Genomic DNA, 208,487 nt, shown 5'->3' on the forward strand with positions numbered 1-208,487 from the left:
CAAGATGTGTTCCGCTACCTTCGACCTGAAATCAGTCATTCTCTTTTTTCCTGCTTACTCTGCCGCTCTGCCGTTCTCCGAAGCGTGTTTTTACATCCTTTGTTTCCCCGATGTGTTTTTTATTGCAGGAGATTTTGTATATCCCAGATTTGGCCACTTGGTCACTTCGATCCTTTGCCTTCTGAAATTGATGTCCAAACCACGTTTCCCCAGTTTTCGTTTTAACGAAAGGGAGATTTGATTAAATTTCAAAGTTGTTCTCCTTTTGGGCTGTCGATCCGTAGTCAGCTTGGTGAGCGCTGGCCATCAAAGAGACCTTTTATGTTAACTGATTAAATTTCTGATGGTTGGGTCAAATTGTCCGTTCAGTCTGGCGAGTTAAAAAATTTACTTGATCTCTTTAACCACGCCTTCCGAAGATATAGGAAGAGTGACAATCGGGGAGATCCAGACAATTTGTGTTGTTGAGCGTAGTCTAAACTGCTATTGTGGAAATGTAGCGTATTTTCGAACTCACCTTTTCTGAGGGGAGAGATGTCATCCACATATCTTTTCTAAAGCTTAGCTTAACTTTGCTTTGAGGATCTTGCCGGCGAATGGGAAGAGTCAGTTCCCAATCGAGAATCTTTTAGCTGTTTATAATACTTGTCCCTAAAAGTGAACTTTTCCGCCATACAGTTTCTTCTTTTTTTCTTTTTCTTCGGCCTTTGTACTGCTCACAAGCTGGGTCGGCTCGTTGTGATCAGCTTCACCATTTGGCTCTATCAGTTGCCTAATCTGTATGCAATTTCGAGACTGATCAAGTCCAAAAAACAAGAGGTACAATTTGAATAACAATAATCATTCTCAGCAGGTTCACCCTTCCGTTTCTAAACTGTCATCTCCTGCTGCTGAACATGTTCGAGTTCTATATTAAAATGGTCTACGGTGGAGGTGAAACTCAATATTCTGCAGAATTTTCCTAATAATATGAATCCATGCAAGTTATTCCAACAGTCATGAAAGTGATTTATAAGTGAAATTCGATATTTCAGACGGAATTATTTCAATTTAAACCGTCAGATTGTTTGTTGAAAAAGTCATTTTTTTTCTTTCTGGTCCTGCCCCCCATCTGATCTTGATTTCCTTCTTGTTCCATTTTCCTTTTAATCTAGGACAAGTTGATCATATTTTCCAATGATACTCATTTTCCGACTTGCTCGGAATAATTCTTCAAAAGAAAACTTTTCCAGAAACTTGAGAAAACTTCACACGAAAAAGTTTCGTCTGCACGTTGTTTCGGAGCCGCACAATAGATTTTCAATAAAGCATTCCAAGCGTCCTTACTTAGGATATATACGTACGTAAGGAAATATCTACACATCTGAAATTAGTTCAGTTAATTTCAAATGAAGAGACTAATACGCAGAAGATTACCTACACACATCCCACAACCCTGCGCAGGGCAACGTTCCGACTAAGCTACGTAGCAAATTTCTAGTGTTCCCTGGTGAACTGATTATAGTATTCCTTGGCAAGGACCTCTGTCTAGATTCAACTTTATTCCAGTAATGCCGAAAAGAACAACTTTGCCGAAAGTGTTTATTCGTGTAGGGGGATACAAGACGAGCATAATGCGTTTCTCTATACCCACTTTCGATCCGTACGCACCCGAGTCCTTGAAGATTGTAGGCTGAATGGCAAATTAGAAAGGCACGGATATCCGTTAAAAAGTGAGTTTCTTGTTGGCTGTTTTCTTTTTTCTCCGGCCCTTTTGTTTCTTCGATTTTCTTGATGTCGTTCATAGAGGCGAAATGAACGACCGAAATGTTTTATGAAACGAGTAGCGAAGGAAATTAAAAGCGATAGGCTAATCCACACAATCCCCGTAATCTGGATCCAATTTTGACTTTAAAGAATCAAGAATTTGATCAAAGCGCTTAGGGACAAATAATCGATGCTGGCCTAAAAGCGGGTAATCTCGTAAAGTTGTCATTTAAATGCCCGTTACGCTGAGACCGGATTGGGGTGATACGTATAAGCTTCGATGGATTTGAAGTGATTTTCTTCATTAGAAATAATGTTTTCAAACAAAATTTCTCTTCTGCTGTCTTGTTGAAGTTTAACGAAATTGTATTCGTCTTAACGCTAAAATATCTTTTATACGCTTCAAAAATTTTCCACAAATGAAATCCAGATGAGTGAAAATCAAAAGTAAGATGATAGCAAGCGAAGGGAAATTCGCATCCTTTTACTACATATTTTCATTGTAAGGGATAATATTGTAGATAAATATATCAATGTATATCCAAAACGAGGACTTCATCAACAATATCTGTAGGCATTACTCGCTAGTCCTCCTTTCCTGCCTGTACTGGCTTTAACTAAAATTAAAATTGGAATATGAAAGGATTGTTTTCATTTATTCAGGAAGACCCTATCACGACTGTGAAACAAATATTGGTATTTACAATGCGTTGTAATTGACCCATTGTTAACCAGTTGAAACGCATTTCGAGAATTGCTGGCGTTACTAAATTAAGGCTTCGGTTAAAATGTGAATATATAATCAAGCCACAAACAGTGATATATACACCGGTATTGAAGATTTTGATTAGTAAATATCAAATTAGTTCACGTGACCGGGAAAGTACCTTTAAGTAGCAGCATGTGTAGTGACCGTAGATGTAGAGGAATGGTCAAAATGACCCTCCGGATTGGCAACAGCCAACCACATAGGCAAAAATATCCCAAAAACTGACAAGTGTAGAAAGTTGACCGCGCAGATACTCCAACACTGCTGTCTGCTGTCTCACTGAAGTATCCCGGCAACGTACACCTTCATATCTCTTCGCTAGCAAGGCTCGAGAAAGGGTCCTTTTTAGAATTCCCAGTTATTTTGGATGGCTTTGCCTTTGGGACTGATGCTATTTAATTCAGATGGCCATTAAAGCCAAACCATGCTTCCGTATTTCAAAACATCAGATATCTTCAATGTAGTCGAGGTTGTTTGAGGAAAGATGACATCTTTCGTTGAACCTTTCCATATCGTTCACTCAGACGGTATAAAGGTGATCACGACAACGAAAAGATGTTTTCCTGCTTGACTATTCTTCTGAGATTCAACTTCGATGCGAAAGCTGACATTTTGCGCAGTGTGTCACATCATCCTACTTTGAAGAGGCTGGTGGGTACGTATACAATGTAAACCAGTCTGTCCTCCGTCGATCAAACTTTCGAGATAGTTTCATGACTATTTTAGCTACCATTATTGTGGTAGCAGAAGGCCCTGTAGATTAGGGCTTAAGAATACACTCAAAGTCTTTCCAGGTTGTCGTAAGAGGCGACTAAAAGGGATAGAAATTTGTAGATTTTCACCTCTGCTTCTTTAGCTATCATAAACTGACTATGTAGGATAACCAAAATTGTTCCTTTTACGTCGGTGAACCATTTATTGTTCCAAATGTACATTTCGGTAGCAACTTCATCAGTGGGTTACTGAACTTAAAGGAACAATTTTGGTTTTTCTATAAAACAGTTAGTGTAAATAAGCCACCTCCATTTAACTGTGATTTGTTTCTAGAATATGCCGACGCGCCTCGACAACGATATCGAGGTTCCTCGAAATACTCGTTTTCTCCAACTCGAGTGAGAATTCGATATAAGCTGGACATTCAGCGCCTAAACGAAGCAAGATGGTGAGACTCTGGAGAATGCTTGTGGCAATGTGCTTTTGTACTCTCGAAAGCTAAGTGGTAGCAGACGCGAATCCAATCTCGAGTTGTTTCTGATGGCTATCGCAGGGAACGCTGTCTTGACAGACTTCTAACTTCAAGATTCCGATCCAGGTTAAGGAGCATCGCAATTGTACAATGCTACGCACCAACGCAGACTTCCGATATAGTGGAGAAAGGGTGTTTTCCGCGACTAATTACACGCTGTTCATGGGATGCTTTCTTAAGGTGACATTGTGATCGTGATGGGTGATCTGAATGCCAAGATTGGGCTCTCACAGCACTTTGTTCGGACATGTCTTGGCGACCGTAATGATCCTGTTGAGCAGTTTGTATATTCCTGCAACTACTACCACCTCGTCATTGTTGGCACGTTATTCGAGCACAAACCCCGTCATAAGGTTGGGTTTCAACTGGAAAGCTATCTTGCTGATTGGACGACAGATAAACTAAGTAACCCACCTGAGCATATTGATGAGCTTGTGCTGCCATCAAAAATGCTCTTTCAAAAGATCCGCCTGACTGCGGAATCGTAGAAATGAATCGACAATCCAAAGGGGTTGATGGCTCTATTGACCGCTACGAGTTGTGACGCGTAGTGTACGCCGTGACGAAAGAAAACTTACTATTGCGCTAGTCAGGGAATTGGATGATGTCACAGATTCGATTATTTCAAAAGTATGTACTACGTCACGCAGCTGCATGTTGTTGCAAATCGTTCGATGGTTCTGCGAAGGACATTCTCGGACGATTCCTCATCTACGACGACAAGCAACTGAAGAAGTGTAAAGAACACTTCAACTCGGTTCTTGACGGTATCATATCATCACCGTAACATGCGGATATGGGGTGTTCTTCCAAGCAGAAGAGAAATTTTTTCGGCCATCGTTTGTCGGTCCTTCCCGCAAAATTGTTTATCACTGCACCTGCGATTACTGCAAATCCGCTACTTCAATTGGTTCGGAAATCTAGGAATGCGAAAACTTTTCCAGAGAGTGGAAGATGATGATGAATTGCTAAGACTCAAAAGAAGAGGACCCGTTTCAAGTGTGACAAAATAAACCTAGAACGCATCGAAAACTTCTCAAAAGCTTGATCAACAGAGAGCAGGCTGCCTGCATTGACCACATCGACACCCTACGGATCATTTTGGAACAGTGCGTGGAGTTTAGATCTTCGCTTCATCTGCGCTTCATCGATTTTGAGAAAGCTTTTGATAATGTGAACAGGGAGTGTATATGGCGTGCTTTACAAAGGAAAGGCATTCTGAGAAACGAATAGCTATTATCAGAGCGACATATGATAGTGCAAAATGTCACGTGCTTCTCAGAGGAATTGTAGGTCGAAAACGGAGTTCACCAGGGTTGCATCTTGTCACTAATATTATTTCTTCTTGTTATTGGTGACTTTCTTCATGCTGTCTTGTCCGGAGGGCGTGAAATTCAATGGACGATTACATCTATCCTCAAACGCCTCTACTACGCTCATAACATCTGTTTTCTCTCTTACCGGGTCATAGACCTTGGCTAAATGTTCGTAGTCGGATGAGTTATCGAACTCTTCCCATCTGCATTAAGAAGCATAGCATCGAAAATCTGGATCAATTTGTATATCTAGAAAAGGTGGTTTTCGCTAACGGTGGCACCGAGCTGGATGTTCCCAAGCGCATTGGGTAAGTAATACATTAAAATGGGGCGACAATTGCAATGTTGGCTACGCCGTGCAATGGAATCTCCCAAGATGACTGACAAAGAACACTTGGCGGTGAAAAGTTGAAGGGGAGTGCGGACGTCCCAGTAAGTCGCAGAGGGAACTGAAGAGCATTTCAGGTAACAGCGAGCAATGACGCGTGGGTGTAGTTAACGCCCTGCACCGTCCAAAGGGGGCCATATAGGAAACACACAAATACATCTTGTACCTTTGCGATCACTGAAAAGATCTCCGATTGCTGTTTAGAAAATTCCCACATTTAGACTGTCAAGCGCAGCGGCTTTTCTAGGCTTGAACGCGTTGATAGCAACTGTTTTTTTCGACTTTTGTTTGAAGCAGCTTTTCGTATCCGCCCATCCATATCATCTAAAAGATTTAAAACTTCGCCGGATGATATACGATTCAGAATTGTAGTAAATGCTTCTTCCAACTTTCCAATGAAAAACCCACCTTAAGGGTAGGTCTACCACTCTAGCTCTCCACCTTGAAACCCTACCTTAACTGTAGGTCCTTCTCAGAACATCGAAAAGCTGACGGCCGCGTGGCGGTATATGTTGATAAAATTATTACGACAGTTTCTCCTTCCCTGGATTAACTTGTGTACGTCGTTTCTGATAACATTTTTCTAAAGGGATAGAATCCCTTTTAATCGCCTCTTACGATAACCAGGAAATACTTTTAGTGTATTCTTAAATAACAGCACACAGGCTGAACAAGATACTTTCGCGAAAATCCCCCAAAGGGCGTGCCCGCGGCTCTTGTTCAAAATAATTAACTTTTTTGGCCAACGATTCTACAGGATTGATCATGAGAAGAAGTCACCAGTTGCGGATAACATCGATACGGTATTGAAAAAGTGGGCCGCCAAGATCAGGTCAAAGCGGTTAGTGAGCAACGTTGAATCGTGCTTGGAAGGAAGAATGTTTCCACACGCTATCGAAAAGGCAAAAATTGGTGTTTCTACCGAAACCCCTAAAAGAATCTGGAGGGAAAGGATGTTGGCAAAGATGATATGCAACAGGTTTTTTCCGTTTATCGAGCTAGCGGGTGGTCTATCGGAGAGGCAGTTGGGTTTCGTCGCGCCCAATTTACAATCGACGCGATGGCAATGGTCTTGCATTTCATTCGGAAGACGTTAACTGTTGATAAGTTCTGTGTAATGGATGGTACTCAGCAAAGGGGGTTAAGCTAGGGAAACCTTGGCTAAACTGTGTGTTTCTGAATACCTAACTTGGTGAATCGATAGTTATCTCTCAAAGAGGCTTTTCTGGTACGGGAGAGGCGACGGCCCGAAAGAATACATTCTGATACCAAATGTTCCCCAAGTTTCCGGACTACTTTGGAAGTAAAACCATTTATGCCATCAAATCATGATTATAAATGGTTGAACTGGACCTGGCGAATAAAGGGGCAGAAGCGGTCCTCATTACCAACCATAGGAAAAACAATATTGTCGAAATTTGAGTTGGTAATTATGAGGTCGTTTCAGAATCAATTATTAGAGATCTGGGGATAACAATCGATACTAAGTTGAGCTTCACACTTGGATAATGCAGCCGAGTAGGCAGTAAAGGCTCTAGCAAAAATGATGGTTAACATCTAAGGGGCAAAAAAAAAATCCAAACTACCATATGAAGCTCCTGCCTGGGCGGTAGCATTGGAAGTCAATATGAACTGAAAAATGGTTAGTTTGGCGTACGGTTCCTCACTGAGGATGTACAGTGTCCATAGGTCAATATCAGGGGAAACGAAGTGTATCATCGCGGGGATCTTCTAGCGAAGCAGCCGGGGTGTCCCTAACAAAAGGGAAGGCGGAATCCGTATCAGGTGTTTGCGGACCTCAGTAGAGTCACTACGAAGGAGGAAAATTAAACTGACACCTGATGCAATTCTTTGCAGGATACAGTAGTTACAGGAGGTATTTGCATCACTTCGGATTAGACGAGTTCAACGACTGCCCGCTATACATGTTGTGTTCGGATGTACTAGATTTGTTGATGAAAGGACCTCATAATCTTCCGAAGGATTTTGCTGAGAATGATAGAAAATTGGTGTGCAGCAAAGTAATAACAGTCACAATACAGAACAATTTCCAGGAAGTGAAACAAGTGCGGAGAACATAACGAATGGGCGATTTAACTGTACCGACGCCAAGGCTTTCAAGAGCGTCCTGTCTAATGAGGACCTGCGAGCATGTTTCGGGGTCCCTGGGAATGTTGACCTCCGGCGTCATATGTCAGGAAGGTGGAGTCGGCCGCGGTTTCGAAACCTCATCCCTGAACAGACGCAGCATGCTGGAGTCGCTTAACCCTGCTCTGATATCCAGCACGGGGTCGGCTGGGAGCCGCAGCCCACCTTCGGGGGGAATGGTCGTGAATTCCTGTCAGTGGGCTGTGCGAAGACCGACGAATAAGAAAACGAGGACTGCGACCGCCATAAAGGCGGCCTTCGGCGTCCGGCGCCAACGTTCCTGCAACCTATGGGACTGCGAGCGGTATGCAGTGATCTTGTGGAGTTTAAAACCCAGGATCCATTCTTGACAGACGGCTTCGGCAGCCCCAGGGACCTTGAGATACGCTCGCGGCTCCTCATTAGGGTGGACGGTTCTCGGGAGCCGCAGCCCCGCACATAACCATCCAAGTATAAATCAAGGCCGTCCCGGTAAAGAAGTAGTGAGGGTGATCCCGAATGAATATGAGGAACAAAGTGAGCGTGGTTTTAATGGGCAACAATTCTTTACACTGTTGCAGTAGATAAATAGCTGAACTGTATATTTGGAAATTCAAGTGGGTGCTAGTTATCAGTTGATTGAGTGTCCTCATTGTGCCTCAAAACTTTTGATATCGAGGAAAAACCCAGTATAGCAGTTTTTGCCCTCCAGCGCATATTCTCAATATTTTACTAATTTATGAATTTTCTCAATGAGGCAAAACTTGTGTCTGAAGTGGCGGCCTAGGGTAATATTTCGCGTAGGGAGGATCTTGTCTAATAATAGTCTTTCGAATAACTTTGGGAGTGTAGAGACTCTTGGACTTATCCTCATCCGCCTTTAAAGAGTAACTGATGAGGAAAAATAATATGTTGATGATATGGACAATTGCAATTTGGTCTCATGGGAGACTCTTTAATCAGCTTTCCGGTAACCTGGACGTGTCCTCGAGCTTTGCTAACGTTAACGTCTCCTAACTTTTATACGGGAGCTTGGTTGGTTTATGTAAGTACCAGTTTCTTTTTTATTTCAAAACAGGAAGAAAGATATGTATTAAAGAACCCACGAACAAGTCTAAAATTAATTGGTATTTCCTATCCAAACAATTATCACGCTCAGTAAATTCACTTAAAATTTAACGCTTATCCCCTGCCCAAAAATATCCAGACATACTCATAAAAGGAGGACCTAAGAGGTAACCAGCCTCCATAACCTCCCGCATTTAAATCATCCCTATCTCATTATAGCAATCCCCATCACACCATTTAAGTCTGAGGACCTGGCCTAGTGCCGAGCGAGCAGGCATATTATATAGCTTTCACATAGCTCTTGAGACGATGTAATCTATCTTTAAAACAGATTTGAAATTCAAATATCAATTTGAATCTCATCCTCGAAGACCTCGCTCCCATTTCACCGTCACTATTTGCCATCACTATCTTTTATAACGTCAGCTCGTATCCGTGCCCAAATAATATATTCATATTATCAGAGTTATCAAGCCCCCATTTATGTGTATGCAATATCATTCGTATCCATCTGAAAATGTTCGTCCTCTTGACCGAAAATAGTCTCATATATCAAGAACAGACGTATCTAAACTGAAACATCGCAAAGTACCGCAGAAGGGTTTGTCAGTAGACCCAATGATATAATCATGAGGCTCTAAGGAATCTATTCAATCGATGACTTACAATAAAATCACAGCAAATGGCGATATTGACCGTTTTTGATATCCTTGTTGTTGCTTTCCATCAGGCAGGAGGGAATGGCATGGGAAGGATGAATAGTGTGGAAATCGTTTGAGAATGGCAGGATAGTGGATATCTGTGGGGCTCGGTGCAAATCGTTCGCATATGAGACAGATTTTTGACCCGAAAAGGAGTAATCAATTTCTTGCTGAATTCTCTTTGTCATTTTATTTTTGTTGACATGGCAAATGGGGGATGGTCGATGGCCATTAAGTTCGACCCGATGTTAGTGCCATTCAAACTAAATTATTTCCTATGTTTTTATTCACTCCAGGGGATGACCTGTTGCCTTCAATTTGCGCCCCTGCCCCACAGGTAAAAGCAACTTAGCGTCGTGCATGAATGTAATGAAACAACTTTTCCAATGCATTCATAATAATCTTGGAGTTTATCCGAAGAGCAGCGCTTCCGCGAAACTCTCACAGTTCAGTTTAGTTCCACCCCAACCCCCTTACCCTCAATTTATTGCCATTATTTTTCAGAAAATGATTCCGCAGTCCAATTGAAATTAATAACGGCCGTTAAAGTTACTACCACTTATTGAATACTTAAGCTAATATTTTATGGGACAGCCCAGCGGTATTATCCTTCAGCTTGAGGACAAGGCACTGTGGACCAAATCGGTCATTCGTTAACAGCATAATATGCAAATGAGATACGCTATAAAATTATTATCGGCCTTTAAGCGACGGAAGCATGAAAGTCGTAATTCAACAGCAAGAAATTTGATGGGACCGCGATGAGTCTGTCTGATCTCGTGCTTCCTCCTTTTTGGTTTGCCCATAAAAAATCGCTAAAGTGAAATTACTAGCAAACAAGAACAATAACTTTTCTGCCTTATCTCCCTGAGTACCTCTTAAGTATGGTGTACCGTGGCTACAGTTGGGGTTCGCTTTCCAACAGCCTTTATCTCTCGTGGCGGAAGCTTCCCAAGAAGCCGGAAGATGTAAGGTAAAAGTTAAGTATATTTCTCGCCTTTAGGAAATGTGCTGGAATTGAAGTTGGTTGGGCAAGGAGCGAGGAACATTTCAGATCTTTTCCGATAGGAACAGTTGGATTGAGTCAAGGGTGAAAATTTGCAAATCGAAGGAAAAACGAAATCGCACTCGGGCTCATGAGACCAATTTATTGATAAAACCAATTCGTGTTGGTTCCTTTCAACCATTTGTCTTAAGGGTTGCCAAATCGGAAGTCCATTTAGCTTAGTGGTAGTCTGAGTATCAACGATTGAAAGTGTTTTAAGAGAAATAATTCGTTGTAGAGAAATTTTTGCTTGAAAATTGAACATTTTCTCCAAGCAACGTCTGAAGTTTCTCGTCATTTCCGCTTTATTGAAATCTGAACGATTCAAAGATTCTTTCCCTCATTTCACTTTAGATATTTAAATTGAATTACAAACATAATCTTCCATACGTACGAGAAGTTCAATGTTATCCTCTTGAACGTATACAAACTAGAATCAATCTCCCACCCCAAGTACTAAGTGTTGTCTTTTGGTAACTCTTAATCTTCTCACCCCCGGCATATACGCACTCGGCTCGCTATCACACATGTGCCTCTTAGCGTTAAATTAGATTTTGAAGGGCAAGTGAATTAGATATCATCTTAGTTCGATTTTCTCTCATAAAGAGGCTTTTGTAAGTAAGCTGACATATTCCATTGGAAAAATTGTGTTTCGGCATAAGTAAAAGGCCCGGAAAACTGTATGTCGATACGCTTATAGGAACGGTATAATACAGGAAAATCATTAGCACTGATATCTGATATGTGATAGGTTAAGGTGAGACGGTGCCACTTCTGCCATTCACTTGCGCCGATAAAATTAGCTCCTACTTTTCAAAGTTCCCGGCGTACACAGGACACAGATGTACAGAGACGTCGTTATGGTGGCACACATATGAGCCAGGAGAAGTACTCTAGAAACTTGAGGGTGACAAGAGTGGCTTATGTGTGGTACCTTCTAGCTTACAAACCATTTACCTTTACATTGTCGTCTTGTGGGAGTACTTTGGTGTACTTCAGTGGCATTATTCTGATCGTTTCCTCCTTCTAATTTCCGACAAAGTAAGTTTCAGTACAGTGCCACGTCGACTAATCTCATAACGGCGGAATAAGGTAGTCTGTTGCTGTTGTTAAGAAGCATATTAAATTTTCCAGAGTTTAGGTTTAAAGGGATTATGCAATATACTAGGGAGGAAACGGAGGATATGATTGAATATAGACTACGAAAATTGTTTTTAAATTGCAATAAACACAAGGACTTCGAGTTTTTGGAATATTATCTTCTATGAAAAGAAGATGAAAATAGGTAGGTATGGGAACTTTTGCTTCCATAACTTTTTTCGAGCGGTGAAATAATAGGTGTATTATGATAATATTTTCTTTTGCTGATAAGCCCCCCGATATAGGTAGCTTTGAAATGATTTTTTTAAGCAGCTTATAATTCAATAAATATTATTTATCTTTATTTTGCTCCTGCCTTTTTAAAAGTTCCAACTTTTTATTTTCATCACGAACATTATCATCTGGAGATCAGATATGTGAGTTTCCCAGAAAAATACTGAAAAATTCAATGCATGTGTCTTCTATATTCAACTTATTGTACCTCGCGCATAAAATGGAGATGTTTAGAAAGTCCTTATTAAGGCAGGCATAGCGCGAGCATCACCTGCTACCCCGCTGATGATGACAATCAAAACATAAGGTTCCTGTGTTTTTTCTTCCTCCAAATTCTACCCTCCATTTATTTGGAAGTGAATTGAAAAGTAGTAACCGATGCACACTGATTTGTTTCCATTGGCCCTCTACGGACACCGCCTTAACAGGAGGAATCTCACCTGTGTTTGAATTAACTTAGGCCTAACCCGGCCTCAAGGAGACGTTGAAAAATGCACTTGAGATGGGCTAAGTACTCAGACTCTGAGGAAGAAGCGACGAAAACATCATCCAAATATACGAAACAGAAGTCGAGGTTTCGCAGGACCGAGTGGATGAACTTTTGAAAGGTTTGCGCCCCATTGCACAATCCGAAAGTCATTCGGGTGAACTCGAAGAGTCCAAAAGGTGTGCATATTGTCGTCTTTGGAATGTCTTCTGGAGCTACAAGCTACAGGCTACCAAGGCTTATTATCAAATTAAGCCTTGGTTAAGTCCAAGGTCGAAAAGATACGGCAATTCGCGAGACGATGCATAAAGTCGTGGATGAGTGGAACTGGATATCGGTCAGGAACAGTCTGTACATTTAGCCTTCTGTAATCCCCACATGGCCATTCGCTGTTTGGCTTAAGGACCATATGCAGTGGGAAAGACCAACAGTTGTTTGAGGGCCTGCAGATACCCTGATTTCCGCGCAATAGCCAGTTTCTGGGATGGTACAGGACGCACCTTCGAGAAGATCGGGGAACCAGTAGTGTTAATGTGGTGCTGCACATTGTGCTTCACTGGTTTGGAGAGACTACACTCGGTAGTAATCTGGCTGAACTTTTGGAGAAGTGCGCAAACACGAGAGTCGGTAATGTCTTCTAAAAGAACGGAAAGATTATTGCCTGGGTGAGATACCATTTGTCCCGACGAATTAAGGTTAGTCGTGGAATCTATAAGAGACTTGTTTTGCAAGTCTACCTAGTGTGGGGAATCTGACATCCGCCAGGATGAAACGCCACGAAAATGTCCTACGCAAGCCAAGACCCACGTCCGCTTGCCTATACCCGTAGGTGTTGATACGGGAGGAATTTGCCGCTCCTAGTTTCAGGGATTGTGGAAATAGTCTATGGTGTTGGGATACGGGAAGAACCGAAACTTCCGCACCAGTATCCACGAGGTAGTTCCGCCTGCTGAGAGGGTCGTAAATTGTTAGGCGACGTGACGCTGCGTTCTGGGTGGCTGTCGCCAGGACCCCCCGCGGACCTAGTTTTTTGGGGCAGGCGTCAATTTACAAGGGATTGTACATTTAGTATCTTTATCGCCGAATTTGGAGTGGTACCAGCAAATCCCTCGATCCGTGGACTGTCCTGACGAACTGCTACCTGATCGCTCTTTTCGAGTGGCAGACCGCGAGTGAGCACGTGATCTGGCGCCCGAACGCTGAGCGTCCAGCGTCGCCCACATCTCGGCCACACTGGCTGTTAAGGCGGCTATTTCGCGCCTTAGGACGCCCATCTCGTGCGAAGGCTGTTGAACGGCCACTATGGTTGGGCGTACGTGCACCTCGTGCACTCTGCCAGCCGCAGCTTCCAGTGCCTCAAAGGAACCTGAGGCGCACGCGAGGACCATGGATGCCTTCCGGGAACCGACGCAGCCAAAGGGACTTCATCAATTCGTTCTTAATCTTACTCCCACCCAATTGCTTCATTTCATGCAGCAATTGGCTGGGAGTTCGATCTCCCAACGTTAGGCCTGCCAGCAAGTGATCCGGTTTTGCCGAGTCACTTACTGACATGCGCCTGATCAATTCGGTCTTGAGCAGTGAGTACGAAGCCGATTTCAGTACGTCGGACACCAGCACGATGGACTCCTCGTCCAAGCCGACCGCCGAATGATTAAAACGGGTCGCGCCCGCTGTGATCCCGGACATCTGAAACTGTGCTTCCAAATGCACGAACCACAATTCCGGGTTCCGCCGCCAAAACGGAGGGACGCGCACGGCGAGGGCGGTCACTTGCGGGTCCGATGGACCTGATGCGTCTTTGCCGTCAACCGACATTCCAAAAGGCTAATAACTGACGCGAATTTGTGGGAAGGAAACTGCAGTAATACCGACTTCAGCGAAATCCCTGAACGACACGGTAGGCAGCACCTTCAAATGACCGCACGAGCGAAAACGAAACACCGACGACGTACTCCAAAGTGAAAAGCTCGCTAAAAGAGCGGAGAGCAAGCGAAAAGAGATCCACCTATACAAACACCTCGACGCCGTCTCTTGCGGCGATTTACTGACCTAAAGTAAAATTTTTAAATAAAACAAATGGCGGCGTCTGCTGAGGAGGCGGCTGATGGCGGAGTATCCTGCTCCTGCGGCGATAGCGGTAGTGTTGGCGGCTGCTGTGGCGGCTGCGGTTGTTCGTGCTGCTCTTGGCTGCGTTGTCAAATATTGTTGTTATGTTATAATTGCCTGCCGATCTTGTTGATGTTGATTAGTTTTCCTGGGACGACTCTCCGAGTGCGTTTGGATAAGTGGTAATTGACTTGTTCGCTGCCGCGAGTAACAATTGCAACAATGGTGGCGGAGTCTTTTGACAGTGCGAGTAGCCAACACTTACAATTTTCGCGCTCGCCAACCTGTTGAGTGCCTCGGTTACTGCAAACGAACTGCCCTCAGTCACACAAGTAATGGGATCTTAGAATTTTGTTTTCCTTCATGGAGAAAATCTTGCACAGGAAGTAACGTGGAATTTTTGGATCAATCCAGAGGATGTGAACACAATCCAACCAGCAGTCACAAATTTTTCGAACCGTTTCTCAAACTTATCACGTCGGGGTCACCAATTTGAGGGCTTAGTTACTCTTTATCAATTACATCTGCTCTTTATTTATAGGTTTCACTTAAGAAAGAACACACCATCAAAATCTCCCCCTGATAAAACAAGAGATGATAAAATTCCGATAAAAATCATTATAATGTATAATAATAATAATAATCGTTGGCGCAACAATCCATGTTGGATCAGGGCCTTGAAGTGTGTTAGAGCACTTCATTCAAGACCGTAACGGTACACCACAGTAGACTGTAGGAGGCAATGTGGTCAGCATTGCGCTCGCCCGAGATTATTACCCTGATTTGACTCAGGTACTCATTCACAGCTGAGTCGACTGGTATCCGACGTCAAATCACGATACAAATTCCACTGCCACCAGTGAGATTTGAACCGCGACCTTCCGTACGACAGCCTTGCGCTCTAACCACTCAGCTAGTCGGACATTATTGACTAGAATGTCAGATCAATGAATTTAATTCAATATAGTTAGTTTGTTATACACTTTAAGTAATCGATTACAACTAGGAGTCGCAGTCGTAAAACAGAAGTTTTCATAATTATTCTCTTTTTTTTAATAATGACATTTGCCGTCCCTTCATGGCACTCTGCTCTTCACTCCTGTGGTGAGGTCTAAACTGAGTCGAGAGCGCCGGTGACGTCATCTGTCCGCTGGTATTCGCAACATTCGAAATAAATTTCGAATGCCCTGAAACCTGCCGCGCCACTGGACAACTAATGGTTTCGTCAAGGTCAGAGACTTCTTGTGAGCCGCTGCCTTACCTGTACCCTAAGAACAGCGTGACTGAAAGTGGCTACAAGTGGTGCCAATCGCTCCTTCATATATAATTGCAAACGCGATATGAGTGCGAATTATATGCAACTGAAAACAGCTGCTCCCAGAGCATGGGTAAAATAGCGTCTGATGAGTTACTTCTGCCCTGGACAAAACCGTCAGCTATCCATTCTAAAAATTAAGGCATATAACTCCAGAAAGAGATCCGTGGAACACAAAAGGAGAAGAAAGTTTCTTCTTAACTGATCCGATTCCCCAGCAATTAGAGGAGGTGTAGTGTCTGCAGGTTCGCAACATTCGCTTTATCCTGTGACGAGCTAATGAGAGATTCATTTCCTTGTATGCAGCATAGTTGCTTCTTGTCCTACTTAACTTTCCGCAGCACCTCCATTGCCCTCTTTTTAATTCTTTATTTCCTATCCTAACATCTCAAAAATGATCAATAACTTTGTTTTGTTGTTGTTTTCATTAAACCTGGTCCCGCTACTTATTATTAAATGCATTTCTAACATTTGTTTCTGGCTAAGGCGAAACGCTGTGCGAACGCGAATGCTAAAATATTGCGGGTAGATGTCGGCTCAATGAGGGCTGCCATCTGAGCCAGTGTTTGGGAGTTGAGTTTGAAGTGGCGGTATACAAAGATGGTTAATATGCAAAATTTTCTTGGCGTTGTCAGTGGCGAATATTTCCTCAAATTTGCCAAGAGAAAGTGTGACTCATAAAGCAAAGTGCTGGGTTCGTCCTAGTTCATTCTGGGAGTGAAATTTTCAAGGATTTAGTTCGAGGTTGGTTGGCCAAAGAAAAGATCGAAGTGCTTCAGATTTTCACTTTGCGTAGGCAATTTGATATTCTCCAAGCTTTGAAAAAAAAGGAGGTGGGTATACGATTTTTAAGAGCTACGTACTGATCTGACCGAGATTTTACTTTTAGGAGTTTGCTCGGAATTGCGGTTGAAGAGGCATCGTTGTTCTATAAGCTGAAAATTAGAAGGGATGGGAAAAACGATAGCAGTTAACGTGGAAAATATTCATTTCATGTTAATTCGAGATTTTCTTCTTGAAATTGTTGGTTGATATCGGCCGGATTTTCACTAGAATTCAACAAGGATCGGAAGCAGTTGAACGAGATATTGAGACCTCCCAGATGGTGTGAACAATGGCAAGAAAAAATTGGCGGTTTTTAAGGTTTTGTGTGAAACAAAACCTTATTAGAATCGAGACGGTGTCTGTCTGTCCGTCTGTCCGTCTGTCTGTCTGTCTGTCTGTCTGTCTGTCTGTCTGTCACACCCGATTTATTCGGAAACGGCTGGACCGATTGTCACGAAAATTGGTGAGAGTATGTAATCTGGTGATCCCTTTACATGCAATAAGTGGCGCCATCTTGTGTTAAGCTTAAGAGGGGGCTCCCCATACATGTGAATGGAGGGTGTAAATTTTTTTTTCACAGAATGTAGCCATGTGGCACATCAAATGAAAGGTCTCAATTAGTACCTTTTGAAACTGGTGCAATATTTGATATTGGGTGAAACATGGAGGAGTGAGCGCTCAAAATATGACCCCCAAAAAGTGTAACAGGTCTCGTTCTCAGAACCTATCCAACCGAAAAATCTGAAAAAAATCACAATGGTGCATCTCTACGAAATCTAGGCCTCAAAATATATCCGATTCCAATATCTACACAAATAAAGTTAATAGTAGTATATTTCCACATTTTAGAAATTTACCCGGCACCCCCCTTATGTTCATCCCAGAAGTACAAAATTTGGCATGCGTATAATAAGGAACATAATGCACAACTTGGTTAAGTTTGAAGAAAATTAAACTATTATTAACAAAGTTATAGGGGGTAAAACTTTTCAATTTTTTGGGAATTTCGTGCACTCTACAACCTGCATGACGTCATCATCACATATCAATTCGTCAATACCACAAGGAAATAAGTTCTTGTGAATTGGGTCGCAGAGAATTATTTTGTTTTAGTTTTTTTAGTTATTTGCCAGCCAGACATGTGTGCATGTAGGTATATAATATATGCGTAAAAGTAAATCGGAAATATGGGTACGATCAGTTTATATACGTGCATATATGTGTACAGTATTCGGAAATAGGCAGTTTGTTTGTTTAGGGTGAGCGTAATATCTATGGCTGTAATATGTACGAGTTACTTGTAGTTTGGAAAAATATGAAGGATTATGTTGAATTTGTAGCTAAATACGGACAGAAAAATATGCGTTGAAATTTCTTACATAAGATGAACACAAAACCTTTATATCCGAAGCGCGAGCTTCCGGTATTCCGACTTGTTTGTGTTCTAGAAACAATCTGATAGATATGGGGATTTCGACGTTGCCAAACCGCCAGATGGAGGACCGCGCAGATGGATAGTGATAGTAAAACAGCTATATGGATGAAATGCGAAGTAGTTGAATTCCATATTAAAGTCAGATTTTCGCTGTGATTATGCTCATACTATATCGAATGCTAAATAAACCAATTTTGAATTTAATGTGTCCTGAATATTTGTTTTAAAAATTTCTATCGAGGTTTCAGGAAACCTTCCATGTTCTAAAGTCGCTAAGTGCAACTACACCATAGATATGGCACTATCGAAAATTAAATGAATACAGGCTGCTACAAATTTCCCACTTCGAAGGTGAAATAATCGGATAGTTTACTATCTCTCATAGAAATAACAAAATAACAAACGATCTATTATTAAGTAATCCTCGCAACCAACTATTAAGAGTTCTAAAGGGAGGAGGTCTTTATTTCGTACTTGCAATTATTTTTGTTGCCCATTTTTATTTATTTTTACGATATTCGTTCCAGTTTATTTTACTGCTTCTTATATTTTTTATTTCTATCAAGATTAATTCTCTTATCAACTTTTCTTTAAATTGATAATCAATGTTGTGTTTTGTCGTTGTTGCTTGGGTTTTCAATTATAGCCGCATGCAAACGAATTAAGTTTTCCCATTTGGGGACGCTCTTTCCCCTTCGCTTACCTCTTCCTCGATAACTCCCGAAACTCCCGTTAACATAGGGGTGTCCTTTAATATTATGTCCTGATGATGTTAAGGCTAGGTGAGAACCTCAAAAACTGCATCTCAAGAAGAGTTGAGGAAGGAGAGGCGTTGATTGAGGATATGATCTGTCGCGGATCTTCCTTTTCGAACGCGGCACTCAGTACAAAGTGTTAGCGCGCCACACATGCCGTCGAGACGTTAATTTTTTATCTGTTTTATCCCCAACTTTAGCTCCTGTGACAACTTTTCATCGCGTAATCTATCATTAATAGACAAAAGGTAGCTCCCTCCAAACTACAATTTTTAGTTTTAAATGACAAAAGCAGCTTCCTCCAACCTACAATTTCTAGTTTTCAAGGTAAATATAATGTAATAATATAATATATATTTACATTTGTAGTTTGGAGGAAGCTACCCCTTCTCTATCAATTTTAAGCTAGACTACGAGTAGCAGACAAAAATCTAATCTCTTAGAATCTGCCATTTTTTTTTGGTTTTCAGGTCAGCTCTAGGCACACATCGACACGTAAATCTGATGACGTGAACTGACACGTGAGGAACTGAAGTATTCAAATGAGCCCCTACTTTCCTGATCATAGCAAGGTAAGCAATCGCGTGTCGACGGAACACTTCAGTGAAGCTTCAGTATTTGCGAGTGGACCTTCATGGACAGTTTTACTAAATTTTTGATTTTTTTTGGGTAGCATGCCCCTCTAGGTCAACTAAGGCCAGCTACAATGGACCATCATAAACGCAACTACAGTGGGTTTAAAACGAACACTATCCTCAAACAGAAAACCTATGTTCAGCGCCGGCAACCAGAAAAAAGAATACTTTAAAAAGAGAAACTAGAAAGAACAGAAGAAAAAGGCACGACAGAAGGAAATTGCAGCAAAAATTAGGTGTGACTGGCATAATCCTGCCTGTCAGAACCGATTACAAACCTATTATAAAATGATTACAAGTGGATAATGAGCGTAAACCAGCCTATTCTCTGTCGATCACGCTTTTGAGATGTTCTTCGATACATTCCAGGATTATTTTAGCCATTAGATACGACGGCAGGGAGCACGCATATACCCCCTCCCTCCTTCCAATTATCGCACTCAAAACAAGAGCCTTTTTTTGAAATGTTAACAAGCATCCCTTTCTACTGCTTTCTGAGAAAAGTCTCGGATCCCTAAGATTCCCGTACGAGCGGAAGTAGCGGATCTTCAGTAACTCCAAGTCCAGAACTAAACAATTTTGCTCGAACAATGTGCCACCAATGATGGTGGTGGAAACTGTAGAAATCAACAAACTTCTCACCATTATTGTTACAGTCGACAAGACCGTGTTTCCCTACCACATGCCCCAGCAGAGTATTGTAAGAGCCCACTTCGACATTGAGATTACCCACCACGATCACAATGTCACCTTAAGGAAGCCTCCTCTGAAGTGCGGGTAATTGCTCGAAGAAAGCATCCTTCTCCACTATATCGGAAGTATCCATTGATGCAAAGCATTGTTCAAATTCCTTAACCTGGAGCAGAATGTTACAGTCATAAGTCTGTCAGAAACCGACTCTCAGGTCAAAACAGCGCGCCTTGCGGTAGCCGTCGGAAACAACCCGATACCGAACTCACGCTTGCTACCACTCGGCTGTCTGGGATGCACAAGCACGTTGCCGCAAAGGGAAAGGAAGCACTTTCCAAAATGAGACCGCATTACTTCGCTTAGGGCCAAAACGAGCATTCTGAGGATACTCGCCACCATTGCCGATGAGTGTGCAAACATCCCAAAAATCAATCCGGCGTGAGGTCAATCCCTATCCAAAGAGTTGTTGACTTTCCAGTAATAGTAAAGTTTCGAAATTTTCAGATTGCTAGCATGCAAACCTCTATTCGCTGGAATTCCCGTTGCCGGAGGTCTCTAGCCATTAAGTTATCTAGATAGTCGAAATCAAAATATGAGGTAAAATGTAAAGCTGAATATAGTGAAAGCAGGAGACAGAATAAAGGACCCGCAAAACTTTAACACTGAGAAAGTTAAAGTCGGGAAGCTGGACGCTTCAGGTATGAAAATTTTTGTGTATTTCTCTTAGAAAAACATTTCGATGGACATTTGTTCCATTAGAAGCTAGTACATAATATATGCACATTATATGTGAGAATATCCACTTTCGCGTGACATTCAAAATCTTAAACTTACACAAAAGCACAACTTTTCCCTATAATAACTTTGTTAATAATTTCCTCCTCCTTCTTGATCCTGGGATGAACTTATGGGGAATTTTCCAGTCAATTACTAAAAATAATAGTAATACACTATTATTAACTTTATTTGAACAGATATCAGTATGGAGGGTGTTTTGGACCCTAGGCACCATATAGTGACAGCCTCTTGATTTTTTCCAGATTTGTCGGTTGGGTAGCTTTTGAGAATGGGTCCTTCAAGAAATTATCACTTTCGACCCCCCGCACTCCCCACCTTTTCAATAAATGTCAAAACTAAGACCGGCTTCGGAAAGTACTAACCGAGACCTTTCATTTGATACCCCACATGAATACATTTGGTGAAAAACAATTTACACCCCATTTTGCACATATGACAACCTCTCTCAAATTCGTTCACAGTTCCCACTTTTTCACCAAATTTGGTGTCAATAGCTATAACCGTTTCCGAGATAAGTATGTAGTACACGTAAGGCTAGCAATATATGCTTCAATTGCGAGAAAAATGTTTACAAATACAAATAACTCCCTTTATGGCCTGAAACAAGAACCGAGAGCTTGACAGAAAATTCTAGAACTAGACAGACAGACCAGATGTGAACACTGCAGACAGCTTTGACAGATATATATAGTATTTATTTATAGCTTACGACCGATACCAGCGCGGTTTGGTTGTGGAAAAAATCCGATACAATGGACTGCGGCAGATCTAACCCAGAAACAGGTGAAACAATTAATAAACGCAAGCAGCACTGGGCCATTGATTTATTACGTTGGTGCAAACTTTGCCAGCTAGCCAGATGGAAAATGGCCTTCAGACTTTCTTGTTATTTGGAGTTGGAGTTGCTCCACTATGCTAAATCTAAAACTTCTCTATTTTGATAGCCCACACGCTCAAATCAGTGTTAGAACTGCACATTTCAGAGGGTTTCCGTGAAGCCATTGAAGAAGTCGAACGATCTGATGACTGACCGACAAAGCTCACCCTTATAGCAGCTGATTGCACTATTCACTTCTTCATCGGAAACGCACCGCAGACAAACCGACATGATGCAGAGAGTGGTGCCTTCTGGCAATTTCTCGATGCAAAAACCTGTAACGTGTCTGCTTGTGACTATATCATCATCGCAGACGACTTTAATGGTCATGTGGGGGAAAAGCCAGATGGTAACAAATTCCATGGCGAAAAGGGGTTTGAAGCGGACAATGAGGATCGGAACCGTATAGTCGATTTTACGGGCGCCGGTAACCTCATACATCTGAATACATGGTTCATCAAACGACGGTCTCATCTTTCCATATTTTATAGTAAAATGAAAATCGAAAATATTCTCATAAGACGCCGACATTTTACTACTGTCACTGATTGCAAAGCCGTTCCCTATGAGCCCATCTTACCTCAACATCGACGATTGACTACCGTCTTGCAAATCAAACCGCCGATAAAACAACGTGAAGAACGCACTGGACCGCGGCGCATTATATTGTGGCGATTCCGTGAGGAGAAAGAAGAAATTATCTCACTTACGCGATTACCAACCATTGCGAATATGGAAAAATCGTGGAAACAAATTACAGTCACGATCCACAAAGCGGCCCCTGCAACCCTCGGGGTCATCAAGCCCGGTAAGCGGTTCATCAATTTCATACCAGACTTTGAAATGACGATGATGCTGAAATGAAGGTCCGCGGAAAGAAACGCTTCTACCACAAGTTTCTCAATGGTAAAACGCCAGCCAATTGGCAAATTAACAAGAATACAAGAATACACACAGAATATTCCAAACCTCTTCTGCGTTAATGACAAGAACGGTGCTTTGCTTACCGACCGTCGCCGCGATGGATAGATGACCAGAATATTTCGAGCAAATTCAGCCGAAGAACTTGTTCACCCTCCACTTCCACAAGCATTGCCGACATTTGGAGCAATTCCACCTGTCAGCGCAACTGAAGATGAGAGAGCAATAAAACGAATGAAATCGGGGAAATCCACAGGACCAGAATCTAAACTCAGGACAGTAAAGAGCTGGGACCCAACACCAACTGACTGGCAAGAAATTACCACAGTTCCAATATGGAAAAGAAAGGTAGTCCAGCAGAATGCTCAAATTACCGCCCGATCCATTTATTTTGCGATGCGATCAAGATTTTTGAACGCATTCTTCAAAACCGTATTCGCGAAATTGTTGAAATAATCATTCCGGATTTGTCAAGAACTACGGAACTACTGACGCAATACAAGCTGCGTGATTACTCATGGTGAATCACCGTGAGAAACGTCGCCCTCTTCACATTGCATCTCTGGATGTGGAGTGTATAACAGTCTGCCACATCAACTCGTCTGGTATGCTCAACGATAACACCTAGTACAAGAGGAACTCGTTCACTGGATTCAATTGCTCTACCGCGATCCGAAAAGTAAAGTTCGAAGAGTGGCGGGTGTATCAAAACCACTTCGTGTCACTATCGGTATTCATCAAGAAACTGTTCTTGCTATGGACACCGACACACGAGACATCCAACGTTCTGCACCCTATTCACAACTTTATACAGATGATGTTTTCCTAGCGTCTAATAGTAAAAATGATTTGAGGCAAATTGTCCAAAAATGGAATGATCGCCTCATTCAACACGGTTTCAGATTGAATCTGTATAAAATTGAATTTTTGACGACCGGTCCCCATGAAATAGGTACTATCACTGGTAATGCCAGTGACCTACCCAGAACTGAGCGATCAATGCTATCAGCCAATGAAGAACTGCGTTATGAAATTGTTTCACGTATTAGGGCAACCTGGATGAATTGGCGCTCCACAATTGGTGTTCTTTCTGATAGACGTATCAACGAACGTCTCAAATCTAAAATTTTCCGCAACGTCGTCCGTCCTTTTGACCTCTACGGTTCTGAGTGTTGGCTGACTGTAAAAGACTATGAACGGCGTCTTGCGGTAATAGAGACGAAGATGTTGTGTTGGACTCGTCGCGTGACACGTTTTGATCACATCTGAAATGAGGATATCCGCGATCGATATGAAGTCGTGGGAAAATTGAGAGAGAGACGTCGTTGATGGTATGGTCACGTAATTCACTCACCAAGATTTGTCTGAACAATGACGTCGATGGTAAGCGACCAAAAGGTCGACCGAGACAGCAGTAGCTTGATAGGCTGAATGAGAATTTGAAAGCCTGGCGATTGCATCCAAATCAGGCTTTTGATAGAACAAATTGGCAAATCCGATCACAACGATCCGATCCCGCTTGTGAACGAGACAAAGGCTAAAGGAGAAGAAGATTTTCTATCGAATATCATATTTTTGGTGTCGATGTGCTCAAGGTGCAATAGGTAACATCACATCCACTAATGGAAATGCTGGAAACGAATCAGCGATATACCGTTATATGGGGGAATCGACTACAATGGACCACTAGGATTTGAGTGCTCAGAGGCTTTGCCTCTCCCGAACCTCATACACACATATGCGTTAGATTTCAGCCTAACGCGAAGAAGAGTACTTAATAGTTCACAATTCATATTAATGAGATATGGTACCAACATATATTCTAAACCCTTTGACGAAGGGGAGTACAGAAATCATGCCTACGGGTTATTATACGTACCGTATACGAAAGATCACCAGAACTTTCCGAGTAGTCCACATTCCATTGCAACTTCATCGCGCAATGTATCTATTTTTTCCCGAGCGATACGTTAACCATTTCAGAAAAGTTCCCTTTAACCCCATAGAGCATCCAGCAACAACATCACTCGTGGAATTCCGATAAACATGTACCATCATCATTAAATCCCTTAAAAAAATGTTCAACTTTTTCACCAATTAGGAACTCCAATATATCATAGTTTCCAGTTTTATTTACATATGGGGCAGGAAAACCTTCAAATTGGATCCAGGAAAATTCCAAACAAAATCCGCCAAAATTTAATTTAAAGCTTAATGAGGGACTAAAATTAGAGAACTTTAAAAAAAATTACAAACACTCTATACCAGCAAAGTTGCCTATAAAATTCATTTCAAGCAGAGTTGGAGTTTCCAAATTTCAGATTTCGTCCGTTTTATTTTCGGCTCTTATTCAATGTTAGCTGGCTTTATGTGTAACGTTAATTGAAGTGGGGCAAATGAAATGTACAGGAAACCATATTTCAACAACTTTTCTTTCCTATTCAATCAGAGTTTTCTAGTAAAATGTTTCGGTTATCGGCAAAGAGCAATAAACTGTGTATTTATAAAGTTCGTGATATATCAAATATTTTATGGTAATAGACTAAATAGCAGACATATCCTTGATGCTATTTCCGCCTAAGCAAAGTTCTCATAAAAAAAGTCATTGTCGGTTCCATATCCAGTTTTCGAATTCGTTCGAGAGCGCTCTTAAAGAGCAAAGTCAGTTCCTGGTACATAAGCCCCAAAAGAAATAGCCTCTTTAATAATTCATCAATTCTACTCAAGACCTTCAATATAGTAGGAAACGCAATAGTAATTCTGAAACCTTCTTAGTACTCCACTCAATCCATTTCCCGCATCTTTTAGACATTCCGTCTTCAACGTAGTAGTTACCATGATCGTTCAATATCATTTGCAGAATGTTTCAGACAATGGAAGCCTTTTCCACCAGCTCTTAGTACTGATTACGGTAAATAGGCCTCAAGATGCTGGAAAACGAGTATATTTTACACTTCCCATTTAGGTATCTTACCTGTAACCTACTACACTTTCTAGCCCTTAAGTTTCACGTAGGCTCTTCGCCAGCGATTACCTACATACCCACTTGACTTACGGTTCAGATAGAGGCACCATGAGAAGTTGCAAGAACAATTCGTTTCATATCGGGGAAAGTGCTCCTTTCAAAAAGGTTTTCACTTTATTAGAAACTGTTTGATAAATTGGATGAAAAAATAAAAGAGGTTTAAAGTGAATTTGAAGAGTAATCAAATCAGAGATTTATAGAAAGGGTAGAACCCTGGGCCTGGAAAGAAGTTTTCACAGAAAATGGTGTAAATACAGTTTTGAATTTCCGATTAAGGGTGAAATTCATAAGGGGCTCTAAAATAAATTGAGTGAAGATGAGAGTAGGTTGGTAAAAGATTCTACGGAAATAATACTAGCTACAAAGCTTACCTTATATCAGAATTACTGTTCACTAAGCCATTCATCAACATTCGAAAGACGTTCATTAAAAAGCATTATCACATCATACAGAAGGTTTACCGGCAATTTCAAAAGACATCACCCAACAATATATGTAAATCTATATTTACCAGCACCCACCATATAAACAAAAATCCACTTAACAAATTTGGTTTCAACAATTACGCGAATCAGTTACGAAGTACATTCCGTTCTAAGCTCACATTGTTTACATTTCAATCACTTTCACACCTTTTCTTATGCTTCGAATCACACCGTCTTGAATTATACTGGTATTTTCAAAGTAAAGACACAACTGCCACAAGGATTCGCTGACGACTACTCTTCCCTAGACAGACATCGACCAGAACGTTTTGAATTCCGGAAAAACACTGAAAGTAAAACACACTTCTCGCAGAGGTTTAACGTGCAAACAGAAATTTCTTTGGATGGGCTTGCACCGGAGGAAGCAACCAGAGAAGCCAGCAAGCGTTCCAGCAAAAGTACAAGTCCATGGGCTTCCCCTGAATGTCACGCATGCGGCCTTTGAATTTCCATCAGTAACAGTTGAAGCTGCGAAGTCCTTAGAATTAATTTTGTAGTTTCATTCATTCCACTGCTAGCCAAGGGCATATTAATAATGTTATCATGCAACGTTAATGGTACAATGCGTCCTAGTGAACGCATTTCGACGAGGACACGTTCGGATCCTTCATTTAGAGTTCATTCCTAACCACCGGCGTTTTGAAATATGACAACTTTCACCCTTGAATCATCAAGTAAGGATTAGCTCAGCAGAAAAGAAACTGAAAGCAAAACAAAAAAACCAAAAAAATAAATAACTGGCAGCATTTTAACTTTGAACAAGGATTCCATCAAATAAGAGTGAACATACTAACCTCAGCATTCCCAGGATGTCGAATAAAACGATGACTGTCGGCTATTATGGTGCCACCTGTTGAATTCGATTTTCTGTTTTGTTTCCATTCAATTAGAGCCAGGTACTGCTAGATATTATATTATTCACATGTTGAAAACGGGTCTACTAAATATCTACGTTTAAAAGGTTCAAATTCGTAGAACATCTAGAAATATGTCTTTTGGAATTTTTAGTGTCACAGAAAAGGAAGCTGTTTAGTTTAAATTAAGCCATTGTTAATCTAACATTTCAGCCCCCATACCTTGTTCCTCGTAGATAAAACAATAAGAAAGACAGCGTATTCAAAAATGTCTAGTTCTTGCCCGTTCCAACAGGGTTGAAAACACTGTCCAGTAACACTACTCTCCTACATGTAGTAGCATCACATTGCGGTGTTCGAGTGAACCTATGAAAATTCCCTGTTCCCGTGGACGACCTAACTGACACGAGCGATGACATGCCCCTTCTAACGCAATTAAGTCGACGTAGATAACAAGTGCCTGGTTGCACTTAAAGCTCTTGGCACAGAGCATCCTAACTACAGCAAAAATTCATTCAGTTTCCACCATCAAGACCTTCTTCAGCAATGACATTTGACATTTGAGAAGCACGAAGGTATTTTCGATCTCAATATTAACTCCGTTCAAATAGCGAGACTATCGGTAAAACACACCGCAAGGCCTTCAGTCTTCGAGCGCCCGCGAAGACTGTCCGGCGGCAAGCCAAGAAGGGTATTGACCGGCATTTTTCCACACAATGGGGAAACCAGCTCTACATAGTGCACAATAAGGATAGCTTCCGACGCATAATGGGATCTACGACAGATTTAATCTAGGACCAAATCAGATTGCCGTGCATTTCCTCGCAACCTCCTTCTCGATGGTAGACCTTTGCAAAGCCTTTTATCAAGTTCTAATTATCGAGCAGAACTACAAAGAAACAACTATAACGAAGTATTTCAGGCTTTCTTCTTCAAAGGCTTTTTCGATGATGCAGGCCATCAATTACTAACGAAAACCAACATGAAGTGGACCCTCGAAAAAGAAAAGTCCCTCACCTATCCATTAACTATGACTAAGGCAGCCTGACATACTCTTTTCCATTCTTGAGTGCAGTTGACTCTAACGGCCATTGGAGCCCCACTAGAGCAGTTACTTCCGTGCAAGGTTCAGCGTCTCTTGAATTTTTTCCTTCCAAAAGCTGCACACCGGCACCCAGAAATGCTATTGAAAGTTCAATAGGCGGCGGTTAGCAATTTATGCAGTTATGGAACATTTTAAGACAACCCACGAAAAATGCCGTTTCACAACCTTTACAAGCCACAAACCATTAAGCTTTGCACCAAACCAGCGAGGACTAAGTATCGACGCGTCAAATATATACATAGATGAACATACGACTTTCCGGGACGCTCGCACTCCTTGCCTACTGCTCGGCGCCAAGGGCCCATGACGCGGCCCGCTCTCTCAGCCGTCTTGAGATACTGGATTCCGCTGCCTGCTGTAGCCCGCAATTCAATTGTCACCGCTCCTCGCTTATCCATCGTCACTTCCGTTTGCTGATCACAGTGCGTACGAGTGCCAGGCCTCTGTGCCGACCAAGCTCTTCGTTTGAGATAGTGTCAGGCCAGCGCACTCCGATGACACGACGCAGACAAATATAGACGAAGGCTTGGAGTTTTTAGGTAACAGTGGAGTTCACTTTCTATGTACTGTTCCCATATATCCCCCCCCCCCCCCAAACAGAGGGAACACTATCGCCGAACAATCTCAATTTGATTTTGATGTTGAGATAACTGCATTTCCAGATATTAGACAGGCAGCGAAAGTAGATCTAGCGTTGTTAACGCATCTTCCTAGGTATACAAATTGATCAACAATTTCGATACTCGACCGATCAATAAAGATAAGATCTTCAGTCCAACTCTACTTGCCCCTCTTTCCAATTCCAGAGTCATATGGCCAAGGTCCATGACCCGCCGAGAAAATAAGGAGATGTCATCAGCGTAGTCGTGGTATTTAAGGAAAGAAAGATGTTATCATCCATCAAATTCCTCCACGTCCACCGGACAAGGCAGCATGAAGAACGTCACCAATAACAAGAAGAAATAATAGCGGTGACAGAATGAATCCTGGAGGACTCCGCTTTGGACATCAAAATCCTCCGAGATTCTACCTCGGTACAGCACGTAACATTTTGCGCCAACATATGTCGTTCTGATGATAGCTATTAATTATTTCGGAATGCTCCTCCGGTGTAAAGCACTTCGGATACACTTCTTGTTCACGCTATCGAAAGCTTCCTCAAAATTAATGAAAAACAGGTGAAGCGAACATCTGAACTCCGCTTGTTAATGTGATAAATGTAGGAGGACCCCGAGAAAAAACCAGCCTGCTCTCTATCGATCAAGCTTTCAAGATGTGTTTTGATACATTCCTGAATTATTTTAACTACCGTCTTTTCAATAGCAGAAAACATTCCGACACCCGTCTAATTGTTACTTTCAAAAAGGATCCCTTTCTTTACGATCTTGACGATCATCCCCTTTTTCCATTCTCTGGGAAAGGTCTCAGATTCCCAAAATTTCTGTATGAGTGGAAGCAGCAAATCTGCAGTACCTGCAGGTGCAGCGATGAATAACTCTGCGAGGGACCATCAAACCCAACGACTTTACTCCCAGACTTTACGTTTAAGTGGCCGAAGTGATTTCTCTTTCAAGGCACCCGACCTACGTATCACAACCTTTCATATATTTATAGCATTCTTAGAACCTTGGTATTTCAGACGTGCTACATGCAATGTACCAGCTAGCTGCGAAAGTTCATACTCCAGGGTTATTTTACCTTGTTATCTTCGCAACAGCAGGATGCCTACAAATACCTTTCCTTTTTTCAGTATCTTTACCATCGATCATCCACTCTTTGCACCCACTGGGAGAGATCCAAGATTCCCAGCATTGAAGAATGAGTGGAAGTGCCAACTTTGCATTATCTGCAGTAACTGCCTGGAAAAGATACGCACAGAGTCCGTGAAGGCTAGCAGCTTTACTCTGTTTAAACGCATTAAGCGGAGGAGTATTCCTTGTAAGTACAATACGGTGGCTTGCCATATCATCCGCCCTGTTGGCCCTGAATTAATATTTTTGGACGTGCTTAACCCTGGTAAGCCCGCTTCAATCAGCTAATATTCCCTCATCAGTGCTCTATAAACATAAGTTATCCAGCTGCTAGCCACATTCTTTGGCTAGGATCCGCTTTAACTTCGGTCCCCTCGAATGATCATTCCATATTTTAATTCCTGCGGATGAATCTGACTTAAAAGCTGTGTTCATGTGTGCCTTTGTCATTTTCCCCTCTTTTAGTGTTTTCTGTCCTTCTCGTTGCTAGAGTATAGGGCATTCACACAGTCTTTGTTCATAGCTTTTGGCACCAGACCATCGAGTTTCTTGCAGAGCGCAGATGTCAATGCGCCTTTTCCGAAGGGCTCTTGCGGGTTTCTCGGCCTTTCCAGTTAGGGTACCGACATTTACCGTGCAGACACGTATTTGTTTTGTTCGTTTTGTTCGGACTAACTTGCTTTGACGTCGTCCGTGCGTCAAGATTCCTTGCCCATTTCTCGACAAGACCGGGGCCCGTCCTGCCCCGTCGACTGAGGTGGACGCCCTAGCATTTCTCCGAGCCTTGTGACTCAATCCGATCATCATGTTTGTAACGACATTGTATGCATTTTCTTGATCGGCGTGTCGTGGGACCTGTCACCAAGAGAGATCAGGTAGGATTTAGCATAGTGAGATAACTATTTATCTCTTTCCCTGATCTCAGCATTTTATTTTTGTTTTACTGAGGATAGTACAAAGTACGTTGCCTCAAACCCTCCTCCTTTACCTGTTCCCGAAGAAGATAATTTTCGGACCAGTATAAAATTAACCAAACCTTGAACAATGTCCCTTGAGCATACTTTTTTGTATTATTGTCAAAATCAACGGACAAAAAGTCGCCCCGTTTCGAATAGCTTCACACTTTCACAGCAACCATTCATCTCTTTCTACTAAAAAAGTTTATAGCTCTAGTTCACGAAGTAATATTGATCCTAGAAGTTAAACTTGCACGAATCATTTGCAATTCACTAATGCAAAATGAATAAATTAGAAGTCGACCAAAAATGCCTAAGTGGCATTTTATCACAACGTTCATTCCGGCCGGTCTCCTTTGTTGCCGTAACATTTCTTCAACGATGTCCTTCTCTCCGGTATTATTGCAAGCACTTCCGTACTCCTTATTATTTCCAATCACGTTTTAAGCGAATATTCAGGATCAACTTTTCATGAATGTCGGCCAAAGAACTATACCGACTTGGTATTACAGCACATTGATTTGCAACTGTATTGGAGGAAGTCGAGCAGTCTAAAAGCTTACGAAGATATCAGCATTGGAAGGCATAAAGTGCTATTTAGGGGAGGTGCAGCTAATTCGGGAGTAAATGATGCTCGTGTAGGGCAATTTTAATGACTGATTATGCTTGACAGATTCAGGATGATGTGACATGGACTATCTCTTACCTCCTACAAACTCCTCCTGAACAAAACAATCCGACTGCAATCAAAATTATTCTCCAGCACTCATCGTCATTAGTCATCTCATAATGGAAAATAGCTCAGGAGCTTTCTACCAAACATTTTACTTCTCATTCCTCAAAACAAATCCAGCAAACTCGGGCAGAAGAAGTAAATCCCATTCACAAAAATTTCCACGAAAAAATGAATCGTCAGCATTTGGCCTCTTTCCTCTAGCAATATCTTCAAAAGGAGCGGGTAAGTAGCACACAGTAATTATGATAAGATCGGTCAAACGGCTTTAAGAAAGGATGACAATGTCCTGATGGCATTGCCTCTGGCAATCACCCTAAATGGCAAAGGAACGACTTTAGTTTTTCTTTGTGCAGCAATTTATTCCTCTTTCCTCAAAATCACGTGAACTGAAGAGCTCTCTGCCAGTGTATGGACGCAGCATAGAAGAGTTCTCTTCAAGTTGACCGATTTTAAAAGATTTCAATTTCAGATAGGGCTCATCAGTAGCTCCGAGGTGCGAACGAATATTAACATTGTAAACTGAGCTGCAAGTCCATTGAAAAGGCTCCTGATTTATGATTATTGGAGTGGTATGAGCTTTACGACCGCGTACTTAGCACTCAATTTCAGTGGCCAGTCTTGCTTTGAGTTTGGGTGATGCTGCAACTACGTGCTCGCGAAAAGTGCACTTGCCGAAATTTCGCAGCCTGTCGCCTCCCAGTGCGCTCTTCCCCGAGCGACCTGCATGTCCTGCAGTGGGGTTTAACACGTAACGCCAATAATCTGCTGAATCTGAATGGGTATCCGAGAGACTATCAACACTATGCTCCTTTGCCTCCGCAAAAATTTCGAATCAAATTTACTGTGCTAAATCCAGTGTGGAAATCTCATTTGGAACTTACCCTTCTGGCTGCCACGGCAGTCCACAGCAGAATGGCTTTGCCATTGTAATTTTGCCATCCGAACCCGAGTCATAAAACCTAACAAAGTTACAGATTACCAAAATAGAGTTGTGAAATAACTTTAATGGAAGGACAAGATTGAGCTAAAAATGACTATTCCACATAGCATAAAAGGGTTCTCAGGATGGCCGGGGCAGACGTACGAACCAAGCACCAAATGATGTTTGAAAAGTAGCCTATTTGGCATGGCCTGGTCAGGGAACCTCGTACGTATGTAATGTATGTTCCGGGTAGAGCAGATTTCTCAATAACCCAATGAACCCAGGTCCTGAGGCTGACTCTGATTATTGTGCCATTAGCATAACAATCAACGAATAAATGGGACTTATCGAGATTTGAACTTTACGATATGGATCGAAATGAACTCAAATGTATCCATACATATGAAATTTGAAGAAATTTATCGTTATCCGTAATGGAAGCAATTACAAGCGGAAGATCAGAATAAATGTTGTCTATTAGGTTTCATGTGGAATTGATAATAAAGTGGAAATTTGGATAAGGAAAACTCATATTGGCGCTTTTGTTGTACAGAATCTTTTGCTATTTAAACAACTTTTCCCTAAGAAAAGAATAAAAATATTTTACGGTATTTTATTGAAAAAAATGGCCATCCCTTACTACGTTAATAGCAGGCACGAGAGTAGTATTAGTTACCAAGGATCAGAAAAATGTTAACTTCCTGTGTTGTTCCTTAAAATATCGCTTACGAAACGGGGTGGAGCCCTGGGGTATCCGAGCAAGTAAATGTGACAGATTTCCGGGAGTTCCGGGGTTAAGGGCTTTTTCTCGAATAAGCAACAGTTACTCTCTCCTCTTCTCTATTGCGACCCGCTCCCCTGCACTCATCGCGCTAATGCAAATTCAATCTAGAACAAACAAGTCAGGATACCGGAAGCTGGCGCTTCGGGCATAAAGGTTTTTTTGTTCCGAAACTCTCTATGCACGAGTTTCTATTCGTACATATGTATGTAGCTAAAAGTAGGAAATATTACGTCACAATATTTTGCCATGTACATACATGTCAACGACGTAAATATTGTGTTCACAGTAAATAAACAAACATTGGATATTATCACATGACGATGCATACATATATATGTGCGCATCTAAATTGATCTACATATCAGTCTCAGAAAATACTAATCGAACCCTTTCATTTGATACCCTACATGATCATATTCTCTGAAAAATAAAACGATACCCCTCCTTTCGCATGTATGGGAAGCCCCCTTTAAACTGAGCACGAAATAGCGCCACTTTCTGCATGTAAAGGAATACACAGACTACATATTCTCACCATTTCGTGACAATCGGTTCAGCCGTTTCCGAGTAAATCGGGTGTGACAGATAGACGGACAGACGAAGAAGAAAGGAACCCATTCAAAAAAAGCTCGTCAACTATGAAATCTCCAGCAATATCAAAGACAGTAAAGGATAAGGTACAGGCAAGGTCAATAAACGCCAAAAGTGAAGCAGCGTATAAAAGGAGTAACCCTGTCGGAGCTCATAGAGAGCAAAGTCCCGACCCGGAGAAATTCCCCTTCACTCAGCTTGGAACGAAAATAGTTTAGCTATCCGAGTTTATCAAGGACACGTACAATAGATCGCAGATGGAGGGAAAGAATACTAAGAATCCTCAAAATAATCAGCAGGCGCCTAAGAGAAAAAGGCGGACAGGCAATTCTGAAAACCAACACCAATAATTCAGAAGAGGAAAGCATGGAGCGAATAGAAATGTCGCCAGCGTTGCGAAGCCCAAAACGAACGAAAACAATGGATGGAACAAGGCTACCAGCAAAAAAGTGAAAGGGAAAGCAAAAGGGCGAAGTCACACAGATGCGATTGTTATCTCCAGTAAGAGCAATCTGTCCTACGCGGAGATACTCAGAAAGGTTAAAGCTGATCCCAACCTAAAAGATCTGAGTGGAAATGTGAACAGAATCCGAAGAACCCAGAAAGGGATCTCTTGATTGAGCTGAAAAGAACCAGCATAAGCAAAACTGATAACGCACTCAAATCAAAAACTCACTTGGGGAGAATGCCGCGGTGCGTGCCCAAAAATATGAAATCTACATTCAATGTAAGGATCTCGATGAAGTGACATCGAAAGGAAAAATTTATACTGCTCTGATGAGACAATTGAAGTTGGAGGAACTTATCGAGGAGTCTATTGTGTGTTTACGAAGAGCCTATGGCGGTCCTCAAACGAGTACCAGTGAAAGCAGCCCAGATGTTTTTGGCGGCCGGAAAAGATCGGGTTGAATGGGTTGTCTGCCATTTAAGAGAACAAACTTCACTAAAGAGGTACTTCTAATGCCTTATGTTTGGGCACTTCCCGAAGATATGCACCAGTGGCAGTGATCGGTCCAATCGATGTAGAAGGTGTGGGGAGAAAGGCCATATTGCCAGGAGGGCAATAGGGGCCGAATGCCTATTGTGGGAAGTGAAAGAGGGACAGGATAACCGACATATCGCCGGAAGTGGTAAATATCCGGAATCTAGGAAGGCGCTCACTGCAATGAGAAAATGAGGTTTATTTAAATAAACCTTAATTATTGCAGGATTTACTTGGGCAGACCACATTCGAATCTGAGATGGAAATCGCCAACATAAGTGAACCGTATAGAAACTGTCGCGGCGGCATATGGGTCACAGATTCGACTGGTGGAGCGGCGATATGGGCTTGTGGTTGACATGCCATACAATGTATTGCAAGTCAGGCAACCAGTGGCATTGTGTGAGCGAAGATTAGTGGTGTATATGTATACAGCTGCTACACCCCACCAAGTTTGATACTGAATTCGAAGAAATGCGCAAGGGAATGAAGTCTAACGGTGATTGCTGGTGATTTCACCGCTTGGGCCCTAGAGTGGGATAGCAGAGAATCAAATGCAAGGGAGTTTATTAGAAGCTTCTGCACAGATGAACATAATTTTGGCTAACGAAGGTGCTGTTAACACTTTATTGCATTGCGCTGGCGCGTGGTATGTCCTCGTGCGTCAGCAAACGCTACACCCACAGCGATCACCAGGCAATCTTTTTTGAGACATGTGTCCACCCACAGGACAAAGACTCATCATGCCCGAAACCGAGAAAGATTTCAGACTGGTCTGCAAAAGCTTTGGATAACCAGACCTTCATAGATGTGTGGTTAGATCAAAGTGATAAAGCAGGCGCTTCTACGCAAAGAGCGTCCATGTAGCCGAATGCATCGCCAAAGCATGTGAGGTGTTGCTTATTCCCCAGTAGAAGACCAAACTACTGGTGGAATGGTGAACTGGCTAGCCTTCGATCAGCCTGCCACCGAGCCACAAGAGCGGCTCAGATGGCGGTAGGTAGAGTCTATCAGGGCAAAAAGAGTGCACCTATAAGGTAGCCCGCAAAACCCTCAAGCTCGCCATCCAACGAAGCAAGAGAAAATGCTTTCAGGAGCTCTGCTCAGAAACGGACATAAACCTACGGGGGAATGCTTATAGAATCGTAATGGGATGATTCAGAGGCCGATCATCTCCGTAAATCAGTTGTCCTACCCTCTTGCTCATCCAAGGTTTATTGCCCCAGCAAGAGGAGAGCAGCGACATATTCCAGACACCTCTGAATATGATGGTAATTCCGCCAGTCACCAGAGACGAGCTGTTGGAGATCTGTGTTAGAATTGGAGACAATAAAGCGCCGGGCCTGGATGGAGTACCCAAAAACCTTAAGCTTGCCGTGAAATCCAAACCAGGCATGTTCGCTGAGTTGTTCGAAACGTGCATGTCCGAATTGGTTGGTACTTTTGCCTAAGCCTGATAAACCTCTAGGTGAACCAACCTCATACGGACACATATGTCTTTTGGAGACTGTAGGGAAAATGTTAGATCGGGTAATCTATAATAGATTACTGCCGGTTGTTGAGACCCAAGGCGGCCTTTCAGATCGGCAGTATGGGTTCCATAAAGCCAGATCAACTATTGGTGCCATCAAATTGGTTACTGGCTTGGCCGAAGATACAATTCACGGAAAGGTAGTACCAGCAAATATTGCGTGGTAGTAATCCTGAACGTGAAAAGTATATTCAATTTGGCTAATTGAAATCTAATACGTAAATCCCTAGCAAAGGTTGACATTCTCGCTTATCTCGCTACTATCGTTGATAATTATTTAGCTGAAAGGAGGCTCTGGTATGACACCGATGACGGACTCCAGGAGTACGTTGTTTCCGCGGTTGTCCCACTACTATGGAACATCATGTACAACGATGTACTTAATCTTTCTTTTCTGGGGGCAGCCAAGGTGGTGGGTTACGCTGACGACATAGCGCTGGTTATTGTCACAAAGCATCTCGAAGACGCTGAGTTATACCCAAGTGAGGCAATCAGTGCTGTTAAAAGTTGGCTAGACAGTTCTGGTCTGATACTTCCAGAGGAAAAATCGGAAGCGATCAACATCACATGTTCTTTCAAGCAGAAGAGAAATTATTTCGGCTATCAGTAAACTCAAACGAGTAAAGCCGTTGGACTTGACGATCTCCTCGCAGAGTTATTTATCGCTGCACCTGTAGTTACTGCAGATCTGCTGCTTGCACTCGTACGGAAGTCTTGGGAATTCGAGACCTTTTCCAGAGAGTGCAAGAGGGGGATGATAGTGACAATTGGAGGATGCGTGCTCCCTGTCGTTACAAAGGTAATGGCCAAAATAATTCTCAATTCTCCTGCTTTGACCACATGAACACACTACGGATCATTTTGGAACAGTAAGGAGAGATTAGATCTTCGCTGTACCTGCGTCTCGAGAAGTCGTGGGGGTACTGAAGCACATTTCAGGTAACCAAGTAGGTGTGGTTGACGCGCTATAACCCACCAAGGGGGAAATGGTGAACATATATATATATATAAACATGTACGATTCAGAGTTTCTGATTGAATTTCAGTCGGCAAAGAAGTTTTTAGTCGCCTAGGGATCTGCACTTCATTGCTCTGTCTAGTGTGGCTCTCACCGGGGTTACTACCTTGTTCCTATATATCACCGGAAGTTCCGTTTCCTCGCCTCCGATTTCTCTGGATAAAACCCCTCTTGGCGATGAAGTAACGCCCATGTACTCATTCGGGAAAAATTTTGCTTTCTGTAGGTGTACCTTCCGTTGTCGTCAGCCCGGGCCTTCCTAGGTCCACGGTGTCAACGCTCCAGGAATCCGTTTTCTTATACGGGTATCAGACTAGTTGCGTTCACATTACGAATCTTCCCTTCTCTCCGGTTTTCTTGGTAGAGATACAAGGGATGATTTTAAGAGCCAATATTTAGAGTGCAGTCTCCTCTTTTTTGTAATTGAAGGTTCCTATTGCCATGCCTTCCACCTGCATGTTATGGATGATTTAGATAACAATTGAACAATTTCCAAATTCAAACGCTCTTATTATGGCAGCTGATGTATTCTTCTTTCCGGTTGACTACGCCATACACTCCGTCGAGGGTTCCCAGTATCTTCACGCAGCTTTTAACACCTTTTTATCCTTTGAAAGAAGTTTCTCCCCCCCAACTACTCTGTGTCTAGAACTGCTTAAGATTTTGAAATCACAAAATTGTGAAATCGCTATCACATACCTGCCTTTTTTCCATGGAGATGGGCCATGGCTCTTGTGATACCTTATTTCTTCAGTAAAAGGTCAAATTGGCACTTAAACCATTATCTTCGCTGTGAGCACAAGGTCACTTGCAAAAACTTAATACAGTTCACGCTGCGGACCCCGTTATGTAGAAATGAAAGACATATCATAGCAGTTATTTGATCAAAGGGAGGTTGGGCTACTATGACTGAGGCTTTTGAATATCTTGAAGTTCATTACGGAAAAGTAGGCTGAACCTGATATTAGCCTGTTCTTTAGCGGTTTCTTGAAGTGAAGAACGCCAAATCGAATTGATACAATCACTTTTCAATAGGATTTGCACCAAACTTTACTGTTTGCTTTTGTTAGCTTTACGGTCGGAAATATAAGTTCTTAAACTTTTTTTAGGAGCATAGGGCAAATAATACTTGAACATTTTGCAATCTGCTTATTCATTTGCAATCTGTCTATTCCGTACATCTCACTCAGACAAAAAGAAATTTACTTGATCCTTCTTCCGATGCACCTATTTCGCAGAGATTGATCTAAAAGGAGTTATTAGATTTCAGTTTTCGCACTTTTTCGTTCTAATCCATCACGCGATTCCATAGTTCTCCTGACTCCTAAAATCTTTTTCGTTCCCTATATGGAATTGTTCCCTATTACTTTGCAGGCATTGGAGCAAATGTTATGAGGCGATGGGTGAGTCCTCGTTATATATTCTTGTAATTGTTAGTCATAATTTCGGATATGTATCCGAGCTTCGGAGGAACGTTATCATTGATGCGGCCACAAACATACTTGGCCCCAGCCGCAAAAGGAGTCGGAAGGGCTGGTTTGACGATGAATGTAAGCTAGCAATGGAACGGAAGAATGCCGCATACCGAGTAATGTTGCGTTCTCAAAGAACGCGGGCACGCCCAGAGACTTATCACGAACTACATCGAGCGGAGAAGCGACTTCACAGACGGAAAAAGGAAGCCTGGGAGAACCAACAAGTCTGTGAACTAGAAAAGTACAGGGAGCAACCGCACCAGGCGCGGAAATTTTACCAACAAGTCAGCAGGATGAAGCCTTATACACCTCGATGCTCATCCTGCCGAGACAAAGAGGGAAATCTGATTTCCGATGGAATGGGCATATTGGAGCTATGGGTTGAGTCTTTGATGAGCTACTGAACAACCAGAACATCGGCGAGTTGAAGGTCCCGCCAACTGAAGACGACGGACAAATACTGCCACCACCAAGTTTAGGAGAAACAGTCCGTGCAATTGATCGGCTAAGAAATCATAAGTCGCAAGGAGCCGATGGAATTACAGCCGAATTGGCTAAATATGGAGGCAACAACAGATCAGATTTTCTCTCTGCGGTAAGCAATGGAAAAACTGTTGGAATAAGGACACCAGTTTCACCATCTATTCATCGACCTTAAAGCCGCCTATGATAGCGTAGCCAGGGTAAAACTGTACAAGGCCATGAGAGAATTCGGTATCCCGACGAAATTAATAAGACTGACTAGGCTGACCCTGACCAATGTGCGAGGCCAGATAAAAGCAGCAGGATCACACAACAACGGTCTACGACAAGGGGATGGCCTATCATGCGTCCTCTTTAACCTGGCCCTCGAGAAAGTGATTCATGATGCTGAGGTAAATGCAAGAGGTACGATCCTCTTTAAGTCCACCCAACTACTGGCCTATGCTGACGATATCGACATCATGGGGACAACCACCCGAGACGCACAAACTGCCTTCATCCAGATCGAGCAGGCGGCGCGAGATCTTGGGCTGCACATCAATGAAGGTAAGACAAAATATATGGTGGCAACGTCAACGCCGAAAACGAACCAGCCAACGACATCAAACCGCACTGATCAAACAGGAAGAACAAGTATAGGAGAATACAACTTTGAGACCGTTGACAATTTTTCCTATTTAGGGTCGAAAATCACAACCTATAACAGCTACGATGATGAAATCCTCGCACGGTTGTTGTCAGCCAACAGAGCCTATTTCAGGTTACAAAAACTCTTCTGCTCGAAACGTCTCACCATAGGGTCAAAGCTCTTACTGTACAAGTCCTCATGCATTCCTCGGAAACTTGGGTTCTTAGCAAGAAAAATTGCGAACTCTTGGCCGCGTTCGAGAGAAGAATCCTCCGAAGAATTTTTGGCCCCCTACATGAGGATGGACGATTCCGTAGCCTACACAATGACGAAATCTATGAGCGATACCATGACCGTCCGGTTGTGGATAAAATCCGGCTCAATAGGTTACGGTGGGCGGGTTACTTAATCCGTATGGATGAGGACGATCCAGTCCGGAAAATCTATAAGGGCAATATCTATAGTAGAAAAAGAAAACGAGGCAGACCCTTCCTGAAATGGAGCAATGGCTCAGGTCAGGACACCAGACAGCTTTTAGGGATATCGAATTAGTGAACGTCGGCGCAAAACCGGGATGTCTGGAGTTCTTTATTAAGGCAGCCCTAAACCGGATACCAGTTGTTGCGCCGTTGATGATGATGATGATTCGAGCTTCTGCCAACCTTTGGAGGATTACGTCCCGCAGTTTATTAGAAAGTGAGTGATGTAAAGTTTAGTGAGATGAGATATATAAGTTCCATAATACTTTGTTGTTGGTAATCATCAGATAGTGGAACCGTAGAAACTGAGAATACTTATTGCATCCCAATCTCAAATATTTAAATTTAAAAGTGCACAAAGTATAACGCTATAATTACGCTTATATAATCTAATTCAATTGAAACTAATTCTAACAATTCAATTCTAATTTACTTACATCAATAAACTCAAAAACCATTTTATTTCTTTTTTAGATAATCGAAATTACTGTTCGTGCGTTACCAGAGCTTATTAACTACTTAACAAGCCACTAATGCACCAAATTAGCAATTGGTCTCTATTTGTTGCCCCAAATTGAATACTTCCGAATAGCCACATTGCAACTCTCCTCCTGGCTCCACAGAAAATTTAAAATTACAAATTCAATCGAAATCGACAATAAAATGAGCATTTATAATAATTTGATTCATATTCAATCACTGTAAAATTATTGCCAAATTAGCAAGTTTTTATGGGATAATTCCAAAATGCTGGGTTGCACATATCCCCTCCACAAGTATGGCTCCATTGCGGGCCATTCGAATCCATATTTCTATTCATGCTTTTCCCAAGTGAATAATGAATTCGCCGATGCCACGCTTAAGGGCTCATTGGAACGAGCAAAAAGCAGGAACATTGTGTTAACCAAGCAACAGCGTACCAACGCAGATGTTATCACCATTGTCCGGATATTGTTGTTCCTGCTAATTGCTCAAACGAACCTGCACCGTAGAGGTGGAATATGGCTATGGTGTAATGATAACTGCAGATAGCGTAATTAATTGCCGTGTCCAACAGAAATAATTGAATTTCATAAAAATAGATGAATGCATGAACATCCAATCATAACTCTGTGAGCTTGATATCCTGAATAATGATTGTGTTACCAACTGAATGAGGTAAGTAACGAGGTCGAGTGAAATATTGTATATTTGTGTGTTGATTATGTTCGCTTATGAAAGAGACACGAGCTGACTGATATCTAAAGAAAAGATGAAGATAATCAGAGGATGTCTCGTCATGTTTAGTAATTATGAAACAAACCAAATGAAAGGATGAAAGTCGATTTCGTTAAATAACTTTTTATGGAAAAAATGCGTTATAAATCGTAGTCGCACATCTCGAACCCTTACCGCCATAAACCGCATGGACAGTGCTCATTCTCCCCACACTACTCCCGTTTCTGGCATAGTGTCTTGGGGTTAACTAGTTTGAAGCTGCTTATTCTCTTACTTCTTTTTCAGGACATCATCCGAGAGACCTTGTCATCTAATAAGAATTTAGTAGGCACAATTTTCTTTGTAATAATGTGGTGGTTCCAAGTAGATTTATCAACTGGCATATCAAGTTGAACTGCTGTGTCTACCGCATATAACTTAACCTTTCAACTATGCCAAACACCACCTTAAGGTTTCTTCCTACTTTTCAAAATTGACGGTTACGTTTACCAGAGGAACAATTAATGATTTAGTAATAAAATCAGAAAAGATATTTCCTGTAACGAACATATTCTTCGAAGAACTCTTCTAAATCGTCAGCTCACCGGTCAATTTCACGTTGCCCGCCACTTGATCGTGTTTTGTGTTGAATCTAAAGTTAATTCCTTGCCCCGAGTTCGTCATGGATGTTCATGTTCGCTACTGTAATTTTGCCTGATTGAAGGTTTTTCTGTCACACAGCATTAAACGTGATGATAATAAAAATGAAGGGTAACTCCCTTTGTCAGATTGTTAAGGTTTTATACGGAACTCCATTAAGACCAATTGTCTGGCTGTTATCAAATATTGTTTCATGGGCCAGCCCTTCAATATCGCTCTTGTTCTTCATCATCATCATCATGATCAACGCAACAAACGGTATCCGGTCTAGGCCTGCCTTAATAAGGAACTCGAGACATCCCGGTTTTGTGCCGAGGTCCACCAATTCGATATCCCTAAAAGCTGTCTGGCGTCCTGACCTACACCATCGCTCCTTCTTAGGTAGGTTGCCTCGTCTTCTTTTTCTACCATAGATATTGCCCTTATAGATTTTCCAGGTGGGATCATCCTCATCCATACGGATTTAGTGACCCGCCCATCGTAACCTATTGAGCCGAATTTTATCCACAACCGGACGGTCATGGTATCGCTCATAGATTTCGTCATTGTGTAGGCTACGGAATCGTCCATCCTCATGTAAGGGCCAAAAATTCTTCGGAGGATTATTCTCTCGAACACGACCAAGAGTTCGCAATTTTTCTTGTTAAGAACCCAAGTCTCCGAGGAATATATAAGGACTGGTAAGATCATAGTCTTGTACAGTAAGAGCTCTTGTTCATCAGTTCATTGTGAATGCAATTAGTAACGTTATTCACTCCTCTCGCAATTTGCTCCGACTGTAGCTTTTCAGCCCTCAATGCAGCGCTCAACACCAAGCACAGTTCTTATCCGACTCAAATAAATTCTGGGCAAATAAAGAGGACTCTGATTTTCTCAAGCATCTCTACACTTTTACCGAGAAAGCACTGTAAAGTCCTTACCCAATGAGGTGATGATTTGTTTCATCATGTTTGCGAATTAACCAATCTGAATTCAACCAGTCATGTCAGATTCTGCCATGTATCCAAACTCTTCTGTCAGACAACGAAAGAGGCGGAACGCACCCATAAGCCTTGTCCTTCACAATATCGTTGATTTCGTTCTCTAACTTCATTCATGTGTTTTGTCTTCCCAGCGCAAATGTCGGGCGGTATTATCTGGACATCACACGCTGCATCTTCCGGTGTCCTCCACATCTAAACTCCGGTGGTATATACGTGACAGAAATCTTATGCGAGATTTCCTTTTTACTGTTTCTGTCCTGGCATATGCAACACAAAACAATATAAAGATGGCCTCTCAAGACAACGGTAACTTTTTTTGCTTGCATTATTCCACCAACGTTTGACATGATAGTGAATCGATCACCTCTCCTGCCTTTTCGTTCACCGAACCAAGTCAGAGATGGTCTTTGTATCTTTTGTGATCCACTACCTCAAAGTATTTTATTGAAGGTTTTGAAGGGGTCAAATATTTCACTACTTTGATTTTGGGGACTTCTTGGAATGTATTACTGCTGATAAATGTAGCCTCTACCTTGTGATTCGCTAGTTCCAAGCCATTTGCCTTGATTCATTCTTTATAAATTCAGAGAGGTCCGTTATCTGCCATATCAGCGTTGAGTTCTTCGGAAATCACAATTCTTATGTCATCGATGTTGCTATTTCGCGGAGGGCCATAAATAGCATGTTATTTTACATAATATGCCCATATAGTACACGCGTGGCTTTATTGCTGCTTGCAGTGCTTGTTCTCGCAGCTCAGAAAATTGTGAAAAATTATTTCTCTAGTAGAAAACTACATCACTATCAATGAAGCGGTTGATGTGATCACATCTAGCTAAACTGTATGAGTTTTTTACTTTAAGTGTGATAACTGCAAAGTGCTACTCCCTCTTGCTCCTTCCATAATATTCCTTCGCCAGCATTGATTTCATCAAGGTGTCCCGCTGATCGCGTAATAATGCATTGGTAGACTGGATACGTTTCGCACCATTGAAAGCAGCCTGTGGCAAATAACCCAGTTCTATAACTTGTCCACTGTGTTCAGCAGACATATTCGCCTACCTGATAATGGTTCCCCCGAGGGTTTAACTCCTTTAGAAATAAGCACAAGGAGCTGGTTTTCCGCCGCTTTTAACATACTCCTTCTTTCAGGTAGTTGTTGACGGTTTGAGGTTAACAACCACCTGAAAAACCCCGCACATCGGTCGGCTCGGAAATTGGAGGGTGGGGTCACTTGACCGAGAAGAATTCGGAACGCTAAGGACCTACTTCGGACTGTAGCACCATAGAAAAAGAAGCAACCCTATAGAATCTTATATTATAATATAATTACGAGAAGCAATGGTGTTTGCCCTCCTTTATGGATTTACCCAGTCTTCCTCGCATATATGGATTCTATTGATCTCTCTATTCCCTTATGCATCTCGCTATTAACCTGCTAATCCTTGCATTCCCTAATTAATAGGTTCCCTATGCTTCCGACCTCTCCTTCCCGTATATTCGTAGTAATGTTCATGACCTGCTTAAAATTTCTACTCTATAAAACCACATTTTTCTCTGCGTTTCCTGTTAGGTCTCCATACTCTTTTAGGGTGTCCGTAAAAACGCTCTCGTCAAGGTTTTGAAATTTCACTTCTTCTAGCTTTGTTACATTATCTATGCCTGATTCACAAACTTTGTTACCTAATACTCCCTAATTGTGCTATTCGGAGGAGCATAGCAACCAAAAGTACTGATCACCTCTAATTTCGATCCAACAAATTTATCTTTCATTTTTGGTTGCTAAAAGATTTTAGAAGGTTCTGCTTACAACAGCAGCTTTGCTGATTTTATCTGCAGCCAAGACAAAGTTATATATATACAGAGTAATTTTAAAGCTTAATAATGACTGCAACGTCCATAGCCATCGCTTGCAGTACCTGTATCAACAAAACTTATGGGATTGTGATTATTTGTCTGAACTCTATCTTAACTTAACTTTAATGTCCTCTTGTATAGGAAGTATGGACTGTCCTGTTCACCCCCCTCTAAAATACCTAGCTGGCGTTAGCTTCTCCCAAAGGCTGCAAATGACCGATGCAACTATTATCTTACCCACTTCTAATTCTCCAGATAGAACTGATAGCATTTGACTACCTCCCCTTGAAAAACATTTTCGACCACGCTTCGCACGCTCAATATCCACTGTTCTTCAATCAGTTTCAGTGCGTCCTCTTTGTTCTACTAGCGACATATATTGCCAGCCCGTGTAATTTTTACTCACTGTCATCCTTCATTTCTCCCTCCCTCTCCCAAAAAAATCACAATAAAGTATTATCTTGTCAACTTAGGTCTACCTTGCTATCACTGTCGCTTGAACGGCCCATAACAAAGATCTTTACGATAAACTGATCATTCAGGATGGCGAGAGAAATCTGTATCGGTTTGTCAAGCGCACACAGGATATCGAACACTTCTGTCGTGTTAATGGCAAGAACGCGATGGATAGCGAGAATATTTCGAACATATTTCAACTGAAGAATTCGTTCATCCTCCACTTCCACAAACACTGCCCACATATGGAGCTATTCTACCTGTCAGCGCAACTGAAGTCGAGGAAGCAATAAAACGAATGAAATCAGGCTAAGCAACAGAATCTGAGGTCTTCGCTTCTGAGCTCTGAATAGCGAAGAGCTGGAACCCAACATTAAGGTGCCGTCAATTTTTCAATTGAGGAAGGTAGAGCACTGACTGGCAAAACATATCACAATTTCAGTATAGGAAAAGAAAAGTAGTCCAGCAAAATTTTCAAATTACCGTCCGATCCAGTTGCTGCCTCATACCATGATGATTTTTGGACGCATTTTTGAAAGCCGAATTCGCGAAATCGGTCAAATAACCGTGAATCAAACCGGATTTGTCAAGAACTGCGGAGCTATTGAAGCATTACATGCTGCGCGGTTACTCATGAAGAAACACCGTGCAAAGCATCGCCCTCTTTACTTTGCTTTGCTAACCATGTGCCACACGAACTCATCTGGTATATTCTATGACTGCACCTAGTGCCAGAATAAAAGAGATAATAAACAACCTCTAGCGGTAATGGAGGCGAAGATGTTGCGTTGCATTAATAGTATAACACGCATTGATCACATCCAAATGAAGATATCCGCAATCTAAATAATGTTGCACCAATTCTAAAAAAATCGATAGATTCGTCTTCGATGGTAAGGTCATATAATTCGCGATAACGACAACTCCCTCGCCAAAATTGGTTTAAACATCTAAGTCGATAGTAAGCGATCAAAAGGCCGGTCAAAACAACAGTGCTTTGCTGGATAGGGATTTCGCGACTGCATTCAGATCAGGCCTTAGATGGTGCAAAATGGCTTAACCGATCACAACGAACAGACCCGACTTGTGAACTGAACCAAGGCTAAAGAAAAAGATGAGGGACCTAGCTCTACCTACTTCTCCCTTCGCGCATCGGTTGCACGACTCCCCTTGCTCCCTCAGGCTACATGGAATTCGACCCGTGTGCTTCAAAAATTCTGTAAACATGTTCGGTGGCAAATTTTCAACAGCTTGCCTCTGGTGCCAGCAGAAATCACGTCCCATCCAGAGGCCTCTGGAAGGTGTCACTGCCTCCCCCCCCCCCATTTAGAGGAATAACCCCAAATATTTTTCAGCAAAAAATGATCGCTATGCACGAGTTTACTTCGGCCTGGGAACATAGTTCCTTAAAGCAGCATTCTCCCGCTTGTTTTTTTTTCTTCGCTCTTTTTCGGTTTAGAGTATCGTCTCTTGAAACACTTCAATGGCTCGGTAGCAAGTCAATCGCAGGTTGGCCAATTCGCTATTCGCAATTCGCAATAAACTGCGCCCTTTACGTTCATTTCTTCTTTACTCCGTTTAAGGGTCACAAGCAGAAATTACCGGTATTTAATTGTATATGAAATTTAGACAATCTGGTGGTAAGGCGCAGGAACCGTATCCATATGCATTGCTTATTTTCACTCACATACAAGTCGAACGATTTGTGACCTATACATTACCGTCAAACATTTTGCAAGGTTCACGTATAATGTCTATTTCCACATGCAATGATTGAGATGTCCGCTCCTCCTGTCCGCTTGCAATACGAATCTTAGATCCCTATTATACTTCTTGACAATTCGCCCTTTCTTAGACACCCCCTTAATTGAGCGAATGGGATAATGCCCCTAATGTACGAGTATACCCTTGTGAAATGAATGAAAGTGGCGCTTTTGACACACATCTGAGGTTTGTTCTCCTAAATTGCAGGCAATCCATTCAAATGAAAGTTCTTCGTCGACCTAAAACTTCTACATTACCTCCACTAGCGATCATATTGGGGCCAGTTGAATACCTCTGCGAGCTATTTCCACAGTTAAAATACATATTTCTCCAAAAATTGTCCTCTGAATGTCAGTTCATCGAGGTTTTCACGTTTTTAAAAGATATTAGTTCTTGAGCATGAACTGCAACATTTTCCTTTTTCCTTGGTAACGAAAGCCATCAGTTTCAATTCGAGTATGAGATCCCCTTTCTCCCTGCTAACATTTCTACCTAGATCTGACAGCTCTCGACCAGCCTTGACTGGACAGAATGCCCTTTCTATAAAGAGCAAACGCCTCTGGACGATTTCGCGCCTTCGCTTTTTTGTTAGCTTTTGCTTCGTTTGCCGAGGATTGCAGTTTGATCACTTGCTGCGGAACTGCCAGTATGGCTTTTATTCCTAAGTGCCTAATAATTCACAAGAGGATCCCCTTGTTTTTCTCGCACCCTTTTGATTAGCCGTTAATGAATAGCTGCATGGCTAGATTTCAATTCTGACACTGCTGAGGCTGCGTGATTCGTCTTTTCTTTGGCAACCCTTTCTACCCATGCACAGTCAGAATAGAAAAGTCATGGGCACACAGTTACACATTAATAGGTATGCCCCTCTAGCTGCTTCATCGACAGAAACTAGAATACAACACAGTGTCAGCAAGCGTCCCTCAGTGAACCGAAACAGTGGTAAATGAAAGGATCCAGACGATCCGAAGTTGACTTGGAACTACTGGACTAGTTATTCAGGGGTGACAAAACGAAAGTTGTCCTAATAAAACGCTGAAAGATTCTGGAGTACACCGACGGAAGATAACGTGAAGATTATCAAAGCCGGTCAATGGTCAGTTGGCAGGTTGGGTAGGTTAATCATCGGATAGGTAGGTTAATCATCGCCATGGAGACCGTAGTTACCAGTTAAGGCTGTTAATATCTAACTACGGTGGTTACCTTATCTATGTAGGTTTAGTCACGGTTAGTCTCTAACATGTCTAATCTGCGCAAGCCAAGAAGAAGATGCAAATCATGCAATTATTCTTTTCGGACGCTTCATGACGTGGAGGACCCATATTCCATGCATGCGCCTCCTAGAGTATCGCATGCTTCGTTTAGAAGACGGATTGTGGAATGTAGCAGCATTTTTAACAAACAACCGGACAGAGCTCCGTATCGTGGAAAAGGAAAGTATAATAGAACGATAGTCATACAAGAATAGCAGTATCGTTACGAACCGGCCCCGTGCAGTAAGCGGTTAAAATTTTTACAGACGTTTTTCAGTACGCAGGCGCGGATTTTAGCTGGAGAAATCTTACAAATTCTAAATCCATTGCTTAGCCAAAAAGTTCTTAGGAGATCTACCAACGCCTATCTATGTATAGCTCTGTACTCGGAGCCGCCGCACTTTGCTCGGAGATGCCTCTGACAAGAAAGTGAGTCAAAATGTTAGAACTATGAGACCCCATACATGTGATAAGTCACTTTCCGTTAAATTTAAGAGAATGATGGTCCCTTTACATGTAAAAGAAATCGAAAATAGTCATGTGGTGTACTGAATGAAAGATCTCGATGCGTACTGTGCAACAGGCCATTGTTTTAACAATATAGGGGAGAGATTAAAAAGTGAGCATTGAACTAAAGAAACCATTGTCAGAAACTACCCCACCGAGATATCTTTTCAGTTTGATAATATTAAGGGCAGGATTCATTTCCCTTTACTTCCTAGTTTTTTAACACCAATAACAACAAACCTTTAGGAAACCCTCACATAAATATTAAGTTAAAGTAAATTTTTTTTTGGATTTAAAATCAAATAAAGACAATATTTCATCTCAATATAATTATCTGTTCGACATAATTAGCATTAAAAGTCATTGATAACGTGAAAGTAACAATTATGTAGTTTTTTTTCTTTCCACTGATATCATCTTGCTTCAAACTGTTCCAGATTTCTCTGAAAAGAAATTTTAATTACTTATTGCGAAATATCATTTTCGCGCGAGGTTTGTGTAATATTCTGCAATTAATCTGCTACCGACAACCCGAGTGCCGGGGTCGGGGCTCAGTGACATAATTCATTTATTCAAACCTAAACTTTTTCGTCTCTGCATCTGAAATGCTTCTGTTATGGATATTGGCTTTATCAGAAAGCACTTTGGATTTCCGGTAAGTTCACATAATGTGGAGCTAACATAGCGAAAAATAAATACACATTTGCTCAACAAAGCTTGACGAACGGGGGGGGGGGGGTCATCACAATATGATAGTATCACACTCCCTTTATTGAATTAGTTCTGGTCAGTAGCCGACCGGTGGCAGTTTGAAGCCAACATCGAGAGGTGAACGGCGCCCCCCTCAGCTGATTGTTCGTGCATAGTCTGGTCTTCCTATAATCAACATGTTTTCAATTATCCTGGTAGTTTTTCTTGGTGTCACCCAACAAGTTGTGGGGCAACATGATACCCACTTCAAGCCCAATCGAAGTGTTATCGTTCATTTGTTCGAGTGGAAGTTTAATGATGTGGCAAATGAATGCGAGAAGTTTCTAGGACCTAGAGGATATGGCGGAGTGCAGGTATTAATTGTTTTCTGTTATCATATCCTCCGGGAACGTTTTCTGTGTTGCATAAATATATAGGATAGTAGCTCTTATATAAGGCATACTCTACAACAAAATCAGAAAGGCATCCTCTTGTTTCTTTACGCGTTACATAGACATCTTGCTTTCTTAGTCAGTTCTCACTAAAATTGACGTTTTGGGAAAAAATTGAAATGTATCGTTTTGTTGCTTAATAAAACGCTTCACAATCAACTGTACTCTTTAAAGGCTCGAAAAAACAACCCCTCGTGCTACTACTTTAGTTAAGCGTTGTTGATGCAGGTTAGACTTAGATGGGGAACATCTTTTTTATCACACTTTCTATCTACCAATATAATCTCATAATAGGTTCGTTAGTTGGGTGGTTCACACTGCTTGCAAGATCCCAAGACAGGCTCAACTAGTACAATTACATTGTTTTGAAACCACAGACTTGTTTGACCGAAATGTATAATACGATGTCCTGAATCAAAATATTTGTATATTCAATATAAATATTTTATTTCCTTGGGTATGAGATCTTCTGGGGAAGCCCTGCCCAACGCATATTACCTGATTCTCGCAATTGCACATGAAAGGTGCCAGTATTTTTTCTTCTTCTTAACAGCTGCGGGAGTACATGTTATGAGGTAAGCCCAATTTTATGGCCTGGTGTCCAATGGATCGGTGCACTTTACATATAGACAAAACTCTGCATATACTTTTGGATAGTAACTGTAGTAAGCTTTTTATCGTCGTATGGTAACCACATATTCCTCCATTGGGCACAAGCGGTCTTACCTGCCGACAAGAGCTAAAACACAAAACTCCTCCTTCAGATTAGAAGATCAACTCTGCACTTCGAACGAAAAGAAAAACAAAAATTAATACGAAAATGCAAATCAGAACAAAAAAGCCTACTAGCAGTCCAATTGCGCCTTCTGCACCGAACCAAAAGCACTCCCCTACTAAAAACCAAATGCCACGGTCCTCCAAGCACCAGCCATCAGCTGCGTCTTATTAATTTTACCTCAAACAATGAACCCGGAATTCATAATCAGCTAGGACAACAACTAAACCTGCTCGCGGCCGTACTTGTCCACAAATTTTTTTATATTTTTATATAGCCATTTTTTATCCTACCGGCCTCAACAAAAATCCTTGATGTTTCCCAGCATTGACACTGACAAGAATAACATCCCACCTTAGAAAACGACCATATAAACGCATTTGATAATACCCAGGACAATCAGGTTTATGATGACAACAACAACAAAATAAGGTTAATGATCATTTTTGAAATATTCGAAAAATTTTTTGTTATTATTGGAAACATTCAAATGAATTTTAGGCTCTCGATAAGTGATTTGAGTGAGTGAATGTTTTCGTTGTAATATGAAGTTGGAATGGAGGTATCCAAAGAAGCTGAATAGGAGGGAAAACGAAGGAAATAGGACGTAGGAAAATAGGATTTCTCAAATTCATTGGCTTACATAGAGCAAAACTTACTTTTATATGGATTAGGGATGATAGACTAATCAATTGTAAGTGATAGAACTCAATTCTAAGATATACAACAAATGAAACGTTGCTTCTCAGCTTTCGAGGTTAAAGCAAGTTAAATCAAATATAGCCCCCAAAGATTCTCTTTAGCTACGGGATTTCTATCCGCGTTTGTGTCTGAGATGTGAGAGGCAATATTTCAAATTGAGTGAACTTATATTGCGAGAAACTACCATTGGATAAAGGATGAAATATTTTAATTCTTGATTCTTGGGTTGTCGTCGAAATCCACTAAAAATTCAGGCTTCCTCTTACAGAAAGAGTACTGAATAGTAAAATTCTTCTAGTGATGCTGGTCTGCCGTGACCGGTGTAAACCAATGATAGTCCCAGCTTTTTCTCAAATCGAAATCCAGTTTCACATCGGTTTGTTCATCTATCCACACATAAACCCTTTACTCCTTGTTCCTAGGTTTGCGTGTGCTACATTAGTTAAGGAACAGGGAAAGGTTGTTCTGCCTTTTAATAATTGACTCTCTGACTTAAGGCTGATGAATGGGAGCTCAATCGATAGTATTTTTAGTGAAAGAAAAAGCAGCAGGCTCGTTGAAGAACACCACGAGAGCTAAATATCTTCAGCAGTGGCACTTTCGATGGGAATGCCCCTCTCCTCTCTTGATACCTCTTTCACTAAATCATATGGCGAGGTAATGTTGTCGTTTATCTTTAATGATGGGCTTAAGCTTTTTATTATTGGTTTCTTTCACCTATTCTTCTTTAATACGAATGAGGAAAGGTCCACTATAGTTAATACTGACTATACCGGTCTTGACTGCCCCAGGTTTTTTTGTGTTGCAACTGACGACCATTCTTTTGATTTTTATGAAGCTGATTTTTGGCAGCTTTGCTCAGTTGGTAGATATTTGACAGGCACTGATGCGCTACGGCTGGCAGTTCTTGCGCCTGTTGACTTATGACTCGATACCAAAAGTTTTTTCTTCAGCGATTCTCTTCACATCATCTCCCCTCCTGTAGGCAGTAGTTTTAATTTCTTTCATTTTTGATTTAGTTATAGGTTTCCATCATCATCATCAACGGCCAAACAACCGGTATTCGGTCTAGGCCTGCCTCAATAGGAAACTCCAAACATCCCAGTTTTGCGCCGAGGTCCACCAATTCGATATTCCTAAAAACTGTCTGGCATCGTGACCTACGCCATCAGTCCACCTCAGAGAAGGTCTCCCTCGTCTTCTTTTTCGACCATAGATATTGCCCTTATATACCTTTCGGGGTGGATCATCCTCATCCATACGGATTAGGTGACCCGCCCACCGTAATCTATTGAGCCGGATTTTATACATAACCAGACGATCGCCCATCTTTATGTAGAAGACCAAAAGTTCTTCGGAGGATTAGCAATTTTTCTTGCTAAGAACCCAAGTTTCCGAGGAATACGTTTCGAGCGGAATAGTTTTTCTAAGCTGAAATAGACTCTACCGTCCGACAACAACCGTACGCGGATTTCATCACCGTAGCTGTTATCGGTTGTAATCTTCGACCCTAGATAGGAGAAATTATCAACGGTTTCAAAGTTGTAGTCTCCTATCTTTATTCTTCTCGTTTGACCAGTGCGATTTGATGTTGTTGATTGGTTGGTTTTGGGTGCTGACGTTGCCACCATATTGTTATAGGTATAGATTTTGGCTTTGAACCAGAAGTCACTCGGCAGAACCGTTTTAGATATGCGAAGTTCGCACACTAGTAGGTAAGTTAGTTTCTTGGTTAACAAGCCACGGACGTAAACACTTTTGCTTAGTATTCACTTTAGTACTCTTCATAGAGCAAGGCAGGAGAGTTCCCGAACTGTTGCTTCAGCCGTTACAACAGCGATCTATTTCAGACTTAGCAGTAAAAAGGTTAGCCCATCTGTGGTAGATATAACACAGCCAATTAGACTATATGTACCGGTCTTCTCTCAAACTGGGGGTGATGAAGCTAAGCTATCCATGGAAAGATTGCACTGAGAAGCTCAAGTACAAACTGCCTTCATCCAGATCGAGAAGGTGGCAACCAAGGTGCACATTGATCAAAGCAAGACGAAATATATGGTGGCAACGTCAGCATTAAAGGCCAAAGAGGTAGCAAAATCAAATGGCATTGATCAAATAACAATCAAGATAGGAGACTACAACTTTATACCCTGTGAGTTGGGGCTTAAGAATACATTAAGCTTACCCTGCTTGTCGTAAGAGGTGTCTACAAGGGATAGAAATTTGTGGACTAGCAACCTGCAAATTTTCTAACTTTACTGCAACCGAAACATCAACAACGCCTCGAATAGAGACTGACCTCACGGCAACGGCTTTTGGCTATCGAAAACGCAATGTACGCACGCCCCTGGAAGCTTTCTCCAGCTTAAGCAAGAATTCTAGCGATATAAGCTGGACATTCTGAGCCTAAACGAAGTAAGATGGTGGGTCTCTGAAAGGTACTCCTCTCATTCTTGCCAAGTAGTAGCAGACGCGAATCCGGTGTGGCGTTACTTCTGACGGCTACCGTAAGGGGCGCTGTCTTGACCTGAGAACCGGTTTCTGGCTGACTTTCAGCTTCGAGATTTTATTGCCGGTTAAGGAGCATCACAATTGTGCAATGCTACACGCCAACAGAGACTTCCGATGTAGTGAAGAATGATGCTTTCTACGAACAACTAAATACGATTCAAGGGAAGCTTCCTGAAGGTAACATTGTGATTATGATGGGTGATCTGAATGCCAAGGTAGGATCTGACAACACCTTGCTGGAGCACGTCGTGGGAAGACACGGTCATGGCGACCGCTAAGGTAATTGTAGGAGTTCGTGGATTTCTGCAAATTCCACCGCCTCGCCATTGGTGGCGCATTGTTCGAGCATAGACCCTGCCATAAGTTGGGTTTCAACTAACTGTCGCCGGACGAACAACCAAGCAGTAGATTTAGGAGTTATCTGTGGGATGTGCGCAAAAAGAGAGCCTCGAAGGGGCCCACAATGTGATGGTTGCTTACGATCGCTTTCGTGTTGCATCCGCCACTTTCCGCAGAGTTAGGGAACTGCCATTCCTTAAGTTTAACATAGACCGCTTGTATCACCGAGCTGTCGTTCGACAGTGGGAGAGCTATATTGCTGATCGAGCGGCAAACTGAGTAACGCGCCTGAGAATATCAACGAGCATTAGGCCGTCGTAAAAATGCTCTTTCCTCGGGTGCTGCACACGTCTTCGGCCAGGTGAAGGAGCGTGATAAGATCTAGCTGACTGTGGAGTCGTGGAAGCGGATAGATGAACGGAAGAGGTTAGAGGGTTTACTAACCGCTGCGAGTGATGACGTGCGTGATGCGTTCGAACTCGTATGGCGAGCGAAATCCCGGGAAGTTCCGTGTAGTTTACGCCGTGACAAAAAAGAATTTGTTATTGTGCTGGTAAGGGGGATATGCCGCAGATCGCAATGATTTCAGAACTGTGTATCGCATCACGAAAAAGCTTGCATTTGGTTGCAAATCTTTCGCCCAACGGGTGGGTCACCCCAAGGGCACTTGGCGCTGAACTGCAGAGGAGTATGAGCATCTCGGGAAGTCGTGGAGGGAGTTGCAGGACACTTCAAGTAAAGACGAGGGAGTCCGCAGGTGTGGTTGACGCACTATACCCCACCAAAGGGTAAAGGGGAACCACATAGGATCAAAGCTGTTATTGTACAAGACAATGATCTTGTCAGTCCTCATGTATTCCTCGAAGACTTGGGTTTTCATCAACAAAAATCACGAACTCTAAGCCGCGCTCGGCAGAAGAATTCTCCGAAGAATTTTAAGCCCCTTACATCAAGATGGGGGATTGCGTGGCCTTATAACGGCGAAAACTATGAGTGATATCATGACCGTTTGGTTATAGACAAAATCTGGCTCAGTAAGCTGTGGTGAGCGTCTAGAGTTCCTTAATAAGGTAGGAATAAACCGGATACGGATTGTTGGGCAATTAATGATGATGATGGTGATCCAGCCCGAAAAGTCTGTAAGGGCATTATATATGGTAGAAAAAGAAGACGTTGCAGGCCCTGCCACAGATAGAACAATGGCGTAGGTCAAGACGCCAGGCAGCTGTTAAGGGATTCAAATTGGTGAACGTTGTTGCAAAACCGGTATGTCTGGAATTTCTTATTAAGTCAAGCCTAGACCAGATATCGGGTTTTTGCAGCACTAATTACGATGAAAGTAGTGTTATGGATGCAGCAACCCGTGGACGTGTTGCTCAGAAAGCGAAACTTGCACGGCATAGATCATACATTGAGAAAGAGCGACAACCATATTGCCGGTTGGCGCAATAATAAAAGAAATGGATGTACTAAATTTAAATATTGCAGACGTATATCGCGCACGATTATACTCCAAATACCTTAGGTTACATGCATTTCCAAAACTGGCAAAACCTATCAGTGTCGATGGAAAACATTCCGACCGAAGAGTGTGATTCGCCATCCCGAGTGTCGAGTTTATCGTACAGATTTTTGTAATGAACCGGTCAGGTGACGGCCGGTTGGTATTCTTGTAAATTTGGCGATTGCGAACGTTTTACCGGCAAGAAACTTGTGGTAGAGGCGTTTCATTTCATGGACCTTTATTTCATCATAGTCATTCCAAAGCCAGCTATCTCGGTTGATCAACCGCTTACCTAGTTTGGTGACCCCGAGGGTTGCATACGCCGCTTGACTATTAAGGTCAACTGCATAGATAATATAGTTATCGGCAGGCATTTTAGAGGTGTTTGCATCGAAGAGTTACCAGAAGGCATCTTTCTCGGCATCAGGTAGATCTGTCTGTAGTGCGTATCCGGTGAAAAAGTGAATAGTGGTCAGCTGATATAATGGTGAGCTTCATCAGCCGATCATCAAATCGTTCGACTTCTTTAATGACAGCACGAAAACTCTCTGAGGTAACAATGACAACACCGGATGCAGTATGTGGGACTCCGTTTATAGCCGTTTTTAGTTAGTTCGTATTCTATGTAGAGCGCAGATATCAATGCGCTTTTCTGAAGGGCTCTCGCAAGTTCCTCGGTCTATCCATTCAGGATGCCATTATTTAGCGCGAGGCTTATTACTCAACGCGATCATTTTTAACATATTGTATGCATATGCTTGATCGGCCTACCGTGTGACCAAAAGAGATCAAGTAGGATTTAGCCTAGAGAGGTCAAGTAGAATTTAGCCTAATGGAATAACTCCTAATATACTTTATTTATCCCTTCCCTTAATCTTAGCACTTTATTTTTGTTTCACTGAGGACAGTACAAAGTACGTTGCCTCAAACTCTCCTCCTTTACCTGGGCTTAGGAATAGGATGGAAAACATAACCGCTATATGTAGAAAATCAAACTGTCCCCGATATATAAAGCTACCACGAGAAAGAGAAGGAGGCGGCCCTGTATATCATAATCAGGTCCAATGCCTATTGAGACTTTAAGCAGATGAAGATACCTAGGCAAAATGGTTTCCAGAAAAATATATCTCCTTCTGGGAGGCTGGTCTGACTAACCAGTTTAAAGAAGAAGAAATAGAACGATCTATGGCAATCTATGAAGCCTCAAAAGATGAGCAGTTTTTTGAAGCAAGGCTCGTATTCTACACGAAAAATGGGAAAAGTATTGGCCAGTCATTGATCTTGATGCTACCACAAGTTGCCATAGTCTCTATGCAAAAAAGCAGATACTGCATACTTTTGTGAAGAGGCCCGTCAAAGAGCCCCATTGAGCACTATTTTAACGATTTACATTTCTCATAAACTATCCTCGGTAATCAACTTCTTCATCCTTGTCCTTGTCCATGTCCTTCTACAATCTATTTTTATAATATTTTGTTGTAGGTCATAATCAAAGAATTCAAAGCATTTATTCAGAGAGTAAACGATTACGCTTCATGAAACCATGAACCAGCAGCTCACTTAAAAATTCCTTTACATCATTTTAAAACTCATAAGACCTCCTTGCCACACAAATTTTACATAAAAGGACACATTATAAACCATCTAATAAATTTAGCATCAAAGTTCAAGTGGCTTTTTATTATTTTTCGTTTTATAGCTCTCTCCAGTAAACGAAAACATAATCATATCAAAAGAAAACATATCACGACCTTGGTGGGAGCGATATCAGCCCATGTCATATAAAATCCTTACAAGATCTGGCGGAGAGGATGAATTTCTGGACATGACGAAAAGATGCAATAAAGCCGGAGTACGTATCTACGTCGACGTTGTGTTTAATCATATGGCAGTGCCTAACTCCGAGATGAACGGAACAGCCGGGTCAATCGCAAATGGCTCTCAGTTCTATTATCCGGCGGTACCATTTACAAAGGACAATTTTCACAAATCCTGTGTCATTGACAAGTACACGGACGCCCATGTTATTCGTAATTGTATGTTAGGCGAACTTCCAGATATCGATCATTCACAAAGCGACGTTCAAGCTAAAATCGTCTCATTCCTCAATCGATTGGTGGAATTAGGGGCGGCAGGATTTAGAGTGGATGCAGCGAAGCATATGTGGCCTCTTGATTTGCAAGTAAGTATGGAGGGTGTTCATTGGAGTTTTCAAAGGTGCAGGGATTCGATGAGGTCGGATCAAATTGAGCCGAAAGGATCCTTTCACTAACATTCAATTTCAATTTCAAAGTCATATAGTGCTACAGAAGTGATTATTTTGGAAAGGCTACAGCGAATATCATAATTAACTTTCGTTTACGTGCTCACTTCAGTGCAACAATTCGTTTGACATTGTTCAAGCTCAAGTCAAAAAAGACACCCTCCTCCTAAAGTATTTCTGAATCTGCACAATAACGGTTCGTTTTTAAAAGTGCTAGTCATTATTTGACCTTCCTTTAAGAGAAAAATATAAAAAAGTTCACGGATAATGGCCCTCAAACGATATTATCCTGTCTTTAGTCAATATTTCCTATCAATTTAAATTTATGTGACATTTTTCAGAAAATTTATGATAAAGTGAAAAATCTGAACACGGAATTCGACTTTCCTCAAAATGCTCGACCGTTCATCTACCAGGAAGTCATCGATCTCGGCGGAGAGCCAATTTCCAAGTTTAGTATAATAACTTTCAATCTCTTGCACAACAAACCATTGTTAATCCTCTGACATCTTGCGTTTTCGCAGGACCGAATACAATCACATGGGAGCCGTCACAGAATTCCTTGCTGGCGTTCGAATCGGAACTGTATTCAACGGAAATGCACCATTGACCGCGCTAATTAACTGGGGACCAGCCATGGGACTTTTGCCGCATCGAGATGCTCTCATTTTCGTTGATAACCATGACAACCAACGCGGTCACGGTGCGGGCGGCGCTATGATCCTGACGCATAAAAAACCTAAAACTTATAGAATGGCTACCGCATTCCTGCTTGCTCATCCTTTCGGTATTCCACGAATAATGAGTTCGTATTCGTTCAATAGTACAGATCAAGGTCCTCCTTGCGATGAAAATGGTGAGATTTTATCGCCACTCATGAAGGACGATGACGGAGAATGTGATGGCGACTGGGTTTGCGAGCATCGATGGAATGCGTTCGCAAATTTAGTCGAATTTCGACGCGTTTCTGGGAATGCCACTTTAACAAATTGGCAGGATAACGGAGCAAATCAAATTGCCTTTTGTCGTAGCGATAAAGCCTTCATAGCATTCAATGCGGATTCCAAGCTTGATTATGATGTAAGTCCTTTTGCTTGTGTCGAAGCGGGTGACTATTGTGATATCATTAGTGGCAAGATTCTGGACAATCGTAGTGGGTGTACAGGAAAAGTTGTAAAGATAAGTACTAATAAAACTGCGAAAATAGTTATACCTGCTAATGATGAATACGGAGTTGTTGCAATACACGCTGAGTCAAAAATTGGAAAAAAATAACTTTGAAAATAAAATTTGAATGAAAAATGGGTGATTTTTACTTACCTAAAAAATGAAAATATAGGTTCAAGCCTAACCGTCCCCCACAGCTGTACAGAATTAGCTTTCCAAAATAATTCTAGAAAGATTGTGGAATGTTTAATTTTGCGGCACGGAGATGTAAGAAGTCATGCTGGTCTCGACTCGGAAACCTACATACGTCAGGGAGGCTAGAGCAGATATCCCGGAGATTCTCCACCTTTAAGGCCCCTTCATCTCTCCTATCTTTGCACGAGATAACCACTTCAATATTACGTCAGGGTATGGGCTCGTTATTAGGCCCTCATAAATCGACCTTTCTGCGCTTTGAAATTACACATGCTCTGGACTCTGGCATCTAGGTTAATTCGGATACACTTCCAAAACAAAACGATAAAGGTATAATTTAAAGTACCCTATGTAGCCCTTGGGGAACTGCTCAAGGTGGGAATTTGCCCACACGTAACTCCTCTCCATTCCGCCTCGAATATAGGGGATGAATTTGTGCATTGTAAGACACTTCGAATATTTGCCTGTCATACCCACTGCCAGTGGGTGAGGTAGGGTAGACGAGTGCATTTATGCACAGAGTGTTAGACTCCTGCAACCGTACGTCGTCGGACTACCAACTAAACACCTCCCCATCGTCAGAAAGCTAGCCTGGAACCGAACTCCCCCGTTCAAATCAAGAAATTCCTTTCACCAACGGGAAGGGAGGATATAGGGGATGAATTTGTGCATTGTAAGACACTTCGAGTATTTGCCTGTCATACCCACTGCCAGTGAGTGGGGTAGGGTAGACGAGTGCATTTAAGCACAGAGTGTTAGACTCCTGCAACCGTACGTCGTCGGACTACCAACTAAACACCTCCCCATCGTCAGAAAGCTAGCCTGGAACCGAACTCCCCCGTTCAAATCAAGAAATTCCTTTCACCAACGGGAAGGGAGAGGACGAAGGGAACTGTCAGTTCAAGGAATCGCCTCCCATTCGACTCCTCCACCGGTCGAGCCTCTATCTTTTTAGCAACGAGAAAGACTCGAAAATAATGGACAACACGGCTCCACCTATCAGCAGTCCTCAGCATCTCGTCGACAATGTTATCTTGAAAGAGATCCTCTGTGTTTAAATAAAGCTGCTGACAAATCCCATCCCACCTTCCAAAAGAAAAAAAAGTGCGATGGTTGTCGTCCACAACTCCATTGCAAAACACACAATCCGGAGATCATGCCTTTCCAATCTTCTGTAGTAAGACTGAAAACTTCCATGCCCACTTAAGAACTGGGTAAAGAAATAGTCAGTCTCATCATGCTTATAATTCAGCCACGCACCTAGGTTGCCGATGAGCCACGCATTTCATCTTCTTCTAGTTTCATTTAGCCAGAATATTACCACTCGTCTAGGGTGCATTGCCCTTCTTCACGAGCAACCACCTCCCTTGGCTCTTCTCCCTTGCGGTTGTATATGGCTTCACGCTCCTTAGCAAAAAAGGTAACGGAGATCACTCCCGCGATCACCACCACGGTCGGTTCAGAGGCAGTGCGGTTCGCAGACGCCATCCGCAAACCTACTTGCTCGAAATAGTTACGATATACCTCCTTGCCAAGAGCATCAGCCCATACCTCTACGCCGTAGAGCAGGACAGACTGCTTTGAACTCATAAGTAGACTTCGCCTGCTTGACGTAGGACCTCCCATTATCCTACTTAACGCTTTGATCTTCTCAAAAATTTCATCTTTGAGTCAAGAGTCAGCCTGAGGTACTTTACCATTGGTTCTGACTCGATTATTAACGAACGATATGGGACATTGGATCGGAATTCTCTTTTTAGTTATCGTGAGTCTACTTCTGATGACCTTTTCGAGCACTTTTTCAGCAGTGGCAAGCATACATAGTGGGCGGTATGAAGACGGTAACTCGAGGTCGCCTTTCCCTTTACTGATCAGCGCAAGCCTCGCCACCTTCCAACGAGAAAAAAAAATGCCGTCTTTCAGCCAAGCGTTGAGTGCGCCGAGCAGTAGGTCTGACCGGTGTTGGAGTACCAGTTTGTATACCTCTGCTGGAATACCATCGAGTCCTGACGCCTTCTTGCTTTTCATAGAGAAATCTGCCTGTTGCAACTCTTTTATAGAGAAAAGTGAACAGTCCTTCACGCTCTCCGCGTCGATGTCATCATCCCGTACGAGGTGCGCAGGAAATAGTGCCTGTACAATGCGATCCATCTGTTTGGCCTTAAGCGAACAAGGTATTCGCAGAGCTCCGATTGTTCGGGTTATCAGTTTGTAACCTCGTCCACCAGATTTTGCCAGCAGCGAACTTTGCTCTTGTTTATTGCGCTACGGAGTCTCCTTTTGGCTGATTTGTACTCCGTCATTACAGTACATATCTCCTGCCCGGTCGCTTAGACGTTGTTTTAAGCGGTGGAATCTGTGACACTCCATCCGGAGCTCAGCAATATCCACCGTCCACCAATATATAGAAAGTTTGCCACGGCTTGGTGCCCTGGGCAGAAAGGCTTCGTTATCAGGTTCATAACTAAATTTACGACTGTGTCAGCTGCTGCGCAACCATCGTCAGAAGTACCAGCGCGGCCCCACCTATTCCAAGAGTTTCGACAAATGCGCACTTTTGCAACGTTTCATGTACAGAAAGAGCGCAGGGGTGGCGCATACCGTGAGTTTGTGTCCAAGACTTCGAAGGCAATGTATTGATGATCGCTTACCGAGAGTCTTCCAGAACTCGCCACCCATCCACCACCGACACCAGTGACTTCGACATGTTACGTCCGAAAAGCTTGCCTCGCAGCCTGGGCACCGGAATGTTGGGGTGGAGCCGGTGTTTAGAACTATCAGTCCTGTTCTCGCCCTTTCAGATCACCGGTACTGAGAATTTGGTCTGACAATTGCAGGCGAACAGTTTATAACGCAGTGATAGAATCCTAGGAAATCAGATTAGGCAAAGTTTACTGAACTTCTGGGCAACAAAGTGTAGCTCCCTAGGTGACCAAAGACTCCTTTTAGAGTGTTTTGCAGAGGCTTTTCCTTTTTCCCGAAGTGAACGCAGTAAAACGGTTCCATGATGGAACGGAGAACTGTAAAGACTCAAGAAATCAACCGGGCAACTTCTCAATTGTGCTGGTAAAAGCAAAAGAACGAAGAATAGTTAAATTTCCAGAACTCACAGCGCGAATATAAGAGACTCGAGGAAGATTCCTTTAGAGAATACTGTGAGGAACTGGAGGAAGAAAAGGAGGTTTTCAGGCTATGAGGAGTAATTAAAAAGGATATGTCAGTCTTAGAAAACCGGACGAAACTTTTACGAGCTCCTGTGTTGAATCTATACAGACTCTCTTGGGAGTACACCACCCAGGAGAAAAAGTGACAGAAGTAGGAGGGACAGAGCTGACGGTTTCTGCAAACTTTTCAACACGAAAGTGTTATAAAGGGAGTTGGGACACTGCTGGAACGGCTGCTACCAATAAACCGGCTGCTACACTAAGCCGGTTCAGCTTGGAAAATTCTCTTAGTCTGCTCTTCACTCTTTAGTTTCAAAGATGGAGGACGCAACTCTGAAAGACGAGTACGCAATGGAGGTGTTCATGGACATTGAAGGGACGTTTAATTATGCACCTTTCCAAAGAGCAAGGTGTTACTAGAAGGGACGAAAGGATGCTCTCAAGGAGGTGTACTATCGCCGCTTCTGTGGAGTATGTTTATCAACTCACTACTATCCGAACAGCAAGATCTGCCAATACACGCTCAAGCTATTGCAGATGCCACAGCTCACAGGTTATGGACTGTGTAGACAGACCTTTGCCTCGACGTGAGAATTTAGACCTCAGTTATCATTGCTATCATTAGGTTAATGTTTGCTTATGTATCCGTATTGTGGTAGATTAAGGTACAACAAAAGAATTTTCACTATAAACTAGCCCCCATAATTGGGACGAACCAGAAAAATGCGTGGCATGATATACTGATGTTTTCTACACTGATGGCGCAAAAACAGAACAGAGTTCCGGAGTAGGAATCTTCTCATTGAATAAAAACGAGAAGTGGGTTTTCCCTTGGGACAATATGCAACGGTCATTCAGGCTGGAGTGCATGCGATTCTAAGGGCAGCAGCCTAGATGATTGACGAGGGGTTGAAGAGATCTGTTGTTGATTTGCCTGGAGTGAAGCCTCTTTGGTATGGGCCAATGATATTCTGGGCGTATGGGGCTATCCGGCCTAGCAAGATAGTGGAGAATATCTTATCCTCTATGTATGAGACAGATAACGCTTCATTGCCAATCGTCAAGCATTGATTCACTGTCCCATACCTTGAGCACAAGTTGATGAACCACTTGGTGCTCGCCTCCATATTTAATTAATTCGGCTGTTATGGTTGTTCAGTAGTTCATCAAAGTACTCAACCCATCGCTCCAATATGCCCATTCCATCGGAAATCAGATTTCCCTCTTTGTCTAGCAGGATGAGCATCGAGGTGTATAAGGCTTCATCCTGCTGACTTGTTGGTAAAACTTCCGCGCCTGGTGCGGTCGCTCCCTGTATTTTTCGAGTTCACAGACTTGTTGGTTCTCCCAGGCTTCCTTTTTCCGTCTGTGAAGTCGATTTTCCGCTCGACGGAGTTCGTGATAAGTACCTGCGCGTGCCCGCGTTCTTTGAGAATGCAACATTTCTCGGTATGCAGCATTCTTCCGTTGCTAGCTTATATACATCGTCAAACCAGCCCTTCCGACTCCTTTTGCGGCTGGGCCAAGTATGTTTGTGGCCGCATCAATGATAACGTTCCTCCGAAGCTCGGATATATATCCGAAATTATGACTAATAATTACAAGAATATATAACGAGGACTCACCCATCGCCTCATAACATTTGCCCCAATGCCTACAAAGTAATAGGAAACAATTCCATATAGGAAACGACAAAGATTTTAGGAGTCGGGGGAACTATGGAATCGCGTGAGGAATTAGAACGAAAAAGTGCGAATACTGAAATCTAATAACTCCTTTTAGATCAATCTCTGCGAAATAGGTGCATCGGAAGAAGGATCAAGTAAATTTCTTTTGGTCTGAGCGCGATGTACGGAATAGACAGATTGCAAATGAATAGGCAGATTGCAAAATGTTCAAGTATTATTTGCCCTATGCTCCTAAAAAAAGTTTAAGAACTTATATTTCCGACCGGATCATGGATCAGTTTCTCGAGGGTCAAGTTAAAGAGGATGCATGATAGGGCATCCCCTTGTCGTAGACCGTTGTTGATGTCGAATGGTCTTGAGAGTGATCCTGCTGCTTTCATCTGGCCTCGCACATTGGTCAGGGTCAGCCTAGTCAGTCTCATCAATTTCGTCGGGATACCGAATTCTCTCATGACGGTGTACAGTTTTACCCTGGCTATACTATCATAGTCGATGAAAAGACAGTTTTTCCATCGCTTGCCGCACAGAGAAAATCTGATCTGTTGCTGATTTGTGTAGAGCGAAGCCTCTTTGGTATGGGTCAATGATGTTCAGGGCGTATGGAGCTATCCGGCCTATTGAGATAGCGGAGAATATCGTATAGATGTTACTCAGCAACGTGATGCGTCTATAATTGCTGCACTGTATGATATCTCCCCTTTTATGAATGAGACAGATGCACTGTATGATATCTCCCTTTTTATGTATGAGACAGATAATGCCTCGTTGCCAATCGTCAGGCATTGATTCGCTGTCCCATACCTTGAGCACAAGTTGATGAACCACTTGGTGTAACTGGTCGCCTCCATATTTAACCAATTCGGCTGTAATTCCATCGGCTCCTGGCGACTTATGATTTTTTAGCCGATGAATTGCACGGACTGTCTCTCCTAAACTTGGTGGTGGCAGTATTTGTCCGCCGTCTTCAGTTGGCGGGGCCTCCAACTTGCTGATGTTCTGGTTGTTCAGTAGTTCATCAAAGTACCCAACCCATCGCTCCAATATGCCCATTCTGTCGGAAATCAGATTTCCCTCTTTTTCTCGACAGAATGAGCATCGAGGTGTATAAGGCTTCATCCTGCTGATTTGTTGCTAAAACTTGCGCACCTGGTGCGGTTGCTCCCAGGCTACCTTTTTCCGTCTGTCAAGTCGCTTCTCCGCTCGGCGGAGTTCGCGATAAGTCTCTGCACGTACCCACGTTCTTTGAGAATGCAACATTACTCGGTATGCGGCATTCTTCCGTTCCGTTGCTAGCTTACATGCATCGTCAAACCAGCCGTTCCGACTTTTTTTGCGGCTCGGGCCAAGTATCGTTGTGGCCATATCAATGATAACGTTCTTCAGGTGGTTGTGAAGATCATTTGTTAATGCTTCATTTCCAGGACCTCTCTTGACTACGGTTATTGCGGCATCCATTTCCCTCTTATAGACGTCGCGAAGGGCTGTGTTGTGGATGGCTTCATTATTCACTCTCACCTGATTGTCAGAGGGGATTGCAGGTGGTGTCGTAATTCGAGCTCGGAGCCAACGAGATAGTGGTCCGAGTCTATATTGACCCCTCTATATGTTCTGACATTCCTCAAGGCTGAGAGGTGGCGGCGTTCAATCAGCACGCGGTCAATTTGGTTGAATGTGGTCCCGTCTAGGAGAGGCCCACGTATGTTTGTGGACCGCTTTCCGCGCGAACCAGCTACTTCCAACAACCATTTCGTATGATGCTGCTAACCGGATAATGCGCAATCCGTTATCATTGGAATCCCTATGTAAACTATGGGAGCCAACGTAACGCCTGAATACTGGCTCCGTCCCTACTTGATTGTTGAAATCTCCAAGTATGATTTTGATATCATACTTGGGACAGGCTTCGAGGGTTCGTTCTACTGCCTCGTAGAAGGTATCCTTCACGGACTCTGCAGTCTCCTCTGTAGGGGCGTGAACTTTTATGAGGCTTATATTTCTAAACTTGCCTCTCAAACGCAGAGTGGATAGCCTTTCGCTTATATTTTCAAAGCCGATAACAGCAGGTTTTATTTTTTAGCTGACTAAGAAACATACTCCGAGCACATGGTTTACTGGGCGACCGCTATAATATATGGTGTCTTCTCCAGAAAACCGGTCCCTGTCCATCGCATCTCTTGTAACGCTGTTATATCAGCCTTATATTGGGACAGGGTATCGGCTAGCTGCTCATCAGCTTTATCTATGTACAGGGAATACACGTTCCATGAGAAAATACACAAATCGTTAATCCGTTGTCGTTGCCGGGTTCGTCGTTGTAAGATCCATCCTGTCGGAGGCTCCTTTCGTGGCTTCGTAACATCGGTTTTCCGTGCAGGGTTTTCAGCCCTACCCAACCCCCAACCTGGAGGACCAGTTGGTACATTTGGTCCCGTTTTAAGACGCAGGAGCCTCGCAATCAACCTTCTCCGTCTGCAGCTTTTCGTTAAGAAAGAGCTCCCAGCGATCATGACGTGGAGGTGGAGATAGGGTTTGGTAAGAGAGCTGTTGGTGTTGGTTCAGCAGGCGTTTCCCAGGTTTTATGCTCCACCGTGAGTACCAATCCACGTTTCGCCCTGGGACCTACAATACCCTTTTACCGTTCGGGTTTGGCTCAAGAAAATCAGGAAGACAAATCTTTAGCCAACCGTAAGAGGTATGAGTGAAGACCCTTCAAGCCAATATTAAATGGTGAGAACATGTCTACTCTTTGGGTCAATGCTCGAAGGCTACCTATATACCCTACCCAGCGGTAGATTGTCACCCTTTTCCTGCATCTTCCGCTATTTAACATAATCGACACGTTTACAATGGTCAGCTGAAACAAATATTTCTGAGCAGATAGACATACAAATTGTTGGACAACTTCGATGTTTCTCTCGGCCGGACCAAGGATCTTAGTTTTGAAATTACTAGCGTTCAGTCAAATTCTTTTTGACTCCCTATTCAGACCCAAAGCTATTTGGGCACGACTCGACTAGAAAGCTAAAGTAAAAAAATATACCCGGGGTGTTTGAGGAAATATGTCATAGTCTATTGCATTTCTCCAGGCAAACAGCACAATAGAATGCCATTCCTATCTCATAGTCATATATAGCTATTTGTAGGAATCATAACTCACACTAGACGAGATAATATAGTGATAGACATATTTCTAAAGGAGGTCACTTCACTACTGAATTATAACAGCTCAACTTTCTATTCTCTGTATGGGTAACTTCTCAGAAGGGGGTAGTATTATACAAGGTATTGTGAACTCTGCTAATGCAAATTGTTCCTTCGTGAAAACTTTGCACCGCAATTCCACATACAAATTCTAATTATCATGTTCGCCCCCGGTTGCTCCATGTAATATAAGAAAAATTCGATTACAACTTCTCCCTTTTACTTTTTGTGATTAAAGGAAATATAAATTTATTGCTCCCCAAACAACCTGCAGTTAAGTTTATTCTTTTAATTTTCGGATTCGTTTATCACTTGGTATAGTTGCTAACTTCTTCGCGATGAAGTCTGATGATAATGTTCCACCCATTTCAGGAAAATGAGATTTTCCGTCTACTCTTCATCTTCCATCCGGTTTTCGGCTAAGAAGCTAAGTTTCAAGGTACACGTTTTTAACTACTCGTCCTGTACTTTTATTAGGTCTTTCTAAGGATTTTACTGCAAATAGAATATTGCTTGCGCCCTTAGCTGATAGCGCGATACTTTTTCCCATACTGCTCCGGCCAGTAAGGATATTTACTTTAAATTGTTTGAACTTTTTCTGCTGACCCGAATCTTAAACTTAACTTTCAGTGACAATTTGGTCGAATGCAATAAGTTCTACTTTGGACTTTTCCATGGGGACCGTTGTAGATAATTGTTGCTGATTTTTTTTGTGGGTTTTCATGGAACAGCTGGTGGAACAAGTTGCTTTTTCCTCGGAAAAGTGGAACAGAATTGTTCGATGGCGTGACCAAGCAGTTTTCCATTTAATAAGTTGCCAGCTACTCCATGACTTCGAGATCGTAACCAGAAGACTTAGTTCTTTTGTTGGTTCGTAATCAAATCATATCTTCGCCATAAATTTTTACATTCACTAAAGTTGGACCTTTTGAACTCAAAGTCCTCAGAATATAAATTTCATTAAAGAAGTGCATAACTTGCCCTAAAACTTTCTAAGAATCGCTTCTATGACTGCGAGGTCTTATCATCGGCACGTTTACCAGTCTCATGCGAGTAACTATATCCTCCTTTATTACTTTATCTCGCATAGAATTCCCCATTTAGTGTGCATTCATACCACGTAACGATTACGGGAATTTGATTTCAATTCAGGGAGACACGACTCAGTGCTATGGAACCACGGAATACCATCTAAATAGCTGCAGTTAGAAGCAAGAGATGGAAATATTCGTCCTCTAAACTTTGCGGTTTCAAAGTTAGATTTTAACTTCGACATCTTTGAATAATTTCTAAGTGTTTAACACCTACTTCAGTGGTTACAATAGGCGATTAGAATTGGTTTTACATACATACATTCCATTAATATTGAAAGGACTCCATTTCGCTTTATAATTAGTTGATTTTCGAATTCAATCAGTTAACGTTAATCTAGAAAAGTTTGGAATGATCATAATAAACAAATATATTATTACTCTGTTAAGGGAAGTTTCACTGCGTCCTTCAAAAACTATTGTACCCTTTTACTGGTTATAGTATACTTGTTGGCTAAAGTGTGTCAAGCAAGCATACAACCATCTGGAATTTTAAAATATTTCTTACTTCCAAGTATTTCATCCGGTATTAAGTATTCTCCCAGGTGCCTCGATCTAGTTTACACAAGTGCCGAATATAGTCCCGGAACGTGTATAGCGGTTTCGACACACCCCGCACTAAACCTGCAAACAGCGCCCGTAGATATCCCTAGCTTCCCCAGACGATAGTTTAGTAGGCAACGACCAGTGAGTATGCCCGCTATATTCCGCAGATTCGGCATACCGAATAAGGCCCTCAAACTTGCCGTCAAATGTAGACCGAATATATTCGCGGAGCTGTTCAAAACGTGCATGTCCAAGGGTATCTTTCCTGCACCATGGAAGCAGCAGAGGGTAGTGCTGCTCCCTAAGGCTAGCAAGCCTCCGGGGGAACCGTCTTCCTGCAGACCTATTATATGTCTCCTTGACACTATGGGGAAAATGTTGGAACGGGTTATTTATAATAGATTACTCCCAGTCGTCGAGAGACAAGGGGGCCTTTCAAATAGGCAGTATGGGTTCCGTGAAAAGCTAGATCAATAAGTTATACCATCAAAATGGTTACTGGCTTGGCCGAAAATGCTATTCACAGAAGGGGTTGTGCCAACAAATATTGTGTGGCCAATTGAAACCTTATACGAAAGTCACTGTCTACTTGCAAGAGCAAATAATCTGGTATAATACCGATGATGGACCCAAGGAGTACATTGTCTCCGCGGGTATCCCACAGGCCTCTTTCCTTGGCCCACCACTGTGGAACATCATGTATAATGATATATTTTGCCCTCGGTTCCGGAAGAGGCCACGTTTGTGGGTTACGCCGACGATATAGCACTGGTTGTGACCGAAAAGCGCTTTTAGGCAATGTGCATAAACTGAGTACGGTTTACAGGAAAACAGCCTTAAGGGTGTGTTCTGCCTCCAGGTCCATCTCTGATGATGCAGCGTTCGTCATCTCAAGAATGATGCCGATTGACTTCCTGGCAACCGAAATTATGAACATTTATAGCACCCGGTCCATCTCTCCCTTATCGCAGGTGAAAAAAGTCAAAAGGGAGAGATCTATAAGCAGATGGCAACGGCGATGGGACCAGTCAGAAAAGGGTCGTTGGACTTACAGGTTGATCTCTTCCATCGGGGAGTGGCTGGAGAGAAAGCATCGGGAGATCTATTATAATCTCACCCAGTTTCTCACCGGCCATGGAGGATACCGTCAATACCTGTAGAGGTTTAAATTGGACACCTCACCTAATTGTCCAAACTGCGACGGGGTCCCAGGGGACTCAGCGCACATATTCTTCCAATGCCCTAGGTTCGTGGAAGAAAGGGGGAACCTAGAGGAAACTCCTAGTGAAGTGCTATCACCGGAATATTTTGTCCAGAGAATGGTAGCTTGCCAGGAGGACTGGGATGCGATCAATTCCACGATCGCAGTAATCTAGGATAAACTGCGAAAAGCAGAAGAAGTGATGAAGGCGCGATTACGAACTCCGCGGGTAAACGAAAGGAGACCTAGCGAAACTAAGCTAGCTCCGCCCCGTGATGTAGTACCTAAAGGTATGTGTGTGTGTGGTGGGAAGAAGCTACATCTTCTGAGCACTCAGGCCGTGTTGGCCCATTGTATTCGCCACCCCAATTTAACGGAATATTCCAGATTCATCAACGTATCGCAGGATTTACGTTAGTGGCTGGGAAGCTACCCGTTGCAACCGGAGAAGATCGGCACCAAAGATCTGATATCTAATGCGTCCATAAGCGGGGCATTCACATAGGAAATGATCCGTGGATTCCACATCCTCATTACAGGAAGGACACGGATCATCTTGAGTAATTCCTATTCTGAACGTATGCCCACAGAATGCCCACAATACTCCTACAAGTCCTCCTGCGTTTCGACAGGATAAACTTTGCAGTACGCATGTTGGGTTCTGGCAGAAAAGTTTGGTGTGTCGAGCAGCATTTAGGCTGCGCCAAATGTCATTGTGGGAAGCTTGTTCCCAGTTTTCGAAAACAGACTTAGCCAATGCTACTGATACTCAAATTGCTGGTTCCGGTCTCGGCATAGGGGATATTGACCCCTCTTTCGCTAAAGCATCCGAGATTTCATTTCCCCCTGCGCCACAGTGACCAAGTACCCAGTGTAGTTCCACCGTATTGAATATAGAGATAAACGATTTTCGAGGTGATCAAAGGACTAATCAACGCCCTCAATGCAGCTTGGCTATCACTGCAGATTGCCATGTGCCTGCCCTTCAGTCCCCCAGTTTGCTGCTCTTAGGATCGCACAAACTTCGGCTTGAAAAACCGTTGCATATTCTCCCAAAAGGAAAAGCCCACTTCTTGTTTTTATTCGAGAGGTAGACTCCGGCTCCCGAACCTTGTTCTGTTTTTGAGCCATCGGTGTAGAAGACTTCCGTATTTCCCGCCACGTCTCCCTACGCTTCTGAGTAACTTCATATCTTCTACCAAACAGATGTATGGGGACACGAGAATCGGAAGGCATTGTAAGAAATGGATTCAGTACTCCCAGTAACTCTTCCAATGACCTGTGCCCCTCACATCCGTTGTTTCCCCATAGATTTAATCGAATTAGTCTATGAGCTGCTCTCATTGCAGTGCTTTGAATAAATCTATCCAGGGGCTGCAAATTGAGTAATGCATTCAGAGCTGCGCTGGATGTCGTGCTCATGGCACCAGTGATACCCAGACACAGTTTTTTTGCAGTGCGGCTAGTTTACAGTGAAAACCTTTTTGTCTCACCTTAACCCACCACACTACGGATGTATAAACGAACATCGGCCTAATGATAGCAACGTATATCCATATTACCACATAAGGCCTGAGTCCCCAAGTCGAGGCAAAGGTCCGTCTGCACAGCCCATAAGCTGTGAGAGTTCGTTTCATCTTTACCTCTCCATGTTTATTCCAAAAAAGTTTTTTATCTAGAGTGACTTCTAGATAATTCACTTCTTCGGAGAGTTGAACGGTAATACCCCTCATCTCAGGAGGCAAAGCCCATCCAGTTTCCTCCTTTTCGTGAATAATACCATTGTGGTTTTATTTGGATTAAGTGAAGGCCATGTCTGAGGCATCAACTGTCTATCAATTAACGGCATGTTGTATTTTTCTACACACCGTTCCAAGATCAAAAGCAAGCACAGCCACGTCATCAGCATAAGCTTGAGCGTGTATTGGCAAATTTTGCAGTTCGCATAGTAGTGAGTCATCAGAATACTCCAGAGAGGTGGCGAAAGCACACCTCTTTCGGGGCAGCCTTTCGTTGCTTCTACAGTAAGATAGCGATCGACACCTGCATTAGCATAGCATGAATCCACTCAATTAAAGCATCATCAACACCATGCGCTTTGGCGCATCACCAGGTTTTTGAAAAGGCGCACAGTCAAAAGCCCCTTCAATGTCCGCGAACACCCCCATCGCGTACTCACCATTCAAAGTTGCATCCTCTATCTTTATAACCAAAGAATGAAGATCAGAGTCGCAGGAATTTCCACGCTGTAAGCATGTTGTTTTTCATTAAGTGTGTTTCCACAAATGTGACGCTCAACCAGTCCATCAAAACCTTTCAGCAAGAATGAAGTCAATCTGATCTGTCTGAAGTTCTGTTTCACACAAAACCTTAAAAAATGGCGATGGTCTTAGCCAAATCTTTAAATAACATTTTTTTTTTTGTAATCGTGTCCATCGCAAAGGCCCGATTTCCGTCGCCAACACAACTATATATATAAACCCTTAAGGCGACCCTCCAAATATTTTAGTGTGTCAGCTATCGTAACCCTCATTCTTCTCCCGCTACACCGCTGATCACGAATTGCTCAGTCTTCATCATCATCAACGGCGCAACAACCGGTATCCGGTCTAGGCGTGCCCCAATAAGGAACTCCAGACATCCCGTATTTGTGCCGAGGTCCACCAATTCGATATCCCTAAAAGCTGTCTGGCGCCCTATCCTACGCCATTGCTCCATCTCAGGCATGGTTTGCCTGGTCTTCTTTTTCTACCATAGATATTGCCCTTATAGACTTTCATGGATAGATCATCCTCATCCATACGGATTAAGTGACCCGCCCACCGAAACCTATTGAGCCGGATTTTATCCACAACCTGACGGTCATGGTATCGCTCACAGATTTGGTCGTTATGTAGGCTATGGAATCGTCCATCCTCATGTAAGGGGCCAAAAATTCTTCGGAGAATTCCTCTCTCGAACGCGGCCAACAGTTCGCGATTCTTCTTGCTAAGAACCCAAGTCTCCGAGGAATACATGAGGACTGGCAAGATCATTGTCTTGTACAGTAAGAGCTTTGACCCTATGGTGAGAAATTTCGAGCGGAACAGTTTTTGCAAGCTGAAATAGGAGAAATTATCAACGGTCTCAAAGTTGTAGTCCCCCATCTTTATTCTTCATGTGACCAGTGCGGTTTGATGTTCTTGGTTGCTTGGTTTTTGGTGCTGATGTTGCCACCATAAACTTTGTCTTGCCTTCATTGATGTGCGGCCCAAGAGCTCGCGCCTAGTCAGTCTTATCAATTTCGTCGGGATAACGAATTCTCTCATGCCCGTGTACAGTTTTACCCTGGCTATACTATCATAGGCGGCTTTTAAGTCGATAAATAGATGGTGCAACTAATGTCCATATTCCAACAGTTTTTCCATTGCTTGCCGCAGACAAAACATCTGATCTGTTGTTCATTTGCCTGGAGTGAAGCCTCTTTGGTATGGGCCAATGATGTTCTGGGCGTATAACGCTATCCAACCTGTCAAGATAGCAGAGAATATTTTATAGATGGTACTCGGCAACGTGATATCTCCCTTTTTATGAGACAGATAATGCCTCGTTGCCATTCGTCAGGCATTGATTCGCTGTCCCACACCTTGAGTACAAGCTGATGAACCACTTGGTGTAATTGGTCGCCTCCATATTTAACCAATTCGGCTGTAATTCCATCGGCTCCGGGCGATTTATGATTCTTAAGCCGATGAATTGCATGGAATGTTTTTTCTATACTTGGTGGTGCCAGTATTTGTCCGTCGTCTTCAATTAGCGGGACCTCCAACTCGCCGACGTTCTGGTTGTGCAGTAGTACATCAAAATACTCAACCCCTCGCTCCAATATGCCCATTCTGCCGGAAATCAGATTTCCCTCTTTGTCTCAGCAGGACGAACATCGAGGTATATAAGGCTTCATCCTGCTGACTAGTTGGTAAAACTTCCGCGCCTGGTGCGGTTGCTCCCTGTAGTTCTCAAGTTCTCAGACAGGTGATTGTGCAGATCATTTGTTGATGCTTCAACTCCAGGATCTCTGTTGACTGCGGTTATTGCGGCATCAATTTCCCCCTTATAGGTGTTGCGGAGGGCTATGTTGTGGATGGCTTTATTGGTAACTCTCACCTGATTGTCAAAGGGGATTCTGGATGGTGTTCTTATTCGAGCTCGGTGCACCATGCCAACTAGATAGTGATCCGAGTCTATGTTGCCCCCCCCCTATATGTTCTCACATTCATCAAGGCTGAGGGGAATTCAATCAACACGTGGTCAATTTGGTTGAAAGTGGTTCCGTCTGGAGAGGCCCACGTATATTTATGGACCGCTTTCTGCGCAAACCAGGTATTTCCAACAACTATTTCGAGTGACACTGGTAATTGAATAATCCGGAGTCCGCTATCATTCGTATTTTGATGTAAGCTATGAGAGCCAACGTATCGCCTGAATACGGGCCCCGTCCATACTTGGTTTTTAAAACCCCCGAATATGATTTTGATATCATATCTGGGACAGGCCTCGAGGGTTCATTCTACTGCCTCGTAGAAGGTATCCTTCTCCGACTCTGCAGTCTCCTCTGTGTTGGCGTGAACGTTAATAAGGCTTATATTTCTAAATTAGCGTCGCAAACGCAGAGTCCTTTGCTTATATTTTCAAACCCGATAACAACAGGTTTCATTTTTTGCCTGGCTAAGAAATTTACTCCGAGCACATGGTTCACTGGATGGCCGCCATAATATATGGTGTAGTGACTTTTCTCCAGGAAATCAGTCGCTGTCCAACGCATCTATTACAACGCTATTACAGCAGCCCCGCATTGGGGCAGGGTATCGACTAGCTGCTTGGCAGCTTCATCTCTGTACAGGGAGCGCCCGTTCCATGAGAAAATACACAAATTGTTATTCCGTTGTCGTTGCCGGGTTCATCGTTGTGTTATCTGTCCAGTCCGAGGCTCCTTTTATGGCTTCGTAACTTCGGTTTTCCGTGTAGGCTTGTCAACCCTACCCTACCCCCAACCTGAAGAACCAGTTGGTACAATTTGTCCCGTTTTTAGGCGCGGGAGACTCGCCTTCATCCTTCCCCGTCTGCAGCTTTTCGTTAAGAAGAAGCTCCCAGCGGTCACCACGTGGAGGTTGAGATGGAGTTTGGTAGTAGAGCAGTTGGTGTTGGTTCAGTAGGCGTTTCCCAGGTTTTATGCTCTATCGTGGGTACCAATCCGCGTTTCGCCCTGCGACCTATACTACTCTTTGACCACCAATCTGCTCAATCTTGGGAAACCTTTAAATAACCACCAACAGTACCCGGCGAGAAACATACCTAGCTATACTACATATATACGGATTTTCGCCAACTGTACAATTCGAAACAGCAGGGTTGGGAATTTTACTTTTCAAGGTTTTATGTATAATAACCCCATTGAAAATATTTGCATTTGCGACGTAACTATTCTTACCCCCAATGCAAACGAGAACCATTTAAAAAAGATAAACAACGTAAGACATCATATGACAACAATTTTCAGTCGCAAACTATATCACACCCAAACTTTCTAATCTACATACTGCATAATATTTCTAAAACATATCACTTGAACCACCTGTAGAGATAAACCCGACAACAAGCCCGTAATGTTAATTTCCGTTTAAGTAAATTAAAATTGGGGCTATAAATACTCATCTTCAAATTAATCATTCAGTCAGTCAATATTGCAAGTAGGCACAGGATGAAGCCATTTTTGGGAATAGCATTACTTTTCTTTGTTTTTGCGTTGGCCATTGGAAGTCCCGCTTTAGGTAATTCGGTAAACATTTCATGATAAATATTTTAATCCTTATTCACTTTTAAAGGTACTGCCAAAGAGGAAAAATTATGTCCAGCTAATGAAGTTTATTACGATTGTGGACCAAATTGTCAATCCGAATGTGATACATTGGGCGAACCATGCACAATTAGATATATTCGATGCCCGGACGGTTGCTATTGTAAAAAGAATTATGCAAGGATGTCACCTGGAGGAGAATGCGTACCAATAGAAAAGTGTCCAGCAAAGAAGGTTCTTGAAGTGTAAAAATATTCTGATGAAACAGCACAAGATCCTATATTTCAAATGCGTATACGAATACTACTCAAATTTCACGTCCTAAAAATATTCCGGCCCATATAATCTATTTATATAAAAAGTGGTGGAATGAGTAATTCAGTTAATAAATTTGACCAAAATAAGCATTTATTCTATTTATTCTCATTAACGACTGACATTGCTAAGGTACCAAGGCACACCGACACATTGGTGCACATCCCTGCAAGTGGTCAGATAATTCCCAAGCAGTGTTTTCTGTTGTGATATTTCCTCACTGCACAGATGCACCAATATCCATCATCAACTTCAATTAATGCTTTATCCCCAAATATATTTATCGTTTCATTCAATTGTCACCAATTCGTTTTAAAATGAAATTATTCCAATATTTATTCATTCGGCTATTTAAAGACGGGTAGAGTCACTATCTTAAAATAAATAACACAAAAAATAGCAGGGCGCAGCCATTCTATTAGATATTATTTTTCCTACTGCAAAACACTTGAGATAACTTTCGTTTTGTTCAATTATAAATACAGCGTTGGATCGAATCACATGAGGAGAACACAATTTCATGGCTAATGTAGTGAATTATATTTTTGCCATAAAAGGAATTAAATTAAGGTTACAGACAACAAAATAGACACCAATGACCAAAGGGAGTCGTAAAAAAAAATACATAAGAAAATAAATGGAAACATTAGTTAGTTCTTCCACTTTATGAATAATACTCTTGGTTGTTTTGCTCAGCAAAATCTTCTACCAGGTAGCCAGAAGCTCAATTTGTCTTGTATATAAGGTAATAAACTCTACCGTCTAATGGAATTATCACTATGGCAACCAAAAATGAAAATGATAAAAACAAAGAAGGACTAACCCAAACCTAATCGACGACTCCATTTTTCCAACGATCCTATCAAGAATCAATCCCACTTTTGGTATCGAAACCAGGTCTTCCATGGGCCATCCAAAGCAGGATACTATTACCAGTCCATCTAACCTCGCTTCCCAACACAAAAACCACCTTAGACAACAAGTATTCAAGCAAACCCTTTTTGAATAAACAGTTTTCAGGCAAACCGTTTTCAGTCAAAATCAGAACTTTTGGACGACCAAAGCTGATAATCTTGGTGGTGGTCAAAGGGTATTATGGGTCCCAGAGCGAAACGTGGATTGGTGCCCACGATGGAGCATCAAACCCAGGGAAACCGCTGCTGAACCAACACCAAAACTCGACTACCGAACCCTATCCCCACCTCAACCTGGTGACCGCTAGGAGCTTAACGAAAAGCTGCAGACGAAGAAGGATGAAGGTTAGTCTCCCGCGCCTAAAAACCGGACAAATTGTATCAACTGGTTCGCCAAGTTGGGGGTTAAGTAGGGCTGACAACCCTACACGGAAAGCAGCCTGTTACGAAGCCACAAAAGAAGCCTCGGACTAGACGGATAACACAACGACGAACCCAGCAACGACAACGGAATAACGATTTGTGTATTTCCTCATGGACCGGGCGCTCTCTGTGCAGAGATAGAGCTGCTGAGTAGCTAGCCGGTACCCTGTTCCAATATAGGGCTGGTGTAACAGCGTTGAAGGAAATGCGTTGTACAGGAACCGGCTTCCTGGAGAAGAGACGCTACACCATGTGCTCAGAGTAGTTTTCTTAGTCAGCCAAAAAATGAAACCTGATGTTATCGCCTTGGAAAATATAAGCTTTGCACTCTGCGTGTGGGAGACAAATTTAGAAATATAAGCCTCACTTACGGTTACGCCCCTACAGAGGAGACTGCGGAGTCGGAGAAGAATACCTTCTACGAGGCAGTAGAACGAACCCTCGAAGTCTGTCCCAGATATGATATCAAAATCATACTTGGGGATTTTAACAGCCAAGTAGGGACTGAGCCGTATTCAGGCGATACGTTGGCTCCCATATCATACATCAAAATACGAATAATAATGGACTGCGGATTATTCAATTAGCAGTGTCAGACGAAATGGTTGTTAGCAATACCTGGTTTGCGTGAAAAACGCTCCACAAACAAACGTGGGCCTCTCCAGACGGGATAACACAAAATTCTCGGAGTTACTGGAGGTGCATAGAGCCTGGGAATACCTGCTCTATGCAAAGGATCCATTTCCGAGAATTCTATACACGATCCCGAACCTCAGCGGAACGAAGGAGAATAGTACTTTAGCGAGTACTGAAACGGTTGCTTCCAGCGCGTCGTGGTGTTGTTGTCTAGTGCAACAAAGAGGCGGTAAGATATTGTACCCGCCCTGCCGTTATTTCGTAATAGGAGCGGATGATGAAGAGGTTCGTTTCTTGAGTTCACTTCATCTGCTGCCTACGCGAACCTGCTGGAATGGTCGCCACCAATTATGGCGAAATTGCTGCAGCAGGTGGAGCAATGCTCCTGGTCGTCGTGGCGCCTAGTCGTCGATCCGCCCCACGGTTTCGATGCCGTACTGTCCATTAGGGGAGCCTGACCCGGACACCCAGTCATACGACTCCCGCGAGTTATCCATACCGAACCTCGAATTTCTTCTTCTCCTCATTTTTGGGTTTGCATTTTATCCCTAACTGCCAAGTGTGGTGATAGCTTCCTCAGAGAGTAATCTGCAAGACTACAAACTTCCTTCACCTTCCTCACCTATCCCCTAAGACGCTGCGGTGGCGTACAACCATTCAGACTGAAGCTCTCTATCCCTCCTCCATTCACAGCTGGGCTTGGGACCGGCTACGGCGGAGTTATTTATTTTTATTATTTTTCTTCATTTCATAGCTTATTTCGTTTTTATTTGACTTTATTTTATTGTACTATTGCAACACTACTATACTATTGCTACTATAATAATATTTTCATTTCATTAATATTCCCGTGTAGTCCTGAATTAAATAATTATTGAGTCCTTAGTTAAGTCTACGATTTGAGAACTGCCTCTCCTCACTCTTCCCTTACTCACGAAGAACTCACACTAACTCGATTTTAATGACATGGTAGCATGCCAAAGAAGGGAGTGAACACCAAAGGTCGCGCCTTTTCAAGCAAGGCAAACATCAATTGAACAGGCGATCCGTCGTTAACCTTTCCTCTCGATCATGGCACTCGGATCTTGAGTTTGCCCGATTACAAGGAAGCAGTCGAGCCAGATTTTTCCTTTCTTGCTTTTCCATTTTTAGTTTCGCGTCCGTGTCGTTTTAACCTCACACGATATTATTCTGGTTAGACGAAGTCACACTGCGTCCTTAAAGAATTATTCTGCCCCTTCTCCTGGTTATAGTGTACCTATTAATTATAGTATCTCAAGCAAGCCTATTACCGTTACGAATTTTGGTATATTCCCTACTTCCAAATCTTTCAACTTTGCATCTGGTATTTAGTGTTCTCCCAGATGCCTCAACCTACTTTGAACAAGTGCCGGACACTATTCCAGAGCATGTATAGAGGTTTCATTATACTCCGCACAGAACCTGCAGACAATATCCTTAGATATCCCCAGCTTCTCGAGGTGATAGTTGAGCTGGCAGTGACCAGTGAGGATTGCCACTATGATTCGGAGGTTTTTTTTGGTGAGGTTTAAGCAATCCTTTGTACGCTTGGGTTCGTATCCCCCAATAAGCACCCTGCACTGCTCCATTCCTCTTAGACCCGCCCGGTATATGAGTAGTTCAACCGTTCTTCTTCATTTTTAATGTCATAGCCGTGAGCCCGTTTCCGATTCCACAGAAGAATTCTAAGCCGCGTGAAGGTGTCCCTACTTTGTTGAACGAGCCGGTCGTATTCAGTCTCTCAAGGCATTCCCATACCAGTTTAGAGTTCACCTGGTTGGACCTAAGTGCGTTCGTTGCTCGACTGTCAGTCAAAATAGCAATGTTTTGCCGCCTGTAGTTCCTTTGGAGAATTAAGAAGGCACATATGTCCATGGCATATATTTTCGTCCGGAATATGCTAATGTGCTTACCCATTAGCTTCAAGTACATTTTCCGAATCCGTCAGTGTACCAAGCTACCAGTTGCTGGTTAATGCCGTATTTCACAGCTACGCTCCCCCAGTTTGCCTTATTACTCCAACGTGTTTCAAACTTCTTATCGAAGTGAAACCTCGTTGTCATGTTATCACTTGGTATCAATAATAGTAATTGGAAAGAATGTCAATCTTCCTTCGATTTAGGTAGCTCCCCGCTTCACTGATTCTCCTGGCCATCCTGAATATTGCCTTCCTTGCCTGTATGTACAGATGGAGAGAGGCTAATCTCAGAAGGACTTCCAGGGATGTCATTGGGCATGTCCTCATTGTCCCACTGATACACACGCAAGCCAGTCTTTGGAGTTGGTGCAACTACCTGGCCTGTGTGCTAAATTCAGTTCTTTCTGCCCAGATTACCGCCCATAGGTAATCATTGGCCTTACTATTGCAGTGTATATCCAAAGCAGTATTTTCGGGGTGCAGCCCCATTTTTTTCCTGCTATGGATTTACAAGTCATCAACCCCCTCGTAGCTTCCCGACAAGTGTTTCCGACATGCGTCTTCCAGAGTAATTTTTGATCTAACGTAATTCCCAGATATTTGAATTCTGTTTCTCGTTGCACCCCCATGTCATTTAACCGTATGGCTCTTAGGTGATCAAGCTTATGTTTCCTAGTGAACGGTACTATGGTGGTTTTGGCTGAATTGATACGCAGCCCCACCTTCTTGGTTCTTCTAGTAACTCTTAGTCCAGTTTGGATTCTATCACATAAGGTATCCTCATATTTGCCCCTACAAATTAAAACAATATTGTCCGCGTAACCCTGCACCTCTATTCCAGTATTTATTAACACGTCCTGGAGCTCGTCCACTACCATACTCCACATAAGCGGCGATAGTACCCCGCCTGCGGACAACCTTGAATAGTATTCATGACAATGTCGGTACTTCTATTTGCCTACTCTCTAGCATTTTGCCCATCCAGAAAGCCCCACTCCCTTGTGGCTCAGGGCATCTTGTATCTCTGTGTGCGATGTGTTGTCGAATGCTCCTTCGATATCCAAAAATGCACAGCGTGCTATTTCTTTTGTTTTTATGGCATTCCATAGTACATCCGTCAGCTGACACAGAACAGTTTCAGTTGACCGTCCTGCCCAGTAAGCGTGTTGACACAGACAGTAAAACCTCAAACGATATTCCCTATTTTATACTTTAGTGACGTGGAAGGAATTGACTCGTCCCTAAGGCCCCCCCCACACACATTCCCGAAGCAAATGCCGCGTGTGACAATGGTCCACTACTGTAGAGCTACAGTATTTGCGGCAGATCTTGACGGTCAATTTGCGGATCTCTTCAGGATTTTTGGAAACTTCTAACTTCTTAGTTGACCTTGTACAACTCGGACAGCCTTTTCACTCGCCTTCCCCGAAATCACAGGAGTTTTTGCCAGTAACTGATTACCAAATTGTGCAGTCAATCTATGAAAAATATCTCCTACACCGTGAATTGCTTGAAAATATAAGACACCTGTCTTATAGTAGCTTTCCTCACTCCTGATAACCCGACCCAATCTCACTAGAGGCGTGGACTCAGTATTGACCATCTCAATTGGTAACAAAAATGTCGTTTATCTTCCTCGCACTCAAACAACGATTCAACAGCAAACGCTATTCTTTATTTACTTTTACGTAAAAGAGCATACAAATAAATTACGATCTAAGAATTATAACAAAAGAATTATAATACAAACGAGAAATAATATATAAATTTATATATAAGTTGATTCATAATATTGTGCAAAGAATTTTTTTTCCTGTTTCATTTCAAACAAATACAAGTAACTAACGCATTAACTGGGTCCAACTAGTACATATTTTCTCAATAACTCTGATTGCCTATTTTATTCATCTTTGATGCTCAAAGGTGATAAACACACCTAAAAACACTAAATTCTCAGTAAGTTGTTTCCTTGTTTTCTACTGTTATCTACGTGTGAATCCTAAGAAAGAACTGATCTCTCCTTAAACCTTTTTTCACATTTCTTTGTACAAAAATATATATATTAGGCTGCTAAGAGGCAACGCATAAAATATATCTTGTTATTGTTCGATATAAAATAAATTTAATAAAAAGTTTCCATAGAGTAGAGTTAGTCAGTTTAGGCCTTTACAGCCTCTTCATTTGTTCTTTTGTTCTATTTTCCGAGCATAAGGCAAAGCGTCTTAGTTTCTATCTTCTTGCAGGGATCAATTTATCCAAATTAAAAGGTTGTTCATGGACAGTGTTAGGTTCGTATGATGTGTCGTGATTCTACCGTGATTCGCCTAAAATTTTGTTTGTGTGAAAACTATCAACGGTGATCCAGTTTAGTGTTTTAGATGCAAGCTTTGATGCTAGATTGTATCTAGACTAGGAATATTTTAAAATTGCAGTCACGTGCTTTCGACGATCTATTTCAGCTCAATTAATTTCTTGGCAATTTTTTCCAAAGGATAAAGGATTATTTTTGTTTTTCACGGATGGAAAGTTCCATTGCTACTCCAAATGGTCTGATTTCTGATTTATTGATTTCCAAGATGGAGTTTGCCTAGAAGGTTTGTTGCTGCCCCAGCTGCAGAGTCCTGGGCAGTGACTGCTGAGTCGTGGACAGTCTGGAAAAGTAATGGGTGAAGTTACAGCTGAAAGGCGGACTAGGAATAAGTTAACTTTACCTTTTCAAGTTCCTGGCGCTTTCCATCAACATATTGATTGGCTTCGGACATCTTATGATCGACGGCATCACTGGTGGCTTTCATGGCTCCGTCGATGGTGTTCTCTGCTTGCTTCATACGGGTGTCAATTTGTTGCTCAGCAGCTTGAACTGTTTTGTTAACTGCCTCATTGGCTGCCTTTTTGGTTTGATCAACAGCAGTTGCTGCGGCCTACACAAAAGGATTATTTATAGCGTTAACAATCAAGTAGTGAGTGTTTTTTTCTCCAACCGCAAATGCAAAAAGGATACAAAAACTTACCCGGGCTGCGTTATCAGCTATCTGTGCAGCGTGTTGTTTAGTCTGATCAATTGTTGTTGAGACTTGGTTGACGGTATTGTCAACTGTTTTCTTTGTGTTGTCAATAGCTTGAGCCGCTTGGTTTACACCACGATCAACTGCCTGTCCGGCTTTGTTTAGTTCATCACCTGCCATCTGTGCAGCTTCTTGAGCTAAAAGGAAAAAATTTCAGTTTCGCTACTTGAACGGATACTAAATTTATGATTGCAGTATTTACCGGTACTTGCTGCAAGATTCTCCGCCTCATTCTTGGTTTGGTTTAGAGATTCAGCTGCTTTTCGCGCTTGCTCTTCAGCCATCTTCTGTGCATTTTCGGCTTTTTGCTGAGCCAATTTCTCGGCTTCATCCTTCTTTCGGCTGAAAAGGTTGGCTGTTCGGTCGCCAAGGTTTTTGAGGGAAGCTATAATTGTAAAGGTGAATAGCTGTTAGATTGTACCGCTGACAATTAACTAATTGATGTAATGATAAAATAAGGGTGGTAAGGGTATATTTGAAAAATGAGAGCAAAGCATTCATCAACGATAATTTGTCGTGCTATTTCTACTAATGCGGGATTGGGATTCTAGCCATGAATGGAAACTAGTGCCTTAACTCGAATCAATGGTTTAACCCTTCTGAATAAAAGAAATGATGATTTCGTAAATAACAACTTAAAAGTGGCGTTTAATGCAATGATTTACATACATCAAGACTTCATCATTTTCATGACCCCACTTTGATCCAAATACTACTGAATAGCCGAGAGCGAACAGCTATAGGATGGTACTATATTTCTACCCTTATAATTATCTCAAATACATAAGAAATGATATATAATAATGATATTTAATATATGTATATACTAAATAAATTCTAATTTGCAACGAGTATTTTCACTGCACTTCATATACAATGGTCTGATTATCATAGATTCGAATACCGGTTGAGTCATGAATATTTGTGCAGATACTTTTGCTATCTTTAAACGTTTATTCATGAAAGTAAACGAATTACAAGCTTTCTCAATCTATTGTGCTAAGACAGCTGCACTCCACATCATTTGTGAAACGATACGTTCCTAGAGTCTCGTTTAATGGTTCGAATATGATGAAAAACCTGTTATACGTATAGACAGCACGGCGAGTAATTAAGATTTTTCCACCGTATTTCACTTAGCTTTAAGTACGATCAAATAAAAACGGGACTGATCTTAGAGTAAAGAACCATTATTAAGTTTTTGGCCAGAAAGGGAGTGAGTGAATCCAACTAAAATTTTGGGGCGCTTGCACCCGCGTAAAAAATACCCTTTCAAAGACCCGGGTGCGTGGATATAATTTCTGTACGGAATTGTACGAAGGGAGGCATCAAGCCGAAAATTTGAGCGACGATCGCCGCCCAAGGACGAGTGTTACCGCGGAAAACGTCCAGGCGATCCGCAAACTCATAAAGCAAAATCAATAAATACCTCTTTTCGAAATCGTTGAGGAAGTCACCATAAGCCAGGCAAGTGCCCAAAAAAATCGCGGCAGATGACTTCGAATTTAGAAAATTCTCTGGCTAGATGGTTGCCACGTCTCCTATCGAAAGCAATAAGCGGTACCGATTGGAAGTGCCTCAGCGGCTGTTCGGATTATTCCGGCAAACGGGAGACACGTTTTTGGATAGAATCGTCACCTGTGACGAAACTTCGATGCACCATCACCCACCCAAATCGAAACAGGCCAGTGTGAAGTAGAAGAAGAGGACGATAGGGCGCCAGTGAAGGCCAAGGCAAGATTGTCAGCCGGTAATGTAATGGCAACTATTTGTATCAAAAAAGTTTTATTCATCTCGATTTTCACAGTATTACTGCGGAATGCTGGATGCCGGAAATTGCCATTTCAGCGATAATTCTTCTTCATGATAACGCAAGGTCTCACGCAGCCAACGTAGTGAAACAAAAACTGAACTCCTTTGGCTGCAAAACCTTAGGGCATTCCCGCTACAGTCCGGACTTGTCTCCTTGTGATTTTCATATTTTTGGGCCACTAAAAGAAACGGCTAGAAGAAAGCGATTTGACGACGACGCAGCAGCTGAGGTGCCAGTGAGTTCAAGAACGTCCAAAAAAATTTTATGACGACGGGGTACAGAAACTGCCAATTCGGTGGGAAAAAAAATGCATTTCCAATTCGGCAGTATAGATTCCCCAAGCCAGATCGACCAATTTGATTAATGGTTTGGTTGGAAGTGCAATTCATGGACATGCATGTTTCTTGCGCAATGGTGACCCTGGATATGGGAAATGCATGCAGTTTGTCTAGTTGAAACTTATTACGGAACTCTCTAGCGACGGTTGATGCCCCCGCCTATCTCGCTACAATTATTGACAACTAATTTCAAGAAGGAAGGCTCTATTATGACATCAATGACGGACCTGTGGAGCACCTTGTCTCTCCAAGTGTCCCACGAAGAAAGAAAGAAAAATAATTAAAATCCTCCGAATATAGCCACGTTCCTGTCGAGAATTAGCGAATGAAAGAAAGCGCCTTCATTCGCTATGAATTGACTTATTAGAAATGGCGCCCAACATGGGGTCAATTGTTTGTTAGGTTTGATAAGTGAAAACCTATAAAAAAAAACCTATTCCAACACTTCACTTTTATTCCCCGAATAAGGATAACCTCATTCTTTCAATTTTGCTCCTCATAACTTTGCATTGAGAATGCGGTGTGAATGATTTCTAGTACGTTTGAACTCAAAGGCGGCACAGATATTAATGAGGATGCATAAAGGAAGAGATCTAATTCTATATTTTGAATTGTTAGTTTAAATACAGAAGAGAAACTGGTATCAATCAGTTCTTTTCTAGCATCCGTAAATGTGAGTCCACCAATAAAGTAATAGTGGAAGGAAGCCCTCACCTCTTGCAGTCTTTGTAACCGGCAGTGTCTCATTACATGTTATTGGGGATTGGAGATCATATCGATATTGCATACTCCTGATGCTTGCTTACGTACTTCAAATTTCGATTGGGCTTCCAAAAAAAAGGGTCCCTGCTATTGCTTTACTACACTGTGCTGTGCAACTCATAGGCAACAAAGCGAGTTTTACGTCTAGTCTAAAGGAGATCCAGAACGGAAAAAAAAAACGATATTATGTCACCAATTAGGACTCACCAATCAGGGGTAAATTTTTCGCTTTATGGATAATACGATTTATCAATCCAGAGATAGGTGCAGCAAAAAAATGTGGCTCGAAATAGCAATGAGAATATTGCCTACTGCCTTAATTTGAGTTGATTTCTACAAAAAACGTTCGACATAACGAAATTCCTTCTTGAGAAATCCCCTGGTCTCTCCGTGGCACAGCATCTCTTTTTTCCCCAAAAGGACTGTATCAAAGCTTCGACGTTGGCACGCTTTTCATTTTCATGCCGGGTCCTGACGATTGGCACTTGTCGCAAATCTCCGCAAACGTCTGGCTTGATTTTGGGGAATAATCATTGCCATCGACGCACTTGCAAGTGCTTTAATGTGTTAGGAACAGGCAAGCATGTACGACAGAAATCGACACCAGATCGAATAGGTTGCAAGCGCTTGCAAACCTAGACAAATCGAGCCAAATTTTCTATCCCCACGTTTGATTTTTCGGTGGTTTATTAAGGTTTGAAAACATGTTGCATTTAGGTCTGCATTTAAAACGTAAGTACCGTAAATATAGTTCAGTGAATTTTCAGTTATATGGATATATTAAGATATTCGCATCTATAACTTCCGGTAAAACTTTGTAGACAGTTAAAATTTTAAATCTTTCTTACTTTAATAAAATTTTCCAATTAAATCTCTATAAAGATTTCTTTTAAAAGGAATTAAACTTGCAGATACTGCGGGAAAATGCATATGTAAACGATCGCCACTGCATTCTGCTGAAAGTGAGTACTTTCACTTGCATCGACAATTTACTCTGTTTTCTGTTTTATAGCAATCAATAAAATTTACATGAAATCTATAACATTCAGCAAAGCAGTGCTAAATCGTTTTAAAGCAGTTATTTCAAGTAAAACTTCTATGGAAATTTTTACGGGCAATTGAAATTCATTGCTCGTATCAAAGGTGTATCCTCCGGTCTCATTTCTATGCTGTTCATAGAAAAGTAATAGTTTTGCGTCTTCCATATTATAATCGCCCAAATTAGGCAATTTGGGTTATTTTGACGATCTCAAAGTTGTAGTAATTATGATATCTTCATGAAAATTTAGGTAGGTTTTAATTTCGATGACTAATAAATTAAGGAATTTGCTCCTATCCCTATAAACTGATCGGAATAGAAGAGGAAAGATGGATGAGGAAAAGCTGGGATGATTCAAAATTCGTTGTAAATTAGAGGACCTCCATTATTTTTTCCGAACAAAATCATAAAACAAATCTTATCGTTTTAATAATTACGTATTTCTGCTCACAGTAAAATACCCTCCCAATGATTGGAAGCAAAAGTGAAGCGAAATTGTCCGCAGAACTACAATTTCCCTGTAACAAAATTTGAGTCTCACTTCTTCATCCACCTTATTCAAATTAAAAAAGTCAGAAAGTGGAAGCTCGTCGTTTCAGGTACGAAATGCTCTATGGACTTCTCACCTAAGAATGTTTGGATGCAAGGCAGTTTCATCTGTATATAGCTCGTAATATATATTTATTTAGTATATCAGACTTATTCACTTTGATTGCTTTTAAGTTTACACGGAAAAAGTCTACTTTGATCCACTTCAACTTAGATAACAATGGTATGAATTCCACCAAACTTTTCAGTACCGTGTTCCTTATTATGATCCTTTGTTATTCGACGGTGAACTTGAGCAGATGAAGAATATTTTCTTTTTCAAATTATTCACCTAAGTTGTTTCTGAAAACGGACCCTTGATTTAAGTAGATAGTTTTTACTCCCTATCACTCCATCCCTTTACAACTAAAAGCAAGGAAGATTTCGGCAAAGGCTGGCGTGGTTATATTCAGTGAAGAAAATGGTATCGCCCCTTTTGCACAAATGAGGACTACCTTTTACTCAACATATACCGATGTCCTGCATACATGACGGTTTATAGCTCCAAACACAGAACCATGGAAATATGTGTACAATAGATCCTATTTTAATTTGGATTCATTTTGCAAGTTAGAAAGTAAAAGATATCTACTTCTTTAAAATTATCATAAATAATTCCATGTGTTTTAATCTTCAAATCAAACCCAAAAGAAAAAACATATACCTAAACATACCCCTATCCAACTATGATGACCCGAGTTGGTTAAGCATCATCTTAGGCGTAGTATCCGCAAATATTTAGGCCTTCTATACATACCGAAGAACAGGCCTAGAGTCAATGCAGGAGCTGCTCTCGTTAACGACATGTTAGCTAGAAAAGTCAGACCAGTTCATTCAAGACGTAACGGTACACTAGAGTACACTGTAGGAGGCAATGTGGTCAGCATTGCGCTCGCGCGAGATTATTATTGACTCAGGTACTCATTCACAGATGAGTCGACTGGTATCCAACATCCAGTCAAGATAACAAATCCGTCTGCCACCAGAGAGATTTGAACCGTGACTTTCCACTACGACAGCCCAGCGTTCTAACCCCTTGAGCCATCCAAACACAGGCTCGCCATTAGAAAATATTATTACCCATAAAGTTTTGAAATCACGATGTTGCGAGCTCCATATTTCACCTTCAAGCAAAAACCAGTAGCAACAACCATCAGGAACTGAACAGGCAGTTGCATCTATGCGGGGACGGTGACATTAATCCTTAGAGTGTGACTTAGAGGGTCGTTTTAAAAAAACTGAGAGAAAAGAGTTCACAGCAGATAATATTACCGCGTTTTCTCAAAGAAATTTTCACCACTCCCACAGTTCCAATCACTGAGAAGGAACTACAGAAAATAGGTTACAGAATCGGCTAAAATAAGACTCCAAGTTGAGATGGCATTTTCAGCCATCTAATCCCCAAAACCATCGGACTGTGCATAAAAAAGGAATACTTCCTATTCAGCAGAAGAGGCAAAAGTTGGTGTAGGTTCCCAAACTTAATGATCCAAGATCTAGGTTTAGTACTATATCACTCGATTTGCTTGTGGGGCACTTCCTTATGATGATGGACAGGTTATAGTAAATGAAAGCCCACTATCCATCGCTAAAAGCGGCGATTACCTAGGAGAGCGCCGATGTGGTTTTCGATCCCCACTCTGCTGTGAACTCTAACCGACATTGTGTTGCATTGAGGTTGGACATTGGTATATCCACTAAAATAAGTTTTCCTGGATAAGAGACCAGTTCGGTTGAGAATTGCCTCTAAAAAGAACTCTCTGAGATAAAACAAACGAGGGTACCATTGAGTATATTGACAAAGGGGACATATTGAAATCTCTAATTTAAACTGTAATGTAAGGTATAATGCTGTGAGTGGTTGTGCTCCCCGCCCTAGGAGAGGCTAGAATTGTCGGCTTTACAGATAACTTGGATGGAATTATTACAACAAAGCACTCAGAAAATGTGGAGTGCTAGAAGACGAAGAAAGTTTTTTATGACGGACGTAGTAGTAAGAGTGGGGAAGATATAAAATGGAAACGATCTTGGTAATAAACAACAAACCATAGGGAAAGAGAAACTGTCAAAGGCACATTCGGTACATACACAATCGTCTTCAAGCCGGCTATTAAATGCTTGCAGCTTGCAGGAAACGAAGCACTTGAGCTTGGTTTAATACCTACGGGCTTACGGGATCTGTAGCGCTTTAAGAACCGCCACTGGTAGCGAGAACGATCCTAGTCAACATTTTCAAGCGGAACAAAGGTGTACTGTACCATGTAAGACATATAGATGAACCGCAGAAATGCGCCCTCTCACTAGCTCCAATGCTAACGTGGTTCAGCTGCAGCCGACGTGACTTACGCCTGTAAAAGTGGAAGAACATCATTGTACTTAATCGTGTCTTCCCTCACTGGGCTGCACAAGAGGTATCGTCGAAAAATGTTGGAAATGCGTATTAATAATTCATTGCAATTTTCACCCCCATTTTAACAAACGTTTCATTGGGGACTTCATTTTCTACCTTGCACACAACTCCAAACTATTATCCCTTCGATCTGGATGACCGTACTGTCGATAAAGCCCAACGCGTCAAATCAAAATAAATAGCCGATGACCTTGTTTGGGCCCCCTAAATAATCATAATCCCTGTCATCCACAATCCGGCAGGCCTGTCAATTACGCCTGAACAGTCTACAGTTAACTGGCAGCCGAAACGTGCATGTGATCCAGGTTGGATTGTTCAGTTGGCCAATGATCGACTGAAAAACGATTCGGCCATCAGGACAGCTGGAAAGAACATCAGAAAAACCAGTACCCTTATTGCGCCCGGCCGACAGATGAAGTAAAAATGGCGGCCCCAAGGGGCATCACGCTAATGTTCTTATCCGAGCAAACCTTATTTCTTTCGCTATCCCTGGTATATGAAAATTATATGGAAAGCGTTTGAAATTTTTCAGCACTCACAATAATTCGTTCAAAATGATTACCGATCTCTTGGTGCAATTTTGCTTGTATCGGTATGAACATCAAACGAGAAAACTAAACTCAATTCTATTTGATTCTTTCGGGAACGATTGAGGCACAACAATCCAGCTTAAGACGAGATTCAAATGTGACAAAAATCAAACCAATACTGCTCGATATTTCTGTGGTTTTGCTCGTCTGTTCGTCAGCAGCAAAACTATATACCACCTCCAACTCAGTTGGTCCAATCTATTCTTCCACAGTTTAATCACACAATGTGAATTCGGAAGTCCATTGTTGAATTGAATGTAAAGCCCTTTCGACAACTATAAACTTTTCCACTCATTGTCCTCCATATTACATCTAATTGCTCATTGAGACAGCAATAGCACAACAATAGCGTCAGAAGAAATGAAATATTAAAAGCAAAGAGAGTTTATGGATTCAGGGAGAATCATATTATAAAAAAATTCGGAAACCGGAAGATATGAATGATTTTGTGTATTTCTTGTGTAAGTATATTTGAGTGTAAGACTGTTCCACTTGTAGGTAGGAAGTGATGTGTACGCGTTTAGCATGTGAAACTGCTCACTTCAGTGTGATATTGTTTTTCAGTGTTTTGGGTTGCAGTCAATTTATACGGAAGGGACAGTTTTGAGCTACTGTAACTTTATCAGTAAAAGTACGATTTTGACTAAACTTTGGAATATCATGCTTCATAATATAGTCTATATTACTGCATGTCTCCAGAATAAAATTAAGGGGCCTTCCAATCAATTTGTCCAAAATGTAGCAATATACTATTATTAACTTAATTTGAGTAGATACCGGTATGGATGGTATATTGAGACCTGGATATCAGCTTCATGATTTTTTTCCAGTTTTTTTCAGGAGGGTAATTTTTGAGAATGGGTACGTTGAAGAAATGATCACTTCAAGTCCCCGCATACCCCACCTTACCAACGAATGTCAAAACTTAAACCGGCTTTGTAAAGTACTAATCGAGATCTTTCATTTGATACTATTTTCGATGAAAAAAGGGGGTGCAATTTTGCACCTTCCTACATATAAATTCTGATATTCGTATATGTTACTCCCCTTCCCCCAATCCGACTAGAGACCATCTTTGGTATACATACCGAAGTTGCTCAAATTTTATAGCGCACCCTGGATTAGTATAACTGTAAAAAAGTTTTTTATTTATCCAATATAGCGTATAAAACCGGCGCCACAACCATCAATTCAACGCCATAACTAAATACCAATAGTCACTATGCATAGTGGCGAACGCTAAAAAATGTAATTGGTAGCTGAACCTCACGGGCTCCATACTTCCTTGGTTCGCAATTTCCGTCGCTGTTTTGCATACCAATAGAGATTTAAATGATCCAATGATTGAGTCATTTTAACAATTTTTTGCACTATTGTTGCATTGTTTCGTAACCATCCATTTGAAGGTAATAATTAGATTCTTTCGTAATTAGCATTAATATAGGGAGAAAATTGTCATTTTAGTGCGCTTATATACTACCATAACAATTATTTCAATTATTAGACACAGACAATTTTCTAGTTCTAAGTCTAATTTTGTTTATATTTTTCAAACTAATGTTTTGACTAAGTAAGGAATTCGGCGATAATATTTGCTATTTGACCTCCCAAATATTTTCCTGACTTAATCATCGTCTCTAAATAAGAATATTGACATTTTTTCTAAATCATCAAACTGCCCACATGTGCCACAAAATGAAAAAATATTTATTTAAAAGAATTCAAACTGACCATGAAAACAAGCCTTATCACATTTACTACCCATAAAATATTTAAAATTAAAAATGCAAATGCTTTTGTTCTCACATTATAAATCCTAAATTAAATTATATTTTGGGCTTGAGTCTGTGAAAAATAATCAAAAGAAAGGAAAAAGAGATTGTGATATTTCAAGCACTAAAATTTACATTTGATACTTTTCCCCAAAAACCAATTTGAACCATATTTAGAAAATAAAATTGAAATTTTAATTAAAACGTCCAAAATACATAATATATGTACATAAACTGAATTGCGAAAAATCATTCACCGTGGAATATAATTTAGAAAAATCTGCTTGAAAATATATCTTGGCAAATTTTTGGCACCATTGCAAATTTTCATGAAAATAAAACTCCTCAACAAGCTAAGAAAAGTGAAATTTTAAATATAAAATTTTAATAACCAAAAAGATTGCTGCGAGAAAACATTTTATTGCTATCAGAGGTCTAAATAAACTATAATAAAATGCGGTAAAACCAAAAGTACATGGAAACAATTAAATGCAACGGTGAAATGCAATGCGATCTTCACATGCGGAAATTCACAGCGAAAGTGCTCAAAAATGTTATATGGTAAAATTAAAAAACTACAAAGAAACGTGAATGAATGGCTTCGTGAATAATTTGTTAAAATGTAATTGGCAGTCTGTCAATAGCAAGTGTTTTTCAAGCGAATTTGCTTTCATTTTTTCTTGGGGATCGAAAAACTATAAGTAGGGCACTTGGACAATTATATTTGTATCATTTATGGCAAGGAAAGTGGAGATGTTTTCGACTTGCCAAACGGATCATTATATTTATGAGTATAGAATTACCACAATAAAATGAACTCATCCAATGGCGTGGTAATTCATAATAGATAACTATGGAATAAGTTTTTAATATTTAATGATACTCTTAGTCCAAAGTCCATCCAGCATAACCATAACTCCTGAGTGGGTCGCCCCAGGAACACCTGACGCAGAACAATAGAGAAAAATCATAGAATTCTCGGATAGTTTTGGGGACAGCTGACATATATTGCCAAAAACCAACAGCGACGGAGCATAGGCGTGACTGTCGCGCTATGTCTCACGAACGTAGGGGTTTGTAGTATCCATATACCCCGTTAATAAACCAAATATGCAAACAAATATATCATCGCCAACACTATGTCAGCTCCAACTAAATTGAAGTAATTATTCTATAAAATAAGCCCAATAAATAATACTATGATCCAACACAGAAGCGCGCACATATTCTAGTTGAGATTATGTCATTCAAGGTCATTGCTCAACAAAACATGTTCACAGTCAACAATATTTTTAGCACTATCCATCCACCAACTATTCCGTGTAAACTTATATGAATATTTCGTCTCTAATTGTGAGATTAATGAATTCCATTCATACGCGAGGCTATTCAAAGATTTCCCTAGAAATTGCAATGAGTCACGCAACATTTCAAAAACCTTGCATGCCTTTTCAGCGTGCATGTGCGCTTGTAGATAAGTTCTTGAAACTCACGGCTCTAATTAAATTTAACACCGAATGAGAATGATTTCTGCATTTGGGCGCAGTTGTAAGGGAGAGCAATGTTTGCTAATGTTAATCGTTAGAAGGTTGGGAGAGAAAAAATCTAAAAGGGGTCACAACTTCGCTGAACTCCAATCTAACTTTATTTTAATTTAATTGTTATATTTCAATCAAATCACGGTCATACTAGAAATGCGTTAGTTATTGAATTGAAAAAAAGCAAATAACAGAAAACATCTATTATCAATTGTATTACCTTTTAATAATAATAATAATAATAACAGAAATAACAAATAACAGAAAACATCTATTATCAATTGTATTACCTTTTAGGGGATAAAATTAGTTTGAGGTAGTTTTGATTTGGCCTTACTGTAAAGTGATATTTCTTATTCAAATGTGCATGCTGTAAATGGACAACCACATGGGTAGATATAACTAAAACTGACAAACGTGGTAAATTATGAGCGTCCAGACGTCCTTATTTGCCCCTTTGCTAGTCAACTCGGGAGGTAGGTCGAGTCCATTGGCATTTCGTCCGTTTCTCACGTCAGCAACGAACATCTCCTGACTTAGACCTATTGCACTTGGAATTTCAAAAATTAAAACGAAAATGCCTTACAGTTTCATCCAAGGCAAAGGCAACTTCATCACACGCTACTTCACTTTGGCTCTGCAAGCAACCTGACCGAAGCGACTCGTATATGTTAAACGCTTCCTCATACAAACAAAAGAAAGGGGTTTGAATTAAAAGATCCTAAATCCTAAAATGATACAGCCTCTGATGAACTGTCCTGCCCTGGTCGAAACCGTATACCGTTTTCTCCTTTATGTGATGAAATGCTTGGGTGCTAAGCTCTATAGAAGAGGTCCCTGTACCAAAGAAAGTGGGAACAAGTTCGTCTATACCTAATTTTCCACTTGTTTGACCCGCAAAATCTGAAGCTGAGCATAATCAACAAGTACAGATTGGAACCTTCTCTAGTACTCGTCAATAGTTGCATCGGTACACAAACTGACCCCACGTTCTAATATAAAGTTTTTGCAGATGAAATGTCTGGGAGTAAACTCATCCAACTGACGAGGAGCTGCTTGTCTGCTGGTCATGTGTTAGGGGCAAGTGAATCTGGTGGGGGGATGAGCAGCAACAACCCGGGATTATCTTTCCTGTACTGGAGAAGGTGTTAACAAGACCCCAAATAAAGGTGGAACAGCATACGCCGAGAGCGGCGTGGCCAAAGGGGAGTTTGGTCTTTTTAATGCGAACACTGGACACCTTCAATTTCAAATAAGACTCTTAGCCTGGACATTCTGGTATTCTGGTGGACATTCTTCCCGAAGTAGTCGTGGTACTAAGACATGGACTCAATTACTACAAAAGCAAATAACAAGATGACAAGGACGTCGGTTAACGGAAACAAACTAAGAAGCGAATGTCCACTGGTGTCCTACTCAAAAGCCAGTACCAGATGGTCACGCATATTTTCAGAAAGGTTGCTAAGAATAAGAAGGCCGGTACTGTTGACGAGCGGAATGAAAAAAACCTCCACCAAGAGGCGGTCTTGGTTAGACTACTGTCGGAACATCGAAAGCACCAGTGACTCCGCGAGGCACAGTAAGATTCTGTCCAAAGAACATAAGAGTCCATCTTTTCTTAAAAAGTCGGAAGACTCCTGGACGAAATCTTCAGGTGAAACCTTAGTGCTTCTGCTTCAGATGGATTTACCCATCAGCGAGGAGGACTATGAGTCAGCGCCTTGCTCGAAGGGTTTGCGGTCAGCCCAGCCATTTGATAGTACATCGGTAATCAGCGAGGATAAGATCCGCTGGGCTATAAACAACTTCTCCACATATAAATCGCCCACATGGTATAATGACAGTCATGCTACAGAAACAGCAGGAAGGAGTTGTGCAGTAGCTTGTTGAGATTTGCCGGAGCTGTATCTCTTTAGGATAAGTACCACAACGATTGAGACGCGCATGAGTGGTTTTCACACCGAAAGCGGGCAAGCGCGGTCATGAGTCCGTGAAGGACTTTCAACCAATCAGCTTCACCTCTTTCATGTTGAAGACCCTAGCGCGCGTCCTGGACATCCATTTAAGGGCGACTATGAAGACAACACCTTTCTCAAAGTCCCAACATGCCTACCTCAAAGGCAAATCCAGAGAAAGCTGCCTTCTTGGATATAGAGGGAGCATTTAACAACGTTAGTACCAACGCTATTAAGGAAACTTTAACCAGTATTGGATTGGAGTAGTATTTTACGCAAAGGATTATATCCATGATGAGTACCAGGATAATCCAGTCGGATCTGAGTGGCAACCACTTGACCAAAGCTGTGAACAAAGGCACGCCCCAGGGTGGCGCCATCTCTTGGACTTGGTGATATCAGTGTCAGGGATGTTTCCGTCCATTATGAGCAACATCATGGAAGGAGCGTTGCAAAAGATGTACCTATGGGCCGCAAGATGCCGACTCGGCATAAACCCAACCCAAACGGAACTGTTGCTATTTACCATCAAGACAAGGGGTCCTGAATTCCACCTACTACAGCTGAATGAACAAAAATTAGTTCTTTCCTCCAATGTAAAGTATCTGGGTGTAATCCTGGATGCAAAACTAAATTGGAGATTGAACATAGAACTGAGAATTAAGAAGACCTCCTTAATCTTCCATGCCTGGAAGAGAACCTTTGCAAATCAATGGGGTCTCCGGCCGAGGATGGTTCTTTGGAAGTTCACTGCTGTGATGTGTCCAATCCTAACGTATGGCTCTATTGTATAGCGGCAAGCTTTGAACCTAATGTACAATAGAACGAAGCTTAAAAGGATTCAAAGAACCGCATGTGCAGGTCCTACTGGAGCTCTATAGTCCCGCTCGAGAGATGCTCTCAATGTACGCCTGCACCACCTCCCCCTAGACCTCCACATTAAATACTTTATAACTTGCAGTGTCCTCAAACTACGTGAATCTGGATGCTGGACAGCAAAGCCTTACCGCCAGAGTAACATCCTAGGCGAAGAACGTCGGTAAACCTGGGCATTCCTCACGGACCATGCCACACGCAAGCTGAACTTCACAAGAAACTTTGCTGTGGACTTTCCAATCGGAGCAGGTTGGAAGACCGGCGGTGTCTTACAAGGATATGACACAACATTCTTCCCCGATGGATCAAAGATAGTCTGTGGAGTTGGTGCGGAGGTTTTCTCCCAAGTTTCCCCAGTGCATTCCAAGCGGAAGTACTGGCGATACTGGAATTCTGTCAGTGGCTGAAGCGTAACCCGAGCCCCAAGCGTAACATAGCCATTCTGACCGACAATCAAGCTGCCATTAAAACCTTGTACTCAGCGACGACATCCTCCAAGCCGGTGGGGCAGTGCAGAAACGCACTGCACAGTGGGCAGCACGCCCAAAGTCACCCTCCTCTGGGTTCCCGGGAATAGGAACATAGAGGAGAATGAGTGGGTTGACGGATTGGCCAGGCGAGGCTCTGCTCGCGGTAGGCTTTCAGCGGGTACAGTCGGTGCCTCGCTGGTGACTGTCAAGGACGAAATTTAGTCGCTTGCGCCAAATCAAGGAGTATTTCGGGCTTATAGCATAGCCGCGAAAGCTCCCATGCCAGGTGCGTGCAAATTCATACACGATTAGGGCCGTCTGCACGGGGTACTGGCCCATTGGGGACCATGCCGTCAGGCTCGGCATATCCTACACTTCGCATTAGTGATGGTGCAGAGAAAGGGAGGGAGGGACCTCCGGCAGTTCCTCTGCAATTTCCCAGCTCTCGCTAGAGTCAGACTACGGACCCTGGGTTATTTAGGCATACGAGCGATTATCGATACCCTGATGAGAAAGAGAAGATGGGAACATTGTATCAGCACTAATTAGAGTGATGCCCAATACTGAGGAATCTAAACTGCCGGAGAAATCTCTGTTAGCCCGAGAGTGTGCATCGCTTCCGCTATACGCAGTACCATGGCTGGTTAACTTGTTAAGGAGAAAACTACCGACAATCCATTGTCTGATCACATTTCGAACAACATCAGATGAAGCAGCGTTTGTAGTTGCCACAATGAAACCCATTGACATATTGGCTTAGAAGATGCGAAGATTGCAGGATTACAAGGAACGGGATGACTACAGTTCCGAAGGGGTGAAGGAAGCTCAAAAAGCGGGCACAATATATCCGAAAGAAGAACGGTGGGTTGGTGCTCACAAAGGTAGGTAGCGACATAGCGAAAATATCCAACTGTCAATGATGAGTAGCCATGCCGGGCACGTCAGATGCCACACAAGAAGGCTACATAATGCAGCAGCAAATTGAGTTTTGGGGTTAGGTAAGAGGTAGCGAGAAATTGAACAGTAAGTGATTGAACATGGTCGAAAATGCACAATGCTGTTCTTCCATCATACGGGTTCAAGCAGTGCGCCGGGAGACGAATTTCCTGTATATAATCTTCTTGATACCACTATTTCTCCTATTCTCCCGAATATCTGAATACCACGGACAAGTGCTCCCCGCATGTTCGAGATTTGCTAGGAAAAGGATACAACAAGTTATTTCTAAGGAGACTCTTACGAGCAGAAACGATATTTTAAGAAGAAATGATTTTTCTTCAAACGTTCCAAACACTGGAAAGATAAAGTATAGTAAGTAACACCAAAAGCTATATTCAGAAAAAACTTCGAAGGAAGGAAGCCTACAAGACACTCACCATAGAAATAAGCCAGTAAGACTCTAAATCATTTCACGATGTAATGTCACAGTAGGTGATAGGAAATGGTTTTAGTGGGTTACAGCCCCACATTATGATTTCCGATGCTTCCCACTTATAAAATAGCCACGAACGGGAAGCCCCACGCTACAGGTATTAAAGAAAGGATCGTGAGCGATACTAACGAAATGAAATATCGGTATCTTTGCGTCTGGCATCCATGACGAGGCAGCTCTACCAGCCTACTTTGTACTGCGGAATGTTTAAACTGATCAGGTGAAGAAAGGCAGCCGGTAGCGCGATAGCAAAATCCAGGGATGGACTTTACGTGCGGCCTCTTACCACAGTTCCAGGAGATCACAGTCACTTAAAATTTCTTTAACTGATGCTAAAGCTGTCATTTTGAAGGTTGTTACTCTGTGGTATGGACTGGAACAATAACTGCTTTAAAATTTCATCCTCCAGAAACTTGTCTCGACATTATCAGGCGAACGAGATGCCTTTTGCTGAACCTCAGGTAGCCTGTTGCACTCAAGGATATTGGCGATTGACGTGGGTGGATAATTAGATTAGTACGGCATGAATTTGGATCGATTATTATCATTCATGCCGAAAGTACAGATAACTATAAATGGAATGCAAAACCGCTACCTATTGCGACCAATATTTACTCTAGATGATAATTTCAGTTTAGTATCTCAAACTGATATTTTGATGCCAACTTCTATCAGTCCTAGTGATAAGCAACTGCATTGGTGTTGGATGTAAAAGAAAGGAGCTATAAAAAAATTATCTGTTCAAATCATAGACATACATATAATTACAATTATAAACGGTGTTCTTTACACCAGTTTGGTAGTTTAATAATACCTACCACAAACTTTTAAAATATCTCAATCTTGGAGAAAAAAATAAATAAAATCAGGGGCTGAAAATTTTAAATACGTTCCAATTCAACGTTTAGCGAGCTTAGATAACTTCGGCAAAATTCTTCTTTCCCTAGTGACCGGTCCGACGAAAAATTTCGTTCAACCACAAAGGGCCGTAAATTTCGTATCTCAAATATTTAATCTACCCTCCAAAAACATAATTGAAAACGCATAAAATTCGATATTAAAACTGCAATGTGGAAACTGAAATATACAATTTCACCAAAATAGCACACTCACATGGAGAAACCCATTCCTGAATTTCTAATTAAAACAATAAATAGACCAAATAGGAATTCTACTCTAAACATTAATTTCAAAATTCAGCAAAAATATGAAGAAACATTTCCAATAGTTTTTCCCGATGTTTCGACTTATTGGAAAATTTTCAGGGAACACGAAAATTTCAATACGTAGATATGTAAAATGTTAATGTTCGCCCCCAGCGTGGTCCACTTGGCGTTCGTGTGGTTTATTTTTGAATGCCTCCTAAATATACGACCAGATTATCCACTTGCACGTTTTCAAAGTTTTATGGTAGCAATTTGTTACTTTTTTTGATTCCCAATGTTGATCTTTGCTAGTTGGGAGTTCGATAATTTTACAATTTACGTAAAGTTGCTTGGAATGCTGTGGAGGCCCGCCTTTTTTATCGATGAAATTTTCAAAATTTTTCTAAGTGTCTGAAAACATGATTTAAACTAAAAGTGTTGATACTTGAAATAGCACAAAGAATTTGTTTATAAAAGCAATAAAAGGCGTGTAAAATGATTGGTTTTGCTACTTTTCTGTGTTTATAAACAAAGAACTACTACATATTTCCAGCTATCCCGTAGTAATAATTTCAGTACGTATCTGAAAAGTTATATCTAACTACATATGTATATATGGATCACCATATAACAAGTATGCATAGTCTAAATCGCATTTGTCGCTACATATTGAGCTAATCTTTGTGTTAGTTAGAATAAGCATTACCATTATTATTAGAAGTAATTGGCGAGAGCTAGTTCATTACATTCCAACTTATATTAAGAATGCTTATGCCAGTTTGTTTCTCAAGAGACATCACGGCCTGTGGTGATGTCATCATTCTGAAATCACTCGAACTGATCACAAAGAAAAGTTAATTTTTTCTAGAATGGTATTCTTCATGGTGAATAGATTTTGCGAACTTGATAATGAACATCTAATAGTGTATTGCCAAACCGGTTCGCGGATCTAACCAACTAACGGAAACTATTAATTTTTTTTCTAAACTCTCCAAAAAAGAAATTAAAAGCTTGTTGTTGTGCGACGCATGAAATAAATTAACAGCATCATCTCCAATGAGTGTCTAGCGATGATATTCCATGCATGTAGGCAGGGCACGAACTCAAGAAATGTGAAAAACTATTTTATTTAATTTTTTTATAACAACTTCAGGGTTGGGAAACCATATTTGATGTGGAGTCTTCACAGGATCCTAAATTTGAACGTAATTTTCAAGAATTAATTGACAAGAAACAATTCTTCCCAGAGAATATGTGAGACAAGGTCAGATTAATTCACTTTTGTTTTGAAACGAAGAATCCACTGATCTCTCGACTTCTAATGAATAACTAACCACAATACCAAATTAATAATATATTTTTTGCTTTCAAATTTGATATCATGGTCAAGGTCTAATTTCCGAAAACTAAATAATTCATGAACTCAAACCAAATAAAGCGGACTTTACAGTCACTTTGAAGCACACAAACTACCCGCCCCAAACGCGTTGTAGACTACATTTGGACCCTCAAATTGCTCACCCTAATTTTACTAGAAATATACTTCGGATTGGATGATTTAAACTATTTGTAGTATCCGCGGTTTCACGGTCTTCAATTGTCGTCTCCCCAGCTGTCCTGTAGTATCCGACGGCTTCGTGAAATGCGATTCATTTTTGTTTCTTCATTTTCTTGTGTCCGGCTGGGGAAATTGGTAGTTCGCCGCATTTACTTTTTCCTTCTACTTAGTATTTTTCTCAATTTTCATCATCCCATTTTCAATTTCGTGTATCTTTTTGTGATTCCACAATATGAAAAATTTAATACCTTTAAATATTACATTTAAATCGTCGCATAAACTTTTCTTGAAATTTTTTACCTAAAGCCCTTCACATTAAAATTTTCCAGAACACTAAATCCTATTTAATAATTACACAATTGCACCGAAAATGATAATTTATTCTTGTATATTTTAGAATTGCTATGCTATGTAAATTTCAATATTAACACGCAATTGGATGCTTTTTGTCTCAAGGGCCAACTAAGGAAATGTTAATGCTGCTTAATGTAATAAAATTGTTGGATATGCGTTGAACTATTTGTATACAGAGAAGTATAGGTTAGTTTCTTTTGTTGTTTTGCAAGGACCACAGATATTCATTCAATTTTGCGAGGAAAATAATAATGTATTTATCATCTCAGCGATCGGTTGTTCACTTGATCGATCAATAGGAGGGAGTTTTGGAATGAAACAGTGCTTGGAAATCTAGGAGAAGGTTTCTGGATTTCAAACGCGTGAAAAAAGTAGGTAAAATCATCATTCCAGGAATATCACTTGATACTTATAGAATAAAGTTGCTAATAATAACAAGTTATGTAGCAGATTCAAAGTTATCGCGACAATACATGCAACTAAGCTAGCTTATCGCTTAGAAGCGAAGTGGAACTATTTCCAGTTGAACTAAAATAATTTGGCTGAAAGTATCTCTCGTACGTTTGAAGCAAACCGTTGCCGATCGACGAGAAGTGTCTACAATGAGCATATTAGCAACTTCATCGTAACCTCGATTGGATGAGCGATCAAGGAGTTTTGTGTTGTGAATTTTGGTTGCTCTTTACCTGATGGGGGACTAGACCAATTAGAGAAAAACTGCTTTTGACTTTTCTAGTCCATGGGCTCCCCTTTTTGGGGTTACACCTCGTACTTGCGAATTCATATTAGGGAGCAAAATACATCTGGTAACCACTTCGGACATGCCGCTTCCAGGATTGAAGCAGCGTCCGATGAGTTGAATCTGCTGCAATGGCTTGATATCCAGTTTGAAAACCTCGCGACTTTATCCAGATCAAGCTTTTGACAGAGCAAAACGGTGCAACCGATCAGTCGAGTCGACCCCGCTTACGGACGGGGCAAAGACTGAAGTAATAAAAGGCAGTAATACAAATTAATGTAAATGTCGTTCTCCGATGAGGTAAGGAAAGCCAGTCAACCTTAATTCGGAGGAGGGGGGGATAAATTACGTGAGTGAAAAAACTGCATCGTACTTGTTGTTGCCAAACTGTTTGCGATTTTACCTGGTCCAAACACGGAAGAAAAGAAGGATTGAAAGGATGTACCCCAACAAATTACATTGGCGTTTTTTTTTTCGAAAAGTAAATTATTAATTATTATTATTAATTATTATTAATTATAGCAAAAATGGGACATATACTCCCAATACATCTCCATGCGTGGAATATATAGTATATGTTTTTATGTAGGAATTGGGACAATTATCAATTCTAAATCGATGTCGAACAGAAAACTTGAGAATTTCAGGCACATTTTGTGTGAAAAACAGAACTGGATGTCGGTTTTGAAAGGTTTAACACCGAATATTTGATGAAGAGCAACAATGGAACAAAATCTTCCCCAGAACCTTAGGTAAAACCAATCAAATCTCTTAAAAACTAGCAAAAAGGATAACAATTCAACTGCAATTTCCATTTGTGTAAATACTACTACAGAGAGCAATCCGGGCTTCCCACCGAGAAAATAACTACCCACTAAACGAGATTGCAAAATCCTTGTTTATTTGACTGACGAGGTTACAACGCTTAAAGAATTTAGGAATTCAGGATTCCCTGTAGTTTTGTGTACGAATGCACAAACACCGGTAGCACTAAATCGTTGTTCGCAATCAATAGGAACTTGACTGATCCTAATGAAATTCTGATTCTGAGACATACAATCCCTTACCGTCTCTGAAAGGCTATTAAAGTGATCTATGGGTAAATCTGCAAAGTTATTCGTCAAAACTCTATTTCAACAGGGACTGCTGCATCCCTAAAGTCTGTAATTATTCGTCGAACTTTTGATGGTTGGCATAGTGAATTCTTGGACATTCTCAACCGCATACACTAAGAAAAAATTATCGCTGAAGGGTTCTCTGATCCTTCTTACTTTGCCCTAAAACTGAAAGGCTTAACATAGCAAGTGATACCCAACTCCCTAATGCAGCAGGAAGTGCATTCTTTGCGGACACAAACATATGAAGCATCGCCACTAATGTCCAATTCATCTTTTGAGACGGCTTACAACAGCGTCAGTGCCAATCTTCCATTCTCAATACAAGGAAGCATTTTGGATGTGGAAATTGTGATGTTAAGCCATTACTGAGAGACGAAACCTGGACTATTTTAGAAGAAAGGAATGTGTAGCAGGCAATTAAGCAATAAGAATAATAATCGTTGGGACAACAACCCATATTGGATCAGGGCCTTGAAGTGTGTTAAGTTCCTGTTTGAAAGAATTCCAATGAATGAACCCTCAAATGAGATGTGCCTCAGCCCGACCTACGTGACAGTTAAGTATATTCGACCCTCAGCAACGTTCCAACATTTCTACAAGCCGGTTACGAGAAAGCAGGTTACAACCTGATCCTTGTCCCAAAGTTCTAAATCATAATCACATAGTGACACAAATTTTTACCAGTGACCGTCAGTACGCTGCTTCCAGGGACAATTAAAATCTATTCCCAATATTCTAACGTGTGGAATGTATCCATATTATTAGAAAAGCGAATGTAGTTAGGTTTGTCGAAGCTCTACGTAAGATTCGGACGCATATGAAGGAACTGTCACTAAATACCCACGGTTTTCAAATGCTTCTGCTCAATGATGTATCAACCCTTTAGCTTTAAAAGCCGAAGGTATTACACATAGGTCGGTTCTTTGAAAAAACTTATGCTATGTTTCGCATATTAAAGACTTCATCGAATTATTATTCTGAATGGTACTCAAAAGGTGTCGCAGTCGCAAGAGAATATGAATATAAAAAGTCGTGATATGTTTTGACAAATCAGCAAGGACTACAGTAACCAGATTGACGGCAGATTGATCTGAAAACGCAATTAATCAGCAAACCTTCATGGCGACGAACGAACGACCCAAAAAGAAGCAAACATGAAGGACCAGGAGAAATAGGAAGCAAAAATCTCAAGTTGGTTTTCCAGCGGAGGGGGAAATAATGCTTCAAAAAACTCTGCTCAGCGGCTATTATGTCAGGAGAATTGGGATGCGATCAACTTTATGATCGGATCCCCTCAACGCAAATTGAAAGCTTCGGAAAACGAGGGGGTTACGAGCACTGTGAAGTGAGGTGACTTTGCTAACTCCTCTCTGGGATGCAATACCGTATTTTGACCCCACGAGGTGGGAGGGAATAAGGGGTGACTTCAGTAGATAAAAATCCCACATACTGCCGTGCTAATATCTTTTGATGGAAATGCATTTACTTTCTGAATTATAGGCTTCAACTCATAGCGATCCCAAAGAAATTTCCTCCAAATTACATAAAACGCATTCTATTCCACGGGATAATTCTTCACTGCACTCACTTCAGTCCGCTATGAATGCGAATCCCACACACTGCATATTGGCGGAGTAGCATCTTCCTTAGCGGACTGACTAATAGTAATGTCAAGAGACATGAAATAAACACGCGCAGAGGCATTAAAATGATTCTAATGAATTTTTGTTTCACAAATACCATTGCAAAATATATTATATATTCTTTAAATTGAGAATACCCAGAGCTCTGCGTTTACCTTACCTAAAAAATCATACTTTACAGCGTAAGATTACAAATATAATTGTACTAACCCAAACAAAATAGGTATACATAGGGAATGAAAACACAATAGAACTACGCGTCAACTTATTCTAATGTATCTAAAATCGTCAATCTATAATAGTCATACATTCCACCTGAAATATCTACATCAGCTTTCAAAGTCAGATATGCTAATGTATTACACCAAGAATAGCTAATTTTAAGCAATATTTAGGCTCAAAAGTTTGAAAACGTGCCAATTAGCATCTCAAATAAAAGTTATAAAAAGTTCTATGTCGTGGCCTTCAATAAACCTACGAAACTGATACATGAATCTATTTGGATGTCAGCTGGTTGTCAAAACATCTCAAGCGAACTGGAATTCAAAAATATAATCATTGAACTCCCCAAATGTTTAAACGAAAGAAATTCCGTCCCTAGTTCCTTACCATACATGTGGCGAATAAATTTAATATTTTTTTTGTCAAAGTAAAAAAGAAAAAAGGAATAAATAAATTTCATTTGAAAGATATGCCACATATTTTTGCAGATGATATATATGAAGTAAATTTATTTACTAATTTAACTATAATATTTTCCTATTTGATTTTCTGAGGAAATACATACAGATAAAATGATGAAATTAAACAAACACAACACTAATAAGTTTTGAATACAACAAGTTTTCTTGCATGCAGTCGGAGAATGGTTTCAAATGTTTTTCCTCAATATTTTTAACTAGTAAGATACCCTCTAGTTATTATAAAAGACCAATAAAATGGTGAAATGAAGTGAAAACTTAAAGTGTCTACAGCCACGTCAGATAAACTCTAAATGACTGTAATGACTCTGAGAAAACAGATTGCCAAAAGTCATAGCAGAATTATCGAAAAGACATGGCCGAATTGACGGGTTTCTCCCTGGCATAAAGAAAGCAAGGGTTGTGCCAATTTCCTTGTATCTCTTAGCGACTTCCAGCTTCGTGGGATTTTTTGAATCAAAAAAAATCCACGGTGTAGCTTAAAACCTTTTGGCACCCCATGCCCGTTACAGAAAACTGTAGCCGTAGCGGTACCATGACCGTTAGATTGTGGATAAAATCCGGCTGAATAGGTTGTGGTGGAAAGGTCATTTAATTCGTAAGAGCAATATCTATGGTAAATAGAAGAAAGACGCCAACCGATTAATGTATCAAGTCGATAAATACATACAAGCACTGACATCAGTTGACGAAGCTTTACCAAAGCATAAGAGGGATGTGACAGTATATATCATCCTATGCAATACATGTAGTCATAAAACGTTAGAGGAGTGTGCCCCGCTTTCTATTTGAGAGACAATCCTGTACGCCAAGAATATCATTGGTGGTTAATATACCAGGTTTCATTTCAGGCAAACTGGGCACTAATTATTTGGTTCCGCCTGCCTACAGTTAATGCAAAAACATTTGGAATACAGTGAACTTTCTATTGACTTCATGGTCGCCTATGATAACATAACCAAATTTGACGCAACCATAAAAGCTGGAGCTGGATAGCGATTTAAAACATAGGGAGTTGCATCCTTATTAATCCAGTCAACTTCCAACCAAATATGAGGATATTACCATCATATGTAGGAACGAAAGAGCAATCTCTTAGCCAAGTTCCAAAGGACATACATGAGTATCGATGATTCCGACGTCTTTGAGCCATACTACTGGGACTGTATCGTCTTAGACAGAATCAGATTCAACAGCCTGCGGTAGGTGGCAATTTAATCCGATTTCAGTAAGAAGACCTTATCAGGAAAGCCCATGATAAGAAACGATGACTTAGGTACTGCCTTCCTGAGCGATGGGTGCAATCCAGGACACCAGGAATTGGTTTTTAATATCGAAATGAACGACCTTGGCGTAATGCTGCGATGTCTGGAACTTTCGACTACGGAAGACCGAAACTAGAATTCAATTCCCGTCAGTATTTACCACACCGAAGGGAGAACGTAACCCTTACTCGTGTGCTACCCGAAATGAAGAAATCCACGATCGATATTGGGACTCATCGTGAAAAAATTGCAGTAGCAGCATCTTCGGTGGTATGGTCAGTTAATTTACACTGGCAAGAACTCACTAGCTAAGATCGGTTTGAACATCAAAGTGAACGGAAAACGGCCAACAGGTTGACCAAAACAACAACGGCTTGATATGCTAAACGGTGATTTGAGAGCCTCTCAACTTCACCCAGTTGGTCTGGGTTTCGAATGAGAAAATGGCAAATCCGAACCAGATGGTTTAACCTTAAGGTAGTAGAGAAACAAATCGGTTCAGGTTTGAAAATTCTTCTTGCCTCAGAAACTAACAACCTCCTCATCCGAGAGAAATCTCCTCCTTCTTGACTGCTAGAAGGCCTTATCTCATACGCCTTCTAGGGCGGGAACTTTGTTTTCCCATATCCTACTTAAAAAATTTCTGGAAGCTATTCTCCAACTATTGCGAGTATTATAATTATCTCGTAAGTCTCTTTTTCCAGTCAACCAGTCGTGACCCGAGCTAAGATATGATTTTCGGTGACCCCGCCCTAGAGACTCACCACAAATTTATGTTCAACTGTACTCAGTACAGTAGAAGAACTTCTATACGAGGAAAAAATCTGGGCTCCCGGTGAAGCACTGCTCTCTATATGTTGCTAGAAAAAAATATAACTTTGTTAAAGTCTCTATTCCGGGCCTGGAAGGAACCATCTCCTCCAATCCCCTCCCTTCTAAACATGACAACCCTGCTACTGAACGGAACAAAAACTAAGAAAGAGGAAGAGAAGTGTCTGACTCAAAGTTTGCCTTTTGTCCTGGAACGCTTCCCAAATCGGCCGTGAGAACCGAATTTGTTAGTAAATTTCTTCAATGATAAATACGTATATAATATATGAGGTGCGTCCAGACGGTAAGTATAATTGGGCTCTCACAACCCTAGGAAACAGGTTTTAAACTTTATGGCAACTTTGTAGTGAAGCTATTACTATCCCAGAAGACTACATATGGTAGGAATAAATCGAGTTTCTAGGCGGCACACGCGTATAAACAGATTAGGTACCAGGTAACTAACTGGTGCGTGGCGCATGTGTATAATGTACTAGTATGTCGATGTGTCGATAGCGCTTTGAAAATTTTCTTCTGTATGTTTGCCCATCCGATGCATCAAATGCACGACACCAACACCATCAAAACGCTGCGCAGAGCTCTTTACGACCAAATGATCGAAGAATGCCTAACATGTGCGATGCTTCTGTTCCTCCGTACAAATTCAAGCAATGTGCCGAAAAACGAGTCTCCTGTATGTAGTTTTTTTGCTGCCACCTTTCAAAATAAGACCAATTCGAGATTAGTAGGTTGAAAATTGTTGAACCAGGAACATCTCTTACGAAAAATATCATCCAATCTTTGGTCAAGGGAAAAATCTGTGATGTAATCCGCTACCTTGTAGTAAAGAAAAAAATTCCATTTGAGGTTTGTAATGAAATCAAAACTGTTTATGGTAATGGAATTATGAACCTTACAAGTGTATCCCATTGAATGACAATTAAAGGAGCGAAAGACCTTCCATTGTGACACAAAAAAAGGCGATATTGCTTTGCTGTATGAAGCAATCACAGAAATCCTCCAATTTCGGGAACTGCCTTCGAGATGAATTCCAAAACCGCTTATATAAAAACACAACTTGAATCGAATTTCGACCTCAAATGAGTTTTTGGAGCCCTGAAGTTTTTGGAGTGATGATTTTCTCCACCCCGATGTTACCGGATATTGACCGTGGGTTGCTCGTTACACCCCTAGATCAAAAGGCCATCTCAACAGGAGCGTCATACCACCTCACCTCACGCCAAACAATTCAAAGCCACAATTTCAGCCAAAAAATGACGATATTCGTATTTCAGGACAATACAGACATAGTTTTGATTGAATATAGACCATCGACGCGGAAAGATGAGACATTGAAAAATTGAAAAGAGCGATTCAAAATAAAAGAAAGGACATGTTGCCTGCTGCACGACAATGCCAGACCTCAAACATCCAAACCCACGAAGCAACTCGCTGCATTCTCTTGACTTGGTGCCTTTAGGTTGCTACCTATGCACTTCCATGAAGGTGCACATAGATGGAAAAAGGTTTTCAACGGACGAGCTAGCGAAGGGGGATGCCAAGAAATAGGCAAAGGAGCTGCCGAGGAACTTTCTCCAGACAGACATAACAAAAATTGGTCTTTTACTACTTGCATAATTTGTACATATACAACTTATTTCGCACTACTATTTTTTTATCCTTCTTGATTTCAATGCAATTGCACTCCATTATGATGACACATAATGCTCTTAAATTGACAAGCCTACAACCCCCAGGCAGCACAAAGGCAACCCCCAACATCTATGGCGAAATGAGATTCAAACTCGGAGTTACGAAATCAAAGGGTTTATACTCAATCAACTTCATCATCGCGCCGTGGTGACATACTATATACCGCATCCCTTCTATAGTATAAATGGATAAAAGCAAAGAACTATGTGCTGGCGCCAGTCCTCCTATGTTTTGTGCAGAACCAAACTATTGGGGTTGAACTCACTGGGGTCGTGGTTACGTTTGAATGATTGCTGCGTACGGTTGTATTCCTCCATAGGACCACCACAGTTTAAGTTCACATACATAGGTAGGTTTAGGTTCTGACTATAACACCACAAAACCTATATCGTAGACAAACTATTACCTCAGGAAAAGAAGCGTTCACAGGAACAAGTGCATTGTCCTCCTTGAGGCTCCATGCTAATTCTAAGAAGGAAAACCTCGGACGGCATATTAAAATCAGTTATCATTTGAAATACATCAAAACTCACGCAAAACCATTTCAAAATATTAGCATTTTGTGGAGCATTTTGCGTTGCCATACAGAAGTTAATTGAGTTCGAGAGGACAATAAAAAGATGTTTTTTTTTTCAAAAATTAAAAATATTTCCATGGAATATACTTGGGCTACATAGATACACATATATGTATGTATAATTTACTTTCATCGATATGTCTGTAGACACGCTTTTGAATTCCGCAAATCACTGTGAGCAAGCGATACCTCATGGCAATGCGAACGAATGAAAGGTTAATTTCACTAATCTTATTAATGATATCCCGCAAAAGTCAAGCAGAAATAAATGTATCTTCCACTCAACATCTGCATTGCAATGACTCATCATATAATTGACTCCGGGCCCGTCAGCAGTAAGAGAAATGCGCAAAAACCGATGGAGTTCGTACACTTGGAACGAGTCCACACAATAAAGTGTGTGAGTGTGCAAGTATATATAGTTGAAATCGATTTAAAATTCTTGCCCTGTTCCAGTCAAGGCTAACCGGCAAAATAGCCAATTTCGTAATTCAAGCCAAAGTAGCCAGCCAGCCAGCCACCACGCTACCCAGAACAGCGCCACAAGCAACATCAGCCAACTTACAACAAAAACAGCCAACCTTATATACATAAGTTCCTGAGTGATGACGTAGTGCCCATAAAATATATTTATATATTTCTAGCCAGCTAAAAGTATCTGAGAGATACGTACTTCTGCTCGAAAAAATCTGAGCAGAAGCTCAAAAACATACACAAAGGAAAATTTCCGCTTAAAATGCAATCTGAAATCTCGACTTTTACAAGATGAACAAAAGAAATAGACGCAATAGCAAAATATATCAACAATTCAACAATGCTCCACTATTAACTCCAATAAAACGTACTAGAGTGAACATGGCAATGTGCAAAAATGCTATAAACAACCAAATTAAGTACGTGCACTCGCCGATGCTGGGAAAAACAACAAAAATTCGTTTTGGAAAATGCCTAATGTACTCTAGCTTTCAACATCGTTCGTAATTGTTTAAATTTGATTTTCTATTTTTCTTTTTTTTTGCAGCAACAGCAGCGGAAGGTGAGCGTGAACACATACAATAACTTGTATAGAGTTACACCAGAACAAACCTACAAATGTGCGCTACTTGATGAAATCAATCCATCTCGAATGGAAAATAAAAAAGATAGAATCAAACTAGTTCTAAACTATAATTGTATCTACCTGGGATGTAGGAATGAAAGATTGGATTGTATTCAAAAGCTTTCCATACTCACATTTGGTGCTGTCTGCATGTTATTCGAAAATAGAATTGAAAATTTTGTTAAAAATTACATTTTTAATGAGCTAAAAGGTTTATTCTATTTTATCTTTTTATTTCGTCATAAAAAATTTGAGTATGATGTGAAGGACATCTGATTCTTCCCTTTATTTTCAATAAAATTTATCCCATAAACTAGAAACTTCCAGGAGATATTTGAAATTCGTGGAAATTTAATCAGAATACAATTTATTCCTTGGGAAAAACTACCATATGGTTTGGAAAATTTCGTCCAGCTTTGCATTCTAAGATTCAGTATTTCACTAAATCGGTCAAGGCAATCTAGTTCCTTCCGTAATTGTCAGAATAATCAATATAACGAATATACCATCGGACAACCTCCGACTTCCTCAGAGTTGACTCATTTACTACGCAATTAGCAAGCAGAAAAGGAAAAAGCTGACGAAGCTATAACAATGCCATTGAATTATAGATTACACGTTTGGGCTTCTGAATTGATTTTTACAGTGAATTAACACCAAGAATGGTATCTTTGTCATATTCCCATTGTTTCAGATATACCATTACTCATTAACTGCTTTTAAGGAAAATTCGTAAGCACTGCGCGTTAACTTGAAGCCAAGTATCTATCCAATTTACAGTCAAATCGAATCCAAATAAGATGAATAACTCAGCGGTTCTGTAAATTACCTGTGAATCCACTAAACATGATTGCGTCTAATTTTCGATACCGCAGATACTAGATAATCCAAATATGAAGTACGTGGTACTTTGTGTACTAATCCAGATGTGGTAGGTCAAGGGTTATCACTTAATCACACTGCACTACACCTACAATTGTCCACCGAGTCCGACAGCGTACTAAAGTGTATTCTGTTCAGCTGTTTTCCTTCAAGACGTTCTTGTATCTGTATCTACACTATGCTGTTGTGCTGCCGTTGTATTGTGGTCGATTCAATCGATAACTAGACACGCTATACCAGGGAGTACAGACAATAGTCGTGTTCACGGCTCCAGAGTTTGGATACGTCTACTTCCACTTCTGTAGCTGGTTATGGCTCCCCAGTCCCCCACCGAGTATTTACAGCCCGACCCACATGTCGGAGAGGCGATAGAATCAACAAATTCCGTCGACAAACTCCACAGCTCCAAATCCATCTACATACGAGGTGAACTCCCCAATCTACAAACCAAAGGCGTCGTGAAAGATGCCAGAGGAATCTTTAATCTTTTGGAATTTGCTACAGAAAATTAAAAGGTGACGGGAATGAGGTGTGGTTCAGTGTAGAATCATAGCCATTTGGGCGCCCTTTAACCTCGTTAGAGTCAAGCCCATCGTTTCAATTATTAAGGCATGCGGGTGGCATCCGTGGAACTCGAATTACGTTAGTGTGAACAGCCAACAACTCGAGTTATCTTCAATCAAGTGCAGCGACACGATAGGGAGAAAATGGAAAAAATATAATATATGTAGGTTTGGGATTAAAAAAAAAAGCGAAACTTCACTGGCTGGTCGAATTACGCAAGCATAAAATTACTATCCTTTTCAATTCCTGATAAAAATTAGATAAAGTTTAATCCTGTTTTCGATTCAAGTTAGTCACATCAAATTTTAATAGATTACGAAATTCAAAAGAACTTTTTACGATGACTAAAATCTATTGCATAAGTTCATCATGACACGGAGTAGTGCAGACACGACAAACTATTTGATGTTTTTACAATATACGACACGTAGTGACATTTTGTGTTGGGTAAAGGCAACCACAAAAGTTTTTCTTGAAGGTGTCGTGTTGTCAATAGCTGGTGGGTACTTACCACAAAATCACTGACACCGATGCTGACAAAGTGATTTAGTTTAATTTATTTTAATTTAATTTAAGGAATAATAGGCAGAATATTAAATTTCCAACTGCGTATTGTCTGTATTATCAAAGGGAGAAGCAATTAAGTAGCTTAACCTACGTTTAAAACTGGGAAGACAGACAAAGTCAAGGACTGGAAAGGCAGTAAAATTACCTGATGACCTCCGTAAAGGCAACTTTAAAATGTCCACACTACGAGTGCTACAGGAAGCAATGCGGAAAATATCCGAAAAAGCAGAGCTGTTCATCAGGCAATTACAGAACCCAAGAAGAGTACATTTATCGACGAAGATTCGTTTTTATTTCCGAGTTATCACAATCTCGGCAGATGCCGGATTTTACCTAATACTAGCACTAAGTGCTCGGACGATCCTACCTACTTAAAAACTAAAGGGGCGCTGGTGGTGGTGGCCGGTGATAGGTCAATGAGAGAATCCTTTTAGTACTCCCCGCAACATCGAGCACGCATGCAAAGTGGTGTACTTCTGCATGGTTTGAACCAGACTGTGCGAAAATCCCAGGACATCAAGTGACGCCTTGAAGGATTTAAGTACAATACCTGTAGCTAACAATATTATGGGAACTACAACAACCCACTCGAGATGCCAAATTTCTGTGATTTCCCGAGCCAATGGGTCATAGTTCACCTTCTTCTCCACATATTTCCGTTCAATGTTGCTATTATGGGGGATAGCAACATCAATAATATATGCGGAGCGACCCGTCTTGTCAACTAACAGTACGTCAGGCGTGTTATGTGCAGGATGGCGATCAGTCAGAACTTGCCGGTCCCAATACATGCTGTAAGCAGAACTATCAAGTACTGCTTGCGGCTCATATCGGTAAACCGAGCATGTTCCCGTGATCAGCCCATGCTTGTATGCTAGGTTTTGATGAGATGGTCGAACGTCTCGAACGCCGAATCACATATTCTGCAGTGTTCAACCCAGCACCCAAACCTGCTATTCCCGTGGCATCTACCGTTTTACCTAAAAAATTAAATCCCAGTTTGAAGCGGACATTTGATCAAGCTCTAGATACTAAACTCGAAGAATATCTAGCGTGGAAGAAAGGAAAATTGGACCATACATTTCTGAATACAACAAAAACTAAGATCCTGGATAGGAAAGTTACGCAAAGTTCAACAAGCAATATCAACAGTGGGTCGGCTCAAGGCAAAAAATCTGAAAACAATGTAAATTGCTCGGGGATAGCCAAACAGGTAAAAGGCAACTCATCAAAAAATTAGAACTGATATCCTGACAATCCCGCCAAAACCTGATGCGAAACACGGCTGCTACTAATGCAGCACATAGAAGCGATGGTCATGAAGACCTCGATAAATCACCTCGAAAAATTATCCTTATCAACACTCCAAACGGAGTATGTTCAAAAGGGCCTGTAGCGTGGAGGGAAAATGGTACCGAAGAGTCAAGGAAAATGAAGACCAAAATCGTAGTTGTGGAGAGATGTATAAAGCCCATGAGGACAAAACCTACTAAAAGTTTATGGCAACAATTGGCCAGTGGACGTAAATTTAAATTTGCAACAGGAACCGTTTGCAACCCCCGCAAGAAAAATAGGGCAGCAACTAAGGAGCGGCTGGCTCAATTATCACGACACAAACGAGATGTCGATGTCGCCGATCCATCAACTTCATAAACTTATCTTATACTGATTCTGGCTACGAACTACTAGATTAACGGCTCAAATTGAATTATTCAGCCAGCCGGTCGAGCTAGCAAATCGAGTTTTAACTTTCATTATTTTTACTATAATAAACAAATCACTAAGTCAAAATTTGTATCTTAATTTTGTTGTCCAAGCCAGTTTGAAGACAGGCTGAACGAAAGCTTGCCAGTTCATAATTCCGCTGGAAGGGGGTGAGTTTTCGTCTGTCTGTCTACCACGCGCACTTTCCACAGAAACGCTTATATTTATCTGTTCCCGTGAAATTCGCTGGGCAGGTTGGAACTGTGAACGTACCAGGCATACACTGAATGGTATCGTGTGTTTAGTTGAAGTGCTCCGTACATATTTTTTTATGGCTGGAGCTGGAAATTTTAAAGAGACGCTGATGTGCTAGATTGCAGATGTATGGGATTCTCACCCTCAAAAACCACCCCACTTCTCCGTCTACATCTTCGCGGCACCAACGTGAGGTATTATTTCGCGACGAGAGTTCTGGTTTACATCAGCACAACTAAGTCACGCGTCCGTCACGCATATCGAGCGGCACATTCGGGGCAGTCTAGAGACTCATCCAATCCGAAGCGAAGCAAGTACTTCCTATATCCACGGTGTTTCGTAAGGAACTGCATTAGGTGGTGCTTCAATTCTCCATGCTCCCCTTCCCTCAATACACGGGATCAGTGTATGTGTCCAGTCGTCCCTTCCGGAATTAGGGATGGATTTAATCATTCCTGCGATAAGCAGCCAACAACAAGTCTTTGGCCCTCCAATAGTAGGCATCATCCTTGCTAGAATGAACTAGCCTTTGCTGCCTTTCCGCGCCCATATCCAGGTTCCCCTTGAAGCTCAACTTGGCATCGATTGTTACCCACAGGTATCTAATGATTGATTTTGAAATGGCCTCGTTATTACCAAACCGGATTTTTACAATGTTGTTTTTCCTAGGATTGGTAATATGAGCCGCTACCGTTTTATCTTCCGCCAGGTCCAATTTCACCATTTGGAACCATGCTTTCATGGCGTGAATATTTTCACTTGCCTACAGTTCCATGTCCTGATGGTGTTTCGCAACTACTACCACTACCAAGTCATCTGCAAAACCAATCAATGTTGCCTCCTTTGGAACACGAATGCCAAGTAATCCGTCGTACATTATGTTCCACACCAAGAGCACCAGTACAGAATCTTGGGGAACACCTGCTGTCACAACATATTCCTTCGGGCCGTCATTCATCTCATACCATAGAAGTCTCTCCGAAAGGAAACTCTTGATTATCCGAGCTAAGTAACCAGGGACACCCAGTTTAGCCCGAGTAATCCCATAATCCAACCCCAGTTGGCTGAGTTAAAGGCATTCCTGATATCCAGCGTCGCCACCGCGCAGCACCGATGCCTCCCGGGCCAGGTCTTGCAATGGCATCGACTGTGGCCCGCGCTCTACGAAACCCGTACTTCACTTCGATAGACCACCCGCTCGCTTTACGAACGGAAGCAGCCTGTTGTATATCACCCTCCCCAACACCTTCCTCATAGTGTCTAAAAGACTGATAGGGTGATATGAAGAGGGTGCGCCGAGTGGTTTTTGGGGCTTCGGTAACAGAATCAACTTCTGCCTTTTCCATCCCGAAGGAAATACTCCTTCCACCATGCACGGTTCAAACGTACTTATGAACCATGCGAATCCCGGAGCTTTATTACCCCAATTCGTCCACAAATCTCCCGTAGTCGCTCCTCGGTAACCCCTGGGATTGTGAAGATGCCCTGTTGCACCGTTGGTTGAGGTCCACTTTCTTCCTGTTGTGGGAAAAGAATTGCGATTATTTTGAACAAGATTGTCACTTGGGTGATTTTTGTCCACGAATCTTGTTCATTAAAACCTTGTAAGCAGCACTCCACGGGTTCGTATTTGCATCAAGGCACAACTGTTTGTAGCAATTCCGCTTACTTTCCCGTATAGCCTTCTTAAGGCTACTTCGAAGATCGTGGTATTTGGCAAAGCCTCCTGCTCGCAGAGACCATGCTCTCAATAGCGCGAATTTCTGGTTCTACCAGTAGTATGTTTTCCTACTGTGGTGAAACTTCCGTGGCATTGTAGAGTCGCATACCTCAATTACCAATTGACATAACTGGCTCAATTTTTCCAGCCCCATTCCCTTCTGGTCATAATCACTTTTCCTTCTGTTCCTCGAAAGCTCCAATGGACTACCCAGCTATCCTGTTTTTTCCGCTTGTGTTGCTCACTAGACTGTCGCCCTGATGTGAAGAAAAATCTTCTGATGGTCACTCACCAGACCATCTCTCTCGCCAACGAAGTACTGAGGTAGCTTAGATCAACGCCTAGCCAACTACCTTGGAAGGTGGACACGCATCCAACGTTGGCTAGTACGATGTCCAGTCTAAGGTCCACGCGTTGAAATCGCCGGCAATGATTTTAGGGTCTTTAGCGTCCAACACCAAGCTGTCTAGCATCTCCTCATACTGTGCTAATGTTACACTAGGAGGATCATAACAGCTATAGATACGGAAGCCGTTGTCTTTTGCCTTTGAAAAGCCGGCTCCTGGGAATGCTACTGTTTCTTGGATGGCTTGCCGTTCACATGCCCATATCACCGCGTGTCCCGACGAGTCTTTCATCTACGTAGCACCAACGTAATTACGGTACGGTTCATATATTACCGCCACGTCCACATTCGACTCTCGAATAGTTTGTGAGAACAAGTATTGAGCTGCCTCGCAATGGTTGAGGCTGATTTGCATCAACCAAAGTGACCGAAATCGAGGCATCTGGAGCATCTCTTAAGAGATACTTGCTCCCTAAGTCGGCACACGACCCAACCTATTCTTACCTTGCCCGCAGTAACCAGTTTAATCCCTGATTCCACCGACAAGCTAATAATAGCGGCCTGTGTAGCTGCATATGCCTTCTCCATCTTTTTGATGGCACTCTCTTATTGGTCGGTAGGGTTGAATCGTTCCCTTAGCGCAGCATAGATCCTCTCGTGATGTGACCTGGTCATTCGATTATTACCTGCTGCTTTCGAACTTTCACGTCTGCTTGCTCGTTTGGCACCCTCTCCCCCTGACCGAGAAAACTATCCACTGTCTTATCGCTAGATTTGTTTAGCTCCAGATTAAATCTTCCTTTTGCGTACGCCCGATACGACTCAAACCGCCGCCAAAATCTGTCAATTCTGGATCGACCTTGACTTTCCGAAGGATATCGGCGTAGGACATATTTCCTTTTTAGGAAATAATAATTATTGCTGGACGAATATTCTTTTTCTCCTTCCGCCGCTTTTAGCCGTACACATTTGTCCATTCTTCTGGTTTACGGGCTGTGGGCTCTTCCCCATTTTTTCAAAGTTGGGGCCTTAATCGAAGAACTATCGGACGGCGCAGCTTGCTTCGGCAAAGAGGCCTTTTTCTTCTTGGCCGCTTGTTGCACACAAAGGGATTCACTTATTCCATCCCTACCCTGTTTGTCCGCGTTCTCGGCTACCTTATGTTTGGAAGGGGTCATTTGCGTCTCTCGCTTGAATTTGCCACATGACACTTGGGCATTTTCCTCCTCCGCCCTAATATAGGACAACTTAATGCCACGTATCAGAGCCCTGATATTTTACTGGATATTCCGCCTCTCCTTAACGAACTCAAAGAGTTCATTGATGCATTTCCCCAATGAAATAAACGCTGTTGTAATTTTCACGATGGTCTTTTACAGTATCGATAATTATGACAGTCCGGGGACTTTCCAAATTCCGTTTTGAATCCCGCGACGAATCTCGACCACCAAGGGGTAATGTTCTCCTCACTAGTGACCTCCCAAGTTTTGAGCATTTCCGAAAAGGATCCGGTGTAGATCTCATTTCCATTCCACAAAGCATTAGATGTCAAAGTAGCCAAGTTTTCCACTACTGAGGCACTGCAGTCGTTGGATATCGACGGCCGGGAGCCCGCTTGTCCACTCCCAAAAATCCCCGGTACTGGGTTGCCGAAGCCGTAAAAAAAACTGTCCCTCTCGTCCTCCATAAGGTTCCAAACTGACTAGCAAAAAGGTAAGCAAGCGCTTGCCGGCAAGGACTTCGGGGCCGCATTGAGATGCTATCGGAAAATATAGAAGCTTTTGTGTATCCTATTCACTCCTATGTAGAGTATAAAGCATCCACCCAATATCAGCTTTCAATTTTATTATCATCACACTTACCCCTATGCAAGTAATATGTCTAAACTGGGTGGTACGAAGAGGAACACAAACATCCATGACAGTAGGTGTTCGTAAATCTACAAAATTAAAATCTATAATCTATGAAATCCTTAAAAAAAGTTATTTATTATTATCTTTTTGTCTTTTTCCGATAACGTTTTAAGTTATCTATCTACCTTATTTGATCATGTTCTGACCAGCATAAAATCTGTTTTATATATTGAGTTGCTGGGTTAAGATACGTATGTATATAATTATCCACAAATATTAGCATTAGAAATGATGACTCCTATTAACTTGAAACTTTGTCTAAATTTTCCAATAAAAATTTGCCTTTCAAGATTACAGATGTGCGCCAATGGATTTTTTAAATATCCAGATCATCTCTCTTACCCACACACACATCACAATCAAAAACCTGCATATGCAAATTTCTCCTTTTTCACCTTCTACACTTTTTTATCGAAGAAATTTCTCATTGTTTCTATTTGTTCCGCAACCCGTTGACTATCTCAGCAAATCAAGAAAATATATGTATCTTAGATAGCGGACAAGTTTACGGCCGGGGCATTAACTTGAAAATGTTCCCATCTAAAATAAATTGATAGAAAATATTCAATTGGAATCGAAGGCACAGATTCCCGTTTGTAATCATCTTGATCCCAACTTTTGTGGCGTCCAGTTAAGAAAGCATGGGTACTAACGCCAACGGCGCAAATTTTGTGTGAATTCTCGATATTTGTCACGTTTAAAAATAGATGCAAATGTCTAGAAATACAGATATTTACTTACCATGTGCATTAAGAAGAAAAGTAAGATTTTGAACTTCCTACTTGCAACTTTTAGCCTGAGAAATTACTTGTGGTTCAGAATAGTGTTACCGATTAAACATAATTATATATTTTGTATCTATGTACAAAATTAGTTAGATAAAATTAGATTTTTTTAAAATTTTTCACTTAGGTGAACTTCCTAGGTAAAAACTGATAACACGGATTTGGTTCAGAACCAGAAGATAATGAGTTGTAAAAAATTTTTGTAATAAACATCACATTATCTCCATTAAAGATCCGGAATGCAATTGGTGTCATATATTCAGGTGAATCAGCAGGCAGTCTGACGGATCTTATCTTCAATTAACTATATGTTGATAGTGCAGTAGATTAAGGTTTTGTGTAAAACAAAACCTCACTAAAATCGGTTTACTATCCGTCTCTCAGTCTGTCGCACACATTTTTGTCGGAAACGGTTATACCAATTGACACCAAATTTGGTGGGAAGTTGGGAACTGTGAACGCTCACGCATAGAGTCAGTTACATCGTTCTACGCCGAATGTAAGGGGGGACGGGTATAAGCAAAGAGGGGTGTCATTTTTTTTCAGCAAATATAGTCATGTGGGGTATCAAATGAAAGGTCTCGTTTAATACTTTTCAAACCTAGGTTTGGTTGGTTTTGACATTCAGTTCACAAGAAAGGAAGGCAGGGCTGAAAAGTGGTCGGGTTGCTTCTCAGAACCTACCGAACCGAAAAATTTGAAAAGGAAATCAGGAAGCTGCCACTTTATGGTGCCTAGACTCCGAAAGGATACTGTTCAGATAAAGTTAATAATAGAAAAATTTTGAGTAATTGATTGCAAAATCCCCTTAAATTCTTCCTAGAATCATAAAATCTTGCAGCAGTATGCTATGATATATAGCAGGATCGTATCAAGTTTGGTGGAAATCACACTATTACTACTCAGTGTAAAACTTTAAATATCAGTAGCACGCAAATACAATATATGTATATAATGTATATTACGTGCTAGGCACTAATGGGCCGAATATCCACTTAAATGTTTTTATAAAAGAAATACACAAAACCTTTCATACCTGAGCAATTTATTTTGGTTTCTATTCATAATTCAAACGTGCATCAGTTTGATGCAATAATAAAGCCTCTTGAACTGAGATAAAATCTTGGATCTACCCAACCATAAATGACCTAATTTTGGGTGGGTATAGATCTTTGTGGAACAGAAGGTCAAATCTCCACCCACAAGACCAAAACAAATTAAAGAAAATTTGTGGATAGTTGTATTTTGAAAACATTATCCACAAAGAAATTAAATAAATTAGTGGCAGCCACGCGATAGTTTCAAATAGCCTTCCTATTTAAGCAAAAAAACCGAAGCCGTCTTTCGTCCACGAATTCAATTTTCAATGAGTCAAATTTTTCCGATCCCTTCTCAAATAACCTCCGCTTGAACTACCGACCTAAGAGAAATTTACTAATATTTAATAATACCGTTACCTAAACAAAGGACCCCGATATTTGCATTCTATGCGGTGTATATATTGTATATATGACTCAAGGGGTCTATTTTACTTGTCATTTTACTCAATAATTATGGTTTATTAACAGTTGGCGTGGAAGGTCAAAGGGGCTCGATTCTCCACCGATCTACCTTTCCCTTTACTGATAATAGTTCTCGCTATTCAGGGCACTATTAAGGTCGAGGGCAACTTAGCGGAAAAAGTGGGAGGAGCTAAATACTCGTACGATGTAGGGCGAATCAATCAACCAAAAATGGCTTTTTACACTCTTTGCGGCAAATGGAGATCTTAAGAGTTCAATCTCATATTAAGTTTCATTAAGAAGTGCAAAAATGGAATAATTTAGGCCTTAAGAGTGGAAATCATCATCAAATGCAAGTATATAGATGAGATCACCACGAAAACAGAAGTTTGTTATGCCGGATTCGGCAACAAAAATCCTATGAAAGGTCTCCAGTCATTAGCCCACTGGCAATCAACTCAACTGTTTTCAAATTCTTTGTGAAAGCGAATAATCCCACAAAAGTTTTTACAGGAAAATTTTCGTATCAGGAGGGTGCTGTCAACGCAATGTACCAATATTTTATCAAAAAAAAAAAAAATTGTAGGAAAGAGAAGCAATTTACTACTTTTCTGTATGAATGCTAACTAAAGCCAAACAGTTTCAGATTCTACATAGTTGGTGATGATACATATAACATACGATAAGCTGTAAAGCATCCTGGCTGCAATACCAAAATACTAAAAATATTTTTTTCTTGCGCTTGATGATCAATTGCTGAATCGTGGCTAATTAGGCAATACATATATGACATATTTTCCAAAAAACGAATTCAGTTGCTGTTGGTGACAACGTTTCTGGAAGAATAGGCTTTGCAAATAAGCTCCAAACATGATTTTGAAATGAACAGATGCATCTTGTTCAATAAATCTGCCATAAACCCGGCGGGCTTACATGAACAAACATGACGAGTACCAGTCAGCAATGCCACAGTTCGTAATAATGCTTCCCTCTGAATCCTAAGACTTTTTTGATGGAACTTAAACAGTTTTATCAACGCTTGAGTTAATATCCTCCCATGAATACCCTGGATTGTTCCATTCTTGATAAGGCCAGAATATTTTCATAAACCATTCCTATTCTTTCCTTAATGCCATGGCGATGAAACCCTTTCCGGTTCCATAGAAAGGTTCTGGTCTACTCAACGATGTTTCAATTCCCTTCCTTACTAGTACATCCACTACCTCATTGTCTTCTAACTCAATATGGCCCGGATCCCATAGTATCCAAACCTCATTATACGAGCAAAACGTGTTTAATTTATCAGTGTGCTCCCATACCCGTCTGATTGCAACTGAGTGTCCTTATTACTGCCTGACAGTCGCAATATTTTTGGAGGTTGAAGTATCCAAGGTGTACATTCCAGCCTGGAATATATTACTTACTCACCCTTAGACCAAAAACCTCAGTGCCCACTCTCTTTCCTATGAGGGATGCGGCAATGAAAAAGATGATCAGTTACTGTCTTAAGCCCCAGGCCACCACCATCTTTTCCCACTCCACCCTATTGCTCTACCGTGCTTCAAATTCCTTATCGAAATAAACCTTCATTGTCATAGTATCCCCTGGTATCAGCCTTTCGACATATCGTCTAGAAATAATATCAATCTTCTTTCGATTTAGGCAGCTCTCCACTTTCCTGACCAAAAATCATCATAATTAGTGCAGTTTAGCTACATGCGCATTTTTCCGTCGGGTTCTTCCAGAACTTCTGGTTTAATGTAATTCCCAAACATTTGATTTCTGTTTCCCGTTTAAACTCTATGCGGTGTAGTCTGACGTTAAATGATCAGCCTTGTGTTTCCTAGTAAATGACAATATGCCCTCCAGCATCACTTACTTTTAATTCTCAATCCATCATTGTGCTTCCATTTATGTGCTTTCGAATATTTTGACCATCCAGACAGTTAGGGTGTTTCTGCAGTCCCAGTTGTGGATTGGAGCTTCTTCACTGTTTTTAGTACGAATGATGTCACGCCGGTCTGCTAGACTTAGCGTGAACCGCTTTTGGAATGAAGATCACATTTACCAGTCCCTATACCCTCAGTAACGTGACCCTTCCCACTTCCGAATGTACCTCTCTTGCTCTCCTCTCATTTTCCTTTTGTCTCCCTCTACCAGTCATTGAAGGGTTAGAGACAATGTTACGTCCTCCAATGTGGGATAAGGCTGTTGGGAAATGAATGATAGATACGCGTAAAAAGAAATACATAATATCAGTGATATAGACGATATGATATAAGCACATAATATCAGTGATCTTTCACCCCTAGATTTGGAAACAGAATTAAATTGAGTCCGATTGAAGATTAACACCAAGAAACATAAGGCTCTCAGTCTGACAGGTCATCACACTCTCCCTGTCTTTGTTAATGAACAGAGGATAGGCGCCAACCAATTCGTATATCTAGGAAGCATGGTCTGCCAACGGTAGCTACATTCGCTTTCGCTGCCCAGTCTATAATTTGGAAATGCAATTATCTCAAGACCAAGATCAGGCTAACATTGTTCCAAAATTTTGTTTGGGAATGAGTTATCATCAGCCCGCCATCCAATTAATGCCATACCGCACTAGTTTGAGAAGCGACTTGTATTTTCTGTTAAGTGCATGGACTACTCTTTTCTTGGAGATGTGCCCAATAGTTTCAAAAATTGTGTATTTGACTTGCTCGGTGTCATTCAGAGGGCAGAGGCGCTGCCTTAGTCTCTAACCTGCGATCGAAAATGACCAAGCTAGTGCCTACTGGAAATTCCGTTTCGTTTAATACACTGCAGGAAGTCTGTTATATGGACTACCTCTTGGTTTTCCTGCCGGCTTAGCTCGTTTCTTACTTGCTGCTCCTGTACATCGATTCACTGGCGACTTTTTGGTTTCCATTGCAACACTAAGCTGTTGCAGCGAAAGTCCCGGTTAAAATTTCACTAATGGCAGAGGGAGTTGTATCGAGATTGGGATTCGGATATCAGCCGACTCAGCTGATAATAACCATATTGCCTCCTAGCATACCACTTAAAATGAAGTTCTAACACCCTCCAAGGCCTAGATAGACCAAAGTTGGATTGTTGTGTCTTTATAAAAATTTCGATCCAAGTACTTCATAATTAAGAAGGACTTGCCAGGAAATGATGACGCTAACAAAGGAAGCTGTTGGTAATCGCCGACAATGAAAGTTTCGCAAACGAGGGAAGAATACTATCGATGCAGTTATACAAATTAAAAGACCAAATCGCAGCATCGAGATCCCAAAATGAAAGCGATGCACCTTGGGGCCCAAGGTACGAATTGAATTTTACCACCATAGAAAAAGAAAACGAAAATTTGAGGTCTGTGAATTTCTATAAAATATAATGAAAGCGGGGGATTCTAGAAACAACAAACCCACAGTCTCCATGGTAACAATCTACTCACCCAACTAGGAACAAAATACATCTCGAGTTTTGAGTTTGGCAAGAAAGACACTTACGTTCATTTGGCCTGTGAAGTGGTACTTGCTTTGAAAATAAAATAGAAAGCGTAATCGAATGATGAAAAGAAAGATCAAACCGGAATAATAGGAAGTAGCACTCCCGAGAAACTAGGATGAAAGTAAGTTCGCACCCTCCTAAGAAAAAGGTTAAATCTTTATTAGGGGACTTTTTTATTTATCTATTGCAGTCTCTGCTTTTTGGTAAGTACGGTTTACCTGCTGGAAGTACGGCATAATGTCAGCTTTTTGCACTGCGCTCGTTCCAAAATCGACACAAAACGTACATCTGAATTGGTCTGGCCCGCCATGAAGTGGATGGCGGACTTATCACTCCCTCAGTCCCAAAACAAAAATATAATATCAAAATAAAAGTGCACCTAATTGTCAACATTCTCTTCCCTTTTTACAGCATATGGTTTTTATGATTCCGTTTGTCAAAAGTTAACTTCTTCATACCTAATATGAATATGCAATTGCTAAAAGTTACTTTCTTCCATCAATTAGTTTAAAATTTTTTATTTATACATTTCTAGGCGCTCACTGTTGAACTAAGCCCATTATAATCTTGTCTGCTGTAAATAAAAATATTCTTTTCCTTTTTGATAGACAAGGGTAGCAGTAAATTTGTACTGATGAATGGGGTAAGTCGCTCCCCGAAATATATATTTAGATTTAAAACTAAAAATTTTAGTTTGAAGGAAGCTACCCACTGTCTTCCAATTTTAGATTAGACTAGAAGTAGCGAACAATAATCCAATCTCTTTTTAAGGTTTTGTGTAAACACAAAACCTCATTAAAATCGGTTTACTGTCTGTCTGTCCGTCACACGCATTTTTCTCGGAGACGGTTATAGCAATTGACACCAAATTTGGTAGAACGGTGGGAACTATGAACGCTCACACATACAGTGAATTACATCCTTTTACGTCGAATTTAAGGGGGGGTCCCCATACATGCAAAAGGGGGTGTACAATTTTTTTTCTTCAAATGTAGTCATGTGGGGTATCAAATTAAAAGTCTCGATTAGTACTTTTCAAAGCCTATCTTAGTTTTGACATTCGTTGGAAGGATGGGGAGCGCGGGGGGTTGAAAGTGATCACTTCTTTAAGGGGGTCATTCTCAGAAACTACCAAACCCAAAAATCTGAAAAAATCAGGAGGCTGCCACTATATGATGCCTGCGCTCCGAAATAACTTCCATGCCGATATCTGTTTAAATAAAGTTAATAATAGTATATTACTACAATTTTTTGTAATTGGTTAGAAACCCCCCTTAAGTTCATCCTAGTACCATGAAATTTTGCAATGATATAGGCTATAATATAGAGCATGATCTTACCAAGTTTGGTGGAAATCGCACTATTACTAACAAAGTTATAATACCTCAACTTTGTTGCTTCTTTGAAAATTCAAGACTATGAATGTCAATATCACCCGAAAGTGGATACTCTCACATAATATATGGATATATTACGTGCTACGTACTAAGAAATACACAAAACCTTTCGTACCTGAAGCGTCCAACTTCCGGTCTCCCGACTTGTTGTTTTTGTTATGATATGTAGTATTGCATTTCTAATTCGATGGCCAACCAAATCATGTAGATGGGGTTGTGCGGTAAGATTATCGGGCGTCAGGAAAGGGATCGGACGTAAAGAATGAAACGGTTTCTTACATCTACTTAGCAGAAGTATAGCAATGAAGAAAGATACCAGCTGTTCCCGAAATATCAATATATCCGTACCAAAATACATAATCACCAGCGAAAAGGCAGTTTTCCATCATTAAATCCAATTTAATCGTTAGAGAGCATCATCATCATTGTCAACGGCATAACCACCGGTATCTGGTCTAGGTCTATCTTAGAAAGTAATTCCAGACATCCCCGTTTTGCGCCGAGACCACCAATTGCTAGAAATACCACAGGAATACAATTGTAAGATGTATCGGTCAAGTACAGGGCCTAAAAATAAGTTCTGTCGGTTTTTTCTTTAAATTTGAAGCTTTATTGTGAAAAATTGGTTATACATTCATTGTTCAAAGTATTGCCCATCGCTAGCCACAACTTTCTTCCATCTTTCAGACAATTAATAGATACCATCGCGCCAAAAATTGGCCTGCTTGGCCGCTATCCACTCATCGAGCCATTTTTTGAGTTCGTCGTAATTGGAGAAGTGCTGGTCAGCCAAGCCATGCTGCATCGACCGGAACAAATGCTAATCTGAAGGAGCAATGTCTGGAGAGTACAGCGGGTGGGGTAGGACTTCCCATTTCAACGTTTCTAGATATGTTTTAACGGGCTGTGCAACATATGGACGAGCATTGTCATGTTGCAAAAAACTTTATCATGCCTTTGCTGGTATTGCGGCCGTTTTTTCTTGAGTTCGCGGCTCAAACGCATCATTTGACGTCGGTAGATTTTGCCCGTGACCGTTTCATTCGGTTTTAACAGCTCATAGTATACCACACCCTGCTGGTCCCACCATATACACGGCATGATCTTCTCACCATGAATATTCGCTTTGGCCGTCGATGATGAGGCATGGCCCACGTTGCCCGACGCTTGGGATTATCCTAATGGATCCACTTTTCACACTTTTTCACCTTTTTCACCTTTCGCCAGTACCTATTCGATGCAGAAAACCCTTCCTTTCTTGTCGTTGGAGCAGATGTTCGCACGTGAAAAAAAGGCGTTCGACGTCTCTTGGCTTCAGTTCATACGGAACCCAACTTCCGACCTTTCGGATCATTCTCGTTGCTTTTAAACGGTTGAAAATGGCTTGCTGAGTGACTCCAAGTGTTTTTCCAAGTTCTTCTTCCGTTTGCGATGGATCTTGGTCGAGAAATGCCTCTAATTCTTCATCTTCAAAAATTGTTGGCCGCCCGGCGCGCTCTTCGTCTTCCAAGTCAAAATTACCACTTTTAAACCGTCCAAACCACCTCTGACACGTTATTTCAGATAGAGCATGGTCACCATAAACTTCCACCAAAATGCGATGACTTTCGGTTGCTTTTTTCTTCATATTGAAATAATGAAGTAGAACTCCCCGCAAAAACACATTATTTGGTACAAAATTGGCCATTTTCGTTGATGAAAAAAGTATTGTTGTTTACACTTCAATTAAATAATTTATACTGACGTTTGTGCCTATTGACAGTAGCTTTCCGATGAATGTTTGGAAATGTGGATCAATGGAATAAAAAACAAGCTACGCCATCTATTGTGAAAACCGACAGAACTTATTTGTAGGCCTAATACCATATCAATGTGTCACTCAAAGGATCGATACCGAACTTCAAAAGTTTGAAGTCACATGTGAGTCACAAGTGAAGTTGATGTTAAGAAGCAAAAATGCAAAAGGAGAAGAAAATAGATACCTAAGGAAGAACGTATTCACAAAGACAAATCATTATTCTTGATCGAAATCTTGTCGAAAATCTGCAGTGCGTATAAAACTCTTCTAAAAAGTAGATTAAATAACTTTTTTGTTCTTATGCAATCTTGGAGAGCCAACCGGCTTCAGTTCCTTTCTATACCAACAACGAACAATCGTAGCAACAAAGGTCAACCGGTAACACTGTATCCTTACTCTGAAACCAAACGGAGCATTGAATCTGCATAGCCAAGAATATCTTAAGTCCAAGTGAAGTTCAAAGACATGAGTAAAAGTGGGAAGAAGTAATCAGCCCCACCGTCCGTAAACTATAAATATGTATGTACGTATGTCTTCTATTCCATTGAATATAAGTGCAAATCCTCAATTTCGCAAGTTCATTTGCACGCAGATGCCTCCACTTACGCCTATCTCGATGATAGGAAAGAATGCGTACCCCAATGTCCACGCCAAGCATTTGGCATCTTAGCGTTTAGAAGCTCAGCTGCGGATGTTCGCATAATAAAAATCTTGAAAAAATTACGTCAGACCAGCCACAAAGGGGAGACCAACGCCAAGGCCAACCTGTTCTCTGCTGACGAACCGACGATATCTCAAAACCTGTACAGGTGAGACCGGTGAGACACTTAACATAAAAAGTTGAGACGCACTAACGAACATTAAGATCCACATTAGTATGCGATGACGACGCAATGATTTGCGAGAGAATTCTGAGGAATACATGCGGCGAATGGTGAATATTATTATGTAGGAGCAGAAGTTCTGCCCGCGTATTTTTCGCTTTCAGTAGAGCAGGAATTTCACGGCTCGGAATTTAATATTATTAATCTAATTAGAAGCTACCTCCATGCAGACTTCGCGCACGGGGTTCTTGTAAACACCTCGTTTAGTTTGGGGTGTTCGATAAAGCGCAGTCATAGTCTTCATTGTTATTATATGCTGAAGACACACCCTGCGAGGTGAACTTGTTAGGTGGGCATACTTAACGAAAAAAACTGTTTATCAACACTAGGAAAAGGTGGCCAAGCTAGCTAGATTTTAAAATGCACCCACTACTTAGCAGAATCTTACAGACTTCTTAGGTTATATGTGCACTTCTAAGTTTGCAACAAATGTAAAGCTTTTCAACATGAGGGTGTCAATCTCGAACAAGCAGGTTTCATGCTCACCAAGTTTATTCTTCAAGCGAAAAAACCCTTCGTGCTAAGGTTCGAGTTGGACACATGACGCTGTATCGATTTACCTACTCCGCTTCCTTAAGAATATTTTCAACAAATTTTTGTATAAATTTAGTATTGGAAATTAGGTAAAATTTGAAGATATTTTTTGCTTCGTTATTAGTTTATTGAAGCTTGCTAATAACTATCTTAATTATTCGCTTTCAGGATACATGCGTGCCTGAAATCTGGGAATAAGGTTGCCCGTGGAGCTATCGTCACTATATTCTGTGGGCGTTTAAGAATTTATTAAAGTAGGTTTGGAAGATTGCGAAAGAATGTATCTGACAACATCAACCTTGCTTGGTCTGTACTCTAGCTCATGACTATACTCTTCTAGTATGAACAAGGGATTGATTTTGTGCTTTTGGCAATTATAAACGTCGCCATAAGATGGTAAGCATATTTTCTGATTGATATCCTAGCATATTTTTGCTCGGGGTTTATTAATGTTCTTAAGAGGAAAACGGAGAGTTTATTATCCTGGAAGAGAACTCAGCCAATGATGTAACCAGCAGCATCTCTCAATTTGAAAATTTAGACGAGTCAATACTCGACTCAAACCAGCCAAAATTTGAAACCGATCGTTTTCGACTGAGATGATTCGTACTTATGTCATGATTTTGAATTAATATTTTCTGAGCCAAAAGCAAATGTACTCAGTTCCCGAAGCGTTGCCTAACTAGGCGGAGGTGAGGGAATACTTGATGAGTTTGCTTTTACCCTAACGAACGAAACCATCAACATTTTTTTTTGTGAAAAGTTTGGTATTTGCCAAAAAGAGGATGGCTGGTATTCCAGAAGCAGGGCGCCCACTATTCCCCAAAATTATTGCGGAAGTCAGGACCACTATATCCTTAAACAAAAACGTTGTAGTGCATACTATATCTTATTCAGCAACTTTCAAAGTATTGTCGGTAATTATGGCTTTCGCATTGATGGTTTCAGTTTTTGACTGACTTTTGAACACACTTCTACCTTTGTTTAGGAGGCATCACGGTTTTCACATAATCTAGATTGAAACGTCGGTAGCAAGCTTCTAACTATTAGCTATAATAGTTAAATGTATTTAATTATTTCAATATTTTTCAGTAGTAATACAGAAATTTTGCAACATTAAAAAATGGTCATTAACCGTTTATTGTTGTTGCTTTCCTTGTGCGTTGCGAAGCCCGGCCATATTCTTGCCATGCTGTGCATTAGCAGCTGCATTTTCTGCATTGGTGGTCAAAGGGTAGTATAGGTCCCGGGGCGAAACGTAGATTGGTACCCACGATGGAGCATAAAACCTGGGAAATGCCTGCTGAACCAACACCAACAGCTCTACTACCAAACCCTATCTCCACCTCCACGTGGTGACCGCTGGGAACTCTTTCTTAACGAAAAGCTGCAGACGGAGAAGGATGAAGGCGAGTCTCCCGCGCCTAAAAACGGGACAAATTGTGCCAACTGGTCCTCCAGGTTGGGGGTTGGGTAGGGCTGACAACCCTACACGGAAAACAACTTGTTACGAAGCCACAACAGGAGCCTCGGACAGGACGGATTTTACAACGACGAACGCGGCAACGATAACGGAACAACGATTTGCGCATTTTCTCGTGGAACGTGAGCTCCCTGTACAGAGATGAAGCTGATGAGCAGATAGCCGATACCCTGTCCCAATATAGGACTGATATAACAGCGTTGCAAGAGATGCGATGGACAGTTACCGGTTTCCTGGAGAAGAGCCACTACACAATATATTATAGCGGTCATCCAATAAACCATGTGCTCGGAGTAGGTTTCTTAGTCAGCCAAAAAATGAAACCTGCTGTTATCAGCTTTGAAAACCTAAGCGAACCGCTATGCACTCTGCGCTTGCGAGGCAAGTTTAGAAACGTTCACGCCCCTACAGAGGAGACTGCAGAGTCGGAGAAGGATACCTTCTACGAGGCAGTAGAAAGAACCCTCGAAGCCTGTCCCAGATATGATATCAAAATCATACTTGGGGATTTTAACAGCCAAGTAGGGACGGAACCCGTATTCAGGCGATACGTTGGCTCCCATAGCTTACACGAAAAAACAAATGATAACGGACTGCGGACTATTCAATTAGCAGGGTCACACGAAATGGTTGTTGGAAGTTCCTGGTTTGCGCGGAAAGCGGTCCACAAACATACGTGCGCTTCTCCAGACGGGACCACTTTCAACCAAATTGACCATGTGTTGATCGAACGCCGCCACATCTCAGCCTTGATGAATGTCAGAACATATAGGGGGGCCAATATAGACTCGGATCACTATCTCGTTGGCATGGTGCTCCTAGCTTGAATAACAATACCACCTAGAATCCTCTCTGACAATCAGGTGAGAGTGAACACTGAAGCCATCCACAACACAACCCTCCGCGACACCTATAAGAGGGAAATGGATGCTGCAATAACCGCAGTCAACAGAGGACCTGGAGATGAAGAATCAACAAATGATCTTCACAATCACCTGAAGAATGTTATCATGGATACGGCCACAAACATACTTGGCCCCAGCCGCAAAAGGAGTCGGAACGGCTGGTTTGACGATGAATGTAAGCTAGCAACGGAACGGAAAAATGCATTCTCAAAGAACGCGGGCACGCGCAGAGACTTATCACGAACTCCATCGAGCGGAGAAGCGACTTCACAGACGGAAAAAGGAAGCCTGGGAGAACCAACAAGTCTGTGAACTAGAAAAGTACAGGAAGCAACCGCACCAGGCGCGGAAGTTTTACCAACAAGTCAGCAGGATGAAGCCCTATACACCTCGATGCTCATCCTGCCGAGACAAAGAGGGAAATCTGATTTCCGACAGAATGGGCATATTAGAGCGATGGGTTGAGTACTTTGATGAGCTACTGAACAACCAGAACATCGGCGAGTTGGAGGTCCCGCCAACTGAAGACGACGGACAAATACTGCCACCACCAAGTTTAGGAGAAACAGTCCGTGCAATTCATCGGCTAAAAAATCATAAGTCGCCAGGAGCCGAAGGAATTACAGTCGAATTGGTTAAATATGGAGGCGACCAGATACACCAAGTGGTTCATCAACTTGTGCTCAAGGTATGGGACAGCGAATCAATGCCTGACGATTGGCAACGAGGCATTATCTGTCTCATACATAAAAAAGGAGATATCACACAGTGCAGCAATTATAGAGGTATCACGTTGCTAAGTACCATCTATAAGATATTCTCCACTATCTTGCTAGGCCGGATAGCCCCATACGCCCAGAACACCATTGGCCCATACCAAAGAGGCTTCACTCCAGGCAAATCAGCAACAGATAAGATTTTCTCTCTGCGGCAAGCGATGAAAAAACTGTTGGAATATGGACAACAGTTGCACCATCTGTTCATCGACTTTAAAGCCGCCTATGATAGCATAGCCAGGGTAAAACTGTACACGGCCATGGGAGAATTCGGTATCCCGACAAAATTAATAAGACTGACTAGGCTGACCCTGACCAATGTGCGAGGCCAGATAAAAGCAGCAGGATCACTCTCAAGACCATTCGACATCAACAACGGTCTACGACAAGGGGATGCGCTATCATGCGTCCTCTTTAACCTGGCCCTCGAGAAAGTGATCCGTGATGCTGAGGTAAATGCAAGAGGTTCGATCCTCTTCAAGTCCACCCAACTACTGGTCTATGCTGACGATATCGACATCATGGGAAGAACCACCCGAGATGTACAAACTGCCTTCATCCAGATCGAGCAGGTGGCGCGAGATCTTGGGCTGCACATCAATGAAGGCAAGGCAAAATATATGGTGGCAACGTCAGCACCGAAGATGAATCAACCAACAACATCAAACCGCACTGATCAAACACAAACACGAAGAAGAATAAGGATAGGAGAATACAACTTTGAGAGCGTTGACAATTTCTCCTATCTAGGGTCGAAAATCACAACCGATAACAACTACGATGATGAAATCCGCGCACAGTTGTTGTCAGCCAACAGAGCCTATTTCAGCTTATAAAGACTGTTCCACTCGAAACGTCTCACCATAGGGTCAAAGCTCTTACTTTACAAGACTATGATCTTGCCAGTCCTCATGTATTCCTCGGAAACTTGGCTTCTTAGCAAGAAAAATTGCGAACTCTTGGCCGCGTTCGAGAGAAGAATCCTCCGAAGAATTTTTGGCTCCCTACATGAGGATGGACGATTCCATAGCCTACACAATGACGAAATCTATGAGCGATACCATGACCGTCCGGTTATGGATAAAATCCGGCTCAATAGGTTACGGTGGGCGGGTCACTTAATCCGTATGGATGAGGATGATCGCACCCGGAAAGTCTATAAGGGCAATATCTATGGTAGAAAAAGAAGACGAGGCAGACCCTGCCTAAGATGGAGCGATGGCGTAGGTCAGGACGCCACACAGCTTTTAGGGATATCGAATTGGTGGACCTCGGCGCAAAACCGGGATATGTGGAGTTCCTTATTAAGGCAGGCCTAGACCGGATAGCGGTTGTTGCGCCGTTGATGATGATGATGATGATTTTCTGCATTGCTAGTGAGTTAATGAGAAACTTTATGTATGGATTTATTGCAGCCGTTTTGACCACCAGGGGTGAAGTAAAAGCAAATATCGTTGTCGTCTCAATTTAAAGTGGTTTTGAGGATTTGGACGTGATCAGAAGAAAGTGTATTGTATGCAATAATCTTTCAATCATTTCTCTAGTACATTTGAACCGTGAAGTTTTTGGCAAAAGATGTTAGTTGACTTTTGGAGAATATGGTTACGAAATTAAATTGAGCACCACAACTATTATCAGATCAAGTTGCGCATGGAACTGATGAAACAATAATGACAATATTTCACGATTTCAGCCCATATTCCAAACAGCGAGTCGAAAATTCGGACAGCATCGGATTCGAGGTATCTATTCCAGCTCGAGGTTTCCAAGCTACTTGAACCAATTTATGATGGCGCAATGAAACTGGCAGTTTTTATTACCATAGACCTAAGCAAGGATAAACCTATGTCTGGTAGATGAGGTATGAGTGTAGTGTAAGAAGGGGCCAGGAGGCCTAGGTAATTAAAAGCAATAGTGGTAAGGCCGGTCTTAAGTGAACAACGGGCTCGTTTCATATTATTTTTTCCAATATTATAAGGAAGTAACCAACCAAATAAAAATCTGTACATTTCCCTATAAATAAAAATAATAATATATTCTTGAAACTATATATTACTACACTTCTTCAGTCGGAAACAATGGCGAAAATTAAGGAATTATTCTTTTTTTAAATAATCGCTATATCAGTTGCACTTGTATGATATCTTTCGTGCCTCATATTCTGAGTGGAAGCCCATCTCTGAATATCAAATATACTCGACAGGGTCTGTACTTTTAAATAGTATTTTTGAAATAAAATATTTCTCTCACTAAATTATTCTGCTGCCATGTAAAGTCAGAATAATTACCATTCTTCAAGTTGTAACACTTTAATTTGCCATGTATAATAGATTATGTGCGTCTGAAAGCGATTTCGTGGTTATACCATTTCCTAGGTGAACCTAACATAACAGACATGCCGCGGAGTTGTTTTCTACGAAGGAAGGATAACAAAATAAGCACCGTTTACGGAAAACTATATATATGATATTATATTAAATATAGATGAGTCAAAGGAAGAATAGCAAAAGAAAACCAACAATGCAGTAAGTTCAATAAAAAATTTGACGAAGTCGGTGAAAATCACTAGAAATTTCATCTGCACCACCTTCTTCGGACCCTACAATATGTGCAATTGCCAATGGACCCTACAAGCAATGCAACGGAGCCAGGTGGATTTTGTCGAAGACATCAGACTTTATTCAATTTCGCTAATTGGAAACGCAACTGAAGGAGCCTTGCCGCAACTATGGCTGCAAAATCTTCAACTAATGATCAGCAGTCATCTTCAAATCTTCACCAGGACTAGCTTTATACACTGGCTTCGATTTGGCCGAAAGGAATACATTTTTGAGGTCTGCGATTAGCGATCTGCATAAAGATTGTTTTCTCAGCTTCTACTCATTAAATTTGGAGAAAAATGCTTTCTAATCACATCAAAATATTGAATACGGTATTTGCACTTACACAGATTCCACACCAATTTTTTCCGCAGAAAGCGCAGAGTATATTGTAAATTGAAAGTTTTGAAGAAGGGAAAAAATTAAAACTAACATCCAAATGAGGATTCGATGACAGTCTCAACCATAACCACTTATTATAACTGTGGTGTCACTGAAATTGGTGGATAAGAGAACAGCAAAAGTGGTGTGGGTCAATCCGCATCCATCGTCTACCAATTACTGCCGGCTTATAAAATTCGACTTCCAAAAAGAAAATGCTAATCTTGTAAAAGTTAAGTAAAATATGATGATGGAGAAAATTGTTGACCTCCAGACAAGCGAAATTAGATCAGAAAGCCGCCAAGCAAACAGGGTGAACTTCATGGTGTTCATCTTGTTGGATGATAGTGTTGTTAAGGTCTTGTTTGACATAAATGTCATTCGATGTTATATATTGTAAGAAGCAATATCGTTTCGATTTACCAATACTGCACAATTTGGAATAAGTTTTTTGAATGTATTCTACACATGAGCTACCAACTGTCTACAAAAAAGTAACGAGTTCAAGGGAGGGATATTTTCTGTTAAATTTTGAAGCTGAAATAAATTTGTTTTCAACTGAAAAGCAATCCAATGAATCTTTTGAAAGGGAAAAGCTACAGCCCTGTCCACCCGTGTTAATTCAAAATATTTTAATTTGTTTCCATCCACCAACTCGGTCGTTTCTATTGTGACCATATTTGCCATACATTCGATGCACTGTGTGACTTATAGATTGAATTAAAGTTTTTTTTGACTTGCATTGATTGTATTATATATGGAGGCGACCAATTACACCAAGGAGTTCATCAACTTGTGCTCAAGGTGTGGGACAACGAATCAATGCCTGACGGCTGGCTTCACTCCAAGCAAAACAGCAAAAACTGTGGGAATATGGACGTCAGTTGCACCACCTCTTCATCGACTTTAAAGCCACCTATGATAGCATAGCCAGGGTAAAACTGTACACGGCCATGAGAGAATTCGGTATCCTAACGAAATTGATCAGACTGACTAGGCTGAAACTGACCAATGTGCGAGGTCAGATAAAAGCAGCAGCAGCCGCAGCAGGATCAAGACCATTCGACATCAACAACGGTCTACGACAAGCGGATGCCCTATTATGCGTCCTCTTTAACCTGGCCCTCGAGAAAGTGATCCGTAATGCAGAGGTAAATGCAAAGGGTACGATCCTCTTTAAGTCCACTCAACTACTGGCCTCTGCCGACGACATCGACATCCTGGGAAGAACCACCCGAGACGTGCAAAACTACCTTCATCCAGATCGAGCAGGCGGCAATTAGCGCGAGATCTCAGGATGCACGGCAATGAAGGCATGATGAAATACATGGTGGCAACGTCAGCACCGAAAACCAACCAACCAACGACATCAAACCGAACTGGTTAAACGGGAACAATAAAGATAGAAGACTACAACTTTGCGACCGTTGATAGTTTTTCCTATCTAGGGTCGAAAATCACAACCGGTAACAGCCACGATGATGAAATCCGCGCACGGTTGTTGTCAGTCAACAGAGCCTATTTCAGTTTACAAAAACTGTTCCGCTCAAAACGTCTCACCATAGGGTCAAAGCTCTTACTGTACAAGATAATGATCTTGCCAGTCCTCATGTATTCCTCGGAATTTTGGGTTCTTAGCAAGAAAAATTGCGAACTCGTAGCCGCGTTCGAGAGAAAAATCCTCCGAAGAATTTTTGCCCCCTACATGAGGATGGACGATTCCGTAGCCTACATAACGACGAACTCTATGTGCGATACCATGACCGTCCGGTTGTGGATAAAATCCGGCTCAATAGGTTACGGTGGACGGGTCACTTCATCCATATGGATGAAGATGATCCAGCCCGGAAAGTCTATAAGGGCAATATATATGGTAGAAAAAGAACACCAGGGGGGGGGGGGGGGATATCGAATTGGTGGACCTGGATGGGGCTCTGCCCTCCCTGGATCTGAATATCGTCAACTCTAGCGGGAAGCTTAAGGTAGAACAACTTTATACCATGCATTTTCCTAACAAATGGCACCCTATAATTGCATGATGCACCAACTGATCACATACTCTCTTTCGGAATAAGGCTTCAATGAGGAACTACAGCATATTATTGACACCGCAATTAAGAATGGGTATAATCCTCTGACTGCTAAGAAGCCGATCGTAAGAAAAATCAAGCAACACAATAGGCATGATCATCCAAAACATGAGGAGGCAACCACGAGACGGATAGGTATCCCGTATTCCTACCTATTTAACAACATCAGGAATTGGAAGTTTCAACTGGAAGTCGTAGGTTCGAGCCGATCGTCCACCTTGTAGAATTTACTGGGAAGCGTCAAGGATCCTTTGGCAGCGAAGGAAAAAAGGCGAAATCTACCGAATAACTTGCGGCGATTGTAATAAGATATACATGGGACAGACCCAACTCCTGATAACGACTCGATTTAATGAACACATCAAGGCAGTGCACATAGTCGAAGAAGGCCATACCATTCAACGGGAAAATCTTGAGCTCTTGCATAACACAAACCGAATAACAATTTTGGACCCTTGGGAAAGTTTAGAAATTTTGAGAGAAGACGCGACGCAGTTATTAAACACAGATTCAGGTAACTGCCCCTTGAAATTAATAAAACTGACCGCGGTAATTAGCAGGTAATTAGATTGATAAAAAATTCAAAAAAGTTTTTAAAAGTAATTTAGGTAATTAGTGTATAAGTATAAAAAAAAATTATAATCACAATCGTTTTTAGTAGCTTTGTCTTGAGGGGTAAGTCGCTCCCGAAATATATATTTACATTTAAAACCAAAAATTGTTGTTTGTAGGAAGCTACCCCTTGTCTATCAATTTTAGGCTAGACTACAAGTAGCAGCCGAAAATCTAATCTCTTAAAATTGCAAGTTATCAATTCCCTCCTTCCCACCAAATTTTGTATCAATAGAAGTAACAGTTTCTGAGAAAATGGGTGTAACATACAGAAGGGCAGGCAGACAGATAGACAGACAGGCAGCAAACCGATTTTAATAAGGTTTAGTTTCACACAAAACCTTAGAAAAGGCAACAACTCCATCGTCACGCAATGCAATCAAAGATGACAAACGGGTCGCCCTGGAAATACGGTGCACCAAACAGTAAAGGAGGAGTGAAAACTGAGTATTTATAGCTCATCTGAAGTACAATGCCGAAGATTTTGTCTCACAGAAAATAGAGAAAGCTGTAAAGAGCTCACCCCTGGGACCTGCAAAATGAGCTGGATCCGAATTTCGGATCCCTTAATCCCTAAACAACGAATAGGAAATGTTTATTAACAGAAAAACTGGATGCTTTGCTTGGCTTAGTTAACGAAAATTGTGGTTTATTTGCGATTGGTTATCACAATGTTCACCATTTGTTCAAATATTTTGAAAACCATTTCGTATTTTAAGAATTTTCGCTCTGATCCTTATGTTAATGGTATATTTGTGAATTCTCTGGTATGCCAGAAAATAAATTAGTTCATCTATATTCCCTTAACTATTATCAACGTACTTACTTCGCTTTCATGAAAATAGAGCGGATAAACACAAACGAAACCAATACGATATTTTGGCCACCTTGCCTTTCATTATCAATTATTTTAAATTTTCATCTAATTATAAGTTTGATAATTAATTTATTACTTACAGCTGAAAACTACACCCATTATGCTTGCACAGATGAACACATAGGATTATATCTCCATAAAATCCAGGAAGCACAATTTTTCTTTATACCAAAATTACTTTTATTCAATCAACATTTACAGGAAAAGTAACGCAAAATCAATTTCCATCCGTCTACGATAAATATTTCCTTTACCAATCAAATCAATATTTTATTTCACATATCTGACCCCTTTTGTCGCCACCCTACAACAACGCCACTATATCCTTCCACGCTGTGGCTATTCTCATAACGCCCGTGTTCTTGCCCATAACCCAGTTAAATCGATAACGACTATAACCGCCGCGGTCGTCGCTATTTGTCTACACGCTACGAAGGAAACTTATGAACTCAGCAATCCTTGATGCCAGCCGACTGTCAGGTGTCGGCTAGTAACCAAAGTGCCAAACTCACCTGCCCTGCTGATAGTTGGTTTCAGTTCAGTATATCAGCGTTAGGACGAGTGAAGGGAGTGAATCAAATTTGAATGGATTTAAGTTTACGTGGGTCACAAGTGAGTTCCTTAAGGCACAACTAATAGAATTAAAGTAATCACAGTTGATATTATTCAAAGATTAACTTGGCATCTCGCCACAAGCCCAAAACAACATCCACTAAATACTCTACACCCCAAAGACCTTGTTCAGCCAACGTCTTGCGACATGACCGGGCAGCAACCCTTCTCAGAAGGCCCATGTCTGCCGATGAGAAACTAGCACGAAGTTTAAAGAATTGTGTCAAGTTTTCAGAGCAAGTTATGAGTGAAGACCAATTATGGAAAAATGTGAGTTTGTCAGTTGTAAATGAAAACTACTATATCCGCTATATCCGTTGAATCTATCTTTTTGCAGAGAAAGTTCGTTTCCGAATCATCGTCAAATATATTCAAACTTTTGCTGGATGAACCTATCACGCGCTCCTATTGTCCAAAGGATTCAGAAAGTTTATCTGATAGCAGTCTCGGTCGGAAAATATCCGATATTGCTTCGAAACAAGAACAAATAAAGGAAACTGAAACTTCCGAAAGTGATAGTAATATGGAAAAAGGTCAAACTGGAAGTCAGGACCTTGAAAATAATCAGAACAATAGCGGCTGTAAGTTAAGGTAACTTAAAATTTACTTTCTCTTAACTTTACCGGCATAAATTTCACTTCCATTTATTCCATTATTTCAAGATATTCTGCAATCTGATATACCAGTTACCAATTCCTAATATGCACGATGGTCGATTGGTTGAGCATCAATTTCTCAATTTTTGTATCCTTGTATTCGAAAACTGGTCATGAACATGAATGTTTACCCTCAGCTTTGGACTTATAACTTAGCTTCAAACTTAACACTTTTACAGCATTAGATATAATGTTAACGAAACGGAAGCTTTCTCTACCTTTAGATTGAATACTTTATGATCAGTAAAAGAATCAACAGAAGAAAAAACACTAATATGCCCCTACTATCCTTATCAACTATTAGATAATCATCCTCGATTTGACAGGGGGTAATTATCTATACGGTATATATAGTCTATATAATAATCATAGTTGGCGCGACGATCCAGTTGAATCTGGACTTTAAAGCGTGTTAGAATACTGCATTCAAGACCATAACGGTACAATACAGGAGCTACACTGTAGAAACAATCTGATCAGCATTGCGATCGCCCGTGATTATCACCCCGATTTGACTCAGGTACTCATTCACACCTGAGTTGACTAGTATCCGACATCCAGACACGATACAAACCCTTCTAACACCAATAGGATTTGAACCGCGATCTTTCGCAGGCTCCAACTACGGGGCTATCCGGACACTTATTATCTATATACTTGTTTTTCATCCCTGAAGTTTTTGAGAAAAGATGTCATAGTCCATCAAACGCCTCCACGTCCTCCGAAGCGAAGCAGCGTGAAGAACGTCACCAAAAATGAAATGAAATAGAATCGGTAACAAGATGCCGCCCTAGCGAACTTGGCTTGCGCTTAAAATTCCTCTGAGGTTTCACCCTGATACAGCACGTGACATTGCGCATCATCATACCAATATATTACTCTGATAATAACTATAAATTTCTCCGGAATGCCCCTCCTGCCTAGAGCACAACCAAATACACTCCCTGTTCATGCTTTCGAAAGCTTTCTCGAAATTGATGAACGGCAGGTGAAGCGAAAATTTGAACTCCCCATACTATCCCAAAATGATCCGTGAAGAGATATGGTCAATGCAGGAGATCCGGAGCGGAAACCAATTTTCTCTCTATCGATGAAGTGTTCGAGATGCTCTTTGATGCGTTCAGAATTATTTTAGCTACTTCCTTGGTGACATTAAGGCGCACGCAGATACCTCCTCCAATAGCCTCACTCAAAACAAATTCCGTTCCTTGGAATCTTAATGATCATCCCCTTTCTCCATTATCTGGGAAAGGTCCCAGATTCCCAAGATTTCCGTACGACAGGAAATAGCAGATTTGCAGTAACTGCAGATGGAGCGATAATTAACTCTGCGAAGAGGCCGTCGAGAGCAGCGATTTACTCAGTTTAAGTGCATTGATGGCCGAAATGGATTTTCTTCTGCTTGAAGGAACAGTCCGTATCCGCATGCTCCGGTGACTGACTATTTCATCCACAAAAGGAGGAACTACGTCGGACGTGATACGGTGAAGTATGAAGTGAAGTTTTCATTCCACCTCTTCAGCTGGTCATCATTGTGGATAAGGACTGGAGCATTAACTTCCCTTCACAGGACAATCGAAAGATTCACGGCCACATACAAATTCATTCGTGATGCGGTATACATCTTTGAAATCATTGATTTCTGCGGCATTTTCCGCTTTCCTGACTAACGCAACAACAACTTGGACCGCCCCTCCCGGACGTGGCCAACCACCTGCATAGCCTCCGAGAAAAGACCATTTCTTTATAGCAGCTCAATATTCTTAAGCGGGTTATTCTATGTATCTGCTGTCCAATCCTCAAGATAGGGCTGCCCCTGTCCAGTGATGATCATACAAGCAGTCGATGTTGGACTTGGGACATCACAGCCCTCCAGCCTCTTTTATTGTACACATCTAGGAGAAAATTTTTAAATCTAATAATAATAATAATCGTTGGCGCAACAATCACTTCATTTAAGGCCGTAACGGTACACCAAAGGACACTGTGGGAAGCAATGTGGTCAGCATTGCGCTCGCTCGAGATTATTACCCTGATTCGACTCAGGTACTCATTCATAGTTGAGTCGACTGGTATCCGACATCCAGTCACGGTAACAAATTCCTCTGGTCCCAGCGAGATTTGAACCGCGACCTTTCGCTACGACAGCCCAGCGCTCTAACCACTTGAACCATCCGAACATCTAATGCTGATCGCAAAGTGGCCGTGTACGGTTTCGGCCAGTTGAAATCCTACGGCAAACTCTGAGCTCGAACAACGCGCACCAATGACGAGGTGGTGGAAGCTGCAAAAAACAAACCTCCCACCATTATCGTTACGGCCACTAAGACGGTGCTTTCCGATTACATGTCCGAATTTTTCCAACGTATGTTTGAGTTGTCAAAACCCCCCTTGGTATTGAGAATCCTTCTGCATGCATGCATGCAAATGCTCATAGAATGCTTCCTTCTCCATTATATCGGAAGACTCCCATTGATGCATAACACTATACAATTGTGATGCTTCTTACCTTAAAATGGAATCTTGCAGTCAGAATCCTTCCAGGAACCGGTTCCCAGATCGCTTTCCAGAGTACTGTTCACTCCTTTGTGCAGTGCAGGGCACCCAACAATCAGTCTAATAATATAATTTTTTCTTATTTGATTTTCATTGAGACTATCTTTCAGTTTCATGATTAACATACTTAATTCTGTGCAAGCACAAAGCCAAACACACACATCCATGATTGGTTGAATTCGAGCCTGCGGTAACTAGATCGAGCGGTTGACGCTCAACCAACTTGACACGTAGACTTTAGGTTCATCCTAATTTGATATCTCTGGCCGTCAAGACTATTTTTTATATAATATTATGGCAAAGAAACAAGTAAACCTTATTCAATATTTTCAAATTTTCCAGACCACATCAAATTGACACGCAATTCAATCCCCAATCTACTTTAAACAATGGTTCACCCTACTCTACGAAAGGTGTATTACCCAAGCTCTCAAACATTCACACTAAAGGCGGTGACTTTTGGCATGATTCAAAACCAGATCTTCCTGGAAGGGTATCGTTTGGTAAAGCAGATACTGCTGAACTAAATCTTACGGATGATTTCATTCCCTCACCATGTGATATTTCAACTAGTACAAAGAAATGTGTTCACTTTGAAGAATTGGAAGAAAACTTTGATGTAAATGAATCACATAACGAAAGTAGCACCAGCACATGTGATACTAACGAAACATATAGTGTTCACCACGGTACGAATACAAATAAATGCCATTGTTCTTTCACATGTAAACCAACGAGCGATATTGAATTTTCCGATAGCAGTCCCAATTTAAATGGCAAGCAGGAATCAGTAACTTCAGTGCTGGAACCAAATCTCATCATAGAAGAGTATAAAAAGGAAATTGAAGACCAAGAGAAGAAATCCCATCTTGAACTCAAAATGATGGAGAAAAGTTCAGATTCGAATTCGAGTCCGGGCTCTTCTACAGATCGTGTCATCTCCAACTACCAAAAGCTGGCCAATCAAATCTTCGAGGATATTCAGTCCGACCTGATGTTATCAACAGAAAAGTCATTGGATACCGCAGCAAATGAACCAAACGACACAACCCTGCATTGGAAATCCAAAAATAATTTCATTGAGGATATACCGGAAGAAAAATCAGATAACTCAACGGATTCCTCCAAGAATCAGTTCGAAAGTTTGCGAGATTTCCAAAAGAGCTCCTCCACAGTAATTAAAAACTATCTGCGTACAACTGAAATCAAATCGGCTCCTTCCAGTCATCGTAAAGTCAAAGAAAACAATATCGGAGCCAATAAAACTGAAATCAAATCCGAAAGGAATCGTCGAACCAAATCAGCGAACAACAGCTCCGTAGGAGGACTGAAAAAAATGACTGGAATGAAGAAAGTACCAACATACTCATGTCTGCGTCAGGACTCGAATTTAGATGAATTTCAAATTGAAAAAGTCGACAGTTGGATGTCCCTTCACGATAGCAACGCTGCATGCAGGGACTCACCTGAAATGGAGTGTTCGAATAGGAGAAATCCGAAAATGAAAACGAAAAGCATTCTCAAGCACAAGGATAATGTAGAATCGCCGATAAAATCATCTGAGGATAGTTCACCAGATGACTCCACTTACGAGGAAATCGTGTCGGTTATCAAAGAAATTGAAGAAGATAAGAAAAAAGGTAAAACGGTGAAATTGGCTATTTAGATTGTTTGCAATTTGTTTTTTCAATTTACTGATTTCGTTCGATTTTGTCTACAGAAACGACCGCTTCAAGGACTGATGAGCATTTAAGGCTTCAATCGACATTTCGTAGTACGGAATCGGAATGTATGGCGACCCCGAAAACGACAGAACGGGATTATTCGCCGGACAAATATAGGTAAATTTTCTTGGTTATTGAGGGTCTGAGTGCTTGACCTCAATGTTGATTATGGCTTGGCAATTGAATTTCAGGGATATCCTGCAGTATTTGGATAATGTTGAAAGTAGCTGCGATAAGACTATTCTGGAGACGAGAAGATCAATTCCAGAGTCAAGTAGGAGTGAAATTGAGTTTGCTATTGAGCCTGATATCGCGGAGGATGTACCAAAGTAAGTTTCAGTGTATATTGATCAAGGAAATTTTCAAAAAGTATTATTCAATAAGTAATGTTTCCAAGAAAGGTTAGGTCTAAAACTTTAGGTGGTGGGGGGTGGTGGGAAGGAAAAAAACAGAGTTTTTAAATTGTGCTTTGCCAGGAACTCATGGATGTTGAGAGTCGCATAGTATGGATGACTGTTACGATGATGCACCCGAATTACAATTAATTTCTTTTGAATGTGGCGGACCCTTTTTGAAAACCTTACCTTGAAAAAGATAATAGCCAATGTTGACCGCGCTCAAATCAGTTCCTGCAGCATGAGATTGCAGACCCTCCCTAACTCGAGGAGAGCAACGACTCATTTGTAAGGCCATAATTGGTTATTCTAAAAATTGGATCTTATTGAAGACACCAAAAAACGCAGCAACTTATAAACATTTTTCATATACTTTTGCTCCATAGATAGATTTTAGTGCGGTTAATCTAGGGTGCTCAAAAGGGAGTCACCTCGCAGACGTTATACATTACATTCTAACTGGATGTCGACATCCAAGTATCCATTCAATATGTAAATTAGGTTATCTTAGTGCCTAAGAATTGGTTTTACGTCCAGTAACTGGAGCGTAGCCTTGAAATTGACAACCCACTGAATAATCATTCTTGATGAGAGTTAAACAAAAGACAACATTTTTGTTAAAATTGTACTTTCAAAAAGATTGTAGATCTCCAAATAAATTATTGGAACCAAACTCTGTTGGAAAATACAAAGGGACACATTGCCCGCTTGGACGAAAACGACAAAGGCCCCACTAATTTAACCACAATAGTCAGTCCCTATTGAAAAGACGAAGGATTTGACCAGCAGCCCGCGGTCCTCATTATTTAAACCCACATCGCTCATAGTAGGGTCACGGCATTCCACTGAGGATGAACTACCATTGCCGTGCTAGCAATTTACGCAAAGAATATAATCCCTAAACCTGACCACTTTGCATCTCACCCATCGACCCCGATTTCGTACCCCTTCAAGATTGAGCTCAACTGTAAAACTTTGCCTATAGGAGTGTCACAAATCTCACCACTTTAGGAATGTCAAAAATCGTGTAGAATATAATGTGAACACGCAAGCCACAATGAAGTAAGTTTTCCAATAGGGGGATTGTACCTCAAAGCTTCCGCCTCCTAGCCAGCCACCCTATAATGTGAGCACTGCTCATTCCACACTGAAGTAAGTTTTCCGATAAGGGGATTGTACCCTAGACGTCCTAGCCAGCCTAGTATATGGAAAAAAGTTTCCCAGTGATCCTACAAGAAGGTATCTAAGTGATAAGTTTCGGACCATTTAATGTTTGGTATGCCATTTAAGATAGTGTTTGACAATTATCCATTGAATCTGTGAGTACAGACAACCTTGTTGTCTGCCTTGATTTAAGCTTGTGAACAGCTCTTCCCGTCGTATCCTTGAACTGTCATAATGTTCTGCGGAAATCACAATGTCTGCGGAATCACCATTCACTCTCCATGGCCAGCCCATTTTAACTTGCACTGGTAGACTAAAGTCAATACAGCTGGTATACCTTAGTGTTCAATCTGCCATATTCTTTATTGAATACATTGATAGCTCATTTAGAGTACTCTCGTCTTCTTATTTTTCATGTACACTTTAGTCATTCTAGAGTTACGCCGAAGCTAGACAACTTTTCTAAGGATTTGGGAGTCCTAAGTCCGCATCCACTTGACGCTGGACCGGACCAAATAGAGACCAACTTACTCCCACTCATGATGGTCCACTCACTCCTCTTTTTAACACCCATGTTTCCAAAATTCAAAGCTCCGGCCAAGCTTTGCTCTGAACTGTAGGCGGATTTACGTTGATTATAATTCGTACCCTTGTCGTGTTTTGTGAATTATAAAAGGGAGCGTATAACATCGGCGAGCCACTTCGATCACGCTGCTCCCAGGGCAGAGGTGAGGCAGCGTCTGAAGAGTTGTCTCTGCCCTGGTAAGAAACCGTAGCCGTCTTCGTCCCTCTTCGAATTTTTTGAATAAATATGTTATATCTATATCAGTGACATCCTAAGGAACAGTCGTGAACGGCCCAGTCTCTGTTTTCTGTGCTCAGTATTGAATTACACGTAGGGGAGATATTAGAATATTAGAAGATATTAGAAGCACTATGCTAAATCCTAGCTGATCTCTCTTGGTGACAGGCCCCGCGACAGGCCGACCAAGAAAATGCATACAATGTCGTTACAAACATGATGATCGGGTTGAGTCGCAAGCCTCGGAGCCGACCTCGTTTGTGAACGGGACAAAGGCTGAAGAAAAAGAAGAAGATATTAGAAGCCAATGCAAATAGAGTGCTATTAAAAAATCGCTTAACATCGAGTTGAATGACACCGGCGTCGAAAATAACAGTTCCCAAATATTGAAACGAACAAATCTCCTCTCTCCTTATCTTCCTCAGCGATGATTTTAATCTCTCTATGCTCAAATCCCCTAATTATCCTAATTTTTCAATGTCCCCGCCCACTCTCTTTTTCATGAGTACTAGTTCTGCCCTGCAATTCAACATCACCAAGAACTCCTTGGATCGCACTCTCGTTTTTAAGGTTTGGTATAGAACAAAACCTTATTAAAATCGGTTTGCCGTCTGTCTATCTGTCCGTCTGTCAGTCTGTCTGGCACATGCATTTTTCTCGGAGACGGTTATAGGGATTGCTACCAAATTTGGTAATAAGGTGGAAACTGTGAACGCTCAGGCATACGGTGAGTTAAATTGCCCTGCGTCAAATGTAAGGGGTGGCCCCGTACATGCAAAAGGGGGGTGTAAATTTTTTTTTCATCAAATGTAGTCATGTGGAGTATCAAATGCCTGGTCTCGGTTAGTACTTTCCGAAGGCGGTCTTAGTTTCAACATTTGTGGGAAAGATGGAGAGTGCGGGGGGTTGGAAGTGATCATTTCTTTAACAGACCCATTCTCAGAAACCAACCAACCCGAAAATATGAAAAAATCGATAGACTGCCACTATAGCGTGCCCAGGCTACCCTGCACACCGATACATATTCAAATAAAGTTAATAATAGTATATTATTATAACTTCTAATAATAGGTTGGGAAACCCCCATACATACCCTCGCACCACGAAATTTTGCAGCAATTTTGGCTATAATAGTATATAGAGTATGGTCCTACCAAGTTTGGTATAAATCGCACTATTTCCAACAACATTATAATAGGGCAAAGTTGTCGCTTCTTTGCAAATCAAAGACTTTGAATATCACTTGGAAGTGGGTATTTTCACAAAATATATGCATATATTACGTGCTATATACTAGTGGGACAAATGCACGTTCAAATTCTTTATACAAGAAATACACAAAATCTTTCTTACCTAAAGCGTCCTGCTTCCGATTTCCCGGTTTATTTCTCTCTCTCTAACCGGCCCACGTTAACTCTCCATATTTCCCTGTGCATCTCTGCAGGTGAAAATCAACGGTCGTAATCCAGCTATCCGACTCCACCGGTGGGCGAAAACGAGCTTAATTCAGTTGATAATGCTGAGCTACCATAACTTCGTCAGTAATAGCAGCGTTAGTTGTATTATGCTTTATATCATAGCCTACATTACTACGCAATTTGATGATTGTAGGAGGAAATTAATGAGGGCATCTGGTCCATTTTCCAAACATACAGAAATATACTATTATTAACTTTATTTGAGCATACATTTGAACTGGTTCCGATGTTCTACCTAATATTTTTCTAGTTAACTATAAAGAATATATCTCCCTACGCTACTTTTTGCAAAGAACACATTATTATCCCTACCCTCAAAACAGGTAGCTCTACTCTAGCTATGAACTACCGCCTAATCCAACTGTTCTTCTTTTGTTCCAAAAGCCTCAAGAAATACGTCTATGACTAATAGTTGACTGCGCACTTCGGTCACCTGATAGCGGAAGAGCAGCATCAATCTACTATTTCTAGCCTTTTCGACTTTACTAACTTCGTCGCCGAATGTCTTAATTCACCGCAGACAATTTATACCGATTTACCTAAAACATTCGATTCTGTCAACCTATAAACTCTCTTTACTCAACCTCCATCATCTTCAATTATCACATGGCTTGCCATTTAATTGTCTGACCGACCCTGCAGAGTTTTTTTTGGTGGCTGCTCATCCCATTCCTTCCCTTAGACTTTTAGAGTTCCTCAAAGCTATTTGCTAGGCCCCCAATTATTTTCATTTTTAATAAATGACCTCACATGTCTGTGCTTACCACATAGAAAACGGCTTGAAATTGTTTGAATTGAAATAATAAAACTTGTTGTTTCTTTTTCGTTGGTGTTGGTTTGTATTCTTGCAAATACCGATATTTCGGGAACCACTTGTTCCCTTCATCAGTGCAAACAAGTGGTTCCCGAAATATCGGTATTTGCAAGAATACAAACCAACACCAACGAAAAAGAAACAACAAGTTTTATTATTTCAATTAATTAATCGTTGGAAACACCGCATAATTTCACTCTGATTGAAATTGTTGTCTCTGTTTCATCTCTACCGGACTGAACTTTCCTGCAATTCAATTTAGACAGTTTAGTACATTGCTGCCACCCACTGCTCTACTTGCTTAAATCCTCCCCAACATCCAGCTGTTGCTCTGACTTCCTTGCAAAGGCTGGATATAACCTTCGACAAAAATTTCAATCCATACTTTGTTTACAACGTCAATCGTACTCCCGAAATGTATTTTTTTATCCGTCGGTCCTGTTCCAAATTAACTTCAATCCAACCGACCCTACCCTGATTTGTTTAACCCCCTCATAAGAACATATTCATATTCATACCACATATTTCTCTGTAATTTGATCTCTCTTCCGCAATTGTGGCTACCTTGCTCTTTAAGCTGTAGATCACAAATTCATCGATCTCTCATCTTTAAAAGGAATTTTCCTGTGGAGACTATCCTCCCGGCTTCACACTCTTAATCTCTATTACCCGCAACAACGCTGAATCTTCCTTAATATGAGCATTCTTGCCAAGCTTTGTAATTGCCTTATTATCTTCCACATTTTTCCCGTAGTATACATAGCATCTTCAATTTTTGAAGTTGCCTTCACGGAGCTACATTCACTCCACAATCCCAAGATTAACCCGATTCTCTTAGGTCCAACAGCTTGCATTCTTTGACTCTTCGTAGTCTTACGTACGTAATCGGAGATTACATCTTCTGCATATTGTTCCGTTACATAAATAAATAAAGCATAAATATGGGTCCATGAAGCAAAGGGTGGGAGATAATTACTGCCTGCAAAGCTGGGTCGACCTTATACCATTTGAATCAATTTTAAATTCCTTCTTGAAAAGTTATATATTTTCTCGCAAATAAATTCGCAATCCAAAGTCCTACCCCCCCCCCCCCCTCCCCTCAAAAAGAAACTAAGGATACTCTTCTTCTACGTCTACAAACCCCTCGAAGAGTTCCTACAAAACAAAATATCCTTGAAAAAACATACCATCAAGTCCTTTGCAAAACTTGTTTAATTAAAAGGAAATAGACTCCATAAGTATCTATTGCTTCCCAATGAAAACAAACTCGAACCCTAATTTCCTCAGACTCTTTCCGCATATGCTCACATCCATATCACTTCGATCCAAACAGAATTGCTGACTTACTCATGCTACCCAACCATCAACTAGCCCGCAGGATAGTGGCACTTAGTCTTCGAGCGAACGAACTAGCAAATGCAATTCAATTATCGAAACAGCATGTGTCCCATATCCGTCTTGAACGACAGAAAGCTCTTCGTCAGGAAAAATTGAATTCATCGAATCGTTCAAAGGAGCAGAAGAAATACTACGAGAGCATTGTCGCACGGCATCAAGGATTCATAGAGCAGGTGAGTAGTTTCCATATCAATTTTCTTCGCGTCCAACTTCATTTTGCCCGTTGGGAATTTAAATCTAATTCAGTTTTCTTGATACGTCTATCTGTATAGCTGTTGAAGGACAAAGCATCCTTGTGTGAAAAGGTTGCAACTCTAACGAGACGAATCGAGAGCCAAAACCAAGCATGGGAGCATAGGTTGGAGACAGAATTGACTCGTGCTAAGGAAACAGCTATTGCTGGTGAAAAGATACGTAGAGAGAAATGGATACGGGATAACACGAAGAAAATTAAGGTATTTATTGTCCGTTTGCTTTCTTTGTTATTTTTTAATATAGATCTGACAAATAGGGAGCTGGATTTTATGAAATAGATGCTACTGTATGCCGTATTGGGGAGATTAGGTCTTGTTGTCAGAAGCTTCCAGGAAAAGATTTTAAAATCGAATGATGTAATTTACACTAATAACATGATATTTCCAAACCCTGTGCGTAAGTTACTATAAAATTTGATCAAAAATTACTTAGTCCTGCACTTCAGGTCAATCAGATGAATAATATACTGAGATTTGCAACCCTCATAATCCCGGTACTAATGCAAAACTATCCACTCATTAGATAAAAATCGATTCTCGGCTAGGAGGACGTAATTAGGACTCGTCTTAAAATTGTATCCATACTTATCAGCAGCAGTATGGAGACAAAATCTTTGCTTCTTCTAATTTGAAAGTTTGAAAGTAAATTCCAAATTCCTCATTCTAAATTGGAAAATACGGAGAATTGGCTGCTAGAAAGAAAATGGTAGTCCGGAAACACGATTTTTCATAAGTAATAACGCTTTTTCCCTGCTTTATAATTTAATTGTTCTTCTATTGGAAGAAATTCGGCCTTCAAGCGTGAAAACCAGAAATGGGATCAGATGACGGCGGATTTAGAAGACAGGTACTGTAGTGGATTCACAGTGTCCTGGCGCCTATGTTGGGGAACTATAAATTAGTCAATTAGTTTCATTAAGTATAGGTTTTGTGAATTATAAACTAAATTGCAATATCAATCTAAATTTTCATTCTTGAAACAATTAAAGCTGATCGCTAGCGTACCCACTGTTTCGTTCATTTTAAATTGAAACAACCGAGAGCAAGAAATGGTTTGTTTCCTTTTGATTTTTAGTTTTTTGCTAGATTTTCCCCCTTCCACCTACCCACTTATCGAAATAAATCAGCGAACATGTCTGGCTACACTTCTTAGTTAAGTTAAGGGCGTTATTCGTAATGCATGCCCTAAAGGACTTGCAGGATTGCTGTCGTTTATTCTACTATAGATTTCTACATTAAAGATATGAAAATAGCCACTCTATGACATTCCCACTACCCTCCGAGGAAGAGGGGGCAAATCAACCTTTACCCAAGTAAATTGTTCGTCTTTGACTGTTTGCTAATGACCTGGGCTTATCCACCGTGATCGTTTCTCTTGAGTTTGACGACGCTTCCCGTCACTTCCACTTAGAACACCGTCCTTCTACCTTCTAAAAGTTTAGTTCTCTTAAGAACAGGCAATACATTTTAATAGGAGTCATGATGATTTTCTAGATCTCTTTTTTCCTACAAATCAAGGCCAACGCGGTTGGCTGTCATTTGTATTGCCTGTAATACTGTCGAGGCAGTAGACTAAAATCTACTGCAAGTGCTCCTAATGGACGGTACCCTTAAAGCGAAGCGTTTTGCGACAGGTTCAGTCCTTCATTCGCCTTTTCCAGGGGCGGCTAACAGAGAGGCTTGCAAACACATGTCGAAGACTAACGACGACCGGGAACCCCTGCTCACTCCTAAAAGCCTCCGTAAGAGGTTTCAAATATTCTTCTTCTCACGTCTCCCATTTTGGTATTGTGTTCACAGTAGAGATTTATATACACCTGCCACTTGAAATCACACCTGATGAGATTTTTGGCAATTTGTTCAGATTCGTCTAGCTGTAACACGCAATTTATTCAGAAACGATTGCTCCATTTGACGACCTTCTTGGGGATCTTAGAAATATTGATCTTCTCCCTGGAAACGATGAATAGCAGCATCTTATGCTAAGTTTAGCAAGGAGCTCCCTATGTATACAAAGAATCGGTGCCGTGTCGCGAATATAATTATATAGTCCAAATTAAATCTTAATTTTCAAGTTAGTTGGAAAAGAAGGCGCAACGGCTAAAAATTACAGACGTAAAGGTCGGACCCCTCCAGATACAGCTTTGTCGAAAAACGCCAAACTTCAACCGTTCATCCATTTGGAATTAATCACGGCATTGTCACTCGTTAAATGCTTGACAAACACCTTGTTAGGAATTAGCGTCGGTTTAGCCAGTGACTACCAGCAATCTGTATTGAAGTCACGGGTGAATTGAGTTCGAAAAGAGCTCTTGCAGATTGTCAGGTGGTTTGTCCGGGTGAGGGGGCTCAAGCCCAATATATTTCTGGATAATACGACCAAAGAAAAAGTCAAATCACCTGGACGATCCAGAACACTGCCCAGGGATCGCAATGGAGACGGGGAATTTGAACCAAGCGCTATTTAAGAGCAAGACCCCCGTGGATTACGGATTCCTCCGCAGTCGTAAAAATACAGCAGGTGCTAATAACAATAATCGTTGGCACAAAAATCCAATTGGATCAGGGCCGTTTATTCAAAACCGTAACGGTACACTATAGGATTACAGTACCATATAGGAGGCAATGTGGTCAGCATTCATTCACAGCAGAGTCGAATGATATTTGACATCAAATCACGATACAAATTCCACTGCTACCAGTGAGGAGGAACCGGGGTGGTTTTTAGTAGGTGCAAATCCTAACCAAACTCCGACGTCGGCACGACAAAACTGCAGCGGAAGTGTCTTTCTAAGATTTTGCACTCCGTGTATGAACAGTAAAACATACCTTTTTAGGTCCTCCCTGGTTGTCCGTTAGTTTTGTATGGTCCGATGCTCTCATTCTCGATCGCATTCACAGCCCAGACCTGTGATTTCCCTTAGAAATTTATTATAGTGGAAGTTCCCAAACCCATACTTGGAGCAGATTTCTTAACACATTACGGACTCCTTCCAGATCTTCAGCGCAGTTGTCGTGATTCAACAACTCACCTTACCTACTAGAGGAGGTGGCAGAATGTACCATTCTGACCATCAGAGCAATAACTAGAAGAATCTCTAATCATGCTATCCTACAGAAGTTTCTGGAAATACCTCGCCCGGACGGATATGAAAAAATGGCATGTCACCGAACTCAGCATCATATGGTCACAACGTCAGGATCACTAGTTGCTTTAAAACCCAAACGATTAACTCCGGATAGGCTGGACGTTGCGAGAAAGGAGTGGAGACCATGCGGACAATATCGCGCACTCAATGCCCAAACTTGCGCCGACAAGTACTCAGTTCACCGCATCCAAAATTTCGTCCAAACGCTCTATGGTAAAAGTATCTTTTCAACAATATATCTGTTAGGGCTTCGAGAGGTTTGGCCTAATGCTATGCCAATATCGCTGACAAATTAGTCGCTTCATCTTCACGTGAAGAACACGTCAACGACTTAAGAACTCTGTTCTGAAGGTTGAAACAATATGGAATAGTGATGAATTTAATCAAATGCTTCGTTAGTCAGCATGATATCAGTTCCTTAGCATACCTAGCCCCAAAGGAAGGGACACGTCGCTTGCCAATCCAAGTCAAAGCAATTCAGTTATACTCGCAACCAACCAACGTGGAGTAGGTCACAGCATTCTTGGGTATGTTTAATTTTTAGAGGAGGTTCATACCGAGAGCCGCAGCAGTGCAGGCGCCACTCAAAGAAACTCATCACGGCAAAATTAAATCACCAATCAAATCTAGCTGCGCTTTCGAAGCTCCCAAAACCGGACGGAAACAGCCAGAAATGCTTGCACATTCAAAATCAGACGCACCTTTGGCCGTTCTCTGCGGACGGATTAACTATAGCTGGCATTGGCTTATTTTATCTATTACGTGAAGCTTGCAGCATCCCGGTCCGCGGACGAAGAGGAATGTATGTTTGTTTGGCAATCTGTCAAAATCGATTTCAGGAATTCGATTCGTGTTTGCAATAATTGTCAGCAATCGGAAGTGACTCTTCATGCTACCGGCACCAGTTGGGACCTTTGCGCGACCTCTAGATTCAAGCATGTTAAGACTTACTGTGAGAGGCCAGACTAATGCCATGGTTTTACCGTGTTTGACGTTGGCCAGAAGTAGCGCCAATCCCCAATCAAGAAACCATGACAGTTGCCGGAGCTTTCTATGACGCATGGATCTCCAGGTTCGGCATACCAACTTGGATCACCTCAGATCAAGGAAGACAGTTTGAATCAAGGTTGTTTCAAGAACTTTTGACCGGCACATCCACATCAAAATGCAGTGGAATCCACTCCCCCAAGACGACAAGTGAGTCGCCCAAAGGGAACTTGGCGCAGAAAAGTAGAGGAGGAGTGCGAACGTGGGGAGTGCTGAATGGCATTTCAGGTAACCGCGAACGATGGCGCGTAAGTGTTAGTTACACAACTACAGCGGAAATGGTGTATAGTCAGCCATTACGACTCCTAGGAAAATTTTCCAACTCACAGTCCAACAACGAGCAGGTATACCCGTCTAACTATGCCCACAAGTTAAAACAGTGCTTCTAAATGTTCATGCAGTTAATGTAAATCAACGTGATAACAAAATAGTCTTCATATTCAAAAACTTGGCGATAACAAGAAGAAAATACTCCAACATCCGTACCAAGGCCCATATCGGGTGATCAGCAGAACGAATAAATTTAAAATTCAAGTTACCACTGATCGACGCAAAGTTGCTCACACGGTGGCCGACGACATCGAAATAAACCCCATCTCAGGCCAATAACAGGAATCCTTCGTGACAATGCCCACTTCCGAGAGAGACACTCGATAATTCAGTCAAGCTCCCCTAATTAAATTATTTATCTCTTCCTCCGAAGTGATCTACTGGTCGGACGTATTTGGTCGGTACAGAAGGATCCAGAATAGAAACCAGATTCCCCTTCCTGTTATTGCTCTAAAACGAGTGCGTTTATTGGTAATCTTAAGGATCAACCCCCTTCTTTCACACTGGGAAAGATGACAGATTTCCAGTAATTATGAATGAGTAGAAAGAACCACTTTATAGAGACTGGCAAAAGCTGCACGGAATATTTCCCCACGGAGATCGTCAAGCCTAGTGGCTTTTCTCCGTTCGTTTCCATATGGAGGAGTAGTCCGAATCCGCATAAAACGGTGGCATATCATTCACAAAAGAAACTTCACCAGATGTGCAGTGAGATGCACCTTCTAATAATAATATAATAAAACCCTCTACCATTTGTGCTTTCTTTAAACTATTAAATGCAAATGAAGAATTCCTTTTTTTCTACATGTTGTAATTCCACTCTTGTCCTATCAGCAATTATAAACCAATCAAATTGAATCTACTAAGAGGGGGTTCCCATAAATAAATACAAATGACTTCAACATTAAGGATCAAAAATCAAATAAAGGAAGCTTGAAATGGATATATTCTCTCAAACAAAAATACGTGCTTCATCTCTTTGCATTCAAACAAATTCCTTTCAGGAACTTACTGTCAAAGGACTCGAACTAGAAATCAATCGTATGACCTGTGAACATCAAAAGGAAGTCACTGAGCTCAAGCGAAAACATCAGCAAGAGCTCTTGGATGTTGTTGCTGAGGAAAGACAAAAACATGAACAACTGGAAAAGTCTATTCGGGACTCGTGTGCCCAGGATCGTGAAACAAGCATTTCAAAAGAACGGGATGCAATTAGAGAACGGTAGGAAATGCTTTAATCGCATACACGAATTTGCCTTATAATAAGCTCTCTCCAACAACAACACACCCCACAATTCTTGATTTGTATTTACTTTAATTAACTTACTTCCTTTTCATCCCCTACTTTCCGGAAGATTTGAGAAGCAACTACGCGAAGAACGGCAGTCATTTGATGAGCAAAAAGCGAAACTTTTGGAAGAGTTTGCAGCCGAACGCGAAAGAATGTGTCTGGAGCTCAAGCAAAAAGACGTGGATTACGAGAGTAAAAAACAGGACATACTTAAGGAAAAAGAACTGGCTGTTGAGCAAGTTTACAATGAGTTTAAAGAGAAATCTCAGAAACAAGAACAGAAGTACCAAGTAAGTAACTCGAAAGAATTTTCTTTTCTTTTGAGTCCTCTTTGAGTTTTTGCGGAACTTTCAACTATCCATTAACCATCAGACCAGAATCAACACTATTGAGAAGCAATTCGAATCGGATTTTCTGATATGGAAAAGGGAATTCGAAAATGCTTGTAAGCTTCGTGAGGTGGAAAATGAGAACGCTGTACGGCAACATTATCGATCCGAAAGGGATCGACAGATTGATGCTATTGTTGCGAAAATGGATACCGAGACGCAAAGGTGTCAGGAAGAATATGAAATGAAATTGAGGTAAAGTTTTGAATTCCGCTTCAATCTTTCAAGATTTTCAATAAAATGCAAGATGTAGCCACCTTCTTCCCTGAAAGGATGCAATCTTCTATATTGAGCATCTGCCAATTTAAAAAGTTGACCTGAATTCGGTTTCATCATTCTTTATATCTTGTAGTCGTATCAAAGAAAAACACGAAGCAGAATTGCATCAAATTGAAATAGCTGAAAAACAACTGAAAGACAAATACAACGAAGGTCGAAATAAACTAGCCGAGTCTGAGGCTCGAGTTCAGAATTATCAAGCTGAAGTCAAGCAGCTAAATATGGAGTTGAGTCATAGCAAAAAGGTAGAATATCTTAATTTCTATTTATGAAACTTCATCCCCTTAAATTTATAATATTTACCTGCTCAGATGTGTGATAAACTCCTGGAAGACAAGGAAGTGATGAAAGAAAACGCACGACGGGAAGTACAACAAGAGATTGCATTAATTCAAGCAGAACGCGACAGTGAAATAGAGAAGATTTATCAGCGGTAATGATAAAAGATACAATTTTTAAAGAAAAGTACATTTTCTTAGTTTAAATTTTTACAAGGCATACTTTTATATTACCTGCAATGTATGAATACGCGGATATGTAATACGAGCATATTTCCATTTCAGAGTGCAACAGGCAATCGAGAAAAAAGATACAGCGATGGAATTATTGCAGAAAGAAAATACTACCCTACGTGAAAGATGTATCAAGCTGGAAGCAATTATAAGACAACAAAGAAAAGATTATTGCATCAAATAATTTAAAACAATTCTTTTTAAATATTTGATAATAATAAAACTGCCATAATAAGGTGCACGGGCAATAAGAGTGTATAATTACTTTTTTAGAACAATGAGCTTGTTTTGTACGGAAAATACGAAAACAACAAAAATTAATTAAATTAGATAAGATGTTACTTCAGTTTTGAGTAGCATAAGCATCTCTCTACGCCTCACTCTTCTGATAATTTTTTTTTTATTGTAAATTGAACAAGACCGGGGAAATTAGCAACATATCAATTTTGTGCTAAGCTGTCTAAAACAATGAGCCTAAGCCCAAAAGCGCATTGTTCAAATGGAGTTGGAACTACAGCCAAATAAACGCATCAAAAATTAAATTCGTTTAATTTATGACTTGCAAACACTTTCTGCATCGAATGATAACCGCTGAAAATTCGATGAACCAAAAAGGACCTATTCATTGCATTAATCGTCAAAAGTTTGGATGCACAAAACCACACTGTGCACTTCCAAGTTTATACGTAAGATGCGGAGGTCTCCATCTCGCAACTAAATGACAATTATTAGAGAAGGCAGATTCCTCTGTGAAAAATGCACCTACAACATGGTGGGGCAAAAGTAATCACTCTGGAAAACGCTATAACTTTTACAAAAGGCACTGATTGTCAATTCGATTTTCATATTTTTGAAGTAAAAAAATCGCAAGAATGCGGAATAATTGTTTTCATTTTTTTGAGCAACAATTTGTGGGCTGTGTTGGCGTAGCGTGAATTTCTTCGGAGATTTCCTAGTCGTCCGACACCAACTGGAAAAACACTGCGGCGGTTGGCTCCTCGCCTTGAAAGCACTAGGACAATACAAGATGTTCACAAGGCTGGCCGGCCACGGAGCTGTCAATCTACTGAGAATATTGCTGCTGGTGCCCAAGAGGTCGAAAAGGAGCCCACAACACCCACCAGTCGACGTGCCACATAATTGGACATTTGTCGGCAGTCCCTAAACAGAATTTTAGTAGAAGATTTAAAGATGTTCCCTTACAAAGGGCAGACAGTGCATCAACGTTAGCTGTTGATCGTCAAACGCGTCTAACCTACGCGCAAGCCATCCTGAATCTTAACGAAGAAGGGGACGATTGTTTCATCGAAAATTATCATGAATGATGAGGCACTTTTTAGCAAAGACCATGACACCCGCTCAAAGTTACTGCGTGGTGTGCTGTTTCCGCTGAAAGAGCGATCAGGCCATTTTTCTTTAAGAATGCAGCGGGCCAAACGATCACTGTGGATGGCGCGCTACAAGCCATGATTGCCAATTTTTTTCTTTCTCAATTAAATGAATTGGAACTGGAGAACATGGGTAGGGTAGGGTATTCGTCAAGAATGCAAGAACCTGTTGCCCGCAATTCTGGCAAGAAGATGGAAAATACCATAAAACCACTTTCTTATCATACGCTGATATTGTGATATTCAAATTCCCGAATCAGTAAAGCCTGTCGAATCTGCATCTAATATAGTAGATATAGTGGTAATGGTCCAACATGACTGTATTCAGTGAAAAAAACCTCACACCCCCCTTTTGCATGTATGGGGACCTCTCACTCACTACATGTCTGGGCGTTCACAGTTCCAACCTTCTCACCAAATTTCGTGTCAGTCGGTATAGTCGTTTCTGAGAAAAGTGCGTGTGACAGATAGACAGACAGACATTGAACCGATTTAAATAAGGTTTTGTTTTGCAGATAAAACCTTAAAACTATTCACGGAAGTCAGATAAAAAATTCGTTGTTGCCAGATATTGACATCAAAGCATCGGACAAATTGTTGCCTAATGGTATTCTATTTTACGAAAGAGAAGCGTTCCCCATTTCAATTCAGGATACTTCACTCCCAGTACACCAGCCGTTATAACTACGTCTGCAACATTTTCCATCCTACTTCAAGTATAACTTAGTGGCATTGGTAGCAAACTAGCATCCTTATTATAAGTATACTCCGCGGAAAACCTTGGAGGTTGAAACGCATCATCGCTGTGATGTAGGCTTTTTGATGTTGCCTTTAGTCTATCCTTAGGTTTGTAGGCAATCGGTCCGGTTGGGGGTCCAAGAGCGGAAGAGGAATCGTGAACTTTTTTGCTATATATGTATATTCGCTATTTTACAAAATTGTCACCATCAAAGTCTACAAGGTGCCACCGCAAAGAAATTTTTAAAGATCTCTCACATTTAGTTTTTTTTCTGCTGAAATTCCGTGTTATATCAGTAAAACTCCTTGCTCCACTTTAAAACTTTCTCCAACCAAAAAGAAAACCTGCTTGCTTCAAGTTCATAATTATCTCAATTTCTTGAAGAAAACATGCATTTCCCTCGCCTCACAAACTCCCAATGATCCAAAAAAGTAGATGATCTTGTAATTGCTTGCTCGAAATCAAAATCGGCTTGTCACATCAAGTGCAAAATAGACCTTTCATGATTCAAAAGGAGAATAGGCTTTCCCGGCTAGATTCAAAATTTATTTCTTCGTTGGGCGACACGTCGCTAACCCCGTGGCCTACAAACCGCTACTCCTCGTTTCGCATTATCAGTCACCCCCCCCCCCCTCCCCCTCAAACAGGTCACAAATCAATCATCCAAAGAAATAAGAACAGTGACTGCGACTTTCTTATACTATACACAAAAAACCCAGACCACACCTGCCGGCATATGAACAGTACAGCTAACATTTGGCGAATTCACAACTTACAGTCATAAATGTAACTCTACTTCCAACATCGATCCGTTAGGCAAAAATACACTTAATTGTAGGGTAGCGTACAAAGGTACATTGGGATAAAATGATTATTTGAAATATATAATAATAATTATTTTTTATTTTATACTTTTTATCAATATTGAGCCAGGATGGAATTCAAGAATTTGAAAATATACGGTTGTCATTTACCCCTTGGTGGGGTATAGTGTGTAGGTCACTCCTACGCGCCATCGTTTGTGATTACCTGAAATACCCTTTAAGTACCTCTCACGATTTCCCCGCACTCCTTCCATGCTGTTCTGCGCCAAGTGCCCTTGGGGCAACCCGCTCGTCGGCTACCTCCGTCGTATGACAATGTGTGACCTATCCACTACCACTTCCGCCTTCCAATCTTATTGTGTACAAGTGTCAGGCCTGTGCGCTAACCAAGTTCTTCGCTTGTAATAGTATCAGGCCAGTGCACTCCGATGGTACGACGCAGACAGATGTTGACGAAGCATTGGAGCGTTCTAGTGACATTGCAGTTCCCATATAGTAGTTCGGAAAAAACACTATCACAGAACAGTCTCGACTTGATCTTAGTGTTGATATAACTGCATACCCAGATTTTAGACAAGGCAGCGAAACCAGATCCAGCACTGTTAATGCGTCGAGGAGCATCCTAGATATATAAATTGATATTTCGCCCAGACTGAGACCCTTGTTTTTGTTACTTTTCTTCAAATTCAGAGCCATTCGAGCACGGATCATGTCGGGGTAAGAGAGCAAACAGATGTTATCAGTGTAATTGATGTGCTTGCGGAAAGATGCAATAGTCCATTGCATTGTCCTCCGGACGAAGCAGTATGAAGAACGTCACCGATAACAAATTCTGTATTGTCACGTGGCACACTATGCTGAACTTCTGGAGATTTCGCTCAATTTCGGAGTCGATCACATCTCGCCCTACAACACTCGCCGCGGCCAAATTACCGGAGGGTTATTCAGTATATCCACCGTCAAATCAGCAAGATAACTCTCCCACTGTTTAGCGAAAGCTGGTTCATGCAAGCGATCGATGTTGAACTTATTGAACAATCGAGCGTAAACGACAGCGATCGATGTTGAACTTATTGAACAATCGAGCGTAAACGACAAGCAAATGGTGGGTGGTCCCTTTCAAGGCCGATGCGAGTGTCTCTCCTGTTACGCATATCCGGAAGATGACTCCTAAATCTACTGCTGGTCCTAAAGTGGTCGATCTAGCTGCTCGTACGGTATCGATCAGTAGAAACCCAACTGATCTTATATCCTCGAACAATGTGCCACCAACGACGAATCAGAAATCCACCAACCTCCCACCATTATCGTTATGGTCGCCCAGACCGTCTAAGCAATCATCACATGTCCGAGCAAGGTGTTGTCAGAGTCAAAATTAGCATTCAGATCACCCATTACCATCACAATTTCACCTTCCCCTATACTGACTGTAATTGCTGGTACAAAGCGTCTTTCTCCACTACAAAGAAACTCTCCGATGGTGCATAGCACTGTGCAATTGTGATGTTCCGTAATTTGGAGCGGAATCTGGCAGTCAGAAGAATGTCAGAAATAGACCACTAGATCAAGAAAGTGCGTCTTGCTGTAGCCGTGAGAAACAACCAAGCAACGGACGCAAATCTGCTACCATTCGGCTTTCCAAAGTACAAAAACACATTGCTATTAGTGAGGCAAGAGGAGGAGGAGTACTCTCCAAAGTCCCACCATCTTACCACGCTCAAGCCAAGAATGTCCAACTTATATCGTTGGAATTCCCGCTTGAGTTGGAAAAAGCGAGCATTTGGAGGACCCTAGCTACCGTTGTCGAGGAGTGTGTGCACATTCCAGAAACCAGCCATACCCCGTTTTTGATAGCCAAAGGTCGTTCCCGTGGAGTCAGTCCCTATCCGAGGCGTTGTTGACGTTTCAGTAACAATAAGGTTTCAAAATTTGCAAGTTGCTGGCCACAAATTTCTATCTCTTTTACTCGCCTCTTACAACCAGCAAAGAAGACTTTATACATGGCTTCAGAGGAGTGTCCAAAAAACAACTTCCTTCCTGTCAACATTTCTGAGCCTGGCCAGCACAGAAACATACAAGTGCGTATTACTTCCATGAATCTGGGCTTAGGTACTGGCAGACCTACGCGAGCTCTTTTCTCCACTTTTTCTGTTCTCAGAACTACTCTTTCATCCTAATTGATGATAGCCAACCCGGATAGTCATTGAGACCATCCCAAACTACTACATTCATTACAACTTATCGGTTGATCGTCAATTTAACCTTTATCAATCCTTAATAATCTTAGGCTAGCTATATTTTTATAGAAAACGTCCTATAAAGTACACGCAATTGTTGACTATTGTTAATAAGTTTTTTCAACAGCAAAATCATTGCACTTCTTATACATTTTTTATCATTTAAATATTAAAAACTTTTTTCTAACGATTTTATTAAAAATTTTATATTCATTAATAATTGCACATCTTAATATTCTTAGTTTGAAATTCTATAGATTGCTTATAGATTATAAGTTTTTCAAGCGCTAAATTAATCCTTTATAGTTCCAAAAGTATTCAGCCATTTAAAACTCCAATAAGATAATATTTCAAAACAGATATACAAAAGATTGCTGCTTCTTAAAATAGAAATATTAAATTTAAATTTCTGTTTTCTCTGATAAAAACAGTGTCATGATTTGTTTTCATATCTATGCAAGCATTAAAAACTGACGCTAGTAAAGCTAATCCACCAAAAAATATAGTCCTTCCGCCATAAAAAAGCGTAAGTGCTAGTTCTCAAAACAATCGCATCTCAGATAGTTTGATCCACATTTAATATGACGTCCAAATGCTGAGTCGAAGCAATGCAAATCAAGAACCTTAAAGTATCCAGTATTTAATCCATGGTGAATGAAGAATATTGTTCCCGAGGTAGAATTTCTTCTCGCAACTAAAAAGCAATTATCGGCATAAATTTCATTTTTGTTAAGAATTGGATCCTTGTAGAAGATAGATTGATATTTCCATAAGGCTTACTTTATGTATTCATAATTCGGTGACTGAGCACTGCATCCAAGAGTGCTTTCACCTGACGGTTAGACATTCATGATACTCAATAAATAACTAAATATTTAGTTTGTATCAAGGATGGGTATTCCAGCGCTACCATAAGGATATCCACTTGGCTCGGCCAAGGGTTATTATATAACATATATCACATGCATACTTCACGATTGCAGATTTCTCGTGCAACTTTTCAACATTTCTTATAAACAATTCCTCTTCGAAATCATAATACATTCAAGCGGCATTTTTCTTCACCGGCCGAATCAACTCCCCATCAGGGGCAATTTCAAATTTCAGTGATGCAAATTCTTTTGGCAACGAACTAATTCCACCATTAGCATCTACGGTTTTCGTTGTTTTCACGGTATCTGGATATCTATTTGGGGTAACAGATAGATCCCGTGAAAAAGAAACAACAGTTCTCTGTTCAAAATTCACAGCGGAGGGGCTAGTCACGCTTTCCATGGATTGATTAAAGGGGGAATTTTGCTTTGATAAAGGCGGTGGACTTCTGGATACTGGACTCGGAGTGGATTGTTTCAAAAAATCTGGTTTCTCTGGTGTGGATGGCTTTTCTGGAGTAGGAGACTTCAGTGCGGTTCCATTCATTTGATTGTCGATATCAGATTTATTCGTAAAACCATTGGTTTCGCTTGGATGCTTGAGAGTTAAGATACAATTCCTCTGTAAAGTAGCAAAATGTTGGTCTGCATGTGGGCTCTCCTTCGCGACAGCAACACTTGGATTACCATTCATGCTAGGACAATTGATGACATTATTGTTGTCAATTTCATCGAAGTTCTTTCCTCCAATTTTCTTATGCAATCTGAGGAATTCATCGCTTGAGGCCGAACCATTTGTCGATCCATTCACTGACCCGTTGCTATGGATAACTTTTGGTGGTGACCTTCTTTTCAATGCACTCGGTTTCAGATCTGTTCCAGAAAAAATACTTTCCTCGGTTGGTGGTGGAGAAATGATTTTTGATGATTTCACTATGGTAAAATTTGGTTTTCCATGATTCAGTAAAAGTTTTGATGGTGGTGGACTCTTCTCGCTCAATAAATTGTTGCGATTGATTAATAGCTTAGGTCGGTTTTCCATCATTGTTGATGCCAATGTTTTAACGTAGATATCTAAAATAGAAAGAAAACACAAATAATTAGTTTTATTATGGAAGAAAAACTAAAATGTTATACACACAATTTGAAATTCAAGTCTCACGTACAAATATTTATTGAAATTAATACTATGACTTTGCAATGAAACTGAGTAGAAAATCGCAAACACTCCGTATATATGTACATAGTAATACCTCCTATGTTTTCAATGAATTTATTACTTTACTATCGCCTTTTTGCTTTTCAATTTTTCGATTACTCCAAATCATTTGATCGGAAATTAGATTGTAATTTTTTACTGCAAGTGTATTTTCAGTTATCATACTGCTTTCGGCTCTATTTGTATGGTCTAATTGGCGAAGAGAGATAATCCCACATCTGAGTCATCGGTAGTGACAACAAGTGGAAAATATTTTCTTGATATTTGGTCATAGATACATATATATGTACATACTTTTTCAAGTACGCAACACATCTTCTGAATGATTCATCCATAAAGCAAAATCTAAATAAATGAAAATGGCATTTAACAACTAACATACAAGTGTAATTTTACAAATTTAGAATAATTGTAAGCGAGCACTGTATGACTAAACTTGAGTCAAATAATTCAAGAATTATTGATGATTGATGATTGGTAATCTTTTATAGAGAATGTTTTATCTAATCTGTTTTCGTAGGGGACTTACATTTTCTTCTAAATTCTAAGGAAATGTGGCGACAAATAAACTTTGATAAGGCGCTTTTTGACCACCTAGGGGCGTTAGATTGACGTATGGAATGGAATGCATAACAATCACACCTTGTAATAAAAGGCATCTGAGGTGGATAGAAATACTATTACCGAAATGTCAGCAACATTCTGAATGGAATCATTGCTACTACCGTCAGCTATCGAAAACGATTTATGATTGTTGTTCGCTTGCTCTAATTTGAGCGACAATTCGAAAGAAATAAAATGGAATACTCCTCCTTTGGAAAGCCGCGAATCCTATGTCGTACTCTTGTTGATAGCTGTCGATTTCTAACAGGGTCTTGCTTGCAAAGATTGCGGTCCAGGCGAAGTGGCATTACAATTGTGCAATACTTCACACGGTATTGGTGACCGTAACATCAACAGTAAAAGGTCTGTAGGCTACTGCTCTGAAAGTGCCCGTTTCGAGGGCACACTGACCAAAGGCAGATTACAAGGTTGATTAGGCTTCGCACAGCTGACAACGAATATCTAATCTGAGCGACCATATCACTATCAGCAGTAAACTTAGGCGTTGTCTTCTGAATATATATGGTTGCCATTTACCACTTAGGGGATCATAGCGTGTAAACCACACCTACTCGCCATTATTCACGATTACTTTAAATACGCTTCAGCTCCCCCAAGATTTTTCGAGACGCTCGCACTCCTTGTCCACTGTTCTGCGCCAAGTGCCCTTGCCTTTGGGATGACCCACTCATCGATCATCTTGAAGGAGTGGATTCCACTGTATGGCATAGCCAGCAAAGCAATTCTCGTCAGTCTTTATTCTGTGGCCTATCAATTGTCACTTCCGCCTTCCGATCACATACGTACGGGTGCCAGGCTTGTGCGCCCACCAAGTTCTTCGTTGCTAATAATATCAGGATAGCGTACACCGACGATACATTGCAGACAGATGTTCACGAAGCCATTTTCCCTGTGCTACTCCCAAATGGAAACACAGAAAGAAAACTAGCGTAGTATAACCACAATTTCACCTTGGTGTTAAGATAACTGTATTTCAAGATTTTAGATAAGGAAATCGGATCTAGCGATGTTAATGCACCGACCGACTTATAGTTCGGTGCCATCTTCGCAGAAACCACGCTTCCTAGATATATAAGTTGATTAAAACTTTCGATACTGTGTCCATTAATGCAGATAGGCAGAGTGCGATTATCCGTCAGACTGAGAATCTTGATTTTATTGATGTTTATCTTCAGTTCAACCCTAACTGCCTCTCTTTAAAAATCCTGATGCAAGAGGATCGGGAGCAGAAACCAACTTGTTCCTTATTGATGAAGCTTTCGAAATGTTCTTTGACGCGTTCCGCGATTATTTCAGCTATTATCTTTGCGACGGCAGGAAGAATGTAATTGTCACATTCAAAACGGGTGCCCTTCTTTAGAATCTTAACGATTGTTCCTTCTTCCACTCTCTGGAAGTAGCAGATCCGCAGTAACTGCAAGTGCTGCAATGAATAACTCAGCGGGGAGAAGGTCAAGCCCAGGGCAGACTAAAGCCCCTAACTACCCATTTCATCCATAAGAAGAGGAATTTCACCGGATGTGATTCGGTTAAGATTAGTGAAGTGTCGTTTCTACCTATTAAGTTGTTCATTGTCATGGATCAGGAGTCGATCGTTAACATCATTCACAGGAGAGTCGAAAGGCTTGCAGCCACATGCAGGTTTTTTTGTGATGCAGTATAGACTTCTGAAATAATTATGTTCGGCGGCATCTTCCGCTTGCCTGGCCAGCGCAATAGCAATTTCCATTTGGTCACCCCATACAGTACGCTGAACTTCCCGATCGAGATCGAGCGCGTTACGCCCACCATCACTCACAGTGGTTAATGGAGCCTTAAATCCCATCCATTCATCGATCCACTTCTATGATTCAGCCAGATCTTGTGACGCCCGTTTGGGACGAGGACCTGTGTAGCACCCGAGGAAAGCATTTTCAATGGCAGCTGAATGCTTATCGATATTTTCAAGCCGGTTATTCAGTGTATCTACCCAGCGATCAGAAAGATAGCTCTCCCACTGTCTCGTGACAGCTGAATCATACAAGCAGTCGATGTTAATATTGCGATGTCGCAGCTCTCCAACCTTGCCAGAATTGACTAGAGAACCTGATGGTGATGATGTGTTATGCACATCCTAAAGAAAACTCCTAAATCTACTGCTGATTGCAATCATGAGTCTGATTGCTCGTATCATGTCGGTGAGTTGAAATTCAATTGACCTTATGGCAAGCTCTGTACTCGAACAATGTGCCACCAATGAAGAGGCTGAGAACGCACACACTCCCACCTTACAACTTTCCCAAGATTGACTATTATCAGAAACCACCTTCGAATTCAGATCACGACCATCCTGCCACCTCTATGCTCCCTCTCCTGAACTGTGTGTAAATGCCCATAAAAAACATCCTTCTTGACTACATCGGATGTCTCCGTTGGGCATGGCATTGTACATTGTGATACTTACTAACCTGAACCGGAATCTTGCAGCCAGAAGTCTATCAGAAACCGACTGCCAGGTCAAGAGAGCACATTGCGGTAGTCGTCAGAAACAGCCCGGCACCGGATTCGCATCTACTACCACTTGGCTTTCACGAGTACAAAATGGCATTGCTATAAGTAAGGAGAGGGAGTGGCATATTCTCCAGAGTCCCATCATCTAAATTCGCTTATGCCCAATATCTCCACCTTATATCGTCGCAATTCTCGCTCGAGTTGGAGAAAGCTAATATTCTGAGCACTCTCACTACCATTATCGAGGAGCGTATGAATATTCGAGAAACCAATCATAGTTTCCTTTCAATACCCAGAGGTCGCAGCCGTGATACGAATCCTTATTCGAGGTGTGGTTGACGTTTCGGTAACACTAAAGTTTCGAAATTTACAGGCTGCTAACCGACAAGGTTCTACTACTTTAGTTGCCCCTGCGACAAGCAAGAACGACTTTTAGTGTATTCTTAAGCCCCAACTGACATTGCCCAAATAAACAAAATGTAATAAAAAAGTCCTACTATCGAACCCAAAAGGGACCATTATCAGATGGTGACTTACCTTCGCCTCCGTATCACTACTATATCTCGCTGCACCGGAGAACATTAGCACAGAACAGTCTCTACTGGATCTTGATGGATAACTGCGTTTCTAGATTTTAGATAAGGGAGAAAGGCAGCTTCAAACGACATCAAGTTCGGTACCATCGTCCGATTGAACCACATTTCCTCAATATGCGAATTGATCAACTACTTCAATGCTCTGCCTAATAATGCAGATACGAACAGTCCGATGACCCGTCATACTGAGAACATTGGTGTTATTGCTGTTTATCTTCAGTCTGAATCTTCTTGCCACTCTGCCAAATCCAGAGCTATTGGGAAAATGTCCATGATGTTTGAGGAAAGATGACATGGTTCATTGAAACCGTCTAACGCGTCCAGACAAGGCTGCTTAAAGAAGATCGCCAATAACAAGATGAAATGATATCGGTGACAAGACAGGGGCAGCTTGACAGACTCGCTTTGGATTTCAAATTCTTCTGAAATGCTACCTCAATGCAGTACGTAACATTTGCAATACCATATAGTTATTAATTCTCTGATAGTCCCGTCTGCGTAACAATCATTATACCCGCACTACCTTACATTCAATTCGACCGAGTCAACGGATATCAAATCACATGATCGATCAAGAGCAACAATTTCTGTGAGGACCTTTCAAGCTTGTCCTACTTCCCACTAGACTTCTTCTTGAGTCTTTGTCAGGGCAGGGTCGGCTCGCTCTTTAAAACAGGCTCTCTGATTTTACATCCCTTAATTCACCTTCTAGCAGTCAAAATCTGTAACATAGTGCAACATGCAAAGCCTGAACCAAAAGTTCACAATACTTCAAAGAAAACGCTTTAAGAAAGTTAAAACGGGAAGCCTCGTGTCTTTGAGGAGGTGATCATAAATTTTTCGCATAATATGAAAATGCTAAGCATTCTTGACGTTCAAAAAAACTTAAAAGCCGCAAAAATTAATTTATTACAAGAGTAAATTTTAGGATTTTTTCAAACTATATAAAAGATGTAGATAATCAAGAACTCTGAAATTATACCACATGATTTACAAGGATCTTCAGTTAACTCCTCAACTTATAGCGGTGCACAATCGTCTGTTACATTTAGGCCCTTGAATAGGAAGGAAAGGGTGATCCGACTTCACCCCAAAAGATTTTCTTTGGAGGGCCCGAGCTGAACCACATGAATTAATTTGGTATGCTCTACGATAACACTTAGTGCCAGAGGAAATGGTGCGTTGGCTTCAATTACTCTACCACGATCCAAAAAGTAAAATTCGAAGTGTGATGGGTGTATCAAAACAGCTTCGTGTCTCTTTTTTCCATCAAAGAAGCGCCCTCTCACCTCGTTTCTTTGTTTCTGTTATAGACACTTAATACAGATGATGTATTCCTACTATTCAAAAGCAAAAATTATCTCGAGCAACTTGTCCAAAAATGGAATGATTGCCTCATGCAACAAGGTCTCAGATGGAATCTGAATAAAACTGAATTTTTGACGACCAATCCCCATGAAACAGGTACAATCACTGTCAGCGCCAGTGACCTGCCCAGAACTGAGCGATTTAAATATCTCGTGTAAATGCTATCAGCCAATGCGTTGTGAAATTGCTTTATGTATTAAAGCAACCTGGATGAAGTGGCGGTCCACAACTGGCTTTCTTTGTGATCGACGTATCAATGAACGTCTCACATCTAAAATTTATCGAAATGTCATCCGTCCTGTCGCCCTTTGTGCTTCTGAGTTTTGGGTGACTATAAACAACAATGAACGGCGATTTGCGGTAATAGAGACGAAGATGTTGCGTTGAACTAGTGGCGTGACACATCCGGAAGGAAGATAACCGCGATCGATATGGGGTTGCGCCGATCGTGGAAAAATTCGGGAAAGGGGTCATCGATAGTATGGTCATATTATTCATGCTAAAGAGAATTCCCTCGCGAAGATTAGTCTGAACATCGAAATCGATGGTTAGCGACCAAAAAGCTCGGCCAAAACAGCAGTGGCCTGGTACGCGGGATAATGATTTGAAAGCCCCAACACTACATCCAGATTAGGTCTTTGATAAAATAAAATGGCGCAATGGATCACGACGAGCCGACCTCACTTCTCAACGGGACAAAAGAAGAGCAAAAGAAGTAGATTGTGCGATTTCGAAAAATCGTACATCATTGTCACTTAGTACCCGAATTTTCCTCCTACAACCATAATGGCATTGGATAATGGTGGTCTGCTTGTGGAGAAAAGTTGACTTAATTAGTTTCAACGGACGGGTCACCTAGTCCGTAATAGTGAAGATGATGCAACCCTAGAAATCTTCAGGGGTAACATCCTTCGGACTGTGCCATAGTCCAGGACGACAGAGAGTTACTAGGGTTGCGCTCGTGTTTATGCCAAACCGTCATCGAAAATATTATTAATTTAAATAAATTATGTTGAGCCTTAGGTTAAGTTTAATATAAAGATTTCTAATGGGCCAAGTAGATACCTTTTGAATATGGTGTGCAGAAAGTTTTCAATGTATTCTATGCTTCGGTGACTAGTTACAAAAACACTGCACTTTGTATCGAAAGGTGACATTTGTATCTTCCTGTTCACAATGCGTCAGTCAGTACCAATCGCACAATATAAATTGTAGAGAAATGTAAACTATGACCGTTTCAATGCCGAAGTGATCACTTTAAACAAAAGAATGGCGCAGTTATCTCGTGTAGAATCAAACCAAAGTCGCAAATTAAACGGTTTCAAAAGAAAATTCAAAATAATACAATAGCTCCCCTTTCACTTTTATTCAACCTGCGTCTATAAAATCTAGATAGGAACTTGTCTAATTCATTATTTTCAGGAACATAAAACAAAAACCTAAATTCTGTTATTGCGGAAGCTTTTCTTATCATATATGTATGTTTATAGCATCCACAGCTGATTTAAAGATTCAGCACAAACTTAATTATGCAAAATACTATATTTCATCAGCTACAGGTTTTTTCAACTGCATCTTTTTTTAGAAGCACAGTTTCCATACGGTTTTGGAAGCATTGTACAAATTAGGCACATGGCAGAGGAGACTGTTATAATTTCGAATTAATTATGTCCATATACAGAAAATAAATAGTGGACCTTACAAAAAAGTAAAAATGATTTCAATGCCACTGTGAAGTTATGCAATGTTTTGGCCTGTGTGGATTAACCTTTAGTTAAAAATTGCTACATGGTTCAGAAATAGCTGGCGAGAAAAATATCCACATTAGATTTATTTCAAATTGATTGAATGTTATAAAAATGTCCATAACAAACATACTCGTATAACTAAAATTAATAACACTTTTATATTATTATTAATTTAATATATTTTATTGATCTTAATCATCGTACAGATTCAACTAGACTCCCCCTCGTACAGTTCCAACTAGACTCGTAGTTATTTATTTAATATCTTTATTTGCTCTTCATCCTTCTACAGTTGCAACTCGACTCCCCTTTTCTAATCCTTAGTGCTACCTTAAATACCTATGATGCTCGCTCGTTTGTGCATCCGTTATGCAGGTGCACTTAATAATGTTTATGATTCTATTAGTTTGTGCATCCGTTATGCAGGTGCACTTAATAATGTTTATGATTCTATTGGTTTGTGCATCCGTTATGCAGGTGCACTTAATAATGTTTATGATTCTATTAGTTTGTGCATCCGTTATGCAGGTGCACTTAATAATGTTTATGATTCTATTAGTTTGTGCATCCGTTATGCAGGTGCACTTAATAATGTTTACAATGTTTGGGTTTTAACTGTAAATGGGATATCTCCCTTGGCGACCCAAGCGGATATTTAACCTCTCCCCTATTTAACTTGAAATTCTCCGGAATTTTACTGGATTGCGAGCTTTTTACAACAATTTTCAATTTTTTTTTTTTTTTTTGTGTCCATGATATAGAATAAGTATTATGATAAATAGTATTAACAGAAATGCGCTTACAATTGAACCAGATAGGTAATTTATTTTTTTATGAAATTTTAAAATATTGATATGTTCCAAGTTTCTCTTATTTTCTAAAACTATCTCTTTGAAATCAATGTTTTTGGTGAAATTATAATCCGTATTTTCATTATAAAAGAACCTGTCAATAAATTTTACATTTGTTTTACCAAAGGTTTGATTTAGTATCTGGATTGTACAGTTATTGATGTTGATTAAATAGTTACCATTTAGGTGTATGTTTCTGTCGTCACAATAATTAACAATATTAGTTTGTTTAAGATTCTTACAGATTATAGTGTTATCATCAACCTTCACAATTTCTGTTCCATTATTTTCTACAAGTACGCAATTATTTCTCGTAATACTCTTACTCAAGGGTTTCAATTCCCTTTCATAATTCAATTTTTCATCATAAACATATTTTGTTCCATTTATTTCTATAAAATACTGATCTTCTAACATTGCTTGTAAATTATTCGTAGTGGGTAACGATGTAATTAATTTGTACTCTTCAATTTTGTAAGAATTTGGAATTTTAAGGGACAAAATTAATGTGTTTTCCTTATACTTCAGTAGTCTGGTTCGTACGTTTTTGAGTTTATAAAAGTCCAGTTTAGTCGTCAAAATTTCGGTTGCTGTTAGCATACTAGAGTGAATCAATCCATGTTTCATCATTACTATGTTGTCAATAATCTGATTTAACTTCTCTTCCAAAATTCGGAGTTTTAAAATTTGGTCTGTTTTTAGTTGTTTTTTTTTTTTTTTTTTACTAATAATTTTTCGTTTTCTGTGAGTTGTTGAAAGGTTTTACTAATTGCGTTTCGGTCTGACTCTATCAGATTTTTAAGGTATTTAATCGAGTTATTAAAATGAGAATTGAGTTCAATTTATTTATTAAGGCTTTGAATTTCTGTTACTGTCAGAGTTGCGTCTATCTGTGGTGTTGCTAATAGTAGAAGTTGTAGTGCAACTACCCAAACTGAGGTCATCACCTGCAAATTTACGAGGACGTTTTATATTAATGGGATGTTCTCTACCTAATTCTTTAATCCTATATCTCGGTTCGTTCTTATAGTAATTACGTTTATAGTTCTTAACTGGAATAATTCTCCTAGTCTCCCTATAATCTTCTCTTTTCTTATTAAGCTTATTTATATATTTATTCTTGTACTCCTTCAAAGTCTTTTCAAGCATTGCAGGATCAGCCCGTACTGCTTGATTCGGAGTCATTTTGATAGAAGAGTGATATCTATCATTATAATTACTTACTGCCCTATGTATTTTCTGTAATAAAGTTAGATCTAATTTCCTCATAGATACTAGTTTTTCCTGTAATGTTGAGTGAAACCTTTCGATATCACTATTCCCTGTATGGGTATTAGGTTTCGTGAAATGTAATGCTATACCTTGCGTTCTAAAGAAGTCCTTGATATTAATACTGGCGAACTCATTATCGGTAATAATCTTCTGCGGTTTACCAAATTTAGAGAAGTGTTCTTCCAACACTTCGATCTTCCTATTCCAATTTCTATTTTGCAAATGATAAATATAAGCTTTTTTCGTCAGCTTATCAATTAGCGTTAGAAATGCCTGCTTCATGAAATAGTATATATCCATATGCAAAATTTCGTTTATACTAGTGGGAGTTTCACTAATTTTGTATTTAACTCTGAAAGGCTTACGTTCGTATTTGGTTTCCAAACACGTTTTACAATTATTAATAACTTTGGTTATCTCTTCGACTAACTTCGGGTAATACAATTTATTTTTTAGACTATTAAAGGTTTCTATAATCCCACTGTGCATACTCTCAACTGTGTGATATAAGGATATCTGTCTATGGATTTCCTCTGCTGTTTTTATTTCTCTAGCCCTCATTGTAGCTTTGATAAACTTTATGTTCCTATCGTCTCCAAATAGTTCAATTAATACTTGCTGAATTTTATTAAACTGATGGTATGAAAGTTCGGTGTAGATTCCTGTTATACCTGGTCGAATATACCTTCTTAAAAGGTCAACCCAATGGTCCCTATCCCTAGTCATATCCATATATATTATTCTACGGTTATGCAATATTTCTATTTCCTGATCTACGTCATATGCTAGTATTAACTGCGTTTTATATTTATTTACTATGGTCTCTTTAATAGGAATGTGATCCAACTGTTGTTCATCTTGTGAATGAACTGTAGCGTTATCTGACAAATCATTGATCGATTGGTTATCAGTGGAATTTTCTTTTTTATTAGTGGCTTCTGGAATGCGACTCAAGAAGTCTGCAACCTTGTTTTCCTTACCTTTGATATACTCTATATCAAACTGATACTCTTGTAGATTCAGTAACCACCGTTGATTTCGTTGACTAAATTCTTTCAATAATTTTTCCATTTCACTTTTTTCTTCTCTATTTAAATGACTTAAGTCAACTTTCCCTTGTTCGGCATTAAGTTCAAAGCACTTGAGGTTTTCTTCATTTTCTGAAGAATCTAAAGATATTTTACTACCATTATTTAGGATGAGACATTTATTCTCAAAATTGAAGATTTTCACAATTTTGGATAATATGTCCATTCCGATTAAAAAGTCATACGACTTCCCTAATAAATCCCTCTTATACCATTTGATTCCACCTTTTGGATCAAAGTTAAATTCTGTTGGAATATTTGTAATTACTCGTTCAACGCTTTCCGTGGTTGTATGGTTTATAGTCTGCAAACGGATGTTAGTCTTATCGAAGATTTTAAACTTGCTACAATCTACTCTAGCAGAGTTCACAATGCTCATTGTTGAACCTGTATCTATCAAGCACTTGTACAGTTTATTATCAATGGTAAGATTAGCAAAGATTTTGTTTCCGAGGCCTAATTCATAAAAAAACTCTGGTTCAATATTATGAACCTCCTCGTTTACTGAATTAGACCCGGGTGATGGGTCATTTCTATTTTGATTTGATCTTCTATGGGTCACGGTACCTATCTCCATAGGTTCAGGTGGTGATCGCCTAACCTGGTCAGAACGATTCCAGGAATGTTGTCTATGTTGAGTAGGATTATTATTACTTCTAAACCCAGAATCTCGGAAGTTATTTAGTCGAGAATTTTGTCGATCTTGCCAAAAATGTCCCGAGCTACGTCTGTATTGATTTGATTCTACCCTATTTGGTCTACCAAAATTTGAATTGTATTGTCCATGATTACCGGATTGTTTCTGTCTATTGTCCTGTTTGTTATGGTGTTTCCTATAGTCCTGACTGTTATAATTCTTTCTTTCCTGATATAGTGTTTCTCGGTCTAAATTATCTTGATCGTATCCCACGTACGAGTATAAAATTTCTTTTACTTCATGTAAATCAAACAAATTTCTTATATCACGTGACAAATTACCACTAACTATTTGCTTAATTCTATTCACTAATAATGCGTAGAAAGTTTGGCGAGTTTCCGCTGTATTCGATTCATAAGTGACGAATGTATTGATTTCTTCTATAATATATTCAATTTTAGAGTTAAGATCGGAGATAGAACATACTTTGAGTTGCGTTATTCTTCTCGAAAGGTCCTTGTAGTTCGTAGATGGTCGAAAATGTTGTTTGAGTAAATTTCTAGCCGACTCCCAGTTTTCCGGACGATTATTTAACAAAAGCTCCTTTGCCGCTCCTGTAATCTTTATGTTATAAATTACCTGCCAGGCTTCTTCCCGTGATTCCTCATCAATAGCACTAAGATGACCACCAACGGTTGTTAGAAACTGCGTTAGCTGCTTCCTGTCTCCCGAAAACTCTTTTATGTAGGCAATTTGTTTTATTATTGTTTCTGCTCGATTTGGCCGCTGCAAATTAGCTAAATTCTCCAAAGCTGCTATCAATCGTTGCGCTAATACGTTATCCATTTCGGCTTGAAGGATGCGTCGATGGTAAATAGCTAGTCTGTCTCTACGTTGAGTCTTGAGGTGAGTCTATTTCACTGCACTTTTAAATTAGATTTTTTTTTTTTTTTTTATTGCTAGGATTCCAAACCAGCCTCAGAATGTGTTTTAAGACGGATTTATGCTTGTTACTCCGCCTCCTAGCTTTGTATTTATTTTAGTTAATATTTTTTTTTTATATTATTAAACGAATCGCGACACTTGATTTTTTTAGTTAAAACAACTTTGTTTCTAAAAAATTGCGCCGGTTCTTGAACGAATTTTAAAACACGTAACTTCGCGTATCACTGGATCCTGCTCGATGCATGAATCCTACCGACTGCGCCACTAAAATTAATAACACTTTTATATTATTATTAATTTAATATATTTTATTGATCTTAATCATCGTACAGATTCAACTAGACTCCCCCTCGTACAGTTCCAACTAGACTCGTAGTTATTTATTTAATATCTTTATTTGCTCTTCATCCTTCTACAGTTGCAACTCGACTCCCCTTTTCTAATCCTTAGTGCTACCTTAAATACCTATGATGCTCGCTCGTTTGTGCATCCGTTATGCAGGTGCACTTAATAATGTTTATGATTCTATTAGTTTGTGCATCCGTTATGCAGGTGCACTTAATAATGTTTATGATTCTATTGGTTTGTGCATCCGTTATGCAGGTGCACTTAATAATGTTTATGATTCTATTAGTTTGTGCATCCGTTATGCAGGTGCACTTAATAATGTTTATGATTCTATTAGTTTGTGCATCCGTTATGCAGGTGCACTTAATAATGTTTACAATGTTTGGGTTTTAACTGTAAATGGGATATCTCCCTTGGCGACCCAAGCGGATATTTAACCTATATGAAGAAATTCGAAAAGTTGATTGGCATCGGGGTTGTTGCCTAAGTGATTATTCATATGTATTACAAAGTATAAGAAACTGAAGGATAATGAGGGTTCATGCGGGCAAAGCCAAACTTTTTTTAAAAAAACTGTTTATTGAAAGGAAGGTTTTTCCTTGATTGAGAAATTAAATGAAACTTTTAAAAGATTATTGAACAATCTATGCCAAATAATTAAACGAATCTAGTAGATTATCTTTTCAATTCATAGTGAGCGGTTCCCTAATCAGCGACAATTCTCCATGTTAGGAGGAGTGCCAGGTCGACCTCAAGAGTAAACCCGAAAAAAATTTCAATTCAAATGGATCAAAGCATAGAATCGGATATGAATATAAACCAAACTGCTTTATGTTTCCAAACACGAATCCTACCACAGCTACATCGACTGAGACCATAGTAAGCGCAACCACACCTGAGGTTAATATTTACTGCGGATAATGCTTTTGCAAAAAGCGACCAGTCATTCAACCTGATCTCCACAGAGCAAGCATTGGCCAAAATGATTTCTTAACATAGGAATTCTATGGAAGAATGAAGATTGGAAAAAATTAGCAAGACCTGTGACCGCTCCCGCTCCATTCTCTGCCATAAACGCGCGGGTGGGTATTGGGCGGAAGGGTAAAGCTCCTTCTCAAAATCCCCTTGCAAATCGCTGGGATAATTTTCCTTCCAATAAGTTAAATAATAATATAATTAACTCCGCCGTAGCAGGTCCCAAGCCCGATTGTGAAAGGAGGAGGGATGGATAGCTCCAATCTGAATGGCTGCACGCCACCACAGCGTCTCAGGGGGTAGGTGAAGAAAGTGCGGAACTTTGCAGTCTTGCGGATTACTCACTAAGGAAGCTATCCCAACACCTGGCAGCTACAGATAAAATGAACCGCCAAAAATGAGAAGAAGAAGAAAATCGAGGTCCGCTACGGACAACCGGCAAGAGTCGTCTGACGTGGTGACTGGGTCGGGCTCTCGTAATGGACAGTACGGCGTCGAAACCGCTAGTCGTGGGTCGGTTCGACGTCTAGGCGCCACAACTACCAAGAGCATGGCTCCGCCTGCTGCAGCTGTTTTGCCACAATCTGTGGCGACCACTTCAGCAGGTTCGCGTAGGCAGTGGACTGAGGAAATGAACCTCTTCATCATCCGCTCCTAGTACGAAATAACAACGGGGACGGGTACAACATCTTACCGCTCCTTGTTGCACCAGAGATTCATCGAGCGTTTCCCGCAATTCGCAAACGTGACTGTGCAGCGAGTCGCAGACCAGTACCACTTTATTAATCACAGCGACACAATTCCGGCCACCATCAGGGAGCGTGTTTGACTTGAGGTCATCAGGGAAACTGGTGACCGAGAGTCAATGGGGACAGAGGCGGCGGCATCAACAATACCAAAGAGATCTACCATGGAAAATTCGTCTGGAACGTCGGCGGAGCGGATGAGAAATAAATTGCAGAGGGTTTACCGGAACTATGCCATTGCCAGTGAAACACCCGTGGCTGAAATTCTGGACACACTAAAGCAGAAACTTTCTGTCATATGCAGTTGGCTACGATGCGACGGTATGACGAAAGTCATTACAGACGTGTCCAGAATGCAATATATGCGAGGAACCAGCGGAGCTTTTTCAGATCTCTCAACAAATCCCAACAGAGCTTCCATACAATACAGTTTTCGGTGACGGAAGCGAAAGAGTGTTGGGGTCGACTTTGGGGGTTACCCACCCAGCATGCTGAGTGGATCATCGCCGAAGGCACCCGCGATGCCAATACTGAAAATTTCCATGACCCCCAGACCTTAATCCTCTGGATTATTATGTATGGGGCGTAGTTGAGCGTGAAACCAACAAACATCCCTATAACGATATTTCTTCTCTGAAGGCTGCAATTAATACCGGTATTGCCAATATGAACAAGGAGCATTTTATTCGGGCATGCAATCGTTTATTATTATTATTAATGGAAATTTTATTGAATGGGTTTATCGATGTATAATAAGTTAATGTTATGCAAAAAATTCGTCAAGTTTCATTCATTCATGTTCAAACTAAAAGCTAATAAGTTTTACTCTCAAGTTTTCCTCAAATACCGTACGCAGCCTGTATATCAGGTTGCCCCTGTTGCGATTATCAGTAGATTTAGCAGTTGGTTTCTGAATTCGCGTAACAAAAGAAGTGCTGACATCAGCCTTCAAAGGGACCACCTTCGGATAATCGCTTGCCTTCACTCGGGTGTCGCTACTAGGTCTACTCACCAGTGAACAGAACGTAGCCATCCCCCTCCCCCCTTCAAAAAAAATAATTCAATATGAATGGCCTCACATATCCGGCTATAATCCAACAGTAAGAAAAATTTCTTCCAGAAGAAACCACGCAAACTCTGAATAACCTGATCCAGAATATTGATGGGTGCGGGATTCAACGAGTGATGCATGTTTCCTCAACACTTCAGCTAGGCTGATGACATCTGCTTGCTCTCTCCTCAAGTATTAGAACTTGGACAAATGGCTCTAGGCTAGATAAGGAGGCAGGTAGAATCAAACTGCAGGTAAACACAAACGGAACCAAGAATATCGGTCTGACTGGTCATCATTCTCCTCCTATTTCTATTAATGGAGGGAACATCGAAGCGGTCGAACAAATTGTACATCAATATAGCGACAGCGTACCAAATTTTATGTCGCCCGTCATATTAGCCAACGCTAATCCACAATTCAACAACATCAAGTTGTGCTACTACTATATGGGAGTAGTAGACAGAAACTGACCAGCTCGCCCCATATCTGAGTCGTGCTATCCAGGTATTCTAAACCAAATATTAAAAAAAATGCAAACTGATGTGTGATACAAATATATTGCTCCAAAATAAGTGGCAATAAGAGAAGAGATCGCCAACGAATTCCAATGATGTTTGCATCTGATACTAAAATCGAGCCTCAATGGGAGTACCCAAATACAGGCAATTAATTCTACTCTATATCAACTATAACTTGTAGTGGCGGCATTATTCAAGGGAGAAAAGCTGGATTGCCTCGTCTGGCGAAACATTAGGTTATATCATGTCTCTGTATCCGGCACTCTCTCTAAATCAGTCTCAGCGGTCAATGGTACCTTATAAATAATGGATCTTCAACTTGCCAACAATTTTAGCTGGCTCCTATAGTCCGGGAATTAGTTTATACTATTAGATACGAACTCTAGAAATCAATCATCATCATTAAATACATAACAACTAGTATCCGGCATAGACCTGCCTTCATAAGGAACTGCATCTCGTCCTGACGTCCTGGCCAATACCACCGCTTCATGTGAGGCAAACTCCGTCACGCCTTCTTTTTCTACCATAGATATTGCCCTTATAGACTTCCGCGCCTGCATCATCCTCATCAACACAGATTATGTTCCCCGCCTTTAGCCTATTTTATTCGATGTTCTTTTCAGAGAAATATAAAAAATGTGTATTTATAGAAAAAGGATAAGTTCCTCGGGGACAAGCAAAAATGGAATATTTGAAAAAACCTGTGTACATATATACTTGCAAATATATTTCTAGCAGGGGACTCGTAAATAGAATAATAAAAGGAAACCCCCTAGCCCTTAATGTTGGAATCTTTATCATTTACTATCTTTGAGAATGTCTGCTACTTCCAAGTACATGAGCTCTACTGCATTTCCCCCCCCCCCCCCCCCCCCCTCCAAAATATGTTTTACAGCTTTGTATAAGTGCTACGCATTATACAACCACATGTATGGAAGCCTCACTGTTCCAAGCTACCCTAAGTCATACTTCAGCCTGCAGTCATCTGAGAGCATTCTACTATGAGTGTCATGATCGTGGAACCCTTCTCGATTCCATAGAATTGTTCTGGTCCATAGAGCGACGATACTGCTCCTTTCCTACTTATCCGTTATTGTACGAGACAAGCATATTTTATTTATCAAAGCATTCGCATTCAGAAGAACAACCCGAGATCCCTTCATCCAGATCGAGCAGGCGGCTATTGGCGCGAGATCTTGGGCTGCACATCAATGAAGGCAATACAAAGTATATGGTGGCAACGTCAGCACCAAAAACCAACCAACCAACAACATCAAACCGCACTGGTCAAACGGGAAGAATAAAGATAGGAGACTACAACTTTGAGACCGTTAATAATTTCTCCTATCTAGGGTTGAACATCACAACCGACAACAGCTACGATGATGAAATCCGCCCACGGTTGTTGGCAGCCAATAGACCCTATTTCAGCTTACAAAAACTATTCTGGTCGAAACGTCTCACCATAGGGTCAAAGCTCTTACTGTACAAGACTATGATCTTGCCAGTCGTCATGTATTCCTCGGAAACTTGGGTTCATAGCAAGAAAAATCTTGGCCGCGTTCGAGAGAAGAATCCTCTGAAGAATTTTTGGTCCCCTACATGAGGATGGACGATTCTGTAGCCTATATAACGAGGAAATCTATGAGCGATATCGTGACCGTCAGGTTGTGGATAAAATCCGGCTCAATAGGTTATGGTGGACGGGTGACTTAATCCGTATGGATAAGAATTATCCAGCCCGGAAAGTCTATAAATGCAATATCTATGGTAGAAAAAGAAGACGAGGCAGACCCTGCCTGAGATGGAACGATGGCGTAGGCCAGGACGCCAGACAACTTTTAGGGATATCGAATTGGTGGACCTCCGCGCAAAACCGGGATGTCTGGAGTTCCTTATTAAGGCAGACCTAGACCGGATACCGGTTGTTACGCCGTTGATGATGATGAAAGCATTCGCATAGCAGTTTAGAGTTGAATGTAAGTGGCGTGGTAGTCGCCGGCTATCGGTTAGAATCACAATATTCCGCGTTCTACGGTTCCTCTGCAGCTTGTTGGAATAAGTACATCTACCAATGGCGTACATTTCCATCTGAAATGTACTAGCGTTCGTACTTATTGGTTTGAAACTCTTTTTCGTTGGACCGAAGGCTCCTAAACCGCCTCTGCAGTGTCTGACCCGTCTTTCAGCTTGTTAAAACCACTGGGCATTCTCAAGATCGCCCTCTACAGCTGCATCTAACAATGTTGCATATAGCTTTAAAAACTTAACAAAAATTACAAAAAAAATCTGAAACTATTTTATATTCAAGGCGAGAAGATTGAAATTGAACACCCACCACAAAAACTGCAACAGTAGAAACCATAATCTCAACACTGACAAGTGGTAAGTTTCTTAAAAACATAAAGTCTTTTAAAGATAACATTTCGGAAGAAATGTTCCTTCCAAGCCTGTATCTGGATTAAATTTTTTATCTGTTCATATTTCTCTTTTCAAAATGAAAGTTGCTCCGCTGTTTGCCTTTGTTCCCGATCGAAACTAAAGGCTATTATGATAATCAATTTTGAATATAAAACTAATATCAATTAGTGCGCATCTATCTAGCATATATTATCTAAATACATTTCCCAGCTAATTTCCTAATGCAACCCATTATTGTCCTATAGAAATTTGGATCACGTTCTCATTAAACATTTTAAGAGGAGAATCATTCCAGTCATCAAAAGACCTGATCTTAATACACGAAGTTATTTATACTTCAATATTTGTTTATCAATTTAGCGTTCGCTAGAAAAGGAAGCTTGGCCAGCGGAACAATCAAATCATTACCACCTTAATCACTTTTGTTTAGTAAATCTTTTTGTAGTGAAATCCATAGCGCGCTTGGTTAACGTGCGGCTTATTGTTTTGAACTGAGAGAATAGTTAGTATTTTCATCTTGAACTTCAAAATAACAACTGACTAAATATTGATAATAATTTCAAGGAAACTGTTTTCTTCATTTATCTGAGATAAATATTATTGTCTACACAATAAAAGAGGAATGCGAATATCAACAAAAGAAGCGTTTAGTCAGTTGGATTTAAAGATAAATCGGTAGTTTATTGTGATGATACTGACAACTAGTAGGAAATACTAAAATTTAGTTACAATAAAATTTGCTGAACTGTAGCTTTTAATATAATCTACAATAATGGGCCATGCTCATTTCGTTTTAGATTTTCTTAAACGAACAGCAAACCCGTTTGTATGTTGCTTTCCATGAAAAAAAGGAAAATTCCTACTAACATATTACCAGAACCAATTTCATATCTATTAAATTCTTGTTCATCCGTGCTGATCATTTTGATTTATTATAATGATTCACCGCTGCGTAGATATCCTGGGGAGGATTTTACATTTTTTAGCAATTTTCATCATCTGATGATGATAATTATCCTGGTACCAATTGGGACTGAAATAATCCTAGTTCCCACTTTCCCGTGGATCCCAATTCTACCCCACACAGATTTTTAGACCCCCTTTTCCTCCGTAGATCATCAAGTTCATGAACTCCAAAGCGGAGCCCGACAGAGTTTTATTCCTTCACAGATACTATTTGCTTTCAATAACGGGGACATCTGCCATGCTGCCTTAGCTCAAAAATATGAAAGTATTCAATGGGCCATGAAAGCTTCCCTCAAACACAAAAGTTATAGTAACGAAATCTGCTTGGTTTCTTGACGAGTCGAGGTCATTGACAGAATACTTTTCAATTTGAAAAAGGAGAAAAAGACACTACCCTCAACGAAGAAAGTAAGAACGACGAATAGGTCGGCATAGGAACATGTCACACACAATAGTAAACAACGGCAACATAATTCGTGGAAAGCCCTGGGAAGGGCTGAAAACATTTTTTAATATTTTTTCGTATTGATTTGATCTTCTTGACGAAGTTTTCATAATCGTATCTGGAATGATAGATTATAGAAGCAGCATAACATTTTATTAGTCCCGCCTTACCCCAAAGTCATACTTCTCTGATTTCACATGAGAAATGGCAAAATATAAAAATTGTGATACAATTTTTTCCATAAAATTATGTGGACTCCCTAAAATCGTTTGTGTAAGTTAAAATGCTCCAGGTTTTCCCCGATTGTTGTTCTTCTGGTCCTCCACATTCGGGATTGGGTAGGCCTGACAACCCTACACAAAAAACCGAAGTTACGAAGCCACGGAAGAAGCCTCGGATAGGATGGATTGTGCAACCCGGCAGCGAAAACGGAACAACAATTTGCGCATTTTCTCATGGGACGTGCATTCCCTGTGCATACCGAACGGTGCCCAGCAGCTAGCCAATTGCCTGTCAAAATATAAAGCCCGTATTCAAGCGATATGTCAGCTCCCATAGCTTACATAAGGATACCAATCTAAAGCCCGTATTCAAGCGATATGTCTCCCATAGCTTACATAAGGATACCAATGATAACGGACTGCGGCTTATTTAGTTAGCAGTATCGGACAAAATTGTTATTGGAAGTACCTGGTTGGCGCGAAAAGCGGTCCATAAACATGCATGGGCCTCCTCAGACGGGACCATTTTCAACGAAATTGACCACATGTTTATTGAAAGCCTCCACCTCTCAGCCCTGACGAATGTCAGAACAAACTCCTGCGTGGCACCTATAAGGGGGAAATGGATGTTGCAATAACCGTAACTAACAGATGTTCTGGAGATGAACAACAAATGATCTTAACAATCACCTGAAGCGCGTTATCATTGATACGGTCATAAACATACTTGACCCCAGTCGCAAAGAAGTCGGAATGGCTGATTCGACGATGAATGGCAATAGAATAGAAGAACGCTGCATGCCGAGTAATGTCGCATTCTCAAAGAACGCGGGCACGCGCAGAGGACTACCAAGAACTCCGTCGAACGGAGAAGCGATTTAGCAAACGGAAGAAGAATACCTGGGAGAACCAACTCTGTGTGTGAACTCGACGGTAGCAGACGGTAGAGGAGACTTATCACACACTCTGTCGAGCAGAGAAACAACTTCATAGACGGAAAAGGAAGCCTGGGAGAACCAACAGGTCTGTGAGCTCAAGAAGTGCAGGGAGCAACTGCACCAGGCGCAACAGTTTTACCAACAAGTCAACAATATGAAGCCTTACACACCTCGATGCTCATCCTGCCCAGACAAAGAGGGAAACCTGATTTTCAGCAGGATGGGCATAATGGAGCGATGGGTTGAGTATTTTGATGAACTGCTCAACAACCAGAATATCGACGGCGGACAAATACTGCCACCACCAAGCATGGAAGAAACAGTCCGTGCAGTTCATCTGCTTAAAAACCATAAGTTGCCAGGACTCGATAGAATTACATCCAAATTGGTTAAATATGGAGGCGACCAATTACACCAAACAGCTTATCAGATGCTAACGGTGTGGGACAGCGAATCAAAGACTGACAATTGGCAACGAGGTATTATCTGTCCCATACGTAAAAAAGGAGATATTGAGCAGTGTAGCATGTATAGAGGTATCACGTTGTTGAGTACTATCTGTAAGATATTCTCCTCTATCTTGCTAGGCCGGATAGCCCCATATGCCCAGAACATCATTGGCCCATACCAAAAAGGTTTCACTTCAGGCAAATCAACAACAGATCAGATTTTCTCTCTGCGACAAGGCCGCCTATGATAGCATAGCCAGGGTAAAACTGTACACGGCCGTGAGAAAGACTGACCCTCACCAATGTGCAAAGCCAGATAAAAACAGCAGGATCACTCTCGAGAGCATTTAACATCAACAACGGTCTAAGAGAATTGGGACAAGGGATGCCCTATCTTGCACCCGCTTCAACCTGGCCCTGGAGAAAGTGATCCGTGACGCAGATGTCAGTGCGAGAGGTACCATCCTCTTCAAGTCCACCCAACTGCTGGCCTACGCTGACGATATTGACATTATGGGAAAAACAACCCGAGATATGCGGTCTTCTTTCATCCAGATCGAGCAGGCGGCGCGACATCTTGAGCTGCACATCAAGGCAAGACAAAGTATATCGTGACAACGTCAGCACCAAAAACCAACGAACCAACAACATCAAACTGCACCAATCAGACGAAGGGAAGAATAAAGATAGGAGACTACAACTTTGAGACCGTTAATAATTTCTCCTATCTACGACGATACGATCGGCGCAAAGCTCTTACTGTACAAGATGATGATCTTGCCAGTCCTAATGTATTCGTCGGAGACTTGGATTCTTAGGAAGAAAAATCGCGAACTCTTGGCCGCGTTCGAGAGAAGAATCCTCCGATTTCGTAGCCTACATAACGATGAAATCAATGAGCGATACCATGACCGTCAGGTTGTGAATAAAATCCGGCTCAATAGGTTACGGTGGACGGATGACTTAATCGTTATAGATAAGGATGATCCAGCCCGGGAAGTCTTTAAAGGCAATATCTGTGGTAGAAAAAGAAGACGAGGCTGACCCTGCCTGAAATGAAGCGATGGCGTAGGCCAAGACGCCAGGCAGCTTTTAGGTATATCGAATTGGTGGACCTCGGCGCAAAACCGGGGTGTCTAGAGTTCCTTATTAAGGCAGGCCTACACCGGATACCGGTTGTTGCGCCGTTGATAATGATGAGTAGAGAGAAAATTCGGATCCAAGGTGTCTACTCCGGGCCCCGAGAAAACTCCGGCCTCAGCGAGGATTTATCATCTTCCCTCCCTCATTGCATCAAGCCTCCAGAATAGTGGTTTTGAAATTTAGTCGCTCATCGTCTTGGGATAATGTATGTAGAAGCTTTATTCAATTATGGGCTCAAATTTAGTTTAGATAAAAGATATGAAAATTCGTTAATAATGTGTGGATCTTTTGGTCTTGTCCAACATCGAGTAGATGGGAACTTAGGATCTCTCAGATCGCAAACAAAAATCTAGCTTTAGCCTACCTTAGGTTGAAACTAATGACGGTTTAAATTTAGATATAGTTCGCACTCTTGTCATGTTTTTGCCATTATATAAAGAGCGTTTTCCACCTGTTGACACTTTCGGTCAAGCTGCTCCCGAGCGAAACCGCTAGTCTTTTTTCTTTTTGTATGCTTGGGTGCTATGCCCCAACCGAGAGGTCCAAAGAACGTGGGAGTAAGTTGCTCTCCATTTGGTGCAGTCCAACATCAAGTGAATATGGGATAGGATCCCTCATATTACAAACAAAAATGTATGGATCTATTTCTACAATCTTCATTTCTTTCAATAAAAAAATCTCCCCCATTTATAGGTGTGCGCACGCTTGAATGCATATACAAATGTATTCGACTTTTTTCCAGCAAAATACAGTAACTCTTCAACATTCCGCTTATTTTATTCACTTATCATGTGGTATAAAGGTACAACACTATTAAAATTAGTTGCTCAATCGAGTGAACGAGATGATACAATTTTCCAAACGAAATTTTATTTAATTTACTATCCAAGTGCATTGATAGGATAAGTTGAAAAATTTACGCACGATTAATCAAACACAATTTTGATAACAGGTTGTATAAACGTTTATTAACTCGCCATGTACGTCACTATCATTTACACCTTCGTATTTACATTAATCGCGGTATATCAATCAATAAAACTGACAAGCTGACTCGATTGCCGATTTCCGTGCAAATTCAAGTCACTTGGTATTCACACTGTGATGTATTGGAAATTATTCCAATATGCATGTATGTCGCAATATTTAAATACTTGGAAAGAATGAAGAAAAAATATAATATATGATGTAAAAGTTGAATGCATAATAGCTGACTAGACATCTGTGTAATGCGAATTCCAGCATGCGAAATTTGGATACATATAAATAAATATCACATGCATATATTTGGTTTTGGAAACAAAATATGCATATTCTACACATAAGATTGATTATGCGATCATTCCGAACCCGACCTTCACCCAAAAGAATTGCTCAATCAGCGAAAATATTTTATTTCAAAAAAATGTTAAACCAATTTCTACGGGTCAATAAAGATAGATTTATAAAAACTTAGGGTTTGCATTTCTTTTCAAAGGAAAATCGAAAATATTCATGAGCAGAAGAAAAATATTTTGCATTGTTTTTTGGCCTACTCTGGTGACCTACCGAACTGATGCTATAAGCCTATGAAATTAGAGAAGACAGATACCATTTATCAGAAATGAATCTTTGAAAATAAGTCAAAGGAACACAGAATAAGTCAGGGAAACGGAAGCGAAACTCTGGTATGGCAGGTATGAAAGGTTTTGTGTATTTCTTATATAAGCATATTTAAGTGGGTATTTGTCCCATTTGTACCTAGCTCGTATTGTTTATGTCTTATTTGTCAAACCATTCACTTTAGTATGATACTGACATTCAAAGTCTTAGGAGCAAGAAACTCAGTTAGTAATATTGTGATTTATGCCAAATTTAGTAATATCATGTTCTATTGTATAGCCTATAGAACTGCAGTTGATAGTTCTAGGACAAATTTAAGGGGGCCCAGTCAATTTTTAGAATAAGTATTTTGTTTATAATAAATAGAGTAATTAATATACTATTGTTAACTTTATCCAAACAGGTATCGGAGTATGGGGGGAGGAGGGGTATGGACGATATTTTGAGGCCTTGACACCATGTGCATATTTCTTGGGTAGTTTCTGAGAACGGGTCCTTGCAATAACTGATCCTTTTCGGACCCCCGCACTCGAGCTCTTTGCGCCGAGTGCCAACACTAATATCGTTTTCAGAAAGTACTAACCCAGGACCTTCCATTTGATACCCCGCATGGCTATACTCGGTGAAAAAAAAATTGCACCCTCCTTTTGCTTGCAAACCCAACGTGGAACTATTTTACTTACTGCATGCAGTGGGATTCCTACCAAATTTCGTGTCAATAATAGTAACCGTGTCTGAGATAAAAGCTGTGACAGACAGACAAACAGTAAAAGCGATTTTAATAAGGGTTTGTTTTACACAAAACCTTTGAAAAGGAAAGTTCTAATGAACTTGGAAAATTCTTAAAATTGACTGCAAATTAGTACGAAACGGGCTCGAATAGAATAGTCAACGTTTGACAATTTCAGCATAGAACTGTTTCACTCCATTTAATTAGAATAGCCTCATATTACAAAAAGCAGTACATACATTATATACATATATACATGGATATACATAAATATTTTGAGTATCCACAGTGGCCTACTTCTACTTCGAAAAAAATATTACAACCTGAGGAGTATATTGACGATAAAAACGACACGTAAGGACCAGATTAAAACAAGCTTCGTCAGATGCGATGCTCTGACGAATCGAAGCTGCCTACAGGTCTACAAAACTAAGAACAAAATATGGAAGTCTGTGTCCAAAACGAATACATTAAGACGATTGTACTATACCAAATTGACACATGGTTCGCAGAAAAAACGATCATACACAGGCTACAAGTCCCATGTGAGGTTGCCAAATCTTTCAACAGGCTCCTTACGTTCGGGTTAGAAGACGCTCAGCTGTGTGGATTCGTTAAGGGAAAGCAAAATATCGGCCAAAACGTCAGATCTCGGATCTATCCTATATTAGGGCATTGGGGAGGAAAAATAGCCAAGCCAAGCCAATAGCAGGTAACACCTCCTCAAGAAAAAGTATCAGTGATCCCTTCAGTGAAAACAACTGCGAAATTAGGAACTACTTGATTGTAGCGTCAACACCTGCAAAAATAACCAAAGAATCGAAAACTCACAAGCTCAACAACGTATAAAAGTCAACAACAAAAGGCGGAAAAAGAATGAGAACGAGATTCGTCTAACAATAATAATAGTTTCCAAAAAGTAAGGTACTTCGTTCGCTGATATTCAGGACTGACGAGAGAGGGTAAAAGGAAGTGGTTTCCCTTCCGCCCGCCCTGATTTTTTTCCGGACCCTGAACAGTACCAGGAAATTGATCCAACACTAGAGTCTACGTGGCATTTCAAGCTACCAAGAATCTGCTCAACTTTTTAAGCCCCTTGAGATGACACACCTTACCACCTTCTAGCCTTGAGAGAGAGGCGTCCATTGTCATGCGGACTGGGCATCGCTAGCAACAGATTCGGTGGGTTTAATCCAGCTTCCGCAGCACGCTGGGGAATGAGATGGGGCTTCTTGTCTTTAATGGATATGACATTAAAGAGATGGCAATTTTCTATTTATTTCTGTTTAACTCAGAGAGATTGGGCAGTAGACATTTTCGAGTTATCTCCTCTCCCATTATCACTACCATTAAACGAGATGATCGTAGCGTATCAAGCTTCTGAATAAACCACTTATTTTTATAAAAGAAAACAAAAAGTTTTGGATTAAGACCTAAGCACTGAAGAATAAGTAGTCGTCGAAATATGCATATTTGCCATTTATTCAAATTATTAGTAAAGTGAAAGGAAACGGTTTTTGGACAACAACTTTATTCAAACGCTCTGAACGGAAGTTCTGTTAACACTTATTTTTGAACCTTTACGGGGTCTTATTTATATTGAAAATTAGATCATGCAAACTAAGTTCTTAATATTGATTAAAAGGCACTGACTTCTCTTTGCGTTTATTGAGAGTTGCCGTAATCTCTGACAACTCCGGGCCGAAGGAGAAATTCTTGCAGTCCCCGCCTAAAATCAGCCTAATTTTATAGAAATCTTTACTCCCAGGCCCCTGAGAAACCTCCAGATCTGGAGCCTAACACGCTTCCTCTGGTCTTTCGACGGGCCTGGCAGCTTCTCGTGCTACTAACTGAGCAGGATTGCTTGAAAACCGTAGGCATATAGCGGAAGCCCCTTCGCATGTGTTCGAGTCTTAAGAAAACCTTTGATCAACCTGCCTACTTTGACCTTCCCTCTATTTCAGAAACACTCCCCACATTAGAACCCTTGGAATAGTTTTTATTTGCCCCGAAAGGTAGTAGTAGGCTATTCTGTAAACATTTTTGCCGCTAGATAATTGTACCTTAGAACCGTGGTGCAAAAATTAGGGCCGTAACATTTTTAAATAACTTTTAACACGGACACGCACTTCTCTATTCCAAATTTCATCTTTCAGAGAACGAAGCTTACTCCACAAAGCAGATGAAGCCATTTAGCCCAACATTTGTGTGCTTCGGATAGCATAATGGGGAGAGAACTCAGGCCCGTTTATAAAATGATGGTATTATAATTACTACTACACACAGGCAGTCAACGTTTTCACTCAAAAGAATACAAGTGGTTTAGAGGGTTAATATCACAGTGGTCAAGTCCAAAGTGCCTCCTTGCAGAAACTGACCTAACGAGAGAGAAAAGCAAAGGTAGTAATTCCCCCAATCCCTGACTTTCCGCGGGAGCATGGAATAGAGATATTATTGAGATATAGTAATAGGCACCTTGGTGAGCTTAGGTGACAGCTTGAGCTGCATTAGGCAACCAGAGAAAGAGAATCAAAGGCTTGAAATAAATAGGTACAGTGAAGTGGTATTGCGAAAACTGACTTCACCGGACGAATTAACTTCACTGGAAGATATCTATATTGCATTAAACAACTTAGAACAGGGTGATATTAAAGGCTAAAGACGGCATATCGAGGTAAAAAGGCCATTCCATCCATCCATGCCGGGGGGAGTTATACCGCGGCTTGATTGATCCAAGCCGGCAAAGTAAGTGTGTATCATGTGTAGACTAGGACAGGAAATAGGTATTAGAGATACACGAAACATAACTTTGGATGATGTGATATCATATCACTTTTGAATAATGTGATCGTATGATTATTATATGGCAAACATCGCCTTCTATTACCCTAGCCGTACATGTAATGTTATATCATCAATATCACATATTGTACTCAGAAACCTTCTTGAAACAGAAAGGAAAAAAAGCGAACTATTTCCATATATTTTAGTTAAATATTTTAATCCAAACTTACAATAATCGAAATCGAAAATATTTCAATATCCAAAGGGCAGGAAATCATGGATCCCACGAACAGTCACGATGTGATGTACCAAATGCATTACAATATCACTCAGTGATAGTTGGTGGTGTTTTGTGATGTTTAGATGGCGCTTTGTTATGGTAATCTGATATTACACTTTAGGTGATATCACAGATGCCATTCCGCAGCAGCATGCACAAGAGTCGCAGAACATGATAAGTCGAAGAGTTGCAGAAAGTGCGTAGAATAAAACCATTTTATTATGAATTCCACAAGGCATCTGTGATGCATGTTGCCTAGGGGGGGAGAGAAAGTGCGAAGAAAAAGGCCATCTTATCATGGATTCCACAAGGCATCTGTGATACATGTTGCCTAAGGGGAAAGAGAATTTAAACGGCCGGCACTTTGCAGTTTTTGCGGGTGTCCTACATATGGGTTGATATAGATATAAATCAATCTCAATCTTTGCTAGGCATCTCAAGAACAAAAACCGATCGAAAGTCAATGTGGGCATGTGGAAAATAAACCATACAAGAAACAATTGCATTTTCAAAAGTCGGTTTCATAAAAGCAAAAATCAGCGGCATCTGTATTTGTAGCTACTGCTATTAGTGCTACAATAACTCAATATTAGGACGGACAGAAAATAGATAGATAAGTGTTATACGCTATACCATAGGCCTTTCACGTTAGGAAACCGAGTGACAAACTCCAGGGAGTAAATCTGAATCAAAACCTTTGTCAAGATTTGTGCTACTTTCCGTAGTTGTGCAGTGGAGGGCTAAACTTCATTGTCGGCCTGTCATAACTAAGAACCTAGTTGGTGGATGAGCCACCACTGCACTCACAGTGAATATCAAGCCATCTTTCTCGACATTGCAAGCAGAATGAAACGAGAAGCGATAGACAGTTGAGATCTTCTTATCTGCGAGGATATTTTGCTAAATGCCAAGCCAAACATGAAGGCCAATCGATGAATTTGAATAGTTGACAGCTGCCAACAGCGGTAACTGCGACGCGTTGCAGCTCCAATGAAGTGAAAGAAGTACAGCGTACACTGTTACAAAAGGAACCCCACCGTTGTGATGGTGAGCTAGCCACCTACAAATCCTGAATTATGCTATCTAAACATTTCCCTGTTTCGAATAAGGATAAACTTAACAGCTACAATCTCTGGCAATTGTATAAAGTCAAGGATTGTATTTGGGGAGTAAATAGCTCTCCCTTCTTCAGTAATACATTTTTATTTTGGAGGATTGCTTTTTAGAGTATGCGTAAGCTCTTCAATTATGATATCCAGAGGCCCCACAATAGAGTATCTCCAGTTTTAATGAAAATTCTAGCGTTTAATACTGGACATCCTGAAATAAGGCGTTGAAAGATCATAGGACTCTGGAAAACACCCTTCCCCTTTTTCCCGCATTTTACTGTTGCATTCCAGTAGGACAGTGATCCTAGTCTCAACAACAAGACGGACTCTCCTCATCTTAGAACCAGCTTCAGACAGTATATTGACTACAGGATTTCGATCCAAAATAATGAGTGAACAGATACGGTATTACACTATTTTGCGGCGTTTGGAAAATACTTTAACTACGAAAGGGTCCAGGCTAAATGGTTGCCATTTACAGGATGGTGGGTAACTTCTTGTTCCTAGGGTTGAATTTTGAAAATTATCATGTAATCAATATTTCCCCACAACATACATATATTTACTTTACACCATTAAATTTTAAATCTCCACAAAACTCAATTCACTAAGTCAAATCATTAAGGCACAATCAAATTCTAAAACAATTCAAAAATATTATCCACTCCACTAACCGTAAGCCCTTTATAGGGTGAAACCACCACTGCACGCGTGACTTTTCCCAGTAAGCAAGGTAAGGGCGACACTAAACGTGTGACCCATTATCACGGAATGCAATACTAATACCAGGTCGACATATGATTTTACATAAGAACGCGAAAAGTATTGAACCCCATTAAGGCTTTCTTTCCACATAGTCACATTTTCTCGATGGTGCTCGTCAAATGTGACTGAACTTGTAATGAAGGATTATCTAGACAAACAGAATCGTGTGGAAAGAAAGAGTGAAAGTCCAAGTGCTTATATGTGGAACTACACTAAAGCTTAAAGATACATATATGTGTATATGAAATAATATATACAGATATATATACATATTTGAAATCAGGCGAGGTAGCCATTGTTTACGAGAAGCTTAGTTTACATTTATTTTCTTCGAGATTGCTTTGAATTATTTACGGCTGAAGTAACTAATCTTTAACCATAAGCATCTTTAGCTGTTATGTAATATTTAATTCATGTTCGTCCCTAAGCCAAAATTGGAACAGATTGAAGGAGAATTGAAATTTAAATATAAGAACTAGTTTTCAGCATTGAATGAAAGTATCTTAAACCAAACTCTACCAATGTTCAATAGAAAATGGTATCAACAAAAAAAAAAATCGTACTAATTTTCCCCCAGCAGGATTTTCGCCTTCACCCCTTTATATACCGGGCATTTTTTTTGAAGAAAGTTCATTATTCACCGGAACGGAGCAGACCGAAAGATAACCAGGAAAACTCAAAAATTCACTTCAATTTTACTCTCAAGATGAGAATCATTTATCAACTTTTACTTTTTGGCACAGAAACCGCAATCGAACTGATACTATCTGAATCACAGTAATATAAAATTCCCCAAAAATTTACTGGTAAATTGAATTTTTTTTTATTGCCCAAAAGTCCAAAAAGCTATGTAAGTGTGACTAACAATGATGACACGTTTCCAGAACTTTTTATAGTTGATATGTGAAAATTCCATATAATATTGAAATATTTCCAAAACCAGTAACATTTAAAAATATTTCACAAAAAGATACAGATTTAAATCCAACCTACATACCTTATCTTAGGTAATTATGTATCTATATATCACTCAAATAATCACCAACAGATATCAGTTTGAGTACGAAAATCTATCACAATTGCTAATAGCCAAGAATTTACTAGATGCTCCCGACAACGACCGTGCACTCTGACTAAACGATATCTAAAGCTGCTTCTTTCTTCCAAAAGCAAACTACACCGAACAGTATCGATTTCGATTTTTCCTTTATTTACTCAAGAATGGTAGGCACATTAAAATAAAATCTCTTTCGCTAATATGCTGTTTTGCCATATAATATCGACACCCCAAAATGGAACAAGCAACTAATCGATAGTATCTATATCGATAGAAAAAAATCGCATATTTACACTCCCATCTTTAGTACAGGTGCTATATGGGTATTTCTTTTTTGTTTCCGATGTATCGCGGACGCATGATTCTGATTGCTATATTTTGTTGACTATCTTTGATGCCGGTTGACACAATCGGAAATCAGATATTAAATACTAAAATCAAACCACACTTTCGAAAACCAATCAAACAATGTTTTCATACACGTAATATTGTACAAGAAACTGCAGTGAGCCACTTATACTTGGTGAATTTTCCCAATATGTGGTATTTCTAAAATAAGATACATTAACCCCAAAATACATGGTGTCAAGACTAGTTTCATTTTTTTTCGTAAAATCCGAGAAATCTATTATAGTATGATTAGACAAATAATAAACCCGTGTTTTCAATAACTGTGTTCTCATTGAAGCAAACCTGCTTAATAAAGAAACGTTTAGATAAATTACGGATATGCAATACGTTTTGAATTGTGGAAACTTGTGGGAAATCAGATTTTAATCAGGTTCCTACATTAGCGAAACTATCCTGATCCTAAGAGGTGCTTCGGTTTTGCTCGTTAGTGAAAATTCGATCCCCGATTCCCGTTCATTCATAAAGCACACTATCTTAAATTAACTCTAACTTAATTACATTTATAGAAATAAGTACAATAACCAAAACGAAATCATGTACCCATAATAGTCCAGTAGTACTGAATAAATCCGACATCAGGAAACAACTAACGAAACAGAGTTCAAAACTAGAAGGTTGAAAAATAATCAAGAATGAACTAATTCCTTTCACCAACGGAAGGGGAGGAGAGGAAGGGAGTTGTCGATTCAGGGAACCCCTTACCGTCCGATCTCTCCGCCGGTCGAGTTCAATCTTCTTCGCAATAAGAAGAGCCCAAACATAATGCGCAACACGATTCCAGCTGCCAGCGCTCTTCAGCATCTCTCCGACAATGTTGTCTGGAGAGAGCTCCCCAGTGTCTGTATAAAGCTGCTGACGAAAGCCGTTCCACCTCTCGCAAGAGAAAAAGGTGTGTTCAGCGTCGTTCGCCACTGCATTGCAGAACACACAATCAGGAGATTGTGCCTTCCCAATCCTGTGCAGGTAACACTGAAAACCTCCATGCCCGTTTAGAAGTTGGATAAGGAAGTAATCAATCTCATCGTGCGTTCGATTCAACCACTGGTCTAATTTGTAGATGAGCCGCGCAGTCCGCGCTATTTACATCAACCCGTACAAGGTGTCTGGAAAAAAATGCCCGCAGAATGCGGTCCATCTGGTCGGTACTTAGTATGCAGGGCCTCCACAGAGCCCCGATTTTCTGGATGACAAGCTTATAGCCCAGTCGCCACGGATCCTCATTCACCTCGCTGACAAGGTTCTGCCAGCCGCGAGCTTTGCTTTTATTTATAGCGCTGCAAAGTCTCCTTTTTGCTGATCGTCCACTGCTGTCCACCAGTACAAAAAAGACTTGTCGCGCCTGGGACCCCTCCGGGGCATGGAAGCCTCACACACCGCCGTTATCAGGTTCATCCCTGAATTTACGGCGGTGTCAGCTGCGACATTACCACCCCCGGCGCGCCCGCCAGCGCGGCCCTGCCTTCTCCAAGAGCTTCGACGAACTTCCCAATGTTCACCCTCGCGTCATTCCACAGGCAAGGGGGAGCGTCGCGTTGATGCTCGCCGGCAAGTAGCGTCAACCACTTCGAACGCGATGTACTAGTGATCACTTACCGAGAAATCTTCTAGGACTCACCACCCGTCCACCGATGATGCCAGAGATTACAATGCAAAATTGATGTTAGGAATGCTTCGTTCACAGCCTGGGCGCCAAAACGTTAGCGTGGATCCGGTGTTCAAAATTACGCCATTTCCAGAATCCGTTTCCCTCTGGAGTCTGACTGAGGAATGCCCCATTCAATAGCCCTGGCATTAAAATCACCGCCTACCAAGATTCGCCCCTCCACGCTCGAAACGGCATCCTCCAGAGCATCAAGCCGCCGCCGAAAATCCGGCATTGTCTCGTTCGGCGTCAGGTAAACGTTAAAAAACGTTATCCCTAAACACCGGATCCAGACAAACCCATTCCCTTGGCGAACTCGAACGTCGTCTTGAACCCAGATGGCAGCGGTACCCTGTAAGTGTAGATGCCATGAGGTCCTTGTTTCGGTCTTGCTCGCTAATGACCACTAGATCAGCATTTACTTCCGCGAACTCGAACGTCGTCTTGAACCCAGATGGCAGCGGTACCCTGTAAGTGTAGATGCCATGAGGTCCTTGTTTCGGTCTTGCTCGCTAATGACCACTAGATCAGCATTTACTTCCGCGAACTCGAACGTCGTCTTGAACCCAGATGGCAGCGGTACCCTGTAAGTGTAGATGCCATGAGGTCCTTGTTTCGGTCTTGCTCGCTAATGACCACTAGATCAGCATTTACTTCCGCAGCGAACTGTGTTAGCAACTGGTGAGCGGTTGCACTCCGCTGCATATTAATTCGTAAAATGCGGGTCCTGCCATTCGCAGCCCTTTCCAATTCCGTCCTGAAGATCGGACACCGTCGCCCTCACCAGATGCGCCACGATCCCTGCAGAGAACGCAACTCTCGCTTTCATTGCAGGTCTTCGCTTGATGACCCACTTGGCTACATCTCCGGCACGCTGTCCTCCTGTCCGGTCCCTTGCAAGGTACTGACGTGTGTCCATAGTCCAGACACCTGTAGCACTTGGTGGGTAATATCCGCATTCGCACCCTGCATACTACCCATCCGATTTTGATTCTCCCACTGCTAAGGAGTTTCCTCTCATATTGCTCCACCACGACGAGCTTTTGGCCTGGAGCATTTACAGAGGTGATACCTACCCGAGCATTTGGTACCTCTGGACATTCACGCCTTATCGTGGGTATTTACCGGCAAATCCAATGACGACGAGTTTAAATATTTCGTGATATTAGCTGAAATATCACACGGAGTACCCTAGGAACAGCTTTGCATACTATTTTAACTTCTAGCCAAAATAATGCTGACAATTAATGAGATGAAAGTAACAACTATGTATTATGAGCAAGATTGCCTCTGCAATTCTCTGAAATTAATTGGATCTCCTCGATAGATAGAATAGAAAGGATTCCATAGTTAGACGTTTATGAAGTTCATGCAATTAAATCTGAATCAATGTCGAGCAATCCATCTGTTTTCCCAGAACCTGTTTGACAACAATATCGATATAACCATCTTTCGCGAACATTGGAAAAATCTGCATAGTGTTATAGGGATAGTAAAACAAGTCGAGAAACCGGAACGCTTCAAGTACGAAAGGTTTTGTGTATTTCTTAGTACGTAGCACGTAATATATGCATATTAGTTAGTAACAGTGCGATTTCCACCAAAGATCACGCTCTATATTATAGCCTATTTCACCGCAAAATTTCGTAGTGCTAGGATGAATTTAAGGGGGGTTTCCAGCCAATTACAAAATATTATAGTAATATACTATTATTAACTTTATTTGAACAGATATCGGTATGGCCCAGGCAGCATATAGTGGCAGCCTCCTGATTTTTTTCAGATTTTTCGGTTTGGTAGTTTCTGAGAATGGCCCCCTTAAAGAAACGATCACTTTCAACCCCCCGCACTCCCCACCTTTCCATCAAATGTCAATACTAAGACCGGCTTCGAAAAGCACTAACCGAGACCTTTAATTTGATACCCCACATGACTTTTGCATGTATGTTTTGTGTTTACACAAAACCTTAAAAAGCAGTTATTAGAGAAGATACAAAACAGATCCCCAAAAGAAGGATTCACTCTCGCCAAGGTAAAAGGTATGCACATTTACAGCTGTTACGCCATTCCCAGCTAGATGAATAGATGTTGCTCCTGCAGTAGCTATACATCGACACAAGCTGGAAACCAACGGGAAAAGACGGATGTTATTGGATTAAACGATTTGCGAAATCTAATGAAGTCAACACTTTCGGGGGGAGAAAAGGGGGGGGGGGGATGGGGAATGTTGCACCACCAAATACTTTCCACCGGCTATTTGTTCTAAACTCCAAGAGAAAGGTAGGCCAGCCTTTGCCCTGGACAAAACCGTCAGTCGTCCTTTTTTAAAACACTCGAGTACTTAACTCAAAAATATGAGTCTGCCGTCCAAAAAAGTGGGAGAAAATGTCCCTTTAATTGGTCTGGTCCGCCATCAACTGATTGCGGACTCAAGATTCTCTCAGTTGTGAAACAGACAATGGTTTTAAGTTCTTGCAGAACACATTGAATTACCACTCTTTTTACGGCAGATGCGAACTCTATTAGCTTACCTCTACCTGCAGCATAGATAAACTCCGGCGAATTTGCTGTAGTAGCAGATGAGGCAGTTTCAAATGCTGTGGAGAAGGTCGCTGAGAATAAGAGCCAACAACCGATTGGGGTGTGGAATAAGCCTCTGAAAATTACAGTCTCGACAATACTAAATATTTTTGCCCAGCTTGTATGATATGTTTTAAAGTTCTCCTTTGCAATTGATTGTTTATTTCAGATTTTTCGGCTAGGTAGTTTCTAAGAATGGGTCCATTAAGTAGATGATCCCCACCTTTTGAACAAATGCCAAAATTGAGACCCGGCTTCAAAAAGTACTAATCGAGACCTTTCATTTGATACGCCACATCCCACTATATTTGGTGAAAAAAATGTACACCCTCCTTATGCATGTATGGGGATCCCCCGTTAAATTCGATGTAGAATTGTGTAACTTTTGCTTGAGTGAGGTAGTTCCCACCTTTCCACCAAGAGAAAAATGCGTGTGACAGGCAGACAGACAGACAGTAAACCAAATTTAATAAGGTTTGGTTTTACACAAAACGAGTAACGAAAGGACGGTTTTAATATACATGTCACCGTTCAAACTCTGCTAACGTGATGGTCGGCAAGCATTGGGGGTTGTTGATTTCGACTTTCGATTAGTCGACACAAATTTCGCTCGTCAGGAGTGTGAAATTTGTCGTAGAGCTGCTCTTTGGAATAGGCTACACATATGTTTTTTTCGCTTCACTCTAGGTATTCTTATTGATTTGTCAACTGTCCTTCGATTTATTATTTAAAAATCTGGGATCAAAGATATGGGAGAAGAGAAGCAGAAAGATATAGGAAAAGGACGGGTTGTCTTAGGAGATCGCAAGGGGTTTAGGACCAATAGGAGGCCATGAACGAACCACAGGGGTTTAGGATACATGATTGATTACAAACGTATAAAAATAGAAATATTTACATGAGTAATTTTTCGTTTTAAGTGAGTCGTGATTTCGCCATCCACAGACGAACTGGACCATCTGAAGAGTAATTTTCTCCAACTTTTTTGGGCCATTTTTATGGAACAGACGACCTGCTATATAATCCAGGGCTGAGACAACTAATGAGACGCTCCCTTATATCCGCCCTGCCAAGAGCACAGGTTACAATTATGACATGGATATGAGTCATATTGAAGACGAAAGACCAACTAGTTCAAGAATATGGTGACGAAGCAGAATTAATTTTTGTTATAGGATTAAGGGAGTCCGCCATCCACTTGTAACAGACCAGACCAATTGGTTAGTGAATGGCATGCTAAGTTTTCAGAAGGATTTGTATCGTAGGATTGTACACGTGAAGCCGCGTCGGGTTCAATGGCTATTATACTGTAAAATTGATATAAGTACTATTCAGAAAGAAATTTACTATTTTCCCCGCATCATCTCAAATTAATGAAAACGTTGGGAAAAAAACAGACAAAAAATCAACCAAGATCATGGTTTTAGGATCGAGGGAATTCAGGCATCAGTTGGAGCTCATGCCAGCGGATTTCGATTGAGGATTTTCAAATGAGACGTATTACAGCTAAAATTGTTCCACGCCTTCTCAACAGATTTATTAATCAATTAGCTTTGCGTCAGGTCCTATATTATAAAAAGTTTCCACTAAATTCCGTTTACTCAATTGGAAGGAAGTACGTATGTTTAGAATTTTTTTATTCTTCCGCTATTCACTTACAACAGCTAATCAATCTACTGTTGTGAAATGCAAACAATAGAAAAATTTATAAATAACACAATATTATCGCCTCCCATGATGTTATCAGAAAATATGTGCAAAGTTTATAAATGTCGCGGGTAAACATATACTCAAAGCATTCTTTCACCATCGAGCTTATTTCCAGAATTATCACCTCTGGCCTTTTATTGTTGAAATATATCATTTCTAAACTTCCCAGTCACCAAAAGAGAAAGTACATACTTCTAAAAAATTTGATATCAAAAGGTCGATTAGGGGTGGAAGTGAAGAACTTCTGAAGGTTTCAGTAAAGAGAAACTCAATAATATCGAAATTAGACAAAGCAGTTTCTTTGTTTTAAGGTCCGCCTCTGACTCCAATAACTCGTTAATATTCAGCTATCGAAAAGTCCTAGCACAAAAACACAACTTTGCCAATTCTAGTAAGGTCAGAAGAGCTGCTCAGTATCCAAGGTCTAAATAACAAATGTTAAAATTATTGATACTTCCTCAATATTTCAAAGGCTTTTTCAAAAAGAGGAAAGGTATAATTCATGCCCGCGGTTATACATCCACTTTTATGACCAATTTAAATTCATATGACAATGGGAGCGTTATTGAATACTTCATTAAAAGTTGAACACACCAGCCTTTTATATGGTCGGTTACAAGAGTCAAATGATCTTTCTTGATCCTTGTCCACTTTATCACAGTAGCCAAAAATAATTGATAACTCTCAAATAACTCCACTTATCCAGTTCTCAAGGAAGCCTATTAAAAAAACCTAACAACCACTATAAGACGTAGTTGAATTTTGATATCCTAAAAAGATTAATTTACCCCATAATGAGATATAAAGTGCTTACCTGCGTATCCAAGAACGTGTTAATCCGATTTCCCAATGAAACGCAGCCACACACCTAGTTTTTGTACGTTTCTGGTATTCTATCCAATGGTTTCCCTTTCACTAACGAAATACGAGAATCAATTGCGACGCCAGCAACGTTGAAAAAAACCACAAGAACACTTGCGTTATCACCTGTTCACACCCTTGATAATGCAGATTAAGGGATAAACTCCACTCTACCGCTCTTGCTTATTATCAGTCAGTGTTCCACAATGTATCTAACCCAAACACGCCAAGACACTGTTCAATTGAACACTATGCCATTGAGCTATTCGCGGCATTCAAAGTTCCACCAAATTCATAGACCGTTCTCCATTAAACACCTTCCCGAAAAATGCGGTAAATTGTTAGCACAGTGGTATATCGATGATTTATTGCACTTTTTAAAAACTTTTCAAATAATTACAGACTAAAGTAAAAGTCTTGAATTTGACTCGTTTCTGTTTCCCAGCCACCGTTGATTCGACGGCCTCCAGCCAATAATTGTTTTGCTCTGGTTTTGATGATGACGCTGATGATTCAGCAACCGATTTTCTTAGGCTATTGCCAGTTTGGACTTCTTCCAGAGTATATAGTGGTTAGAGCTAAGATCTGCCTCGAAACCCCAGCCGCTCGCTACTATGACTATCAGATTTTAGATGGAAACATAATAGCACCAGCGGCGAACACGAGATCACAACACCAACCCGAGTATCCAACAAAACATTTTCGAAGGTTTTATGCAAACGCTACTATTAGTAAACGATATGGAAGCTTAGATGAATGCAAATTGGTCCCGATGTTTACTATCGAAGCTTTGTGTCGTCATATGTAAGTTGTATCTTTAGTGGAGGAGGAAGATAAACGTGTTGTATAGTGAACGCTTCACGCTTCATTTTAAACGCACTGTTTTCTTGACTAATCGATTACATCCCATCAATGATTTAATGTCTGACCATGTCGTTTAAAAGGCTGATGTCATGCTAACTGGTACACTTTGTGCTAGAAAAAGTTGAGAACAAGAAATCTCGCGAGGATTAGATAGATTTATAGATACAACACTCCTGGCCTAAAGCAAATTTACAAACAAATAATTCTGTAACTCATTCTTTAAAGATAGCTCCAACTATTCAAACATGCACCACTAGTTATACATGTCTTTATTTATTGCTTCAGATGGGCATCTATGTCTGAAAAATCTGACCTATAACTTGAATGTAAAACTATCTTCAATCATCACTTACATCTGACAATAAATTTTTTTTTAGTACTTGTAGGTGAAAAATCTTAGAAAGACTCCAGCCCCGCCGCACAAACTGCGGTGCTAAAGCGGAGCGTGTGGGATTCGCCCCAATTAAAAACCACCACCGGTCTCTCCAGCCCCAGCCCCGCAGGACCACCATTTAGGTATTACTTCGCGAGGTGGGTTTTCCTCTAGGTCCTCTCCTTCTCCTTTCTTCCTTCATCAGTTCATTTTGTATTTTTATAATTGCGGAGGAAATCGTAAGCCAGTTCTTTTTTTACCTCAGCATCTCCAAGCTCACGTTCCTTCCAAGTGCTTGGTTCAAGCTTGTTCTTTCCATCACGAACCTTAGGCAGTGAAACATGACATGCTCTGCATCCTCCGGTGTACCATTACACGCCGGACAATTCGGCAAATCATCTGCTTCCGTCTTTGAGAGTTTGCGAGCGCCTCCGTCGGATGGCATCACCAGCTCCCTAAAGCTCAGTTTGGCGTCAATTATCAACCCCGAGTACTTGATAGCCGGCTTAGAAACGACCATATACATACCGACTTCCATCTTCACGGTGTTTTTATTTCTAAGATTCGTCGCCAGGGTCAATCCAGCCTTTTCCACACAGTTTTTTACCGCTCTCACCAGGTCATCGGCAAAGCCTACAATCGTAGTCACCTCTGGGACGGGAAGCACAAACACTCCATTATATATGGCATTCTACAGCAAGGAACCCAAACCGAGTCCTGTGGTACTCCCGCTATGACGATGTACTCTTTGGGACCCTCATCCGTCCTGTACCAGAGAGTTCTTTCTGAGAGGTAATTCTCCATCAAACACCCCAAATATCCAGGAACACCTATGTCAGCCATCGCCACCACCAGCATTCAGTGCGTCTCACCATCATGCTTATTGCATTCACTGTAGTTTGGGCGTCGCGTACTGGCCTTGCGATAGGCCATTAGCATTTTCGATGATGGGTAGGAGTCTGTGAAATATGACTCCCTCCATCATATTTCCCATTATATCTAACGGACAATTGGGCGATATGATGCTGGATCTCCAGGTGGCTTTTCAGATTTGGGAAGCAACCACCAACCCAATGGGCAGGAAATATTCCCTCTTTTAGGCACGCCTCGAAGGTGTTAGCGAAAATGTCGGGCCCAGTCATCACTGCAGCTGCAAAGCTCGGTTGGGGATGCCATCCAAACCTGGAGCTTTATTAAAACGGATCCTACTATATATTTTCCATAGCTTCTCCTCGGTAACTGGAAGTATCAAGCACTCGTTAATTTAGGCAACCGTTTGTTTTACGCTGTCTTGGTGATGAGAAAACAGAGTGGTAACAATCTATTTCAGGAGGCGCGGGCAGGTCACCTGGAGTGATCTCCGCAGCCCTTTCATTACCACCCTGTAAGCCTCCCCCCAGGACGGCCACGCAGTTGTCTATGCGTCCCTTCTCAATCTAGGCTACCGGGTTTTCCTCTGAGCCTCTGGTGAAACCTCCTTGCTCGGAAACATGCGTCTCGCAAACTTGTTTGCCTCGTTTTCCTACTAGGGAACAGTGACCTTCTGGACAACGTGGCATCGCATGCTTTCATCACCTATTGGGTGATCAGGGTGGTTTTTTCTATGGCCATACCAAACAGACGCAAGTCACACTTTTGCCGTCCAACTTTGGAACCCACCCAGAGATTAAAGATCCATATAGATTGTCTGGTGGTCACTGTGAGTGTAGTCCTCACTAACTCACCAAGCAACTTTTCTGACTAAAGTGGCCCTCACGAATGTCAGATCCACTATAGACCTTATTCCCCTTCTCCTGAAAGTGTATGAGCTCCCAACATTCGCGAGTATCACGTCTAATTCCGCGAATGCCTCGAGCAGAACATATCTTTTCATATTCGTTGTCCGGCTACCCCATTCAAGAGCCTACACATTGAAATCACCTGCTATCATATTATGGCATCCAGAACCAAAGAGCTCAACACTTGCTTATATTCATCAAGTGTAGCGCTGGGTGGAGCATAACAGCTGTATATGTGAACTTGTTTCACCTTCGCTCTGATGAAGCCTTCCTCCGGGTGTTCCATCATTTCCTGGAAGACTTGTTCTTCGCAAGTCCACAACCCATCCTTGACCCGAATGCCACTACCGTGATTTCGATATGGCTCACTAATTATGGCCACATCGATTTTTTTCTCGCGGATGGTTTGCCAGAGTAGATCCTGCACTGCCACGCAGTGGTTGAGATTGATTTGTATCATGTGCGACTTATTTTAAGGGCTCTCATGTATTTCCGACACCTGCTGTTGCATGCAAGGTGCCCATGATCTACCCCCTCCTTCCCTTTGCACAGTAGACAATTTGGATCTCCGATATATCATTTTAAATATTGATCAAATGGTTTCCAATTTTGTGATATACAGCTTCGGATCAGCTCCTAAAAATGTTCTTCTGTTTCTTTAGCCTTTATCAAATTCACAAGTGGGGTCAGCTCGTCGTGATCTGTTGCGCCAATTTGTTCGATCAAAAGCCTGATCTCCCTTCAATCGCAAGGCTTTCAAATCACCATCCAACATATCAAGCCTCCGTTGTTTCGGCCCGCCTTTTGGTCGTTTACCATCGATTTCCGTGTCCATACCAATCTTGACAAGTGAATTCTCGTTAGCACAAATTACGTTACCATTCCATCGAAGACACCTCTCTCGCAATTTTTCCACGATCGGTGCAGTCCCATATCAATCGCGGACACCCTCATTTCGGATGTGTTCAAGGCGTTTCACACCACTAATCCAATGCAACATCTTCGTCTCTATTGCCGCAAGACGGGGGACAAAATGGGACTCCCGGAGCATTCGCTGTGCCCGGAATAGAAAAGCTTCAACAAATTTAAATTAATTGTCCCATTTAGGGTGGGCACTCATCATTTTCACCCGTAGCCCCACTTCTAGATCCTATGACCCTGCTGAGAAGTCATGTTTATGCGTTAAGACATCATTCCACATATAATATGGTTCAAATTTTAGGTAGCACATCCCCTGGTTGCAAGTTGAAGATAACCCGTCGATAAACCTCGTGAGAAACGTAGTCTGTCCTAAGATAGCCCGAATTTTCTCTAATGGCCTGAACGTGGAGAAATTATTTGAAAACACCCGTCTCCGAGGTGAACGTCTATCCTACCATCGTGACCTAAAAACTTATTTATTTCCTTATTTAATGGGGAGATCCCTAGGTAGTTCGCACGTCATTGACATCTGAGGTGAAAATGCTTTCCATCGTGAATCTTCTCTTTACGATCGCGATATAAATAGCTTCCCAATTCTACGCCTTAAATAGTTTTCCAATTCTACGCAGTTGATTGGACTGATCAGGAGGTGGAGAAGCGCACTTACAAAAGAGCTGACAGGAACCCCAAGCTAACTGTACGACGAAACAAAAATGAAACGCCTGCAAAGTTGTGATGGCGAGATTCAAAGACCACGCACCTCTGCAGATCACATGTCCTAATCTACTCCTAAAGATTGTCCAAGGATTCTTTTCTCAAGGGATCAGACAGGAGGACCACTGGCGGGAATCCTTCGACGCAACAATAACTTCTACAGTAAGGAGGAAAAATGTCCATACTCAGTATAGCCATTAATGTGGCTGTTAAGTTGAACCCGG

The 208,487-nt window shown here is 41.0% G+C and overlaps 6 protein-coding genes across 15 annotated transcripts in view; 3 read left to right on the plus strand and 3 right to left on the minus strand.

The window, feature by feature from the left end:
- The window catches only part of LOC119655987, a 247,446-nt gene extending 221,050 nt beyond the window's left edge, over positions 1-26,396 (minus strand). Inside the window, exon 1 of the mRNA XM_038062225.1 lies at positions 26,024-26,396. The gene's annotated coding sequence lies outside the window, so the exon portion shown is untranslated. The remainder of the gene's footprint in view (positions 1-26,023) is intronic.
- Positions 26,397-49,619: 23,223 nt separating this feature from the next.
- LOC119655522 (alpha-amylase 1-like) lies at positions 49,620-59,647 on the plus strand. 2 transcript variants are annotated; one of them, XM_038061432.1, is made up of 4 exons: positions 49,620-49,764; positions 57,782-58,264; positions 58,687-58,796; positions 58,870-59,647. In XM_038061432.1, the coding sequence occupies exons 1-4, from the start codon at positions 49,726-49,728 to the stop codon at positions 59,618-59,620; spliced, it is 1,383 nt and encodes a 460-aa protein (XP_037917360.1). In that variant the 5' UTR covers positions 49,620-49,725; the 3' UTR covers positions 59,621-59,647. The 2 variants fall into 2 exon arrangements, with proteins under 2 accessions (XP_037917360.1, XP_037917359.1); XM_038061431.1 differs by lacking the exon at positions 49,620-49,764 and adding an exon at positions 49,889-50,173.
- A 16,631-nt stretch (positions 59,648-76,278) lies between these two features.
- On the plus strand, positions 76,279-76,838 carry LOC119654792 (chymotrypsin inhibitor Ani s 6-like). The gene is made up of 2 exons (XM_038060341.1): positions 76,279-76,405; positions 76,460-76,838. The coding sequence occupies exons 1-2, from the start codon at positions 76,336-76,338 to the stop codon at positions 76,678-76,680; spliced, it is 291 nt and encodes a 96-aa protein (XP_037916269.1). The 5' UTR covers positions 76,279-76,335; the 3' UTR covers positions 76,681-76,838.
- Positions 76,839-82,311: 5,473 nt separating this feature from the next.
- On the minus strand, positions 82,312-140,359 carry LOC119653605 (embryonic protein DC-8). 4 transcript variants are annotated; one of them, XM_038058363.1, is made up of 6 exons: positions 140,188-140,359; positions 112,163-112,174; positions 83,926-84,108; positions 83,670-83,860; positions 83,370-83,579; positions 82,312-83,309 (listed from the first exon to the last, which is right to left on the minus strand). In XM_038058363.1, the coding sequence occupies exons 1-6, from the start codon at positions 140,204-140,206 to the stop codon at positions 83,220-83,222; spliced, it is 705 nt and encodes a 234-aa protein (XP_037914291.1). In that variant the 5' UTR covers positions 140,207-140,359; the 3' UTR covers positions 82,312-83,219. The 4 variants fall into 4 exon arrangements, with proteins under 4 accessions (XP_037914291.1, XP_037914290.1, XP_037914293.1 ...); XM_038058362.1 differs by lacking the exon at positions 140,188-140,359 and adding an exon at positions 112,858-113,209; XM_038058365.1 differs by lacking the exon at positions 112,163-112,174.
- Positions 140,360-140,553: 194 nt separating this feature from the next.
- On the plus strand, positions 140,554-159,205 carry LOC119653604 (centrosomal protein of 131 kDa). Its single transcript, XM_038058360.1, has 14 exons — positions 140,554-140,719; positions 140,780-140,989; positions 141,057-141,310; positions 144,274-145,571; positions 145,652-145,772; positions 145,847-145,984; positions 151,642-151,879; positions 151,979-152,161; positions 157,491-157,708; positions 157,842-158,067; positions 158,150-158,361; positions 158,519-158,690; positions 158,757-158,878; positions 159,009-159,205. The coding sequence occupies exons 1-14, from the start codon at positions 140,693-140,695 to the stop codon at positions 159,139-159,141; spliced, it is 3,552 nt and encodes a 1,183-aa protein (XP_037914288.1). The 5' UTR covers positions 140,554-140,692; the 3' UTR covers positions 159,142-159,205.
- Positions 159,206-164,322: 5,117 nt separating this feature from the next.
- LOC119655091 lies at positions 164,323-204,320 on the minus strand. 6 transcript variants are annotated; one of them, XR_005249875.1, is made up of 3 exons: positions 166,184-166,277; positions 164,926-166,091; positions 164,323-164,839 (listed from the first exon to the last, which is right to left on the minus strand). XR_005249875.1 is itself a non-coding variant. In XM_038060794.1 (2 exons), the coding sequence occupies exon 2, from the start codon at positions 166,060-166,062 to the stop codon at positions 165,190-165,192; it is 873 nt and encodes a 290-aa protein (XP_037916722.1). In that variant the 5' UTR covers positions 166,063-166,091; positions 203,567-204,320; the 3' UTR covers positions 164,323-165,189. The 6 variants fall into 6 exon arrangements, 5 of the variants coding, with proteins under 5 accessions (XP_037916722.1, XP_037916723.1, XP_037916725.1 ...); XM_038060794.1 differs by lacking the exon at positions 166,184-166,277 and adding an exon at positions 203,567-204,320 and having other exon boundaries at positions 164,323-166,091; XM_038060795.1 differs by lacking the exon at positions 166,184-166,277 and adding an exon at positions 196,350-196,511 and having other exon boundaries at positions 164,323-166,091.
- Positions 204,321-208,487: the final 4,167 nt, after the last annotated feature.

This window comes from Hermetia illucens, chromosome 4 (genome assembly GCF_905115235.1).
Source record: "Hermetia illucens chromosome 4, iHerIll2.2.curated.20191125, whole genome shotgun sequence".
Classification (NCBI taxonomy): Eukaryota; Metazoa; Arthropoda; class Insecta; order Diptera; family Stratiomyidae; genus Hermetia; species Hermetia illucens.

Bases quoted from the DNA above. Each gene is read 5' to 3' on its own strand.
- LOC119655522 (XM_038061431.1), top strand. From the start codon at position 49,997: ATGTTTTCAATTATCCTGGTAGTTTTTCTTGGTGTCACCCAACAAGTT. The intron at 50,174-57,781 runs GTATTAATTGTT...TTCGTTTTATAG, and splicing joins GAGGATATGGCGGAGTGCAG to CTCTCTCCAGTAAACGAAAA. The intron at 58,797-58,869 runs GTTTAGTATAAT...GCGTTTTCGCAG, and splicing joins GGCGGAGAGCCAATTTCCAA to GACCGAATACAATCACATGG.
- LOC119655091 (XM_038060793.1), bottom strand. From the start codon at position 166,262: ATGTACATATATACGGAGTGTTTGCGATTTTCTACTCAGTTTCATTGC. The intron at 166,092-166,183 runs GTACGTGAGACT...TTTCTATTTTAG, and splicing joins ATTAATTTCAATAAATATTT to ATATCTACGTTAAAACATTG.
- LOC119653604 (XM_038058360.1), top strand. From the start codon at position 140,693: ATGGATTTAAGTTTACGTGGGTCACAA. The intron at 140,720-140,779 runs GTGAGTTCCTTA...TATTATTCAAAG, and splicing joins TAAGTTTACGTGGGTCACAA to ATTAACTTGGCATCTCGCCA. The intron at 151,880-151,978 runs GTGAGTAGTTTC...CTATCTGTATAG, and splicing joins ATCAAGGATTCATAGAGCAG to CTGTTGAAGGACAAAGCATC.
- LOC119653605 (XM_038058363.1), bottom strand. The intron at 83,861-83,925 runs GTAAATACTGCA...TTTTCCTTTTAG, and splicing joins GAATCTTGCAGCAAGTACCG to CTCAAGAAGCTGCACAGATG. The intron at 83,580-83,669 runs GTAAGTTTTTGT...CCTTTTGTGTAG, and splicing joins TAGCTGATAACGCAGCCCGG to GCCGCAGCAACTGCTGTTGA.
- LOC119654792 (XM_038060341.1), top strand. From the start codon at position 76,336: ATGAAGCCATTTTTGGGAATAGCATTACTTTTCTTTGTTTTTGCGTTG. The intron at 76,406-76,459 runs GTAATTCGGTAA...TCACTTTTAAAG, and splicing joins CATTGGAAGTCCCGCTTTAG to GTACTGCCAAAGAGGAAAAA.